Source organism: Mytilus edulis, chromosome 5 (genome assembly GCF_963676685.1).
Source record: "Mytilus edulis chromosome 5, xbMytEdul2.2, whole genome shotgun sequence".
Classification (NCBI taxonomy): domain Eukaryota; kingdom Metazoa; phylum Mollusca; class Bivalvia; order Mytilida; family Mytilidae; genus Mytilus; species Mytilus edulis.
This window is the reverse complement of record NC_092348.1, coordinates 77588894-77838866: the sequence shown is the minus strand read 5'-3', so window position 1 is coordinate 77838866 and position 249973 is coordinate 77588894. Positions and strand designations below refer to the sequence as shown.

Genomic DNA, 249973 nt, shown 5'->3' with positions numbered 1-249973 from the left:
CTGTATATTGACCTCTATGTAGCCTTTTCAACTTATAAAAGGGGGGATACATTTCCATAGAATTAAACTTTTCTGAAAGAATTGATTCCATTTATTTTCAATAAACAATAAATATTGAAGTCTATAACAGGCATCTAGGAACAGGCTCAACATTATTTCTAAACATGTATTAATATATACCAAAATGTGGACAAACCTACATTAAATATTCTACTTCAACGACTTTAATTAGTGGAGTAGATCAAATTAAAAAGTCACAATGGTTAAAAACTCCAATGGCAGTCTTTCCTGCTAAAATCTTGGATGTGTAGAATGTGATTATACCATTTTTGGGTCTATATACCGTCCTTTAAATTTAGGTCATTTTGACACGGCAAAATATGAAAAAAAATGTAAACTATGGTCTGGAAAGCACACAGTTTGTGATATTTTAAGGTATCTTTACTAAGAAAACCTGCAAATCTCAGTGGCAGATCCAGAACTTTTCAAAAAGGTGTGGGGGGCTCTGATGGACCAGAGGGTTGCCCACTCCCATCAAGCTTCAATGATTTCTTACATATATGTCATAAGCTAAATTTCCCCCACCCCCTTGGTCTGTCTATGGCATCTGTTTATCGTTCTGCGAAATAGTACTAATACTAATTTTTCCCCTCCCTTACCTGGCCCTAGACAGTTGCTTACCTTTGTAAACATTTTATAATTATAGTCAGGTATATATTGATTGAGAGTAACTTACATAGTAGTTAATGGGGACTCTTTTTCACACGGTTCTGTGAAATATAATACGGCAAATATATACCCGTACATACTATCCGCATAACACAGAAATCTGATAGATTTTCACTCCTCTGGGAAAAATCAACCTGTGAAATGAAATACCATGCCTGGGAAAAAATTACCGGGACAAATTATCCTCAGGATAAAATATCACAGAGGACGAAATAAACCGTTACATTACATGAGAAGCCGGTTTGGTTACAAATAATTATGTCACGTGAAGGCGCACTGACGTCACAATTTGCATTAATTTTGCAATACACTACAGTTCACCTCATACAGAACCCATTATCATGCAAACATGCAACGTGAATGTGATTGGTTATCAAATAATACAGAATTTATGCACGTACAGTTAATATAGAAGAAATTAGTTCATCAAATGTGAGTTCGTGATCTTGTGGTTAAGACCGATGGCTACAGTGCTGAAAGTCCTGAGTTAGATTCTCACTTGGGGTGCTAAAAATATCAGTACATCAGAAGGGTAATTTTCACCCTCTCACACACATCTTTGTTAATGTTCCGGGATTGTTGAAAACTTGCATATTCATCAATATTTGATTTTGTGGTTTTAACAATCCAGACAGACAAATAGCAATAAGGTGTTTAGGAAAACATGACCTAAAACCTCCTTCATATATGACAAAAATACATGGGAACTCATATTGAATGGTCAAATGTGTTTAATATGAAAATTGAAATTAAGATGGTAAAATCAAATATTAGCCGTTACTGTAAATGGACTTAAAGTATGACTTTTCAGCAAATTTAAAGGGAAATGACACGGAAGGGGCCAAATAGTGTTCAAGGGGAGCAAATGCTATTTAAATTAGTATGCAGGTTTTAAATATAGAGGGAAGTTGAGTCATCTTTTTGGGTGAAGTTAAATACTGACTAGTGTGTGGTTCTCATTGGGTCTAAGCGTGACCAATATTGACAATTTTTCGCAAGCGTGAAACGTGAAAGTCAAATTATTGTGTCATGAAAACGGGAAATGAGGTCTGTCGTGAAAACGGGAAATGAGGTCTGTCGTGAAAACGGGAAATGGGGTTCTGCAGGACCCCGGAAATGACAAAAAAATGAAAATTGCTCATGTACATAGTGTAAGCGGGATATGGGAATCTGACAAAACAGTAAGTGGGATCTGGGATCAGAACCCCCCCCCCCACCCCCCCCCCCCCCCAATGAGACCCCCTTATGTAGATTTACCTTCTAATTCTATATAAAAAAAAACACAACTAAGAACTACGTTTAATTCACTTTGACTACTGATATGCAAACCTAGAAATATTTCATAAAATAGTGATTGAAAGATTCATAACACTTTGAAAGGATAATTCAGACACGTGTTACGCGGGGAGCATGTTTTAAATTTGTTTACAAATAATAATGTCACGTGATCGCGCACTGACCTCAAGTTGCATCGCCCTTACAATTCACTAATACATGACCATTTTCATGCAAACATGCAACGTGAATGTGATTGGTTATCATATAATACAGAAATAATGCATGCACAGTTTAAGAAGAAATTAGTTCAATAAATCGATGCGATTTTCACTTTAATTTTGACACGAATAGGTCGGGTTGACATTACTGTCATCGGAGATAATATTGAGATAAATGGGATAAAACGGACCGTCAAAAAGGTCTAGAGGAGCACATCAGTAGGACCTTAACATTAATAAGTAATACTTACCAAAATTTCTCTAATTAAAGAACTATATAACTGAAATTTCACAAAGATAACGGTAAACATTTTGTTGATGGTGATGATGCTATTATCGATCCGTTGAATTCAGGGTCAACGGAATTTTTTGCGTTGCGTTTAAATCATTGAGGCCATCTATTTTTATTGCGGGTTCCACATATATAAATCGGAATTAAAGAAAAAATGGAATGTTGTTAGCAGAATCAAAACAGAAATGATGAACATTGCAACATTTTCAGCAAAATATAAATAGGATGGAGGATCAGTGTATTCACATTATTTGTAAAACTCTCCTTATTCATGTGAAGCGTGTGCTTTACATCGAGGCTTGCTATGCTTATCATTGACGCCACAGTACTTCAACCAATCAGACAATGTTTATTTTGGGCATTTGACTTTTTTTAACTCAGATTTTGGAATATTTTAATCGAAATTATAGAAAAATGGAATGTTGTTAGTACATATAAAATAGAAAATGATGAATACTTTTAGCTAAAGATAATTTGGATGGGGGTTCTGTGTATTCACATTATTTGCACAACTCTCCTTACTGATGCCATATTTTGGAATTTCCGTGACCTAAATGGTTCGCGAAAATTAATATTTTTATATATAGTATAGTAATAACAGTTACATGTATATATAATTTTCATCCATTTGTATAGCATTCTATTCTACTATTCTAATAAAAGTGCAGTGCAAGTGCATGGTGGACACTCTTCTGTAAAAATGCGATTTTTCTAAAAGATTGAATATGAGTAGGCACTCATATTTTCCCGCAAAAACAATTACAGAGTTGCAATTGTCGCAAAACGTTCTTGAGATATTCTTCCGCATGCTTTAACACAATTTTTTGGGTTATTCAGTGTGCACCACATTTTTTATGTTATTTCTTCATAGACAGAAAAAAAATATTACAGTCATGCCTTAAATATATATATAAAATGACTGAATAATAGTCAACGATAAATCTTACGGGGCGATGGATCATATATTTATGATACAGTACATTACAAAATATAATATAAAACAAGTCTGAAAGGGTACAACATCACCAAAAATAACAATAAAACGAACGATATGTTAAATGTTTCGGATAACAGATATCCTTCATCAGTATGATCACGATGTAAAATGAATCGTGCCAATCTATTATGATTATACTATCACAATCTTGAAATTTATACAATAAAACAGTTAAAGCGAACATCAGAGACCCTTGTACAAGATTAAAATTTCCAAACACGACGTATAGACCGCAAAGATATGCTAAAAGAAAAACAGTTATTTGCGATATGAACTGGCACAACTCTAAAATTCGAAAGGTGACGACAGTTAAGATGTTACAACTACTGCGTGGAAATACAGTCACAATAAACCTGACCGATCTAATCAGGTCAATGGTATAATATTTAAAATATGACAACGGTAGAGCAATTGCAACAGAGACTGCTTATCTAAACATCCAAAATATATAGTAATTTGATGATTAGAAAAATGAGTAATAAATTATTGAACGTGGCTGCATACTTATACATCCCTGCCAACCCTGTAATTTAAACTAGTATAATTCAAAAATTCCTGAAATGTGTAACAGTCCAGTACGGAAGCCGGAGTTACTGGATACAAGTGATGGCAGGAAAATGAGTGATGATAGGAAAAATAAATGAATCGTTATGCTCCGTGTTGAAGCCATACTTTAACCTATAATTGTTTAATGTTTACGCATTGGGACTTGGATGTAGGGTTGTCTCATTGGCAATCATACCACATCTTCTTATTTCTATTATATTTAGATTGCTTTGTTTAACTAGTGAGCCATAATGTTTTGCATATGATGCCCTAGTAAATTTCTGAAATGGAGCCTGGTTCCCCGGCTAACTCAATGCGCGGTTGCCAACCTTGTAATTATTCCTTCGTCAGCATTTATGAGTCCCACCCGGGGAAGTATATTTTCATATTTGTAGTAGGGCAAATCAAAGTGACATAAAAGAGAGAAAAAGATTGAATGAGATAAGGTAGAGAGAGGTCACAGTGATGCGAGAGAGGAGAGTTGCGGTTATAGTAGAGTGGAGAAACAAATTGTTTAGCCTGACATGTTTAGATTTTGTACAATTTCATAGTATAACCTTGTTACAGTTGTGAGATTTTGATAAACCAGTATCGAACTTTTTGAGTCTATTTTGACTGACAAGGATTTGTTCAGACTCACCAGAATCTATTTTTATTTATGTGACTAGGCTTCGATTATATCACGCTACCATTTAAATATTAGGGTAACACTGTATAGTGTACGTATCACTGGCATCTGTCGACACATACGGTTGAATATTACGGCCTGAAACTGAAACCCCCAACAACACAACAACGACAACAACATATCAACAACAGATCATCAACAACAACAACACACATCCCACTTTTTCCGTTGCGACACTGTCATTTGCTGTATTTTCATTGTGTCAACAAAACAAAATGTACAAATTGACGACATTTTAAATGTTACAACAACTGCGTGGAAAAACAGTCCAAACACCACCCTAACCGATCAAAGTTGGTATAATATTTCAAATTGACAACGGTAGAGCAATTGCACCAGAGACTTCCTTCCAAATAAATAGCAGTTGGATAATGATAAGAAACATAAGTAAAATTTTATTTACTAAGGTAAAATAATTTAACGTGGCTGCGTACTTGTACATCCATCCCAAATGAATGGAGCCCTGTAATTTAAACTGGTATAATTTTTAAAAATCCTTAAAACTGTAAGTCCTGTATGGAAGCCGGAGTTACAGGAAACAAGTGACTTGTCAACAAATACTCAAACATTTACTTGCCACTCCACTGGGTCTGTGTACACTATATTTTAAAATTTAACTTGTAAAACCAAGAATGTTGTATACCTTCTTCATTGTCGATGTGGCATACAGTATGTTAGCGAGACAGAACAGCCATTCAACAAACGTATGAATGACCATAGTGGTGACTACACTTGCACGCGTAAGTCGTTATTTGAGATCACATGGTCACGCCCAAGCTGATCTCAAAATCCTTACCATCACAATCATAGACCATAACGAGGGTTGGTCGAAGGCCGACATAGTTGCTCGGGAAAGATTTTGGATTAGAAATTTCCTTCTTAAACCATTTGAATGTGTTTAAAGTATATATTCCCTTGGTATAGTTAGATGGACCAAGAACTCGGTATTATAATTGTTATTACGTGTTGCTATTAAAGGGGCTCTAGCTACGAGATATATAAAAATCTAAAGTATGATTTTTTTTTTGGTTCAATCGTTCAATCATTAATGAAAGTGAAATAGTGAAATAATAATTTGCTTTTATCAGCTAAAATGGTTCAATTTTGTCAAATTAAGCTAATACACATCGATGATGAATTATTCACTTGCAAGTGAATAATTCGACCTCATTAAATCCGTATTCATGTGAACTCCAATTTAACCCCGTAGAAAGATATAGAATAACGCATGCATTGTCCGTGTACGGTTATTTAAAGGAATAGAATGTCAACATTGAAAGTGAAACAAAGGTAAATAATTTGATTGACTGATTCGATCCACAAAAAATCATTCTTGTAAAGGTAAAAACGACGATGAACATACATTTTTAATCTATAATACAAAATTTAACAGACCTATAAAAATCCAATTGCACGAGTTGTTTAATCTATTTATATCTAATTTTATGTTTATATTGGTCATAGAAGGTCAACTCGATAGTAAATTAGATGGCGTCTTGGCTAAAATTCACGAAAACGAAGCTACATCTTATTGAGACCATGTCCTGTAAATTGTTTATTTTTTATACTTTTGATAGTTTGGAAAAATGTTTTACATTGTTGTAAATAAAATATGAGAATTTGAGTCAAATCGATGAACATAATTTGGCAGCTAGTGCCCCTTTAACCAATCAAACCGGGAATAGATAATTAGAATACCATTCAGAAAAGAAACATTTAATACATATATTGAATTTTGAAAACATTCCATTTTTATTATCATTTGTATATATGTAAATATCATCATTTTATTTGTGTTAAATGTGTCATAATATAATATCAGTTTTATATCTAGTTATTTTCTATGTTAAAAAAATTAAAAGTCATATGAAACGAGTTTCTTGTAATTGTCTGGCCTGTGTCATAAGTCGCGGTATGCGAGACATAATGTATTTCTATCCGCAGCGGCGGTGTAAACTATTTGTTAAAAGCTTTATATTTCAGATGGTAAAAGTCCGTAATGCTTCACACCTTTGTATGCAGATACATAACCTTATGTTACTGAGTTTCGTTCTGTCATATGGTTTTGTCCTTAACCTCATGTTCATAGTTTAGCGACAGCTTGAAAAAAAATGAGTTTTTTTTTTGTATCGTGAATTTGTCAATTAAAAGGGTACATTAAATTATATTTGGTATATACGTTCCTTGCAAAGTCTACATATCTGTTAGACAGGGTTAATCTGACTTTCGACCCTATTTCATGGACCAGTGACCAAAGTAAAAGTGACATGATTAGGTCCATTTCTCAAATACTATACACAGTAGGTCAACTACACTAAGTGGAGTATGGAATGGCCGTAATAAGTACATGTCAGTCTGGCAGGTTTCATCTAACCTCATTTTCATGGTTCACTGGTCAATGTCATGATTTTTTTGTTTGGTCAGTTTATAAAGTACTACAAGCAACCGGTCAACTATATTTAGTGTATGAAAAAAAGAAAAATCACAAAAATACTGAACTCTGAGGAAAATTCAAAACGGAAAGTCCCTATTCAAATGGCAAAAGCAAATGATAAAACACATCAAATGACGAATGGTCAACAGCTGTCATATTCCTGACTTGGTACAGGCATTTTCAAATGTAGAAAATGACTGTAATTGGTATATTTCAGTCTGGCAGGTATCATCTGACCTTGGCTTCATTTTCCTGGTCCATTGGTCAATGTATTTTTTTTTTTTAAAGTATAAGTACTTTAAGCAATAGGTCAACTTTATTTGGTGTATGGAATTTTTTTAAGGTGGGTATGTCTGTATGGCAGGTATCATCCGAACTTGACCTATTTTCATGGTTCATTGGTCAATTTCAGTTTTTGTTTTTGTTTTTCAATTATCATCAGCAATAAGTCAATTGTATTCTGTGAATACAAAATTTGTAAGGTGTATATGTCTACCTGACGTCATTTATCTGCCCCGAGTTTCTGTGATGTTTTAGTTAAACCTTTATCCTAACGACTTTCATCATAAAATCAATGGCCTGTACAGAAGGCGAGACATTTCAGTGGATGCACTCTTCTTTTGAGTTTATCGAAATTATTGAACCAATGGAGGCGTCCTTCAGCTTGCCCCGAAACAAATATGCATACTAGTTCAGTGATAATGGACGCCATACTTAACTCCGAATTATACACACAAAAAAATGCGGCGGGGTTAAACATGTTTTTGAGATCAATCACGAGTAAATAATAGAAAATATAGGTTTTTTTTGTTTTATTTTTATCATAAAGTGAAAAAAGCTCAATATGATTAAGAATATAAACCACAAAGTGAGTGGAAGGGAAAGTCCAGATTACATCTCTGATTCAGAGTTTCCGTCACATATTAGATATGATGTGTAGATAGTTTTGTCCTAAGGCCGTAAATATATATATATGACATATACCATCTACATTGAATCAAATGACCATTTCAATAAACAACAACCATGTGGATTTGTCTTATTTTTATGTTAGAATATTTTTCGACCACATTCGGTAAGAATACGTATTGTAAATGAGTTATTATATAAATATTGGAATTTGCTTTCCAATAAAAGAAGTCCATGTTTAAGAAAGTTACTGTGTTTTTTTTTCAAAACGAACCGTAACAAATTATTCATTTCTCTTTTTAACATGGTATCTTTTAAACTAATATTTACTATTCATAATTAGACATTACTTCAACCTTACAACATTATACAAGGAAATGTCTGTTCAGCTTAAATCAAATAAATTAAAAACTACTTTGTTAGAAATTGCAATTATCTCAGTATATCTTTTTTGTAAATGCGACTTCTCTTGACAATTGACGCTTATAAAATTTTATTTTAACGTTATACGAATCAAATGTTTAAAACCTGTATTGCATAATGTTTTTGGTATTTTTTGCACCATCAGACTTACAATGATGACGCAAACATGCCCTTACTTTTCTTTTCTCCCATATATTCAACGAAAAATCTTTTTGTTGTTCAGCTGACTCTAGACCAGAAATAGCATCAAGACTTAAAAACATTACAGTAGAAGCCGGGACTGACGTCAGGTTTCACTGTACCGTGAAAAACAGAGGAGACTCAAATGTGAGTATGAAAGCAAGTTTAACATAAATTGTAACAATCAAAAGAAATATCAGCAATGTAGGCAATATACCGTGAACTCGGAAAGATGCTTTAACTCAAGAATAAAAAGTACAAGTAAAAGTCGACTCTTGGCGGTTTTAAATCTGTAGGAAATACATTAATTGTACTGGCTAGAAAAGTCAGAATTATGTTTCATGGATACTTGTTAAGGTTAAACATGTTTTAAGGAACAGTCGGCTTGTAGAAAAGAAAAAAAACAAACAATCAAAGTCGTAGTAAACAGTGATTCACATTTTTCATTCATCAATGTCTTGCTCTCAGCATTACTTGTATATGGGACACTATGTGACTTTTGTCAAATCGGGAAAAACTTGAAAATGTATTCGTTTGAAGTTTTAATACTAATTATATTAATTTCAGATCCAGTGGTGGTATGTTAGTGGAAAGAAGAGTATTGCTATTGGTTTACAGTTTGGCAAAGGAATATCACATGACAAATACCATGTGGAGGAAACTTCAAACACAAGCGACATTACTGTCAGTACATTGATAGTCCGTTCTGTACATTCTGAGGATGAAGGAATGTACCGTTGTGTTATAAGAATACCCAGAGTTGCATACCCAGCATGGCCAAAAGAAAATGGTTTTATTTATATTCAAGGTATGATAATCAAGTGTCAATGCACAGGTATCAGCCAATCATTCTACTCGGCGAAGGACATATTAGAAAGTAAAATTACAAAAGTACTTAACTCCGAGGAAAATTCAAAACGGAAAAATCCTTATTGAATGGCAAAATTAAAAGCTCAAACACATCAAACGAATGGATAACAACTGTCATATTCTTGACTTGGTATAGACATTTTATCGCTTTGACAGGACATTATAGCGAAACAAATCGGACTTTTAAGCGCCAACGTATAACCCATTTTAGCACAAAATTTTAAACCTCCTTTTAGCGAAAAGTGAAATTATCAATGCAAATTTTAGCGACAGCAATACATTTCAATAGAATCGATATGAAAAAAAAGATAGTCAATTACAATACAACACTAAAGTCTAAAAGGTGATTTTTTAAGTCCGATATTGTCTAAAATCTATGTCATATAGAATGCAATAAAGGGCTCTTGATATACCCCCTATGCAATACGGTTCATAAAATTAGAGTAGGAACTGTTCCTTTTCTTTATTTTGTCTAGATTGAGGTGCAATTTGTCTATACATTTTTTTTTAAATGTTGTAGTTTTCAATTTGATGATAGTATAAAAAAAAAAAGTATTTCGTTATTTCCATGATTAAACAAACTTTAAATGCAAGCAACCTTTACATTAAGCCAGCTCAGAATACTGTTTGTGGGTTTAGAATGATGAGTATTATTCAACCAACTAATTTCGAACCAAAATGGGCTATCGAAAATACAGATGAACGGATAAGTCAGGCCTGCGCTAAAATGTCGCCTGGAAATAATTTTTTCCCGCAAAATATACTGCGTCCCTTAAACTGTGGTTCTAACATCAATGAGTCATTTCAAATAAAAAACTGCCAAACTATCATCTAAATAAATCTATTGCTTCACCATGAAAAATCATTTATCTATATTCCTCTGAGGGCAGAGAATCAGATTATTTAAATCATCAGTAGTAGGTGTGTCAATGACTAAATATTGGATGAGGCATCTCAAATGGAATACCACAAACCACTGAATTTGAATTAATTGAAAATTGTTACCAGGGAAGACAATTCTAATTAAACTACTGACTGTACGAGGGCTGTATGGCCAGTCAATGTCATTACAAAGCTCCCATCATCTCATTGAAATTGTTTTAACCAAATTATTCTATCGTTTTGATTTTCCCCAAAACGCATATTCTTATAAAAGAAATATTAAAGTTATGGACGAAAATTTACTGTAATTTATGTTATAAGTATGCACGTGTGACATTATCATATCACTTATATTACGACACAAGTTTTCATGGAACATGTAAATAAATCAGAAAAAAGGTATACTTATATAAACACATATTACCTTAAAATAGAGAAGAAGGATTTGATATGTCAGATATGTAGGTCAGCATGACACCTAACCTGAATAAACATTCACATATATTTGTTATAAAATTTTACAACACAGTATCATGTGAGTATGGTATGTTAATAACTGTTGTTTCCTGCTTTATTTGAGAATAACTACATACATACCAGCTCATATATGAAAAATAAAATAAGTCTGAAAATGTGACAATTGTTTTGGTAAAATGGTTTGAAATAAAATCTTTTTCAGACTAATATATTTATAAATTTGAAGAAGACACAAACATACTATTCACAATAATACGTTTAGCAAAACAAATATATACACTTCAGATTTACTCAAACAATTAAAATTTGAAAGATACAAGATCGATTTTTGAGGAGACTAGCTCTATTACAAATGTAAGAGGTCTACTGAAAAGTTTGAAAAGAAAGAATACCTACAATATTTTCAAAATTGTTATGACAGTAAGTAAAGCAGGAATATGTATGTTCCAAAAATTAAATTACGTCCATTGAAAATCGTTATGAACTCTCTATATTCAATTTTGAATATTGTATTTTTCATCCACAGAAAATCATAAAATGGTGACAGAGAAAAATAGCTTGGTGTCAACGACTGAGGGAACGAAACAAGGTGCGCTGGATATCAATATAGAAGTTAAACCTACAAATAATGTGAAATCAAGTACAGTCTTATCAGACAAACAAACGGGACAAAATACAGCTTCTTGTTTGATAAATGGTTCTTTTTTTGTTTACGCTTGTGCAATGATTGTGGTTATTTTGATATTAACTTGAACATGTATTGATTTATTTGTTTTATCTACAAACCTCTTCTGATATTATTTATCCCTCCTATGATGTTCAGGCATTGTATACTAGCAAAGTTTTAATTTATTTTTTGGGTACGTTTTCATCAAACTGTCGGTATTTCCATAAGAACCTACTGTGATCCTCTTCTTCCCGACTTGTGCCTCTATTCATATGAAGCTGACTTCATACAAGAAAATAATTCTTAGGAAAAAGGAAATGAAGTTGGCAGTATCCTTTAACTTCACTTTCCGATGTATCGATAATGTGCTTTCACTGAATAATTCAGTTTTTTGATAATATGATGAATGCATCTCTCTCATCATACTTGAAATAAAGAATACGACAGTTAAGTCTGACATCTTGCATCTAGAAGTGAACGATGAGGATCGATTGAAAACAAAACTTTGCGACAAAAAAGATGATTTAAGTTTTCTATTTATATGTTGCAACATTCCAACAGCGCCTGCATAGGAGCATATGTTGAAACATTATTCTAGGACATGTATTTCTTATCATGATCCACAATCCTGCCCTTTATTTTACGGAATGCGACATATCAAATTAGACTTATCATTAGGTACAAAATGTTGAATAGATCCGGCATACTTAAGGTAGCACAATACAAAGATTTTGTCACTCCCAATCAGACAACTTTAAACTGATGTAATTCATTTCATCCTTCTTTATATTTTATAAATGAGGTACCAAAAGAAAGAAGGAAGATTAATCTTTCAAATTGTGATAATTTCATTATGACATAATAATTACATAATTAATTATTATGTAATTAGTTGCTATATTGTGATGTCCACAATTGAATGAATTTAGCTTCTTTGTTGTTCATAGCATCCCAAAATATTTTATATATTCTTGTACAACACAGCTTGACCTCCAAAACTGTGTCTCAGATTTCCAAAAACATCAATAGAACAAATTTTATACCCAATTGAATTTAGTGGTCTCTTATGAATTGATGTTGCAAACTTCATTGAAAAATTATGAGGGAATGAAATACAATAGGAAAAATCTGAGACACAGTTTTGGAGGTCAAACTGTGTTGTGCAAGAATCTATAAAATATTTTGGGATGCTATGAATAACAAAGATGCTAAATTCATTCAAGTATAGACATCACAATATGGCAAATAATTACATAACAATTAATGATGTAATAGTTATGTCATAATGAAATTATCACAATTTGAAAGATTAATCCTTCTTCTTTCTTTTGGTACCTCATTTATAAAATTTAAAGAAAGATGAGTGGAATTACATCAGTTTGAAGATGTCTGATTGGGGATGAAAAATCTTTGTATTGTGCTACCTTAATACACTCGAGCACGATAACAGGCAAAGTTAAATGAGTACTTAAATACGGATCTCTAGAAACCAAGGTCTATAAGCTCCAACTAGTTTTACCTTATGGGTTTCTTTTGTTTTGACAAAAAAAAAATGTGGGTGGTGATAAACCAGGAAAGATGACGGAATGTGTTTATCTTACGTAGAAATAAACCGTAGTTATCTGGAACACAGCGATCAATGAAGTCATGATAGCAACCATAAAACATTCGAAAAAATTACTTGTTTAGATTTTACCATAAAGAACTCATGGTTCATTTGTTTCGTTTTGGACAATTATTTGCTATAATTGAAATTAATATAGGAAACCCAAAGTTTGAAATATCATTATGATTTATGGATTCTTATTTCTCTAAATTCGTACCCTATTCATATTTGCTTTACTGGTAGTTTATTGTTACAGCGGATGACCGTGAGGGCATTCCGGTGTATTGTTGTCAGCGATATTTCCATTACGTAACTTTCGTGTTGGGCTGTAACCCGAATAATCCAGTCCATATGGTACGTTCACTATTGATCAATACCAAAGTGTAGAGAATCGAACACGATAAGGGCTTCAATTATTCGAGTTAGTTAGTTGAACGAGTAACCTATCTATAATCTATAAATACGCGGACATCATCGATTGCAGACCTGGGGTAATTAAACATGTAATTGTAATTAGCTGTACTTAATTACAACCAGACTTTGTAAAACGTCACAACTGTCTGAACAAAAAGCTGATGAACCAGGGTTATGTCAAAGAACGTCTCGTCCTTTTTCTAAAACAAAGTTGATCGGAAGATACCAAGATCTTGTTCAGTGATAAATATTCTTTCCGTATCAACTTAAAATGAAAAATGCGGGTCTCGAAGTCTACATTTTAAGTATTGACACTGTATGTCATGTGAATGACGTGTCACAGGATTCTTTTTATTTGTCTTTGTATATTTTTTTACCTTTTCTGTTTAGTCCATTATTGTTAATATCTTTTTGTAGTGGCTTGTATATCCCGCGATCTTGTCATTGTGATATCGTCATTTTTTGTAATTTTGTCTTTCATTTTGTCTTTATGCTATGTCTATAGAGTGTCTACATGACATAAGTTTTTCTTTTGTTAATATAGTTGTTTGTTTTATAGTGATTACAATTATAACACAATTTTTACTGCTGTATCCCATCGTTTTACATTTTTGTCTTTATGTCTTTGTTTTGCTCGCACATTGCTGTCAACTTAACGAGAGCGTGAGCTAGCTGTAAAACCAGGTGTAATCTACCATTTTCTGCAAAAGATAATACCACACCCCAAGTTTTGGTGGGGTTCGTGTATCTTGGTCTCCAGTTTTACTATGTTGTGTCTTGTGTACTACTATTTGTCTGTATGTCTTTTTCCTTTTTAGCCATGGTGTTGTACGTTTGTTTTCGATCTGTGATGACCCTCTAGTATCTTTCGACCCTCTTCTGTACCAAATAAGGAATATGACATTTGTTTTCCGTTCGTTTGATTTGTTTAAGCATTCGATTTTGTCATTTGTTAAGGAACTTTCTGATTTGAATGTATCTTGTTCGGTATTTTGGTTATTTTACTTTTTACAGAACACCCCCGTTATCTTAAACCACATATTTTACTATCATGTGTGTTGAAAAAGTTTCATTATCAATAATGTGAGGCTATATTCTACACTTTTATTCAGCGTAAAATCACACATTGAAAATAAACATTACATCTCTTTAAAGAATAATAATGTTTCAGAGCAAAGTTTATATTGATCACAAAAGATTTCTAAACAATAATCCAGGAATCTGGCCACTGCTGATAGTTGTACCATTTTTACTTAATGGAGAATTTTCAAAAGTAAAACGTACACCGTTACTTTCTACTACGGTTGTCCCATTTGAACCAGCATAATATGTCGGACCTTTCATCACTACAACAACATGATACTTTTTATTAGCTAAAAGTTTAACGTGTTTCGGAAAATGGATCTTGACTTGTTTATTCTCGGCTAATTTAATGTCAATGGTATCCGAAACTACAACCAGATCTTCTGAATCATCTTTAACAGAAGCAGTCAGCTTACACGATGATACGCCATCTATACATACAAAAGATATAATTCCACACAGTAATATTTCTTTAGACACTTGAAAACATATAGCATCGTTGTTTCCAGAAAACCCCCAAATAGATGAATTCGACGAAAATCGATTACAACTATATATCTCTGGCAACTTTATGGATCCTGTCCGTGTAAAATCTATAATAGGTTTTGTCTTATCCATCGATATTGTGCATGTATTTTCTGCTGTAGCTAGCAAATCTGAAATATTTTTACCCTGCAACAAAATTTGATAATCAACTAATTCAACAGCTTTACTTTGTATCATGTTCTTATGTTCCTCTAGATGTTGCTTTAATCTCTTAACTTCTACCATGACCTGAACATCGGATGCCTTACTCTCGCATGCGTCAAGAATTTGTTTCTCGTTTTCTATATTTTTCTTTTTATTTGAAAAAATCAATTGAATCGTATCAATGTCTTCTTTAGTCTTATTGTATATTTTCAGAAGTTCTGCCTCTCTTCGATCTTTGAGATCATTTATCTTAGAAACAAGCTCACTGAAAACATTTTCAAGTTTCTTTTTCTGATCTGAATACTGACTTTCTAACTTGTCCATAGCAGACTGGCGGTCTTTAATTATGTCTTTAATATCATCTTCTACTTTTTCGAGCTGGGTTCTCAATTCCTTTACCTTGTCTGTTCCGTTGTAATCTCGAGCAGCATCCTCGATGGATAGAACTTTTTCACACTTGCGATGATAGATCGATACACACATCGAACAGCAGGGAATATCGTGATCGACACAATAAAGCTCTAAGTCTTTTTTCTTATGTTCAGAACATTTATTTTTAAAAGATTTTAATAAATGACTGTCTGATGTAAGCTGTTCAATTGGATTGATTTCATGGTCTGCTGTATATTTGTTCGCCTTGTGATGTTTAAAACAGTTATCACACAACAAATCGGAGCAATCAAAACATATAAATATGGCATCTGATTTCTTTTCCATTCGCTCACATACCATGCAATGTTTTTGCGGACTTTGTACCTTTTCCCGCTGTAACAACCCAGCAATTAGGAAATTAAGCGGTAATGCTTTGGCCCATTCCTCAGAAGAATAGTTTTCATTCGGTGTATTAACATTTGTCCTGCATACCGGACATTCAATAATTTGCTTATGTCCTTTCTCAAATTCGGATGATATGTACGTCTGAATGCAACTTTCGCAAAATGTATGTAAGCATGGTAAATACTTTGGAACGTTAAGTTTCTCCAGACAAATCGCACACGTAGTTATATCAACGACATGACTATCAATCGATGTCGCCATTTTAACGCCTACCTGAAAAAGGAAGTAATATATATTTACTAGTATAGATAGTAATCTTTGTTTACCTGTTTTAGTTGATAGCGCCCTATGCTATAGATTTGTTGAACTTACGTAACGTATGCCATTGCTAGAGATAATAGAAAACTAGTTTCAAAATTCTTGTTACGATGTCAAGAAAATTTGCACCAAACAATAGTTCAAAGAACGATTTAAAAGTGATGCTTGAGAGTGATGCACACATAATTAATATGTCGGCGAATCGTATAAATTTTATTTTGATAATTAAATTCGTCTGAATATGTGTAGTCTTTTTCTCAAAACAGAGTAATGCAAATTATTGTATATGTGACAGGGTTTATTTCTAAAAAAAAATAACAGTTATATTTTGCTGAGACTTTTAGTTCAATGGCTGAAAGTAGGCGTCATGCATGATTTCATGAAATAAGGTTGGAAAAGGCGACAAATTTCAAGAAAATGTTTTGAGATGATTTTTCATTCTTTTTCCTGACTAATATATTTATAAATTTGTAAAAGACACTTTCTCTCAATACACTGTTTAAATACATGCAGCAATACGTATACACTTACGATTTACTCAAACAATTGAAGTTTGAACGTATGCCATTGCTAAAAAGATGATAAAAAACTAGTTTCAAAATTCGTGTAACGATGTCAACAAAATTTGCACCAAAAAATAGTCCAAAGAACGAGTTTAACAGTGATGCACATATGATTTATATTTTAGCGAATTGTATAAATTTTATTTTGATATTTAAATTCGTCTGAATATTTTTAGTCTTTTACTCAAAACAGAGTGGGTTTTTTTTTCTTCAAAACTAACAACAGTTTCTGTGATTGTACATTGTACATCTACTGGTCTATAGTGTGTGATAACAATTTCAGGAAAATAGATGTTACTTTACTATGGTATTCTTAAACGTACTTGATGTCAAAATCATGAAATGAATTTTTTCGAATATTTTATGAATGATTTCGTTATATATTCGTGTATATTGTGTTAATAAACCAACGCTTCAAGAATGCGATTATTTTGTACAAAGTCAAAAATTGTGTTTACTTTAGACTACCAAGCTAGTAATTTTCCTCTTGTGGTGTAGTCAATCTGCAGTGGAATCTACCCGATGCTTCTTATACTTAGCTAGTTAGAAAATCTGAAAATATTTTGTAATCTGATTATGGACTTCCGTTTTGAATTTACCTTAGTTCAGTATTTCTACAAAGCTACATGACAATGATGTTAATTATATACACGATTTGGACATTTCACTTAATTTGCATTACTCACCCTCAAAAGGCAACTTTTGGAAATAATAAAACTATCATAGCATAAAAGAGCCAATAGGTTAAGTCACAAATTGTTTTATAGAAGATCTGTCAGGCTGATTGAAAGGATGATCCATGCCATCCAATCGCAAAACTTCATGTTGGGTTACCATAAACTATCAAAAGATTTTACACATATCACTTCCAGCAATTGATTTGTAATAGTTTACCTATTATAATACCAATTTTGTTTTCACCTGAACTCAGGAAGATTTTTGAAGAACAGCTTTCATTGTCTTAAAATTATTTAAATATTCTCAAATGTAAGAATTGTGAATCTCAGATTATATATGACTATTTTGTATATCTTTTTTTGGTCATAAAGCTTTTCAACAGTTTCACATATCACACAGTCTTATCTTTTAAACTTCAATTTCGCCATTCCTTAAGCAGGTAAATCCAGAAAAGCCTTCAGACATTTCTCAAGTGATTTTTTCATATTTGTTTAATTGTAAACAACCAAAATGAATGTATATGATAGTTTAGAAAATTTGCAACCAAGTTTCCTTTTTGCAACCGAAGCCTGATATGTACCCATTATAGTCCAGTCGATTTGTGCAGATTTTTGACAAAATTGCTCAGATTGTGGTAAAAGCATGAAATTTGGGATAGTGATAGTATATGTCATGGACAACATTTTAAGCTATGGACCCACTCTGAAAGTCGAAAAATTATGAAAATAATATGAGAGAAGATATTGACATGAAACCTGGGTAATAGAATAACAGTGCTGATTCCAATTGTCTTGTTGAATAAAGTTTTTTGAAATATTACCCATATTGAATGGCGGCCATTTTGAAATTCTTTGTTTTTTAAGCCAAAAAAGGTAGTCATTATTCGATGAAAATTAAAAAAAAAACCAATGTCGAAGATATACAAATGTATTTGTTTGAGCTATAAAAACAGGACGAAAAGCGAGCCTATGAACACAAGTATAAATAAAGCAAGAAAATATTTTTATACCTGTCATTTATAATAGTTGGCTGATTACATGATAATTCGCTTTGTTGATTTTGTTCATTTGAAACAAATTTCAAAAACCTTGATTGCAGACAGAATGAATTTCATATCATACAAGTAATTAATGTTATAGGAACATCAACTGCTCAAATGTTCTCAATCGACGTTAACAATATCTAACAAAAATGAAATGTACATGATTTGTCAAACCTCACTCTGTCTATCATTTTCTATCACATTGTCCTCCACATTTACATAGAGTAGTACAACTTAATACTGCCTTTACACATTTGCATTTCCTTAGTAACCGTGTTCACTTTGACTTATCAGTTAAACGCTTGCTGCAGGAAGTTATTATAAAGTCATATGGTATATTCATCACAGATGACAAGGACTGTCACCTGAGGACTTCATATGTATTGATTTTATGGTAGCCATTTTGAATGATGGCCATTTTGAAAACATGAATTTCCAATATAACATCATTCGCTTATCTTATTTATTCACACTGTTTGCATTCACACTTTTTTTACTAATATGCATTGGATATTTATAAAATGGTCAGATAAGGCATGCACATGTTTACAAAATAAAGACATCAGTATAAGAATTTCTAACTGTTACTTACACGTTTGCCTAAGTAACTTTTTAAAACAGAAATTACGTATATAATTTATGACCGAACGTTGTTGTTGGAAAAGATCAAAATTGTAGATTTCTAAAACATTGGAGCTAGATATCAGAAGAACATAATGGGCGTTTAGACTAGAAGGAATGTTTGAAACGGCAAGAGAGGACATGTGAGGGTTTGCATGCAATGCCAATCAGATCCAAACAGAACAGACATAGACATTTGAGCTGGCAATCACTCTTTTTTGATGCAGGCATACAACGATGTTGGGTCTTGAATTGGTTTTCCTTTCGCTCAATTTGAAACAGTTGAATGAGGGTTATGGAACTGCAGAAGCACTCCAGACACAAATCCTGTCAAACAAATTTTCAGACCTCAAAATATTTCATCAGTAAAAGGAAAAACATACTTCTTATTATTAGGATGTGTGCATGTTGATATTTTAAAATATCAGCTGCGAATCACAATATGAAGGTTTCTATCGAGTGAGAACAGTGAACGAGATAAAAAAAAGTCTTCATATTATGAGTAGCTGATATTTTACAATATCAATATGCAGATAACATGATAATCGATTTATCAGGCTGTATTTTAGTCCTTTGGAAGTGTTTAATTAGTTCCAACAGCAACCGGAAGATGACGTGATAACGTTGGGTCAAACTTATCAAACATCGTTTGAAACATTATGAAATCGCTGATATGTCCAGTTCAGAGTTATTAATGCCGGGTCAATGTATTTGACGTCACAAAGCCGAGGATGCGATTTTATTAAGAGCTGAGCAGAATGATATAGACAGTGGGAGCACCCAATAAAACAAAATGTATAAAGTAAAATCACAAAAATACTGAACTTAGAGGAAGATCAATTGTATGTGTGTTATAGTGTTTATCAATACTTCTGATAAGTATCTAAATATACAGATATGCAGGCAACTTTTATGTCCATTGGACACAGATGAAGCCCCCTGATTGCATATATTATAAAGGAACACAAGTCAAGAACTTTAAGAGAAACGTCACTAAAATTCGAACTTTATCTGAGTTTGTGTTAATTAGCATTGTGTATGAGTTTCATATCATTTGATTGAGGCAAACTTAAGGTAGAGAAAGGAAACGATAAATTCAGCAATTTTTCCATTTGTACAGGGGCACAACTCTAGAAAATGATCTGTGTTTTGTGGCAATCAGCATTGTGTATTAGTTTCATAACACTTGGTTGAGGCAAACTAAAGTAAGAGAAAGGAAACAAGTTTTGTAAAGAATGGACCTACATTGGTAACACTGAATACCCCTTCCAGTGATACAAGGGCATACAAACGTTTCATGGTGCAATCAATTTAAGTTTTTTTACAAAACACATTAAGATTTCAGAACTACAAGTGTTTTAGTGTATGAAGCTGCAAAACGAGTTCAACCTTAATAAACTTATCATAGATACCATGATTAAATTTTGTTTTTACTTTAGACGCGAATTTCGTCTACAAAAGTGACACTAGAATCCAAAAAGTTAAAAAATCAAAATAAATTGCGCAGTTGAAGAGCATTGAGTACCAAAATTCCTAAAAGTTTTGCCAAATACAGCTATTAAGGTAATCTATTCCTGAGGTAGAAAAGCCTTAGAATTTCAAAAATTCAAAAGTTTTGTAAACAGTCAATTTATAAATATGACCATATCAATAATAATTCATATCAGCACAGAAGTGCTGACTACTGGGCTGGTGATACTCTTGAGGTATTAAAACTCCACCAGTAGTGGCATAAACTTTCTCTAGATGAGTGTTTAAAGTATAGATAAGTGTGACATTATATTACCAAATCTTCAATAAATGTCTCATTTTGGTCACACTTGTGTTGTGTTTTTAATTGTGTGAAATTTAATTTGTTTTCCAAATGTCATCTTTTTTATTTCCATGTTTATTATCCTCTGAAGTATATTTTAACTGAAATACCAGTTGTTTTTCTACAGTGTTTTTTTAAATAATGACACATCTCACAACATAACACAAATATTACAGAAATTCAAATTTTATTAACAAGTTAACTTAGAATCTGGAATTCTTAAAAACAATCTAAATGTAATGCTAAATGATAAAATATATGTAACTTGATTGAATTTTCCTTGTTCCCTTTACATACAATTGATCTGGTCGATATCATGATCTCTTTGTAAAAAATTGAAATCTACAATGATAATGACTGATACACAACCTGAATAATGATTAAACATGCCCTTAATTGTTCTTGTTTATTCATTAACTATTTGAGTTTTGGAAATGCATATGGATAGATTACTTAAAGTTAAAATTGATCTGTATATTCACCATTTACATTTTCCAATTTCATGATTTGTGTATATGTATAAATCAAAACATAAAATAATACCTGGTAATTTGAACAACCAATATTGCTTGATATCACCACACTATAGCTGCTGGGTTATATGTTTATTTAGTATTCCATGTAAATTATCAACAAAGTTATTATCTGATAGATTATGTTGATGACGTAATAATAATACTATCTTCTTAACAACAAATATACTTTCAATGTTTTATAATATCTATATCCCACAGTCATTATATTTTAATGGAACTTAAATTAATTTTTAATTCATTATTTAAGGTATCAAGGATGATTACCCCTAAATGTTTGCTTAGTTTCCTATCTTTTGTGCTATTTTTAAATTCATAAAAAGAGCATGTGACTTAGCTTGTTTTTAAAAATAAATGATATGCAGAACAATATGTAGAACAAAGGTAAATGATCAATATTCATATAAAAGATGAGATAGGTCTTATTCAATTGTACATACTCATGTTCCTGCTATATCCCAACACAGGTAAATCTACAGTTCAATTTATCATATAATTAAATTATATGAATAATCTCCCCTTATACATCAACTCTGAATTAATCTTTATTTTTCATAAGGCCATGAAGAAAATGTCTAAGATGAAATTAAAATTCATATCATTTTTAAAGTTTGTTAATTTGGGTAAAACCTAAACAGATTATTTAAGTTCCAAGACTGCTGCTGCAACTTAAAATGATCACTTCACTAAGACTGTTTAAATTTAAACACTTAAGTTAATTGCAAAAGGCAGTTTGAAATCTTATCAACGGAAAAGTCTATAAAATTTAATAAAAATTGTTTAAGGAAAAACTAACAATTTTCCTATGATCCAAGTCCCTTGTAAAATCTATGTTTAATTACACTTAAAATGATGGATTACCGCTTATTTTAATATTTCCATGTAAATAATAAATAAACAGTAGACATTATATGATTTCTTCATCAAAATAAAGAGAAAAATGTATATAGTCTATAATACAATGACCTATAATGAATGACATATTATACATGACTAGTAAATGGTAATATCATAGATGATATAGTCTATAGTACAAGGAGATATCTACAATAGTATACTACAAGAGAAATGAGATATCTATGATATCATGTTAAGATGACAAATCTACAATGGCAAGTGAATATAGTATTGCGATTTATATTATTCAAAATATTTGGGCTGATGAATACCAAAAAGAAATTTGTATCCACTATTTTACCCTGAATTAATGCATATGAAAAATTGTTAGAAATGGAATAACTGAAATAGCATTACTGATTCATTATTTGTTTTTTAATTTAAATTTCAAAGGAACAATAACTTCAATAGAAACCAAACTAGATAATGTTGTTAACGATAGAACAGTTATGGTTAACAATGTGTAAGAACTACTAAAACTACAAAGAAAAATAACTAGAATCAAACAAAATAAATTATTACATAAGAATACAGACCTGAGTTCAATGTTGTGTTTTTAACTGGCTAATTTAGAGAAAATGAATCGGATTTAAGTACAAATTATTGCCTTAATCCATAATTTTTAACACAGTCATCATCGTATATATTTGCAAGCTGTTATTAACTTAAATGGTCCCATATATAATTAACAGCCACACAAATACATATGCATTAAGATGTGAACAATACTAAATGAACAAATACGTATGAATGTACTGGGTTAAATTATGAATAAATGAATGTCTATGAATGAATGAAAGTGACATGCCGATATTGGTGGGTTATACATTTAGTAAATGCTGTATATTTATATATAAGAAGCTTATAATTACATACTTAAGGGTAGCGTGTCAAACATTATCACTTTTGTATAATACAGTGCAGACACTCGCAAAAAATCGACTTAATTAAATCAATCACATACAATTCTCACTACAAATCATACCATGCGACTACTCTAAAACATTGACTTTGAAGAAACAAAATTATACACATTACAAGTCATACTATTGGTCAATTGGACAATGGTCAAGGACACATTTTTTCCTACTTAAATGACAAAATTAACGGGTCCTGACAAAAATTTCTCAAATTCTCAAATTTCCATTTTCAACTTTTGCAATTATGTTAAAAATGTAAAACAATGTATCATAACTTCACAGCTCTTGGTTTTGGGAAATTTTCTAAAGAACATTCATATATTTTAATGCCGATGAATTATATATGATGTGGAAATTGTCAAACTAATACTAATTTCACAACACTTTTGAATAAAAAAAAAATTCATTTCATAAATTGTAATTCACAACACAGAAATTTGGAATGATATGTTCTAATTCTATCTAAAAAATGTTAACAAGACTGCAAAAACAAACAGCCATATAAAAACTTGGAAATGCAATGTATGTTCAATAGTTTGCACTTAAACAGTAACTTATAATTATAAAATAATGGACGAAACTTTTTACAAGGCCACTTACTCTTGGAGGGAATGGATTTTGATAAAGTTTATAATTAAAAAATTTGATTTTGCATAAAGTACAAAAATATATGTATTTCGTGTACAGTGCTCAGATATGTTTAATACAACTTAAAATCCAACAAAATGGATTTATAGTCAAATATAATGATCATTTAATATAATAAACCAATAGTGAAATGAAATAGCATCTTACATACTTCAAGTGATCCCGCCTAATGGAATGTATTACGTAGCTAAAAATTATATATAAAAATAGTTTTATGTACAATCATGACAGTTAGCACTTTTGTTTGTAATATATTAAAACATAATTGAAATACATGCAGTCCCTTCTCTATGTATTATCCATACATTTCACCATTTCATTCAATTACTGATATGATTATACCTTCAATTGACAGAAAAAAGCCTTTACATTCAAAATTAAGCTTTTTTTGCCAAAATACATGTATATACAAGACCATGAAGACTTTCATTTCTCATAAAATACCTAAACTTAGTATGTGCTGGTCAGCCTGGCCTAATGCTCGATTCAAATAACATGCCCTGTCGCTCCTTATGTTAAATCATCAATAAATTTTACTGTATAGATTTTCATAAATTATTTCCATTCTTATCAGTTTGAGATTCTTGACAAACAGAAGTAAAACTTCATAGTAAAATCTTTTACAATTATAGTTGTACAAGTGTATTACCAATTATAAATTTCTTCTTATTATCATGATAGCATTAATAGCAATTACATGATTAGGACGATCCATACAAAGACCGCCTTGAGGGACAATTATTGTACAAGTTCAGAAACAAAATGATTTGATATTGCATAAAGCCAAAGCTTAACACTTTTTTTTCAGTGATGTAATTATTTCCCTTTAATATCAGGACACAAGTATGATATCAACCATAACTAAAAATTGTCAATCACATGATCAATATTATACGTGCCATGATAAAAAAAACTTTCTAATCACATGACCTGCCATTATGTCACATGACACACTAACATTCACATACAATTTGGCACACATATTAAGCTTACAACTACAGCCCATACAAATACACAATTAAGTCTAATGGCATGATTTCTGTAATGAATGCACCAGATGATAGCTACACTCTTGGCATCATCACTTCAGCGTACGGTGTGTGATCTAAATCAGAATCTTGACTTAACTGTAATGGTTTCCGACTTCTTGGACGATCATCAAAATTCAAGTCTGCATAATGTATATTATGCTGAAATAAAATGAAAATCTTATTAGTTTACCATTTCATTTTTAAAACACAATTTTTTAACTTCCCTTTACAAATATATACAATTTTTTCTTCTTGTTATTGTCCATTTGACTTCTATATATTTGCAGAAAATAATTCTTAAAAATTCATTTTCATAAATTTAAAATGTTTTCCTCGATGTATGTTATATATGATATATACGAACTCTGACTATCAATTTCATAATTTTTGGTCAATGTTCCAAATTTGATAAATTTTCTTGCAACAATTTCAATCATTAAATCAAACACAGGTTCTCTCCCCTTCCATAATATAAAAGAAAGTTAAATTAAACTGAGTAATAGTATTGTCAAGATTTTATTTATGATTATATGTCTTTCAAAAATTTCATATACTTACATTATTAAATGGACCATTCTTATCTCCTAATGCATCTTTTCTATCTACAAAACTCAGGTTGCTGAAAAGAAATTAAACACAACAATTAATTGATTTTCATGTTGAAACTAATGCTATTCAAAAATATTAACAAGAAAAAAAGAGTATGTTTCCTGTGGGAAACTATAATTTCATGTCTTGTAAAAAGATCATTGTTGCATAAAATTAGTCATATTTTCTTGTTTCAATTGTTTGACAGTTGCCATTTCTGGGCTTTTTATAGTGTAGTATGGGGTATGGGTTTGGCTCATTGTTGAAAGCTGTACAGTGGCCTATTTTTATAAACTTCCAGTGATTTTGCTAGCGCTTGTCACTTTCGTAATTTACGAAAGGGTTATCGCATTGACGAAAGTATTTCAAATCAATTTCGTCACTTAAATTTTGAAAGTGTAAAAATATTTTCGCATTATGAACTATAAATCTACCTGTCTTTATGTTTTTGACAAGTTGATGACCCCCAGGTAATTAACATTTTCAACAGGTGTTACAAGTTGTGATTACAACTAAACAGCTTATCACTATCGGATGGGTCACTAATCCGTTAACTATTAATAAACCTCATAATTGATTATCATAATTATTTCAGTCAGGAAAATCAGTCAGTTCGCTATTCAACAACCAGGAGTATAGTTTTGTCATTTGATCAAAATTGTTACACCCCGGACAGTTTGCATTTGAATTTCAATATTTCTCCAACGATCACAATTTGAAGTTTGTTTGTCGTAGATACGTCATTTGAATGCATTTTCGTCATAATTGATATAAATTGCCATCAAAAACTTTCGACAATTTCCATTTAAAATATAGAACTTTATTCAATGTTCAGAGATGTCTTCACTGGTTAAACAGGTGCTCCCTGTACTGTGTACTACGCATGCGTAAAAGTATTCCTATGACTATTTATAGACCCTGATTAAAAACGTAAAATACGAAATCATTTAGAATCAATTAAACGAGAGAGACAAATATATCTATCTCTAACCAAAGGAATTTAAACCGAAAAAATGATAATTTCCTGATGAACTGGACACGTTTTGAATTTATCATCCACGTGTCACTTCCCGTTTTCATTTCATTTTAAAACCGAAAGTAGCAAACTTTATCTATTCTTAATTTGTTTACAACCTCCTTTCAGTCGTTATACTCTTTAAAAAAGATTTTATACAGTTCCAACGTTTTATAATGATAATGATTATGCAGTGATATAATCATTGCAAGTTTATTTCTGCTGTGATTCCTTGTTTAAAACAAGAATGTGTCCTCAGTACACGAATGCCCCACTCGCACTATCATTTTCTATGTTCAGTGGACCGTAAAATTGGGGTAAAATCTCTTATTTGGCATTAAAATTAGAAAGATCATATCATAGGGAACATGTGTACCAAGTTTGAAGTCGATTGGACTTCAACTTCATCAAAAACTACCTCGACCAAAAACTTTAACCTGAAGCTGGACAGACGGACGGACGAACGGACAGACCAGAAAACATAATGCCCCTCTACTATCCTAGGTGGGGCATAAAAAATGAATCCTACTTTTGTTGATCAGGAATGTCCTCTGGAACAAACTGAAGAGAAATTGTGCACTAAGTTTCCACATCCCATGTCAGAATCTTTCATAATAAGGTCCAATACAGTCAAATAATACAATACTGACTACCAATCATGCCTAAGTCCTTTAAAATCTGACAAAGTCAAAGATGAATCTAGTAAAATACATCCTTGGTCCCTTGCTGTTGCACAAAAAAAATGTTGATTTTCATAGCACGCAAAAGTGACTAAAGCCCTCAAAATCCTAGCTTAAACTCTGAACTACTCTAGTGGAGAGTTGTCTTATTAGCAATCATACTACATCCTCTTCTTCTGATATTTACATGTGTAACACTTATTAAATATCTGAGTTCAAATAAAATTTTGAGTGAAGTTCCTGTTGCCCAATCATTAGCTGTAAGTGAAAGTTTGTTATTGTTGTTTGTCTTTTGGTAACTATTCTTGCCATGCTGTTGTCTGTTTTTATTTCATTTTTCCTCTTGCCCTTGGTTTTTTTATAAGCAGAAATGGCAGTAATTTGATACAGAAAAAAAATCACATTATAGATGCACAACGTCATGCTCTGCAGAAGAAACCTGCACAAGCTTTATCAGATTCTGTATAGCCGTATTTAGAAAGTTTGGAAAAAATATTACATGGATGAAAACTCCCCAAGACAGAAGTAATCCAAATGTCTTCCATTGCTTGACTTGAAGCTAATACAATCAAAAATTACTTTGCAAAAAAGTATGTTTTTACCAATCCACTGTGTATATTGTTAATAGATATGATTGAGCATTTTTTAGCCAGTTTTCTAAATAAAGTTCAGAACATTCCATTCCTTTCTAATTGTACAATAGAAGAAGATACAAAAAGTAAACTTACTTTCTTGGTTTCTCTGGTGGTTCTGAAAGTAAAATTATGAGAAATTATAAAACCGTTCAGTTTCAGAAGAGAACACATGTAATTTGGATTGTTGAGAAATAAAGATATATAGATAGATTTGAACTGAGAATTTAAAGGTGAAATTAAATAAAATAAGTTGCTATAATATCATGCATAAGTCTTGTGTGTGAATATGCCTCAATCTATTTTAAGTCCAGAAACAAATCACATTCAGTTTATCAATGGGCAACTTAATTTTTACCACCACTTGTAATGATTTTCTAAAACAGTATTGAATGTCCAGGACATCATGTCAGTTGTAATTTTAGATTCTCGTGAATGATTGTAGACCAAAAAAATTATCTGATAAAGGACAGATTTATATGTACCGGTATATACTTTTTTTATAACAGACATCTCTGTTATTAAGGTGTACCCAACACCTTGACTAATATTAATTTGGCTGTATAATTTTCATAAAATTTTGACAAAATGTTTACTTTGACCCTTTGACAAAAATGTAAAAAATTTCAAAAAATTTGAACTAACCACTTTAGAGAAAACAAATTTGGTTACATAGCAGTTTGACGAACACTTATTTTGATCATTGAGAATCTTGATATTTCTTTAACAAAACAACTTGATTAAAACATTTAGCTGATTTTGACAGAGTTATCTCCCTGTAGTGTTAGGTACCACCTTAACAAGTAGATTGTGGGAAAAAAACATGCAGCTAATCACATTCTGACCACATGTCATAGGTTTGTAATCATTTATTCATAATCTGTTCTTTACACTTCACATTTCAATCTTTAATCAATGAATAGCAATAAATCAATTGTTCACATCCCTTATTAGCCTAAAGTAAGGTACAACTGGTGGGCTCATAAAAATAAAGATAATCAACGTGCACTGAGTGACTAAGCAACATCTTCATGACTAAATTCATTGGAAAATGATAACTTAAACAGTCATGACAGTAGCTTAGTTTTTCATTTAAATGTTTTGAATGTTAAATCCATTGACATTGTATTCATTTCATTTAATCATCAACAGTATTAGTCTTTTTCGTCAATTTTGTTTACATGTGCAAGTTATTAATCACAAATTGTCTCCCTTATACCAATTTGGGTAGCAACTTCATTTTGCTAAGGAGTTAGTCAATCATCAAATTTAAATGATTTTCAAAACATTTTGGTGATTAAGAATCGTCATTTCGATGGCCTGAATGTGTGTCAATTGTTTGCAATCTCACGCTAACACGCTAACATCATGAACATGTCTAATGTGCACTTTTATGATTTTATGGCCACATTTCAAGATTCCTAAATTTATGATGACTTTTATAAAAACCTACTGATTTTCAAAATAAAATGTGTATGCCTGATTCATAAAACAAGAATATATTATATAACTTTCAAAAACGTTTTTACATGTTTATAAAGCCATATTACAATATGTAGTTTATGAAAGCCATTATTCTTACCATCAATGCTGTCATCCTTCCCTCTATTATTCCTCCTCAGGACAAAGATAACTATGATTATAATTATTATGACGATTACTGCTATACCAACAGCTATTCCTGCTATTGCACCAGTACTCATGCCATCATCTACAATGATTGGGAAATAAAAATAATATATAAAGTCAACAATTCTGATTTCAAGCTTGCCCCTTCTATCAACATACTGTGAACCAACTTATTTAAGTGGATTTTTTATTTCGCCGACTTTGCATCAATTTATTTTTGTGGTTTACTCTTGATATTGATGTAATTATGTGAGAATAGACCCAAGTGTGCTATACATGCTATATATTAGTGAGGAATATTTTTGCATTATTTTTCCAATCAGAAAAGTCACGAAAATTTTGTTGGTTTACAGAACATTCACATCATATCTGAATATATTTCAATTCTATTCCCATGATAATATATCTGATATTTTAGAGAGACATAACATTCCATAGGAGTAAGTTCAGTATGGGCCTGAATATCATGTCCATTGTTTCATGTAAAAGAGTTGATGAAAAGACGTGCAAGTGTAAGAAAGTGAAATAAAACTTTTTTGTCAAGCTTTTCTTACAGAGCATTAACATTTACTACTAACCTACTACTTTCAGTACTGAAATAAAATACTTATATGAAATAAAATATCTACTTTCTTTTGAAGTATAGTTCTTTCCCTCAGGATAAATAAGATATCTTAAACTAATTTGACTTTTATTTCCAATCTAGTGTTTACCCGATACAGCATGAAATGACAGATGCACAAACCAAAATATAATGCATCCCTTCTGGTATTACTGTGGCATAAACAAATTCAAAATCCAAAGTGTGGAAAAAATGGGAAAATAAACAAACAATCCTGCTCCTGCTTGAAAATATAAGGCAAATTATAAAACATTTAAATTCACAAGGGGAAAGTAATCAAGAACAGCTAGATTGATGCAACCCTATGCTGAACTTGATCTGTGCTTTATGGTAATAAGCAGCCTGTATAAGTTTTATCACGTTTGGTGAAGCAAACTTAAGTTAGAGAGAACAAAAACCAATTTTGAGGATGTTTCACAACGCAACGGACGGGACAGACACTTGGGTAACACTTTAAGTCCCTTTCCATAATTTATCCAACATTTCTTCAAAGCAGTATACATATCTAATGATGAATGAAACAGGTAGCTACATTCCAAAGTCCATAACTTGTCTAAACACAGCATATTAACTATTTTCATATTTTCTTAACCTGCATCCAAAAGTAGCATACATGTTCATCCTCTCTTTTAACCTCAATATCTTTAAGAAGTTTTATATATGGGACATGCCACTTCAGCACTTTAAAAGCAACTTGATTTGTTATAAGGGCTGGTGACCATACAAAATGACTACATAGTTATCAGGGTGATCATTCCCTTGCAGATGATATTTCTAATGCAGCTGTAGTATGATTCTTCATGTAATGAAATAATTCTAATTAGTTTCCCTCCCATTTAGATATTTGTTAAACATACCTGTTGGTGGAAGCTGTGGTGCAGCAGTTGGACTGGATTCTGCAGTAGTAGAAGGAGTTGTAGTTGAAGTTGTAGTGGTAAAGTCTAATAAAGTAAAAAGTATCATGCACTAGTTGCCAAATATACCACCATACAGATCTTGATTTAGTCACATTTTACTCATAAAATTAGAAATTTAGAGAATTGTCTTTGATTTATGTAAAGGGCTTTGTTTTTTATGAATTTTGATGAAATGTGAATAAATGTGGATGCATTAATATTCGTGGTATACAAATTTCATGAGGATAGGTTTATCACAAATTTCAAAGTTCAAAGAATTGTTAAATTTATTTAGGATTAATTACTGACTATCATTATAAAGCCAACACTATGAAATCAAAAGTTGACTAAAAAACATATTTTCTTCAATCCACATTTAATTGATATCCACGTAATTAAATGAATCCACATGAACTTTTTATTCAGTTAAACTGAACAAAAATTATGTCTGCATCAACATTTGGATTTTGCCAAAACTGTTTGGTTATTCAGACAATTTCTTGAGGAAAATTTCAGTCTTTTCTTAAGAAATTGCTAACGCATTCAAAATCAACGGAATACAAGATATAATAATCTATCTAAAATAAGAAAACCTTTACCAATAAAAAATATAAATAAAAACAAAGAAAACATATGTACGAATCAAGAACTGTATTTTTCTGGTGTCATTCTCTGAAAAAAAGCTCTAGCATATACAAAGTTATCTAACAATCTTCTCAGAAGTATTATACCATGTATACTGTGGTTCATTTGCGTTTACATTTGTTTTTGATTTTCTGTATTTTAACACCACTTTAAAGCACGGCTTTTGGGCTATTTCGTGGTAATAATTTGATGATGTGTCACTGCTGAGCAAGGAGATCTGAATTTGATGCAAAATTACTTTTGTGCTGTTGTCTTTTTTAATTAAACCAAAAATATCAAATATCATCTTGGATAAGTTTGTTAAGGGTCCTAGTTGGCCCATAATATTAATATTATATTATGGTTTTAAGATAAAAAATATTTTCAGTTGATTATTATGTACATGCAATTATTTAAAGTGTCAGAAATAGAATTATTTTTGCCTTGTTTTGTAAAGCGCTGACATTCTCTTCCTAAATAGGTATTTTGGTTAAGGTTGACAAAACCATGAATTTCAACCCTTATTTAAAGAACACTGATTCATAAATTTACTACAAAGAGAGCTATTTCTTATCTAGTCATTGTTTTAGCTATGATTTATTGTGATTATGGTCAATAAATCTGTATTTGAAATTTTAGCTAGATATTGGGTCTTATTCGGGTCATTTAGAACCTTTTTCAATTATCAAATAATAACAACTATCTTACTATATTAGCTATTTTACTAGACAGGTGGTATTTTTTAGGGTTCACCAAACCTGGGAGTTTTGATGTTTATATACTGTAGGTATGATAGCATAGGAAGTAAAATAAAGGTAACACTGAGATAATTGAGAACTATATATCATGCTACACTTCAATCATATATACGGCTATATTTTATGTGAATAATACATCAAATAAACCAGACGTTAATTTTGTTGTTACACAAATTGTACCAGTTACATTGATATTTTAGTCGTAATGGTAAACAGGATTTCTTTATAACCCCAGATCATGCCAATTTGATCATTGATTTTTGAAATACAATTTTTGAGAAGCCTCTGAGAAGATCACTTATACTTTTATTATTGCAAATAAGAATTTATACATTATATAAAAGATGGTATATATATATATTATAAACTGCTGATTAACTGCACATGTTTTAAAGACACCTGCAGAATATTATAGTACATAATGTCCATTTAAATATAGTTTTAAAATATTCTCTGTTATAAGCATTATATGGATTACATTTTTCCTAGCAGCTGATTCTGTTTTCAATTTTGAGCAACGAAACTACCTTTTTTTAATTATTGGTACTATGGATGGATCTTGGACACATTGTAACAGTTTATATTTATTTTTCAATTATTTTTAGCAGAAATATATATTTCAAGGGTTTTATGCTTCATAATTATTCAATGGGCATTAGACAATTTCCATAAATATTTCATTAGTCTTTGGTGATTGGTGATTTGATTTTTTCTACATTTTCTGCTTATAAACATGATAAGATATTTAACTAACTGATAATGTTATAAGTAAACTTACAGGATTTGTACGACAACAAAAAATAAACAAAAGCAAAATAAATTTAACTTTTTACAACCCATAAAACAATCAAATTGTTGATAGAATAAGAATATAAATATGAGAAATAAAGAAAATTTTTTTTGCATGCACATGCACAGATGAATGAAAAAAGGTAACTAAAAATGCAAATATATTCAAAAATTTACACTTTAAATTGAATTCTATAATGAAGTCTTTATAAAAAACAAAAGTCATAGCACACAAAACATGCAAAACAGCAAAATAAAAAAAAATCATTTCTTTCCAACAGTAAATATTGTGATTTAAAAAGAAATAAATATACAAATAAATGGAAATCTGCAGTAATAAAAAAATTGCCAACTTCAATTGACTGTATTTATAAAGAATTGTCCTAATAAATTTTTCTTCTTTTTTGTTTTGTTTTCAACAATTTTAAGTAGTCAGAAATTAACTTGATACATATATTTAATAAATATTCCATGTTCCTAATTTTCTGATCATAAGACATTGTAATAACAAACAAATAACATATTTAATTTCAATATTTTGAATATGTATGCCCATATTTGTAATATAGAACTTGTCCTTCCCTAATTACTATTTACAACCTATATCATCCATTTTTTTTTAGCCTGATGGTTACACGAGGTATTTTTTCTTCTTATAGTTTTCATACCCTAGCATTAACAAAAGGTTGAGGTGAAAATATTGCTAAATGTGTGTGTTTGAGTGTATGTTCGTATATAAAGATACCCACCTATTTGTATGTGTATAGAGTTATTCATGTTGAATGTCTTTCCATTAAAACTGTTCTGTGCTACACATATGTAGTTATCTGTTTCATTCACCACAACATTATTGATGACATATGTAGGCCCAGTCCCTAGCGTCACACTGGTGTTGGATTCTTTGTGCCAAGTATAATCTGTGTTTATTAAAGCAGGATTTCCATCTGATGAACACGTCAGAGTTATGGGTTCTGCTCCTTCAGCAAATGTTGGATTTCTGGGAAACTTTGTTACTTGTACATTCCTTACACTATCTATAGACAAAAAATATAGAGAAAAACATAATAATACATGAATAAATTTACCAACAACCATTTCCTGAACATTTGGGAACAAACACTTCTTAAATCATTGAAGACCTGTTGGTGACCTTCTGCTGTTGTCTTCTTTATGGTCGGGTTGTTGTCTCTTTGACACATTCCCCATTTCCATTCTTAATTTTATTACATACCTTTACAGAATGTTTTTTTTAAGTACTAACATTAATCAAATAACACATACAGATATAATATATGCAAACTTGAATTATGATTTGCTATCTGACAAATGCTTTCCACATCTGTATGTCTATTCTTAAATACTGTGAGTAATATTTGAAGCTAACAAAAGAATTCCCCATGAGTTTCCACTAATATCATTACAAGCACTGTTTATATTGCAGTGTTTGTATAAGGCCACACTTAAAAATATTTTAGTTTGCCCAAACCCTACCCAAAGGTTGAGACAGTGGGTAGGTAGGTAGGCATTGTCTTTTTTTTTCAAAAAAAGAAATTGAAGTATCAGCATGATCAGATGTTTATTAATCTTCATGCTTATTTGATTAAAAAAGAACTTCTTCAAATCAGGACAATAAAAGAATTTGAGTAGGCAGCTTTTTTCTGTGTAGGTAGCGTTTGGGCAAACAAACCTATTATTTATTATAGCCTAATCCCCATCATGCAAATTTATAGTTTTCATTCAATTTGGACTTATCATCCCCTAAAACATTTAGAAACAATGTGGATCAAAACAATTAAACAATTGTAAATTCTTTTCAAGTCTTCCTCATAACTTTTCGATGGAATGATAAATATGTATCAAAACTTATTTAACCCCTACTTACAATATACATTAATGAAGTTAGTCTGTTGTTTTAAATCTAGTGCTTCCCCTTGATAAACAACCTGACATCTGACTACAGCATTATTATCTAGTTGTTCCATTTTCAGTGTCAGCGAACTGGTACCGTTAAATGTACAGGTTCCAGGCATAATAACTGCTGTAGTGGTTTCTGATTCGTATGGTGTTTCCTGTATAGTAACATCATTGGAGTCACGTCTGTATCTCACCCATCTGAACTTGCCTTGTGGTTTACCAACATTACCCGTACATGTAAAGACAACATTGTTTCCTTCTTCTATCCCAGCTGATGGTACATATGATGGTACACTGTCTGGTTCTTCTGGGTTTCCTGTAATACATTATAGATAAAAGAAATGTATTAATAACAGTAAGTACTAAGATACATTTGTTGTAAACTTACTCACAAGTTTAGTTTAAACATATTTATCTATAGTGGATTGGGAAACAAGGTATTGCAACTCATAAATATTCCTTTTCCACTTTGCGGTTGCAAATGCTGTATTGTAGCTACATTAGCTCGCTCATTTTTTGAAATCTACACAGCAACTTTTATACTCACAAAGGAGTATAACTCAAGAATGGTAAAAGTGATGCCACCCAATTTTGAAATTGATTTATGTTATGGTAATAGGCATTGTTTTAAAGTTCCATAACATTTAGTTTAGGCAAACTAAAGCTATATTAGAGAACAGAAACATAAAAAAATTTATGTTTATAAAGGTGCATAACTCAAGAATATTAAAAATGACCCTACCCAATTTCCAACTTGATCTGTATTTTGTAGTACATTAATAAGTATTGTTTATAAGTTTCGTAATACATTAATACATGGTTGAGAAAAACTAAAGTAAGGGAATGGAAACTATATTTTTATGTTTATAAAATTGGCATACTAAAAAGGTGTATTGTGAGTTTGTCCTACCTTTAACACTGATATTTGCAACAACAGAATTTGCAGAAGTACTTCCACCAGAACCTGCATATGCTACATTACACATGTACTCATTCTCGTCTTCACATGCTATCTGAGTAAACTGCATTGAAGCAGAATTTGTCATAGTATCTGTTGGGTTGGTTAGTGTCACTCTGTTTGATAAATAATTGCCATCATTTGTTAGGGTTGCATTTAATGGAAGTGATGGAGTGTAAAATATAGCTACATTTTTAAACTGTCCATTTATTTTAGCCATAATGTTTACACCAGTAACATATTCTTCCCCTGGCACAGTTGTATAAGAACATTTCAACTCTAAACTAGTCGATCCAAGTATTCCTTCTGAAGGTGTTGCCTGTAACTGGACACTTATACTTTCTATACCTACAATAAAAGAATAGTCAATTAATAAGAAATAAATAAGTTACAGTAAATTTGATGTTTCAAGTCTTTCATATTTGAGTCTTTGAGATCTGGGAATGACCAATTGCAATATGAAGTTGAAATATATGTTCTCAGCAAAATTAGGACTTCCAACACCCAACACTTGAAAGTTTCTGTTATTACTTAAACTTTGGCATAAGCTATTCAAACAGAAAATCAATTTGTATATTATTTGGTCACTAGAAGAAAATTCTCATTGCCTTTAGCCACCTTGAGAATCATACAACATCTACATGTAATTGTTAAATCATTAAAATTATAACACAACACCTTAATTGAATTTCAATATATAAAATCTATTCTTAATATCACCATGGTACTACACAAGGGTATGACGTTACACAAAAGATATAAAAAAGTAATGATTCTCAGTGCAGTTTCAATAAACAGGTGAGTGGATATTTGGAGGAGAATGCAATGCAAAAAAGTGGAGGATAAACCATCTACTCATCAAGTACAAATGTAACACTCCTTTATAAGAATGGCCCTCATACATTGTAGGATGTAAGAGGACATTACATGGTACACCTGTTTAAAGCCAGGTAATGATAAAGGTCCCTAATAAGATAGAATGACCTATCTGGTATGTCTACTATTCTATCACACATTATAAGGTATGATAATTGGATCTTTACAAAGCTTTGAAGTCTTTTAAACTAGTGGTAAATAGAGCGTTTCTTCATTACTGTGCAGTTTAAATCAGGACACACAAACTAACTTGATTATAACTGTGTATGAATCTTTATCATAAGTGAAGTTATAATCAGGGATAAAAAACTATGATATATAAACATGATATATGGTATCTATAATTACATAACAGATGCACTGTTATCATTAGTTAAGACCCACCCAAAATATGTTTTGTTAAATTATGTATAAACATGCACACATTTTAAATTATGTTTAACAAAAGATAAACAATATTCTTCTGTTTTCATGTTTAAACATTTGTTAAAAGGGTTCAAACAATGAACCAGACCAGCACATAATAGATGCAAATTGCATACTGCTGAGTTTTATTCTTAACTGTATATGTACATGTCTGATTCAATATTGGTATATTTTCTTTCTGCAATTTAGTTCTAGTCATTTCTCTAATGTTTCCTAAAGTAATTAAATCAGTAATACATGTACAATCATTACTGTCAAACCTCATTATTCAAACATGTGAAAAGCATTTCTTACTCTTAGGAGTCAAAATCTGTTTGTTACAATGGCAATTCTCAGTTAACTCAAGTATGCTTTTTAAGTACTCATGAAGACGAAAATTGAAAATTCATCTGACCTTGTAAACTGTTGTACATATATATATTACATTTTGTACATGACATATACATGTATGTAATTTTGTAGTGTAGGATATGTAGTAAAATCTTATGACCTTAAACTGTTGTACATATATATTACATTTTGTACATGACATATACATGTATGTAATTTTGTAGTGTAGGATATGTAGTAAAATCTTATGACCTTAAGCTTACAATAAATGGAATTAAACCACAAGTCAAATATTTGTCTTAATCTTAAATGCTGAGATTATCACACTTGATTATCACCTCAAAGTTATACCTGGAATTAAAGTAGGTCAGATACACAGCTACTTAAAGGCTAGTTATCATGAAATAGTTCCTGCACCCAGGTCTAATATTATAAACTTCAAGTCTAATGGTACTCAGACTTGTGTTAACTTATCACAACTCAGTGGGGGTCTGATAAATATTAAAAAGAGAGCTACAATGTAGCTGGTCCATCAAAGAAAAGAAACAGGAAAGTTTGATGAAAATTCTATTTGATATACTGAACAACAGACCATTTCTTCCACTATGGCCTTTAGACCACTAAATCTTACTCTCCATAATATATAATTCTAAACAAATAAACAAGATGACAAATAAGATACATGTTGTTTAGTAGATCTGCCTGGCTATATTCCAAATAAATCTGCATTAGGACCAACACCTGGGTTATATCAGGGTTATACTAATTTAAATTTCTATCCTTCATTTACAAATTCTCAATGCTAAATTGTGTAAATTTCACATTTATATGCATATAAACACACATTAGAATACCAATTACATGTAATAAATACTTAACTCTAGCCTTCATATTGTTTAAATTCATATATGATAAGATTAGATCTTGGGTTAAGGGTAATAAAAAAATAACCAGTCTCATTGATTTGGGATTTTAGAAACACTTACCCTGTTACCCATATAACTATTTACAAAGAATAGAATGGAAAAATTAAAACTGTTTGTATCTATGAACTTGTACACATAGCCTACTACAGAACATGTAGTAATCATACTAGTGACTTTGTATAGGTATATATATATATTTATCATTTCATACAAATGAAAATCACCATTACTGAGCATATATATACAGTATGTATCAGTTTAAAAAACTGTATTTATATCTATAAAGAATATAAAAAGGTATCTATTTTAAAATGAAACTTGATAACAGACATTACCAGACCAAGTATCTCATGACATTTCAGGCGACAGTAAACTGTTCTTCTATTAAATATCCTACTCATTCATGCAAGGTAGACTTAGACCCAAGATTGAATAAACCTATCCAACTTTTTTGAATTTAGAATTTATACATGTAACGTTATACATGTTATAGGAAAATCAAAATGTAATGGGTTCAATATAAACATGATAAAAATTAAAAAGCTTCAAAATTTAAACACAAATGAATCAAGTTTAATATATTTATTCATTGATAAAATTTTATAAGGACTGTGCAGTTTGGATAAGGAAAGTATGTACTTTTATATGAGTAGTGTATGTTGTACATGTATAAACATAAACTGTCACTGTAATAAATTTAATAGTATGTTGGGGTTTTAATGTCCTACTCTGGAACCTATTGCTCTAAGTCTGACAGTGTGTAGAAACATGTACAACAAATAAAATTATTATGTCTTTTTAAGGTTTAAGTACATACATGTAGGTTTTATCTCTCAAGAGATTTCCGGTGACCTATAATTGGTAAATCAATTACAGAGATGATTTATTGTATTTTATTGGCGATTATTGAGATTTTTATGATCGTCAATGATGTGTTGTATTTTAAATGAGTGATGATTGACTTTTTATATCCCAGGATGTGACACATGACCACTCCCAAATAAGGTCATGACTAAAATACTCAACTTCATGTCAATACTAGATTCTCATACCTTGCTTTGTAATTCACTCAATGTGTCACAAAGAAGTAATACTCTATTTATAAAGAATGCAAATATGACTTAATTTTTAAAGGGATTTTCCATGTTTTACATACATTTGTTAAGGCATGACAGCTCAAATCTTTAATTTATAGTCATGAAAAAGAGGCTTATAAAAACATTCCTTTTTGGAAAAATAATTTTACACACATATGTTCAGAAGGGTGGGATTGAACTACCTAACATGACTATATATGTGACAATAAACAGTACATGTTTAGCTAAAAAAAGTTAACAATAAACATTTTTCTCTGATTGATGAATCAACAGTGATCAAAAGGAAAAACAAATATTATAATTCCCAAATGTCACATCAATACAAAGTTCAAACGTAAACAGAAAAAAATTCTTGTCCGGTCCATTTCACATTTTTTATCTGGATAAAATCTAATTGGTTATCTTGTTTTGTCTCATCTGACTAGAAGTGTGTTTATTACAGGTACATATACTGATGCATGCATTAAAACTGTACTGTAAATATTTCTTTACAAAATATGTCATACTAGTTTGAAAATACTATTTCTCGGTAATTGAATTCAAGATTGAATTTGTATACAAATGTAAATATAAGACATATATACAGATGTAAGGATATTTGAGGACAAGGAACACCCTCCATTGTAAAATTTCTGTTGACTATTGTTAAACATAACAAAAGATCAGAGGGAGACATGGTAGCTACAGATCAAATATTTGATCAGTAAATGTTATACAAGTTAGTCCTTCCTGTATTACCCCATGGCCTATATAATCAAATCAACCATAAAAAGTCAATTACATGTTATCATGTACAACTGACAATGTTCAGGTTATGACAGGTAACACTTCCTGTCTACCTGTATACATGTATCGTGCGTAGGTTTAACATCTTACTACATGCAACACATCCACTTTTGCATATAAATATTTACCATTCTAAATCTATTTAAAATTTCTTTCTCAAAGGTACCTTTAAGTATTCAGGCATAAAGAATAAACAAGATTTAAACTTTTTTAGGTTCATTAATCAAGGATAATTCATCTTCTGTATATATTGTATTTGGGCATGTTCCTTCATATCTGAAATCTTGATCGATAAGTATGTTTTTCTGAAGAGGACAACCTTAAATAGATAACACCTAACAATATGATGATAAACATGATAAAATCAGGAAGATCTTGTCTATTACCCAACAGACCTATTTTAATCTCAAGCCAATTAGATAATTCAGCCTGGGCAGGTGTTGATACAAACCTGGAAGGTTTCCATATGTCCAGAGTTAATGTAGATATAATCTATTACCCGAGTGTCAAAACAATGAACTTGCTTTAATTAACGTATTGTCAGAATTCAATGTGTCCTAAATATGCTAATTTAAACCTTTAACAAATACATTTAGTATTAAAATAAATAACTGGAATCTATGAATTTGGTTTATTATTAAAGTTGTTATCGTTAATATCATAAACAAATAAACCTACATTTTTTGTAAACGTTGTACATGTACGTATGTAACATGTCAATCTTTTGTCAAAATAAAACAGAAAATGAAATTTACTGCAAATGTACATGCGATTTCTTTGAAAAGAAATTACTGACTTCTCTGATCTAAAGCTGAATTTGTACAAAATGTTTTAAACAATTAAAAAAAAAATATTTTTTTGCAAATTTAAATGCATCTTTGTTCATATACTTTTGATTTTGTAAGTACAACAAATAAAATCTTGATGTCCTATATATATATATAGCTAACAGTCTATAAGACATAGTAAAGATTTTAGCTCAAATCCAAAATATATTTTGCACTTTAAATTCAATTACCAAATATTAATCTATAGTTTTTCTATACATCTGGTCAAACATCTCAATTACAATTACAGCCCTAATAATTGAAACTCTCTTCAGTCTGAACCGTTAGCCACCTGCTACATATAGGCATCAGCCCCAATTGTATTCAGACTAGCAAGTATTAGCAAAACACTTTCACATTAGAAAAATGGCAGAATATCGGACTTTTGAAGTTGAAAGTTTTTTGTGCAGACAGTCTCTATACATGAATTTCCTTTCTTCTTTGAATTTTACCTCTACTTCCTACTGTACATGTACAAATGAATTGTCAAATTTAAATAGGCTTACAATGTATATGCATAATTTCCTCATACATTAGTACCTGTCGTATACGGATATCCTGCATTAAATTTAACATAAAAGGAAAGAAATAAATCCTTGAATGCATAAGATACACTGATCAGAATTTTAGCTCAGTTGGATGTATCATATTCACATAAAGAAATTATACAAAATGCTTGAGAAATGATTTAAATGTTTTAGGATGCAGTTTCTTTCTTCAATTAGACCTAATTATGTCTAGGAAAAACTTGATCATGTTGATAAATGCAGGATATCAAACATGTCAAATTATAATTGAATGCATCTAGTTGTAAATCTGTTTACAACCAAATCTAGTCTAACCATTGTTATTGTTAGACAGCTTTTTTTCAAAGAAAACTCTCTATAGAAGGTAATGTACATGAAAGTGATGTTTGAAGATACAAATTTAAACAATTAACAAAGTTCATGAATTCAGTTAAGAATAACATTAAATTTGTTAAAAACGCCATGTCAATTCCCAAAATATTTTTATAGAAAAATTATTTGACATGGTAATGTCATGAATGTCCTACATTTTGTACATGTATATTTAGCATTTTTGAATGAAGTACAATGTACTTTCAGTTTCATTTATTGATATACATTGTATGTCAACAAAATGACTGGAAGAACCAGACTTGAGAATGTTGATTCTCAGGTCAACAGCGAAGATTTTCAAATACATGTACATGTAGTAATTTCGCCTGTATTGAAACTTCAACATGCAGATGATGTTACCGTAGGGGTAGGTTTCATCAGGATGAGGTAGGCAAACTGAAACAGAATGGTAGACTTTCTTAGGTGGACATGTAATTATTTTTTTATATTTGCTTAAATTCGTCTGAGTAAGAATGTACATGTACATGTACAAATGTAGGCATGGGCATAAATAAATGTCGTTATTCATCTTTAAATTGAGTAAAGAAACCATGCACCATGTAATGTTTGAGCTATCCTCATGATCCTGGAACTCTTCCATGTCACATGAGTCACTGTATTTATCTTTAGGTTGGGACAAAATTGACAGCAAATGTTGTAAAACATGATGTCAAATTTGTCAGTATGACATTTAATATTAGCATGATTAGAAAAAAACTTTTTAAATTATAAAGAAATATATTCATTTTACATGTACATGCATTGTGACATGCACTGTCATATTTTTAATGTATGCAGATATTTTGTTTAACTTTTAAGACAAATACAATATGTAACACTACATGATCATATGATACACTACCATCATGACCATCCAATGATAAATTTGGGATAATTGCTGTGAATTTTGTCTTTTGACGACTTGAAAAGCTACACATGTATGTAATTATAAAATCTCAAGGAAAAGTTGTATCAACGGTATTTTTTAGTGTCGTGTAATACTTTAGATGGCTATTTATATTAATATTCTTAAATAGAAGACCTTTTCAGGTGTATTCTCTAGACGATCCCCTTTTTCGGGAGCGTCACACGTTTGTTTTGATTTCCTGAAAGTAAACTTCCATTAACTCTGCGTTTATTTTGCACTTACCATTTATAATAAAAACACAAAACACTAAAGAAAACATTAAGCTTTTTGAATATTCCATGTTTCAAATTCTTTGCGTTGTTGATATAGAAGAATGGCCTATTAATGTTATACTGTCACAACCAAAATATTTGAAATGACATCCGCCATAGTTGACTCACAAGAAATTACCCAGCATGCAATACGATAAGGTATCTGTGGGGCTCGAATTGGGGAATAAAAGATGTTCTCTTAAATGTACTTTAAATTTAAGTTTAACATATATATAAATGATTATTATATTGCAAAAAATAAATATATACATGTTTCAGACTACAAAAATTTGATCTATCTTACAACAGTTTCACATGTGACTTGTCATATCAGTGCAGTGACTATTTAACCGGCACCGGCAAAATGGTGTGCTATTTAGCCGGCAAAATAGAATATAATTTTTTTTACCAGTATTGTGGGTTTTTTTAAATAAACAATATAAAGGTAATTAATCTTTTTTAAAGGTGTCACATATATATGCATAATGATAGTAACATATGATGTTGCAATTTTATATGGAGTGATTGTATGTTTAACTGATGATTCCATTGATGGTACACTATGATTGTAATAAAAAAAAGTTTTAAATCTTATAATGTTTGTTTTTTTCTTTTAAAAGAAAACCGTAAGTACTGTCTCAGCATGTTAACAAACTCTTTACTTTTTTCTATGTCTTCTTCCAGCTCTCTTTTTCCAAGACTCAATAGTATAGTAGTGAATTTTATATTGACATTAATGCTGTTATAGCATCGCATCTGTATCATCAGCATTGGTATTGTTTATATCTTTTTCAGATGTCATTTCTGCAATCCCCACTTTCTATATTGATATTTAGGTATTCAGTCTGTTGACTCTCTTATGCTTACTAGATTTCAAGCTTGTTTAGATAGCACCTGTACCGCTCTCTTACTGTAGGAGTGCTTGTCTAATACATGTATCAGATTGCGTATTTGTACTAGTAGATATGTTAATGCTTCAAATTGTATTGGTCATGGTTCAGAATCAACTGCTTTAACTACCCTTAAAATTTATGTAGACAAACTAGTTAATTTGATTATAATCAGGTTTCCCTATTAAGCAACTTTTTCTGTTTAATGGATATTGATATCTGTTATCATGTTATTGAGAAAGATTAATAAGAAAATAAAGACCAACAAATGCATATAATCTTAGTATTAAAATATCTGTAAAAAATATACCATAGCATACATGTAAATGCTGAATTTACAGTGTTATAGACTTATAGTGTCATAATTTGCTTGAATTTATTAAAATTAAAAATAACTCAGATAATATAATTAAGATTTTATTTTATTTTATTTTATCTCAATTGAATAAAATAAAATATAGAAATATGATAAATTTATTAGCAATTAATATAATTAACAATTGTTTGAATAATATGAGTTAATTACAATAATCTTTTGTTTATTTGTACAAGTATAGTTATCATTTTTAACTGGTTTCACAGTTATCCTCTATAATCTTTTTGAGTTCATTTAATTTCCCTTTGAACTTCAATTTCTAATTTTGCTTAAACATCAGTTTTCATTATACACCTTAAAGAATAGTCAACAATACAACTTCAATACTGGTATATCAGTAATGTACCAGTATTGTTGTTTTAAAAAAAAAGTTACAATACTGGTACAAAATTGTTATACCAGTATTGTGCACAATACTAGTATACCAATATTGCGATCACCAACTACAGGAGATCCGAGACTACTATCATATGTTATAGTAGTCTCAGCTCATATAAACACCTAAACTTTTAACTATCAAATTGATAGTTTAAAAATTGATATACAACTCTCCTTTAAAAGAAAAAAAAACACACCATATGGGTGAGTACTTTTTGTTGCTGAAGCAGTGTCAGATCGTTGGAAGATTAACACAGTCAGGACATCACATAGATTATTTGATGGTATATCAGAAACCATGTCATCAGTGTGTTCTATCATATGTACACCAAAAAGAGTGAGGAAAATGTCTCAAAGCACAAACTACAGGAAGAAATACTTTTACAACAAATGGCAAGTCTTGAATCCGACTGAGCTACTGGTGGTGAACATCAACAGAGATTAAATGTTATTCAAAGCATAACAGATTTTTGGAGTCATGGGAACTTCGCGGAAGTGAATGATTCTTGATGTTCTAGAATCTGATTCTGTAGAAAGTTCAAGTGACAATGAACACGGCGAACAAACAGACGTGCATGTTAGTGAGGATATTGAAGACATCAATGATGATTTAAATGTAACAGATAATAAAGAAAATGATTCTGATGATAATACTGATAATATCCAAATATTCGAAAATTAAAAAGAACTAGTTTTGCAAGCCTGAAGAAGAACGAGATACAGGCCAACAAGAAGAACATCTACTGGATTCCAAATGTTGTGGATCGCGCATTTTGCACATATTACTGCCACCAAATATCAAGAAACGTGGACTGGCGCCAAAAGGTTTGACCCCAACTGTCATTGGTCTTCCAGAAAAGCGTAACCGAAAAAGCAATTATTCACCATTTCATAAGAAAACTTCCAAAGAAATTGGATTTCTTATATTAGAATGATTTGTTGGAAGCCATTTAGCAAAAAATGCTGTCAATAACAACATTTGAATAATCGACGAACAAGTTGAAACAAAACCTGAACTTTTAACTGCCTCTTGTTTTGACTCAATTGTTAACATTGATTTAATCAAAAAGTATTGTCAAAAAGATGCATGGAAGCTATTTAGAGCGTATATATTAAAGAGAAGAAAAAGAATCCTATCTTCTTATGTAGTATATGCACACACGATGCAGATTCAAAAGAAGCCAGAGTAATGTGTTGTTCCTGTTGAGTGGCAACATTCATCTTGTGCCAGAGGCTAAAACAACTTCCAAAGGCAAATAATTGGTTTTGTAACAATTACAAATGTTAAATGATGTGTAAAAAAATATATTTAATACTGTATATATATATATACAAATGTGTTTTCATGCTTCTAATTAATATTATAAAGTTATAAATTATTTATTTATGAACATCTTCAATATCTTATTTTTTTTATTGTAGTGCATTTTTATTGCTTGATATTGTGATAAAATGATTTTATACAGAGCCGTCAAAATAGATTTTTTTTCTATTTTGCCGATGCCGGCTAAATAGCAAATTTGCTATTTTACCAGTGCCGGTCAAATAGCCACTACCAAAATAATTCCGTCAAATAGTAAAGCAACAAAAGAACAAAACTCCAAGGGGGGCTCGTTGGGACTCCAAGGAAAATTCAAATTAGAAAGTTCCTTTTTAAATGGCAAAATTAAAAGCCCAAACACATCTATCATATGGAAAACAACTGTCATATTCCTGACTTGTAAAAGACATTTCCTTGGGCTAACAATTGACTAAAAAGTTCTTCAAATGGCCAGAGAAAAAAAAAATGGCAGGTTCGATAGCTCTTATCGTCAGCTGACGCAATTTCACCTCCTGTCAATTATATTTTAAAAAAGTCTTGTTTTAGTTTAAACAGTATTTATTAACTAAAAATGTCAAGATAAATATTACAATGTTACATAAAGTTCAAATATGGGATTCGGAAACAAGTTTGGAAAAACTTTTATAAATCCGTCTCCCTAAAAGTCTTGTTTTCCGAGTGCGACCCGGCGATTCTAGTGCCATAACAATTTTACTCAACATCCTGTCAAGCCATTCGAGTCCCCCCTTTTAACAGAGATATAACCTTCCAATTTGTGATCGATTTTGATCAAAAAGCATTAATCAAAACAAGTTTCCTTGTTTAAGATTTTCAGTGCTTCCTCACATTTGCTTACCCGAGACAGGTACGGCAAATATATAATCGGCTGTCGGAAAAGAATACTGTCCAATAATTCAATTTAAACCTTATAAGTAATAAGTCTGTTTGGAGAATGTCAGCGAATATCATCTACATCTTAGACTACTATACCCAGTCTCATGCCTTACAAAAAGTAAAATAACAAATATAAAGAATCCCAAGGAAAATTCAAAACTAAAAGTCGCTAACAAATGTCAAAATCAAAATAATGCTCAAACAAATCAAAGAAATGATAAACAACTGTCATATTTCTGACTTTGCACGGGTATTGCCTTATGTAGAAAGTGCTGGACGAAACCTGGTTTTATAGCTAGCAAAACCTACCACTTCTATGACAGTTGCATACAATTCCATTATATTGACAGCAATGTGCAAGCAAAACAAACGGACGTATTTTTATCACTATAAAACAAACAACTTTGTCATAAAATTGGCATATGTAGACAATCTAATGAATCTATATAAAAAAAAACAAAAAAAACCACACACACAAAAGTAGAAATGGAATACAATAATACAAAAACTGACAATATCACAATATAACAATGGCGGGATGTATGAATACCGAGCAACGCAAAAAGGATACATTTATAACAAAATAGTTATCAAAGGTACCAGGATTATAATTTAATACGCGCGTTTCGTCTTCATAATACTCATCAGTGACGCTCAGATATATAGTTATAAAGCCAAACAAGTTAAAAGTTGAAGAGCATTGAGGATTCAAAATTTCAAAAAGTTGTGCCAAATACGGCTAAGGTAATCTATTCCTGGGATAAGAAAATCCTTAGTTTTACAAGAAATTTAAAGTTTTGTCAACAGGATATTTAATTGATATTCATGTCAAAAATATTCAAAAATAGACAAACCAGACATGGCTAAAAAATATAAAAATCTGAACAAAATCGCACTATAAAACGTAATTAAGATGCTAAACAACGCCAGTACCTATAATCTATACCCAAGACCATAATTATTATTAGTGAAGGTTGTACGGAATATTTATCTACAGTGTGTTGGCATCTTCCAATGAACGGGTTTTCTTTTAGAAAAAGGACGAAAAGTTCTTTGACATATCCCTGCATGGTTCATAAACATATTGATAAGACACTGATGACGTTTTATAAAGTCTGAGTAGCATCTGCAAACTCTTGAATACCAAATGAGTGTGGAAATGTATATCCCATGTAGGTAAAGTTGGGATATTGCTGCTAAGGTGAGGAATTTTTGTATTTTCAAAACTAAATTCGTCTCGTATGTCATAGATTCTGGTACTAAGATTGCCGCTTATGTCACATTCGAGGTATAAGTTAAAAATGAGACAGAGGAAGCCTTGTTTGTTGTCTCTTGAATTTCTAGCTCTGGAGTATGTATTAGTGGAACACAATCAGAAAAGTGTGATTTGTTAATGGAAATAACATCATCAATATGTCTAAATGCGAAATTAAAAGATCTAGCTTCTTTGATCCTCTAATTTTGACAAGTGTTTGAAGGAACTCCGGCTCATATGAAAATAAGAATATGATGGAGAGGAAAGGTGCACAGTTCATTCCCATATGAACAAGTCTACCTCCAAATTTAACAAATGTATTGTCAAAAACAAATTTCAGCATACTGATCACTGATCACTTCTTCCCCGGTGTAGATTTTTTTTTACCTTGTTTCACTACGAACAAAATATGTCGTATCGCATCCAAAAACGTATGCTACCATTCTTATATTGAAACAGACGATTTTTGAATTTTACATTGAGGTTGGTGGTATATTAAAAATAAATCAAAGGTTATGGTAGAATTAATTTCAGAGAGAGATCGAGATTTGAAAGTATCCGTTATTAGTTTAAAAGTGAACGTTTGTGATCTTATGTGTTGACGATGTAAGGGAAAATCTCGGGATACTATCATTTTGTCTCGTTAAGGAGACTGTACTAGTTGACATTTGAGACACTACTTACTCTTTTTATGATTAGTATCATTGACGGCACCAACTTTACTGCACCAGATGCGAATTTCAATATCTATTCAGTGATGCTCCAGACTAAAACATTTGAATATTCAAACGTTGAAGAATTGGTAAAACCAAAAGGGACCAACAGTTAAAAGCCAGATTAACATATCCTATAAAAGTCAGATAGAGACACACAAACACGCATGTGAAAGCAATGGGAATAATATGAACTCCGAGCTGCTCAACAAGGTAAACATAATCTTTACAATTTTCACTCGTCATATGTACTTTTGAGAAAAATAATCACAAGACCTTTAGGACCGGTATTAAAATGTCAACATAGCATTACGAACGGAGAAACCGAACGCAGTGCATTCAAGTTCATCTTTTTATAAAATAAAGGCAACAGTAGTGTACCGCTGTTCGAAATTCATAAATCGATTGAGAGAAAAAAACAAATTCGAGTTACAAACTAAAACTGAGAGAAACACATCAATATTAAAAAGTATTTCGTATTTAACACTTAAAAGGCTGTGAGGCATTAAGAATAACACCTTAAAGTAATACCAAAGCTTAATAGGAAATTAACAAATACAACGCAACATGAGACAACACTAGTTTTGTAACTAACCTTCATAAATGATATGTGTATTCGAGTTTATCTTTACAAGGACTAACAAGAATAACTGGACTATGAAAATCGTGAGTAATAGTAGAATCCGAAGGAAATTTTTTAGAAAGTCACCTGTGCGGCATGATGAATCTGTACATGTTCTGGGTTTTGGTTGTCTTTCTGAAATTGTTTAACATCTTACAAATTATCTTATTGACTTTGTATTTTTACATTGTGTCATAGTTCAAATTTATTGGATCAGTATATATATTCACTTGTTTGTGTTGATATGCCTTTTGATTGGATTAAGCCATTTCAATTTATAGTGTGTCTTTCTATGTTGTTGTGATGTAATTATTGTTTCAGGTAAGGGTGAAGGTTGATACCTATTAAAACGTTTAAACCCGCTGCATGTGCTTACACCTGTCCTAAGTCAGGAATCTGGTGATCAGTGGTTGTCGTTTGTTGATATGGTTCATAAGTGTTTCTCGCTTTTCGTTTATTTCATAGATTAGACCGTTCCCCCCGATTGAATGGTTTTACACTACATATTTTTGGGACTCTTTATAGCTTGCAGTTCGATGGAACCCAAGGCTCCGTGTTGAAGATCGTACTGTGACATATAATGGTTCACAAATCGTGAGTTGTGTCATTGGCACTCATACCACATCTTTTTACAATTATAAAGTAGGAGACAACTCTAATTGCATCCAAAGGTATGCAGCAATTGTTCATAGTACACCAATAACCTAGTTTTTTAATAAGACATAATCTATTTTCCTTTGAGAAACGTTTTTTTTTTGTCAGTCTTTGAAAGTACGAATTCGGACAGAGTCTTTGCTTCACAGATGTGAACATAGCCCAGACCAGTCAAAAGAGAGATAACTCTAATTGCATTCAAATTAAGGTTTAAATACTATATATGATCATCTATCGATTAAAAGGTAGCAAACAAAACTTGAGGGAATCGCATCAACACCAAAAGACGGACCATGTTTTGGTTCGTTGAAATATTGTATTTCTTTTTTGGTTCGTTGAAATATTGTATTTCCTTTTTGGTTCGTTTCATTAACCATGTTACCTTCCTTATTTTCATACACGATAATTCTATATTTCCTTTTTATGTCGCCAAGCTTGACTACCAAATGTTCATCCCAGATATATACAGAACTTCTCATGTATTGCTCCACTTTAGATTTCCTTGATTTCAAATAATTACTTGTATGATTGACGAAACAGTCCAGTCCAGCAAAAAAAAAAAAAAAAAAAAGATGAACACAACACACTAGAACTAAACTCTTCATAGATACCAGGATTGATGCACCAGTCTCACGTTTCTTCTACGAAAAAATGTGAAAAAGGCCAAATTAAGTAGGAAGTTGAAGAGCATTGAGGAAAAAAAGTTTTGCTAAATACAGCAAAGGTGATATATAACTGATGTAGAAAAGCCATAGTATTTCGAAAATTCAAAGTATCGATAACAGTTAATTTATAATTGTTTGACCATATCAATGATGACTCATGTCAACACAGGAAATTTTATGCGTCCGGAGCACTTTTCTGGATTTACCTACATCAGGAACATTCAAAGCCAAATATTTGAAAGCTTTGTTTCTATTAATTTCATAATTTATGAAAGAACAATTTTAAAAAGGTTTGTTATAAATCATGTCAGCACCGAAGTACTGACTACTGGGCTGATGATACCCACAGAGACTGATAGTCCGACAGCAGAGGTATCGACCCTATATGCTATGACAACAATATGTTTAAATTGCATGCGACAAGGCACTTTTCTGGATTTACCTTCATCAGTAAAACTCAAAGTCAAACATTTGAAAGTCAAGAATGTATAAGAACAAAAACAGTTAAAGACCTAAATTAACATAACGGACCTAGAACAAAAGCCAAATCCATCCAAGGTAAACTTTTACCTAGAATTTTGTCCTGGCATGATACTCGAAAGGATTACGACGGACTCACGTCTGATATTATTTTGATATGATATTAATTAATAGTTATTTGAAAGGCAATATACCATTGAAAATTCTGCAACTTTTTTAAATTCACCAAATTAGGCAATTACCTCATCAAACACGCAGCATTGGTTTTATTAAACAGCTTATATCATAACAATTAAAATGGAAATTTGAACAGTAGTGGATCAGAGATTTTAAAGGAACGATTGTTCAATCAAGGAGGCATACACAAGCAAGGGAGAACATTCTATAAATTTAACATACGTGTGACAAGTTTCATTTGATGCACAAAATCAGAAACACTCGAAAAGAAACTTGTGTATCAAAATGAACATGGGTTAGGTATACGGGGTTAATGTTTTGGAATGCCTCAATTTTTTAGAAACTAAACAATGAGGACGCAACGTCAGATATAAACGATCTGAATCAATAATAAAGTATCATATATTAATTGAAAAAGAGTAATAAATGTATATTCACCTTTATATTGGTTGAATAATTCTTACGTACTCCTTAAATATAAGGGAAAAAGTTATCAAAGGTACCAGGATTGCCTATATATAAAATTGAGAATAGAAATGGGGAATGTGACAAAGAGACAACAACCCGACCATAGAAAAAAACAACAGCAGAAGGTCACCAAATCTGTATTCGTCTACATAAAACTCATCAGCGACATTCAGATTAAAATAGTTATAAATCCAAACAAGTACAAAGTTGAAGAGCATTGAGGACCCAAAATTTCAAAAAGTTATGCCAAATACGGCTAAGGTAATCTACTCCTGGGATAAGAAAATCCTTAGTTTTTCGAGTCCCAAAAGAATAATTCTTTTGTACCAAATTACGTAATACTTTTTGGGGTGAGAGGGTTAGTATTTTCTAAACAGAGAGAAGATGAAAATACAATGGTTTGAAATATACAATAACATCACGGTTTGATTTATCGTTGAAACTTATAATCTTTCAACACCTATCCTATGTCATAAGTTATGTTCTTTAATGCAGTTGTTACAAACTACTCGAATTGCTCTTGATTTTATTGCATATTAAGGAATGTCTTTGCTTATTTCTTATTTTCATAACAGAAATCCCTTTTAACTCTAAACTGAAAAACATTTTTTTCGAAAGAAATAGAAGCTATACAAAAAGAAATCGAAAGTTAACATAGATCAATTATTATTCTCATCTGTTATGAAAAGATACACAATACCACAGACATAGACACAGACAAAGTAGCACAATTTGCTCATTCCATATTTCCAACTCCTTGCCCAGCTTTGTTCATGCTTTTTGACTTAAATGGTTTATAAGCTCATCATCTTATCTAAAAAAAAAATGAAATTTCAAATATGTTGGCCTATTGTGTCACTAAAAAAAAAATTGAGGATGTTTGCTTGGAATGTTTAGGAATTTTTGTCAGATTTTCGAAATCCTCTGGTTTTATCCCTTTGAATGCCTTAAAAAAGTTTGCACATGGACCCCCATTTTTCTTTTTATAAATCTTTTACATGTATAATTATAAGCCATTTGTAAAAGTCTTATTTATTTTTAATAGTTTTTGAGAACTTTAACTGGTCAACGATAAAGCTATGAAAAATCAAGAGAGAACATTTTCCCGCCAAATTCCAATGGCTATTATCTCGAAAACAAGCGCATTGACCCCTAAATTGTTTTGCTTTTTGATTCCTCAATGAATCCCCCCTATCAATATATATTTGTGTTATGGCAAGCTATTTATTTTGAAACTGAGCAGCGAGTGAACTTACTTAGGGACTTATCTTTTTTTTATCTGGGAGGGGGGAGGGGCTGGTCAAAATGCAGGGGGGGGGGTCAAGTTTTTTTTCTGTTTGTGGAAAAGGGGGGTTCATTTTTTTTTTATAAATTTCAAAGTGGGGGATCAATATTTTTTGCACATGGAATAAGTAGTTCACATACTTCAAGAGATAAATAGACAAAAAGAACATTACAACAGTCTGCCATTTAGTATCAATTTGTCCCATATAAAATGAATAGGTACTTCATAATCCGTCAGTCGTTATACAGTAATTCACTCACTTCGATCACTAAATTAACCAGCATTACTGCCAAGTTTTGATATAATCAGCTTAATAGTTTGAGAGAAATTAATTATGAATTTAAACGAAATTTACAGCGATTTGTGCTAATTCTTGTAAAAAAACACAAATCACGCCGCATCATGAAAGAATATAGTGAGGCGTAAAAAAATCTCCAATAAATTATTAAATATTTGTCTAATCTGCATACAAACAGTTGAATATTGATACTAAAGATGATCCTGAGATGATGAACAACACTAATGTATTTTTTTGTTTTCATTACATGATCCCTTTGGGATTTCATACCTCTCACTCCTTAAAAAATTTGTACTTCTTAGGCTAATAAACAAAAAAATTGAGGTAACAATCACACATTTATGAATGAAATGTGACAATAAATGAGTAATTGGTTGTTTTTGAAGTTGAAAGCATGAACTATCCATATAATAGTTTAGTGACTCAATGGAAGTATGACAGTTGTTATCAAGTAGTTCGTTTTTATGTAATTTTGGCGTTTGTTTTTATTGTACTTCAGTGTTCCTGTTGTTCCTTTGTTGTCCTGTTATAATTGATGTGTTTTCCTTGGTTTTAGTTTGTAACTCTGATTTGCTTTCTCTCAATCGAGTCAATTTTTGAACACCGGTATACTACTGTTGCCTATATTTAAGATCAGTCAACTGTAGATGTTCTCTTAACCTTTATTTCTAAGTAAAACTTAATATATAATTTTGATCACCTTATTTAGCTTAGCACAATTATAAAACTGTAAAATAAGGAACTTTATTTTCCTTTTCTTTATTATTTAACTGACAATGCGTTTTAACACGCGTTAACACTGTCTGATCGATTACTGTAGACGTAACATGAAAAAGAAAAATTATGACTTTAAGAAAAGTAAAATAGAGAACAAAACTACAAGTAGCTTTATCTAAACCTATTATGCACCAATATATGTTTGCCAAAACGTCACAATGAGACGACACCATTAAAGTTCAAACAACTTGTTGTGTAGACGATGGTGCCATGCTTCCTGATGCTTCATTTGTTTCCATCGGCGCTATTTTATTGTCCGCTTCAAATTTTCCTCTCTTTTGTCTCGCCAATAAATATTTTAAAGCAACAACAGATGCTGCAATGGCGACCACAGCACCAATAATACCACCTACTATAGCCCCTGTGTTATTATTAGATGTAGGTGCAATCCGGATTGCGTCTGTGGAGGAGGAGTTATCCGATTGCGTCGACATCGATGTCATAAGCAACGTAGGCGCCGAAGTCACTGGTAACGTTGATACTACAAAATCAAATTTGAAATATCATTACTAGGTATAATATTGTCAAGAATTCATACATAAATATACATCAATTTTTTTAAATGTACAAAAATAAGACTTTTGGCATTTACCTTATGGATGTCATACATAAGTTGATTGTTTTACATGATAAAATAACCCCAATACAATCCAAAATATTTATATAAAATACTATTCAATTTTAACCTGAGGTATTTTTTCTTCTTCTGGAACAATGGCACTTGTGTTTGATGCAAATGGATGCATGCGTACCGGTCCTTATAACCGATGTTTTGTTTTTTTGTTAAATATTATTCTGTCAAAACTCTATTTTTCACTAACCCGGTCATTCTACTTAATGTTTTCGAAAAATTCAACTTTACTGCACGTCTTTTTTTTCAGAAAGATATGATATATCAAAACTCAAAACCATAAAATTATTTAAAGTAATTGATACAAAAAGAAAAAAGACGGACAAACTATTTTTAAACACCTTTCTGATTAAAAAACCTTGATAAGAACAGTGTTAACTGTTTAGAAGAAATTAAACACACAACTCAACATTAGCCAGAATTTTAGAATTACCTAAATAAGTAGTCGTGGTATCCTCAACTGTAGATTCTTTCGTTGTCATACCAACTGTAGGTGTATCATATTTAGTTGTTCTTTCACTGGTTGTTGTTTCCTCTTTCACTGTAGTGTCATGACTAGTAGTAGTAACTGTTGACGTCTCTGTTGTGATAACTTTGTTGTCTGTTGTTTCAGTTGTCATTTGTTGTGCTGTTGTTGTTCCAATTGTTGTTTCAACCAATGCTGTCGTTGCTTCAGTGGTTTGCGCCTCTGAAATGATAGAAAATAAAAGATATTTCACCAACATGTCTGAACCTATATCTATAGATTTTCTCTAAGAGTTTTTTTTCTAAATGTACATACAGGAGCCTGTAATTCAGTGGTTGTCGTTTGTTTATATGTTACATATTTGTTTTTCGTTCATTTTTTTTACATAAATAAGGCCGTTAGTTTTCTCGTTTGAATTGTTTTACATTGTCTTATCGGGACCTATTATAGCTGACTATGCGGTATGGGCTTTGCTCATTGTTGAAGGGCGTACGGTGACCTATAGTTGTTAATGTCTGTGTTATTTTGGTCTTTTGTGGATAGTTGTCTCATTGGCAATCATACCACATATTCTTTTTTATATACAATTGAGATTGGAAATGGAGAATAGGTCACAACCCGACCAAAGACCAGAAGATCATCAATAGGTCTTAAATGCAGCGAGGAAATCCCGCACCCGGAGTTAGGCATCAAGTGACCCCTTAATAAAAAGTGTACTCGTTCAGAAAAAAATGGAACAGACCTGTTATGATTTTTTTTATGCTAAGTTATCAATTTTGTTCGCTACTAACCTGCACAATTAGTTACTACATAAAAGAGTTTTGTTTCTTTGAAAGTAAAGTAAAAACAAGAATATCAGCAGTGCATGAACGCCAAAAGTATACAACACAAATACATTATTAAAAGTTATATGAGTATACGAAACACATCATATGTTACTGTAAATCAACGCTTTAGAAATGAAGATGGCGGTCTAAATTAAAATCCATAGAATGTTTAAAAAATTTCAAAATGTGCTTTATATCATGCTTTTTATTGTAAGTATGATAAAAAGTATAAATCACCGGGCTTTTATTCATGCTATGAGTTTTGAGAAAATTGTCATACTTTGTATAGATTATGCATGAAAAACCAATTTTGTGTGAAAAAAAGAAAACTACACCATATAATTCAAGAAAAGATTTTGAGAAGATAACTCTAATAATATGCTTTCAGATAAGAAAAAAATGAAATGAGGCCATCATACTAGTTTTCCTGCTTCAAATTAAGATAGGTAAATTCACAACTCATTCTATTATCAAAATGACTTTTTATGACTTATATCCACTCATTTGGCAAAGTTGAAAAAAGTGAATCAAAACAAAAACATATATTTTTTTTGGTTTGTAAAATACAGCTGTAAATATGATAAAACACGTAATTTTGTATATAACCACGAAAAGTCTTACACAATAACTACATACTACTCTCAAAATACAAGATGAAGGAAGACAACCTTGCCAGTTTATTATGATATTTGAATACGTTCACCATTAGAAAACGTATGTCCTACTAATTTCACTTGGAAACATTTATACATATTTTTTTTTATTTTGTAAAATAGGGTTGCCAACTGTAGCAACACTCAGTTTAAAAAAACTACGAATTTTTGAAATTCTAAGACATTTCTACCTCAGGAAGAGATTGCCTTAGCCGTAATTGGCAAAACTTTAGGAATATTTGGTCCTCAATGATCGGCAACTTCGTATTTTATTAGGCATTTTTAATATGTTTAAATTCGAGCGTCAGTGATGAGTCTTTTGTATACGAAACGTGCGTCTTGCACAAATATACAATTTCAATCCAGGTATCTGTGATGAGTTTATTTATCAAATCTCCATTATTTTTGTAGTCATCTGAATCAATTTTTAACTTGATCTGGAAGCCGGACCCAAATCTAAATAAATCGGAATTAAAAGGAAATTCATTGACTACCATTTTGCATATTTTGATAAGAGAAACAAAACAATCATAGCACGTGGTGTTTGAAAATCTAAACCTAAAAAAAACCCACATACAACACCATGGCCAAAACAAACCAAAAGGAAAATAAAAATCAGCTACTGGTCATCAAAATAATACATATACACTATTAGATTGATTATAATATAAATCCTTATTTTAAACGGTGTTAACTAAGGTGGCATGGAAATGGTGTAAGCAGTGACACATATTTCCGAATAACCAAGCAAATTTATATGATGGCGACTTATTTTTTGCAAATTAGAACTCTCTCTTGGTCTTTGAAAGAAACACAAGCTGTTTGTATCGACTGAAAAATGGCATTCAATACGAAGGCGTTTCTTGTGTATAATTTGGAAATTAGTATTGCGATCATTGTCACTGAACTAGTATATATGTGTTTAGGGGCCAGTTGAAGGACGCCTCTGGGTGCGGGAATTTCTCGCTACATTGAAGACATGTTGGTGACCTTCTGCTATGGTCGGGTTGTTGTCTCTTTGACACATTCCCCATTTCCATTCTCAGTTTTCTTTTGCTGAACAGCGATTTCTATTCTACAATAAAGCGAACCATTTACCACTGCTTATAACCTGAATGTCTTTGTACGTGAAAAGTCGATTGAGTTGCTACCTTTTGATAATATTGGGGGGAAATCTGAATAATTAGTTCACCATTCTTTTTTTCACATTTACTCAATTACACATTCCAAAATGAAGAGATAATGAAAAATAAAAGGCTATATGCATTTGCTAACTATAAAAAAAAAAACTAACGCCACAAATTCCTTGCAGAAAATATACTGGTTAAATACAGTTGCATGCATCTACATGAAAAGAAAAGTACCTAAACTACTTGTGCTTCTATATATTATATTGGCTGTAGTTATTTTTAGAGTTACATCACTGTTTGTGGATACTTGTGAGCTTAACATATTTTGTGTTGTTGTTTCATCTCTTATTGTTGTTATTCCATATGTTACTGTTGTCTTATCTCTTGTTGTTGTTTCGGCTTGTGATGTTGCATCCTCACTTGTTGTTGCTTCCTCTTTTGTTGTTGCTTCAAATGGTGCTGTTGATTTCTCTGATGCTGTTGATTCATAATGTGTTGTTTGGTCCTCTTGAGTTGACGCTTCATTTTCTGTTGTTGATTCTGCACGAGTTGTAGCTTCATTTTGCGGCGATGTTGATGTCTCTTTTGTAGATGATTCTTCGTTTGTTGTAACCTGCTGAAATGTTGTAGAAAATTCTTGAGTTGTTGCCTCATTTTGTGTTGTTGCGTCATTTTGTGTTGTAGATTCTTTAGCTGTTGTTGCATATTGTTCCGTAGATGTTTCGAATATATTTGTTGTTATAGATTGACTCATTGTGGTGTATTGTTGTTCCGTTGTCAGTTCTTCTGTGGCAAAAGTCGATTCGAATGTTAAAGGAAATGTCACAGGCTCATTTGTCGTTGAAACTTCAAAAGACATCGTGTAATCCGTACTTACAAAATTTGTTGTTGCGTCACTTATCATTAACATGTTTTGTGTTGTCTGTGATTCAGATGTATCGGTTACGTCGTGAAAGGTTGAAAATTCTGTGGTGATGGATTCAGTTGCATCTGCTTCAGTAGTTATTGATTCTGAAAAGATCATTCACCCAACAAGGATTGTGCATTGTTATTAATTGTTAGAAATAAGATACACAAAGAGTTATTAGTATGTTAGTAAGATAATTTCAAACCATTAGAACATATCTTTGGCATTATGATTAATTTTCAATTTTTCGGAATTAAAAATGAGCATAGATGTTTCTTATATGGCCAAAATAATATTTCTCTTTTATTCCCTTGCCTTTCGGTTAACAGGAAAACATAAATATATTTACTCTAAGCCCCATCTTTATCCCCATCGGTACGTTTTGTTTTGTTAATGTAAACACCAGCGATGAAGTCCATTGGGAGTGTTTATGAAAAATGTTCGTGTTATTATGCATTAGTGCTTGTTTTACATGCTTATAAGAGACAGAAATTGGTACGTCTTTAACCATCAATGTTTTATCCGATTTGAACAAAGTCACTTGAAGCAGCACTATACAAATTTAGTAAGAAAATGTTTAAAAAACATTTTTTTTTAGATTGGAAGGTTGTGTTCCTTTATTACTTCGCAACTGTGCAATACGCCAAGAAAGGAAAAGAGTGTACACTATCACTGACGAATATCATTATATTATGTCATGTTGCTTTTTTTTTATTGCTATAATAAAATTAATTTTCCATTTTGTTCATATAAATGGAAACCATCTATATTTGAACTGTTTTCTGCAAACAACATAACCTTACCATATCAGATAGTAAGCAGCAACAAATCAACCAATCAAATATTAGTCAGAGTTCCTTGGATATCCTCTACCAAAAACAGTCAGTAGTTTTGAATTGATCTCTTTGATAATGATAAATGTCTTCGTATTTTGTGATTTTTAGCTTAAATCCTTTTAAGTTTTATCTCAATATGTTTTGTACTATTTTTTAAGGATGTAATTAGGTGAGGTTAGGTAAAATTTAAGAAATTAAGAAATTAAAATTGATACTATAAGCTGGTAGAGCATCAATTAAGGATAATGATAAGCTAAACATATTGATAAGTCATGGACCTCCTTTCCGAGATATTTGAGATTTAAAATATGGCGGGAAAAGGTTGACTCTGACTTTTACCTTATATTTGCATTGGTATTATTTGGGTCTCAAAACAAAAGAAAGAAAATCAAGAATCTTCTAAAATTTTGGTAAATGACCTTTCATGAGCTATTAAATCTTATATGAAAAAATAAATGGGTGTTATGGGGCAAAATATTTTACATTGTATTGTATGGAAAACACCAAGGAGTCCGAACATTTGACACAATTTCCAAAACCTCACCTAAGTACATCCTTAATAATTGAATTCTTTTCATTTTATAAGAAATTACAAAATGGTATATATACCCGAGGTGGAAAAAATAAACTCTAACACAAAAGTGATTTACGTATTTCAATTACCTGTGTTTAAGATAGGCGAAGGACAAAATTAAAAACAACAATAGTATACCGCTGTTCAAATAAAGGTATATTCATATCAATCGAATATTATGTTTGAACCATAGTGCTGATGTCAATGTATATTTGTTCTTTATAACATATGTCCCTTGGAAATTTTTTAACGAAAATAGAATAAGAATATTCTATAGAATATATTTTCATGAGATATAGATATAATAGAATTTAAAATATATCTTCCATTTGGACCAGTAAAAGGGGAAAAGGTATCGCATGAACGAAATATATCTAGACGATAGAGAGGAAGATTGAGAGCAAGTAGTCGGTGTGAGAGGACAACATATCCGTACCATGAATTATGATTTAAAACAATGTATATTTGTTCTGTTAAATCTTTGCATTTTCAAAATCAATAGTGACCGATCTTTTATTGTAACGGAGTGTTAACTTTGACAACAAATAAAAATACGATTTTGTTGGTTCAAACATTGATAAAAGCGGAATTGTGAAATAATATTTCGATATAAGCAGTCTGTTTGGTTATATTTTATAAAACTAATCCAAGATCATCTTTCATATATCATTGGCTTACATGTTAAAAGTTCTATGGATTTGATTACGTTTTATGCTCATCTGACCTTCACTTTTATCATTCGCTGAAGATGGGCTACATATGTTTAGCTATTAAAAAAAGTATGTCAACATTGTTTAAGGAATCAACGGAACCAAAGGAAAGATCCATATAGGTCACTTATTTAGCATGCAAAAAAAAATATTCTTATGTATACAAGTACGACTCTGATTTCATTATGTTTTAATCAATGACATGAAATAAAACATATGTAGAACATTCGTCGTTTTACGATTGCGCGTGCTTGCCTGTATTTTTCTATAATTATATTTATGATGATATCGAACAGCGGTATACTACTGTTGCTTTATATATCGATTAGTATAACAATCAATTCTTCAGAGGTCACCACCAAGGTTAATTAGATGGTGTGAAGTCGAAAATACATACAAAATGCTGAAACTATTATTTCGAACAGCGGTATACTACTGTTGCTTTTAATTGTATGCATTGTAAATTGAATGTTTTTTTTCCCTTTTTTAAATTTGAATATACGTATAAATTGATAGAAATCAAATATAAGAATTTGATATACATCAATGCCCATTAATTTAAAATCTAATGTCCTTTTAAAAGGAGTTTTAATCCATGTTAGACCTTTTGGACGGGTTGTATATAATTCAAAATCGTATTACTATGTTTTGTAATGAAAGTCGGGCTTCCTAGCGTGCGGTTGAAGGGACTAACAGATGAGCAGGAAAAAAAAGGGATACTCATTATGTGCAATAAGCTCCTCCTATATTTTAAAAACTTTTAAGGTCTAACACAAATAAATACATATAAATAGAATATTGACATTTTGTGACAAAAAGATCCACTAGTGACACTCGTATTAAAAAGGTTAAAAAGTAGAGTGAGCACCTCTTGGTATATAGATTCATTTCCTATATATTTTACTAACTTTCCGGAGGATGCAATTTCGTGATCTTCCCCCGGCTAAAATACAATTATTTATGACCAGTATAACACTTATAGTCCCCTAGGAGACCTTATTATACCTTGTAATTGATCTAAGGTATTATAGTCTGATTAATACCTACTCTGAATATATCTGGAATCTTTGTTTGCTTTGATTTCAGTGACTATGGTAAACAAGAGAGAATTCAATATAAATTGACATTTGACATTTTCTAAAGTGTTGTTTTCATTTTTCAAAGCAATTTGTGATTTTCCGTTACTAGTTTACCGTATTAATCAAAAAGCTAAGCCACACATATATGTAAAAAGCTAAGCCACACATATTATGTAAAAAGCTTAGCCACACATATTATGTAAAAAGCTAAGCCACGCTACAAGCAGACAATTTAAATGTGATGAAATGACATGGCAATTATCGTACTTTTCCAATTGCTAAACATAAAATTCCAAAGTGGCACACTATGTTAAGGTTAAAAATACAAATTTACATCGTATCTCGCATTCATCATCTTCCCCATCATACCCGCCGGCCCCTCACGCAATATACACTTTTCCCGTCTTACAATATCAACTGCAAAACGGTATCCGAATATTGGTAACGTGATCACTATACACTAACTGAGACGTTCTAAATAATAGAAAGCCTGTTTAAAAAATCTGGTTAAACATCAAATATGATAGTAAATTTTACTGTAAGCATTATGAATAGAATTAATGTTTTCATGCACTATCCACATATAAATAATCATCTGTCAATCTTAATGTGCAGTTTTTAGCTTTTTCCTAGGAGTTCGGTATTTTTGTTATTTTATTTTACTTTACTCGTAACACGTCTATGATAAGAAATACATCTATTAATCTCTTCTGTCTTTTCATAAAAAAAACCATCCCAATACTTAAATTATTTTGCTCAATCAACAGACCAAACACTTATGTAGTAAAAAGCTAAATTTCATTAACGGCAGAATCTCAATACACTGAACCACAGGTAGTCTTCGGAGGTTTATGCTTTATAGAAAGTATGCATTTTTATTTACAATTTGGGATGTAATCATAGTTAATTGTTGACCCTATACACATTTGAATATTCTTTGATTTTTATTTGGATCAAAGGGCTTAGAACGTTTCTACTTGGCAAAAAATGGTTTTGGATTGAACGTTCCTTATGACGCTGAATAAGGAAGAGATTTTAACGCACGAACATTTATCAAGTACCAAAGAACAACAAATAACTGAACTCCAATGCAATTTCAAAAAGGAAAAGTCCATAAAACTGATAAAATCAAATGCTGTCAACCAACTGAACAAGTAAAAAACAACTGCAATATTCCTAACTTGGTAGAGGCATTTTTCGACAAGCATGGTAGTTAAAAATCTTTATAGCTTGCAGAACCCCCAACTTGTATAACAGTTTTTTATAGTTTCATTATATTGACAAAATTGGGTTACAAACCCTAACAAATATATTAGAAAAATATGACAATCAGTCAAAACTGTGTAAGCATCCATCACAGACATACAACACAATCGACTTAAAATACAAATAAACATATACCAATTATGTACACATTAAAATGATAAAAACACCAAACAAGAAAGGTGATATAAATAGAACATTTTGAACTCTATTTTTCGTAGACGCAGTCATGGTAATCGTCATTATACATCAACTTCGTACTTTATTTGGGTTTTTGACATATTTTGATTCGAGCGTCTTTGTAGACGAAACGTTCGTCTGGTGTATATATAAAATTTCTATCCTACTTTTATAACAAATAGGTTGTTGTCTTCGTAGATGAAGCCCTAAACAACATCGTTTTATGTGTGTAAATCACATTATATATACTGCTAGATAAATGAATTGGATAATAACAATTCACTTGAAATTGAACATATACCCAACAGCACATACTACAAAGAAAATCCTGGATAATCACAGATTTGTTCTGTGTTTCTTTGGATTCCTAAACTACATAAGTGTACTAACAAGCAACGGTAAATTGCTGGGACTTCCAAGTGCTCAATGAAACCACTTTCTGAATTTTAAACATCAAAGTATCGGCAATCAAAGCCGGGTTTCAAAATTATTGTCAAACTATCTATTCTAAAGGTGGCGTTTATCAGATAAAAAAATTCCAAAGATCTTTACAGTGCACTCAATTTGTATTTTGCAATAGTATTGAAACATTAGATTTTTTCTACACTTTACAAATGTTCCCCATTCAAACCTAAAAAAACAAATTAAGAGGTGGTCCTTCTTAGCTTCATAAAATAGAATGACCAACTTAGATACAATTATCTTATATTAGGGATGAATAAATCCTTCTTTGTTAAAATAACTCTTATTCAAACAAAAAATTCTCTAAATTTCACATTTTCAAGATGGTTGACAAAATATTTGGTACGTTTGAAGGACGAGTTTTCCAACAAACAATCGGCTTTCCTTTAGAAACAACTATGCCCCTCTTCTTGTCGACTTATTCCTCTATTTATAATAGGCCCACTTTATATTGGATCTTCTTAGGAGGAAAACAAGTCAAATCACAAAAATTGCATAATCAAAAGCTGATTCAAATCATTGGTGACTTTGTTGAGTGCATCTTCTCATCTCACTTTAGGTAAGACAAATGATATACTAATACACCAGATACAGTCAGCAATACATATTGACTTACATTAAGAACAAGACAATGAGGGTCGGTTGAGAACAAAATTTTAAGACAAAAAATGATCATAGCTTCCAAATTGTAAATTGTTCGTTTCTATGTAGCAACATCCTAACAGCGTATACTTACTGAAATTATACTTCCCCGTAGATACAATATCCGGTGGTTATATTACCTATCATGGTTTTCTTAATAGGAGGTTGCTGCTTGTAATGAAGCTATTAAACTAGGTGTTTTGATAGGTGAAATTGAAATCATCCTGTGGTATTTGTTACGGCGGCCATCATGATTTGGTAAACCGTTATGGAAAATCCACAAATGATAACAGGTATGTTCCTAATGTCAAAACCAGAATTCCGTCCCCTTTTTCCGAATGTGACATACTGAAATAGACATATCATCGGGCGTGAACTAACGTTAGCAACACGACGGGTTCCACATGTTCAGTAGGATCTACATATTCTTCAAGAGAACCACAGTTTTGGTGGGGTTCGTGTTGCTCCGTCTTTAGTTTTTTATAATGTGTTTTGCGAACTATTGTTTTACTGTTTTTCTGTTTGTCTTTTATCTTTTTTAAGCCATGGCGTTGTCAGTTTATTTTTGACTAATGATTTTGAATGACCCTTTGTTATCGTTCGTCTCTCATTTAGTAACTGACCTAAAATTGAGTAACCAAGACACGCGTTGCACCTACAAAAATCTCATCCGTTAAAATCTCCATCAGACAATGACGGCATCAAATAAAGTTTTGACGTTGAAATATATACCATTTATAGTATACACTTCTCGATACGGTTACAATGAAGTAAATAGAAATAATTATTTAGTATTGTGTAAGTATACATACACTAGTCAGCAAAAGAAACGATACATGGCAATGTATTTTCCATATATAATGACATTAGAAACCGTGTGCCAAGGTAAAAGAAATTTGCCTAATTGTCTAATGTCTATACATTGTTAATTCCTTATTAAACCCTTGATTTAAGACAAATACGCGATTTTTGTTTTTTTGTTTTATTCTTTTTTTTAAACTCTTGTTATTTTTTGTCAAAGGCATTCAAAACTTTAAGTAGTACATAATTATCTCCACATTGAGCATACGTTTAACATCGGCACCTTTTTTCTTTCAAAATTTATGAAGAAATAACATTGATTTTATAAAATTTTTAAAATAGCTGAGGAGATAAGCGGGGGTTGTTTTGTTACAACATAGATAAATCTACAGGATTCCAAATATCTGACAAAAAGACGGACACACAAGTAGCAAACATCCTTCAAATGATATTTGAAAACCTCATGAAGCAATTAAAGGCACGTAAAATTTTCGTTTCATTTTTAAACTCTCTAAGAATATAGATGAATCAGTAGTATTGAATTCCATATCAGTAAAATTGAGAATGGAAAAGTTAAATGTATCAGAAAGACAACAACTCGACCAAAGAGCAGAAAAGTGTCGAAACGCCGATATTGACTTTCTTTGAAAAATCTACTTATTGCTTTTATATAGGTTTTTTCAATGCTTTATAGTCGGGTTGTTGTCTCTTTGACACATTCCCTATTTCCATTCTCAATTTTATCTTTCAAAACTAGTATTAGAATAATAAGTCGAAATAAACATTCTTTCCAAGATATTTCACATTTTAACATAAGTCATCTGATCTAACATGCTTTACAAAGCAACTAAGCAAACCAAGTCTTAGTTGTTGTACTTTTTTCGTGTACTGTAAGAGTAATTGGGGGATCTTATGGCATAAAGATTTTAAGGATTAATTGATATTCATTTTCGTGCAACCGAAGAATATTTCTGGATGAAATTTCATCAAGAACGCTCAATACAATTTTGTAATCCAAGTGTGAATAAGTTTTAAAAACATGAAGAGCCATATGACGAAATAAAACCTATATAAAGCCAAAATCAACTTAGGTCTAAGGGAGAAAGAGCCTTATTTTTCTTTCTTTATTTCAGAATTTAACAACAGAAAATTTAAGAAATGATTGTGAAAATTCCTTGTCATACTAAAGCACTGACTTCTGAGTTTAGGATATATTCGGAGACTAACGCTAACACTTCTTCAGCAATGATATTGACTTATATGAACATATATCTTTATTAATTTGCATGCGTCCGCAGCACATTTCTTGATATTTACACCTAGAAGCCAATGATGTTAATCGCATTAAGTATTATATGACCAAAAGTATATAAACAAAAATTAAAAAAAAAAGGTAAAGGAATATTCAGGTTATAGTTTCGGATATTTTACGGTGGTCACGGGAACATCTTTACAACGGATCGTCCGTATGGCAAATAATCGTCTGTTTTACAGACGTCTCTCAAACATCATTATGAAAGCTGCATAGTCACACTTTTATGTCTATTGTCGTTCTTGTCGTGCGTTCCGTTCGTCAGTAACTCATAAGTTGTAGTTAGGAGTAAGTTATGTTTCAAAATAAAAATTTACCCCAGATAGAGGAACCTGTAACACATTAGTAATTACATCAGATACGCTATATATGTATTTTTGTCGTATGTATGCATAGACAATTGTTTCGGTTTAGACAAAAAAAACCTATATATTCAGCATTTTAACGGTTTCCTTTCTATCTGAATGATTGGTCAATAATTAAACTAAACCTCTCTCTCTCTCATTATTTAGATCGTTCCGTTGATCAATGTATCATCATTTCCGTATTTGATTGTAAAATGTACCCCTTCAATCAACACAAATCAACATTAGATGATAGAAGATGACCTTTAAAAAGTGTAAGGTGTACCATTTTAGGTAGTTGCTTTGGTATTGATATACCAAGAAGATTTATTATTTGCTTTGGAAATAGTTTTGTTCGAAAGCGTTTGGTTAATGACATTCCAATTCGTGTTCACTAACATTGATAGTTAACTCTATTCACTACCTCCTTGTTATTCACTCAAATGTCAGTGAGTAAGTACTTACGTAATTTATATGGCACATTGTATTTATATATTATTTGTTGTTCAACTCCGTGATAGTACAGTAACAGTTTGGTAACCTAAACAAGTTTTGCAAAAACTGTTTTAACTGTAAATCTTAACAACACATGCTCAATTCACCAGTATGAACAATCTGTTAATGCTATTATTATTGTCCAATTGTGTCCTATTCCAGTTTACATGCAAAGCAGAAGCCACTTTACCTAGTCGATGCAATTGGTATTGCTTCTTTTCAGACTTCCAACGATTCCCTCACATGTGTTTACCTCGTTTTGTATTTTCTTTCCGGGCTTTTTCTAGTCTTGATGGACTTCGGTAAACAACTGTTGCCTCAAATAACGCATTATATGTCAACCGCCGAGGGATTGTATGTGTTGATGAAACGACAGGTAAACTGAATAAAAGAGGGGCTAAAGATACCAGAGGAACAGTCAATGGTATTCAATAAATGAAAATGAGGAGCAAATCCGACATATTTATCGGTTTTGTGATTGTTATCAGTATTTCAACTTACCATGTTACAGGATAATTGATTTCTTTCTATGCGAATTCGGATTTTTTTTTTAAATATGAGACAGAACTGACCATCATTTCGTAAACAAAGGGAAGCCGAACGGCAATTGAACTGGGAGTTGTAATTTGACAACAAATAAGGATATAGTGCTTCTATTTATATTCTCAGCTATAGTTATTGTTTTAACTAATAAATGGACTATATATACAATTTTTGTTTTGTCTGTATGCTGGATTTTTTTTACTCAAACGTATTGTCTTTACATCTTTGAATTTCCTTATCATTTCTTATATCTATATTGATATCAAAGGTATCAGGATTAAAATCTAGAACGACAGACGCGCGTTTCGTTTAAATAAGACTCATCAGTAACGGTCAGATCAAAATAGTTATAAAGCCTAACAAGTACAAAGTATATATTTATCCCATACATTTTGCAAAAACGTTTCGCGTAATCTTTAAATTGATGACTTCATGTCTGATTCGCCGGATTGCAAATGTACCAGTTACCGTTGAAATATAACGTTATAACCGCTGACCTTAACATGACCAACAAGTTCGTCTATAAAATGATTAAACCAATGTTCCAAAATACAAAATTCACCAAAATTCACACACTAAAAATTCTAAAGTATTGCGTCAATGATTAAAGTAGGCAATTTGTAAAATTTGAAATGAAAATATAGAAACTCTTCCTGAATGCGTTGGCGGTACTAGGTCAATACAATACTAGGTAAAAACTAGGGATGTCAAAAGATCTGAAATTTAATACTCGGATACTCGGTCATAATACTCGAGTACTCGCAAGTACTCGGATGAATCTTAAACGTCTATTGAAAAGTTTAAGTTAGATTTTAGGTGGGATGCAGTGCTTTTGTTATTACTTTTCATAAACACATTGACGAAATACAAACGTACTACAAACATAGCTTGCTCCTCTGTTTTTTGTGTCAATGAAACAATAAATAAACGACTGCCGTTTTTACAAATAACCTATCACAATAGCAATTATTGTTTGTTTACGTGTTTATGAACCAAATTTCAATAAAATCAAAATATTTTATATGCAAAAATCAAAAATATTTGCATTTTAAGTCCGACAAAGTAGACAATATATTTAGCATCTGTTCCTGATGAGTTGGTATTTTTTATAACACGACTTGTCTATTTAAAATTTGTCAACAAAAATTATGATATTGGACTTCAAATTACTTGTGCTTTTTCGTGTTGCTCAGTATTACTTTTTCTGTGTTTTTTTTTTTGCACTATCGTTTGTCTGATTTTCTTTTTTTTTCTTTAGCCATGAAGGAGAAATTTCAACAGAACTAAAATTGAGTGGAAATGTGAAGAGAACTACCTCAAGATGTATAAAAAGCAAACGAGTATCCGAGTACTAAAACTGTACTCGAGTACTCGGTCTTCCGAGCGAGTACCCGAGTACTCGAGTACTCGTTGCCATCCCTAGTAAAAACTAAAAACAAAGAGTTAAAAGTCATACTACTATCTGTCGTCAAAGAACAAAACGAAGCTGGACACACGTTTTACCTCTATTGTGTATACTTGTAAGATGCAGATCTCTTAGATCTAATTTATGTTTCTTCGGAGTTAAAAGGATGATGAAAATGATATTCCTTCATTGTGATAAATATCCACATTTGATGAGTGTCTCAACGTCATATTGCTGGTCTGAAAAATGTTCAGTGGACTTCTTTCCAAATGACGCACATCTCTTCTATCAGATTACAACCCAGGCTACACATTTATCAACCTTTCAAGTAGCGGTATCATTTAAATGTGGGTACGACAGTAGATGCATTTTAAGTCCCCCCCCCTTTATGCAAAAGTACAACAATATTCTCTTTCTAAACCCTTTACACGAGTATTGTTCATTCCAAATTTAAAGACAGATCAAGAATCATTTCAACTTAGTTCATGTAGTTTTCGTGTCAGAAAAGGGAATGACAGATACAAATAACTTGTTGAAAACGGAGCAAATCGTAACTTTAATAGAACCTCTCTGTTTTGAATTAAAGCTTCACAGAATCTCAAATCTCTTAATGCTGGATATCTCATGGAAAACGTGTATGTTGTGTTTGCAGTGCGTGTTTTTTTTTAAAAGTCAACTTTGTAACAAAATGCTGGCTTCCCATTTCCGTTGTTTACTTTTTATTCTGCATACAAAATAATCTACCTTCAAGTATGATATTAAATGGACTGCATTTTCCATTCTAATTACGTAGACAGTGGGATAGGAACTGTTTATTCTTCTGCAGCATTTGTGGTTATCCCCGATTAATGATGCAGATTGTGATGCGCAGTCTATTTCGCTCTGTGTTGGTTTTTATAATATTTTTTTATTTAACATTCATATATGTTGAACTTAAATGTAATATAAAAGTTGATATTCTCTCTCTCTCTCTTTCTATTCAATATTACAACAATAATAAATATCTATACAACAAATATAACTTGATAAAATGCAAATATTTACGCAAATGTTGCATTATGTAATTAAGATAAGATATTTACCATGTAATAAAGAATTATGAATAATGTAATACATGAAAGGAGTAGATTCAGTAGGACCCCTTTTTGGCCCCAAAATATAGCAGTTTTACAAAATTGTTAAATGTAAACCTTTAGTTATTTATTGGACAGTAGAATGCTTCTGCTACATAAATATGGGCTGTTTTTGACAATACAATGCACATATATCCGGTACTAGCACCATTAAGTCATGCTAAATTACTGAAATCCTCATAATTCTAGCATTTTAGTTAAATTTTAGACGGTTTTCGTGTAAAACGAAAGTGGCCGCATTCGTGTTCATCCTTAATATTGAAATGTAAGTTGTATTTTATGATAATACATAACATATATAAAAGTCGAGGATGAACACGGATGCGGCCACTTTCATTTTTACCAAAAACCATCTGAAAAGTGACATTTTTCGGCATATTAGGTAGATTTTTCATATTTGAGTAGGAATCGGATCGTTTTTAATGACTAAATCTGTTAAAATCTTTCACATAAACTAATTAATTCAAATAAAATAAACACTTTAGTGTTTAAAAAGTGGTCAAAATCTTTCGTCAGACGAACCTGAAATTTGAGGCCAAAACCGGTCCTTACCGGACCTACTCCTTTCCACAAAACCTTCAAGTATATTTCCGTCAAATGAGAAAAGCATACGGATACAAAGAATAAAACAAGTCAAATTATTATCATAAATTTTTGAAACGCATTTTACGGAGTACATATCTTAATGTTTCCCTCACACATACTAGTCGATAATTTTTGAATAGGTAAAACATCAGAATATAACTAACACTACACAATAAATTGTCCGTATCATACTTCTTCCCAAGGTGAGCTTTTCAATTCAAAAGGGGCTTACAACTTACTGCTCTGTTTCATTTGAAGACTACTATATAGATCAATGTGATGTGTAGAGGTGGGAGGAGTGTTACCAGAGGAAAGATTCGTCTCAAAATGATTGATCTGTCCTTGTGACTGTCCGTCATACTTTCCGTTTTTCTTTAGTGTATATTTACAAATGAAAATTGTTATTATTACAGCTACAAATGCAGCCACAGAGCCCCCAATAATAGCAGGAATGTTATCATCAACCGAATCCTGCCCACCTACAACAACAACTGTTGAGGAAGATTGTCCTGTTGGTGATGATGATGGAGCTGGACTTGATGAGGTGACATTAGGACCTGTCAAATAAGGAAACAATTTTAGAATGTAAAATAATTGGTTCAACTGAGAGGGTTTTGGAATACTTAGTAAACAGGAAAGGTGATGACAGTGATTGATAAAGATGGGTTGCAGCTTGGATTAAGGAAGGACTCCAGCTTGGGTGAAGAAGGGATATCAGCTTGGATGAAGACGGGATTTCAGCTTGAATTAAGACGGGATATCAGCTAGGATGAAGAAGTGATGAATTTCAGGTGGATTATAAAGGTTTTTTTTGCTTGGAGTAAGAAGGGATTTTAGCTTGAGTTAAGAAGGCGTTTTAGCTTGGATGAAGAAGGGATAAAAGCTTGGATTAAGAAAGGATATCAGCTTGGATTAATGAGGAATTTCAGCTTGGATTGAGATAGATATCAGTTGGATACAAATTAGATATGGGTGGCTCATACAAACCTAGGAGGAAGGTGTAAAGAGGTTTCGTCTTAAATTGATAAAGATGGAACAATGCATAGAAATGATTGTGAGTCTGAACTGTTTAAGATGAGTGGTTCATACAAAATAGTAGGAAGGTATTGAAGATATTTCGGGTAAAATTGGGAAAGGTGGAGTAAATACATATGCATAGAAAAAAATGGTTGGGTTAAAATATATAAGATTAAATAATACTAAAACTCTTCCAATCTGTTTTGTACCTTTGTTTTATAAGAGTAACACATTATTACATTCTTTATTTTACTCTGGTTTAATCGGTTAATCACATACTATCGTCGATATATTGAAGATGGGAAATATTGTATCTCAGATATATTTGATGCGTCTCAAATATTCAAATGTCAAACAAGTTAAGTTCAAATCAGCCTACTTTTTTTCTTTTGCTTCAATATACTTGAAGTGTTAGATATTTAATTATGCTATTGGATATTGCATTTTTAGGTTTGTGAAAATTAAAACTGATGAAATTTAATATGTTCAGTTTTAATTCCCTTATTATAATATGCTAGATATGTCCTGTACTTTGATGAGAAATACGTTTATGTTTTTGTTTTGCAATGGTCGTACATGTCGTTTATTCTAGGAAATTTCATTTTGTAAATCGAATTATATGTCTTGCGTTCTCGAACAAACTGTAACGTTCGATCATAACTTTCATTATATCAAGAATGTATCTTTATTTGTCATATCTATGATAAATTGTTGAAAAAATCGGTAATGGTCGTATCATATTTTTATTCATGAACAAGTCTGTAATGGTCGAATTGTCCATGTATTATATCTGATATGGTCGTATCTGGCAATTGTTCCAGATTATACTGTTTAATGGCGTATCTTTCAGATTTTGTGAATAGATACGCAACCTACGGTTTTATATTTGTCATTCAGAAGAGAAAATACTTTTTTACTTTCGTTTACAGCAATAATCATAAAAAGAACAACAAAAACATAAGCGGGTAGGGTTATAGATATATTCTGATGGTAGAATTGCTACATTGGGAAAGCATATATATACAACACAGACTAATGCTATAGCAGTTGAAGGAAGCAGCAGCATATTTATCATAATGCTTTTAATTTATTCGTAATGCATGTAATAGAAGCAACAACGAAATTCCCAAAATCCTATTCTTTATAATGCTAAAGATATAAAGAAGGCTTTGAAGTCTACTGTAACGCGAATGTGTCAAAAAATATAAAGCAAATATTGTTAAATTGCTGTATAAAGTGTCTTATGCATTTCAATTAACTCTTAAGCTTATTTCTTAAATAATGATCGCTACTTTCTAAAATTTGGCTACTTTGAGCTGTTCATATTTCCATTTCCATAACTTATTCAAAACGATAACAGCTTATTTTGCTTTAAAAAAAAGTATTTAAATAATCAAAGACACTTTTATTCATTTTTTTCCAAAGTCATTATTTAATACGTTATTTTTCGGGATTATAATGACAACTTACCTATTATAATATTGATAGCAGACGAATCGTTAAACAGTCGTCCATCAACCATGTTTTCAATCACACAAATGTATTCGCCGCCATTTTCTACAATGACATCATTGATAACATATGACGACGTATTTGACAGAATCGTATCGTTGGCCTCTCTGTACCAGGTATATTTTGGAATCGGATTCCCAGCACCCCAACATGTTAGCGTAATAGGATCTGATCCCTCAATGTAGGATGGTTGATCTGGACTTGTTGTGATTACAGGTTCACGTGCACGGTCTGCAAATATAGATATAGGAAATGTCAGGAATATGACAGTAGTTTTCCATTCAATAAATGTATTTGAGCTTTAGCATTTGCCATTCTATAAATGACTTTCCGTTTGTTTTGAATTTCCTTGGAGTCCGGTACTTTTGCTATTCTTCGTTTAACTTGTCAATGCATAAAATACGAAACTCCCTAATTTAATTTAAAAGTGAGTGTGAGGTCTGTCATATTTTTCTTATAAACTCGCTTTAAAGTAGGATCTAGTAACTTACTGTACAACATTATATCTGAATGACTCAGGTCATTTAGGATATTGTCTGATTTAGTGTACAGACCTTTTTGATGGTGCTTGCTGAAACGTCTGTTCTAAAGTCCCAACAAGTTTACCAAAGACAGATTCAAACGCCATATTCATGGCGTTGTCAGTTCATTTTCGACTTATGAATTTGGATGTCCCTTTGGTATTTTTCGCCTCTCTTTTTTATAGCAATCTCGGATTATTGGGAATTTGGTATTGCATGCTGCCCGATTTTTAATAGTCTTTAATAAAACCATGCCAGACTATTTTAGACTTTCAGGGTGAATATAGTAGAGCTAGACAGTGTCTAATGTTGAAGACAATAGATTGACTCCACGATGTATTTGTGAGTTTCATGCCGCAGAAATTTTAAAAATTAACCAACACTGTCCTTAATCATGACAGTAACAGCAAAATCAAAATCATTTCTTCAAATACAGGCAGTTATAGCACATGTTTTCTTGTTCAATTAAAAGTTGAAATGCAAATGTATGTCAAATAAAAAGATTAAAACAAGATCCCACGCGTTGTGGTACTAAGCATAACCTCACTCGTAATTCAAAGTAAAGTATAAGCACATGAGAATACAGTATGACTTACAGAGAACACTGAGGATAGATGTTTGTTGAAAAACATCTCCATATTCCTGTTTGATTACACAGCGAATTAAGGACCTATCATCTTCACTTTCCATTGCTATGGTAACGCTGCTGGTGCCGTTGTTTGTACAGTTTACCAGTCCAGTTGTTACTGTGGTCGGTTCGTCCGCATATGTTGTTGGAAAGAAACCAATCATACGATACTTCTCCCAAATAAATGTTCCTGGAGGATTTCCAACATTTCCTGAACAGGTGAAGGTCACATTTTGACCCTCAATAATGCTACCGTTGACCCCGGTAATCAAAGGGGACTCTGCTGGTTTTTCTGCAGCAGCTGAAAAAAATAATCATAAACAGTTTTACAAACATTATAAAACAATAATAAAAATGATCATATACTCTTTCTTATATTGTTTGATTTTGAAAAACATTCTTATAATTACATTTTTGTCATTTTTTTAATATTGACTTTATATTAAGATTATTAATTTTCTGAAATACCCTAGCTATTGCTCTAAAAAAAAACAATTTCTATGTCAATAACCTGAGAGAACGGTCTCTAACACACCTTGTCCTTTAAACTACTATATTATATACTTACCCCTAACAGTAAGGTTTGTTGAAGCAAACGGTAAAGGTGATGGGGCTTCGCCTGTAGCACCATCTTGATAGTTAATTTCACATTGGTAGTCATTTTCATCTTCACAAGCAACCTCGTCAAAAGTCATCGTTGCAGTGGTCGATACAAAAGTTGGATTTGTCAGGGTAACCCTACCTACCAAGTAAAATCCATCGGTTAATATAAGTGGTGAAGCTCCAATGTTTGGTGGTGAAAAGGACACTATGTTTCTAAATGCTCCACGAATGAACGCTTTAAAATTAATAAGGAACAGCACATCCCCAGTATCTGCATCATAAGAACAGTTCAACTGTACACTTGAAGGACCTAGAAGACCTAGGATATTCTGGTTCATAGTAATATTCAGTGCAGATGAACCTGTGAATAGAAACAAAACAACAATTAAGGTGTATAGAACATAAATAAAGAAGGCAAAAGTTAAAAGTTTTTGAAAACTGAATGCTTTTTGATGCCAAATGAAAAAATACGATTCATTTTTGTTTATAAAGCATTTGCTAGTAACCTATTTCATATGTATTTTTTTTCTATTTTTTATCATATAAACGCTAAGGAGTCAATGAGACAAATATCCACAAGAGATCAAAGGACGTATAATTTACGTAATGTTATGTCACCGTGTGCATATGGCCTTTTCATCTTTAAAATGCTCCAGCATGAAAAAACAATTCAGACCAGAAACTGACTTAATTTATATCAATACAATTTTTAGAATACAAAAAAATAGACATGAACCACAACCATTGAATTACAGGCTCTTCTCATTAGTTATAAGCAATAAAGGTGTGAACAACATGTTTGTGACCGCTGAATCCTCAATAAACCTGGTGCAGTGGTGTAATAGCACAATACATAATACACATAACTGTAAAAACAAGTTGGGAAAATAATAAGAAGCTGCAAGTATTCTTTGATGTGGTACTATTATCTACCGAGAATATCAGCTTTTTAAAAAATATTTGTGTGTCTTTTTTCCGTTCTTATGTTTTATAATAATAAGGAGATTTGATATGATTTCCAATCGGACAACTATTAGGAATTCAACTTTTATACTATTCAACAAGGGAAATGTGTGTGTATATAAGAAACTCAGACTACAGTTCACTGTACGGCCTCGGCAATAAGAAGGCCATGTCGTATGGTCGGCTATAAAAGGCATCGTCAGTGAAACATTTCAAACGAAAAATATTCAACGGCCTGATTTATAACAAAAAATCAATGAAAAACAAATACGGCAAATATGAACCAACGAAATCCACTGATATTGGGAGATATTATGGACATAATTGTGCAAATCGTGATACAAGCATGAAATTTGGTATAAAGGTAGACTAAACGATAATTAAAAAGAAATCAGCTGCTTTTCCATTTTTTTCAAGATGGCCACCGCTCATTTTGAAAATGAACCGATAAGTTCTTAACTTGTTGAATGTGATGGGGTCAACTTTGTTTGTCTAAGATGTATCACTTGATATTCAATTATCGTTGCACTATGAATTTTGATTTTATGAATTTAAACTTTATTGCTAGATAATGTTATCACAATCAGCTTTGTTTTTGTCCAGTTACTTAGTGATGGTTTATTATCTTCATTTTGTTTATGATGAATGCTTATATACATATTAGAATATACATTATATGTTTACGGGGCGGGGAACGACATTTAAACGTTATCAGAATTTTATTATAGTCAAGGGCCCTTGTGCCATTCACGAATGCAGAAAATGGATATCTGAGATCAATGAAAGTTAATTGTACTGTACATACCACTAATCACAATGACCCTTACTGTCTTGGAGAGAGTTGTAAAATTGTTCAAACGTCTTAATTTGTCAACTAACAGAGTCGTTTAACACTCAAAATTTGACAAAAGTGTTAAACAAACTTACGTTTTAGTATAATAATTAATTATTTATTACTTGTTCACGTACGTTGCTAAAACTTGTCAAATACATCAACAGTGTATGCTTTAGTTACGTAAAATAAACATGATAAAAACCGTGTAACTATGCAATTTTCCTGTAATCTGCGTAGTACTAACACGGCTACTTTTGAAAAGTATACTTTTGTCATACTATAAATTTTGAAGTACTAAAATGTACTTGATAAATAATATAATACTTTTACAGTGCATTAATTGTACTTAAAAATCATTGTCCTTCTTCAGCACAATTACCGCACAGTACTGAATTTGGACTAAAAGTTAAAAGTGATAGTTTTATACGTGTAGTTTGCTGTATACTTTTTGTACCAGTCCAGTATTTTCAAATTATTACACTTTCAGTAAGATTTCCTTTCACATCAATGTAAAAAGAAGTACGAACTACTACACAAGGGTGGATCCAGTCATTGTGTAAAAGGAGGGTTTTCAACCCAGGATAAAAAAGGGGGGATGTTCCAACCATATGTTCTAATTCAAATGCATTGATCGTCTCATAAAAAGAGGGTTTCCAACCGAATGACCCCCCCCCCCCCTCGGATCCGCCTCAGTTGCAATGTGGAGGTTAACAAAAAGGTACTTTAAATCGTAATACAAATCTAGTACTGTAAAATGTTGGTACACAAATAGTACATTAGGTACGAAGTACTACATCAGTACTACAATACTCGAGTATATTTGTAGTATTTTAAAGTTATATTGCTAACAAAGTATAGGTACATACGTAGCTGTGTATAAATAATGATATGGGGTTAACAAACGTTATATTCTAGTTGTTAAAAAGGAGAATAGTACTATATATACTGGAAAAGAGACTAAATTTAATTGATTTGCTGAAATCTGTCAGTCGTCCTAACCATAATGAATTAAGAAGATATACATGTAGTATGATTGCCAATGAAACATCTATCCTACAGAGTTCAAATTAATTAGATTTTAACAACTACAGTTCATCTTACGACCCTCAACCCTTCAACAATAAAAAAAAAAAAGCATACCAAGATTGCTAAAAATTGCCTTTTGTTAACGGCATTGTGTTATAAATGTACAAAGATATTAGATGGTGCGGTATGAGTGCTAATGAGACAACTCTCCATCCAAGTCACAATTTGTAAAAGTAAACCATTATAGGTCAAAGTACGGCATTCAACACGAAGCCTTGACTGACACCGAACAGCAAGCTATAAAGGGCCCCAAAAGTGACTAGTGTAACGATTCAAACAGGAATACCAACGGTCTAATCTATATAAAAAAAAAAACGAAAACACTTATGATCCACATCAACAAACGACAACCACTGAACAACAGGTTCCATACCTTTTACGGCGGACACTTTTTTTGGTGTATATAGAAAGATGACAAAACACATGTTTTCTAAAATTCAAAGGATACGATAAGCAATACATGTCTTTCACTGAATCACAAATTAGATCTAATATAATAGTCCCAAGTTGGGAGAGAGTGGCGCTTTCAATGAAGTTTAACCCCGCCACATTCTGTATAGACGTGTCCCAAATCAGAAGCCTGTAGTTCCAAATCGATACTTGGGGACAGGACAAATTTTGTATGCCCTCCCCCTTTATTCCAAAATCCATTATTTTTTTCATTTTCTATTATTTTCAAACATATATATACTTCAAATAGCTTGTATTTGCTTCTTTCTATCAATTCCAAGATTACTATCCACAGCGGTCACTGATATGTAATATTTTGGGGGAAAAAAAGGGGGGCTAAAAAAAATAGTGTCCTGTCCCCATACATGTGTACATATATAATTCAGTGGTTGTTCGTTTGTTGCTGTAAATCATATTTGTTTTTCATTATTTTTGACATAAATCAGGTTGTTAGTTTTTACGTTTGAATTGTTTTACATGTCATTTCGGGGTCTTTTATAGCTGACTATGCGTCATGGGTTTTACTTATTGTTGAAGGCCGTATGTTGACCTTTAGCTGTTAATATCTGTGTCATTTGGTCTCATCGAATCATTGGCAATCATACGCCATATTCTTATTTTTATCTTTTCCTTCTTGAAAATCCAGAAATATTTTATTTGTTATTCTCTTACAGCATGTCAAATAATAGCTAAAACGTGAAATCGAGCTATTTCTGTTACAGAAGACACACGAGAAAGATAAAACCATAAGTAGAAGAATGACAAACATCATGAGAAAAATTAAAAACATTCAAAAACACAAATAACAGTCAGCAAGGCACTATACAGAAAAATATTGGGTAACTAGAATCTATAATTAGAAAAAACGGTGATTGACACAGATCATCTGAAGGATTGCGATTCCTTCTCGATTAGTAGCATCCTTCGTGTTACTTGTAAAGACCCCCTGTGAAAACAGCAGTACCATAAAAATGGGTCAATGGTATTTTATTGTCCTAGGTAAATGACTTCAAAAATGTCCAGCGTTCTGTAAATAAATAGCTACAAAAAATTTTAAGCGTTCTGTGGAGAAAGGACTACAATGGATAGTAAGCGCCGGTTCTGTGGATAAAGGACTACAATGGATAGTAAGCGCCGGTTCTGTGGATAAAGGACAACAAGGAAAGCGTTCTGTTTGGAGTCAGGTAAACCAGACCTGTCAAAATCACCACAACTAAACTGTTGTGGAAGAGGCCATGGTGTTGAAATTGCAGAGCGATCGAGGAACGCATTGAATGTACGTCATTTTAAGAAAAAGTATATCATTTGCACCCTGCACAAAGTTATATTTCAATTGGGCCAAAAAAAATCAGACTCATAAGTCGAAAATAAACTGACAACGCATTCATTGCTAACACACAAAAAACAGACAAAAAGACAAAAAGACAAAAAGACAAAAAGACCAGGAAGGGCAGGCAAACCCTTCTACGTATGTGGCACTCGTATTTACAAGTATAGCCTTAAGTGAGACCATTTTTATGAACACACAGAATCCAAACAGAGGATGACAGCAAAGGCAGTTTAAAGTACACTTAAGAAACACAACAATAATAACAACAGACAGTCATATCTCAGCCATTGAGAATCAGAGTTCGAAAAGCATGTGGTGGCATTTTAGGAAGACCATCAAATATCGTCCTGCTATACCGAAAAATAGACTTGCTACAAATTATTTTGGTTTAATTAATGAATACACACTACTGAAGTATATACATACTACTTAACTGTTTTATTCGCGTAAATGATTTTTTTTATTCTGACGCAGATGAAATATGTTTGGTTTCGCAACAGAAACAAAATTTTAACGAAAAAAATGACAAAAAAGATGATAGACTTTTAAGATTTAGCAACTGTTATCCTCCTAGAAGAAATATATGAAAACTCCAAAAATATACTGATAAAAAAATATTTGAATTATTTACGTACCTGCCATACAGACCAAAAGAAGCAAACCAGTGCAAACTACCCCCATCTTTGGTCGATCTGGACGGAATAATTATACAATGCTGTTCCGAGGAACAATCACTCTGTTTGTATTTAAATTACGATCATAAATCTGAATTACTTAATGACTGGTACTTGTTATAATGGGACAAGTTAAATTATGAATTCCAAAGAGGAGAATTTTAAATTTTATTGTTTTAACCGTGTTAGCTTCGTTAACGTTGTTTTAAAAATCATCTCAATGCCCATGGGAAAGGAGAAAGAAGGGATTTTGATATAACAAAGAATTATTATTGTTCGGGTTTTATTATATTTAATAATATATGAAACGACGGCTATATCAAGACAGTCATGAGTGCATCACCAGTACTAAACAGTGTATGCAATTGCACAACTGAATCTTTAACATTGGCGTTACAAGCCCAAAATGAAATAGAACTTCCAACACTATATCACACCGGTATCCCTTCTTCGCACTAGACTGTTTATTAAGTCAACTATGGAACCATAGAGAATAAAAAAACGAATGCGAATTTTTGCTTAGTGTATTTCTTTCAGAAGGAAAAAGTAAACTTCGGAGATACTAATGCTAGAATAGCACGAAAAAATCTGTGTTAAGGCTCGCAGACATCAACACTCGCTCACCAATGTACTCGAAGTTCAATGTTAGAAGCACTTCATACGTATTCATAATCAAATGTTGTAAATCCAATTGCCTTTTATTTTCTTAACATTTATCTTTTGTCACATAAAGAATAAGGCTATGTTTATGACTGGCAAAGCGAAGGCTTCCTCCATTTAATGCAACTTGTACCCTTTGATGAATGATGAGGGACGGTAATATCGCACTCTAAGCAATAAAAGTTACATCATGAAATAGCAACAACAAAAAAAACAGTTATGAAAGATAAAGAAAAATACCAACCTTATGTTTTAGTTAGACGAACGAGAAGAGTGACTCGTCTTCACATGGTTCATCAGAGAAGTCAACTAAATAAAAACAAAAACCTTTCTATCTTTACAAAGATTTATTCTATTTTTTTGTCTGCCAAAGTGTCAAAGTGCATGATATAAATGTAGCGTCGCCGCTTTGTTTCGTTCATGTTAAAAAATGGTTCCGTAGTTACGTGGTTCCGATTCTATATCAGTCACTTTACATGGGGGTGGGGGGGGGGGGGGGGATATCTGGTCGAATAAGATACCAAGGACTTAGAAATACTAAACCTTGAATATTATCTTATTAGAATATAAATCTCTAATTTCGCCATGAGTCTACGATACGAGAAAGCGAGTTATGCACGTGAAAGGTCTGAATTGTAATTAGATTAACCGCCAATAGAAGTAGCTCTCTCAGTTTTTGCTCCTCGTTTAGGGAGAAAATTTAGGATCATTTGGTTTGGGAGATAGAATCTTTTTTGAATACAATACTCTTGACTTGTTACCTCCCAAAATATTGTTTGCATGAATCTAAGTAAAAACTTTATTTGGATTCTGCATATTTGATAGACATATTAAGCATAAGCTCTTATGAGTTTTTTTCGGTCTGAATATTGTTTCTTTAGCATATTTAACTTTCTCGTTGAAATTGTTTGAATTCTTCAATTGATATTAAGTCTTCTCGTTCTTATTCTGTAGTCTTACCAAAAATAATGTATTTAATATACATCTATATTGTTGTTCTGGAATGTTTAAGTTGTTTTCAAATAAGAAATGATGATTTACAGGGGAAAATAGAAAAAAATGAAACCTTACGTCCCGGTGGGGTACTTCAAAAAAGCATCTTGTTCGCAAAAACTGAAAGTTGCCTTAAATGGTTCGGATATACAAGACTCATTTACATTTTCATAAGGATGACAGCAATTAATCAGTATTGTAGCTTAGATGTAATTAATTGAAACATGCATTTTCATGATATAAAATTATTAACTCATTTTTAGCAAGTCACCATGCATGCGGTGAATTGCTTGCGGTATTTTAGTTTGTATCTTTATCTCTTCTGTCGGTTATTCCAGACCGTTTCCAAAGAGACACTTGTTATGATCATGAGTGGTGATGTTTAAAACATCGAATAAAAATTAGCTCGAACTTAATTGATTTCTAGAAATTTGTCAGCTTGACTTATAGTCAGACATATATTATATATATGTTTCTGACTTAGTTTATATTTGAATTTCATTTATTAGAGGTTAATCTTTTTATAAGATAGATAAGATATATATATTTTATTTCCAATAAAGGGCCCACAAGGGGCATATGTAGAGAATACAACTTATAAGGGAAAAGAACATTGATTAGCATAGATACATATAATACATATGTGCTAATTGCTTTGTATAATCGTGTTATTTTGTATACATCAGTATTTGTATTCGGTAAAAGGCAAATAACTATGCCGAATATATCTACGTTTTCTATGTCAATAAAAGGACGTTCGACATGATTTTATTTGGTTTGGTTATTTGTGATACCCGTTTTTACCTGACTCGTCGTGGAAAGGGCATGCGCGAAACAGGTAAACCGGAAATCAAGACATTTGTAATCAAAGAATGAAAATAATGTAAAACTCCAAAACCTTTTAGGAATTTCAAGGAGAGAAATGGAGATTATTATTCTGCTCATCAGTTTCGTTACTTGCGGTAATTAATTGTTTATGATATATAGTTTTGTAAAACAATTTACAGCTGAAATGTAATTTAAAAGAATGTTGGAAAAATGCGGAAATGAAATGAATCATGTTTGTAAACACACATCAGAGAAGAACATTTGAATAATGATTGTGAATGCTTCTTTGATAATTTTAATTAGGTGTTAACTTATCCGGGGGAGGGGATTCTGTTTCTTGAAGATATATTCCCAAATATTTAAAACGGATTTTGAAAGGCAAATTTAAGTGTCATCTTCAGGTGTCAGAACATAATGCTTTGGATGGACATAGTGGTGCTGTACTTCCATTGAATGTCCTAGTTTAAGGGAATAAATTGTTAAAATAATTCCTGAAAAGAGTTGATAGGGCTTAAAAATAAACTTGACCCCATGTGTGTTCACTTATCTCTATGTACACTTCGCACAGGTACATGTATGGCTTGAATCCAGTGGTCAGCCTTCGGTCTATGTGATTTAATAATTTAGACAAAACTAGTGCATTATGTGATAAGTTTATTATGAGGGTGGTTAAGGGGGTTCTAAACATGGAATCACGGGAAATGAAAATCACAAAAATGTTGCACCTAAAATATAAATCGTAAAATCGAAGCATGAGAAATAAAATTGTAAATTATAATGAGAAAAGAACTAGAAGTTATTACTCAGTCATTCTATGAGACTATGCAGTCATTGTTAATAGAAATGAAGACCATGCAGTCTCTTTTTAGTGTCAATTAGTTGCACCTGATTTGAAAAAAAAAGAATATTTACTGCATACTGTACATTTACAGTATCCGGGGAGACTTTGAATTAGTTTGGTGTACCTTTGAACAAGCACACTGAGTCCAATGGAACCTATAAAATTTAACTCATCATAATGACTTGTTTAATCAAATCATTAGTCTATATATATTTGGTTTGTTTATTCAACAATTTCTGATGATTGTGAACTAAGGTAATACACTTGTAATCACTTAATTCAATCAAATCCTGATTAATTAAAGTAACGTAATCAACAAGGTCTTTATAGTTTGCTGTTCTGGTTGGTGTATATAATAATAATTGGTTAGTTTTTTTCAGGTAACATCATCGGCTTTTATCATGTTTATAACACTTGTTTTTTTTGTAATATCATCAAGGTCTTTATAGTTTGATCTTTTGTTTGGTGTATATGTAACACTCAGAAACGTGTCCTTCCCCCCAAACGTGTCCACATCAACGTCACTGAACTGCAAAAACATGTCTAGTTGTCAAAGGGCACCAAAGCGTGTCATTTGTATAAACGTTCAAACGTGTCCATTTTTTAATAAACCCCCAATAGTGTCCAATCCCCCAACCGTGTCCATTTCAAGCTTTTTATTTTACTGGAACTATCATTCGTGTTCATAATATAAAAACGTAGGTTATTTGTGTGGTTTTTTATTATTATTATTGTATACTCATTTTACGATCTTTTACTATTTCATTAAAAGATCAAAATGAATTACTTAAATTCTTTTTCTATGCGCATTATAATGTTTGAAGCATTTCACTCTTTAAAATGTGAAATAAGTTGTATTTTGGAAGACAAAATTTGTTTTAATTTCAGCAACTTTTATTTGTAACGGCCTCTATATTACATAAGACATTGAAGTGGTTTCTTACTGAAGTTATAAACAAATCGGTCTTTACATTTATTTTTTTTAGATTAAAATCCAACTAGTGGTCATCCCAAATAACCGTAAAAATTAATGCCCAATTTTAAATTCCCGGTTTGATAATAGAACCTATCTACAGTATATATCGTTAATATGATATCGTTCAAATAACGAATGAAATATTTGGCACTGGACGTTATTTCTCTTGTTCGTGTGTCTTTAGTGACGCTCGTTACCTAAAATTTATTGAAAAATAAAACTTAAAAATAGATCGGAGGTCAATTTCGACTGAAAGCCCACCGTTCAATATTCTGATTAATATAATTGGCATCATCGGAGTTTTTTAGTATAAAACAATTTACATAGTAAACGATTAATTCAACTGTACTAGAATTATTTGTATGTGCGCTTTAAATGAGCATGAAATACTTGCAACTGGACAATAAGCAAATTCAGTCAAAAGTTAATGCATATGTTACATATTAAAATTTCAGTAATGATAATCATTAACAACCGGCATTGAATAAATTAATGCTAATAAATGACCACTTCATTAACTGTGTCCCCCATCATAGAACAGCCGTGAACGTTATTGATGTCGCGTTTAGGACATGTATTAGCGCTAAAAGACGCGAGACGTTCTGGCGTTTAAAAGTGGACACGTTTGAGCGAATAACAATAGTATTGGGCACGTTTGGGGGTTCTGAAATTGGACACGTTTGGGGAATATTGAATATTATGGACACGTTTGGGGAGAATAGACACGTTTGGGGGAATTGGACATGTTTGGGGGGAAGGACACGTTTGGGAGTGTTACATGTATAATATTTATTAATTGTAATTTTTTCAGGTAACATCATAGGCTTCTATAACACTTGTTTGTTTTTTTGTAATATCGAATATAGTTAATATATTTTTCTTAAATTTGAAAATATTTTGAATATTTGTATGTAGAAAAAAAACAAGCTATTTGAGTATCCATATTCTTTATTGCAAGAAAATTACAAAACAATGACACTGAATGCACGTTTTCACTCTCTAAAATATCAGCACTACTAAAATATAACAATAAAATCAGACACACTAACAAACTTGAAAAAAAACATACTTTTTTACTATACACCTTTTACATTTTAATAAAAAAACATTTTTGAATTACAATTAATATATATCTTTATTTTTATTCCTTATAAATATTTTTTTTTTGGGGGGCCGGATCGACCCTAAAGCAAAAGCGTTGCATGAATATAACCCTTTACCCCCCCTCTATTTTGCATTATACTGATATGAACATGAACAAGAAATAAGCACATTCCTATCCCTATATTGAGTTCTCAAGGAAATAAAAGATGCTGGCTCAATTTATGACGAATGTGATAACGCATTTGTGGGGGGCATTTATCTGAGCTGCCACCATTTAACATTGTTTAATTGATTATTAGGTACTTATTTTAAATTGCGGCATATCACAATATTAACACTTGAGGTTAAGTTGTAAAAAGTTTCTGTTAATATACAAAATGATATAATTGCTCAATTTCGTAGCTAAATGGCGGACCAGTTTAGCTTGAAAATGCATTCCAATGGATGCCAATTCAGGAAATTACAGTACTGCTACATGTACATGTAAATGTAGAGCAGAATCCATAAAAGCATTTAATTAGGGTGTAAAGTTGTAAATTGTAAAACTATTATTGAAATCACATTTTGCATGTGGGCTGATGTAGCACATGAACCACACTTGCACAACTAACATTGAATATATGGGCTTCATCTAAATTGTAGACTTGTAGATTTTGCATTTATTTAGGAAATCTGTTATCATGGTTATAAATTTTAAACATAATTGTTACCGTAATTGCCTTTAATTTCCAACAGCACAATCAAAGAAATAGCTTATTGTGTAGTACATGTAAATGTAGACTACATATTTTTGTTCCGCTAACTTATTTCTAATAGAATTGATATAAAAGTTGCTATGATCTACGACATATAAATGTACTATGGACTCACTGTACATGTACATTAATCATAATGATCAAAATTGAATTGAATATTTTACAGCATTTGCAATAGACCCAAATGTGACAATCATTGATGAAGCACCAAAAATGATTATTAGTCTCAGTGGAAGAAAGGAAATGATAGCTACAAAAGACAAAGATGTCTTCATGACATGTGTAGTACATAATAAACCAGCTGATAAGAAGGTATATATCGTCTCTGTGATTTTAAAACTAAAGGGAAATACCTGTGATGTCTGAAAACAAAGGAAAATTTCTATGTCCGTCATCTAAAAACAAAAGGAAAGAATTCTTACATGATTTGAATATCTACAAACAACTGAATGGGATAGATCAGTTATCACACTTTGATGGACCATAGTGCAGAATGACTTTAGACAGCTATGTACATGTATAAACACCCTTGGTACCATGTATGTTGAGTTAACAAGACTGATGACTCACAAACTTCACATAAAAGTCCTTCAGACAGTTTTTTAGTTTGTGAAATTTACAACTCCAGTTTACACATCAGTATCTGCTAAAATCATATATGTGATTCTATACTACATATGCTAATCTCTACCATTTAAAAAAATAAAAACAAAAATCTTATTGCAATTTAAACACAACCCAAAAAGTATTTACTTCTGCAGTCCAAAAGCAAAAAGTTAATATGAATGATATCTAAAAAATCTTATGCATAACACTGCTGTTAAAAAAAAACCTGAACATATCTCTTCCATTTAAAAACATACAAAAAAGTAATATTTCTCTATTGTCTATAATAAAATAAATTGAAAATATCTATGCCATGACAATGTTTTAACAATTTCACCCATGTAGCTAAGGTAAATTAAAAAAATTATTTTAAGATAAAGGGATCTCAATATTAAGGATTTTTAAATTAAGACGTTATACAGTCATGGTAAACAATTAAGACGTTATACAATCATGGTAAACAATTAAGACGTTATACAATCATGGTAAACAATTAAGACGTTATACAATCATGGTAAACAATTAAGACGTTATACAGTCATGGTAAACAATTTTCTGAAACCTGAGAAAAGTGTTACAGACACAAGGAAGGCTGATGTATACATGTATATACATAGATGCCAACCATTACAATTTTTCCGTAGTTTTTACGAGTTTGCGATTAAAACTACGCTATTACGGTCAAAGTCGAATAGTTACGGATTCCCAATCATCGCCGTTCAATTTTGTATAACGCGGATTTTTATCATTACTTTTCCGTCCTGGTCCGGTATTTAGAAAACGCCAATGTACAAATGTAATGCTTTCCGTTTCTCGGGAGTTGTCAACCTATATTGTTGGGTAACTAACTGACTTCCGAAGAGGCAAACTTGCATTTTATGAAGTAGCTTTCCCCCTTTCTCTTCTTCTCCTTGACAAAACGAAAATGTACGAGTAGAGAACATCTGAACAATTAATGAATGGAATGCTACTACAGACAACATGTTAAACAACAAATTTTAGTGCACATCACTTTGCAACCACTCGTCAGTAATTTTTATTGGTAAATGCACGTTTATGAATGATTACTGAAAACTGTTCAAAAATACGGAAAATTTGATAGTTTGTTACTGATTGTGTCAAAAGGGGGTTGGCATCTATGGTATATATATATATAAAAAAGTAAAACAACAAAAATACCTAGCTCTGAGGAAAATTCAAAACGGAACATCCGTAATTTAATGGCACAATCAAAAGCTCAAACACATCAAACAAATGGACAACAACTGTCATATTCCTGACTTTGTACAGGCATTTTCTTATGTAGAAAATGGTGGATTAAACCTGGTTTTGTATCTAGCTAAACTTCTCATTTGTATGACAGTCTCATACATGTATATATATATATATATGAATTTATTTTCATGTTAATTTTTCACTTGTAGATTGAATGGAGAGCCATAGCTCCAGACAATACAAATATTGAAATCTCAGAAGATCAAGATTCTAAAGACGCATATAGATACCAGATTGATCAACCTTCCGCCATTTCATGGAGGGTCAAAATCCAGAACATACAGATTGCCGATGAAATGAGATACATATGTCAGGTCGAAATTGGTTCACAAAAATATGCAACTGAGGAAAGATATATCAAAGTTACAGGTAAAGTGTTCTAAAATAGACAGTATTGATTAAATTCTGTCTGTCTACACCTATTGCTGATGGTCTATTGATTAAATTCTGTCTGTCTACACCCTTTTCTGATGGTCTAGTGATTAAATTCTGTCTGTCTACACCCTTTTCTGATGACAGTATTGATTAAATTCTGTCTGTCTACACCCTTTTCTGATGACAGTATTGATTAAATTCTGTCTGTCTACACCCTTTTCTGATGACAGTATTGATTAAATTCTGTCTGTCTACACCCTTTTCTGATGGTCTATTGATTAAATTCTGTCTGTCTACACCCTTTTCTGATGGTCTATTGATTAAATTCTGTCTGTCTACACCCTTTTCTGATGGTCTATTGATTAAATTCTGTCTGTCTACACCCTTTTCTGATGGTCTATTGATTAAATTCTGTCTGTCTACACCCTTTTCTTATGGTCTATTGATTGTTTTTTATGGTTTATCTTTAATAGTTTTACATTGGTAAAAATCATATATAAAATGATGTCATATTTGTGTAAATTTAGATACAGGATTGAAAAAGGTCAGAGGCGGATTTAGAGGGAGGGCCAAGGGGGCCAGGCCCCCCTTTTCTGGGAAAAATTTGGTTGATTATAAAGAGAATCACTGAAGCATGACCGGAGAGGGCCCCCTCTTAGGCAGTCAGTGGGCCCCTACTTATGAAAATTTCTATATCGGCCACTGGAGGTTATCCTTGTCATGATGATGTCACACGAAGAGAACATTTTTTAAGGATTTTAAATCTTAAGACTTGATGCCAATATTAACCATGTCTCACAGTTTTACAGTGTCGTTTAGAATACAAACTTTTTCTTTTGATTATTATTTACTCTTACTTAATATTCAACTAACCTAGATAATTTTTTTTAACTAAAAGTAAGTGAAGTTGTATCTGTTAACTGATAAACATCAATTATTTTAATATTTTATTGATAAATGATGAATAAAATGAAATATATTACATTATTTTTGTTTCTATTGTTCATTGACCTATTATATTGTCTTAAGAAATGATATATCCTCTATTTCTGTTTTTGTACTTGCAGAAAAACCTCAGATTATGGACTTACTGACCAGTAGTAACCAGTTGGTAGAAGAAGGAGATCCAGTCCAGCTTACATGTAACTGTACAGGGTGGCCAAAGCCAAATGTTAAATGGTCAAAAGTTGCTGGTGGGTTGCTGCCAAGTGGAGGACAAGAATATGCTGTAAGGCATTTTCATATTTTTTATATCATGCACTAGTATTTACTGCATACTGAAAATTATTGAATGCACAAAACTATAGATAAAATAAGGAAGTTGTCATTTGTTGTTTTTCTAAGAATGAAAACTTTGTGTAGGAGGAAATTTTAAAGGTCAATTAACTATAGAAACTAAAACTACTAGTATATCATTAGATTTGATAATAGATTTAAAGGGTTGAATAATTTTACTAATTGTGCAATTAAAGGCTCTGGCAAATGATGTTAATCAAACCTTCTTTTTTATTAAAAAAAAAAAACTTTTTTCTTGCAACATGGTCAGCAAAACTGTAGGAAATTATTTCCATTTCGGATTATTGAATTTTAGTACTGCATTGTGCATATTGGCCTGTTTCTCTGATAACTTTAAGAAATTATATTTTGTATTTCATTATTTAAGAAATGAATTTATTTGCAGGGATACACATTAAATCTTGGTAATTCTCGACCAGATCACAGAGGTTACTACAAGTGTACATGTCAGAACATGGTTGGGAAAGATGCCAGGGTTGTATATTTAGGGGTTGTATGTAAGTAAATAATAAATTGAAAAAATCTTTAGAAACCTCTTGTATTTGATGCTAGCTTTGGAATGGTAGTTTAATAATAGATTAATTCGGTAGCAGGAAATTGATAAATATTCCATATATAATTCTGTGTTTGGGAAACTTAGCTTATGAAAAGTGGAATATACAAAAAAAGATATCTAGTTTAGGAAAATATACAGAATTTATTGTGTCAAATGCTTGACATTGTTACTTGGAAAAGTGGGAAAATGCTAAACCTTAGACAACTAAGTGTTAACTTTTCACCTACATGTAGCTAGGTAAACAAAATTGAAATTTGCTTATGGTTTTAAACATTTTGAATAAATTGAAAAACTTAAGCATTGTTTTCTTACTACTGATTATTTCAATAAAGAACTATGAGTCTAAGAGAAAATTATACTGGACGTACAACATGTACAATGTTAAATATGATATAATTTCAAGTTTTCAACAAAAGATACAAAATTACTTGAAACATAGAGAATTAGAAGTTTATACAAATGTATAACAATGCCTTGGAAACAAGAAACAAGTAATGTAAAGTTGTAAACAGCTATACTATTTGTATATGTATGGACTATAATTTCCATTAACAACACACTACTTCTATTTATAGTCAAACCAACAATCCAGGTTGGACAGATGGAACCAGCTCAAGCCTATGGGTACCAGAAAACATTGGAATGTGTTATAGAAGCTTACCCAGTGCCATCAGAAGATCAGATCACATGGACTCATGAAAATATCCCTGTTCCATCAAGGTAATGGGGTAACAACATCCTGGTTACTGTAAATTCAGAAATTATTGTGTGCATTTATTATTGTGATTTTCTCATTTTGGACTAAAATGCGATTTTAATTTTTGCAATGTTGAGAAAAATTCTGTTATTCATATAACAAAATTAAAAATGTTAAAATTAATAGTTTAAGTTATTGCGATTATAACCCTGTCAATTTTTTTCGCAATAATAAAAACATCGCAATAATTTTTGGATTTACAGTAGTTTGTTAGGTTAACAGATATCTTTGACACCTGAGTGTTAAAGTTTACAACCAAACTACTCTAAATGGCTTTTAAGCATGCTGTGTATTTATGTTACAAAAAAAGAATCATTTAAATTACATAGCTTTAAATGTGTACAGAACATATGGAGTTAACTCATTTAAAAATCAGCAGTAAGTTTTAATCACATATTAATAGTAAAGAGAAATCAAGCTTTTCAATGCTCAAAGTTAGTGTTTGTTAAACTGCTATGTATTCAATGAAATTATTCCTGTAAATTGTGTGGTTCAAATAATTATATTTTTGTCAACAAGTCAAAGTAAATAATATGCTCTTGTCAAAAATTAATACAGATTAAATGAGCCAAAACTATTTTTGGAAAAAGTGTTAAGGAAAACAACGAGAATTAAATGAGTAGAAGTAAATTTTTATGTAAAGGTGTAACCCAAAGTACATTGTTCTTTAACAATATTTAAGTTATTTGTTATATTTTTCAGTGCTAAAATAAAGTACATAGAAGGAGCCATGAATCGAGTGACCACCAAACTAACAATAAGAGGCGTAGATCCTAATGCACTTGGTCTTTACACATGTCAAGCCAGTAACAATAAGGGATCAACACAGGCAAATATAAATTTGAAATGTAAGTAACCATGGCAACTGACCTTCAATTTTATGTATGTGTTTTGCCAAATTTAAAAGAAACTTGAGAATAAAATCAAGTATCTTTTTTAGATGTTCTTCCAAATGAATTTGGTGCCTTTTAAAGTTGCTAGTAACATCATGCTAAGGTCTATTTGGCATATCCTTATACAGCATTATGATACTGAAAAAATGTTTACATTTATACATATGAAAAATTTGGAAACAAGCAGGTATGATTTGTGTTGCATGTAAAAGACAATGATTCTAACAAGACAGTTTGACAAAACTGTACAAGTGTGGTCAAGAAGATACCGTCAATTTGATTGAAGATGGTAAAATGACTGCATTAAATTTTAGACAGTTACTGAAATGTATCAAAGTTTTTATTTTACTAATTTGTATTCTAATGTTTTTAGAACTTGAAACAGAAAAAAACCATTTTGACTCAGTTGATTATTTTCGTGGGTTTCAATTTTCGTGGATAGTGGAAGTCATGCATTTTTTGGTGGATATATGAATTTGTTGTTTTGTGAATTTCTGCAGACAAAGCCTTTGGAAAGTTTGTAAGATGTTGAACATTTGAATTCTTGCTTCACCTGTGTTCTCAAAAACAATGAAAATTGGTATCCAACGAATAATAATGAATCCACAGTACTCTGCATTATACTTAACATCAAATAACTTTAGTATAACATATACAAACTGAAGCCATGCTTATATTTTGATTTGAGATGTAAATCTTAATAACCATGCTTCAGCAAACGTTTGTACAAACAAAACAAGCAAGCCTACCAAAGTCTTACTCTACAAGCATTAGAAAAATAGCCCTTAAAACAATTTATACATAATGATGATTTTATTATTTGCAGATTCTAGCCAGCCAACACCAGATATTACGGGAGAAATAATTAGAAGTGGTGCCTCACTCATGTCTATCAGCATAACAACGCTACTCATGTTAGTCACAGTTGGACTTCTTCATACATGTAAAGTCTAGCTTCAAACAGTGTCTTCATACATGTAATTTGTAACCTCAAAGAAATCATTGTCTATTCATATGTACATTTGAACTCGTCACAAACAGACCCTTGACATCTTCATACATATACAACCTTCAGCTGTCAGATTTATACTGCACTAAATCTAGATTCTTTAATCCTGGATCATTTAACAAATTATTCATCAGGGTGATTTCTGAAATTTTAACTAATATTTGAAATATACATTAGATACAAGGAACTTTTATAGTTTTGAGAACTAAAAACAAATTCTTACTTTCTGAAGAATCCTCCTGCCATATTTTAGCACTTAATTTAATGAGACACTTTTAATTAAAATTTATGGAAAGTAAAGATATTTGAAAATGAAATATTTGAAAAAATTAATCCTTATATGACTAAATTTGGAAAAAAAGGAAAGTAATTTATATTATGTAGTGTGTTATTTAACTTTACAAAATTGTTGAATTCATACACGTGGTTGTGACAAGTTGTGAGATTTTGTTTTCCAATCTAAAGAACTTGTATAATCTCAGTTTAAAATGAAAGCAATAATTGTTGTATTTTTTAAGTCTGTTTGTATCATATTTGTAAATTTAAAACATATAGTACCAAACATGCAGTTTATGATGTAATTTTAAATATTTTATGAATAGTCTTGATTTCTTTCAGTGCCTACATATGCATTTAATGCAATATATTACTGTAGTTATATTATTGTGTCAACAAATCAAAACCTTTTCTATCATAAAGCTGTTTTAACTATTTGAGTGTGTTTTAAGTACATTTTTCCTTGTTATAGATAGATAGGAGTATGAATTCAGTTTTAGATTTGTTTACTACATGTTGACCTGTGGTTTTTTTTTAATGTCTATGCTAGCGGCCAAATTAAACATTTTTCGTCTAACAAATTTTGAAACTTGATTTTAATATTAAAATTACACCATGTACACACTCAAATTACTTTATATCTGTAAATTGCAATTGACATTTTTAATCTTTTGCTACAAAAATTTTGAAGACATTCCAATTTTATTATTAATTGTACATATGTAAATATCACCACTGTATTTGTATAAAATGTGTATATTTGGATGCAACTTTTTCCATATCATCAATAACTGTTATAGTTCATATCTTGTTTGTTTTCTACATTCCAAAATTTCAGGGAATAACCAAAAACTGCAAACCTAAATTCAAAGTTATATTGTGTATACATTTTATACACATATTGTGTATACATTTTATACACATATTGTGTATACATTTTATACACAGAATTGTTTTCTTAGCTTGACATGTATGTTGAACATACTAAATGTTTTTATATGATATTTTGTACATTCCAAATTCTTGAAGAGGATCTAGAAATAAAATTCCTGTATTGTTTGAAGTTAAGGATAAATTACAGGGATTTTTATGAAATCATAGAAATATAGTTGGATTTTCATTGTAAATTACATTTTGTGTGTTCTATGAAAATGTAGTAGGTACATATCAGAGGATTTGCCATATATGTCTTATAATTATATATGTGTAACATAGATTTTAATTGTGTATTTTTATATTGACATTTTTGTACATATTTTAGTTTTTATCATACATATACTTAAATGCTTCTGTTTGGATATGAAATACAATCAAAGTGCTATTAAAATTTAGATTGGTGGATTTATTAAATAATCTGGAGATAACTAAAATAAGATTTCAATGAGTAGATACCAGATTTATAAACGGATGATAAAAACTAAACAGAAATAAATTACAACCAAAACCATTTATAGAATAACTAGAAATAATCATTTAGTGACGGAACAACATATTAATTAATTGATGAATGCAGGTAGCATACAAGTAAATTATCAGTGTTTTCGATATTTGAATTCTTTTATTATTTTTTTTTTATTACATTGACCGTGGACATTTTAAATGGAAATAAATATATCAAATTAGAAAGAACTGTATTTTTTTTATAGCATTCTCAATTCATTTTAATGTGATGTCATCGTCAATGACTTGACAACACCCATTATTGTATGATGTCAGAGATGTGAAATATTCAGTTATTATTTCACTGGGAAATCACAGTTACTCATTGCAACCAACATGACCAATGTCATAATTGTTTTCAAGATCAATTTTCGGTGACAATTGTTTTTAAGATCAATTTTCTTGTAAATTGTTTATCCTATTCCATGATATAACAGCTTTTTAAACTTTGTTAGCTTTTGAAAGAAAAATTGTTTGATTCATGTTTCTGCTACTTGAAATTACATTAGTTCTTTTTGAGGAGTTTTAATTTCATAGATAAGTTATCATTTTAAAATGTTCTATAGTGACAGAAAAAACACCAAAACAGAATGGTTTAAAGATGAATACTATGTCTTTAAACTATGTTTTATTGTTTTTATATTTTATTAATATCTAATGATATTTTTAATTTGATTCAAACTTTTATTGAATTTTCATATTTCCAGACACATTTATATATGAATGTATTTTACATTAAATTTGATAATAAATTATACAGATCTAATATCTTTTTTCTTTTGTTTTCTGGATGATAATTATAGTGCTACTTGGGTTAGACATTGTATAGTTTGACATGAACTAATAAATATAAGTCATACAAAAAGGAGATGATTGCCAAAGAGACAACTTTTCATTAGAGACCAAAAGACACAGAAATTCATGTTTGGTTTTGAAGGCATTTACCTTTCAAGAATTCCCCAATTATTTAAACCTTTTTCCCCCTTGGTGATATCTATAAAGAACCACTTGACAGAACCTATTTGAAGTTTAACATACCAGTAATGCTAAACTACAGATGAAGTGTGGCTTTAATGGATTTTCATCTACTGATCAAGAGCTGTGCTTTTATAAAAAAAAAAGTGCTCACACTGAAATGTCTCTCCTGCTTTATTAATTATTAAATTTATGTTGAAAGTCTGTAATATGAAAGTTTTACTTCAAGTATAACATGAACTTAATATTATCAATGATCCGTAGATTGAGGTCAAGGTCAGATGAACCATTTCCACACCTATAATCAATCCATACGCCAAATATAGTGGTCATATTGCTGATAGTACTTGGAAAAACCAACCACTAATAGTAAACATTCACCAAAGAACCCTGAAAAATAGGTCACATGAACACTGTTAGACAGAATGTATACCTTAAAATCTTCCCATACACAGAATATTGTTTATCTTTTGCTTATTGTATTTGACAAACTGAGAAAAGCATGAAAACTATTTTTGACCTAATAAACTTTGAAACTAAGGTCAAGGCCATGTTTTATGGCCTTTTAATGAATATTATGTTTTTTGGTGATTGCATCCGTTCGTGCATCTGTTCGTCTGTCTGTCTGTCCCACTTCTGGAAAAAGTTTTTGGTCAAGGTAGTTTTTGATGAAGTTAAAGTCCAATCAACTTGAAACTTAGTACACAGGTTCCCCATGATATGATCTTTCTAATTTTAATGCCAATTTAGAGTTTTGACCCCAATTTTATGGTCCATTAAAGATACAAAATGATAGTGCAAGAGGGGCATACTATGTATATATTCATGTTTAAATCTGCCTGACGTTAAGCTTATGATATTTCCATACACAACATATAGAGGCCCTTTTGCTTTTAGATACTAGTATAGGAGAAATTGACCAAAACACAAACATAACCATTGTCCAAACTGAACCATAACCATAACAATGTCAAGGTCAGAAAAAACCTGCCATTATGATATGAACACTTTACAACCATCCAATACACAAAATATAATTGTTCTTTTGATTTTAACAATACATCATTGTTGCTGTCTGGATTGATATCTCTAAGTCTCGCATTCTGCAACTTTATCACAGGCTAGACAAAAATGATTGTGTAGGCTAAAAAAGGTGACCTAAACATGTTAAAGAAATTGATGATATTTCCTATGCATGATATATTAACAATGATAGTTCTACAATCACACCTACTGATATTTAAATTTACAATGATTAATGGTTTTCCTGTTTGAATGGGTTTACACCTGTTAACATATTCATCATAAAAATGTTTCTCCGACAATTTTATAAACTTGAAAATAAAATATAGCATGAACCTTTATTATTGTCAAAGTTGACCAATGCAGTATCATATAATATAGTCTGATTGAAAAAAATTAAATCTTCACCTTTCAAATTCTGACAATTTATCTAAAATTACTCTTCCCGCCATACTTTTATGACTGGCTGATTGCATGCTGGTGAGTGAAGACTGGCAAGGGCGGCGTATGCCTATTTGTGCCGGCGGCTGATTTTACAGCAAATGAAGCGACTGTGCCTATACCGGAAGCATCGACCAGGCTAACCTGGGTTAAGCCGCTGTGGCAAATGAAGTACTACCTTAGTCATTCATAAACTTGTCTTGGTATAAAAACCAAATACAGATCAATGAGCAGACTTGTTGTTTTGATGGAACACTATCAGCTTTGCATGTTCTCCCTGCAATGATTTACTTTTTTTTAGTTACAGTTACTAAGATCTGACACTAGTGATAAAACAAATATAAATATTGACTAAGTCACTAGACCATAAAAATGATATATCTATGATCGATTGACATATACCAGATTGACATTTCAGTCAAAATTTTAAACCATCCATAGTGTAATATGTCATATTCAAGATAAACAATATTGTTCGCTTAGTGTTTAGTGATACAGGACACATAATCCTTTTTCCCAGTGGACCCCAAGAGTTAACTTGGGGTATAGAAATATGACCATTCATAGACTGTTCCTGTCTGGCAGTTAGACACTTGTTTAAATGGGATGTATGTTTGTCTGTGTGATATTTGCTGCATCATTCTGTGAGTTTGGAATAGTGGAATGTTCCAATATAGCAATTTTGATCCAAGAATAACAAATGGGGCTCAAAATTTGTGAATCAAAAACTGTTCTCTCTTCTCTTATTTTGACACCAGTAAACAGACAATCAAACATCTGTATAATAAACTGTTGACTCAAAGATATGTCTTGTCTGTCAGCATAAAAAAGACAATCTGATGGACAACATCATTACTTATTAATTCAAAGATGCTGGATTATGATTTAGCAGGTAGGGCTTAATAGGGTCTACAAATTGAGATGTACAAACAATAATGAAACTTAATAGAAATAAACTGTTTTCACAGAGATATGTCTCGCCTTTTTGTAATTTTGATTATGCAAATGTTGGAAATCCGAATAGCAGTACTTTAACATCTTACACAAGTTATGCAAATATTCAAAGTCAATGAACTATAAATGAGTTACATGGCTAAACAATCTCCATGTAAATGAAATGTGCCAATGTTATTACAACTGCATACCAAATACCATTGACTTACCATATCTAAATACAAACATTAACTTGTAAACTATGTAAAAGTTTAAAGTCAATGAACCATAAAGAGGGGTTGGAGCTATATAATCTCCATGGAAACAATACTTGCAAATGCCAATAAATTTGCATACCAAATATCATTAGCAGTTCCCCATAAACTGACCTAATCACAAACTAATACATGTAAAATAAGCAAAAGTTTCAACGTCAATAGACCATGACTGAGGGGCAGGGCCAAATAATCTCAATGGAAGTGAGATGTGCCAATGCTTATACAATTGTGTACCAAATATGATTGACCTACCACTTGTGGTTTACCATAAATTGGACCTCATCACAAACTAATACATTGTTGACGCCATCGCTTTCGCCACAGACGATGGAAACAGCATACATATGTCTCGCTTTTTGACTCCGTCAAGGCGAGACAAAAAGCGATATCTATTGTAAGTAGTCCCCATCAATATAACTTATAACAGAAAACTTGATATGGAAATTGCTAATTAATTCAAAGTCACTGAACATTTACTAGGGGCAGGTTCTCAAAATAGTCATCAAACTGATAGTACTGCAGCTTTTTACAAAATATCATTGATCTATCACAAGTAGTTCGTATCAAACAAACTTAATCATAAAACTTTTTAAATTGTTCAAGCCGTCTCAGGAAAAGCAATTCCCATGTCTTGCTTGCAAAATTCATTGCAGTCCGGCAAACACAGATTTTAAGATTTTAAAATAAATGGTTCCATTTTTATTATCAAATAACAATGTGAATTACATAACAAACATGATTTATATTTTAGCATGAAACTAAAAAAAACTCATTTAATTCTGATTATATGTGTAACAAAATCAATAATTCAGATTACACTCTTACATATGGTTTATACAGATTTTATTTCTATGTAATTAACAAATCCATTGAGATACTATAATATCTTGACAAAGTAAAACGTATTTATGATAGTGCTATAGTAGAACATAGAACATAAGAATACAAGTAATTTTTCTTACAAAGGGGGACAATTCTTCAAAAGATCTCACAGAAAATGTAACAGTGGACTTAAAACTTTCTCTGTGAGGTCCAATATGTTTACTTTCAATTAATTACACCATACTGTCAATTTATTCATTTTAGTGAGTTCAAGTTTGTGGATTGAGGAAAATGGTAATAAGTGGATGTTGTTGTTATCCAAAAATCTTGCAAATAATACTTGTAGTTTGTTGAACAAACAGTGATTTCTTTTTCAATTTTAAATTATTTTACAGGTGTAGTACAAATTTTGCCATGAAAAATTGTTCAGATTTAAAAAAAAATTCAGATTTTACTGTAAAACCAAATAAATATCTTCTCTTTATTCACTCTTGGAGAAAATAAGATTTTACTGTAAAAATTTGTTAAAAGAATAACTAAATGAATAAAGCACTGTAATTAAAATGATGATGTACAAAAGATAAATGCATAAACATGGAATGATTGACCAAATGTTTTGCTTGTAACTGACAGTCACGAATTCTAAGGCAACAATTTAGCCAAATACCAATTATCCACTTTATTCTTTTTTAACAGTACCTAAGTAGGTAACTTAACATTGATAGATGTTGGTACAAATCAATGGAAAGTATCAACTGATCAACTTCCATTTGGTTTCATTCCAAGTAATACAAATCTTGGAATCAAAACTACATTTGACCTAATTTGATATGCTCACTCAGATTATTGAATAGTTCATACTATGTATACAAGATGTTTCAACACAATGTGTGTCGTTTATAAAGATGGTGGTTTTGTACAATAAAACATAGATTTATGCTATAAAATTAAATAAATAATGATTTTCACTTAAATGGATATTGAGAAAAAATATATAACTTTAAAACATTGCATCAAATAAGGTTATCAATGAAGAAAATCCTCTTGATAAAACATTAGTAGCAGTTTCCTAATATTTTTTCAAGAATAATTGGTTAGGTATATTCTTATAATTAGACATTAATTTTCTGCCTGAAAAAAGTTATGAAATTATAATCCATTTCATCAAACCCTCATGGCTGACAAGATTATTAAGAAGTTTTTGTTTGAATAACTAGCCTCTAAGTATTCAGATCAAGTACTGTGGATTATTTTATTTTGTAGGTACCAATTTGTGTAAATTTTGTTAATATTGTCTTTTTGTGTATATTATATTTCAAGGCTTTGCCAAGGTCTGCACACATTCCTAAGGAAAAATAATACAGTGTTGAACATTTAACAAATCTGTGATTTCCTTGTAACCAAGAATATTGGTGTCCAAAAAATAATAATAAATCTACAGTATTCTTGATAATCATAATACAGTAACATATTAAACTGAATAATAATCAAGGATTAAAAAAGTTTCATCTCGTTCAAATTCTCAATAGAAGCAAAGTTACCTCAATTATGATCAACTTTTTTTTTACAACTTTCATGTCATACATATCCTATAAACATAGTAGCTACCCCATATCCCTGAAACTGTAAATGTATTCAGTTGAGATTCTATGTCACATGAAAGTATTCAAGTACTACAAATCTTACCACAATACCCGCCATATAAATAAGTTATAAAAGGTTTTATTTATGTGAAATAGCATCTAGTTTTTTTTTAATGTTTTTTCATTCACATGGTAAAATTTATAAATGAAAGAGCAAAAAAAGATGTTCACCTAGTAAAGTCTTTGGACGGAACTTTTTTTTTTTATCTAGGGATGGGATTAAAAAATAAAAGCAGATTAACAAAACATTAAATAAAATGGTTATCAATGGCATTAAAAATATAAATTATCATCTGCTATTTAATTTTTCATTCACATTTAAAATATGGTAAATATGATAAATGGAACAGCAAAAAGACACAATTACAATATTTGGACGGAAGATATTTAATCTAGGGACGGGATAAAAATAAAATATTTAAAGTCAAAAAGTGACATGTCAGGCTTATACAAAACAAAATGTCTTAAAAAAACTGAAATATAAATAAATAAAACAGTTAGAAATGAAGATGAAATATTTCCCTTAATCAATCAATTGCTTTATAACCTTTCCCCCCCTATATGCTGTAAACTGAGAAATTGTTGCATGCATTTATTATTGCGATTTAAACATTGTCAAATTTTTCGCAATAATAAAAACATGGCAATAATTTCTGAATTTACAGTAATCAAATCTATTTTTAAAAACTATATGATTTTATTAACAGATCAGTGTAAATTGCAAAAAAAATCAAAAACCTTTAATATTTTGGTAAATATTTTCATAACTATTGTCTTTAACAATGAAATGCAACAATCACGTTTAAAGATATTTAAAAAAATCTGAGAATTGAGCAAAAGTTTAAAAAAGCTTAACTACATAATAGAAATCTACAACTAAAGCAAGGACTAATGCATATTTTTCACTACAAAATGATTGTCTTAGTATCTCAAAATGCACAACAGTTTTTAAAAATATAAGTTTTACAGGGCTCAAAGTAAAGTTGTCAAATGAATAAAAATAATATATTTAATGTATAGAATCAAACTGTACAAACACTAATATTTCAATGTTGTATGAATAAGGTTTCAACCTTCATTTAGCTGTACATATTTCAAAAACATAAAAATGATCCATGTGTACAGTTTCCAGCTGATGCGACTACGTCTTCATGTAAAACTAACTCACACTTATATTTTAACTTGATAAGGTACAATGGTAGATCGATTAACATACAGATGTATGCACGGACCTAACATTTGATGCCCCCTTCTTATAGGTGGGACAGAAAGATCAAAACATTGATTTCATATAATTAAAAAACTGATTATTCAATATCAACTTTAACACCTTACTTTGGGGAATTTTATAAACATAACATTTAAGATATACACAACTTAGGCCATAAACAAGAATGTGTCCCAAGTACACGGATGCCCCATCCGCACTATCATTTTCTATGTTCAATGGACCATGAAAATGGAATAAAATCTCAAATTTGGCATTAAAATTAGACAGATCATATCATAGGGAACATGTTTACTAAGTTCAAAGTTAATCGGACTTTAACTTCATCAAAAACTACCTCAACCAAAAACTTTAACCAAAACTTTAACCTGAAACGGGATAGACGGATGGACGCACAGACCAGAAAACATAATGCCCATAAATGGGGCATAAAAAGTGTTCCCCGGGTTAGGTCAAAATTTTTAATTTATCATTTTCCACTTTTTTTTTAAAGATCCTCCAATTTGCAACAACAAAGTCACAGGCTAGGTATGGATGATTTAACAGTCAAAACTTCCCTCTTATGTCTACTTGCCTGAAATTGGGGTTATTTTGAGCTTAACATATTATACACACTTGTTTATTGTTGAAGAACATATGATGATCTCTAATTGTCAATTGGTTTTTTGTGTTATTGTGTTTCTGTAGTATTTTATTTTACCCCACATCTCATTCCATCAATAACAAACTTATTGCAGTTTTTGACATTATGCTTTCAGTTGAAAATCAAATCTCAAGAACAAATGTTATCATGACCAAACAATATATTCATATATAAATAAAATAATTGTATGAAAAAGTCAAATGAGCAATGTTAATGTCGTTGGAATATAATGATATACATACATATAGACAGGCGTTTTATATGTCAATCATAAACTGATAACACTAAGGGCTGTTTTACAAAAACATAATATGGGACAAAGGGAAGGCACTTAAAAATGGATGGTTGTCAAATATTTTTTATACAGTGAATATAAAGGAAAAAATTGCCTCCATATTTGGTCACCCCTTTTCTTTTTATGGAACTATCCTATCAAGTTAATTTTATTTTGTCAGTTTTCTTAGACATTATATTTTCTTTCTTCAGATAATCAATATATGTTTCTCTATTAAAAGGGCAGTTAGATAGCCAACAAGATTTGTTTGAAAAGGAAACATTATTTCTTGGGGAAGACAAACTGAGTTCTTGCCTATACAAAAAAAATGAAAACGACCAAATATGTGATGTACAGTAGGGAATCTGTCAATATTGTAGACCAAAAAGTTATAAAAAGTATATTACACAAAACATGGAAAACAGTAAATATTCATAAAATGCAATACAAAATTACAACAACCTCACAAGAGGTAATTTAACAAATATTATAGAATGATAAAAATAATGTAAACTTCAACAAATTACAAGCATTATTTCAACTTTCATAAAATAAGGTGTATAAAATATTGTCTTTAATTTGGTTTTGTACTATATTTTAAAAGAGGGGTTTGAAATACAAACGAGACTATTTCAATCTTCAACACAGAAAGATAAGACATTTTTTGTTTAACACTAACAATACTATTGCTGTAGACTAATTTAAAAGTTTGATTGAAATTACTTTTCTTAAAGAATACAATTTGTATTAATCAAAGAATTAAACACATTAAAAAACATGCTTGTGTGGAAGAATGAAGGAGTATTCTATTTTCTTCTTTATTTTACATGCATAATCAGCTCATTTAAATAATATCAATTTTCTTAAAAATTGAAATTTTGGGTTAAATCTAGTAGCGCTCTTTGAAACATTAAAAAAATTGTTTCTGTGGAAGAATAAACAAGTATTCTTTTTATTCAACTTTTTAATTTATGCATTATGCAAACGTAAAAAATAAAATTGTTATTCATTGTTAAATCTGCCTGCTGAAAACATTTCATATGATGGTGGAGGTGATGAAGCTTCAACATGGTCATGGTTTCCTATTGGTGGTAAAGCTCCATTTCTTTCTAAGGGAGGTAACTTATTACTCCTCTCATTCAAAGAAGGCAACCGACCAGTAGGTGCATTTCCATTTGACAATGAAGGCAACTGTCCATTTCTATCTCTTGGTGGTTTATCTGTTAACAGCTAAAATAAAATGCAAAAATTTTTACTTGTAAAATAAAATTCATATACATGTTCTTGATGTAAAATGAAATGCATAGACACGATTTTGTTGAAAAATGCATAGACTGTTCTTCTAAAATGAAATGCATAGACTGTACTTTAAAAACGAAATGCATAGACATGAATTGGTAAAATCAAATGCATAGACTTGTATGAGTCCTAAAATAAAATTCATATACTTGTACTTGTTCTAAAATAAAATATGCATACTTATACTAATAAAATAAAAATGCAGATTCTTGTACTTGCTATAAAATAAATGCATGTACTTGTATTTGTAAAATAAAATGCATATACTTTTAATTGTTGTAAAATATGATGAAAATATGTGAATAGTGTGAAATAAAATGCATAGATTTGTACTTCTTGTAAAATAAAATGCATATACTTATACTGGTTGCAAAACTTTAATGAAAATATGTAAATTATAATGAAATAAAATGCATATACTTGTACTTTTAAAACAGAAAGCAAAGAATTGTACTTGTAGCAAAATAAATTGTGCACACTTTTACTCGCTGTAAATAAATGCATAGACTTGTACTTCTTGTAAAACAAAATGAATAGATTTGTACTAAAAATGCAGTCTTGTTCTTGTGAAATAAAATGCATAGACATTAAATGCTTTTTAAAAAAATGCATAGATTTGTACTTGTCGTGAAATAAAATACACACACTTGCACTTGTAAAATAAAATGCATATAATTGTACTGGTGAAATAAAATACAAACATTTACTGTGAAATAAATTGCATAGATTTATACTTTTTGTAAAATAAAATGCATATACTTGTACTTGCTGGAAAAGAATGCACGTAGATATATTTATTTTTCTTTTTTGTTTAAAATGATCTTCTTTTTAATAAGATGAATTTTTTTTACCAGCTTTTACTTTGATTCTATTTGGGAGAATTTGTCACTTAAATAGTTCTTATTAAAGTAATAATGGGAAATGATTTACAGTAAACATGCATACCAGTATCTTATATTTTTGCCTTATATAATATATGGGATAAGGAAACAATTCAATTCCCTTTGTTTAAACATTCTTAATTTTAACAATAAAATTTTGGAACTGAATTTGAAACAAATGCAGATTATATATTTGGATTTGAGCGTACCTTAATTTGATAAATCCAGAAAAGTGCTACGAACACGTAAATTTAAAAAAATGTTTTCATCTTTTATAAAAGAAATTGGCTTACTGTTTGATCTTGTCTACTACTCCGTCTGTCCGTCACAAAGAGACTCTGTAGGTCTGGACCGTGAACATTCATAGTTTCTCCTACTTCATATGGACTATTGGCATCTGCTTCTTTCTCTGTGCCATCCATCATTCCAATCTGAAATGTCATCCATGTTTTATTATAGTAATGAGAAGGAAGTAGAATAAGAAGTTATACACACAGTAAAACCTGTATTGAGAGACCACTCAAAGTAGAAGACAAAAGTAGTCTCTTGATTACAGGTTCCCACTTTTGACTAGAAAAACCATTCATGTGCATAATTTTGCACGTACAAATGTAAGTGACATATACTGTTACTCAGTAGTGTTCTCATTACACTTGTAATAAATAATGATTGATTGATTGATTGTTGGTTGCTTAACGTCCAGTGGCAAATATTTCATGCATATTCAGGACGAGAACAAGTTCACAATAAAAACAATACGTAGGTTGATACAATAGAGGCCATCTGGGATGATGGTCGGGGAAATTTGGATTGCCACTGGAAAATGAGGGTATATTGGATAGGGACAGAAATTTAGCCTTGCAGCAGGCCACCTACGGACCCCTCAAAGAGTTGTTGCAAGGGTTCTTAACGTGCAAAGAGCGTGGCACTCTTTACACGAGGCATCGGATTTAACGTCCCCTTCTGACCGGACGTGACTGCGAACTTGATACATCCCGCACAATCAAACGGACGCCCCACTTCAGCAAGCGTTTTACTGCCGGTCGGGAGAAGACCAAGTGACCATATTTCTATACCCCAGTCACCCTTGGGGTGTAATAAATAATGAAATAGTACTATGAAATCAAATGTGTTTTTTTATAGTATTTTTCGTTGCAAGAAAAGTCCCATCTCATCCATGTTCAAAACTTCACATCAATTTAATTTTATCCTTTTACATATTCTACCAGTTTTCAAAAACAATTTTATAATTGGTTTATATATATCGCTCAGTCAACCGTGGAAATTTAGAAAAGACCATAACCGTAAATTTTTATACTCCGTCATTTGTTAAAGATTTTCTTCAACTATTTGTTCCTTCTATCTTTGTCCAGACACATTTATTCAATTGTTGTTTTGTAATTTTGTTGGACCACTAAGTTGTTATCACTATTTTGGGCACATTTTTAATTCCACAGTTCAGATACTTTTTTGTCAATTAATGGCAATAGTTTTGATGCCGATTCTTAAATTACTCATTCCTTTCAAAACAAGATTTGAACCTTAAAATATACTTAGTCAAAATACTTTTAATCAATGTTAATGGATAATGCATATCAAGTAACGTATCCAAGAATAGCCGACCTAAAAGTCATTTTACTACAAAATACAACATTTGAATCTAAAAATATACCGGGTCAAAATATTTAATCATCAACATTACGAGATAAATACATACATGGAGAATTTCTTTTTATAAAGAATAGCTGATCTAAAAGTTATTTTACAGTAAATGACACTTACTTGTGTAGTTTTTATATGGTAAGGGAAATTTTTGTTAGCAGCTCCGGGTCTGGTTAACAACTGAAATACAGAAGAAAGTATATAGTTCAGATAGGGACTCAGACAAAAAAATACATGTGCCATCCATTATGGTATGGTATACATACAACATAACATAATGCTCTATCTACTATGGTAGATTGGACATAACCATTTCAATCATTAATTGATATACTGCTTCTAAACTGCAGCAAATATACATGCACAATGCTACCACCATTCTAATGGGATACATATTCTGTGAAATTTAAAGTTCTTGATAATCTAAAACTTTCAATGCTAAAATTACATGATTGTTATTTTAACAAACACACATATATTTACACTTACCAAGAAAAATACGTGTCCACAAATAGTAACAAAGTTTGATACACCAGTGACAGTCTGCTCTCTGACCCACAAATTAATAACAAACATAGCAATAAGTATGGTGATAGGACCAGCCCAAAACCTGAAAAAGACAAATATTATAACAGTGGAAATGAGGTATTACTTGTGATGAGAAATTTTGATAATCAAGTTTTTTCACAAAAAAATCTTGTTAGAGAGCAGTGTTTATATAATTAATTCATTCAATTCCAAAAGCATGGACACACAGCTCTATATTAAAATATATATATACATGTATATACCTTTTAAGTGAGTTTAAACTAAATTTTCTGTCTATAGTGTGGTAAAAACCAGGTGAATTACAACTTCCCTTGTATAACTGTTTTGGTGAAATAGCATTTAATCTTAAAAGATATATTTTTGTGTCTAAATACCTTATTAAACAAAATTTCTATAGTTTTTTTTTCAGATGAATCCTTCATCATAAATAACATTTATGAAATACATAAAATATATAAATACATAAGATTGATTAATCAGTGACTGCTTTAAATAAGACTTTAAACAACTGTCATTTAAGTGGGAGGTTTAGCTAGCTGTAAAACCAGGTTAACCAAAATTTTCTTGGGAATATGTCTGTATCAAATCAGGATTGTGACAGTCTGTTTCCACTAGGCAAATACAAAGTGCAACAAGAATCTAAAAGATTAAAAACAGCCATATTCATGAACCACAATATCAATGTAATTTTTTCTCATTTAAAATAACCTCTTTTGACCTTCATAATATCCTTGACAAATTTACATGTCAATTAACTTGATTTTTTAGGATAGGCAATTCTTTTCACTTACCATATTGTATAATAAATAAAGAATGGAATGTAGAACCAGGTTTTCCTGGAATGTGTTACTAAGTTAACAATGAGAGAAACACAAAAGAATGTCCACCCGACCAGACGGAGGGCGATCAGTCCATAACCTGCTGGACTCTCGTAGATGTACAAAACCTCTCCTGGGTCAAACACCTGTAATATAAATAAACCTGTCATAACACAACTTTGTATCACTAGATTTAATCTTAAGAATAGCAACACATTTGATTGCTGTATAAGTATGTATAGAAATGTCCCGAAGTAGTTTACTGTAACATGAAAAAGTAATTTTGTTTGCATTATTTTCAGAAAAATAAAGAAAATCTAATTATTGTATTAAATGAAATGATATTTTAAAGAATCTTTAAATTCTTAGAAAAAAGGAGAGAAGATTTGGTAACATGCCAGAAGAAACTGTCAAGCTTTAAAAACTACAGTTGTCTACCTTGACAAAATAAGTTTTGGAAACTACAGTTGTCTCCCTTGATAAAATAAGTTTGAAAACTACAGTTGTCTCTTTTGGTAAAATAAGTTTTGAAAACTACAGTTGTCCCTCCCTGACAAAGTTTATCATGATTTAGTACATGAGTTATATTACCTCTGCCTCATACACAAACAGAACTGCATATGTCAGTGTGAATATACTAAAGAATACTGCAAGGACGATGTATAGTGGAGTGGAGAGCTTTCCTCTAACTATAGTATAACCGTTAGACATCAGTATCAACATCAGAACAAACATTATGTCACTCATCGCTTGGAATAAACGTCCTGAAAATGACAAATAAAATACATATCAACTTCAGAACAAACATTATGTCACTCATCGCTTGGAACAAACGTCCTGAAAATGACAAATAAAATACATATCAACATCAGAACAAACATTATGTCACTCATTGCTTGGAACAAACGTCCTGAAAATGACAAATAAAATACATATCAACTTCAGAACAAACATTATGTCACTCATCACTTGGAATAAACGTCCTGAAAATGACAAATAAAATACATATCAACTTCAGAACAAACATTATGTCACTCATCACTTGGAATAAACGTCCTGAAAATGACAAATAAAATACATATCAACATCAGGACAAACATTATGTCACTCATCGCTTGGAATAAACGTCCTGAAAATGACAAATAAAATACATATCAACATCAGAACAAACATTATGTCACTCATCACTTGGAATAAATGTCCTGAAAATGACAAATAAAATACATATCAACAACAGAACAAACATTATGTCACTCATCACTTGGAATAAACATCCTGAAAATGACAAATAAAATACATATCAACAACAGGACAAACATTATGTCACTCATCGCTTGGAACAAACGTCCTGAAAATGACAAATAAAATACATATCAACTTCAGGACAAACATTATGTCACTCATCGCTTGGAATAAACGTCCTGAAAATGACAAATAAAATACATATCAACATCAGAACAAACATTATGTCACTCATCGCTTGGAATAAACGTCCTGAAAATGACAAATAAAATACATATCAACATCAGAACAAACATTATGTCACTCATCGCTTGGAATAAACGTCCTGAAAATGACAAATAAAATACATATCAACTTCAGGACAAACATTATGTCACTCATCACTTGGAATAAACGTCCTGAAAATGACAAATAAAATACATATCAACTTCAGGACAAACATTATGTCACTCATCACTTGGAATAAACGTCCTGAAAATGACAAATAAAATACATATCAACTTCAGAACAAACATTATGTCACTCATTGCTTGGAACAAACGTCCTGAAAATGACAAATAAAATACATATCAACATCAGAACAAACATTATGTCACTCATCGCTTGGAACAAACGTCCTGAAAATGACAAATAAAATACATATCAACATCAGGACAAACATTATGTCACTCATCGCTTGGAACAAACGTCCTGAAAATGACAAATAAAATACATATCAACTTCAGAACAAACATTATGTCACTCATCGCTTGGAATAAACGTCCTGAAAATGACAAATAAAATACATATCAACATCAGGACAAACATTATGTCACTCAACGCTTGGAACAAACGTCCTGAAAATGACAAATAAAATACATATCAACAACAGGACAAACATTATGTCACTCATCGCTTGGAACAAACGTCCTGAAAATGACAAATAAAATACATATCAACTTCAGGACAAACATTATGTCACTCATCGCTTGGAATAAACGTCCTGAAAATGACAAATAAAATACATATCAACTTCAGGACAAACATTATGTCACTCATCGCTTGGAATAAACGTCCTGAAAATGACAAATAAAATACATATCAACATCAGAACAAACATTATGTCACTCATCGCTTGGAATAAACGTCCTGAAAATGACAAATAAAATACATATCAACTTCAGGACAAACATTATGTCACTCATCACTTGGAATAAACGTCCTGAAAATGACAAATAAAATACATATCAACTTCAGGACAAACATTATGTCACTCATCACTTGGAATAAACGTCCTGAAAATGACAAATAAAATACATATCAACTTCAGAACAAACATTATGTCACTCATTGCTTGGAACAAACGTCCTGAAAATGACAAATAAAATACATATCAACTTCAGAACAAACATTATGTCACTCATCGCTTGGAACAAACGTCCTGAAAATGACAAATAAAATACATATCAACATCAGGACAAACATTATGTCACTCATCGCTTGGAACAAACGTCCTGAAAATGACAAATAAAATACATATCAACTTCAGAACAAACATTATGTCACTCATCGCTTGGAATAAACGTCCTGAAAATGACAAATAAAATACATATCAACATCAGGACAAACATTATGTCACTCAACGCTTGGAACAAACGTCCTGAAAATGACAAATAAAATACATATCAACATCAGGACAAACATTATGTCACTCATCACTTGGAATAAACGTCCTGAAAATGACAAAAAAACCTACAAACGTGTCTGAATTATTAAGTTTATGTTTAAGAATTAAATAAACATTATAGTAAAAATACAATCAACACCATGTCTGAAATTACACTGCTCAGGTTTGAAGAACTGCCTTCATTGCAATATAGATTGGAAAAAATCTCAAATGTGCAAGATTATTTTAATAATTCTAATTGCCATAAATAGTGCAACTAATCATAATGGAAGAATAAGGTAGATCCAATGGCCTTGTAGCCATATTTACCTTATTTTATCAAGATTATGGTGTGTAAGGTTTTTTGAAAAATGAACAAGAATGCTTGTGTTGTCAGGTTTTGCATGCCACTAACACTAATATAAAGTATCCTATTGTTCTGCTTTCCAAGTACAAGAAGTGTAGACTTAACTTTTAATTCTTCATCATGATTTTTTCAGGATCTGTTTTGGAAGGTTTTCTATTCTTATAACTAACAATAACAATACAGAAAGGGCAATAATTCTTATTTTACCTGCTAACCATGTCCCTGTTTCTTCATATCCTGTGTTGGCATATTTCCCCCATCCAATCACCAATAAAAACAACCCAAAACAGTTTGAGTAGATACAAAAAATAAACATTTTGTATGTTGTATGGAATAACTGTTGGGTACTTAACACATCTGAAAGGAAAAGAAAATGTCATATAAAGGTCATTTAAAAATTCTCATGAATAACCCTATTGGCAACAGAGTAGTTCTCCTCAAGTAGAAATTCTCATGAATAATCCTACTGGCAACAAAGTAGTTCTCCCAAAATAGCAATTCTCATGAATAACCCTACTGGCAACAAAGTAGTTTTCCCCAAGTAATAATTCTCATGAATAACACTACTGGCAACAAAGTAATTTTCCCCAAGTAGAAATTCTCATGAATAACCCTACTGGCAACAAAGAAGTTCTCCCCAAGTAGAAATTCTCATGAATAACCCTACTGGCAACAAAGTAGTAATTCTCATGCTCATACTTTGTTATTAAATGGTCTGGAGATTTTCATTCAATATGAGAGCATGAGACTATTTTCATGTTTAAATTTAAGATTTGGACACATATTTTGGGATAATAAGATAATCCAATCTAATTAAAAACAGATCTCTCATCGCTCCAGTTTTCTGATATGTCGCGTGGGAGATCTAAAGAAACCGGCTTTGAGGTCACATGTGAGTGAACTTAAAGTTATGAATTTATAAAGATATGCAAATGAGTTGACGACCTATTAATAAGCCAATCAAAAAAGTTTATGAATTATTTTGACTGACGATTTCGTCGTAAATAAAATGAGTTACATCCCTTTGCCTTACGTTAAACTTCCAAGATCGTGGAAGACTCAATTTCATTGGTCGAAAAAGACACACCTACGAGCCTCGTAGTACGAGGTCACTCACATGTGACCTCAAAGCGGGTTTCGTTAGATATCCCACGCGACATATCAGAAACAGGAGCGATGAGAGATCGGTTTTTAATTAGATTGAAGATAATCGCAACTTTTGACAGTAACTGCTCTCTGACAAGTTCTCCTTTAAGACACCTTCATTTAATCTAATTTGTAGGTCTGACTTATCATGAATAAAATTGAGAATGGAAATGGGGAATATGTCAAAGAGACAAAAACCCAATCAAAGAACAGATAACAGCCAAAGGCCACCAATGGGTCTTTAACGCAGTTAGAAAATCCTGTAACCCAAGGTGAACCTCAGCTGGCCCTTAAACAAACTTTGTTCTAGTTCAGTGAAATTGATTGTCATACTAAACTCGAAAACATACAAATGAACTAAAATTAAATAAGAATGTGTCTATAGTACAACATGGAAGCCCCATTCACACTATCATTTTCTATGTTCAGTGGACCGTGAAAGTGGGGTCAAAATCTTATTTGGCATTCAAATTATAGAGATCATATCATAGGGAACATGTGTACTAAGTTTCAAGTTGATTGGACTTCAACTTCATCAAAAACTACCTTGACCAAAAGCTTTAACCCAAAGAGGGACAGAGGGACAAACGGTTTGTCGAAAGAACGGGTAGTCAAACAAACGGGCGCACAGACCAGAAACATCATGCCCACCTATGATACTAGGTTGGGTGGGGCATAAAACAAACATGACTAACAAAGGCCAGAGGTTCCTGGCAGGGTTAAACATGTTTTGTGAGATTTCAACACTACCAGTATTTCTCTAGCTTCTAGAATAAAGAAACACACAGCAATACACACAGTAAAACTCAGTTTAAAAGAAGTGTGAGTCTGATGTCAGAATAGGTAACAAATGATTTTATTTATTTAAGGTGGTACCCAACACTTTAACTAAAATTAATTTGGCTCGTTTAATTTTCTTAAAACTTTGACCTTTTTACCATGTGTTTACAAAAATATAAAAATTTCAAAAAATTTGAACCAACCGTTTTATCAGACAAGAGTGCACACGCTGAAATGTCTCGCCTTCTTTACTAATCATTGATATTATGTTGATAGTCCTAAATATAAAGCTTGATTTCAACTGTCACATAAACTTAACATTAACCAAGAAAACTAAACATTGATTAATGAACAATATGAAAATGAGGTCAAGGTCAGATGGACAATGTAAGGCAGACATGAACAGCTAACAATTCTTCCATAAAACAAATGTATTGCTTATAGATTAAAAAACCCAAACCAAAACACAACAAGAGTGCACACACTGAAATGTCTCGCCTTCTTTACTAATCATTGATATTATGTTGAAAGTCCTAAGTATAAAGCTTTATTACAACTGTCACATAAACTTAACATTAACCAAGATAGCTAAACAACGACCAATGAACCATGAAAATGAGGTCAAGGTCAGATGAACCATGCCAGGCAGACATGTACAGCTAACAAAGCTTCCATACAACAAATATAGTTGACCTATTATTTATAGTTTAAGAAAAATAGACCAAAACACAAAAACTTAACACTGTGCAATGAACCGTGCAATTGAGGTCATGGTCAAATAAACCTGCGGGACTGACATATAGATCATAATATATTTCCATACACCAAATATAGCTGACCTTTGGCATATGATATTAGATAAAATGACCAAAACTTAAAAACTTAACTTTGACCACTGAACCATGAAAATGAGGTCAAGGTCAGATGACATCTGCCCACTAGACATGTACACCTTACAATCAGTCCATACAACAAATATAGTAGACCTATTGCATAAAGTATGAGAAAAACAGACCAAAACACAAAAACTTAACTATAACCACTGAACCATGAAAATGAGGTCAAGGTCAGATGACACCTGCCAGTTGAACATGTACACCTTCCAGTCCTTCCATACACCAAATATACTAGCCCTATTGCTTATAGTATCTGAGATATGGACTTGACCACCAAAACTTAACCTTGTTCACTGATCCATGAAATGAGGTCGAGGTCAAGTGAAAACTGTCTGACGGGCATGAGGACCTTGCAAGGTACGCACATACCAAATATAGTTATCCTATTACTTAGGCGACTTGGGCGAAGAAGTCGCCTTCCCGACCGTCACTTCGCTTTCCCCGACCCCCAAAAGCGAAAACAAGTCGCCCTGTTCTTGACGATAGTCGCTTTCAGTCGCTTCCGTCATCGGACATTTTCAATTTTTACCAAGTTGATGAAACATCAACTTTTTATTGATAATTAAAGAAATTCAGACATAAACGATTCATTATCTTTTGAAAAGAGGTTGAAGCATTGTCTTCGCAGTGTGTAGCAGGTTATTTGATAAAAATACAACTTTTTATCACTTCGTGCATTTCTGCAAGTTCCCGTGCTTGTTTCTCGAAAACGTACATCAACCTCAATTTCGGCGACAAAATAAGTTTGTTACTTCATTTAAACGTGATAAAAGTTGCCTCCAGTAAATTTTTTATCCATTTATTGCATTATAAACGTCATGTTCCTTTCCAAATAACTTGTCAAACATCGTTTATTTTTGTAAATTTTCTTGCATTCGTCCGCCATTAACCAATTTCTAAACTCCGGATCTAAACCGGACCAGCTATGACCGAAATCCGTACTTTTACAATAATGACTACGGACGCACGGATGGAACAGATGACAGAAGAATATTGATCCCAAATGGGGAAATTACGCATTCCACACGCATTAAGAGACTTTTGGTTACATCTAATTGATTGGTGTATATAATTCCCTATATTTTTTATGGATTGTTTCAAACTATTGATTAAAGTTGCTCAACTGAGACTATACTCACTAATATCAATATATTATGGCCAAGCTTAATAACTTTTATATTTTTTTATGAGAAACACTGAATGTCATACACAAGATATATAGATTCCTACACTGCAACAAGTGTATTACAATATTTCTCCACTCGAGACAGTTAAATTATATCTCTTTAAATAACTAAAATTTAACTGGCGAGAGTGGAGAAATATCGTAATACACGAGTTATAGTGTAGGAATCTGTTTCTCTAATGATTTTTATCCTTCTTTTTCAAAGATTTTCAGAAACTTGTGTTCTTTATATGCGACGTCATCAGGCATGGTCGCCTTTTTTCATGACGTCACAATAGGAAAATTCAGAAGAAAACAAAACATTTAGACGTCATAATTAAATTTCGTCTAATCATTTGCCGAGAACAGATTTTTCACTAGTGAGGAGAAATATTTTCTCACACCGGTCAGGAAATGTGAAAATAGCACAAAAATTAGAGAAAATTTTTAATTAAATTGTAATTGATATATATTATAATTTCTTTACATTTTTAAAATTTTTTTTTTTTTTTAGTGCTAGAAATTTAGTTGGTAGTTTCTCACAAGCTTAAACAACTTTTAATTTCAAATGTTACTTTAATTGTAATTTTTTTTACTCAGATATGAATTGAACAATATAAAAAGAACATTATTTACATATGGCCCTTTATACTATTGTAAAATCCAAACATTGTATCGCACCGCGCGAATGAGCACTTCTCTTTCAAATCTCACCACTTCTCCCTATCAGTTTCAAAAAGAGAAGTCACTTCTCCCTATAATTCTGAAGTAGTGTGAGCCCTGATAATAAGAGAGAATTCAACATTACAAAAATTCTGAACTTTTTTTCCAAGTGGTCACTGAACCATGAAAATGAGGTCAAGGACATTGGACATGTAACTGACGGAAACTTCGTAACATGAGGCATCTGTATACAAAGTATGAAGCATCCAGGTCTTTCACCTTCTAAAATATAAAGCTTTTAAGAAGTTAGCTAACGCCGCCGCCAGATCACTATCCCTATGTCGAGCTTTCTGCAACAAAAGTTGCAGGCTCGATAAAAACTTAACACTGAGCAATGAACCATGAAAATGAGGTCAAGGTCAAATAAAACTTGTGCGAATGACATATAGATCATAAAATATCTCCATACATCAAATATAGTAAACCTATTAGATACAGTATAAGAAAAACAGACCAATACACAAAAACTTAACTATAACCACTGAACCATGAAAATGAGGTCAAGGTCAGATGACACCTGCCAGTTGCACATGTACACCTTATAGTCCTTCCATACACCAAACATACAAGACCTATTGCTTATAGTATCTGAGTTATGGACTTGACCACCAAAACTTAACCTTGTTCACTGATCCATGAAATTAGGTCGAGGTCAAGTGAAAACTGTCTGACGGGCATGAGGACCTTGCAAGGTACGAACATACCAAATATAGTTATCCTATTACTTATAATAAGAGAGAATTTAACATTACAAAAAATCTTAACTTTTTTTTCAAGTAGTCACTAAACCATGAAAATGAGGTCAAGGTCATTGGACATGTGACTGACGGAAACTTCGTAACATGAGGCATCTATATACAAAGTATGAAGCATCCAGGTCTTACACCTTCTAAAATATAAAGCTTTTAAGAAGTGAGCTAACGCCGCCGGATCACTATCCCTATGTCGAGCTTTCTGCAACTAAAGTTGCAGGCTCGACAAAAAATTACACTGTTTATATAGCAGTTTGACAAACACTTATTTTGATCATTGAGAAGCTTGATATTCCCTTAACAACACAGTGTAATTAAAACGTTTAGCTGATTTTACAGAGTTATCTCCCTGTAGTGTTAGGTACCACCTTAAAAAGAAACTAAGCAAAATGACAATGATGCATAAATTAAGAAAAGACTACTTTAGAACAGTTACTGACATGCCAGCTCCATCTTATATAAAGTTGCGTTCTTTCAGCAGCAGACAAAGCCAATAATGAAACATAAAAAATATTTTTCAACTCATTACTATTGGAAATTCTCATTGAGTTAAATTTCCATGGAGAGTAAATTTTGTTGAGGTCAAACTTTCAAAAGATCAATATTTAAACTAGATGCTCATTTTATACAAATGCTGATCTCTTATTGGCTGAAGAACTTATCACTTGATTTCATTTATTTGAAAATTTGCATGAAAAAGACTAAGCTTAAGTTAAATAGCACCACCCACCTAATCAATCAACACTATTTTTAGACGTTGTACTTTATGCAATAAAGTTCATAATTTTAAAAAGTAAGACATAATATTTTGAAAATATGAATAATTGATAGAAATATTAAACATAAAATTGTTTTCCAATGATATTGATGTATAATGATCATTGATATAAGATGAATATTTATAATATCTACATTGATAACTGAAATCAATATTTTGATCATTCAAATTTCAGCTACAAGTTGACTTACTGAATGCTACTGCTTGCATCTCACTAGATAATTTCTGCCAAAGTTTTGCTTTCAGATTGAACATTTTAACAATGATTATGTATCATTTCAAAGATTTGAAAATGTAATAGTTTAATGGAGTGCTTTTCAAATTTACTATCAAATGAAAGCAAGTGAAGATACCAATTTTAGCAAGAAGGATTTTTAATTCCATGCAAAATGTGAAAGTCTGAAATCCTTTCATTTCATCTTTATATTATTCCAAACAGCATTAAATTCTATAATCAAATTCTTGTTGTATACATTTTTTTACTTAGCATGTTTTGTTTTATTTAATAATTAAAATAATTGTTAATTTCATTAGTTACATTGAGTTGATATTGTGCATCACATTCATGACATAGACACATGTATCTTAGGATAAAGACATAAAATAAGAAATAAACTATACAATAAGTTCATACATGTAAGATTCAATTTTCAGACTATTAAATATTTAACAGAGGGATATTTTATTAGTGCATCACTCATAAAAGACTTTTTCGATTAAGTCATAGGGGTCATTAAATCCTTGAAAGTTATTTAATTTCATAATTGTGATATCAAAAACAAGTTTTAATCTTTGAAGACTAAATGGTGTCTGTCTCTGTTGTTGTAATCTTCTTACAATCACCTTAAGTACCAATATGACATAACTTAATCCATGATTTAGTACCTGTTTAATCCTACTTAAATATGATCAATAACAGTAACAAATAAGGCAAATTAAGCATAAAAAAAACAAATTATTTATTTCACATTTATTTAATATATGGCCCCTGATAATGACTAGGTAGAGAAGTTTTAAGGGGGTATAAATCCAAACTTTTATAATCCTACTTAAATATGATCAATAACAGTAACAAAATAAGGAAAATTAAGCATAAAAAAACCCAAATAATTTATTTCACATTTATTTTATCAACGGACCCTGATAATGACGAAGGAGATGAGTTTTAAGGGGAAGTAAATCCAAACTTTTAAAAATATAGATTCTTACATTGATACGAGTGGATAATCGGATTTATCCAATCGAGATAGTTAAATTATCAATTTCAAAGTCTGAGCCTTGGCCTATGTAAGAATCTGTTTCTCTAATGATTAAAAAATGCATTCTCTTTTTTTGTTAACCGAAAATCCCCTTCGAGTGCCTTTCACATTGCACGAAGTTGTCAATTTCATTAACATCTGTTATAGCATATTTTGATTTATCCAGTTAGCTAAAAAGGTCATGACCCTTAAAATCATCCAATGATCTTTTGAGATCACCAGCAACCACACGTTGATTAAATTTTTTTTATACAATGGGTTCGGAAAGGGATAAATTTCCATAGAATTAGAGAAACCATATTATCAATACAGCCATACTTACACCCCACTGCAGAACATAATGCTCCTAATCCCATATAAAGCAGGAAAAAAGTTATCACTATTGGTAATATATCTGAAAATTAATAAAAATTGTTTTTCATGATTCAAAGCACATAAGGTTCTACTGGCGATACAGAAAGAAATTTGGTTCAAACCCTACTATTACACAGTTAATTGACTGCCCTACTGCAAATGGTGTTGATTTTTTATGAAGAAAAATTCAAAGATGTATAAATGATAGATCACTATTGAGTTTGAAAGTCACCTGAAAAAAACTCTTTATGTGCCTTTATGACATCATTTACCAGATAGAGGGGATCGCCTTGATCCCTGCACTAAAACGTTCATCAAGCGTCTTAGTGATCGTCATTGTGCAGGATTAAATAGAAATGATATTTGTTCTGTAGGTACTTAATCACAATTCCCTAATGACAGCAGTGCTCAAAGACAATTTTGAGGATTCAATTTGCCGAATTATTTGTGCAATATAGCTTTATAGTTTTCCAACCACTTGCTCAACATTGGAATGGAAGTGACGATGCCCATAACGCACGAATGATGTTCACTAAAACTAAAGTTTTTGAGGGAAATGCATTGTATTCGAAAGTTGTCTATAGCATTTTCTTGTTATATTCTAACTGGCAATTAGACAAAATGCAAGAACTGATAAATATAATAAACACGAAATAATTCTTTTGTTAAATACTTTAAAAATGAAGATCAGACCTATAGCAATTATTGATTGTTACATGCCAGATACTAACATGACTAATATCATAAGTTGATAGCACACTTTACCTTTCATAATGGATTAAATGGAACAAGAAAGGGGAAGTAATTCACTGAGTTAACATCTCCTAATTTTTATATTAACTTACAGAATTGATCAGCAGAATTTTCATGGTGCAACAATTCCCCGTCCTCTCCATTCATCATATGCAAACTGTATACTATCTTTAAACCTTTCTGTAAAATAATAAACAATGCAATGGTCACAATAAATTATATTTCAAGGAGACATAACTCCTGTAAAAAGTACAGCTACTATTCTCGAACTCATCCCAGACATTTATGATATAAATCTTCAATATTTGTTTCATAAGAATTCTGCAAGAAAAGTAACCTTGAAAGCGCTTTTGATACAATGCAAATTTCTTTAAAATAACTAATATTTCCAAGAGAAATGAGACTTAGAAAAAGTGATATAAATTATATAAAAATGGACGCCCAATTTTTCTATGTCCCTTGCAACACAACACACAGTGAACAATAACTGTAGTGACACACATTTCTCTGAGCTAGAAACCATGAAAATGAGATCAAGATCATACATGTGAGAGGTTTACAATGGTTTAGAACTATAAAACCAGGTTCAATCCACCATTTCCTACATTTGAAAATGCCTGAACCAAGTCAGGATTATAGCAGTTGTTGTCCATTCGTTTGATGTGTCTTGTCGTTTGATTTTGACATTTGATTAGGGACTTTCAGTTTTGAATTGTCCTCGGAGTTCAGTATTTTTGTGATTTTACTCTTTGATATATGGGTCAAGGTGTGCAATTGTTTTTCCATAGGCAGTAATGGCAACGTTAAGTCTATTTCCTTAACTTGGATATGTATGATGGCTCGTTTCGGAGCTGAGACATTTTGTACAATATTGAATGTTGGAATCCCTTAGTAGAATCTACCAGTATCTCTTGTTATATAGAATAATTCACTAAAAAAGCCCAAAAGATGAGTGATTTCCAGTACCCATTGTAACAACATTTTGGTGCGAACAACTAAACTAATACATGACTGGCAGTGTTCTCCCCAGGGCCTTTTAGCATTATGGTAGTCTGATGCTATATTTCTGAATGTGATGCTATCTGAATTAAGTTTCTAATAGATTGTGCTATGGATGTGATGCTATAATTTTTAGAAAGAAGATTGTACAAATGAATTTCAAATTTCCTTGATGCTATATGAAATATCTGGAGTCATATCAGATGACCTACCTGTGAATTGCAGTTTCCCAAAGCTATAAACCACCATTTTGCTCTTGACGATGAGAATGTAACTTTCCTTACACAGCTCCAGTACAAACCATCCGTTTTATTAACAGGGGTACAGTTCCCAACACCAGAATTGTCTAGTGGTATAATCTGGTTGTCTACCCAACTCAATAAGGACACTTGCTCTTTACATGTCTGGAAAAAGATGTCAAAACTATTACATGTAGTTCTCTAGATGTATGAAATCATATATTAAATACATGTATCATGTGTATATGCATATTAAGATGTATTTTGTCTTCAAGTAAATTCACAATGAATCCTTTATATTTTTGTTATTCATCTTATAAGAACTGATTCACTGATCTGATTAACGATTTTTTTCTCTATGATTTATGTTTAAGCTTTAGATTGAGAACTTTAATGGTTATACAAATTGTCTTAGCCAAATCATATTTTGCTGGTATTATTTGTAACGATGTGTGAAATCCTTTTTGAAGTACTGCAGCTGATATCTGCTTGTAAGAGAGCATAATTTTATAATATCTGTTGGTAAATCGACGTAAGATAGTCTTTAGAATTCGTAGGAATGGTGAGGTTAGATACCATCCTTTATAAATTCATATGTAATCTTAGATTGTCAATTATTATATTTAGGTAGATGACATAGAGTTGCAGGAATAAACCACAAATCTTCAGGAAGTATCTGACAACATGTCTGATGAAAGAAAAGATCAAATGGCTATTGTTATATTTGCCGAGGTCTAAACACACTTAACTATTGGTTGATTTAATATTTACAGCTGTCAAAAAACTACCTACCTTTTTGTAGATCAATTGTTTAGGATGACCAAAATAAACCATTTGAAATTATTATAATCATTAAGCTATGAGTATTCATTGCTTTAATTTGGGTACTAATTTTTGTTAATTTCATGGGTATACATGTTGATGAATCAAGTATTCAAGTATTAGTACCATTAAAATACATATTTTCCAATAGGCTAAGGAATGCAGTTTTTTTTTTAAACTCAAAATAAAGTTTAAGATACAAAATGGTCAATTTTACATCTATGGGAAACTGGTATTACAAAAATTACCACAAAATTGACTGAATCCAAAGTAATATTGTAAATTGAGAAATTCTTGTGTGCATTTATTTATTGCGATATTATCATTTTAGACTAAAATACAATTCTAATTTTTGCGATATTGAGTTATATCATGGTTTATTCCTTTAAAAAATTTAGAATTGCAAGTTAAAATTATTGCAATAATAAACCTGTCGCATTTTTCGCAATAATTTCTGAATTTACAGTAAGTGAAATTATGCTTACCTTCCCAGTCTTGTAAGCTTCGTCCCATTTGTTATCAAAGTACAGCAATAAATCTTGTCTTGCATAACTCTGAATTGAAAGTAAAAATATAAGTTAACATTGCATTTATAGAAGAATACTTTATTTACAAGTGGGTTCTTAGATAGGTGACTCTATGATTGATTGATTAGTGTTAAATGCCACTTCCAACACTATTGTGCTATTTTGTTGGGCCCTGTGAATCTATGAGTTCTATAAGTCATTTTTAAAACTGGCAAGTCCAAAACTGCATCACAATTTTTCAAATTAACATTTATAGCAAAAGTTTCAAAATTCATTTAAATTTGATGTCATCTCCTAGCTCTATAATTACTTATCTCTTATTTTCAAATTACATCAAATGGTGTTTTTCAGAGTAGTAACCCAACCTTCCTAAACAGATGGCTCTTTTAATGTTGCTTTTATTTTGAATAGACAATGATATATAGAGTTCTAATAATAAGCAATTTACTTTGCATCAGTCTTAGATAACAAAATCAACTAGAAATACTAGAAAAGGTCACAGAACATTGTGTGCCAAAACATTAAAATTTACTCTACAGTCAAGACATATTATATGTTGTCCAGACAAATGAACAAAATACTACATGTACCATACATGTATAACTAATGTTACAAATCTTTACATTTGTACATTTAGATTTAATCGAATTTCTTTATACTTTAGTATGAAATTAATCTGTCTTATAAAATATGCATGATATATCACAACAGAGTTGATAAAATTCCAATATATCAACCACTATTTTAGTTCCTAGTAATCAACCTTGTAATGGATTTAAATATTTTTATTTAGAGGTTGAATGATTAAAGCCAATTTAAAGGAGCAATGGCTTCTTACATATTCTACAAACAATTGATTATATATATACTTGTAATGGATTTAATACTGGACTGATTAATTTAGGACTAATAGTTTTGGAAGTCCACAAACAATTAACCATGAAGTAGTAATGGATTTAATGGTTGACTGGTTATAAGAGCAATGATTGATTATTATATAGGACCAATGACTTCTGTATTTCACAAACAGAAGAAGAAGATTTGTTTATTTAATAGTGCAACCTGAATATAAAGTATATCGTTACAATAAATACATAAATAAAACTTCAGCAAGCCAAATAGGCTTATGATGCACTGTTTGAATCGTTATTTAACATACATATAATTAAGAGACTTTATCATTGTTCATAAGATATATATCAGTATAAGGGAATTGCAAAAAACGATTAAAGATAAATAATTTCAAATCAAATGATCATAGTGTTAAAGTTCTTATATGATAACAGTCTGCTATAAAATTTGCCACAAACAATTAACCATGAAGTTGTAATGGATTTAATGGTTGACTGATTATAGGAACAATGGCTGATTATATAGGACCAATGACTTCTGAAGTCCACAAACAATTAACCTTGTAGTTGTAATGGATTTAATGGTTGACTGATTATAGGACCAATGGCTGATTAAATTGGACCAATGACTTCTGAAGTCCACAAACAATTAACCTTGTAGTTGTAATGGATTTAATGGTTGACTGATTATAGGACCAATGGCTGATTATATAGGACTAATGACTTCTGAAGTCAACAAACAATTAACCTTGAAGTTGTAATGGATTTAATGGTTGACTGATTATAGAACCAATGGCTGATTATATAGGACTAATGACTTCTGAAGTCCACAAACAATTAACCTTGTAGTTGTAATGGATTTAATGGTTGACTGATTATAGGACTTCTGTATTTCACAAACAATTAACCTTGAAGTTGTAATGGATTTAATGGTTGACTGATTATAGGACCAATGGCTGATTATATAGGACCAATGACTTCTGTATTTCACAAACAATTAACCTTGAAGTTGTAATGGATTTAATGGTTGACTGATTATAAAAACAATGGCTTCTTTATTTCACAAACATGCACTCACCTGAGGATATTCAAAAAAGTATTCAAGCGTGCCTTTCTTTGACAGAAAACAAAATCTTGTAAGGAACTGCCAATTCTGAAACAAACAAATAATATTTCTAAACAAAATGATTACTGCAAAATTCTATAAAATGTGTATATACATTTAGATATAGAAAGATGTGTTGTGAGTACCAATGAGACAACTCTCCATCCAAGTCACAATTTGTAAAAAGAAAACCATTATCGGTCAAAGTACAGCCTTCAACACCAAACAGCAAGTTTGATTGTTTCTGTAACTTAAACTCTTTTGGAGAGTTCTCAAAAGTAGTGGTGTCACATGACACATTTTTCATAGTTGAAGGCTATAGTGTTCTTTGATGTCTTTTGTTTATTTTTTAGTTAGGCTGCTGTCTAACTGACATATTTTCCATGTGTCCTTTTTTGAATGATATTTTAAAATTACAATATTGTACAAATTTTATAATTGCACTATAAATACAGTTTAGTAATTGTTTTAATAATGTATTATTTCTTTAATAAATGATGAAATAAACAACAGAAGGTCTATGAGGCTCTCTCAAACTAAACATTTATCTAATATTTCATAGAGAGACATAGCTGGAGACTTTTTGTTCATACATTGCTGTTCACTACATTGTATCATATATAATGATGAAATCAGCATAGATTTGCCATCGTTATTTTGAAGAGGATTTTATTATCCCTCATTACTATCAATTTAAAGGTACACATAAGAGATGAAAGACTTAAACAGATTTAATATGTTCTGAACAACTATCAAGAAATATAAAGATGAATAATAGATTGAAAATTATATGAATTTGAACATAAACATATACACTCAAGTGCAGTCACACTGAAATGTTTTGCCTAATTTACATACATCATAATAGAATTTATCATGTGTTTATGTAAATTCTATAGAATCCATTTACAAGTACCATATTAACTAAACATTATTGTAATACAATTATATAGTGTGTATGTAAAAGAATGGTCAGATGGACATGTACATCTTGCAATCATTCTATACATTGTACAACAAATATATTTACTCTACCTAAGGTTTCTGAGAACAAGAAATAACCAAGATTTTTTTTATATGTTGACCAATGAATTGTGAAATTTATGAGCATTTGGCAAGATAAGATAAAATCTGTTAGGCAGATATATACAAACCATACAGGGTAGCACCAATTTATAGTTCACCTACATGTAATGCTTACATGGATTAATATAGTATTTTAGAAACAGACTACAGGTATGAAATTACCATTCAACAATGAAAAAGCTAGGAGGTTGTAGTCAGATGAATCCTGTCTGACAAACATGTGCCAAATAGTCCTTATAACCATTCTGTACAGATATACACCACACCAATAAAAACTTAACATTAGTCAATGAAACCTGCAAGATGAATCCTGCCAAATGTAAATGCACGATCTTACAATCACTTTCAGCTGACTATTGGCTATTTTGTGGCAGTCATTTTTAATTTTTAGTTGAGGTCTAAGTGCCAGCTTGAGAAATACCCTAACATCAGCAGGAACACTTACATACCTAGTCATTTAAGATAAAGGTTGAGAGCACATGCCAAAGTAAAATTTTACAGGTACTGATTTTTTTTTTTTTTCTTCTCCAAAACACAAAAAATTGTCATTTCAGTTAGTAACAGGTGAGTGTAGAATGTAATTTCGAAATCAACTTTAAGTACAAGTAAACTAATTTTCCATGCACTAATATTGTGAAAGTATAAGTTTTTGTTATTAAGTTCTTTAAACAGCACCATAGCTATTATTGTTAATAAATCAATTTTCCTTTAAACTGATAAGAACTTTTTGTACAAAAGGTAAACTTGTAAATAAGTAATTTATTTGTGACTAACATACATTTGTAGTACCATATTAACATCTTTTGTTGAATGAACAAATATCTCATAAGTTGACACTATTATATTGACTATGTTTGCTTTTTAAATACTAGAGAAATCTCTATATATGAAACTTTAACTAACAAACTTTAAGAAATAGAACTTTACTAAAGTTTATGATGATAAATTAAATACATGCAGTAAATTGGTCTACTAATAAAAAAATAAATTGTAAAATCATGTGTCATTTCATCACCATATCAAGTTTATCATTTGTTTAAAATGGACCTTTTTGTATTAAGGGTAAAGAATAGTATGCATATTTACATGTATAACACCTGATTTCCCTGCACTTTAATGAAACTAATGAGTATTAGTGTTTTACTCTGTGGGAAAATTGTCAGGCTATTCGTTGAAATTACAAAACCTTTATCATGTTTTATATTAATCACACTTTTTGGTCTACTGAAAGATAATGGATAAAAACAGAAAATAAAACCAAAACCAAGATTAACATGAAGAGAAAACATGTACTTTACATGTTTATTTTTAAAAAAATAAACAAATTAATGTAACGGCCTGATGAATAAACTAATTTTAAACTTCATTTCATATAACATATAAATTTATTCAATGATGTTGCTTTTAAAATAAAATTAAATGATGTACATGTACCTTAAAAAATAATACTGTTAAAATTCAGTTGGTAACAACAATAATCATATACATATTGTCATGACTGTCTGTCAACACTCATAAAGTTAATAATTTACTTTTTGTAATATTGCCTACTTTGTGACCCTATTTTATTGTCCAAAATATACTGTTTGAACAATCCAGGTTATTTAATCTGTACAAATGTAAAAGTAGAACTTTACTTTACCACAGTAAAACAATTTGTCAACATGGCATTGGACCAATGAAATTGTACTTCTTCCTCTTCCATGTGGTCAATGTTAAAATAATATCCTTATGTTCTTTTTAATTTAAAGTTTTTAAGAGATGCATCAAACCATGTTCATATTATTTCAACATATGTTATTGGGGATTGATTTATTTTAGTTGGTACCAATTTTTGTGGATGAAGGAAAGTTGCATGTTCGTTGATATTTAATTTCGTTGTTTTCCCGAAGTCTGCATACAAGCCTTATGAAAATATGCCATTCGTTGAACATTAGTTTTGTGGTTTAACTGTCATGACTGTACTCATAAAATCCATGAAAATTGATATCCAATGAACAATAATGAATCCACATGTACAGTACAGTAAAAGGGGGATGTATTTACATGTTAAAAAAAATTGGGTGCTGAATCTTTATGTTAAGTAGTGATTTGGTCCAGTTCAAAAAGGTCAAATTTTATCACGTCTGAAGCTGTAAAACTGAATTTTACACCCCCTTAACACAGAATTGTCAATATTTTGAGTTAGTACTGGTAGAAGTTTCTATAATGTTGATATTATTTGTCTCACTGGTAGTACACTACACTGTAAAAATTATTTTGACAAAGAGAAGGTGCGATTTTTTAATTTGAATTTATTGTCTAAAAGAAATGCACTACGAAATAACTGTGTCTCAGGCCTAATAGAATCCATATTTTATACTAACAACCCTCTAAATAAGATAATAAATGACCTTTTTTCTTTAATTTCAATAAATGGGACATTAAAATTCATAACAAGTATAAGGAAATGTTTTCACTCAATTTGGGTATTTTGAGATGACTTGAAAGTTCCAGTCCTACATGTATTTCTAAAATCATGGTGAAATCAATCATACTACACATCAACAAACTTCCATTGCCAAATTTGTGTTTATGAATCAAAATGGCTGGGGAAAAATCTATTTTTAATATTATCTGTAAGAGTTTGAAAATATAAAACTAATAAAGTTTCACCATGTTCACTCGAGCTCGTTCAAATTGATTTGAAACCAATTTACTTTTTTATAATTTATAAGTGTCTAATCTTGGGAAGACAATTTCACAAATGTATGGCTATTATTTAGTAGATAAAATTACTCATTTTTATGTTACAAAATGTAGTTATCATTTCAAGACATTACTTATACCATGGAAGTATTATATTGACAGGAACTACTACGACCCGACTTCAAACGTTTCATCTGCGATGCCGCGTCCAATTTAATGACATGTTAATTAGCTTGAAACATGGCACGTTATTTACATATCAGCGTGTGGTGCCCTACAATATTGTCATTCTCGGTTACTTTCGGGATTACGGAAATAAACGAAGAAATCGAAAGTTGTAATAAATTCTTAGGAAACAGCAATCGGCAAACCTCGGCAGATTCCGTTACCTAACTGTGCCGATTGAGTGATTGATGGATTAATGCGAGTCATCATTAATTCTATAGAAAAACACATAGACGATGGAAATTTGTACCAAATTTATTGAATAATTGCCCCATTTTTATTGATTTATTTTTTTCGGTAGAAATTGCACTATATGCAATATTTATCGCAAGTTGTGATTATATAATAACTACTGTATACTCCATTGAGTAACACACATTTCCTGCATATTTAAGACGATTGTAAATGATCGTTCTGATAAAATCAAAAGATCAAAGAGATTTTAAATAAATGTAGGAATGATTAAGATTCGCTCTAAATCCAGGGTAAGATAAAATGAAACCGTCCAAATGATACTGGTAAATATTATTGAACAGTCGCACAAGAATTTGTATAACGTCACTATACAAATCCTTGAGTCGCAGTACTAAAAAAAAATTCAACACATCGGGGTTCAGCTGAACATTCGTATATCCTTGAGTCGCAGTACTAAAAAAGTACTGCGACTCAAGGATTTGTATAGTGACGTTATACAAATTCTTGTGCGACTGTTCAATAATATTTACCAGTAACATTTGGACGGTTTCATTTGGTCGGATAGTGATAACATATTTTTAGGGGACAGAAATGTATTATATAAATATCTATATAAAGTATTTAGATCTCTGTTTTCTTCTGCTGTATTTTGTTGATTGGTACTAACTCGATTAATAGTCGTATTGTAATCCGGAAATTTCTACTTTCCAGGATTATCCAGTAACTTAACCATTTATATAACTCTAACCTTCACAGTTTTAATATTTATCAAATATTTTTATTGTTAACCGGCGGTAACCGGAACACACCTTAATCGCGATTTAAACTTCACCCACAAACTAATAAAATAATGTCACTCACTATTTCAAATCTTTGTAGAATAATTAATTCTGGGCCGATTTTCATTTTTTATGCATCAGTCGATTTGTTTAAATAAGTTGTTCACGAATAAAGGTCTACCGACGCGATTGAAATAAGTAAAGGTGTTTTCCGACAGGTAATATTGTAAAGCTGTCTCGATTAAAACCACGTGATTGATAAGAAGTCTCTCTGGTCAATTTATCACCGCGGCATCGCAGATACAATGTAGTCACAAAAGAAATTAACGACAGCGTACTAATTATATATATAGACAGTTTCCACATCTTTTCTACAGGGCTACCCGGGTTATAAATAAATGCTAATTAATCGTTGTAGTTCCTGTCAATATAATACTTCCATGCTTTATATACTAAATGGTGATTAAGAAACCCAAACTCGGTGAAATGACCTTATTTATGACTGAAAAAAATTCTTGACCTTAGTACAAATCTACTTTTTATATATATAGAGCTGGTGACTTTTGTAAAATTTTGATATAATTTGTTTGAATGTAGTACACTTGAGTTCACACTGATAACACTTTATTGAGAAGATCTGAGACTTACTATAATTTAAATGTGTTATAGACTTATAGTATAGTAGTCTCAGAGAAGTTGCAGGAGGAATTCTTTAGTTTGCATTTATTATCTTAAAGAAATGCATTACAAAATAGTTGTGCTTTGGCATAAGAAACTATTTCTGTGATATAGAATCTGTACTTTAACAACATCCCTGAATGGTCAATTTAACAAACTGAATTAAATGTAAGTGTTTACACCTTAGTAAATGTTTCAATTATCTGTATAAAACACTTCTTCAATGCGATCTTCACATTTTTGCGCCTGTCCCAAGATAGGAGCCTCTGGCCTTTATTAGTCTTGTTATTATTTTAACTTTCAGTTTCTTGTGTACAATTTGGAGTTTAGTATGGTGTTCATTATCACTGAACCAGTATATGTTTGTTTAGGGGCCAGCTGAAGGACGCCTCTGGGTGCGAGAATTTCTCGTTGCATTGAAGACCTGTTGGTGACCTTCTATTGTTATCTGCTCTATGGTCGGGTTGTTGTCTCTTTGGCACATTCCCCATTTCCATTCTCAATTTTACAAATAGGTAAGAAATGAGCAAAAATAAACACACTTTTATTTTCAATTTCCTATTACATGTAGCTGTATGCATTTTTGTGTATAAATGCAATGTACATGTATGCGTTAAAATAGTTTTCAGACTTATATGGCCTAATACAATTTTTTATACACCATACAATTATAAGTATATTTGTACATCATATACATCATCACATGAAAGATTATAGAGCAGACAACAGCAGAAGGCCACCAATGGGTCTTCAATGCAGGGAGAAACTCCCACACCCTGATGAGTCCTTCAGCTGGCCCCTAAACAAATATATAACTAGTTCATTGATAATGGACGTCATACTAGACTCTGAATTAAAATTATACAAGACTTACAAAGGCCAAAGGCTCCCGACTTGGGACAGACGCAAAAATGTGGCGGGGTTAAAAATGTTTTATTGAGATTTCAACCTCCCCTACACCTCTAGCCAATGTAGAAAAAACAAACGCACTACAATAGGCATAGTAAAACTCAGTTTAAGAGAAAGAGAAGTCTGAGTCCAATGTCAGAATAGGTATAATTTACATAAGTCCTTTCAAACATTGGCCCAGACAAGTTGAGCCAACTCCCCTTTTCAAAATTCATAGACAAGATTTGAAAGAATGATATCTAAAGATTTGTTTATTCCAAGGATTTGTATAGTACTAATTTAAATCCTTGTTTATTAGATAATTTCTGTAGCTATATCATGCATGTGGAACAGATTAACAAAATAGTATATTTCGTATCCCGAGTAGATAGTTAAATCCGCAAAAACATATGTTTGAGACCATGTCATTTGTAATCAAATGTATACGATATTTTACAAACACCTTTTCCCGATTCACCTTGTACATGTTGTACTTGTACACTGCACATATTTTTCATTTGTACATTCACTATATAAATGTGTGACAGTCGTTGGAACTTGGGAACAATATAGTGATATCTCACCTCAGTGGTAACAAGATTTCCTTCTACACGTTTTCCATGTGAAAATTCTAAACATATTGATGATAAAGTCAAAATAAAAACAACAACAAAGTGGCACATAATCTCAGCAATTCACAGAAAATGTAACTTCCGGCCAGCAGAGATTACATCATGTGACTAAGTTGCTATGTAACAACGTAAATTTTTAAAACCGCGGGAAAATTGAAACAGGTGGTTGTTAAAATCAAATCTGAGAATTTCTATAGACAGAGACACACTACGCACAAACTAAGTATGTAAATTAATTTTCATCACAAGAAAGATAAGAAAGAAAATTAAAGTAGTGGAAACTATCGAGGATCATAGCAATTAACCTTTTATGTTATAGAGTTTTTATTCAGTGAAACATAATTTTAGTGCTTTTTTTTTTTGTGTTTATACATGTATGATAAATATATATTTGCTTAACTTTTCATACGTTATTTGACAGTGAGATCAACTAAAGTTAACAGAAGTAAAACCGCACGTTTGTCAATGCTGTATAACATCAACTACCACTCATGTTAGTATAAACCTGGTACTACTAATAATTCGGTAAGTAAAATTCGATAAAAGAGACGGGATTGTATTAACGACATTATAAAAATATCCGTTATCATCTGTGAAACGGATATTCCATAACGGTCAACCAACTCGTGATGGCGTCAGTAAAACTTCACGAAGGGATGATTTCAATTTTACTACCAGGAACACTTAATTTAATAGCTTGTATGTAAGCGGAAACCCTCTATCAAGGAAATCATATTAGGGAATGCATGCCCTGGAATATCGTATCAACTGGAAGATATATGATTGACTGTTCAACTTGTTGCTACTAATGGAAACGTTAGAAATTGAAATGATTCATTTTTTTTGTGGTAAAGTTTTGTTTTCAACCGACCCTCACTATCTATTTCTAGATGTAAGTCAATATATGAGGCAGACTTAACTGTACTTAGTGTATCCTTTATCTCAAGACGATTGAAGTTCGAAGGGATAGATATGTTCAACATAGACAACAAATTTTGAATTGTTTAGTTTGCATCATTATAATCTATTATATATAAAAATCATCTGAAAGTGATGTTAAAGGATGCAGCTAACTTCTTTTCTCTCTTCATAAGAAGTTCCTGTATGTAGTCAGCCTCTTGTGAATAAGGAAGCACGTCGACAAAAAGAGGGGCACACTTTGTTCTATGGAAACGATGAATGTTTGTTGAATAAAACGTCCTCCAAACGTAAAAAATACGTTGCCAATGAAGAAATTAGGTATCTTGATCATGTCAGTTTGAGAAAATATGTTATTTGGATTCGACTGATTATTTTTAGAAATTAGCATTTGTCCCTCCCTTAGACAAGATATTTGTATCTACGTTGGCCATTCTTTTTTATGAAACAAAGCGTGACCAAATATTTCAATTTGTCTTTGAATGGGAATACTTTTGTAAAGTCTTAAGTGTAGAAAAGTCAAATGTTTTAATACTATTGCAAGACGAAATAGTCTTAGATTGTGTGTGCTATAAAAGAATCTTTTGAATATTATAGAATCCACATTTGATTCACGCCACCTCTAGAATATGAAAGTTCACAATAACTTTGAAATCTGTCTTTGATTATTGATAAACTTGATGTTAGTAATTTAGAAGAGGTTTCGTGTATCACTTGGAAGATTCATCAATATCCCCTGTTTTTAAGGACACTTATGTAGTTTGGGTATCAAATACAGTGATGGAAGGTCAAGTTCTTCATCTTTGATCGAAATTCCAAATGAACATAGATTTCCTCTTGAGTAAGTGTCGTTGCGGTATATGTTGAGTTTCCAAAAAAACTGTCAACACCTTATTCATTTAGCAAGCAGTTTGAATTATGTACATTGTAGTGTGATTTACATACATACACGATGTTGTTTGGAACTTTACCTGCGAGAACAATAGCATATTTTTCATGGAGGCAGAACTAAGTGTTTTGCAACATTTTGGGTCTTTATAGATTTATATAGCATGGATAATTTATTTAAAACAGACCCATTAAGTTTTTAATTCTGATTTGTATTAACCACCTCAAAAGAGTATCTACGTCTCCTTTCTCGCGTTTAGCCCATTACATGGCAAACTCCATAATAAGGGAAAGGACACATATTTTCTGGGCATAGATTTGACTCTTACATGTATATGGGTTTTAAATTCACAAGACTTCTAAACATGAATTCGAGTGATTACAAAACCCATACCGAACGTCCGTACCCCACACGTTGAGACACAAGGTACAGTAAATGAATGACAATACTCATAATGATACAGTAAGGCACATACCATTGCAGATCGGTTGTTTTTGGTCGATATCATCGTATAGGATATGGCCTCTTACTATACTTACCAGTGGCGGATCAAAGGGGTTCTGGGGATTTGAACCCTATTTGTTTACGATCAATTCTTTCGAATGGGGACATATGGCTCTTTATCCTAAGTTAAAATCCCCTTTTAAAAATGGCTGGATCCGCCCCTGTTTACCATGCGATCCTACGACTAGTATTGCATTGAACGTTAAAAAATATGATAACTTTACTACATACATTCCCCATCGTATAACTCAGGGTTATACTTTGGCTTACACCAAAATGTATAAACAAATCATCGAACATTTACCCCACCAATATATTAGTTCTACAAAGCGGTACTGCGTGCATGTACACTTTAAAGTCAGTTAACAGCAAGCACAATAGATTGTGAGATTATATTAAATTGAATATTTGCATTCTCTAAACAAAAATCGTGACTTATTTAAATCACGTCATATAGTTTTTAGTAACATATGCATTTACCCAAGTATTTGAACTTGTGATAAGAAAATAGATAGATATATATAACAGGATTTGAATTAAAAGTTCAAACCATTCTGATATCTTGATCCCAAACCAATGATTTATTATATATAACTCTTCATGCTCTTAGCGGTATGTAAATCTTATTTTGTAACAGATACATAAAAGCATTTGTTGAGTATATTTCAATGAGGAAGGAATCCATAAAATCAAAAATAGAAACATCCGTAGTGTTCAAAATACATTGTCAGTGGCAAGCTTTGAATCGCATAGTTATCAATAATTTCAATAGAGATTATAACAACGTTTTTTCGTCAATCCGAAATTCCTTATAACCCCATAAAGATCATTTAACAATAACTATTGTCTAGATTCCAGACTCGGGGCATACAGTGAAATTTAGATATTTCCACTTGACCAGAATTAAGCTAGCAAACAATAAAAGGCACCAAGCTAGCGAACAAAACCAGGCGCAATGTTTATAGAAACAATAGAATATTGGGATTTTCTGTTATACCGAATACTGTAAAATGTCTTTAACTTTTGAGGTTGAAGTTTGAGAAAATATTAAAGAATTGAGTTATTGAATTGAATCAGTTAGTTAATATATTATATGGAAATATTTACTTATTAACTAAATTCGTGACGGTACAATGCTTTTATTGATCATGATCAAATTCTATATAACATGACCCCTGTTTAAAAATAAATTTTATTTTTTAAAGTAAACAAAATGATTCGCTATATCTAACTGGTTTTTATTCGCATTTAAATACAACTAATAGACACACATATTTATACCGTTTATGTTATTCTTAAGAATGTTATTCAATATATTCAGTTATTAAAGATATTGATAGGCTTGAATAACTCGGTATGAATTAATAGTGATTATAACGAATGCTACAATTTGTATCAGATCACTCAATGTATACTATAAGTTTGAATGATATGACCTTTTTGTTCTTACAAGGAACTAACTTTAATGAGACCTTTACAACGCGTGACAAAAAGATTTAGAATAATTATTTGACGTGTTATCAAGAATTGCTAAAACAAAGAATGAATCACCATTTGCTTATAAAATTAGAGAATATGAACTTTATTTATAAACGGCAAACAGTAGAGAGAAATTGACAGATGAAAGTTATTCAGAAATGTACTACCAAACAGGGAATCTGAAGAAGAAAAACAGTTTGGCTATGTTGCAGTATGCTCTTCAACTTCGTACTTTATTTGGCCTTTTTAACTTTTTTGGATTCGAGCGTCACTGATGAGTCTTTTGTAGACGAAACGCGCGTCTGGCATATATAATAAATTTAGTCCTGGTATCTATGATGAGTTTATTTATTAACAGATGCAAATCCACGACTATGACAAGCGGTGGCTCATGAAAGAAGCTGGACCTTTCAAACGTCTATTCATGAACCAATAAGTAGCTCTATATAAGTGGGATGACCAGGCCCGACCCTCTAAAACAATTTTTAGTTGATGCGCCATGCTCTTTGCACATAAAAAATATTTGTACTATAGAATTTAGAATTTAATCAAGTGTTTCTGTGACACCAGGACGTTATTCCAATGGCTATGGTCATTTATACAATTAACCAATTAGACATATATTTTTTAAAGTGCATATACGTTATATTTCCTACTGTGACTAGCATTTAAGTTAACTGATTTTATATATACTTACATGACTTAAAAATCTGACTAATTTATTGGCAAAATTCTTCGCAAACTTCTGCACAGAACAAACTATTTTTTCTCTCTCGATTTGAATAACATTTGAAAATATGTATTTCATTTTCGATTCCCTTCAACTAAACTAAAGTATACTTTATTCATTACTGGGAATGTATTGAAATAAATAAATGCAAAACTTAAACGTAAATTGATTGGTAAATTTCTTTGTAAAATTATGATTATAGAAACAATTGAAATGTAGTAATACACGAAGAGTACAACATTTGTTTTCGAAATAACAGACTTTTGTTTTGTCAAATAATTGTTTTCTCTCTTTTTGTTAAGACATCAGTTGCTTATTTGAGACATTGGATTGTGTCAGTTTCAAGCAGAATACTTGGATATGCAGCATATTTACATACTGTTTGAACTTGCATCCGTAAACATATTCACACAAAACTTTGTTTGGCTTCAGATTAACATAGACATGAAACAGAAGCTCTAATATATTTTTAACGAATACAAACACAAAGCAGCATGCACATATGAAACATTGCTTTGTAATACAGCGAATAGACACACATATTTATACCGTTTATGTAACTCTTAAGGTAGCACAATACAAAGATTTGTTCACTCCCAATCAGACAACTTTAAACTGATGTAATTCATTTCATCCTTCTTTATATTTTATAAATGAGGTACCAAAAGAAAGAAGAAAGATTTATCTTTTAAATTGTGATAATTTCATTATGACATAATTATTACATAATCAATTGTTATGTAATTAGTTGCTATATTGTGATGTCCACACTTGAATGAATTTAGCGTCTTTGTTCTTCATAGCATCCCAAAATATTTTATAGATTCTTGTACAACACAGCTTGACCTCCAAAACTGTGTCTCAGATTTCCAAAAACATCAATAGAACAAATTTTATACCACATTGAATTTAGTGATCTCTTATGAATTGATGTTGCAAACTTCATTGAAGATTTATGAGAAAATGAAATACAATAGGAAAAATCTGAGACAAAGTTTTGGAGGTCAAACTGTGTTGTGCAAGAATCTATAAAATATTTTGGAATGCTATGAAGAACAAAGACGCTAAATTCATTCAAGTGTGGACATCACAATATAGCAACTAATTACATAACAATTGATTATGTAATAATTATGTCATAATGAAATTATCACAATTTGAAAGATAAATCTTTCTTCTTTCTTTTGGTACCTCATTTATAAAATTTAAAGAAGGATGAGTGGAATTACATCAGTTTAAAGATCTCTGATTGGGGATGACAATCTTTGTATTGTGCTACCTTAAGACTATTATTGAATATAAGATTATATTAAATGGTTTAAACACCTTGTTACAAATTTATGGCAATATATAATAGATTGCAACTATATATAAAGCAAATTTACAGATCTAACATTGTTGGGTTGATGTTTAGACGAGTTGTATATACATAATGTACACAGCCATGTATCACCATCATTGCTGGTGATCCGATGGATAAATCTGTTGTAGAGTTGTCACTGACTGACAAGACGTACTTATAAATATAATTATTTTCTGTGACTGTATCTTGCATTAATTTGTAGGATCCTTTACTATAGATCATTGAGCTGATCTGTAACAATAACATCTCCATGCCTTATATATCATGTACTGTAGTACGACGCTAGATTAAAACTCACGAGGAAAGGTAATATATATATATATATATGAAGCTAATCACTCAACGTATATGGTAGGATTTTAAATTACAAAGAACTAACTTCTATGTGAGAACTTTACAACGTGACTTATGATTTTAAAATAATTATTTTGAGTAATTAAGAATTACAAAACGAAAGAATGAATCACCGTTTGCTAATTATTAAATTAAAGAATATGAACATTATTGAGAGCGATAGCCGATTAAGAGATTCACACATGAAAGTTGTTCAGAATTGTACTACGAAACAGGAAATCTGAATATAAAAGTTCGGCTTTATTGCACTTTATTGCACTTAACAGATCCAGGATTTTGAAAAAAGGGGACCCAAGCAAAGCAGCCATAGTGGGACTTGTTAAAAGTCTATTAAAAAACATAATTGTATGTATAAATGAGCGGGGTGTCCAGGTCAAATCAATTTCTAGTGATGCTTCATGCATTATTATAGTGAATGATAATACCCAAGAAAATAATATGTGTACTATAAGATTTAGAATTCAATGAAATTTTAATATTCCAATGGCTATATAGTCATTTGTATACAATTAACCAATCAGACATATCTGATATTCTGTAAAGCATTTTAAATTAATTTAATCTTTCCTTTTGTATGAAGCATTTAACGATACTGATTGTATATTATTATAATCTGACAATTTTAGTAGTAAAATAATTCACAAACTTCTGCTTAGAACAAATATTGTTTTATCGATTTAAACGACATTTGAACAATGTATTTCATATGTCATTTTATTTAGTTAAACTAAAGTACACTTTTAGTGGAAATGTATTATTTTAAACATCAAAAACTGAATAAAAAACTGGTCGATTTTTTCTTTGTCAAATTAAGACGATATATAGAAATAATTTATATGCACACTAAGAGTACCACATTGTACATCTTGGCCAAGTTAAAACTGGAAGAATAATAATAAAAAAAAAGATTATTGCAAAGTTTTAAGATAAATAAAATCAAAACCTACATAAACGCGCATTCACTTTAGCTGACCCTTTTTATGAACGTTTCGGGTGTTGACAGAACGTTCCAAGATGCCAATTTGATATTCTTGATATTGTTCACCAATTTTGTCTCGCGTAAACCTAGCGCTCTATCAGGATTTTTGATTTCGGACCACCTAAGATTTATTGATCGAATGTTATGCAAATAAAATAATTTTCACCTGAAATATGAAATAATTAAACGTAAATTTCATTTCTTTGTATACATGGTATACTCATAAAAAAATCGTAATTTCTTTTTTGTGATTGTGTCAGTTTCAAGCAAAATACTTGAATATGCAACAGGTATACTAACTGTTTGAACTACTAACCATATCATAGCCATTAAACACTTTGTTAGAATTCGACATAATATTATAGACACAATACAAACCAGTTCTTCTCATATATTTCATGATGGTATAATACCAAACCCCTAACAGGAGGAATTGGACCTGATATTCATATGATGAAGACAAATTCTTTCAATCAGTTTAATTGAGGTCTGGAGCTGACATGTCAGTAACTGCTAGTAGTCTGTTGTTATTTATGTATTATTGTCATTTTAATTATTTTCTTTTGTTTCATATTCTGACATCGGACTCCGAATTCTCTTCAACTGAGTTTTACTGTGAGTATTGATGTGCATTTTTTTTTTACATTGGATAGATGAATAGATAAAGGCAACAGTAGTATACCGCTGTTCAAAACTCATAAATCTATGGACAACAAACAAAATCGGGGTAACAAACTAAAACTGAGGGAAACACATTAAATATTAGAGGAGAACAACGACACACCATTAAAATGTAACACACACAGCAACGGACTAAGCATTAGACAAAATCCGATGAGAATAACCAATATAACATCAAAACCAAATACATGAATTTGGGATAGAAAAGTACCGTGACACGTCTTATAGTAATGTGAATTGACACTCATATAGGGGGGATTGAGATCTCTAAATATTTACATGGAATCATCGGAAGATCTATAAACAGCATTCATTGTGACAAGCACATCAATGAGTACATCTGGGACACCAAACAGCAGATCAAATGAGGTAAATATAAAAAAAAGTTTAAAATGAGCATCAAATAATAAAGCATATATCATCTAGATGATTGAATTAATAATATATTCAGAAAGCAACTTAGATTTAAGGTAAAAATAAAACTTATGCAGCTGAAATAGAATATAGCAAAATGTTAAGGAAACATTTAGGTGTATTCAGGGCAGCTATATTTGAAAAACAATCCGAATTGAATCTAGATTTGAATTGCGAAATACTGTTTTCCATCCCGATATGAACACAATAAGATGTTTTCCATCCCGATATGAACACAATAGGATGTTTTCCATCCCGATATAAACACAATAGTATGTCCCACAGGATAGCAACAGCTTTTGGTTCCTCAATGCTCTTCACAATTTTTGTCTTTTCAAAACCTTTTGATTAGATCGTCACTGATGGGTCTTTTGTAAACAAAACGAGCGTCTTGCGTACACAATTTTCATCTTGGTCTATATATAAATTTTTTATTTACAACCATTGGATCGATACCACTACTGATGGGGGTTTATACCTCGAAGGTATCACCTATCCAATAATCAACACTTCTGTGTTGTCATGTATCATCATTAATAAAGTCAAAATTAAAAAAAATATTGACAGACCATTGGATATCTCGATGATTATCATGATTGTTTCAATCCCAGATGTTCTTGAAAGAATGATTTTCGTTTGTACTTATTCTTTCTTGGTAGATATGGGTTTAATACTGGTCATGTTATTGTTTGGTATCAAGTATTGTTGAGATCTTTGACAATTTAATCACGCTAGATAGTGCTAAAAACATTATGCATAATCTGTTTGGTTTTCTTCCATGCTTTTCCATTTCCATGTTTCTTCAATATTTGTGACACAGGCAGGTGGTTGGCCTGTGTAGTTGATCAGAAATCTGGTTGCTTTTTGTTTGTACATGTGCAATTACCTTTTTCATGATTTGATTTGTTGGATCCCATACTGTGCATGTATATTCCGCAGCGGGGTTACACTGAATGTATACGAGTATGCTGCTATCTTTACATTTTTATGCGATCTTTGGGGTTTCGATGGCTAAAACTGAATGTCTTTATTTCGTTGCCAACTGAATTATCGACATGCCTATCCCAAAACAGGTCGTAACTGATTGTTATGTCTATGTATTGTTTGGTTTTTACCGTGTCTAGTGTATGACTTATAGGTGTGTATAACATTTGTGTCATTGGTCGATTTTCCTATAAAATTTTATGTTAGTCTAATAACAAGGAATTTCTTTGACGTTGACATTCATTTGCTATTTGTTTCCCCGGTCCTACAGTGATGTTAAATCTCTTTGTAAAAGTTCATTGTCTGCTTATTTGGTGATGGTTCTAAACTAAACTAACCAGCAAATAATTTGGTATCTGATAGAATTGGCTTTAGTGGCAAGTGACAAGTGCCTTGGGTACACCAAAGAGTACAGGCATTTGAGTCGCCTTCATCTGAAATAGCCTTTCTTAAGTATAGGAACAGCAAACCCATCTGTTGGTTTTAGTGCCGTATTATTCGAACTTTAATTTAAGTAGGCGGTTGTGTGGCATACGCCATGTGAAACAATTTAACAAAATCTAGGAGGATAATATCTACTTGACAATGTCTGGTTATGAATAGTTGATCAAGTTCCACAAGATAATTTTTTTGGAATATAGTAAGAATAATTATTTCTTTCAAAATGAATGTTTCTACTATTCACAATATGTTATAAAACCTTGCATTGTATTTGTGGTAAGAAATGAAGGTCTGTAAATTTAGATTAAATGCCTTTCATTTGGGTTTGAAAAGCGTAATTACAGGACGTCCCCAGTGTTCAGTGATGTTTGAGATATCTCAGTAAGAATGAAAGCAAGTTGTTCTAATGAAGGTTTAAGCGTAAAGATGGCATTGAATCAGCACCAGTATCTCATATCTACGTTCCATCTAATTGATCTATGTCATCTGGTTTCGGATGAATAGTTGTCTCATAAGCTTTCATATTACTAGAATATCTTATTATGATACAAGTAGACTTTGTTTTACTAGACTGCTTATATAACGAATGAGCAATATCATTTACATTATTGAAAGCTGTCATATAATCCTGATTAGGTTGTAATAGAAGCTATTTTTTTTTCCACAAAACGTGTATTTGTGTTTAAACGAATATTCTTTCTTGTAAATTTCCTTATTTTGTGTTTTTTTTCATTACGGAAATCCCACGTACCGAAAAAATATTGATTCGAGAATGATTTGGTAAGAAAGAAAAAACAAAGAAGTTAAGCATTACAGAACTATATGATGTAAAAATTATCTCGTAAAAAGCAATAAACATCACAGTTCTCTAGTCAATATCTTTCTATGATGAATATTGTCCTTTAAACGCGTAAAAATGGGCGGTTTGAGTTTGGTTATGTGATTTATAAACTAAATTTAATATACAATTTCTTTATCAAATGAAGGTAAAGTAATATATCCATTATAGCAACACTAAGCAAAAATTAAAATACATTAACCCACCGTTGTTTTATTAACCTACTAACTTAATAGATTTTATCTAGTCTTATCATTTAACTACCTTTAAAAGTCACAAAACAAAAGATTGAAAATTTGGTTTAGTTTAAATCAGCTGTGACAATTATCTTTTTTGATTAACAAGAAAGATAATCTATATATCACCTAGGTTGTAATATACAAACAGCCAACCTGATGTTAATATAATATCACGATCCTAGATGTTATAAAAACACATTATGGAAATTCAGGATTTTATAAATTATCTTCGTCAGAATGACGAAATAAATTTTGAGAATTATGCAAAGTTTGAAAAAAAGTTGGAAGCGAAAACTTCTCATTTTTTTCTCCCTCAATCAAACTTGAAAGAACAGGCATCTATACACGAAAAGATATTCAAGGACTGTGTCAAACAAGCTGCAACTAACTGCCATGCAGATGACAGAATTTGGAAAGAGTTTGAATGGTTTTTCCGCGAGTACTGCAAAGCAGGTGGCAATCTTAAGCAATATGCTAACGGAATGGGACAAGCGGCATTTGTAGCGTGGAATACTATCCGGTATATTCAAGACCAACCAGATGGGGAAAATTTTGGAACCACTCTTGAAAATGCAATTTTTCCGGGTCTAAAAGAACATTTGCTAGTAGACTTTTCCCAATCAAGCATCCTTTACGAATTAAAATTTACTGAGCTGGACAAAGATGAGTATGAAAAGGACTGCTTGGTGAACGATGTTGTCAAAACAGCCATTCATTTCCTTGTTTCAGGACTTAAACCAGATCGTGCAAAACTTGGAGTTCTGGTTTTCTACTGGAAAACCAATTCTGTAGTCTATTATGCAACGGAAGCACATCAAAACGAAGAGTTAGTTGCCATTTTGGAAGAAAAACTTTTGCCTGGTAATGACGAACATGATAAAAACAAAGAGCAAGAGGAAGAAGAACATAGTTAATAACCTCGAAGGATAATGAAACCAAAATGTTAATAAAAGTACGAAGTACAAAGGAAAGATGCATACACATTTAAAAAAAAAGTGACAATAGATGTGAATTGGCATGATTACGTGAAACTGGATGTTCAAGGGAGCAGTGTGCTATTGATTAATCGTTTTTAACTGGTAATAATAATGCGATACATGTATGTATTCGTGTGATTGTATGTGAAAAGAAAATAATAAATTTTGCAATATACAGTAATATCAATTACCTAACAGAATTCTTTAGGGAGACGGATTAGAATAAGTTTTTTTCTGGTTTTCAAGTCCCTTTATTGATATTGTATACATCTGGAATTTGTGCACTTTTGAGGAAAAACATTGCAATTTCAGATATTAGTTATCCAAAATATTAGTTTTTCAAACGCGATTATTTCAGTTTTAAACTTCCTTTTTTACACAGTACATCTGCCCCAGTCCATGTTTTGTGTATAACAGTTGATACAAAAAGTCAGAGCATATTTCCTTTGGGAATATTTCAATAACAGAAAGATGACAAGCTTGCACACGTTAAAATGTCGTGCCTGGTTTAATAACTATAGCAAAATTTTATGTTGATTGTCTTAAGTATATGTTGATTGTCTTAAGTATAAAAGTTTAACTACAATTATCGCATGCATTTAAGATTATTAATTATGAATGCCAATGAGATCTAGTCCAGATCAACCAAACCAGTTAGACATGTAAAGATTACAAGAATTCCATCACCACCTATAGTTGACTTCTAGAATAACTCATAGTATCCAAGAAACAAAATATGAAAACTGACCGTTAAAAAATGAACAATAAATATGAAGTCAAGGTAAATAATACATGCCACATAGACATGCTTCTTTTACAATCATTCCATGCACCACATATGTTTGACCTATTTGTTTTAGTAGCAAAGAAAGAGTCATTAACCACAAAAAACTTGACATTAACCAATAAACATGAAAATGAGACCAACGTAAGAGGAAACCTAACAGGAATTTAATAAAATTTCGAGATTTTAGAAAAATGACCCTGATGTGAATAACGTAGGAGAAGTTGGCACAGTCTCTTTCAAAATAAACCATGATATTTTACAGAAAAAAGATAATACTAATTGCATAGTACCGAAAACAATCAAATACATAAACAAAGTGAACATTTATCAAAGAATAATACGAGATTCGTTTAAACAGTTCTTTGTTCAATTCATCGACATTCATTATGATATTTTGTCTTGTTACTTAAAAAATAAGACGAAGAAAACAAGATTGCTATGTTTCAAAGAATTATCCCCTGAGTTGTATAAATGTCGAATTAAATTTAGTGCCACAATATCTTAAGGTGGGAAAATACTCAAAATATGGTTAAAGTAATATAACTCGTATAAAAATTAACGGTATAAACCTTATTGCAAACAGTCATACTAAATATGAGAGTTTTCTGTCAAATGGTCTAAATGGAGTTGTGTTCACAAAGGAATATTTTAATTCTAAATAAACTCAACATAGATACCAGGACTAAATTTAGTATAAACGCCAGACGCGCGTTTCGTCTACAAAAGACTCATCAGTGACGCTCGAATCCGAAAAAGTTAAAAAGGCCAAATAAATTACGAAGTTGAAGAGCATAACACTCTTGTAAAATGGTTAAATCAAAATTGTGTAACAATGTAACAGGGCATATAACATGTATAATGTTATATGGGGTATAACTATACCATATTTTGTAACAATGTTTTCGATTGGTCAAACTCTGTTTTATATTGGATATACATGCATACATAATATTCAACATTAAATCTAGGATTGGGAATGCCATTTTACATCCCTTGTAACTTATTCTTTAATTAGGTCGTCGGTTGCTATTTTTTTTTAAAAGAACTTAATTTTCATATCCCAATAAAGCATTGTACTACGTGGAAAGGGAGATAACTGCAACAAATTACTATCAAATCGAAGCATAATTTACACTCAGTGGCATTCAACATTTGTATTAAATGTATGCCTGCAACAGCCTTTATAGATGATGTAGGTTTATATTTTGACAGATCCAACACTTTTAAATCATTAAGTAGTCCGATAACTTTAGCACACAGGAGATTATATTCAGTTGGATAAAGAGGTGTAATATTCACCTGATATGGTTACATTTATTAAAAAAATTCAACGTATTTCATCGGATAGTTTATTACTTTGCATGTTCGCAGATTTTTGTTGTCAAATGACACTTGGCTATAAAAGAATATGGTTAAAAACACTAGCATAGCAGGAGATATTTACAGTTGTCGTTAAAAGGACGATGAAAAATACATTGAAGACACTTGAAATCCCTTTTTTCATATATCCCATTGTACTTACAATCGTTTTTTTTTTAATCATTTCCCACTCTTTAATGTAAAACAAAGACAAACATGAGATAGCCCTGTACATACAGTAAATTTAGACAATGAATAGAAGTTGGAATACATCGAAATCCTTTTATAAACGGCTTTATTCAACATGAAAACATAAATTATTCCTGGAAATCCATTTAAAATTTGAATTTTCGATTTACAAAAAGCAACCTTCAGTTGGGTAGTCCCATTCTTCGTTTCCATCATCAGTCTTGTTCCATTAACGCGTCATAGTGTTGACCACATTTTTTTAACAGAGATGAATGTCATTGTGGTGATGACCCTTATCAGTACGGCCCTGTAGATGTTAGAGATTATTACATACATCATTTTGATTGTGATCGGGAGTGTACTGGCGATTCAAACAAATGTATGGGGGTGGTTGGAGATTATCAGTGTATGAGACAGGTATATTAAATGATTCTGGAATATGCATAAATATTTTTAAAAAAACCATGTTAATAAAGGCAACAGTAGTATACTGCTCTTCAAAAGTCATAAATCGATGGGGCAAACAATTCTTGGTTACAATATAAACTGTAATATACATATACACATTTATGGAACTACAATCTGTCTATACCTGTATCTTGGCATTGCACAAGGTCTTGTTTGTCTATGACTGTTTATGACATCTTTACACTAAATCACTTTGATGTTGGATGTGTACTGATTTATAATTTGTTATTAGATACATGATTCTTTTATTAGTTGTTAGTGGCATTGAACTAACTGTCAGTAACTGCAAGTTATCTCAGATCAGAACTAAGTGTCTTTTTTGTTGTTGGGATATACAAGTACCCGGCTACGTCAACTCTGTGTTTTTGTTAAATGTATTTCTATTTGTATCCATCTGTGTTAAGCCTTTTTCAACTGATTTTGATAATTCGTTCTTATATTGTACTGCTACACCACTATCCCAGGTAAGGGGATTGTTGGGATCCCGCTAACACAGTTAAACCCGCCACGTTATGTTCTGTTCAATAAATCAAAATTGGTAGACTTTATTTACGATTATGTTAAACCATTATTAACGGTAATATGGCGCTATGATGTCATTTCAATTTCACTAATATAAAAAAGAAGATGTGGTATGATTGCCAATGAGACAACTATCCACAGAAGACCAAAATGGCACAGACATTAACAACTATAGGTCACCGTACGGCCTTCAACAATGAGCAAAGCCCATACCGAATAGTCGGCTATAAAAGGCCCCGATCAGACAATGTAAAACAATTCAAACGAGAAAATTAACGGCCTTATTTATGTAAAAAAATGAACGAAAAACAAATATGTAACACATAAACAAACGACAACCACTGAATTACAGGCTCCTGACTTGGGATAGGCACAAACATAAATAATGTGGTGGGGTTAAACATGTTAGCGGGATCCCAACCCTCCCCCTAACCTGGGATAGTGGTATATGTCTCTTGACTATGAGTAAGTTTAAAAAAAGAAGTTGCATAGTTTCCAGCAATCAAAACAATAGTCGGTCAATCATCTATAGATTGCCAACATGCCATGTATATTATGCAAAAAAAACAAAAACAACAATGGTATACATGTGCTGAAAAGTCATAAATCAATTTAGAGAAAACAAATCCGGGTTGCAAACCATAGCCGAGGAAAACACATCAACTATAAGGGATAAATAAACAACAGGAACACGGAAGTCCAACAAAAACAAACACCAAAACACATAGAAACAAACTATTTCATAACAACTGCCATATTCCTGACTTGGTACAGGACATTTAAGAAAAAAAGTGAATTGTAAAATATAGAAAGATGTGGTGTGAGTGTTAATGATACAACTATCCATCCAAATAACAATTATAAAAGTAAACCATTATAGGTCAATGTACAACCTTCAACATGGAGCCTTCGCTTACACCGAAAAATAAGCTATAAAGGGCCCACAAATTCCTAGTGTAAAACTATTCAAACGGGAAAACCAACGGTCTAATCTATATAAAAACGAGAACCTGATTTCGTGGCATGCTAAACGTATTTGGGATACCAAAAACACAAATTGTGTTTTAGACATGTAATAACATATATCGGGAAGTTGATCTTTTTACTAAGTTTAAGAATGGTATATAATAACTGAACACAAAATGTTTAAAACTCAAATGGAAAATGACAAAGGAAAGAGTACCTTTTAGCGCTTATATTACATACATTATTTCACAACAATACTTTACAGTTTTGAAATGATGCAGCTAATGACATGTCTTACGTTTTTCAATTTTCTTTGTTGTCAAATGTCTAGCAAGGAGAGCCAATATTACGTATTTATAAAATGAAAAACAAACATGACCTTGTGCAATGCCAAGTAACAGGTATCGACAGATTGTAGATTCATGAATATGTATATGTATATAACATACTAGTAATATTTAGTTAGCTTTTAATTTACTGATAACAAAATCAATATTTATACCAATAAAAACAAATATATATGATCTTATTACAGTGTTGAATCGATAACCTTTTAGAAGTTTATTTAAAGAAGCGACAAGTTTACATGGACCATTTCTAAATTTCCGGGCACGTTTAACAACATTTCCGTGAAAAAAAAAGGATGTGCTATCCCGTTTGAAATAAGTTTTCTACAGGTACAATCGAACTTCAAAACCAAATCTATATATCTATGGAAAGAAATAGTTTTTCCAAATTTGGCCTTTTCGCCTTTTCTCAATTTAACGATAAACATGTTATTATATAACATTTTAATTATAATTGGAGACAAGACTACAAAGTATAAGTCATTCAAATGATTGCCAAAGTTCAAATCTGTGACGTATTTTAAATATTTTCATATATAAGACAATTTCTTTACATTCTTTGTTTTCAATTACTGAACAAATTTAAAAACAGATGCATTTGTATAAAATACCTTTGAATATACAATTTGCTGGAAGTTATAGTTTGGACATTTTAAAATAAATGAAATTAATCATTATTATCGCCATGGTTACTTAAAATACATTATATTTCATTTAATGCTCTTGTGAATCTAAAGTTTTTAATATTTAAAATAGCTTGTGTGAAACAAAGTTTGAAATTTAATACATTGAGGAGATAAGACTTTTGTTAAATAAAACTTTTGGACGGTTTCGCGAAGCTATCCTAAGACCTGTTATAAGATACTGAATATCTTATGACAGGTCTTATGATCCTCTTACGACTATCCAAGACCTCGCCTCAAAACTGTCGTAGGTTGATCTTAGCAAAGACATCCTAAACCGTCGCATGTTCATTTCATTTAAACAAAAAGTAACCTGGATTTATGGAAAATTCATGTAAATGTAGAATGTGTTTCCCATATATTACTAAACGGATTGATTCATATTTCAAATTTTCAAATATGGAAATTTGTTGATCTACAGGAGACACCAAGGGACAAGAGATATACTGTTGAATGCGGAAGACAATAACAACAATCCTCCCCGTGTCAGAACTAGATTAACAAAGCAAATAAAGAAACTGAATCTGGTCAATAAACAAATATATTTTATAATGTCAAAAATATAATTTCAAGCAAATTGTATACTCAAAGGCATTTTTTACAAATGCATCTGTTTTTAAATTTGTTCAGTAATGATGATGATAATAATAATAATAATAATAATAATAATAATAATAATAATAATAATAATAATAATAATAATAATAATAATAATAATAATAATAATAATAATAATAATAATAATAATAATAATAATAATAATAATAATAATAATAATAATAATAATAATAGTAGTAGTAATGATAATAATATAATAATAATAATAATAATAATAATAATAATAATAATAATAATAATAATAATAATAATTATAATAATTATAATTTCTTTACTTAAAAAGAGTAATTCCCCTTACCGAAAAATAAGCCCTGCGGCAAACATTTGCCGCAAGTTTGGCGCAAACATTGCTGCAAGCTTGCAGCAACCATTTTACCATGCAAATAAAGTTTGCGGCAAGCTTGCGGCAAATATAATTATGCAAATTAGATTTGCCGCAAGCTTGCGGCAATTGTTTGTTGCAAACTTGCTGCAAACTTACAAGAACTACACATATACCAATGTCATGTGTGTACACATTCAATTTATTTCATATAACACAGCAACTTTTTTAAAAAGTCAATTCCTGTCCTTATACAAACAGTCATTTAAAAAATTCTTTCAAACTCGTGGGATTTAAGGAAATGCATATGTATGAAAAAGTGACAGGAGTCATTCTCAAATGACATAATATACCTGTATTGAAAATGAAAAAGGTAAAATCTCAAATGTGTATTGAGTATAAAGCTAGGTAATATTTGCATTACAGAATTTAACTTAATCTTAAAAACATGATCATGATGTCGCAGTACATCAGTTACAAATTCAAACATATAATAGCTTAAGTTTTTTAATCACACATACATGTATATATAGTTGCTTACTTAATTATGTATGATGATAACATTTATCATTTTATCAAAACATGCAGTTCTATGAATCATTTGTACTTGCACAATTACATACTGATTATCCCATATTATTGAACCAAAATGCCTCCTTGATCTCTTATATGTGAAATGCATTTCCAAACACAACCAACATGACTTAGCCACAATTTCAAATTGTTAGCATCCAGGAAGTGCCAACTAGGCATGCCCAGTCAATATTGTGTAATTCCTGCAATGTTCTGGCAAACATACAGAATGGTCAAAGTTTTCTGCAATCTTGCGGCAAACATTCTTTATTATGTTAAACTTTCTGGCAATCTTACGGCAAACATTGATGTTTCTTCAAACTTGCTGCAAGCTTGCAGCAATGTTTGCCGGAAGTTTTAGCTAGCGGCAAACATCTGCAAACACTATTTTTTGTGTTCCTGCAAAATATTTGTTTGCCGCAAGCCTGCAGCAAGTCTGCTGCAAGTTTGCGGCAAACAATTCGGTTTCATTAGGGTCATTTGGATTAAACCAATTTTAAATAAGAGTCTCTAAATACAATATCAAGCTAGACAATTAGGGTCATTTGGATTAAACCAATTTTAAATAAGAGTCTCTAAATACAATATCAAGCTAGACAATTACATGACTAAAACATAATTAATCTACTAATATACACACGTAAACAATATATGTATATAAACAAAATATAATTTCAACAACAAAAACAGCATATAGTTTACATTGTGGCTAAACTTATAAATTTGACACTTTTAAACAAATAATGACATGTTAAAGTATGTGAAACAACTTGAATGACTTAAACTTTGTAGTCTTGTCTCCAATAATATTAAAATTGTTGTTATAATAATATGTTTATCGTTAAAACGCAAAAAGTCGAAAAGGCGAGAACGACTTCGTGATTTCGCGTTTTCGACTTCGCCTTTTCTCAATTTCGCGTTTTCGACCTCGCGTTTTCGCGTTTTCGGTTTATGGAATATGAAAGGCGAAAACGCGAAAACGCATAATGGCTTTAACCGGCCACCATATTTTACCGCATCTGGGCCCATTTTGTTAGACGTCGTCACATATATGCTAATGATAAATGTATAACATTTATGAATGGGTGTAAGCATTTTAGAACTTCCTTCATCAGGGAATTACATATTAATTTATTTAAATTTTGTCGTGGTCAATAGATCTACTATATTTTTATGCTTTTTATAAGCTTTCATTAGTTTGCTTTGAAAAATTTCGTTGCAAACCGCATCCTGTTAAAGTAGACCCCAATGTTTACTGATACATTGCTTTAATTTATGAATGCATAGATATAAATTCATTGTCAGTACTAAAACAATTTCCTCTGTGTGTGTTTTGTCCTTTTTCTGATTGAATCAGACCTATTAAATGATATTGCCTCAATTATGTTCTTTTTCAATGTTCTAGTATCCTCTATTTATTCAGATCAATCTGAACTGTAACTAGTTATCAAAGGTACCAGGATTATAATTTAGTACGCCAGACGCGCGTTTCGTCTACATAAGACTCATCAGTGACGCTCATATCAAAATATTTTTAAAGCCAAACAAGTACAAAGTTGAAGAGCATTGAGGATCCAAAATTCCAAAAAAGTTATGCCAAATACGGCTAAGGTAAACTATGCCTGGGATAAGAAAATCCTTATTTTTTCGAAAAATTCAAAGTTTTGTGAGCAGGAAATTTAAAAAAATGGCAACATTATTGATATTCATGTCAACACCGAAGTGTTGTCTACTGGGCTGGTGAAACCCTCGGGGACGAAACGTCCACCAGCAAATATGTTGTAAATCATCATCATTATTTGTTGTTCTAATGTATCTGATAACTATGTCCTTGATAAAAACTACACACATGTGTCGACTGTAACAGCTTTTTAGAACTTAATAAAGGGAGCCATTTGTCGGTTTAAAGTGTGCTTCAACATCCGATATGTTTTCATTTGAAAAACTAGTTCCTTTGAAAATATTGACATCAAGAAATGTTATTTGCTCAAACGAAAATTCAAGTAGGAATTTCATGAATAGTTGATAATTGTTTGATATCTTTAACAAATCCTTTATTTCCTTCTTATAATGTCTAACCGTGATGTATTAAAATAGAATCATCATGATACCTTCCATATTAAACGATATTTTTCTCTATGGTCAAACTGAGAAAGAATGTATTTCATAATCATATATCACAGATTTCTGGGCCTGGCACTTCTCCTATCGCGGCGCCTATTTTATCCCTTATAAAGCTTCCATTAAAATCAAAAATGTTGTTCTCTAAAATTGATATGAGTAGATATATTAAATCATGCGTTAGGTAGGCATTTGATTTTATAATCTGATTTATCAAACTGACCATACGAAATTCTAACTATCAATAATATTAGTGTGCAATGATAAATTTTCAACTTGTATATTAGATCAGACATATCTTTATCAATGTGTTTTGATTCTGTACTATAGGTACCAGAAAATAATCGATATAGCGTCCAATAAATAATGTGACAGAACCAATATGAAGTATGATTAGCCGACTTGGCGGCATTGTGTTTTGAATGATAAACCCATATTTATTAATTTTTGCTAATTCCGAATCATTTAATCGGTGTATTTTAGGCAAGATAGGCATATATAGAGGCCCATAATTTATTTGATTACCAATATTAAGGAAATAAAAGGTGAAGTAATGTACAACACCTTTGGTGTACATGCCTTTGACACATGTATAGCGCCTTCAGGTCAAAGATTTCCAATTTGATGTAATGTTGTGTATTAAATTGGCGGTCACATTTGAGTAGGTTATTGACCTTATCTAAAATAACAACATTATTGCATTTATCGGCTTTCTTAATAATTAATGTTTCATCATTTAACAGAGTAGTAAAGTCGGACCTCTGTAGAACACCAAAATTGTTTCCAAATTTTAGAATTTACATCGAAGATACATCATACTTTGTATTAAACAGGTAATTTTCAAGGTTGTTGCAGTTTATAGGTGGTGTGTGTCCAGATTTATCTCTGAAGGGACCAATGTCATCCAAGTTACAATGATATAAGTATCGACATCTCATTTTCCTGGCTTATTCATCAAAATCATGAAATAAATCCTGCTTTGCCTTTTTGACTGACGGAGAAGGAATGTATTCTAAATCTCTGGATAATACCAAATACTCGTCATCAGTAAATATTCTATGCGAAATATTTACAATAGTTTTCTAGCTTGTGATAGCATCAACTTTAGCTAACTATCCTGCATGGCAGTTTTTTTTTTCATCCCTTGTTTATGTTTACTTATGAAAATATCTTATAATGTCTAGCCAGTTCTGTGATCACATATCGTAGACTCGTATCTGAAAGACTTTTTTGAAGGCAATATTATGGGGACGAAGTCCCCAATAACAGTAGAAAATTCAATAAAAAAAAAAAATTCGGGAAAATTTCCCGAATTTTTCATTGTACTAATGAACTCAAAATCGTTCAATTTTTTTTATGTCATGTTTTGAAATCCCGGACCTGCGCAGAAATGTACAATATACTTCCTTTTTCCGGTCTCGTTTGTATGGAACTTTGAGTAAAATATATATTTATCAGTCTAGTATAAAATAGGAAGGAACGTGCAATACCAATTTCATTTTTAATAATTCCTTGATATGAAAAAACGTTACCTAATGATAGCGTTTCTTTGTTTACATTGCATATGACGTCATAATTTAAATAACGTCACAACTAAAATCCCTAACAACAGAACCAAAATCGGAAACGTTACGGTATTTCCGTTTCTTTTTTTTTTGACAAATAATTAAGTTACAAAAAAATAATTCATACAGACTTCGTCCCCATTTACAGGTAATGCCTGCCTCATATTAACAAAACAAAATGGTAGGAGGCGTGATGGATTTTCATTAGCTCAAATACTTTTGTAATTATGTTAGGAGTAACAAGTAGTTCAATACATGCTAATTTAATGGACTAGTTATTTTAAGTAAATCAATAATCAAACCTATTTATTGTTTATTCCTTATTCTGATCACGAAATTCATATGTTTTTATCATCCAATTTTTCGTTGGAAAACTCTTCCTCTGTGCTTTGGATTTTCAAAGATTTGACATGAAGATCCTCAGTGTAACTCTTTAACGTGTTAATATATGATTTTTTTTCAGAATATGTCTCAACGGCATCATGTTTGGAGTAATACATGTGACAATAACATCAATTATGTAAATCAGAAAGGATTGACCAAAGGTGCCGTACATCCTTTCTCGAAACAATAAATAACTTTTTCAACTTAGTAAGCGATTTATTTCAGTGACATATAGCAATGTTAATGTTTTACATGCTTTTGCGTCGTAATAGCATCGTTTACATTATTTATAGGAACAATGTTAATTAGTAACGAGCTCTAGAAAGATTAGGAACACGGATCACCAACTAAAGGATGATACAAGGGAAGGTCTCATGCAAAGCAATTGCAAATCTAGTAATACTAGCATCATGTGATCATTATATTTTTAATATCTTTACAATAAAATATTTATAGTATGTATACGGAATCTTACGAATAAGATTTGCTATTAGAATTCGAAATTATGTTGGAACACGTGTTAGGTGTAACTTGTATACTAATATTATTAATGTGTATGACAAACTGAGAAAGAGTTTATATTCGTGATAACATCTTTTGTTTTCATTTAAAAACTGAACGAGACATGCTTTTTTCTTATTTTTGATATACGATTAAACTCGATGTTACAATTTTAAAATAAATATGTTTATTACCCAGACACACTTATTTTTCAACATTGAATGATGCCATGCTAAACATTCAGTGTAATTGTGCATTAAACTAGTTGTTGCTCTGATTTTCAGAAAAAGATATGTGGTTGTGACCAAACTTTTTTTTAATTTGAATGGCTAGTTTCTTTTATAGTAAATTAACATGTTTAATTTGGATGATGATTATTCCAAAATAGTATTGTTTTCACTGCCACTGAGCTGATGCTAATATAGCATGGCATCACAATAACTTGCACTTCCTATTCAAATCATTTTTTTTCCGTCAAATTAAGCAGCTCAATGATATCATCGCGGTAACTTTATTGTGACTTTTGTTTATCATTGAGCCTTCCTGATGATTTTTCTGTTGATGAAACGCATGTCTTGTGAACAAACGTTTTAATCCTGGTATATTTGATTAGTTTATATACAAACATTAGAAATTAGAATTTTTCCAGAATAGGAGCATACGATCTGCACATATTGTATGCATTGGTTGACCTTTATATATCAGTTGATACGTTCCGACTTACAGCAGTATTCTCTTCAAATCCATGATGGTAATACTCTTAACAAAGCACGAACATTTTGCAATTCGGCTCAAAAGCAAACCAAACCATTGAAAGACTAAAGCAATATTGTAACGATACCGTTGACGATTCATTAAAGATGACTTTTTTAGTTTTTAGGAATTGATATTGATCTACTCCTTGGGTCTTTCCATCAAAAATAAAAACAGTCATTCTGAAACCTGTTTCGAGCGTGGCAAAGATTATATGTTTATTGAAAGATAAAACGCACAACGGGCAGGATTCTGCTTGATTTCCTTATGATGACATAATATTCTAAGAAATTTAATTGCAATCTGGATCTGGCATGTCAATATATTTTTAATCTGTGTTGATTGTCATTTTGCTAGGTTTCGTTTGTAACATATACGTTTGTGTATACTGAGATATATTCTGATTAGGTTCGTGTTGCTAAGTGTTTAGTTTTCTATGTTGTGTCTTTCGTGTCTGTTTGTATTTTAATTTTTTGGCCATTGCGTTTTCAGATTATTTTTGATCTATGAGTTTGATTGTCCCTCTGGTATCTTTCGCCCCTCTTTTCTAACATTGACTCGAATTATTTCCCAACTAAATTGTACTGTATCTTTTGTTGTTTGTTTGTGTATATTATATTAGTAGAGACATAGGGGAATGCATGAGAAGTCATAAACACTGTTGAAGCCCGCAGCTATTTTGAACCTCGACCTTTGTAAATTTTTATTTTACATAAAGTTTGGTTAATTTGTATATTTTTGGGGTTTAATGTGAAGTCCATCTTCGCTACACTAGTCATTTTTGAAAAAAAAAGGTCATTCTGAAGCCCGCTGGTGTTTGTATTTTATACATTTTTTAAGATTGTTTTTCTAGACATACAATCCAAAGGCAAATATCTTCAACTACAATGTCTCTCCAACATTATCATTCAGGGGTATTTTATAAATGACATAGTTATTGATCTTATAGATTTTAATGCTTTTCGATATCTCATAGATACCACGTTACTAAGTTTACGTGTATCACTATCTATATCTACATTAATGCACATAAAGATAGAACATATTGTTTTTATTGAATAAAGAATAAGCAATATATAATGAACGTTAAACATTTTTTCTCAAATATGAAAGTGAAATTATGTGTCATTGTAACAAGAATTGACCCATACAATAACTGACAAACAATTAAATATAATTAAGTACCTGTCAAAAGAAAAACACTATGTAATTTTAGTAAATCTTGCTTCATTTCTATTATAAAAAGAAACACTAAATTATTTATTTAAAACATTGTGTTAATTTTCATTTATAGCATGTTAATTTGGTCAAATAAATATTGGATTTCATGTATCAAATTTATGAACTGTTTAAAGGGCCTCGGCAGTTTAAATAGTCGGACTACAGTCTGAATTAGTGATTTGAAAAATCTATATGTGGTAGATCATTTTGACTAAAATATGAATTGTCTAGTTTTATCAGTTTGTCTTCAGAAGGTGGGTTGTTCACTCCATGCACACCAGTTTCTTTCACCAACAATAAGTTATGACAATGATTAACAAAATTAAAATAATGTTGGAAAAATGTTGCATTGAAAAACAATTCACCTCAAGAGATAAAAAGGATATAATAAAATTAACGGTACCAATTTTCTTGCACCAGATGCGCATTTCGACAATACATGTCTCTTCAGTGATGCTCGTGGCCTAAATATTTAAAATCCAAAGCTTATATAAAAGATGAAGAGCTATAATCAAAAGGTCCAAAAAGTATAGTCAAATCCGTGAAAGGATAATATTCGTTCTCGTGTAGGTTGGTTAAAATGCTTATTACTTATTACTAAAAAAGATACATGTAGGTTTAATCCAAATAGATAACCGTCCTTGTCTTTCCTTTGCAGAAAAAAAAATAATTGAAAAAAGAGCCGAAAGATTCGTAATGGACATCTAAAATCATTGGTAAAACATAAGCTGACAACACATTGACACAATTAGAAAAAAAAATCATTAAATAAAATGCAAATAACAGTACACACAAGAAATTTTAATACATATGTAACTAGCAACACGAACCAAACAAAAAAAAACCCAAACAATTAACTGCAATATGTGAACACGAAAAAGAGTTACTGTAGAATAGTATACATAGGTTATATAAGCGTGCCTTAGAGTCACAAATCAATACTACGTATACTCTATATTCCTTAGATTTTATAACCTTGTAATTGTATAACTCGAAACGAATGATATCGATTATTATTCAATAAAAAAAAAACTACAACAGAATTAGATCTGATTAGATGTATACATGCAGAAATAATAATTGGTTATCAACGTGTGATTTACCTAATTGCAATATATACTGCTCCTTTTTTAGAATCTCGTTTAGAGCCATATAATATTCAAAAAACACTTGCCAGAGCTAACTAAGTTGGTACGTAGAGCCTTATAACCGCTGGAAAACGGTTTAAAATAACTGTAAATTTCATTTGTGGAATAGAATATATAATTGAATTGTAAAACATGGCTGCATAATATTTTTTTTATATTTTTGTAAATAACAATCATGACAGATAAATGATATTTTGTTGTTTACATTAGGTAAAGGGATCGACATTTGACACAAACAAAAGTTAAGAAAATGTCATTTTAAAGCATATTGTTGTATTAAGGTAGATAGGGTGTCTTCCTCCATTTTGGATTTTGAAATACTAGAAAACAAGGTCTAGATTTTTGATGAAATGTGCAAATTTTTATAGTAGTAGGTAATTCATGTGTAAGAATTTTCATTATAATATAGAAAATGCCATGTTTTATCATATTTATGATTGTATTTTACAAAAATAAGAATACTTTTGTTTGATTCATTTTTTCCCAACTTTGTCAAATAAGGGGAGGCAATTCAAATGCAAGGGCAGATAATTCAGATAGTGTTACTTTTACAATAGAATGTGTTAGGAATTTACCCATTTTTACACGTAGCAAGAAAACGAGTCCGGTGACCCCATTTTTTCTTTTTCTTATCTGAAAGCATAATATTGGAGCTATCTTCTCAAATTTTATCTCAAAATTCTATGGTGTGGTTTGCGGTTTATGGCGGAAAAGTTAGTTTTCCATGCATAATCTATACAAAATCTTTACAATTTGCACAACCTGTAGTGTGAAAATAAGTCCGGTGACCCATTCTTTTTATTAATGTTTTTAAACAAGCAGGATATGAACTACATTTTGGCAAATTATTAAAAGATTCTATGGATTATAATTTAGACACCTCATCTACCTTAAGCTAAAATCTGCTAAAAACTATACTGCATATTTGTAGGGCGTATAGACTGTAATTTCATTTTGCGTCAGGCTTAACGAAGAATTGTTATCTACAGTTATAAGAACATATAAAAATATGCCTTATTGAAAAATACATCCACACATTGATATCGTTCGAAAAATTATATCGATAATGAACATGTGCAAACTGTCACAAAAAAAATATATTCTGTGGGATTAGCTGACAATAATCAAGCCAATATATATATATGCAGTTGTTCATCACTCTCAACTTATTTCATCATAAAAACTTGGAATCCTTGTGCGTGCTGAACTTCGTCACACATAACGGTGTAGTTGTAATACAAACTGCACTGTCCTATTTTTGTTGACATCACGAACACTTTACAAGTGTCAGATATTACGCAATACTGTGCACATCTAATATTACTTCTTGCTGTCATGACTTGGTTGGGCGGTGCAGTGAGCATCGTGTTATTTGAGACTAACTGATACTGAGCTTGTCCCTTTTTAAAGGGTATATACCCTGTAAAAACACATTTATAAAAACTAGTTTGTTGAATATAAGATATTTTGTTTATAAATTGCAATTCAACGTGTTTGGTGGATGAAACATCAATCATATTTCAATTGATATAATTCGAAAACGTCATTTTATTTAAATTTTAATTGTAACTTTTTTTCTTGGAACATTACACTGAGTTTTGTTATGTGAATAGAAAAAAAAGCAAATGTTAATCTTTTCCAACCTTAAATCAATACAAAATAATGCAAATAGAGATTTAATTTAATCATTCAGGTGAATATTTGCCGATAAAGAAAATAGTAGTATCATTTTCAGTCTGACCTTGATATTAGAAGTGAAGAATATTAAATAATGATTTACAGCAAAGTTTACGCCATGAGTTTCGGTATTGAGCTTACAACCACTGTTCTAAACATGTTCATGTAAATTCTTATATCAGTTAACATACCTGATTTGTATACTGATAATCTCCAAACTCCTCCGCAAATCTGTCCAGGATCGCCGATGCACTTACGATTACAATCATAATCCGTAATTTCAGGGCCGTACTGATAAGGGTCATCACCACAAAAACAAAACATAGCAGCCTATAAATAATTGAATCTCTATTTAAGTTTAGGTAAATCGTAAGTAAGCTTAAATCGCATAAGAGAGTTGGTGATTGCTACGATTTGCAGGTTATTGAAATGTTGATTTTTAAAAATACTACTGCCCAAATAAAGTTCAAGAATTTTATTAAGTGGTTACCCATAACCATGCTGATTGTCATTTGTAAAATGAAAAAATGAAATATGTTATAGATAAATTCAAAGTCAAACAACACATTCACTGCATTGATATTCACAAAATATACAGCTTTTGTTTCACTTAAATTACTGTGTGTTTAGTTATCAGTTTCAAGGTTTAAAAATAGCTATGATATTTTCGTTTTTTATATAGATTACAAATAAAAATAGTACTTATAATAACTATCTTGGTGTTTTTTTAGGGGTCGGTTCGCATTATTTGTTGTGTTATTATTTTGTTATCGTTTTTTTTTTGCAGACAAAGTTAGAAATCTCAGTATTGACAAATACGTTTACCACGTTTATTTGTAAAGGAGTTGTTAACTTGAAATATCCAAGGTAAAGGTCTGCATTACATACCGATATATCTCGGTTCTCCTTTGTCTATCAACAGTCTTTGCTGAGTGTTTCCAATTTAAGAGAGGTCAAATGTATAATGGAATATATTTTTGTGTTATTAACTGCATGACTTCTTTAAAAAATCTTGTGTTAGTGAATGATTGTTTTCATATAATTTCATAAACATATAACTTGTGTCGTATAAATCTATGTTCTAATTGGTTCAAATGTTATTAGACGAATAATAACCTGCGAACATGCAACATTATTTACTATCTGATGACGTAAACGAATTTTTATTATATTAATTAAACCATAGTATGGGAACCATCAATTTAAAATAATATCCCGCTTTATATAGCTTCGCTATTATGTTGAAATTAGCACACAACTAGTATTTAATGATTTAAAAATGTTGTATCTGTGGATAAATGTGGAACCGACCATTTTGTACATTTTTGTGTTTGAATTCATAAAATAGTTAAAGATGTTCTTATAAACTAATATAAGCTGTTTTATTAACACGTACTTTCAGATGCAACTGTGTAGAAATACTTTCAAGGGGAGCTTTAATCAATGAACGTACTACCTATAGTTTGGGCATCAACATGTTTAATCAAGTTTTGAATACATTGTGATATTTGTTTGCTATTTCTTTTTTTTTTCAAAAAAAGTACAAGTTAGATGTCGTAACCGATGAAGGAAGGACAAAACAAGAAATATATTATAACTAAGCGAAATCCTAGACAGTTTTCCCCGGAATTGGTGTACTTGTCTTAAACGTTATTTTCTTTATTTCCTCGCTGTCTGTGATCATTTTAGGAATCAGTTATCTTTGGAAAGTACCGCTTGTAATGTATTGAAATTGTTGGGTTTTCATATTACAACAACAATACCTCTGTTCCAAAGTATATGTAACCTTGTTCTTTACAGTGAAGCAAACACATGTTGTTTTCCATATCTGAGTGGAAAGTTCCTCCTTCCAAAACATATTCGTGTGGCAACAATCTTGTATGTGTATCAATGAAACATCCAACGTACTCATCGCTACCTGTATAAAGCAATACTTGAACCTAGTTTACGAGTTAACACGGATATTGATAAACCATGTATTACCAGTTAAATAACTGTGCAATCGTTACCTACCATGTGTGTTAAATGCACACCGAACATTTAATTGACTCTTTCCGGGTAATGGAAGGAAAAAACAAAATGAATTTTAAGTTATTTATATTTTAAATTGGCAAAATAAAAAAAGAATATGTTAGCAATACAGTTAATTTCCTTCTCCGAGTTTCTGTGCTGTCGTGAAAATCATTTTCCTGATTTCATGAATAAAAAGAGTAAAAGAGTATAATTTCCTATATAAGAAACTCACCAATGACCGGTAACTGACACTGAAAAATGAACAGATACAAAAGATAGTTATAGAATATAATCGAAGAATTCAAAAAGCGACACGTATTCAACGAGTGACCGAAAAACACATTACAAATGTAATTCACGAATGCGCAAATTGTCAATGATTTAAAGTATTGTGTTTGTTTTCGTCTGTAAGAATTATAATATAAATGGTAACTGTATTATAGTATATCATATTGTGTATATTTATGCCACTGCTGGTGGACGTTTCGTCCCCCGAGGGTATCACCAGCCCAGTAGTCAACACTTCGGTGTTGACATGAATATCAATAATGTGGTCAGTTTTATAAATTTCCTGTTAACAAAAATTTTAACTTTTCGAAAAACTAAGGATTTTCTTATCCCAGGCATAGATAACCTTAGACGTATTTGGCACAACTTTTTGGAATTTTGGATCCTCAATGCTCTTCAACTTTGTACTTGTTTGGTTTTATAATATTTTGATATGAGCGTCACTGATGAGTCTTATGTAGACGAAACGCGCGTCTGGCGTACTAAATTATAATCCTGGTACCTTTGATAACTATTATCTCAAATTTTGTGTCTTTGAGTGCTTTTACGATGTAATTCTAGCCAATTAATAGACAATTGACGAGAAATGTCAAATATTAAATGAAGCAATTGAGAAAGTTTTTTCATTCTCTCGTAAATTGCTGTGAAAATCTTCCGGAAACATTGTGTTTGTTTGACGATAGAAATGAGCAATTATTAAAATCATTAAAAAATCGGTAAAATAAATTAAGATAAAACACCGACCATCTAATAAACCACATTGTTTATAATAATAATATTATCAAAATTGTAAAATGTCTTTAAATATTGTTCTTTTCCATCTTTTCATGTTTGTTTTGTTTTACTTAAAATTTGTTGACAATGTTGAGAAAAATTGTTACCATACTCTGTAACAATATAATAATAAAAATCAGTTGATGACGCATGGAAGATGAAGGTATTATTTTAGTAGTTATTGACAGGATACACACATTTGTTCATAGTTCACTCTTATGCAATGACCAATGATTAAATTCAGGTATTGTTGTTGGTTTCCAATTTACAAAGGACTTAATCTCTGATATGATTTCTTTGGGTAAAAGTCTAACTATTCCAACTGTATAGATGTAAGGATGAACCGTTTCAGACGATTTTAAATACATGTAAAAAAGTAAGAATTCGTAAGGCAAAATAACAAAATCTGAAATCGTATTTGAGTTTAGTTTAAACATATCTCATTGTCAAGAATGAATGAATACTTTATTCTCTTAAAACAATTGTTACAGAGAACATATATATATTAACAATATACAAACTTATATAGCATGTGTGAATTACATATACATATATAAAGTGATACTAAGAAGTTCTAACCTGGAGAAACGACCTTCTTTTGGACGTTCTTAATAAATTTACATAGTTTTTCTAATACAATTACATTTTTGGAAGCAAATAGCTGTTCAAACTTATAAATGTTAACATTTTCGTGACAAAAAGGGGGAAGCAGATTTATTCTTTCATTGATAAAGTAGCTACATGTCATTATATAGTGGTATTCATCACCGATATCCATAGAGTCACACAGAGAGCACACTCTTTCGCTTCTTGGCAAATTGCGCCATCTCCCGGTCTCGACTGGTAATCTGTGACTACCACATCTAAATTTACAAAGGATGTACATATAATAGGGTGATAACTCTGAGATATATTTTTCAAAACAAAAATGAGTTTTAAATAATCTATAGCACAATGCCTTAGGAGACTTGAACATTTCTGAATACCAAAATTGTATAAATTGATCCTTAAGTTTCTGTTCAATACACTTTGAAATCCATAATGACGAAAAAACAGTTTGGTTTTGCCAATCATTTGACATACCGCAATCATCTAAAATATTCTTTATAAACTTTAATCACTTAGATTCATAACCATAATATGTGTAGTAAACATGTAACAATTTATATAATAAGGATGAAAATTTTGTTTCATTTCCTCTAACAAGTCTACACCAGAAATTTATCATACTTATCTTTATTTGTATCGATATTGGAAATATTCCTAGCTCACCATATACAATAAAGTTGGGTGTAGATTGCTTCAAGTGCAATATAATTTTAAAAAATCGCAACTGTATACTTTCAAGAACATCTAAATTTTCAAAACCCCAAATTTCTGATCCATATAATATTACAGGTTCTACTAATTTTTTAAACAAATCAATTTGACATTCAATAGATAAGTTATTTCTTCTACATTTCTTCAATAATCCAAACATAGCTTTAGTTGCCTGATCCTTTAGATACTTTCTTGTAGACAAGAATGATCCACTTTTACAAAAGAATATACCAAGATATTTATAATCTTTAACTATTTCAAGCTCATTATTATTCAAAAAAAATTTTGTGTGTTTTGACATCCTGCCTTTTGAAAAAACTAAAACTTTAGTTTTCTCTACATTTACTTTAAGTTTCCACATGAGACAATATTGTGAAAAATTATCAAGCATAAGTTGCAGATCTTCAACCGATTCTGCTAATAAAATGGTGTCATCTGCATATAAAAGCAAAAATATTTTTAAATACACTGTAAGTTCATTTTCAGCATCTTTGCTGATAGATTCTAAACCTTTAATATCTCTTGTTTCTAAATATGATTGCAAATCATTTAAATATAGTGAAAATAATACAGGCGATAAATTTTCTCCCTGTCTTACTCCAATTTCAGAGAAAAAGATCTCCGAAGTTTCATTGTTATGTTTAATACATGATTTTACATTTTCATACATATTTTGTATAATTCTTAAAAATTTGCCAGTAATATTTGTATGAACAAGCTTAAAAAATAATGAGTTATGGTGAACAAAGTCAAATGCTTTTTCGAAATCGACAAATGCACAGTGTAGCTTTTTCTTTCTGAGAGAGAGTAATTCAAATAATGCATACAATGCAAATATGTGATCATTTGTTGAGTAACCATGCCTAAAACCAGCTTGGTTTTCATGTAATAATTTATTTTCTTCTATAAAAATATTTAATCTATCATTCAAAATGGATGTAAAAACTTTTCCTAAACAAGATAACAGTGTAATAGGTCTATAATTTTTAGGATTCATCTTGTGTCCTTTGTTTTTGTATACTGGTATCATGTGACCTATAAGCCATGCTTCAGGCAAAATACCTGAATCAAAAACTAAGTTAAATAATTGAACATAAATATCTATCATACTATCCAAAGAAGAACAAATATATTCGTTAAGTATTTTATCTTCTCTTGGTGCTTTATTATTTTTTTAGATATACAATAGGATTGGATACAAGTTATCACAACTTAAGATAATCCTCTCAATAAAAGTGCAATATACAAAATTTCAAGATGACAGCAATTATATATTTCAGTACAATATGAAAATATATAAAATAGATATCTCATGTTTAAACTGTATAACAGTTGTATACGAGTACACTTTAAGATACAGCAATATTAATCACAGAATCTTTTTGGATGGCGTATATAATTTAGTACATTTCTGAGAAGGATTGTGATTTGTTCAACAGTCATTTCGTCTGTTCAAAATAAAATATGTTCTATGGAAATATCAGCTAAGTGTTGAATGTTTTTAAAGAGCTGATTTCTAAAGTTAAAGTAGAGTGGATATTCTAAGGAAAAATAAATCGAATGGACACCCACATTCACAACTTGGGTCATTAACAAATTAACTCTGTATAAATCAGCTTTTAAAGGACTACATCTGTGTCATAATTTTGTATGTAGTATATTTTCCATCCTGTTTTCAATGAAATAATATTTAGTTACCAAAAATGAAATATCATATCTCCAGATGGTGTTTTTAAAATTTGGAGATGATTGTATGGATCTAATATCTAATGGTAATACATTCCATGCACGAATTGGAGAAGGGAAAATGAATTTTGAAAATATGTCCCTTCTACATCTCGGTACTTTATTGTGGGAACGGTTTCTACTATTATAATTAATATCATCTGTCTAATTCGAGGTATAATCCATAAGATATTCTGGAACATTATTGCTGTGTATTTTATGAAATAATCATAATTTACGTCTACTTCTTCTAGACCTCAAAGTTTCCCATCCAGTTTCAAAAACTAGGGATTCTATACTTGCGAATTGCGGAAGCCCAGTAATAATTCTGGCTGCCTCAAACTGCAAAATCTCTAACACAACATCCAGCCCATAGCTCACATGCATATTCTAAAAGTGGAAGTATTTATGCAAGATATATCTTATTAGGATTGTTTCTGTCAAAAATATATCACAATTTTCTCAGAACAAAAATTTGTTTAGTGGCACTACAGCAAATGTTATCTATATGTACTGACCACTTGCAATTATTAGAAAAAGTAACACCCAAATGTTTGTGGTCATCAACCTTTTTAATAAATTGTCCATTAAATTTCGAATTAATAGGCTGTGAATACTTACGGACATTAAAAACCATATATATTCTGTTTTCTGTGGATTAAAATCTACCAGCCATTGTTTTGACCAATCATTTAGTGTTTCTAGATCCGTATTTAATCTCCTTTCTATATCTAAAGCATTATTCGTCGAGGAATACACGAGTGAACTATCATCGGCAAAAAGTCTAACTAAACATTGAATTTCATCTGCTATTTCAATAATAAACATCAGAAATAATAAAGGCCCAAGTACTGAGCCTTGAGGCACACCTGCTTCTAATGTTCCAAATGCAGATTCTGAATTTTTTTAGAAGTAATTTCTGTCTCCTATTACTGAAATACTTATTAATCCAACCCAATAAGTTGCCTTTTATGCCATAAGTTTTTGATTTTTTTCTGATAAACCTTTATGCCAAAGTCGGTCAAAAGCCTTCGATATATCACAATAAATCATACACATAATTTCTTTATCTTCCATAGCTAAACAAATTCTGTGATAAATCTCAATCATTTGATGAAATGTGGAATGACCAGGAACGAAAGCTGACTGGAATTTATACAATAGCTTCTGTTCAAAAATGAAATTAAAAATATGTTTATAAACTATTCCTTCAAAAACTTTACCCACACAACTTAACAATGCAATAGGACGATAGTTTGAAACCATCGATTTATCCCCTTTTATGAAAATAGCTAAAACATTAGCGTCTTTCCAGCAATTTGGATGAACAAGTATGTGTTATAATACACCATAAATACACGAGTCTATAACTAATCAAATTTGTACTCGACAATGAAAGAAAAATGAACAAAACAAACAAACATAAGCAAAAAATGTATTTACATAAAGACATTGTGACAACGTATGAGTAAATTGGTATTGGGCGTAACTTTTTCGAAAAAAACTACAAAATAATAATAAATTGATCTTGTCACATAACAGTAAAACCGTTAAAAAAACATAAAAAAAAGATCGAAAACATTGGTGATACTTCAAAAACCAAAACAATTAAATTATCACACTAATCGAGTAGACCCTAGCACAAAAACCCAATGACCTAGTTATAGATAAACAAACAAACTGTGAATTAGATACTATTTAAACTGGATTAAGAATTATATCAATATCTCATTTAAGGTAAGTCTAAATTTTTTATTTGATGATATTCTAATATGTTCGTTACAAGTATTCTATAATGTTATAATCTGAAATATGTTAACATATCCATAAAATTAATATTCTGGATTCATTTTATAACATAGTCAGTACAAATATGAGTTTTTGATAATGTATTTTTTAGTTAGAAAAAAATAGTTCACCTAAGTCCTTCATTCCTCCAATAAACTTTTTGGTAGCTTTGGGTGTCTTTTTAGCAAATATACGTCCATCCATCGCCCAGAACGAGTCGAATTCATGTCTTTTCCTGGCTTCATTTAACTTTTCATCAAGTACTGTCGTTTTTGTGTGAGATCTTCATGATCAGTAATAACTGTTTTATCCGGATTATTCTTAAACTTTCTCTTCTGTTGAAATGTAGAGTTTTTAATTTTCCAATTCCTAAATCGACAGATTAACTGGGCATTGCCATATTTATTTATAGATGTGTGACCTATCAATATAATCAACTGTTATATTAAAATCAAGAAGAGATTTGCATAAATCAACTATCTTCTGATCCGGTTTTCCTCAAGGGAACATTATGAAAACGCAGAGAATTTCGCCTCCCATAGTGCTGTAGTTCCTCTAGATCAATTCCAATTAAGTCGACTCTACCATTCATTTGCTTATTGCTTTCTTTAAGTTCTAAATTTTTAACCATCAAATCGGAAATCTTCTGCTCTTGTTTCTCTATTTTGGCTTCGAGATTGGAAACATAATTTGACAAATCACTGTCTACACTAGCTTTCACAACATTACCAATTAATGGACCGATACAATCAACAAAATCTGAACTAGCAATGGCATGTTTAAGAACTTCTGATAAGTTGACTGACTGACCTTCAGTTGTCGTGAACATTATAGGAGGTTGAGATGGCAAACTAGGTGAAGTACTCGGTAATGTGTTACTTTGTACTACTGAGTCAGTGTCAGACTGTGGGCCATCATGTTGAGATAAAACTTCTTATTTGAGTGAATACACATTAACCGTTTATTGAACTTGTTTTTATAGTTTAATGAACAGTGGAACTTATACATGATAAATGTATACTCAATCGTACCATAATTTAATAAGCGCACATTTTAACTATCATGTTATTGTTAATGTGTCATCTACAGTTTAAACATTATTCACGAACTCTTATTGCATGGTTGTCAATAAATACTAATGGAGTAAATTGTATATATGGTGTAAATACTGGGAGTGTTTTCGTCCACGTGTCGTGCCGCCAACCTCAGTTAGCCACTAGTGAAGTCCTGTTTAAACCAGTTTATTGTTTAGAACTTATCGTTAAAGCAATTACCGCTACATCAGTGTGATATTTCTTTTAATATTCCTCTACTGTTTTTGATTCGAGTGTCACTAATCAGTCTTTTGTAGACGACACACTCAACTGGCGTAATTATAAAATTTTAATCCTGGTATCTATAATAAGTTTATTTACAACCACTGGGTCGATGCCACTGCTGGAGGAGTTTTACTTCCACGAGGGTATCACCAGCCCAGAAATCAGAACTTCTGTATTGAAATAAGTTATCATTTATATGTTCATAATTATAAATTAAATGTCAACAAACTTTGAATTTTTGAAATACTTAAGATTATCTACTTCAGGAGTAGATTATCTTAGCTGTATTTGGCAAATTCTTTTGGAAATTATGGTCCTAAATGCTATAAAACTTCGTACTTTATTTGGCCTTCTTAAAAAACATTTATTGGATCGTCACTGATGAGTCTTTTGTAGACGAAACGCGCGTCTGGTATGAATATAAATTTCAATCATCAAGGCAGAAATAAAATATATAGTTGATGTCAATAATATAATTAAAAGAAAAACACTAAACTACATAAATGGTCATAAATAATAATAAATACCCCTTAGGTCACATGACCCAAGTATTAAGTCAAATCACTTGAGCATGTCAGGTGACAATAATGTACTTTAACATCTAACACATGTTGTCTTCTTCATTTCATTTTCTTTTTCTTTTATTTTATTTTTGGCAACTTTGTGTTGTACACTCTGATGTTGTGTATAATCATGTTTACCTGAGTAGTTTAGGTATATGATCATATATGATCTTAGTCTAAGATACCTCATTTTTCAAATAAGTTAGAACTTCGATTATGATTCAAAACATCACGAAAATTATGATCTACTTACCTTTTAAATTAGACAAACTGTCTAAGTATTATGAATTAAAATTATCCAAATCACAAAGATGATCATGGCAAATAAAGGCAACAGTAGTATACCGCTGTTCAAAACTCATAAATCTATGGACAGAAAACAAAATCGGGGTAACAAACTAAAACTGAGGGAAACGCATTAAATATTAGAGGAGAACAACGACACAACATTAAAATGTAACACACACAGCAACGAACTAAGCATTAGACAAAATCCGATGAGAATAACCAATATAACATCAAAACCAAATACATGAATTTGGGATAGAAAAGTACCGTGACACGTCTTATAGTAATGTGAATTCACACTCAAATATAGGAGAAAACAAACAACACAACGTAAACACAACGTAAAAATGTTACACACACAGAAACGAACTAACAATGGCCATTTTCCTGACTTTAAAGAAAAAAATGGTGGGTTGAACCTGGTTTTGTTGCATGGCAAACACGATGCACATTTATCTAATATTAAAAACCACTATCGGATGGAAGTGAAATTCTCCGGTAAACATAAAATCATTTAAAATATTGTAATATTATAATGTAACATCAATTTACTTTTATCAGATATTCTCCCTGGATACCTAATAACTAATATATCAGGGATACTTAGTGTAATGCTGTACACTAAGTAAATTGTTAACAGCAATAGAGTGCAATAAAATATATTAGTCACGTTAAAAAAAAATTCAATTATAGAATCTATAATGAGTTTAATTACAAATATTTACTGTTTTTTTTTTAACCTTATGTCAGATATTCGAAATACTCTGGTTTCATCCATGTATTGTCATAACAAATCTCCCTTCATAAAAAACCTGGTCCCTTTTCATAATTAAAGAACATTGAAATCGAAGGAAAAAAACATTTTCCACTTCTAATATTTCATCAACAGAAACCTGACTTTTACTCTTTTAGTATCGTCATTTACTTTTAATTTAAAACTGTCACAATGTATCAGAGTAGTACAGATTGTATATATGGTTATGGACTTTATGTCAAATGATATGTATAAAAGCTGATATTAAATTCATTTAATAGGACAGCAATGAAGAGTCTCAATACACTACAATTTTACAAAGGATTATCTTCATTCACAATTCTAAGAATGCATTTATGTTTTAAATCTATTCCTTCATACTACTCTTTTTGTATTTAAGTTATATTAGACTCTTATGAATAGTAAAATTATCATACATTTGATTTTTTTAATAATTCTGTTTCTTTTCGTAAACACATTTATAATACCTAACAAGCCATGCGTTTGTTAGTGTAAAAGAAAAAAAATTATCTGGACTATTGTACGAAAAGTGTAATTTTACTGCATCTGTTATAAAATCGAAGTAGATACATTTCAGGAAATGGTTTTTTAAATAATAAATTATATCCTGGCTAATATATTTCATACAGTATCTGGGGGGACATAAAGAAAAACATGTTTGAAAGCCGATGATTTGTCAGGGAAATAATATGGAATATAAATAATTGATTTTTAATAAGTACTAAACATCGTGCAAGCTCACAGAACAATTTTCAATTTTATACATTTCAAATACTAAATATTTCATTAGCAGTTCGAGGTACTATCTCGTCAATGTGTTTGTATTGTCTTTCATTTTTTGTGGCGTGTTTTGTATATGCGACTTTCTGTATTTCTTTGGTTCTTATAACGTGACTCTGTACTTTAAAAGAACCCGTGAGTATGTGATTATGATATATTTCTATTATGAATTACAAAATACGTTGAACCATAAACGTCAAAATCATTCAATTGCGTAGTGGAATTAACTATTTGTGGATTCTTATAAATTCTATATATATAACTTTTGGACTATTTTCTATCTCGGTCTATTTTGAAATTTATTCTTACATACTTTTGATTTTTAAACCCTATATGCTAACATTGGCTATGTAAATTTTAAAATTGTTTGTATAAAAAGAAATATGATTGCCAATGAGAAAACTATCCAGAAAAGACCAAAATGAAACAGACATTAACAACTATAGGTCACCGTACGGCCTTCAACATGATCAAAGCCCATACCGCATAGTCAGCTATAAAAGGTCCAGATAAGACAATGTAAAACAATTCAAACGAGAAAATTAACGGCCTTATTTATGTAAAAATATGAACGAAAACAAATATGTAACACATAAACAAACGACAACACCACTGAATTACAGGCTCCTGACATGGGACAGGCACATACATAAATAATGTGGTGGGGTTAAACATGTTAGCGGGATCCCAACCCTCCCCCTAACCTGGGACAGTGGTATAAACGTACAACATAAGAACGAACTATAAAAATCAGTTGAAAAAGGCTTAACTCATCAGATGGACAAAAGTACAAGTGGACGTACATGGCCGGGTACTTTTACATCCCGACACAAAAAGACACAATGAACTGATCTGAGAGTACTCGCAGTTATCTGACAGCTAGTTCAAAGCCACTAACAACTAATAAAACAATCATGCTTCTAAGACTAAACTATCAATCCATACACATTTAACATCCAATGGATTTAGTGTAAAGACGTCATAAACAGCCAGAGAAAAATATGACCTTGTGCAATGCCAAGTTACAGGTATCGACAGATAGAAGGTCCATGAATATGTATACAGTATGTTCATAACATATTAGTTATATTTAGTTGGCTTTTAATTTACTGATAACAAAATCAATGTTTATCCCAATAAAAACAATATTCAATGATCTTATTACAGTGTTGAATATGTAACCTTTTAGAATAAGTTTATTTAAAGGAGCGACAAGTTTACATGGATCATTTTTAAATATCCGGGCACGGTTAACAACATTTCTGTAAAAATAAGGATGTGCTATCCCGTTTGAAATAAGTTTTCTACAGGTACAACCAAACTTCAAAACCAAATCTTTATGGAAAAATTTAGTAAAGGTTTTAAGTAATTTATGGTAACGATATCCCTGGTTTAATAATTACCAGTAATACATATGTTGCGTTCGTTATAATCAAAAACGTCACTACAGACACGAGCATAGCGAACAAGTTGTGAAATATAAACAATACATATAATGAGTACAACAGAGGAGATAAGGATTCCCCTTGCATTAGACCAACAGTACATTGAAAAAATTCAGAAAATTTTCCATTAAGTTTTACACATGTTTTTAATTTGCTATACATAGATTTAATGACATTTAAAAGTCTACCAGTTACTCCACATCTGACTAATCTTTGCCATAATTTGTAATGTGTGACACTATCAAAAGCTCTAGTGTAATCTACAAAGCAACAGTATAAATGTTTACCTTTACTCAAAGAATTAGTGATAAGGGAATAAAGGGCAAAGACGGCATCGACTGTTCCAAATCCAGGACGGAAACCAAATTGTGCATCTGTCAACACATTATTCTTTTCACTCCATTGTAGCAACCTTGTATTCAGCAGCGAGGTGAAGAATTTCCCAACATGCGATACTAAAGATATTCCACGGTAGTTGTTAGGGTCATTCACGTCTCCTTTTTTTAAAAACAGATACGATAATACTGTTAACCCAAATTTCCGGAAATAAGAATATTATTAAAAAGTTTGCACAATATTGGAATAAGTACAGTTTTACCAGCAATAAGATATTCGTTCATGATGTTGTGGAACCCAGTAGCTTTATCATATTTCAATTTCCTCAAGCATTTTTCTAATTCGGTATCTGTAAATGGAATGTGTAGCTCCTTGTGTACGTTTGGTAAAGTTTCTGTATTCGTTGCCTTGTCCGTTTCTGTGTTATTTGACATTAAGTTTTTAAAATGTTTCTGAAATTGTTCCAAAGTTATTTTATGTCCGTTTTCGGTCTTTGGTCTTTTGAATATCTGGTAGAATTTCTTTGGGTTTTTTCTTCGCAAATTTTTCAACATATTACCTTGTTGGTTTTTGTAATGTCTTTTAAGTTTAGTCTCCGTACATTTATATTTCTGTTTAGCTAAGTTTAGTCTTATTTTGTTGTCGTTAGAATGGTTTGCATTAAAAATATTTAAAGCTAATTTGTATTGTCTATAAAGATTCTTGCAATCTTCTGAAATCCACGGTTTATCTATTTTAACAAACGATTTTCGACTTTTATTAGCATTACCATCTATACAATGTTCACAATAATCTGTAAATTCAACTTCTGTTCAGGTTATTCAAAGCGCCAACACATTTGTCAATATCGTTCTCATGTTCCGTTAAATTTAACATTTAATCATCACTCTTTTGAACATTTGTTAGCATGTCATTTACAAGACCGTCTTTAAACCCTTCATTCCATTTCACTCTATTGTAAACAGATTTTACACAATTACATTGATCATTAATCTTTCTATCAACATTTAAATATAATTCAACACTTAATGGAGCATGACATGAAAACATATTAAAATCTTTAACAGTTAATGCCTTGATTAAAGTAAAAATACTGTCTTGTGATATCAACATATAATCAATTAGACTACAACCGTTTTTATTTTGAAAAGTATATTTACTACTATCAGTACCAAATCTGCTATTACATATTCGTAAACCTATAGATTTACATATATCAAGTATACGACGCCCAAAACCATTTAGGGCTTTTAAGTCTTCGGACAATATATCTGTAATTTTAACATCAGAAACATAACTTATCAAGTCAATAGTGTCAAGTAAATGTTTATCTAGCGTGTTTTCTACAATAAAATCCGGTTCTATACCAACTACCTATGACAGACACAGTTCCTAAAGTTGCAAATAATTCAATTTATTCTTGTAAACATCAAATACATCTATATTGTACTTTTTATAATACACATTTCAATCAGGTGGCATGTAAATAACACACATATATAAATTATTATTGTTTGGCATAATTCGTTTGTCAAATTTTAACCAGATCACACTATCAACTTCATATTTATTTACATCAATAAATTGACATAGCCATTTTTTATAGAACAATACTACTCCACTACCACCACATTTTGATCTAGCCAAATATTTCTTTTCATAGCCATCTAATTCAAACTCATCCGGACATTTGACCCAACATTCACTTAAACATAAGACGTCGTTATCAGATACAATTTGAACAAACTCCTCATCACGTAGCTTTCGCACTAGGCCTTTTGAAATATTCCAAGCACATATATTGATAGCACTTTTTGGGTTTCAGATATTTTATTTACACTCTCCGCTGACTCCTAACCTTCCCATATTTCTCCGTTCACATAAAGTTTATCATCTACAATATACGCTGTTTTATTCTGTTTTCTTTCTTTCAGCATTATCGGAACCAATTTTTTCCGCCGTTCAACAATTTCTCGGGGATACTGCGGACCAATTCCGAACTTTGTGTCTTTTAAACGACCTGATGCATTTTTAACTTTTGCTCTATCCGAAACCCGACTGAATTTCACAACTATTGGCCTTGGTCTAATCGCGTTGGGTTTTCGTTTCCCTAAACGAAACACCTTTTCCAAATGTATATTGGTCTCTAACTTCATAGTGTTTTCTAAGAATTCAAGTATTTGTTCCTTACAACGTTCATTTTCACCACTTTGGTCTCCTTCCCCCTGTTTGTCGGTGTTATTATCATTTGTATTTATTTTAACTGGTTCCTCATCGAATGAAAAACAGCAGGTTTTTTTTTCAAGGTTTTGTGTCTCGATATCTAAAAGTTTACTACTGAAGTTTTTTTTGTTTTTTCAATTGTACTTGTCATTTTGTCAAGTTTTTTCTTCAGTGCAGCTTGCTCGTCGTGTACATCTGATAGAAATTGGCTGTTTTGTTCAAGATGATTTAACCGTTGTTTACAACTGCTCATATCTGTATCAACAGATTTAAACCTATTATCAATTAACTCAAATCGTTCTTCTATTTTATCAAGCTTTGTCATTTTGAGATCGATGCACGTTACCTTTTGACAGAGTTCTTTTAATGTATTTTCGATTCCCGGTGACATGGGATAAGTTATAAATGGCGGGGGGTAAACAGGTGAATAATTATGTTGATATGTCATTCCAGGTGTGCTTGTTAAAGGGAAATCACACTATTGTTTATACGCATCGCTCTCTGCGCCGCTATAGTGTCGTAACTGTATTATGACGTCGCCGTTTTCGATTCCGTCGTAAAGGTTGCTAATTTATGAAATAACGAGCCGCTCGAAGGGACGTTCCACTAAAGCCAGAGAAATGATAATAGACATATCATATATTTTACCACTGATATGTTGTACTATCGAGTTTCTAGATTGTATTGGGGTTTATGGAATACAAAATAACGGGCAAATACTGCAGAATATAAGGCAAGAAAAAAATTATAGAATGATGAGGTGCTAAAATATAAAGAATAAAAAATATTGGTAACACAAAATGAATATTAATAAATGAATGACCTTTTATCCAGACCATTATGATAAAATAGATGTATCAATACAAAACACATAATCAAAACTAAGAACGTAGGAATTTCATAGCATATTCAATGTAACTTAGTATCCTCTTCATCAAACATCCCATTTCATATTAGTGTTTATTCGGCTTAGCCTGTCGGGTTTTTACAAAGCAGAGACGAAATTCATATGTCCTAGTACTGTATATACATAAACTTGCCACTGGACGTAAATGTGTGAAGTGCTATTTGAAATCGTTATTTATTTCACATGTGACGACAGAAATGATTCAAGTGTCGTTCATCTTTCCCAAATGTTCCTTTGATATATAACGCCTCTGAACACTGAAAAGTATGGGCAAGTTTGGATACAATACTCAAGCTTGATACGGTCTAAAGGATTGTGGTCAAATTTTTGACATATTATAGGTTTCTGACACAAAATGAATGTGGTCAAAGGTGTTAAAAATCTATTGTGCATATGTTTTTTATAACTCAATTGATAGTTTTCATTATAAAACTTATGTACATAATTTTCTGAAGAAAATTCTTTAATTTGTTCATATTAAGAAGAAGTTTACTTTATTCCCCGACATATTTTCCGTATGCAAAGTGACCTCCGTGTGACCCATCTCGTAAAAATCAGGTGATCGCAATATGCATGGATGTCCTTAAAATAAACTATAATTATCTGATTGTACATGTTAAAAACGTGCTCAATATCCATGCTTGTTTTGTTGATTGTTGACAAACAGATGACAATCGTTAAACTTCGGGTTCAAAACACGAACTTTAATTACCTGCCATATTTTCACAACCAGACTGACCGATTGAAACAAAAATTAACGGTTATACGAAATTTATGCGAAAAAAATGATAAAATCGTGCACAGAAGACTTAGTTTATGAAGTTTGTATGCATTGGTTCAAGAATTGGAATAACATTATTTTTCACCGGTCATTCGTTTATTATGACTTTAATGTCCGATATGTTGACGACGGACTGACAGACAGAGGTATACAATAATAAGTCCCGTAATCGGCCGTATAAAAATTCAACACGTACTATACATTTGGCTTTACAAGTCTCCAACAAGCGAAATATTTAACACACACACACACATGTATTTATGTAGAGTTATATACATGTCTCACAGAGTACTGCTAAACTGTAACAAACACATTAATGGTCCGTCTGTTGAAAGAATATTCCACTCATATAGACAAATGTTTTGTGCTGAGGTTCATGTAAAGTTTTGCAAAAAAAACACACAAAAACAAACTAGTAATAATAGTTCAGATGTAGGTTCAAGTTCAGATCACTCAATGTGAATCACTGTCGACAGTGATATAGCTATATTTTATACAACATGTTTCAAACATAATAAATACACATCAAGCGTATGATCCGAAGTTAATACCGACACAGCAGACTAAAGCCAATTAACTAATAAAACCTCAATGCGTTGACCTTAATAGACCTTTGATAAGAGAATTACAGGCGTGAACAATGATTAGAGATGTACAAATACATATAAATTAACCTTGACCGCAGATAATTGATAGCTTTTAATGACCGTCTATAAGAACGATCACAGACAATATACCATAATTACGAAAGTAGTTATTGTTGATATAAAGCCTGTAAACGTCCAGCAGGAAGTATTTCAAGATACCCAGTCTGATTGTTTGAGTACTGAAAGAATATAAAACATAATAAAATAATTATTTTTATTATACAAATATTTGGGCTTAAGGGCAACACGTTATGTTACAGAAAACTTCCTTGGCGTCAGTGAATAAAAAGCGATGAATGTAAACTAACTGACGCCAACATTATACTTAACTATCCGAGCAGTGTGCGCGGCACACTGTGTGAATGCTTGAGGATATTTTTTCTCTAGTATCATGTAATTCACTCAGTTCTGTCATATTGTAAATCAAGAACAAAACAAATTACATGCTACCTGCAGTTGACACAAAACACACAGTATGTACATAAAATGATAGTGTGTTCTCAGATAATTAAGGATAATTTGCCGCTAAAATACTGTGCCTGAGCTAGCCACATATCTTTGACAGAAATGCGTCACCATAGGGGTATTTGCATACACGTGTGTGTACGACTACCAGTCTACTTGTCTCAGAGTACTTTAGCAAGCCGTTCCCGAGCGGTATAGCCTTACTTGATTTTCCACGTGGTACCGCATAAGAGTAAATCTTTGTGGGCATAGACCGACGTGAAATAGAGCTGTTGAGCAATCAAGATGAGACTATTCCTCGTTAAGGCACGTAGGCACCCTAACTACTCAGAAAATGTTCATAAATGTCTGGCCTGATCATTTATTATAGTAACATAACGTGAACCATAAAGGCACAACATCTTCATAAAAAAAAAAAAAAAAAAAAAAAAAAATCGGCGGTGTTGGGGCGGCTGGAGGGTTGATTTGAATTGTTTGCACTTCTATACTGTTACTATCTTATCAATGCAACTGACTGAATAAACCTGACAAAGATTGAAAATTTAACCCGTGCACCAAGTCATGAGACGGTTAAGAAAACATTGCCGTCTCTACCACAGACATCATAAATCTAGTAATAAAATGTTTATCGTCCACCTAAATAAATAATGATTTTAACAGAAGCCGAGTCGGACAGAACATGAAACATTAATATAAACATCAATTAAAAATTTCTAATTTATACAACATGTTTCAAACATAATAAATACACATCAAGCGTATGATCCGAAGTTAATACCGACACAGCAGACTAAAGCCAATTAACTAATAAAACCTCAATGCGTTGACCTTAATAGACCTTTGATAAGAGAATTACAGGCGTGAACAATGATTAGAGATGTACAAATACATATAAATTAACCTTGACCGCAGATAATTGATAGCTTTTAATGACCGTCTATAAGAACGATCACAGACAATATACCATAATTACGAAAGTAGTTATTGTTGATATAAAGCCTGTAAACGTCCAGCAGGAAGTATTTCAAGATACCCAGTCTGATTGTTTGAGTACTGAAAGAATATAAAACATAATAAAATAATTATTTTTATTATACAAATATTTGGGCTTAAGGGCAACACGTTATGTTACAGAAAACTTCCTTGGCGTCAGTGAATAAAAAGCGATGAATGTAAACTAACTGACGCCAACATTATACTTAACTATCCGAGCAGTGTGCGCGGCACACTGTGTGAATGCTTGAGGATATTTTTTCTCTAGTATCATGTAATTCACTCAGTTCTGTCATATTGTAAATCAAGAACAAAACAAATTACATGCTACCTGCAGTTGACACAAAACACCAAAACACACAGTATGTACATAAAATGATAGTGTGTTCTCAGATAATTAAGGATAATTTGCCGCTAAAATACTGTGCCTGAGCTAGCCACATATCTTTGACAGAAATGCGTCACCATAGGGGTATTTGCATACACGTGTGTGTACGACTACCAGTCTACTTGTCTCAGAGTACTTTAGCAAGCCGTTCCCGCGCGGTATAGCCTTACTTGATTTTCCACGTGGTACCGCATAAGAGTAAATCTTTGTGGGCATAGACCGACGTGAAATAGAGCTGTTGAGCAATCAAGATGAGACTATTCCTCGTTAAGGCACGTAGGCACCCTAACTACTCAGAAATGTTTTGGGGAAACGATATTATATTTGGCCAAAATAAAATATCATAGCCCAAAACGAAATATGTAACGTTATGTTGCCTGCCCAAGTTGCATATTGAGTAACCCCAAAAGATTGAAGATGTTGTGCCTGATGAAGCCTTGTGTCTTGTTAAAATTAAAGTTGATCTAGAGAAAAATTAATGTCAATATAAAAATCCTTAACCACAATATTGAGATCAACGTGAGAAGAAAAGACACAAGGCTAGGATAGAGGACAAATTACAAAGTTATAACCGATGGTAAAAAACGTTTTCGGCATTGTATCTTGTCATTTAATCTTTTCCAGCGCGGATTTAATATCCAATTTGGAAGTTCTAATGTAACGTTTAAAACAATCTGATTTCCAACGTCCCAGTGTTTGTATCATGCTGTCCTCAATACCTTGAGAACTAGCACTTGTGGCCGCACCTGATCGAAAAGAATGTCCGCTATAATCCTTGTCACTATATCCTAATGCTATGAGTATTGTTTTCAGCTTGCTTATAAAATAGTTCCGGGAAAGTGGTTTTCCGGTTTCTTCAACGAGAAACGAATCATTCTGCTTTGCGTTTAGGTTTAATCTTACACTCATCAGCTGGGATAGCAATTTATACGGACAAACGACGCCCTCTATCTTGAACAAGGAAATTATAATACCTTGTCGGAATATATCTGTCTTTGTAGCTTTTAAATTAACAGTTACTTCGCATTCTGAAACGAAATTTATGTCAGAAACGCATAAATTTGAATCTGGATCAAACACAGTTCTACATGTAAACTCATTGCATCTCAGAAAACCATAAAATGCCAGAACACACGCTGTTTGAAATGTTAAATCCATATAATCATGATTGAAAAATCCACATTGCAAACAAGTTACTATTTCCTGTAAAATTTTAAACGTTATTGGTAACTTTTGTCGTAATGGCTTACTCTCAGATTTTTTAACTCCATTTAACACATTTTGCAAGCGTTGGTATGTATGACCAAATTTATCACAAAGTGGGTTCACATTATCAAAATTAACTCCATGAAAACGAACTCCAGCGAGATATAATTTGATTGTTGAATATTTCAGTTTTAACACTGATTGGCAATGGGCCACGAAATAGATCAATAAATCTTCCGAAACTTTAGACATATTGAAAGTCCTTGAGTTGAATCCAGTGATATGATTGCCACAAAATTGAATAAAACATTTATATCCTGTTGAATAAACATTGCGGGTATTCACGTTGATACTTTTATTCCATAAGCTGTCGACTGCTTGGTCTAACTCCACACAATTTCGGAATGAGGAGGGCAGGTGCATGGATTTGGCGAAGCTTCTGGAGCCAATTGTCGAAACCGCTTCATCTGGTAACGAGAAAGAGCATCTGCTATGTTATTTTCTTTCCCTGGTACATGTACAGCATGTACAACAAAATTAAATTTAGCCGCACACCAAGTTAAACGGCGAACAAGATTCATAATTACGTTACACTTTGAACGACCCTTATTAATAATGTACACACTAGACATATTATCACAATGAAAAAGAATGCGTTTAGTAGACCATTCATGCCCCCATAAAATAGCAGATATAACAATCGGATACAATTCTAAGTAAGCCATTGAGAAAGACTCCTCATCGGGCCGAATAAAATCGTCGGGCCAATTGCCTTGAAAACACCTTTTCCTAAAATAACCTCCGTATCCGATTGTTGATGAAGCATCCGTAAATAAATGAAAATCGGACGCATTAATAACGTTATCGCTGATAAAAAATGATATACCATTCCACTGACTTAGGAATTTAAACCACATTGCCATGTCATCTCTACATCCCTTTGTAATTGTAACGTGATGATAAAGTTCTTTAACGGAGTGTGCTAATGTCAATAAATACGACACAAACGATCTCCCTGGTATAATTACTTTACATGCATAATTGAGATGACCCAATAAACTTAACATTTCACGCTTAGTACATGAACGTCTATTAAGATAGCTGTATAAAATATCCTTAATTCTAACAAGCTTCTCATCAGGTAATTTAGCAATCATATGCATTGAATCGAGAATTATGCCGAGATATTCTAATGAAGTAGATGGACCAACTGTTTTATGAGCGCTGAGAGGAATCTTTAAACTATTAAATACATATAACATTGTGTTCATATTCCTTGTAGCATCTACGTAAGGATTGTTAATCAGGAGAAAATCGTCTAACAAATGTAACACGTGCCGCAAACCGTAATTATTTTGTAAGATCCAACATATTGCCACTGATAATGTATCGAATATCTTGGGACTTGAACGGCAACCAAATGCTAAACGAGTATAAAAATAGTACATGTCATTCCATTTTAATCCATAAAATCGCCATAAAGAATTATGTACAGGTATTAATTTGAATGCATCGGTTACGTCACACTTACATAATTGACTTTTAATTCCTAATGACTTAATTATATTTATAGCGTCGTCAATTCTTACATAGGTTAATGAATAGTCTTCCTTATTTATCAAATCGTTGATGCTGTGATGCTCATCATTGTTGTGAGGAGCCGAGAGGTCTAGAATTAATCTTTTCTTTTTTGAATATTTTCCTTCAACAATACCTATCGGACTAATTCTATAAGTATCAAACGGAGGTTTTGTAAATGGTCCAATAAGGTATCCTTTACGAAGTTCGTCATCTACCAGTTTCGTAACATCATCGGGAAATTTCTTGGTAGACAATAAATTCTTACATTCCAAAGATTTACTTGGTAGTACGTTTATGCCTGTGTCAAAACCATATCGAAGTCCATTAATTAAATTAAAAACAAAATTTTTATCTGGATAATGTGTAAGTTCAAATTCAAGTTGATCGATATCAATAGGCGTAGACACTAGTCAATTCTTGGTTGCGCTTGTTCTTGTGACGGCCTATTGTTCGGAGTAGCACCAGTAGATGATCTAGTATTAACATGGGCGAATGAACATTTTGTCCCCTTGAAACATTTTCCTGATAAGAAATTGTTACACACTTCCCGACCACGAAAGAAAAGAACAGGGCGTCCTCGTATATCTGTATTGGAATCAACACGATCGTTACTCCCAACTTGTGATTTCTGAAAATGAGTTTGATTATAAGTTGGTTTGGGTCGATTATTCGATTGACCAAAGCTTGGTAAGGTTTGACAAACAGCTGTGAGATGCCCAAGACTACCGCATGTTTCACATTCTTTAATTATTTGTCCACTTGTGATGGATGAATAGAGTTTTTCGTCTCTGATGGACCAATCTACAACTTTACCATGGGTCAGTTTGATAGCAGCTACCTTATTTGCGAAAGCCTTGTGATACTCGTAGAAAACGGGACCTTTATATCTTGCAGAGATATCAATGATATCTTGAATATACATATCGAATTCGATTCGTCGGTCTTGCTTTTCACAGATAATATTTTTGTAAATATTGAAAGATTCTAGAAACTCTTGTATAGACAAGTTTCTTTGAAGGCGGGGATCGCGATGTTTGATTAACAATACGGACCCGTCAGATTCATCAACGGTTTTGTAATCTTGTACGTTTTCTTGATTGTTAAGAAGGGTAGCCAGATTAATGTACTTGCCTTCTAAAATCTGCTTTCGAACGTTCGGTGCCACTGCTTGAACATGCGGAAACATGCCTGAGGAAACCTTGGTAGTGTGATAAGATCCTGTATCATGATGTACTCCATTATTTATATCACTCACGAATGCAGGTTGACTAATGATATTTGATTCTCTAACTAATAGCGACTGAATTAAAGTTCCTTGATTTTGAACAGTTTGCTCCATGTTGTTTAAACTGGTGGTAAGTTGAGTTAATGCTGGAATTTCGGGCATAACTGTATTATCCTGTCCTGAATTCTCATTTAATAGTTCCAATAACTGCTCTTTTGTGAAAGTTGATGGAGCCCTGATGCCTTGCTTTCTTAGTTTTCCTTTAACTTCGTCAAGTGTCAATTCTGTATTAGAATTCTGTACAACTGGTGTGTCACTTTTCTTACTTTTCTTACTGGAAACACGCTTTTTACGAACTGGCGGCATTTTTAAGAAGTTGTTAAAAGTTATGAAATAACCAAATACTAGTAATATTGATTTGAATTGTTTGCACTTCTATACTGTTACTATCTTATCAATGCAACTGACTGAATAAACCTGACAAAGATTGAAAATTTAACCCGTGCACCAAGTCATGAGACGGTTAAGAAAACATTGCCGTCTCTACCACAGACATCATAAATCTAGTAATAAAATGTTTATTGTCCAACTAAATAAATAATGATTTTAACAGAAGCCGAGTCGGACAGAACATGAAACATTAATATAAACATCAATTAAAAATTTCTAAATAGGTAGATTTTCGGATCCCGATGACGACCATGACTGAAAAGGACAACCAGTTTTTTTAATACAAAGGTAGCTGATTAACTCTTGATTCTTTGGTTCTTTAAATTTTTTTTAGCCAACATGATATAGCAGAGAGTGCTTATATTGGCACACAAACTCAATCAATTATTTTCAAATTAACTATCATTAATCAGTATTAAATTTTGCGAAAATAGGTGCATTTACCACAATGAAAATTAAATGGGTTAAAGAATATACATTAAAAAAAGAGGTGCACCAACAGAAAATAGAAACCACAGTCTTACTCTTAACTTCATCGGATCATAAAATCTAAACTCTTACCAGACTTTTTAATCTATCTAACAGTATAACTCAGAAGTAAGTAATAGTACCTGACTTTGTACTATTACTTAGAAGTTTCTAAGTGTAACTCGAGCTTTAACTAGAACTCTCACTAGAATAAATATTCGAAATCAAAATAAAACTTGAACTTTAACTGAAAATTTAACTGGAACTCGAACTTAATTTGGTTCGATTATGGAGCGTTGTGTAATTACAGATATGTTAGCCAATTTTAAATTTCTTCCAAAAACGGTGTCATTGAGGTCTTTTTTGAAGTGCGGAGTTTGTGGCTTCTTAAACACGGCATTTCAGGTTTTCTTCCTGGTGAAAATGGACAAGTTAGTAAATTTATTCTGTTTGTAGTCTAAATGGAACGTGTTACTTTTCAGCCCAGGTACCCTCAATCTTCCGAAGTAGAAGGTTTTTAATCTGCAAGCCGTAAATTAATTCTTTATTAAAACAATCGTTTTTCCTAAACAACAAATGCAATTAAAATTTTTAGATGACTTCAACTTTGACAATATCTTTATAATAAACTTTTGCTGTATGTTTAACAATGAATATTCAAAATAGGTATAGGAAGATGGTGACGCAACGTCAGATATTGCTACCATTTAGCGTAACAGAAAACTTGACGTTAATTTGGAAACACGCACTATCAAATTTTTCCTGCTTTCCTTGTTGGGTAAATGCAAAGTATACACACAAGTAGAAATGCCGTGAGATTCTAATCTAATACGATTTTATAATTTACATAGGATATTAACTGTTACTGCTGGTAATTATGTGTTCTTTAGAAATATTGCTGCATTTTATATTTAACCCGAGTATGATTCAATTCAAGCAGTTGTACAAGAGACAACACAATGGCTTAATATTTATAATACTGAAGTTTTTTTTACTTTTTGATTGTGTAATAGATGTGTAGTTTGTAATATGTGCATCATTTCGTTTTGTTGAAAGCAGGACATTTACATTAAGTGAAGGAAGGAACCCGCAAATGCAGTTCATGCCGTCCCTAGCATATTACGGCGACGTCAAATACTGTTTACGGACAACCTTGCAAGACATTTTCATTAATCAGTATTTTTTATAGACAAGTCTGTAATCTTAATACAATTTGGTGTACCTACTTCAACTTTTAAAGTACTTTTTATTGGTATAGAAATCAAAGCCGAAAAATATAAGCTATGAATCTTCACGAAATCAAATCTCTGTTTTTTGGCCGTAAAAGTTTGTTGAAGGTATGAAAGTTGAACTCGGACATTTCCGCAAGACATTTCAAAACTATTGATTTGAATTGAATATGTGGCTCAATTTATTTATTAATTTGAATATTTAGAGCTTACACTGAGTAAAAAACGATCGTGCTTACAATTTAATAAATTATTTGTCAAAATTATATTTTTTAACTGAAATGTTTCAAGTTTCCGAACAAAATTTCCCATGGGACATTTCCGAACATCATATTCATTTCAAAATGTCTATGCATATTTTTAATGGAGACACCCATGTAAACCAATGCTGAAATACACAGGTCATAGAACATTCATGCAAAAATTTTAAGAGTTGCTTGAACATTTCGCGAATTTTTCGTGTATTATGTTTCGAGTTTGTTACATGGGACAACGCTAAGTAAACTTTTTTTCTGATAATCTGTGTCTTCCGAAGCCTATAAATATTATATTTTTATTTTTTCTCTATCTTAATGTGAAAATTTAAGAAGCAATCTTTATTTTCATATATAATTTGAAATATTTATTTCAGCATTTCTAAGAAAATTTCCCCGTTAAATATCTACTTAGCGCTATTTTTCGTGGTAGTAGCAATATCTAACGTTGCGTAGGTGTGAGTGCCAATGAATCAACTCTCCATCCAAATAACAATTTATAAAAGTAAACCATTATAGGTCAATGTACGGCCTTCAACACGGAGCCTTGGCTCACACCGAACAAAATACCTTGAAAAAGTGTTATTAATATAGTTTAGTGAAAAGGATTAATCCAATAGTTCAAAGCATTGCAAGAAATGCTGCTATGCTAGCAACGTCATTCTATAACGTTAAGAAAAAAAGTTATAATTCCCGCCAAAAATCGATAACCCTGATTATTTCCGTTGTAGCGGATTTAAAACATCGGTGACCCCCCTTTTTTATTTATGCTTTTAAAATCTCCCCTGAAGCTGCAACTTATGCAGATGTTTGAAGGAAAAAACATTAGTAGATTTTTTTCATTTCAAGAAAAATCTATAATAAATAGCAATTAAAAATGGCGGGAAATGTAAAAAGGCCTTAAAAAATAAGGAAACTGAGAAAAATAAAAGTGTATAAGGTAAAAGTTACAAATTACTGTTTTAGTTAAACCAGTTAAACATCGGTTTTCAATAATTTTGCCTTCTTTTAGCATTTTAGAGCGCTATTTCTATATTTCGGTATAACGCAATTCTTTACTTTTTGATGACGTCATATCTCGAAAACAACATCGGTGACCCCAAATATTTTTTTCGCCTAAAATATTGTAATAAGTAAGATCTGTCCACATGCAAAATTGCAATGAATTATTATTAGTAGTATAAATAGTGTGATTTCCCTTTAAAGGTGTGTATTGAAAGGAATTATTCATATCTTTTACAACGTTATAGGTGTCATTTGATTTCTGCTCACTAGTGTTTACATGTACCTTGTCATTCTGTTTCTTTCCCGTAGACTGTTTTATACACTGTCGTTTATCTGCAAAACTGTTTTGTTCTGACGACGAGGAATCAAAAGTATATTGCTTATTTTGATTTTGATTGTTTGTTCTTCTTCGTCGTGTCATAACTTTAACTCATGTTATAATCCAAAAACATTAAATATTTCGCTACTAAATTTTTCACAGCCATTCATTCCGGCGCATGCTAATATAAAAATGGATCGATGCAACAGCTGGTGAAGTTTTAATTCCCCGTGTCTTCTGTTCTGACATGAATTATCATTGATATGCTCATACATATTCATATAAATAAACTGTTTACAAACTTGTGAATTATTAGTATACTAAGGCTTTCACATCTTACAAAAAGAGAACCTTAGGCAAAACCTTTAGGAATTTTGGTCCTCGATGTTCTTCCACTTTGTGCTTTATTTGGCCTTTTTTTACTTTTTTTTTTAATTCGAGCATTACTTTTGTAGACAAAACGCGTGTTTGGTGTAAAGACACAATTTAATCCTGCTATCTTCGATAAGTTTATATACTATTTCGTGCAAATCTTTGCAGACAATGATACTTTTAAAGATTTATGTCAGGTAGAGCAAACTTTCAGAAAAACCTAAATATATGCATCATGTACAACAGAATAAGTGAAAAAAATAAATGTATAGTTAGTGGGATCAACGCATCAAATTACTGGTAGTCTTATTAATGATTTCGATTACCAGTATGACATTTTTAACTTAACACGATTTTAAAATTAATATAATATAACTTAAATAAAAAATAAACTCTCAGTATTGTATGTCTATCTATTGCAGTTAACTACAAAAATATAGAATGATTTGTTCAAATTTTTATCATAATGGTGTGACGTTCTGGTGCGTCAGTGGTTTGCTCCATTTCAGATGTCAAACAAATTATATTTACAGTTGGGTGCAGACCAAGCATTACATGTAGACGGGCCGAAAAAAAGTTAACGAGGCGTTTACTCGCGTGCACTTCAAGTAAACGTCGCGTTAACTGTGCGTTAACTCCGATATTTCAGTAGACATAAAAAAGTAAACGTACGTTTACTTTCACGTTTACCTGTGCGTTAACGCAAGATCGGTGCGTTTTCTAATTTTGTGAAGAGTAAACGGGCGTTTACTTTCGCGTTCACTTCCATATTAACATAAAAAAAAACGGGTCTTCTAATTTCGTCAAAAGTAAACGCACGTTTACTGTTTTTAGTAAACGCTCGTTAACGAAAAATGTCAACGTATCCTGGATACACTGAGCTTAAATATCATATGGAAAAGTGCAGCAAAATTAAACGACCAACTGTTCATTTGCGATTGACATATTGACGATTACACGTTATTTATAATGCTATTACACCTCTTTTATTAATTGCAATTAATTATAGTAAATTTCTCTTTCTGAAAAAAATAATCAGTTCTAGCATGTCTTTTTTTTTATTAAAAAAAATAAAGCCACCATAATTAAATCATCACCAAAATCTCGCAATTTTCATTTCTCAGACTGTCTGAATCAGGATGACTCGTATAACAAAATTCTTTGACCTCATTAACCAAAACTGACCATTTTTGCCCTTCATCAAGTAAATTTATATAGCCGCACAGTATAATACAAATAATAGCAATATTGAAAAAAATGACTTAAAATTTTGGTTCGCATCAATTTATACTGCCAAGCATGTCTTTTTTTCAAAATATTCAATCGTCAACAAATATCAGAAGTTTTCATACCTCAAACTGACTGGTATAACAAAATCTGTTGTCAACATCAACCAAAACTGACCATATTTGCACTTTATTATGTGAATCTTAAAAGCCGCATAGCAAATCAGTTATATTTTTATATCAGAATGGGTTGTATAATACAAATAACAGCAATACTGGGGAAAAAATGATTTACAATTCTGGTTTGCATCAATTTATAGTGCCAGCGTGACCTATTGTTATTCAAAATATTGAATCGTTAACAAATATCTGAAGTTTTCAAACCTCAGACGGAATGATCTGACAAAATTATTTGTCCGCATCAACCATAATTGACCATATTTGCACTTTATTATGTAAATCTTAATAGCCGCATTGTAAATCAGTTATATTTTTATATCAGGTTGGGTTGTATTATACTAATTGCATCAATATTGGAAAAAAATAACTCAAAATTTTGGTTCGCATTAATTTATAGTGCCAGCATGTCCTACTTTTAAAAAAAATTGTGAATCGGCAACAAATATCAGAAGTTTTCATACCTCAGACTAACTTGTATAACAAAATTATTTGTTCGCATAAACCAAAACTGACCATATTTACACTTTATTATGTTAATTTTAATAGCCGCATAGTAATTCAGTTATATATTTATATCAGAATGGGTTGTATAATTCTTATAACATCAATATTGGGAAAAGTAACTTAAAATTTTGGTTCATATCAATTTATAATGCCAGCAGGTCCTATTTTTATTCAAAATATTGAATCGTAAACAAATATCAGAAGTTTTTATACCTCAGACTGACTGGTATAACAAAATTATTTGTCCGCATCAACCAAAACTGACCATATTTGCACTTTATTATGTAAATCGTAAAAGCCGCATAGTAAATCAGTTATAATTTATATCAGAAGGGGTTGTATAATATCATTGACAGCAATTTTGGCAAAAACACTAAAACTTTTGGTTTCCATAAATTTATAGTCCCAGCGTGTCCTCATTTTGTTCAAAATATTGAACTGTAAACAAATATCAATTGGACATGCTTTAAAATTATATTTGCCGTTGAATTTTACTAGATAACATTTTTGTTCGATTTGGGAATTCCGTATATCGCCATATTTGCACTTTATTATGTGAATCTTTAAAAGCCACATAGTAAATCAGTTATATTTTTATATCAGGATGGGTTGTATAATACAAATAACAGCAATAATCGAGAAAAAAATGACTTTAAGTTTTGGTTCGCATCAATTTATATTGCCATCATGTCCTATTTACATTCAAAATATTGAATCGTAAACAAATATCAGAAGTTTTAATACCTCAAACTGACTGGTATAACAAAATTATTTGTCTAGGTCAACCAAAACTGACCATATTTGCACTTTATTATGTGAATCTTAAAAGCCACGTAGTAAATCAGTTATATTTTTATATCAGAATGGGTTGTATAATACAAATAACAGCAATATTGGAAAAAATGACTTTAAGTTTTGGTTCGCATCAATTTATATTGCCATCATGTCCTATTTACATTCAAAATATTGAATCGTTAACAAATATCAGAAGTTTTTATACCACAGACTGACTGGTTTTACAAAATTATTTGTCTGGATCAACCAAAACTGACCATATTTGCAATGTATTGTGTAAATCTTAATTGCCTCATAGCAAATCAGTTATATTTTCATATCAGGATGGGTTGTGGAATACAAAAAACAGCAATATTGGAAAAAATGACTTACAATTTTGGTTTGCATCAATTTATATTGCCAGCATGTCCTCTTTTAATTCAAAACATTGAATCGTAAACAAAATGTCAGAAGTTTTCATACCTAAGACTGACTGGTATAACAAAATTATTCATGACTGATTTCACTCCCGGTTTTTAATGGAGATCGTGTTGATTCTCAATTATTATTTATAACTGTTTATGTAAATGTCCTTTGGTTTAGTGAGTCTTTGTTTACTCCTTGGTTTTGATTGTTATTTTTTTATAATGAACAGTTTTAGAAGTTCTCTTCTTGGAATATTGTACTGTTAATTTATCATGTCGGTTGATTGATTTTGGTTGTAGCTTAGCGTTCTTTATCTAATTTTGTATTCATGCTCACAACGAGTATTTTTTTCTGACTTCCCCGATATCATTGATAATTGTTACGGATAAGTCTGTTTAAATTGACGGGAAATGGTACAAATGTTTATACTTATACAAGACCATATCAGAATCTTTTTTTATACAATGTACAATTTTCGATTTAACATTTGGCAAAACAGAATTGTAAATCATATAAATCCAATGCAAACAAGGTGAAGAGACTATTACAAATGGGAAACGAAGCAACGAAAACCGTGATGTCTATATCCCATCAAATAAAAATATGTTTCCGATGTGTTGGATAACCTATCTTTGGGGGGCATCTTTCCGCCTTGATGTTTGAATATGTAACTTTTTAAGGTAGCACAATACAAAGATTTTTCATCCCCAATCAGACATCTTTAAACTGATGTAATTCCACTCATCTTTCTTTAAATTTTATAAATGAGGTTCCAAAAGTAAGAAGGACCAATCTTTCAAATTGTGATAATTTCATTATGACATAATTATTACATCATTAATTGTTATGTAATTAGTTGCCATATTGTGATGTCTATACTTGAATGAATTTAGCTTCTTTGTTATTCATAGCATCCAAAAATATTTTATAGATTCTTGCACAACACAGTTTGACCTCCAAAACTATGTCTCAGATTTTTCTTATTGTATTTCATTCTCTCATAAATATTCAATGAAGTTTGCAACATCAATTCATAAGAGACCACTAAATTCAATTGGGTATAAAATTTGTTCTATTGATGTTTTTGGAAATCTGAGACACAGTTTTGGAGGTCAAGCTGTGTTGTACAAGAATATATAAAATATTTTGGGATTCTATGAAGAACAAAGAAGCTAAATTCATTCAAGTGTGGACATCACAATATAGCAACTAATTACATAATAATTAATTATGTAATAATTATGTCATAATGAAATTATCACAATTTGAAAGATTAATCTTTCTTCTTTCTTTTGGTACCTCATTTATAAAATATAAAGAAGGATGACATGAATTACATCAGTTTAAAGTTGTCTGATTGGGAGTAACAAAATCTTTGTATTGTGCTACCTTAAAAGAGGAAAAATAGCAAGTCTGCAACTCAGTAAAGTTATTGGAACTGATTTTTTTTAATTGATCAAATTTAATATTTCGAATTAAAAGTGATTTTTAAATTGATCTGGTTCGAAACTCAAGTACGTAAAATCTTAAGATACAAGTCGTTTTCATAAAAGAAATGTACAAACACGAAGTTTATTTTTTAATTTACTCAATCAGTTAACGCGAAAAGTAAACGTGCGTTTACTTTCAAGTGCACGTAATAATTTAGTTGTGAAATCTGTAGTAAACGCCCATTTACTTTTACGTGCACGTAAAAATCAACCTGTGAAATCTGAAGTAAACGCCTGTTTACTACTGACTAAACGGACACAGAGTAAACGCACGTTTACTTGGGTAGACATTAGAAATTTCCATTTTGACCAAGTAAACGTAATTATAGTTAACGCGCGTTTACTAGTAAACGCGAAAATTAAAGTGAACTAGCTGAATATGTGCACTCGGCGTTAACAAGCGTTTACTTTATGTAATGCTTGGTCTGCATCCAACTGTATATGATACGTTTTGTATTTTAATTGAAACACTTTTCACAGTGTTATTGCTTTTGCCTGAAGCTTTAATTTTGTTTATTATGATGTAAAAAATATATTTATCTTATATACATTATTATATACTTTAACAATAAATTCCATATGACAAAATTAAAATCGTAATCAATCCAAGGTCCCCTAATTTTACACACCAATCTTGAACCACTTCTGTCTCCTGACTGTGTCTTTATTAAAACCGTCGAAAATCCTTTTGCCCAAATATCTTAGAGTATGATAATCATTATCATAATTTAAACAGGCAACTTGTTGTGATTTTATCTATATATCATAATCGGAAGTTAAAACATAACGCGTCTGTTACATTGGCCAAAGAAATGTGTTGCCTCAGTTTAAAAGCACTCGATTTTACACTCGCCACTGTTTGTGTTGGTTTATCGTGGAATAACCTCACATTGAAGGGTGCATTTCTGTAAATATTGACAATGCAATTTCCCATAGGATCTCCTTTTACGGCTCAAACTGTACCACTTTTACAATGAAGTTTTGAAAAAAATCTTATTCTAGAATTGAAAGTTCCTTTGCACCACATATTTTTTCAAAGGTAAAAAAATAGGGCTGTGCAGCATATTTTCAACATTTATATGCCCTGAACTTCTCAGAGTTTAAACTAACACTAATTTTCTTAACTACCCCTACCTCGAATGAAAGGTTACCATTCAATGTAAACAATATACATGTAAATGTACTTGTAACATTCCCAAGTTATGTCTTTGTGAGATGGAACACAGAGAGCATAACTGGGAACTAGTGTGTAAACAAAATTAATTTTCTATGAATATTCAAGATCTCCCCAAAAGAGGTGAGTTTTGAGAAACATCTGTATTTACAAAGTACAACCTGAAGAAAAAGCTGTTAAGTTTATCTAAGATTGATTTACATGTAAAAGATACAGACAAGGCTTTTGTGTGGTAGTAGCAATAATTGCCCCCTTTAAAAAACCTGTAAATAAGTCATGTATGTTAACGGGAAATTCCGCGATTTTTTACTTATCATCTAATTATGTTCATCTTAACATAAAAAACACATTTGCAAAGTTTTAAATTTATATTCCTTCTAATAACGGAGAAAATCAAGTATTTGTAACTTTTTTGGCTGAATTCTCGAGTGGGTCGTGACGTTTTAGCCCGATTTGTTGAATTCTTGGAAAAAATAAAATCTGTTTAACTCTTATAGCTTATCGACAATATACGTAATTAAAAGCGCACAGCTGACGAATGGTCGTAGTTATTAACCACAATATAACAATGAACGAAAATGAATATGCAGATACCGTTTTGTATTGATTGAATTAAACTCCTATAAAATGATCTCTAGTAAATGTTTTCGAATAAATTGCATTAATTATTGTTGAGATTTTTTTCATAAAATATTTATTGAACATTTTTACTGATAATGAACTGAAAATATTTCAGTTCTATTTACCGTTATTGTTTTGATAATCATTTCAATGCAACTAATGTGTGAGCAGAGTGTGTATATTATTTTGTAAAGGTCACTGTTTATTTCTCGGCTTGAGGTCAATTCGTTTACCTTCTAGCTATTTAGCCGCAGGTGTGAGTTCAAGCGTACACAGGTATGAATGTTGTTATTTGGAAAGGATAAACAGAAAGGATTAGAAAGAGTATGCTGTATTTAATACACTAAGATTTAATACACGATGAGAATAAAGATACAATAATTAAATTGTGTAAATTAATTGAAAATAAAATTCAGATTCGTAATTCCGAAAGTATAAAAATAAAAGGAAACAATTTTTGATTACTTTCTTAGCGGCAATTGGCGTAAAGATTCAAATATGAAGTAAAAAATAGTAGTTTTAATCTGTAATAAAAACTAAATGCAATATTACCCAATTTGATATACCATTGCACATCTGTTTGATATCATTGACTTTACCGGAATTTCTTAACTTGTATTCAAATCTGGCTGTGTTTAAATGCTCATAAAACTATCGCAATTTTAAAGTTTTTAATTGAAAAAAAAATACAACATACAACATGCATGATTTTTTTTTTAGTTTCTTTTTAACATTTCATTCTTACATAATTAAATTCATTTGACAATCATTTACACGAACTTTTTGTGAAAAGAATTCCAATTATCTAAGCTAAGGCATTATTTTTTTTGAGGATTTTTGTACATTTTTTTTTTTAAATTCTATGATTATATTTGTGCAATGTAGAACATGATAGCCGTCATTAATAAAGTATTTTTAATAAAACTTATATTTAGTCATGCATAACTGATATTGACGAATTTAGAATAGTTCGTCCATACATCGTTGTTCTTGAAACAATCATTATTAGTATACATGTAAGTTTCCTGACGTATAAGTGCTATTGAGGATGAGCTCCAGAGAAAGCTGACTAGTAGCGTTTCGTTAGTTTGTTTGTTGGGAAAGGAGAGGAAATGCAACTACTTGTACAGATAAACGACAGAATTACCATACAAGCATTTATAGTCAACACAACCAGAAAGAGTTCCCATCGTTGGACGGGGAATATGAAGGCTTCCAAGAATGAACAAGTGACATGTCTTACTCTGAACAGTTAGAAAACGGACTATCGACATCGACCGCTTGTTCTTGATATATGAAACTGCATGCATATATACGTATACGTTTATGATAGTGATGAGTTCTTGTGTCTGACAAAAACTAAATTCCTTCAAGGTTATATCTTGCCATACGTTTATATTGGTTTGTAAGGTGATTACTCAAAATCGTTATTTGAAAATCCTGTTTGTGAGATGTAGATTCATTTCAATACAGAAATTTCGTCTATATATTAAGTTTCACAAGTGTATAACACGGAGAAGCTCTGAAGGTACATTACTCCCATTTTGTTTGGGTGTGAACCATCGATGTTTACAGCAATATCAAAGAATAAGATGATGATGGTAGAAAGAACTATGGGCGTCATGTGGCAAATATTACATGCATATCGGACCATGAGTTGTCAATCTGTATGAAAAGCTTTCCAATACAACCATATTATTGAGAAGGAATGTTTACATGCTATACTCTCGTACTAGTATTACAGGGTTCTTGTGGCGTTCACCTTAGACACACACACGTGGACTAGTCTATTTACAAATCTTTTACCCCAATTTATTCAAAATATATGTTTTTTTCTTATGTTCAATGTATACATGTATATATTTTAAATTGCGCTATAGTTCCGTAACTTTCTACCCAGTCGTATAAACGAATCGTCGACAAGTGCGTACATTTTTTTAAATCAATATTTCTGGTATGTTCCAATCTGTCTTTCACTATTGACAATGAGTATATATTACATTTTCCCAAATTCACCCTTGGAAAAAATATTTAAATAGAGTTTAATTTCATCAAATCTTATTTTTGGGTATAATTTATATTTTTATGAATAATGTTCTTTACACCAGAAATGTTATTTATAAACAAGCGTATGAGTTTAGTAATGACAAGTAAGACAGAGTTGTATATTATACATCTGATAATTCAAAATGGAAAGTTATAAGTTATCGGCCGTGTACACTGATCAATACCTGCAGAAGTGAAACGATGCATGAACTTGCAAGCCCGACAGGAAATCGCTTGAATACCTGGACGTGTCACCTCACACCCTCACAATACCTTTGGAAGTAATACCTTTAGCCATGCTGGTGATCAGATGAGGGAAGATCAGAATTTATTTGAAAAAAGTTTATTACTTTAAAGAATTATGAACAAATTAGATTTTCGAAAACAATTTTCACGGAACAACAGTTTAAAAACAACAGACCATGGTAATTAAAAAAAAATAAGAATATTTTCCGTATCAAGTTAGTTAGTCGGATAAAACAACCGTACCATTGACAAGATATCGACACGCAATTACGACTACATCGGTTACTGTAGTTTTGTTCCTTTGTGGTTTATAGACATATCGTTGTTATTAATCGGGAAAGAAGACAAAATGGCCGAACGCAGAGAATTGATACTCTAAATTTAAAATCGATGGTGATCGCTTATCTAGCGGAATAAAACTTTAATTTTTATACAGAATGGACATAATATCAATTTTTGATTTTTTTGCGAAGTTTCCCTTTAAGTGTTGTGACACGTTCTCGACAAGATGCTATTGTTCATAAAAACGCAAAAACAAATGTTCAATAAACTATACAAATAAAAACAATCAAGAAACTTTTCTATTTGTACAGCTTTGTTTTGCTTGGTGATTTTTTCCCAGATATAAAAGTCTCATCACTCCATTAAAAAATCTTATCTAATTCACCAACAAAAACTGAGAGATTTGGTCGCATGAACTCTACAAGTAAAGAGTGTCTCCTACTTTGCATGCACACCACACCATGCAAATTCACCCTTGATATGTAATGACATAAAATTGGAATTTTTTATACTTTTTCCTGAAAAAAAGATGGTGTTTTAAAGTTAACAATTGAATAATAATATATTACTATGTTTTGCTTAATAAATAAAGAGTTACCTTAATTGAATTCACAATTTCAGCAAAAGACAACAAAACAATACAGTTTATAAGCATCCTTCTTTCCCGGGTTGCAATGATAAAATAATAATTATGCAAAATGACATTCAAATATTACTCGATTTATTTCACTTGACTGGGCGGAGTTTAACCAATTCGCTCACAATAAACCAGTCCATCTATAGATAGGTGTTTAGGATAAACTCATCAATGAAGTGTCAGGTCATTGTTTTGTACATTCCTTTGATGACACTGATAGATGATTAAAAATCAGTAATAATTATAACGGCAATCATCCTTATCACACACATCTTCAAATAGACTGTCCTTATGCAAACTAAAAACGTAAGCTCCGCCCGATCAGTTGAAATAACATTGGTAATACGTGGAACAAATTAAATATAAGGTTCTGAATTAATTAATGAAAATAATTGCGTGTTTGCCGTGAAGTCATTTGCTGGTAAAAAAATCAATCTTGAATGTACTAATCATGGAATAAAATACATTGTTTCGATAAGACCAGCAGTTGTTAAAAGTTGTAAAAGAAGACCACGTCTACTGCCGTTCTCCTAATACTTAAGTTCCCCCTCAGGGGATCAGAATTGAAGCAACACTTTTACATTTAAGCTTTACTGAACACCAAAATGGCCATTGTATACATGATTAATAAGACAATATGTATTATTTTAAGATGTTTTTATTTAAAATACACAATTCAGAATAAATGTTTTACATCAATAGTATCATCTAACTATCATACAATATGACTTCTTTCCGAAAACCCAACATACCAGAGTGGAGAAATCGACATTATTATTATATGAAAAATAAACTTCAAAATAGGCTATCATATCGAAAAAAAATCTACTTACGATGAATACAGAGTTTTTGCAGGGGATCGAAAATAAATCTACACTTTTACATTTCAGTTTTACTGGTACCGTCTGGGTTAATTGTGTGTCCTTTTTTATGTGTTTTTGTTATTTGATTGATTTATGAATTTTTATGAATACAATTTGTGTGTCTCTGCTTCCTTTCTCGTTTTTTGCACTTTATTTTATTTATCGAGATTGGGAGATTATGTGAGTTGTCGTCACACATGTGCGCATTTAGTCTCAAGTGTGAAACAATAATATCCAATACAAGAACATGACAGTTTTTGCAGTCTGTGGTGGATTTATCAAAAGTTATTTCCTCGGGCATACAACCTCAATTAAATATTTAAATATCTTGAATATTTAAAGCAAAAAGGTCATCTTAGTAGCGATATGTGTTTTAAAATTTATCAAATAAATTTCATTCAGACAGATCTTTCATTTTTTTTCCATTGGTTACGTTGATTTAGTCCAGCAGTAAATTTTGTAGTGTAATGTCGTTTATGATTATCATTTGAAATCGGTATTTTCTTAAAATACTTGTTTTGTTCTAATACTCAACAATATAGAATAAGCAATGTTACAAAACTTATACAACGACAGACAATAGACAACAAAAGATAATAAAGTGTTCAACTTTGACCCTCAATACTAGATGAGCTGTAATATGTTTTTTTTTTTCCAAAAACAAATAAAATTGCTATAATTAAAAATATCCTTATCTCAAATATGCAGATATAAACAAAATAACGAATGCTTTCAATTATGCTATATATTAAATTATATTATTATAATGTACAAAGGTTATAAGAGATAAACAAACCCGCTTATTTTCATTTCTGTCAAACTTTAAAAACAGGGTTTCTCATCAATTCAAAAATAATTGCAGTGTTAATACCATTATGAACAAATTGTTTCATATCTAAGTAAAAACAAAACTTTAAAGGTAGTTTAATCACAGTTTTGTAACAAGTATAATCTATACTTACACTAGTAGCAAGATTTAGGTCTGAAACGGTCATTTTGGTCTGATCATATCTTAATTGACTGGATTTACCGCTAGAGAAATATGTTAAGACTTTTTTTACCGATCGATAGTCTCATTAGGTAAATCAGTCTGTTAAGGCCTGTCAAGATAGTCAACACTGAATCTTCTAGCGAGCTGTTTAGACCCGTTAAGACCGTGTCAGACCAAAACAGATCAAATCTCAAAATTAACGTTCAAAATTGTCAGACTCTGTTCAGATCCGTTCAGTATGACGGTATGATACTATGAGTTACGCCCCTTCTGCTTGATTAGTGCATTTTAGATTAATTATATATTTATAAGGAGTTAAAGTATTATATCTCTGGAATAAATCATTATAAAAAATTTGATAATTAAAAGATTAAATCCTTTGTTGATTCCTTATTTATGGTGTTGTTTTGTTGAGGAGCTAATGAAATTATTCGTCTATTTATGTTACTCATCTTTTAATAAATGTTATTTTATTTATTTATGTAAAATGTTAAATGCAAAAACGTATGTTAATCGTATACACACAAAAATGTTTGCCATACATTTAACATTAAAATGTTGTGAACCCTTTGTGAAAAAATGTTTCGTATTAGAAAATTAGAAACGGAAAAATCTTAAACGTTACCACAAAAAAAGGAGATGTGGTATAATTGAAAATGAGACAATCCACAGAAATGAAGCGGAAGCAAATTAACACATGCGTATTTTTGTTATATGCCCTCTCCCTCCTCCCCCCTCGCCCCGTTCAGGTCACCAAAATTTTAAATTTTATTTAAAAGTTTTTAAAGAATAGGTACAAATATATGTTTACTGTCGATAATGGTAGTCATATTTATATTTGGATATCACGTCTTTCAAAATTCAGTACTCACAATAACATTTCTTGTGGATGTATTTTCTTATTTTTCTTGGAAAACGTCTTTTTGTGAATTTATTCAACAACAAATTAAACTGGCTATCTTTTTTTGAATACCATACAACATTTGTTTTTAAACGGAATGTCGTATTTCCTTCCCCTTTTATTTCAAGGGAAATCGACAATTTGTTTTAATCCCTCTCTCCTTTTTCCTCCGGTCCAGGAAAATGAGTTGGCATTAATAAATAATAAAATGCTTTTTTTTTCACAAGATTTATTTTGGAGCAAAATCTCGGACTTATACCTTTCTCTAAAAGCCCAAGCATACAGTTCTAAAATTTGTGTATTTTGTTGTCTGAATTACCATGTACATGCATGAGGATAATAATAGGTCACCATTTATAAAGATATCATATGAAGGTGTTTTACGGATATCATGGATATAAGAGTAATGTACAGAAATGTAAGCCTGGAAGCGAGGTAAAAAATATGGATAAATGAATATACAGAGGTGATGAAATATAAAGAATATATTGATTTATTTGTTCGTTTTTTAACATCCAGTGGCAAATATTTGATGCATTTAAGGCAGGCAAATATTCAGTATAAAGATAAATGGTAAAACATAAAAGATATAGAAATATAGAAATGATGATCTGAACTCCCTTCCCCTCAAAAAACCTCAAACGTATAGTTGCATATATACATTTCTAAAAAAAAGTCTGGATCCGCCTCAATGGTACATGTATATGGCTCTTCGGTCAAAATGCTTGAGTTCAATGACACGTGCTAGTAATCAACCGGGTCAACAGGTAACAGAATCAATGATCCATAACGCAAGAAGTGCATGACTATTGACATTGACAATATACAATATAATAAGGTGCCGTAGGGCTAAAAGTTAAGAAAGAATTAATTTTGTGTATACGTAAACTATTAGTATTTAAGCTGTTGATGTTTGACCGTCAGTTTTAATATATGCCAAATATGATTTATATTCAATAAAATAATGAATCTGAATCTATTATAGCTTAGTATGTGCAATTTAAGGTTCTTACAATATTATATATTTCTAAACACTAAACCAAAAGATAATGCAAAATATTTGAGCGGTGCATGGCAAACCATTGTTTAGTGTTCAAAAGAAACTTTTCGTTTCTTTACTAATATAGTTAAGAGAGTATTCCTTGAAATTGTGTCGGTTATATAAAGTGGTGGGTATTTGTATTCTATTTATTAGGCAAATTGTATCACTATTTATACATTTTATATTTCAAAACTATATATACTATAAGTTGTGAATTGGGATAGATTGTTGGTTGTTTAAACTCCAGGGGCAAATATTTCATGAATACATGTTCAGGACGAATTGTGGGTTGATGACATGGAACACACCAGTGTAGTTTTCATGTGGTGTAATATTCAAAAGTAACTTAAATTGATTAACATGAATTTTGAACAAATCGAAACATAACGGGAGCTAGACGCATGGATCACCCGGACCTATCAGTTCTTTTCTCTGTTCTCAATGTGTGTTTTTTCTCTCGATTTATTTTGTACTTTTATATAATTTACGATAACTGTGGTTTATACGTGCTGCCGGACGAAAAATATATATATGTCCTCTAGATGCCTTTTTTTTTTTGGATTGTTTGCCTTGTCAATTGCTTTGACGTTTAACACAAAACATTTTATTAAGTACTATGTAGAAATTCAAACACACTTTTGAATAAAAAAAAGGTCATTAAATAGCCACACAATTAAAAGAATAAGAAAAATGTAAGTGTTGGAATAACATAAACAATATATATGTGCATTGTTGGAAAATGTAATTTTGATTTTCAAACATTGGTAACCGAACAAAAAGAGAGGCACACCAATCTATTCTCCTTATGTGTAGCGGAATGTAGGAAAAAATTCACAGGAAAAAAAAGTTACAGAAAAAAATCACGGAATAAAAATCACAGGAAGAAAGGTCATAGGTAAAAAGTCACAGGAAAAATGTCACAATATATATTTTGTTTGAAATAATCATTTGGAAAAAAATCCCAATATATATTTAGTATGGAAATGATAAAATTGAGAATGGAAATGGGGAATGTGTCAAAGAGACAACAACCCAACTAGAGACCAGAAAATCACCCAAGGCCATAAACGGTACATTAGATTTTATCAATCAGAAACAGAAATATAAACCGTACATTAGATTTTATCAATCAGAAACAGAAATATAAACGGTACACTAGATTTTATCAATCAGAAACAGAAATATAAACCGTACATTAGATTTTATCAATCAGAAACAAAAATATAAAACGTACATTAGATTTTATCAATCAGAAACAGACAAATATAAACCGTACATTAGATTTTATCAATCAGAAACAGAAATATAAACCGTACATTAGATTTTATCAATCAGAAACAGAAATATAAACCGTACATTAGATTTTATCAATCAGAAACAGAAATATAAACCGTACATAAGATTTTATCAATCAGAAACAGAAATATAAACCGTACATTAGATTTTATCAATCATGAAATAGATATACAGTCATATTAAAAGACAACAAAAGAATACCATCCAAGATGTAGAGATTATATTCATAAAAAGGGAGTAACCCCTGATAAAAACAGATAAAGTGTCGCCCGTTTTATTCAAAATATTTAAAATCTTAACACAACTGAACACGGTCTTACAGCAACTAAACAGGTTGTTCACCTTTGGTCTTATTTGATCTGAACGTGATCTAATCAAGTCTTATTTTAATGCTAGATGAATCTGTCTTGTTTATCTTGACACAACTGATCTGACTGAACACAATATATCTTAACAGAGTCTGAGTGTCTAAACAGGTCTTAACGTTTTTCTCTAGCGGTAAATTAAGTCGATTAAGACTTGATCAGACCAAAATGGCCGTTTCAGATTTAAATCTGGCTACTAGTGTTATTTCATCATATAAACTTGGAAATCCTGTGCGAACTGAATTTCATTACACGTAACGTTGAAGCTGTTATACAAACGTCACTCTCTTGTTTCTGTAGAAATCACGAATACTTTACAGTTGTCAGCCATTTGGCAATACTGTGCACATTCAATTTTACTTCCACATGTCAGGACTTTGTTGGCCGGTGCTTCAAGTATCGTGTTATTTGGGACCAGCTAATACTAAAGTCGACATTGTTTGTAAGGTACATACCCTGAAAATACGTTTAAAAATAAAATAGAAGAAAGGCAAAGTTTATATTCATCTCCAATGCAATAGGAAAAACTAAACCTTAAACTATTTTCAATGAATACAATCGACTCTTTCGGCTTCAGTGCTAAATAAAGGCAACAGTAGTATACCGCTGTTCAAAACTCATAAATCCATGGCCAAAAAACAAAATCGGGGTAACAAACTAAAACCGAGGGAAACGCATTAAATATAAGAGGAGAACAACGACACAACATTAACATGAAACACACACAGAAACGGACCAAGAATCAGACAAAATCCCACGAGAATAACAAATATCACATCAAAACCAAATACATGAATTTGGGATAGACAAGTACCGTGACACGTCTTATCGAAATGTGAAATTACAAATGAAATTTTTAATGTATGCAATCATTTCACTGTATTTTTTCTCTGAATAGCAAAACACATTCATCCTGTTGACGCTTCCAATCTCGTTCATTTTCAGTAAATTTATATCCATGAGTCTTGTGTTGTGTGCTTTAATTTTTGTGTTCTTAATTAATGTGTGCAATTCAGCATCGGTAACTTTTTTTTATCGAGTTTATTCAGATTATTTCTTATGTTTGCAATTATTCCTATCAACCGAAAAAGTGGGAAATTTATAAGCAAAATGAAGTAAAAACAATATATTGGCATTATACAATTATACGATAATCAACCGAAATAGAGCAAAATAAATGAATCCAAATGGTGCACTAAAATATGAATCTGACCGCAGTATATAAGGACAAAACAGAAAAGAAAATTAAAACTGATACAACGCTTTGAAATAGGGATTTGTTTTAATCTTATTTGGCCAGATTACAGAGGATTTACAGAGTTTATTTTGAAATAAGTTGATAACGGCATAAGGTACTGTTTAATAATAATCTATAATTAGAGCAAAAAACAGTGGCAACAGCCGAGGTCATGTAAAATGGGATCGTCACTTTTCTTCAATTCTCACACTAATAAAAGATTCAATTCTGTAAAAGTATGTATTGGTCACTCTTATTTGGAAACTGTGATTGTTTTTATTCTAGAACAGAGTGTATGTACTCATTCAGGTAAATAATTGATAATAAACAGAATAACACTATCGTTTTCATTTGAACCGTGATATTATATTTAAATGAAGATAATTAAATAAGGATTTACAACATGATTTGCACCGTCATTTTCCATATTTAGCGAACAACCTTTCTAAAAATGTTCATTCAAAATCCACAATCAGTTAACATACCTGTTTCATACACTTATAACATCCATCCACCTCCACATATCTGTTCAGAATCACCTACACACTCCCGATTACAATCATATTCCTTGATGTGAAAATCACTTACATCTTCAGAACCTTACTGATACGGGTCATCACCACAATGTCATTTCGCTCTATTCTAAAAATAATCGAATATGTTTAAATCAAACAGGACAGTTGATGAAAGCGATAGTTAGGACTAAATGTGGATTTTGAAAAGGACTACTGTACATATGACTAGGCCCTGATCATGCTGATTGCCTTTGAAATTTAAATTTCTCGGACAACTTTTCTAGCAATTGGGAAGCTACCATCTGATTTTTAGAGGCGGCTGAGAAATAAATTTGAAAAAAAAGTCAAACAGGAGTTTTGAGTAAAACAAATGCACGATTAGCAACTCTGAAAACAAAAAATGGAGGACGACAATTTATGTAAAAAAGTCAGGCTAAACCAATAAATCAATGCAGGACCGAATAGAATAAAAAAAAAAAGGCAGTACAGTGATAACAACTTCAAAAAATGCAAGACAAAATGTTACCAGATCTTAGATACTGGCCAAACGATACAATTGACGCACACTCATTTTAGTAATACATGTATGAGTAAATTGTAAATTGAGTGTAGGCCAGTGATAAATATTTCACATTTTAAATTGATCTATTTGCTTGGCAATGATGATGCGTTTTGTCTTGATGAGGGGTTAATAACGCCACCTCAAGTTGATTTTGTTTTGTAACAAAGCAATACATCTAGTTTAGAGAAATAATTCGGTAAAAACTTGATTTGTAATTGTTATATATATATCAATTTTATTCCAACAACGTCTCCTTTTTCAATAGACATGGTAAAATCCATGTTCTAAGTACCTTATTGCGTGTACACTTAAATCCCACAAGCCCTATATTGACTATCGACTGCATATAGACAACACATGATTTAAACTACATGTAAACATTGAGTTTTATCAATGGGAACACACTTATGTATAGTTTACGTGTGAATTACAAAAACACAACACCGAGTTTATGTATATGTGTGAAAAAAATATAAAACACAAAAATATTGAACTCTGAGGAAAATTCAAAATGTAAAGTCCCAAATCGAATGACTAAATCTAATGATAAAACCCATCAAACGAATGGACAACAACTGTTATATTCCTGACCTGGTACAATCATTATTTACAAATGTAGAAAATGGTGGATTGAACCTGGTGTCATAGCGCTAAACCTCTCACTTGTATGACAGTCGCATCAAATTTTATTATATTTACTACGATGAGTGAAGAAAACGGACAGTATAGGTAAAATTGTCATAACAGAAGTACAAAAGTCATCTCCTTGTCATAATCTCAAATAGAACAAAAACAAACAAATATTTAACAAAAAAAGACAAAAAAAGCATCTATCAAATTAAACATCCACATTCATTGCTAACTTATATATGTATTTTAAATCAACCCATAAAGGACAGAAATATTTGCCATGTAACTGAATGGCAAGATTCACATCAACTCTAGATGTGTAGATTCGTGTGTTTGACGTCATAATGTACACGTTCAGTTGTCGTTCAGATATTTCAAAATTATATCAGAATAATAACTTGAAACATTGTTGTGACGTCATTCTATTTTTTTATCCGTTCTTTATTTCAGTAATTGGACTATAATTTACCTGTAAGAAACCATTATGTTACCTTTAACTGTCAAATATTTTAAAGAATAGCCCTCCTCCTTTTTAAAAATATTGGACAGCTAAAGGTAGCATAACTGATTCCTTCAGGTACTCAAAAAAAACACAAAAACGTTCAGCAAATGTTCCTGGAACGTTTATGCTTCGTTGTCAAAACGTTGCGATTTAACGCTGTGGGAACGTTAAAGTGTGGACTACCAGTAACGTTGTAAGAACTTTGTGATATAACGTTATGAAAAACCAATCTGGAACCTTATGTAACTAATCTGGAACCTTGATAGAACCTTGTGTAACCAATATGGAACCTTTAAAAAACCTTGTGTAACCAATCGGAAACCATTTTAAAACCTTGTGTAACCAATATGGAACCTTTTTAAAACATTGTGCAAACAATCTTGAACACAAATTTAACCTAGACTAACAGGTACAACAAGGGTCTAACGTATCTACATGTATTGATCAAACGTTGTTTTTCTCTTCATCTTCCTGAACATGCATGCACATTTGCCACTGAACGTTTAAGCAACCATCAATCAAGCAATCTTTCTCTCCAGAATTGTTCTTTAGAATTTTAACCATCTACATCCATGTTACATTTTTTCTTAAATAGTGAACACAAAGGTACGAATATACATAATTTATTTAAGCTATAGTGCCTAACAAGATTTTGTGAGGGAATCCCTAGTAGCCAGATTTAAATCTGAAACGGTCATTTTGGTCTGATCAAGTCTTAATCGACTTAATTTACCGCTAGAGAAAAACGTTAAGACCTGTTTAGACACTCAGACTCTGTTAAGATATATTGTGTTCAGTCAGATCAGTCGTGTCACGATAAACAAGACAGATTCATCTAGCATTCAAATAAGACTTGATTAGATCACGTTCAGATCAAATAAGACCAAAGGTGAACAACCTGTTTAGTTGCTGTAAGACCGTGTTCAGTTGTGTTAAGATTTTAAATATTTTGAATAAAACGGGCGACACTTTATCTGTTTTTATCAGGGGTTACTCCCCTTTATGAATATAATCTCTACATCTTGGATGGTATTCTTTTGTGGTCTTTTAATATGACTGTATATCTATTTCATGATTGATAAAATCTAATGTACGGTTTATATTTCTGTTTCTGATTGATAAAATCTAATGTACGGTTTATATTTCTGTTTCTGATTGATAAAATCTAATAAACGGTTTATATTTCTGTTTCTGATTGATAAAATCTAATGTACGGTTTATATTTCTGTTTCTGATTGATAAAGTCTAATGTACGGTTTATATTTCTGTTTCTGATTGATAAAATCTAATGTACGTTTTATATTTTTGTGTCTGATTGATAAAATCTAATGTACGGTTTATATTTCTGTTTCTGATTGATAAAATCTAATGTACCGTTTATGGCCTTGGGTGATTTTCTGCTCTCTAGTTGGGTTGTTGTCTCTTTGACACATTCCCCATTTCCATTCTCAATTTTATCATTTCCATACTAAATATATATTGGGATTTTTTTCCAAATGATTATTTCAAACATAATATATATTGTGACATTTTTCCTGTGACTTTTTACCTATGACCCTTCTTCCTGTGATTTTCATTCCGTGCTTTTTTTCTGTGACTTTTTTTTCCTGTGAATTGTTTCCTACATTCCGCTACACATAAGGAGAATAGATTGGTGTGCCTCTCTTTTTGTTCAGTTACCAATGTTTGAACATCAAAATTACATTTTCCAACAATGCACATATATATTGTTAATGTTATTCCAACACTTACATTTTTCTTATTCTTTTAATTGTGTGGCTATTTAATGACCTTTTTTTCTTCAAAAGTGTGTTTGAATTTCTACATAGTACTTAATAAAATGTTTTGTGTTAAACGTCAAAGCAATTGACAAGGCAAACAATTAAAAAAAGGCACCTAGAGGACATATATATATTTTTCGTCAGGCAGCACGTATAAACCACAGTTATCGTAAATTATATAAAAGTACAAAATAAATCGAGAGCAAAACCCCCATTGAGAACAGAGAAAAGAACTGATAGGTCCGGGTGATCCATGCGTCTAGCTCCCGTTATGTTTCGATTTGTTCAAAATTCATGTTAATCAATTTAAGTTACTTTTGAATATTACACCACATGAAAACTACACTGGTGGGTTCCATGTCATCAACCCACAATTCGTCCTGAACATGTATTCATGAAATATTTGTCCCTGGAGTTTAAACAACCAACAATCAATCCCAATTCACAACTTATAGTATATATAGTTTTGAAATATAAAATGTATAAATAGTGATACAATTTGCCTTATAAATAGAATACAAATACCCACCACTTTATATAACCGACACAATTTCAAGGAATACTCTCTTAACTATATAAGTAAAGAAACGAAAAGTTTCTTTTGAACACTAAACAATGGTTTGCCATGCACCGCTCAAATATTTTGCATTATCTTTTGGTTTAGTGTTTAGAAATATATAATATTGTAAGAACCTTAAATTGCACATACTAAGCTATAATAGATTCAGATTCATTATTTTATTGAATATAAATCATATTTGGCATATATTAAAACTGACGGTCAAACATCAACAGCTTAAATACTAATAGATTACGTATACACAAAATTAATTCTTTCTTAACTTTTAGCCCTACGGCACCTTATTATATTGTATATTGTCAATGACAATAGTCATGCACTTCTTGCGTTATGGATCATTGATTCTGTTACCTGTTAACCCGGTTGATTACTAGCACGTGTCATTAAACTCAAGCACTTTGACTGAAAAGTATACATGTACTATAGAGACGGATCCAGATTTTTTTTTAGAAATGTATATATGCAACTATACGTTTGAGGTTTTTTGAGGGGAAGGGAGTTCAGATCATCATTTCTATATTTCTATATCTTTTATGTTTTACCATTTATCTTTCTACTGAATATTTGCCTGCCTTAAATGCATCAAATATTTGCCACTGTATGTTAAAAAACGAACAAATAAATCAATATGTTCTTTATATTTCATCACCTCTGTATATTCTTTTATCCATATTTTTTACCTCGCTTCCAGGCTTACTTTTCTGTACATTATTCTTATATCCATGATATCCGTAAAACACCTTCATATGATATCTTTATAAATGGTGACCTATTATTATCCTCATGCATGTACATGGTAATTCAGACAACAAAATACACAAATTTTAGAACTGTATGCTTGGGCTTTTAGAGAAAGGTATAAGTCCGAGATTTTGCTCCAAAATAAATCTTGTGAAAAAAAACCCATTTTATTATTTATTAAAGCCAACTCATTTTCCTGGACCGGAGGAAAAAGGAGAGAGGGATCAAAACAAATTGTCAATTTTCCTTGAAATAAAAGGGGAAGGAAATACGACATTCCGTTTAAAAACAAATGTTGTATGGTATTCAAAAAAAGATAGCCAGTTTAATTTGTTGTTGAATAAATTCACAAAAAGACGTTTTCCAAGAAAAATAAGAAAATACACCCACAAGAAATGTTATTGTGAGTACTGAATTTTGAAAGACGTGATATCCAAATATAAATGTGACTACCATTATCGACAGTAAAAATATATTTGTACCTATTCTTTAAAAACTTTTAAATAAAATTAAAAATTTTAGTGACCTGAACGGGGTGAGGGGGGAGGGGGAGAGTGTATAAAACAAAAATACGCATGTGTTAACATTCTTCCGCTTCATTTCTGTGGATTGTCTCATTGGCAATTATACCACATCTCCTTTTTTTGTGGAAACGTTTAAGATTTTTCCGTTTCTAATTTTCTAATACGAAACATTTTTTCACAAAGGGTTCACAACATTTTAATGTTAAATGTATGGCAAACATTTTTGTGTGCATACGATTGACATACGTTCTTGCATTTAACATTTTACATAAATAAATAAAATAACATTTATTAAAAGATAAGCAACATAAATAGACGAATAATTTTATTAGCTCCTCAACAAAACAACACCATAAATAAGGAATCAACAGAGGATTTAATCTTTTAATTATCAATTTTTTTTATAATTATTTATTCCAGAGATATAATACTTTAACTCCTAATGAATATAACATTAATCTAAAATGCACCAATCAAGCAGAAGGGGCGTAACTCATAGTATCATACCGTCATACTGAACTGATCTGAACAGAGTCTGACAATTTTGAATGTTAATTTTGAAATTTGATCTGTTTTGGTCTGACACGGTCTTAACGGGTCTAAACAGCTCGCTAGAAGATTCAGTCTTGACTATCTTGACAGGCCTTAACAGACTGATTTACCTAATGAGACTATCGATCGGAAAGGCATCTTAACGGTAAAAAAAGTCTTAACATATTTCTCTAGCGGTACATCCAGTCAATTAAGATATGATCAGACCAAAATGACCGTTTCAGACCTAAATCTTGCTACTAGTGAATTCGATGTTTGCTATACCACTGTTTATTTCAACGCACTTTATGACAATACTTCTATACCAATCGAAATGAAAATTTTGACAGTGTTTTTAGAAATGATTTTACTTTGTAGTAGCGTATTGTTTTGGAAACACTTTATTTTTTGAAAGGACACATTTTCTGTATAAAGTCCATAATTATGTGGACTTTTGAAGCCCAAACTTTGTGTGGCCTTAAATACATAAATGAAAGATTCAAAAATTGTACCAATACAGAACGACATGTCTATGAAATTATAGCAAAAATTTTGGTTGACAAATTTTTGTTCGTTACTGCAAAAAAATAAACTTTGAATATCTTGCATTTTCTCCTTTTTCTTATTATAATGTGGACCGGTCATTGTTATTGAATATTACACAATTTGATTGGGTTAAGTTATTATTAGTTTACCTTCAAACTGTTTGTGCTTTTCATACATGACTATTGATTAAATCAGAACGTGCATGAATGTGACAGTAACTAAAATGACCATCAAACTTGACACTGGATGAGTCCATGTTATGTTTTATTAATTAGATAATAGGTATGAAAGGTAAGAATTGCCAATTCTCCTATTTTTACAAATTTTTCAAAATACACAGTAGACAGATTTTTTTTAATAGTCAATTGCGGAGAAAAACACAAAAAGTTTACAAATAAGACGTTTTATTTCATCAAGAAGTCATTTTTCGGAGAGAAATGCCGAAATACACTTTACACACCGCTACGCCAGGTAAAATTATTATTTATCATACAAAAAAAAACATTTTTCAGTCTCATAGGAACATGCTAATTACAATTAATCCCAAACTAAGGAAGTCATTAAATAAAGTCAAAATATGTCCGATCTACCTATTTTTGGAGCAAAAAGTCAATACGATCGTTTTAATGTCAATTTCGTCTACCTCACAAAATTTTGTTAGGCGCTATAGACAACCAGCAAATTGTAAGAAGTTTAATTTCATGTGTCTTCTACACATTACTAAATCACGTCTAGAATGAAAATTATAAAGTCTATTCCTGATAATTTATGACTGTAAATGTAATTCACTTCTTACAATTATTTTCCTAGTTCTGTATTCTAACTTAGTTTTTATTCACAAGAGTGTTCCTTTTGTTTTCTGCTACACTTTCTTTTGTCACTGTTTACAGAATGGACTGTTATAGCCTTATATCCTTTACATAATGGCATTATACTCTTGTTGTCTCGAACTCGGTTGACTCAAAATTTCGGTTGAGTCGAAGTTTTCACGTGGTCCCGAACTTTATTTCATACAGAAGTATGTAATTCGACTCCTGATGAGTCGAAATTGGATAAGTCGAAATTTCGTTTGAGTCGAACTAAATTTACGGTCCCAAGGTTAACAAAAGCATTCAAAATTCATTCTTTATCTCGAACTAATACACATATTTCAAAACATGACCTCCGGGATTTAAATGGATTGAAGAGTTAATCTGACAATACACGTGTAATTAAATTTCCGGTCACTGACCACTGTATTGATTTATGACATGCTATTTCCATGAGTGTTTACCTAAGATTGTCTTTGATAGAATTTTGATAAATAATTAGTGATACATTGTTAATGTTTATGAAAAAGTATTTAAAATGTTTACAAAACAATTAATTTGTGATTTACACTAATGAGCTTGTGTGTGTATAAAGTGAGGATTATGGCTTCCGTTGATGATCACCTAAAACTACTCAAACGGCGTCTTTAATCTTGTTATATTTCCTTTTGAAAAGAAAGAGTGAGATAAAACAAAATGAATAGAAATCAAAATTTTCTTAAATCTCTTGTATCCAAGAATAAACAATTTTGTCAGCTATAACCGACCTGAATAACGAAACTATCGATTGGAAATTACTCTCTTGGAAAAACAATAGGATTTTTTTATTATTGAAACAATTGAATAAGTAAAAAATAATGTCATTATAATAATAAAAGACTGTGACATACAAATACATCGATCTGATACTAAAATATCGACTCCTTTGCCATATTCACCCGAATTTACTTTAGCTTTACCTAGCTAAGCAAGAGTTGTGTCCCTTAGATTGTCGAACTCCCGAAGTTCGTTTTAAGTCGAACTACGTGTATCTCGAAATATTTCTCTGGTCCGGCTGACTTCGACATAACGAGATTTTACTGTATAAACATGGAAAAAAGTATTGCAACACCGAATTGAAATTCAAAATTAAAAAACATTCTTTATTTTTTTTTGTGATATCATTTGTTGAAAAAGAACTAGTTTTAAATGGGTGTTAAACATTATATAAATCTCACCTGAGTTTAATCAATAAATTTTGACTCAAAAAGTTCTGATCTGCACATGATGTTTTTATCCTCATTGTTTTAAATTACCAAGTTCATAAAGTTATGTGATTGACACCTTGGAAAGGGTCCTCCATAGCTCTTAACTGCAGCAAGATGGCAGATTATCAGCATGAGAGAAGCAAGAATGTCGCTGTGACAATAGCAAATATTGTTTGTAATCACCATTCCACTTTAGTCGTTTTGAAAATAACAAATAGGCAACAAACGATGTTAAAACCTTCCGAGATCAAGAAGACCACCTATAACATCTGCTAGGCAAAATCATGCATAATGAAGGTTGGTCAGAAGGAAAAAGTGGAAGATATTAGCAAGCAGAATCGAGAGAATTATGCAAATGATGATACAAGCAGGAAAATTAGCAGGAAGCATCATTAGTATATACCTTTTAAGAAAAACTGCTGGCCATAAAAAAAATCATGTTTTCAAGTTGGCCACGGCCATTTTCAAAAATTGCTGTTTTTTCCAGTTCGAAAATACTATTCATTCTGGAAAGCTTTTCGTTGACCTTCTTTAAGTGAAAAATATTATCAGGTTTGGTGGCTACATTCCTTGCATGTGACGTATTTAATAGAAAAAAGTAAAATCACAAAAATACTGAACTCCAAGGAAAATTCAAAAAGAAAAGTCCCCAATCAAATGGCAAAATCAAAAGTTCAAACACATCAAACGAATGGATAACAACTGTCATATTCCTGACTTAGTACAGACATTTGCTTATGTGGAATATGGTGAATTGAACCTGGTTTTAAAGCTAGCTAAACCTCTCACTTGTATGACAGTCGCAACAAATTCCATTATATTGACAACAGTGTGTGAACAAAACAAACAAAAACAATAAAATGTCACAAATAGGGGTAAAAAGTCTAATTCGGTAGGTCACATTCGTGAAAAGGGAACGGGATTGTTGTTACGACATAAGGAACATATCCGATATCATCTGTGACTATGACTTGGTTTAAAAACATTTTTCATGTAATGAAATTAATGCATTTATCAATTTTGCGCATGCACGAACTATTTATAGACATACAGAGTTGGTTACTTTTCTTCCTATTGTTTGCTTCAACTAAATGTTATGAAATTTATACACAATGCTTATAATTACAAAAGGGCCTTAATGAAATTAATCATGCATCTGTATGCGGAAGTTGACTGGTGCATATTGTTACAGGCAGGGAATTTGCGGCCCCAAAACACATTCTCAATTTAATTAAACCATGTTCATTTACAGTAATAGCCTAGTATAGAAAAACCTCCTGTCTGAAACCGCCTTCAATATATTTTTTTAAATCTAAATTTAATTAATTTTAAAGAATTAATAAATTGAAGAAGGCGGGGTTATGTTAACAATGTATACGGATCTTCGATTTAAAAAAAAAAATTCTGAATGCTCAGATTTTTTCTTTTTTTTTCCATTTCCATTACAACATGTACAATAAGGTAGTGATTTAAAATAAAAATAAAAATAATCTGATTAATCGTGTCAAAAAACTAAATAAATTTGTTTGTGCTTTGCACGTACAATATTTTTTACTTAAAAAGAAAACCAAGAATTTATATGCCCCACTTACGATAGTAGATGGGTATTATGTTTTCTGGTCTGTTCGTCCGATGGTAAAATTGTCCGTCTGTCCCTTTTCAGGTTAAAGTTTTTGGTCAAGGTCGTTTTTTATGAAACTTAAGTCCAATCAATTTGAAATGTAGTTCACATGTTCCCTATGATATGATCTTTCTAATATTAATGCCAAATTAGATGTTTGACCTCAATTTCATGGTCCACTTAACATGCATGTAGAAAATGATAGTGTGAGTGAGGCTTCCATGTACTTATTGACACATTCTTATTAGATTTGTATTGTTTAGTTGCTTCATTACTGATGTATTATACCATTTAACCCATCATTGATTATCTTTTTTTATATTTTTATATGGTTATTGCCCGTTCTTTTTGTGACCTGTATAAAACCGTATATACATTTTTGAAAGTCATTTGATACATAGGAATTATTTCAATTGAGTATTTTATCTATTTGGAAGTAGAATAGAGAATTATCTTTGCCTAGTTGACTATGCTCTACTGATATGATAGATATGCCGATGTCTAACTTAGAAATCTTGATTAGGTTGGGAAATATATCAGGTATGTAGTTATTCTTACAGACATATCATAAAACAAATATGTTATAGAGAAAACATTGAAATTAGCCATATGTTGTCGAGACAGCAACAAAACAACATTTTGATAGTAATATTTGAATAAATAACTTTAAATGGCCTTAAAAATTACTAAGTAGATGTATTCATGTATATTGTTGAATTATGCTGAAAGTATTTACTAGTTCATTTGACTTGAAAAATACTTATCAATATTTAAGGTTTTACAAAACACACTAGACAAATTGCAAGATAGCAATTATGGAAGAGTCACAGTTGCAAAAAACATAAAATCTATGAAAACAGCTATTCATTACATTTTTTTTTATCCATTTGATATTTGTTGTCTTGATTTTAAACTACCAGTAAGCTTTAGATATTTAAATATAGAAACAACCTAACAGCACACACAAATTTCAACAATTTTATTTTATTTTTCAAATTGGTATTTTGTGGTTTTTTATAGATGTAGAAGTAGAAGAAACAACAGTGAAAAAAGAATGAGAGTCATCATTTTAATAAACATTTAGCTTGAAATTGAAATAAATCTATTTTTTCTTTATTATATATTTCAAATATGAGCATTGGGATAAACTTTAATGAGACAGCAAGCCAGCAGCACAATCCCAATAGCTATTTGGAGGTTTTCAAACTTCATGCAACAATGAAATTTGTGTGTTTTTTTAATATAAATTAAATTGAAAGTTAGCAACTCTTTCAGGCTTTGGTGCAACTTGCACGGTTTCAGATTTATAGCTTCAGAACTTGTTTATGAATGATTTATTTATTCCACATTTAGGATCGATATAACAGTATACAAAGAAGGAGATGTGGTATAATTGCCAATATGACAACTGATTTTATATGTTTTGAAATATCGTTTACTCTTGTCTCGTTATGTCTTTCATCCACCTTCATATTGACTTCTCTCTGTGTAATTATATTGGTTTCGATGGTGACTGAGTGATATTACATTATGTAAGTCATTTTTCTTTATTTCTTGTATGTTTTTATCAAATTGTATTCTTTTAAAGAGTCATTGCATTTTAAATGATATGCATTGCTCAGAAGTTTCCTTGGTATGAAATATATTTATTTTCTGCACTTCAGTCTGTGCTGATATATGATGTTGGGCTACTGCCACAACCTTGTTCATGCTCTTAACTGTCCCGAAACAATCTCATAATTATCAATAGTGATTCATTATATGTATTAGAAATTACTTAGGTATATTAAAATGGCAAAATGCCAATTATGTAGTCTAATTGCCATATGACCGAAAAGAGCAGATTCCCCCAGGGAAGAAAACGCACCAAAGGGGGAGATAATGCCCTTAAAAAATCTGCCGTATCGATGACAAAAGTAATTGCATTTTCTTACCAGGCAATAAGTATGCTTCAAATTGGTGTACACAAATATTCATCTTCTGTTAAATAAGCTAAAGCTGCCGGGTCACTACTAGTAGTCTAGTTACACGGAATTTCTTTGGCATTGAAAATCATTTGCCACATGTTTCCAAGGTCTTCAAATGATGTCAAATTTCTTTGTAAAAGGTCGATGTCTGCTTCTTTGGTGACAGTAATAAACAAACATCGGCAAATCATTTGATCTCTAATAAAATTGTTGTTTGTTGCTGTCGTTGATGAAGACCATGAGCAGTAATTATCCAAGTACTGTGCCTAAGGTACACCAATGAGTACTGGCATTTGAATTGCCTCCATCTAGAATAGCTTTTCTGTAGTATAGGAAGGAGCGAACCTGTTGGTTTTAGTGCCGTATTATTTCAACTTATGAGTAGGCAGTGGTGTGAAATACGCCCTATTAAAGACTTTAACAAAATCAGAAGGATAATATCTACTTGACAATGCCCTTTTCATGCATGGTAATGAGTTAAGATTCGCAAAATCCTTTTTTTGGAATCTTGGTGAGTAAGAATTTTTATTCTGTCTGTTATAAAACCTTGCATTGTAGTTGAGGTAAGAGATGAATGTCTATAATTCTAGATTAAATGCCTTTTATCTGAATTACAGTACGTTCCCAGTATTCAGAGATGTTTGAGACAGCTCAGTAAGAATGGAAGCAAGTTGTTCTGCTGCAGTTTTAAGCGTAAAAGATGGCATTGAAGCAGCACCAGTTGCTTATATGTATGTTCCATCTAATTGATCTTTGTCATCTGATTCTGGTAAATAGTTGTCTCATATGCTATCATTTTACTAGTACATCTTATTTTAATGCAAGTAGACTTAGTATAACTAAACTGCTTAAACAAGAGGGAGCTATATCATTTACAATATTAAAAGCTGTCATATAATCCTGATTAGATCCTCATAAAGAGTGAACATTTATCCTTTTTCCCATCAAACGTGTACTTGTAATCTGTTTAACCGAATGTTTTTTCTTGTAAGTTTGCTTAATTTGTGGTGTTTTTTATAGTACAAAAATCTCACGTCAGAAGACATAAATTGTAATTAACCAACAATAGAAATGGATGAAATATATCATGGTTATTCAACTAGAAAAGAGAGGTCACACAATTATTCTGAGATGCCTGTCTGTACAAATTACTGATACTGAAATAAATCTGCTGTTAACTGAAAGTAGAATGCATGATAAGTGGAACTAAAATTCGTACCGAGAAAATATTGATTCGAGAATGATTTTGTAAGTAAATAAAAAAAAATATTAAAGCATTACAGAACTTTAGGATGTAAATATGGTCTTGTAAGCGACAATAAACATCACCGTCTCTAGTCAATATCGTTCTTTCATGATAAGTGTCCTTGAAACGCGTAAAAAGGGGCGGTTTGAGTTTGGGTATGGGATTTATAAACTATATGTAATAACAAAATTGCAATATCAAACGAAGGTAATGTAATATATCCGTTCTAGCAACACTAAGCACAAATTAAAATACATTTACCAACCGTTGTTTTGTTAACCTACTAATTTAACTTAACAGATTTTATCTAGTCTTATCATTTAATTACCTTTTAAAGTCACAGAAACAAAAGATTCAAAATTCAGTTTAGTTATTTATCTTGTTAATCAAAAAAGTAATTGTTACAGCTGTAACAATTACTTTTTTGATTAACAAGATAGATAATATATATATCACCTAGGTTGTAATAAGTAAACAGCAAACCTGATGTTAATCTAATATCACGATTCTAGATGTTATAAAAACACATTATGGAAATTCAAGATTTTATAAATTATCTTCGTCAAAGTGGTGAAATCAAATTTGAGAATTATGCAGAGTTTCAAAACGTGTTGGAGGCAAAAACTTGTCATTTTTTTCTTCCCCAATCAAACTTGAAATAACAGGCAACAATTCACGAGAAGATATTTAAGGATTGTGTCAAGCAAGCTGCAACTAACTGCCATGCAGATGATAGAATTTGGAAAGAGTTTGAATGGTTTTTCCGCGAGTACTGTAGCAGGTGGCAACCTTAAGCAGTATGGTGACGGAATGCGACAGGCGGCATTTGTAGCGTGGAACACTATTCGATATATTCAAGACCAAGCAGATGTTGGAAATTTTGGAACAACCCTTGAAAATGCAATATTTCCGGGTCTGAAAGAACATTTGCTAGTAGATTTTTCCCAACCAAGCATCATTTACGAATTAAAATTTACTGAGCTAGATAAAGATGAGTATGTAAAGGACTGTTTGGTGAACGATATCGTCAAAACAGCCATTCATTTCCTTGTTTCAGGACTTAAACCAGATCGTACAAAACTTGGGGTTCTGGTTTTTAACTGGAAAATCAATTCGGTAGTCTTTAATGCATCCGAAGCACATCAAAACGCAGAGTTAGTTTCCATTTTAGAAGAAAAACTTTCTCCTGGTAATGAGGAACACGATAAAAAGATAGAGCAAGAGTAAGAAGAACCTAGTTAATAACCATGAAGGATAACTAAATCATAATGTTTATAAAAGTACGAGGTACAAAGGAACGATGCATTATACAAATTTAAAAAAAACATAGTAACAATAAGTGTTATTGGCATTATTACGTGAAACTGGATGTTCAAGGGAGCAGTGTGATATTGATTAATCGTTTGTAACTGGTAATACTAATACGATACATGTATGTATTCGTGTGATTGTATGTGAAAAGAAAAGAAAGAAAATGCAGTATACAGTTATATCAATTACCCAACGGAATTTCATTAGGGAGACGGATTATAATATTTTTTTCTTGTTTCCAAAACCCTGTATTAATATTGTATACATCTGGAATTTGTGTACTTTTGAGAAATAAAATTACTTAAACTAATTTTAAACGTCAGAAATTCAAAATATTGGTTTGTCAAACGCGATCTTTTCAGTTTTAAACTTCTTTTTTTTCAGCAGTTACACTTACATCTGCCCCAGTGTATACTGTTTGTGTATTACAGTTGATACGAATAGTGAGAGCATATTTCCATTGGGAATATTTCATTAACAGACAGATGACAAACTTGCACACATTGAAATGTCTCGCCTCGTTTAATAACTATAACAGATTTTATGATGACTGTCTTAAGTATAAAAGTTTAACTACAATTATCGCATAAATTTAAGATTATCAATGATCCATGCCAATGAGATCAAAGCCAGATCAACCAAACCAGTTAGACATGTAAACATTACAAGAATTCCATACACCACCTATAGTTGACTTCTAGTATTACTTTTACTGTCTAAAAAACAGAACAAGAAAACTTAACATTAGCAAATGAACAATGAAAATGAAGTCAAAGTAAATAATGCATGCCACACAGACATGCTCCTATTTGTTATAGTAACCAATAAACAAACATTAACCAGGAAAATTCAACATTGACCAATAACTATGAAAATAAGACCAACGTAGTAGGAACCCTTCAATGAATTTCATTAAGAAATAATTGATGCAAGCTATACTTTGTTGTTGCTCTTACATGGGGAGGCATTATATTCGTGATAATTTTTGCCAGAGCAATAGTGAGGGCTCAAATAACACGAATATAATGCCTACCCATGTTAAAAACTACAATAAAGTATACTAGTAGCTTGCATCAATTATTTCGATTCTGATAAGGACAATTAAGGTAATTTCTATGTCCGATTTGTATAAGTGTAGAGCGTTTATGTAGGCTCTTCCACGAACCTCCTTTTTATGTTTGGCAAGCAAACGACTGACAATGGGATTTTTCAGAGGGATGAGTTTTGAACAGCCAACATGAACGGTTGTTGTATCTAGGTCAAATATGTCACTTTCAAATGGTTACACATAACAGTCATAATAAATGCATTATTGACAAAAGAAGGACGAATGAAACCAGAAGGACAGTCAAACTCATCAATCGAAAATAACTGACAACGCCATGGCAAAAAATGAACAAGACAAACAGACAAACAATAGTACATATGACACAACATAGAAAACTAAAGACATGTGCATCATTTAAGACTTTGGAAGTGTTTTAAGTCAATGAAATAAAACAAATAAAATTGAGAATGCAAATGGGGAATGTGCCGAAAAGAGACAACAACCCGACCATAGAGCAGACAACAGCAGAAGGTCACCAACAGGTCTTCAATGCAACGAGAAATTCTCGCACCCGGAGGCGTCCTTTAGCTGGCCCCTTAACAAATATATACTGGTTTAGTGATAATGAATCCCATACTAAACTCCAAATTGTACACAAGAAACTAAAAGTTCAAATAATACAAGACTAACAAAGGCCAGAGGCTCCTGACTTGGGACAGGCGCAAAAAATGCGGCGGGGTTAAACATGTTTGTGAAATCTCAACCCTCCCCCTATACCTCTAGCCAATGCAGAAAAGTAAACGCATAACAATACGCACATTAAAATTCAGTTCAAGAGAAGTCCGAGTCTGATGTCAGAAGATGTAACCAAAGAAAATAAACAAAATGACAATAATACATAAATAACATCAGACTACTAGCAGTTAACTGACATGCCAGCTCCGGACTTGAATTAAACTGATTGAAAAATTATGTCTTCATCATATGAATATCAGGCACAATCTCCCCCTGAAGGGTTTATTATTATACCATCATAACAAATATGAGAAGACCATAATCCGTGTCATGCCAACAACTGGTTTATTAATAATAAATGTGTTTAGTTCCGATGCAAACACTAGTAGCACGATTTCAGTCTGAAACGGTCATTTTGGTCTGATCACATCTTGATTGACTGGATTTACCGCTAGAAAAAATCGTCAAGATATTTAAGATAGTTTAAGTCGCCGTTCAGATCGATAGCCTCATCAGGTAAATCAGTTCGTTAAGGCGTGTCAAGACGGAAAAGACTGAATCGTCTAGCGGGTTGTTTAGACCCGTTAAGACCGTGTCAGACCAAAACAGACCATGGATACAAAAGAACGTTCAAAATGTTCAGACCCTGTTTTGATCCGTTCAGTATACCGGTTTGATACCACGAGTTGCGCCCCTTCTACTCGATAATGTATTTTAGATTAATACATGTATATATGTATTTTATTATTACAATTTGAAGTATATTTTGATTAATTAAAAAAAAAAGATTAAATCTTGTGTTAATTCTTTATTTCTTTTCTTGTTTTGTTGAGGAACTAATAAATTATTCGTCTATATATATATGTTGTTTATTTTTTAATAAATGTTTTTTATATAAATATATATTGATAATTAAATGCAAGGACGTACGTTAATTGTATACACACCAGAATGTATGCCATAAATTTAACCTTGAAATGTTGTGAACACCGGTAAAAATGTTTTTTGTATTTGAAGATTAGTAACGGAAAATCCTAAACGTAACCTAAAAAAGTTAAGGAGATGTGGTATGATTGTCAATGAGACAATCCACAGAAATGCAGCGGAGGCAAATTAACACAGTCATGCATACTTTTGTTTTATGCATGACAGTTTCTTTAATTCGTTTTCTGTTGATATATGTCCTAGTTAACCGTTGAAGCTGTTGCTTTTTTGGTATGTTTATTTTTTTTTCGTGCGAGTTACTCTATTAAAGTTGGAAAAAAATATTCCCGACATTCGGAAATTCGAAAAAAGACTTCCCGGATCCCGAAACCTGATCATATAATGCATTCAGTCTCTGTCGGGACGGTGTTAAAGTATCACCGTATAAAAATTTTCATTCAAACAATATATCCTTATAATATTCATTTTCTTATCCATATAATATGTATACAGTACTTTGTATATACTTTGTATATATATATATATATATGGCGTTGATTTAAAATAAAATCTGTTTTAGTTAAAACGGTCGAGTTCAATGGCACGTGCTTTAAATTCTCCCTCATAAATTCGTCCGAATTTAAAACATTTCTAATCTATCTACATGGCGAAATAAGAGGCAAGTCAAAATGTAGGTTTGGTTTGCTCGCAGTAACTTCTTATTTTCTGTGCGATACAACATTTAATTATGATAATAAGACATTACAAATATATCCCAGTAAATACACATCTAGCTATTCCAAACTAAATCATAAATAAATGAAAATAATATACTATGCAGAACGTGTTGTTACTTTGAAGTTACTGTGAGAACCTCGATACAAATTATCCAAGTATCGGACTTATATACCCCACCCGTATTCCCGCCTATGAAATGCTCGTGTAGTACTCACTAAAGACTTATATATAGATACTATCCAACCAGTTCTTCAAACTTGTTTTACAACTTGTTCTACAAACCACAGTTACTAAAGATAGAAATAGATAAGGGAAAACCCCAAATATAACGGAATAGAAATAAATTTAAATTCTCCCTCATAAATTCGTCCGAATTTAAAACATTTCTAATCTATCTACATGGCGAAATAAATGGCAAGTCAAAATGTAGGTTTGGTTTGCTCGCAGTAACTTCGATGTAACAAAGGAAAAAATAAAAACAAAAATGTTGTATGAGGATTATATACCAAGATTCAGAGAGACAGCCATCTGAGATTTTAAAGTGTCTTTTATATACCCATCTTTAGCTTTATCAGAAGCCCATCTACCATGGGCTTTAAGTAACCTATCAGATACGCCTCGATTTGCGCCAGTGGAAGCACCACCACTTCTTAAACTATGTAGCCCAAACTTGGACTTATCTATACCAATGTCTGTCAAACTCTCTAACAAAATCTCCCTAGCTCTAGTATATGACAATGGATTATTTATACTGCATAATTTATAAACAGCTTTTGATTTTAAGTAAGAAAGCGCCCTAAAAATATAATTATCTGAATGCAAATTCAACTGGGCTAAATCGATGTACCTTTTCAACCAAAGAACTGGACACAAATCTGTACCTGTAGCAGCTATAATAACAGAATTGCCCCTTCTATATAAATCAGTTTTACTTTTCTCAATACAAATTTTTATATAACTGTCATAGAATTCAATATTGCTCATCTTGATATTAGCCAATTCGCTATACCTCAAAAACCCAGAAAAACCTAATAGAAATAAAACTACCACTCTCAGTTTCTTAAGATCAGAAGAATCTCCAAATTTCAAAACAATTCTATTTAATATGTCAGGCGTAATTGGCTCTTTTTTAATTATAGGTTTGCTTAACATTCTCCTACCACCTTCGTAAATAAGACCTAGAAATTTATCTGAACAAGGATTATGTTTGAAATGAAAATCATGGAACCATTTAATTGCATAAAAACTAGAATCTAAAATTGCGACACTGGATCCCTGTTGAATAAGTCCACCTAAATACAGCGAAACTGTTGTGATGGTCGCAGGTAAACACTCAAGCGAACATGTATTACACCACTTTTCAAACTTCTTAAAATAGAACTTGTATTTCTTAATGGTAGCACTGGATCTCGCTGATTCAACGAAAGATGGCAAATCTCGAATGACTCTGGCGAATCTCGAATCATTAGTATAGGTCTCAAATTGTTTCCATTGATCTGGAAAACAAATAGTATAATGAATACTAAGCAAAAATTGTTTAATATGAATTTACGTATATATATACATGTAACAAAACAAACATTGCGGCATTTTACCTCGCAATTAATATTTATAAACTGTGGCATTCAATCCTCACAGTATAAAAGTTCATACAGATGTTAAACATCATAACTGCGGCATTCAACCATCGCAGTATCTCAAAATCAATTTCATACAAAAGTTATACACACATATTATATCTTAACTGCGGCATTCACTCTTCGCAGAAATAACTATACTATAAATTGAAACGTTTTCTACAGCTAAAACTGTCCAATATACATCACAATGTTAATATCGAGAGAAATCTAGTAGCAATACATATACATTGCTGTTAAAAGGTTTCTGTGCGAATATACTATTTTCTTGCGAACCTTTTGTGAAAAAGTTCATAGGTTTTACATACTCTCTAAAATCTATAACAAAATCTTTAAATTTGTCTGTAAATCTATTGACTAAAATAGGCCAAAACAATGCTGATTTCCATTTTGGTACAACCAATGTACCTCTAGCTCCACATAACTGCATATGATTTAAACACTTACTAACTAAATGGACTGGAGGAACTAACCAGTTATTATGGCCAGACCAATCATATGCGAAAGCATCCACCCCCGAGGTATCCGGTGTAAAGTATTTAGAATTAAAAAATTCTACTTTACTATTTTTAGAATCCGCAAAACGATCACATGTGAATGGCCCCCACAATGAACTAAAATACGTAAAAATATGCGTTGAAACGCCCCAATCATCATAATCAAAGATTTTACTTAGATAGTCTGCGTAATAATTCTCATCTCTGGGAATCCATTCAAGTTCTAAGAAAATATCACAAGATTAACAAATGTGGAATATACTTAAAGCGATTTCCTGCAACTCCATTTTCATGCTACCCTTTTTAACAATATGTACAACGTTTTTGGTTATCAGTATACAACTTGACAAATTTTCCTGCTAATTCAGACTTAAAACATGAAATATTGTTTTCTACAGTTTTTAGCTCTCTCCATGTAGAACTTTTGTCTCGATCAAGAGCATCAAACATAAAATGTACAATTTTGTTATCATTTGAAATAAACCCTGCACCAGCGTACTGAGTAGCATCAGTAAATATTACACGCTGAGGCTTTCTATTCATAGGTACAATTCGTTTGAAAGACAATGACTCGCACTCAAAATACCAAAACTTTAACTCTTCTAAAATATAATCATTTACTAGAATTTTCTCATCCCATGAATTTCTACAACATACTAACATATGCATGTGCTTTGTCATTATCTGGCAAACATTACCAAGTGCGGGAATCATGGATATAATTTTTCCGCATATTTTTGCTATATATCGACAAGTAAAATGCGTATTACCTTCAACTAAATTAGAAATAGCCTCTTTTAAGGTTCTTAATTTTTTGGTCGATATTTCTAAAGTACAATCTTTAAAATTCCAAACAAAACCCAACCATTCAATCACTTGGACTGGTTCCCATACACTCTTTTCTGTATTAGCAATAAAACCGGAAAGCAGTAAATCTTTTTCGACTATTTTTGATATTTTTGAACAAGTTTCAAAATTTTCAGCAATTCCCATACCGTCGTCTAAATAAACTACCATAGGGAATCCTAATGATCTCCAATATTTAACTAAAACACGTACGGTCTTTGTAAATACATGACCAGCCGATGAAAGTCCAAAAGGTAAAACTGTAAAATTAAAATATCTAACCGTATCGCCATATTTCCAAGAGAATCCCAAATATTTTGATGATCGGGGTGAATGTCCAAATGATGGTAACCCGACTTCATATCAAATTTAAACCCAAAACTGTTAGAATTGACAAAAGTTAAAGCTTCTTTTACTCCTTCGAATTTTACTTTCTGTTTTTCAACAAATTTATTAACATGTCTTAAATCTAAAACTAGCCTTTCTTTTCCTGAACTATTAACCGAAACAGTAAGTGAATTAACCACAAATGTGCATTTTACTTCTGTTATACAATTTTTTGATAAAAGTTCCTGAATAGAATTTTCAACAAACTCTGAATGCTGTAAGGCTGATCTATTATTTTTGAGAAAAACAGAAGGTGGATCACTAAAAAATGGAATTCTATAACCAAAATCAATAACGTTCATAATAAAATCATTAGCATGAAGTACATTTTTCCAATATGATGAATGTTTTTTCAAATTGCCTTTAACATTTACAAGATTTTTGCCAGATTTTTTCTCATAATTGTTACCAAATTCAAATAAATACTCAACTTCGTCAGTTTCCGTGCTGTTACTGTGTCTTTCCTGTGTGTTGATCCTGCTGGAACTTTGGTGCACTAAAAGTGGCTGTAGGGGTACTTCTTTGGGGACAGTTCCGTGCGAAATGCCCGGGTTGATTGCAGTAGAAGCACTTGTATGTTTCTTTGACTCCGTCTGTACCACCGACTTGGCTAAGGCCACGAAAAAAGCTTCTGGAATTAAATTTTCCTCGACTGGAACCACTGTTTGCAGCATCGGGTTTATTGTACGGCTTATAGTTTCTTTTTCTAGCAGCCCTAGAAATAGCAGCACGTAAATCACTAGCATCTTCTTTATTTTCTGCCAACGGACTATCCAAATATTCCTTTACTGTGTCCCAACCGTGTTTATCCGCTATCTTAAGGATCTTATTCCGCTTTCGAAGTACTTCTTTCTCCTCGGAAATGATACTACTAACTTCTGTAACGTTGCCCAACTTTATACAGCTTTCAATGGCGGAAAGTTTATCCAAGCGTTCGGAATTAAACGAATGTTGAATCTTTATTCCTTCGCTCTTGAATGTGAATTCTGTTTGTTCGACACCGGTTGCCTTTGTACTTTTGCCAAACCGAGCTTCAAAATGGTTAATCATCGACTCTTTCTGTTTCTCTAATGCGTTGTTTAAAGCTGAAGTGAAAAGCGAAATGGCCCCATCTGTATCATGATGATCTTCACCAGTAGCGTTATGGTCTTGTTTAGAACCCGTGTCGGACATACTATGCAGAACGTGTTGTTACTTTGAAGTTACTGTGAGAACCTCGATACAAATTATCCAAGTATCGGACTTATATACCCCACCCGTATTCCCGCCTATGAAATGCTCGTGCAGTACTCACTAAAGACTTATATATAGATACTATCCAACCAGTTCTTCAAACTTGTTTTACAACTTGTTCTACAAACCACAGTTACTAAAGATAGAAATAGATAAGGGAAAACCCCAAATATAACGGAATAGAAATAAATAGTAATCAACCGGGTCAACAGGTAACAAAATCAATGATCCATAACGTAAGAAAGTACATGCCTATTATATTTTACAATTACTCTCATCATCATTCTTGATAAAAAGGTCTAAACTTTAATAAAGAATGAATGAACACGTATTAGTGATGTCTGACCTTCAGTTTTTAATATAAATTAATGCTTATGTTTTTTTTTATATTGAGCAAAGTAACGAATGTGAATCTATTATACGTTAAAGGTTCTTACAATATCATATATGTCTAAACACTATACCAAAAGACCATGCAAAATATTTGAGCGCCGCATGTAAAACCATTAAAAAAACATGTACTGCTAGGAAGTTTGTTTAGTATTCAAAAGAAACGTTTCGCTTCTCTACTTATATAGTTTAGAGAGTATTCCTTTAAATTGTGTCAGTTATATAAAGTAGTGTGTATTTGTATTCTATTTATTCATCTAAATGTATCATTATAATATACATTTTGTATTTCACAACTATATATACTATAAGTTGTAGTGTGATTGATTGTTGTTTAAAGTCCAGTGGCAAATACTTCATGCATGTTCAGGACCAGCTGTAAGTTTATGACATGTATGGAACTCACCGGTGTAGTTTTCACGTGTTATAATAGATAAAAGAATAATTAATTTTTAAGATATCGAAACATAAAGGAGGCAAGGCGCATGGATTACCCGCACTTATCAGTTCTTTTCTCTTTTTTGTCTTAAAAAAAAAAAATCTATTTTTTTTTATATGTTTATATAATTTACGATAACTGTGGTGTATACGTGCTGTCAGACGAAAGATACATATGTGCCCTCTAAATATCTTTTTTTTACTATGGATTGTTTGCTTTCGTACTGACGTTTAACACACAACTTTAATTACTGACTGTGATGTATGTAGAAATTCAAACGTACTGGAGAATGAAGGATGCAAATCCAAGCTTTGAATTAAAATGGTCATTAAATTTGCCACACAAATAAAAGAACAAGTGTAAGTGTTGGAATGACATATACAATATATCAACATGTGCATTGTCGGAGAATTTAATTTTGATTTTACTTTGGTAACTGGACAAAATTGAAGAGAGGCAGCCCAATCTTTTCTCCTTTTTGTTACGAGTACAAATAGATTTTATTTGCTTTATAGACATCGAATAGAATTCAGGGCATAACATTACGGAATATGATCTTCAAAATATACAATTTAATACCAATAACGTAACAAATACATTGTTTTTATATATATATATATATAAAAGTATTTTTTTTTATCATCAGTGCAAGCAGTAGCGTTTGTTTGATTTTAAAACACGAATCGATCTATCACGGCTGGTAATCTACACACGCAGAACATTTGGTTCTGCAATGAAAACCGTGAGAGGATTTTCCGGTTGTGCTTGAGTGGAGTAATTGTCACCGCTTCAAAAGGTATGTACATTTCTAAATCTCAATTTTCTTATTCAACTGATCAAAATATTGAAAATCAAAGAATGCTATGCTGTGGTGAATATTTTAACGAAGAGATACATGTATCATTCACTGTTGTACGTAGAGTTGAACTCCTACAAAATCAGTTGCCCCACGAGAAATTGCTTAAAAAAGTGACATTTCAATTTTAAAATGGTTCTAATACAATGTAACAGACCTATAAGTTCAAATTTAGTTTTTTTTGGGCAATGGGTATGAATGTTGTTTTTGGCGGCGTGTACGCTGTCCGGTGTTGATAGACGTCTTACATGCAAAATATTTGAGCGCCGCATGTAAAACCATTAAAAAAACATGTACTGCTAGGAAGTTTGTTTAGTATTCAAAAGAAACGTTTCGCTTCTCTACTTATATAGTTTAGAGAGTATTCCTTTAAATTGTGTCAGTTATATAAAGTAGTGTGTATTTGTATTCTATTTATTCATCTAAATGTATCATTATAATATACATTTTGTATTTCACAACTATATATACTATAAGTTGTAGTGTGATTGATTGTTGTTTAAAGTCCAGTGGCAAATACTTCATGCATGTTCAGGACCAGCTGTAAGTTTATGACATGTATGGAACTCACCGGTGTAGTTTTCACGTGTTATAATAGATAAAAGAATAATTAATTTTTAAGATATCGAAACATAAAGGAGGCAAGGCGCATGGATTACCCGCACTTATCAGTTCTTTTCTCTTTTTTGTCTTAAAAAAAAAAAATCAATTTTTTTTTATATGTTTATATAATTTACGATAACTGTGGTGTATACGTGCTGTCAGACGAAAGATACATATGTGCCCTCTAAATATCTTTTTTTTACTATGGATTGTTTGCTTTCGTACTGACGTTTAACACACAACTTTAATTACTGACTGTGATGTATGTAGAAATTCAAACGTACTGGAGAATGAAGGATGCAAATCCAAGCTTTGAATTAAAATGGTCATTAAATTTGCCACACAAATAAAAGAACAAGTGTAAGTGTTGGAATGACATATACAATATATCAACATGTGCATTGTCGGAGAATTTAATTTTGATTTTACTTTGGTAACTGGACAAAATTGAAGAGAGGCAGCCCAATCTTTTCTCCTTTTTGTTACGAGTACAAATAGATTTTATTTGCTTTATAGACATCGAATAGAATTCAGGGCATAACATTACGGAATATGATCTTCAAAATATACAATTTAATACCAATAACGTAACAAATACATTGTTTTTATATATATATATATATAAAAGTATTTTTTTTTATCATCAGTGCAAGCAGTAGCGTTTGTTTGATTTTAAAACACGAATCGATCTATCACGGCTGGTAATCTACACACGCAGAACATTTGGTTCTGCAATGAAAACCGTGAGAGGATTTTCCGGTTGTGCTTGAGTGGAGTAATTGTCACCGCTTCAAAAGGTATGTACATTTCTAAATCTCAATTTTCTTATTCAACTGATCAAAATATTGAAAATCAAAGAATGCTATGCTGTGGTGAATATTTTAACGAAGAGATACATGTATCATTCACTGTTGTACGTAGAGTTGAACTCCTACAAAATCAGTTGCCCCACGAGAAATTGCTTAAAAAAGTGACATTTCAATTTTAAAATGGTTCTAATACAATGTAACAGACCTATAAGTTCAAATTTAGTTTTTTTTGGGGCAATGGGTATGAATGTTGTTTTTGGCGGCGTGTACGCTGTCCGGTGTTGATAGACGTCTTACATGCAAAATATTTGAGCGCCGCATGTAAAACCATTAAAAAAACATGTACTGCTAGGAAGTTTGTTTAGTATTCAAAAGAAACGTTTCGCTTCTCTACTTATATAGTTTAGAGAGTATTCCTTTAAATTGTGTCAGTTATATAAAGTAGTGTGTATTTGTATTCTATTTATTCATCTAAATGTATCATTATAATATACATTTTGTATTTCACAACTATATATACTATAAGTTGTAGTGTGATTGATTGTTGTTTAAAGTCCAGTGGCAAATACTTCATGCATGTTCAGGACCAGCTGTAAGTTTATGACATGTATGGAACTCACCGGTGTAGTTTTCACGTGTTATAATAGATAAAAGAATAATTAATTTTTAAGATATCGAAACATAAAGGAGGCAAGGCGCATGGATTACCCGCACTTATCAGTTCTTTTCTCTTTTTTGTCTTAAAAAAAAAAAATCAATTTTTTTTTATATGTTTATATAATTTACGATAACTGTGGTGTATACGTGCTGTCAGACGAAAGATACATATGTGCCCTCTAAATATCTTTTTTTTACTATGGATTGTTTGCTTTCGTACTGACGTTTAACACACAACTTTAATTACTGACTGTGATGTATGTAGAAATTCAAACGTACTGGAGAATGAAGGATGCAAATCCAAGCTTTGAATTAAAATGGTCATTAAATTTGCCACACAAATAAAAGAACAAGTGTAAGTGTTGGAATGACATATACAATATATCAACATGTGCATTGTCGGAGAATTTAATTTTGATTTTACTTTGGTAACTGGACAAAATTGAAGAGAGGCAGCCCAATCTTTTCTCCTTTTTGTTACGAGTACAAATAGATTTTATTTGCTTTATAGACATCGAATAGAATTCAGGGCATAACATTACGGAATATGATCTTCAAAATATACAATTTAATACCAATAACGTAACAAATACATTGTTTTTATATATATATATATAAAAGTATTTTTTTTTATCATCAGTGCAAGCAGTAGCGTTTGTTTGATTTTAAAACACGAATCGATCTATCACGGCTGGTAATCTACACACGCAGAACATTTGGTTCTGCAATGAAAACCGTGAGAGGATTTTCCGGTTGTGCTTGAGTGGAGTAATTGTCACCGCTTCAAAAGGTATGTACATTTCTAAATCTCAATTTTCTTATTCAACTGATCAAAATATTGAAAATCAAAGAATGCTATGCTGTGGTGAATATTTTAACGAAGAGATACATGTATCATTCACTGTTGTACGTAGAGTTGAACTCCTACAAAATCAGTTGCCCCACGAGAAATTGCTTAAAAAAGTGACATTTCAATTTTAAAATGGTTCTAATACAATGTAACAGACCTATAAGTTCAAATTTAGTTTTTTTTGGGGCAATGGGTATGAATGTTGTTTTTGGCGGCGTGTGCGCTGTCCGGTGTTGATAGACGTCTTAATAATTCCAAAAACTACATTTTTTCATTAAGTCATGGGTGAGGGGATCGGTTCTGATTGAGGACATCGTGAATGCGTGAGGGGAAGGACAAATGTTTTTTTAATCTTTGGCTTTGTGACTTTTGTTGACTCAATAAATGTGATCAATGCTGATTAAAAAGCACAGATTTATCCTTATACTTTAATAGATGTAAACTGATCACTGATTCAATGAAATCAAACTATTAAGTGTTTGTTCAATTTAAGAAAATGCCATTGTTGAAAGGAAAAAGGAAAAGAGGACTAACATTGACTCTCTACAAATAGCCATGGAGATACAAGTCATCCCCGCCCTCGAAGCGAACTAGACCCTCTGGAAGTAGTCGTCAAATATACGTCACAGAGATCACCACATATATTTAAGAAAAGTATATCGCCGATCAAAACTTCAGCACCTATATATATTAGACGTAATCTGTTCACGAAATTTTCGAAACAAAAAAGGCAGATTTACAGAATTTATTATTCACGAACATCGATGAAAGCCAAGATAATCTCGAGGAAGACCATAAGGAAGAGCATGTATAAGACAACGAAGAAGTCAGAAGAAGAACACGTAGTAGACCACGAGAAAGACCACATGGAAGACCTTGAGGAAGAATATAAAGTTTTTAAAGTGCTTTAGATAAACTCTCAGACGTAGGGAAAAGGGAAAGATTTTATTATTAGTACAGAGTGGACGTTTTCCTTTAAACAACTCTGCATTCGACCTGTTTTTGGACATTGTTGAGGGTTTGAAAAGGACGAATCAAGACTAATGAGATACTTCCCAACATCTCTGCAGTATTTTTGGTTATCGTTGACAACATTTTTTGTTTTTATTCTTCGTGAAACATATTATTAAAAATTATTAATTATTAAAGGTTCCCACAATTTATTTCATAATTCAATCTCAAATTTTTTTTTAAGCACACATAATAAATATGTGTTTTTTAATGAACAATGTAGCCGAATTTAGGTAAGTTTCAACGACTCATAACTTGAATATAAAGATATAATTTGTACTTCCCCTCACGCATTCACGATGTCCTCAATCAGAACCGATCCCCTCACGCATGACTTAATGGAAAAATGTAGTTTTTGGAATTATTAAGACGTCTATCAACACCGGACAGCGTACACGCCGCCAAAAACAACATTCATACCCATTGCCCAAAAAAAAAACTAAATTTGAACTTGTAGGTCTGTAAATAGAACCATTTAAAATTGAAATGTCACTTTTTAAAGCAATTTATCGTGGGGCAACTGATTTTGTAGGAGTTCAACTCTACGTACAACAGTAAATGATACATGTATCTCTTCGTTAAAGTATTCACCACAGCATAGCATTCTCTGATTTTCAATATTTTGATCAGTTGAATAAGAAAATTGAGATTTAGAAATGTACATACCTTTTGAAGCGGTGACAATTACTCCACTCAAGCACAACCGGAAAATCCTCTCACGGTTTTCATTGCAGAACCAAATGTTCTGCGTGTGTAGATTACCAGCCGTGTCTATACTATTTAAAATTACAATACGCAAGTTGAAACCGTACCAAGTGATTATTATTTTTGCACACGACATCTAGGCTGTCGTCCCACCTCTAACAGTAGACGGTTCTCTTGGTGGGGATATTGTGCATTCAACCGTGGATATGATAAAATATCTGTAATAAACAAAATTGTAATGTTTTGATTGTGTAATGTCTTAATTTTTAAGGTTACGCGGGTTCGGTATTAAGCGGGACAATTGGTATGAACACATTTCGATATACGTGTAAATTATATTAAAAGAAGCTTTCAAACGCAGTTATTTTCGAGGATATTTAAAGATACAAATAAAAAAATCCTTTTTATGTTTTTGAATTAGGCTTTTAATTTCCATTCCTAATTATATATCATTGTAGAAAAAAAATATTTTATACATTTAAAGTACATGTAATTCTTTATGCTCAGCAAGAAAGTTTACCAAAAAAGTAGTGGGAACTTTACTGTTTTTTTTTATCATATATATTTCTGATAGTTTTCCCGACCTATTCACCTATTTTCAAACTTGAAAAGGGACCCCTTTCAGCGGCACGAGCCTGGAACATGTACACATGACAGTTGTAAGTAACAGCTATATAAATATACAAGAGAAGATATGGTATGATTGCGAATGAGACAACTGTCCACAAGAGACCAAAATTACACAGACATTAACAACTATTATGTCACCGTACGGCCGTCAACAATGAGCAAAGCACATACCGCATAGTCAGCTATAAAATGCATTTCAAAGATACTATAATTAGAATAAAAGGTTAACGTACTTACAAAATATGTCATCTTAAAGAATGTGATTTCACAAATAAATTATTTTCAAATTCGCAGTCCAAGTCAACCTAAAATCGGTTACACACATTTTTAATGTTATAAATCCATTCCAACAATATCATTTTAAACACACACTAGCTTGCCTTTTCATTAATTTGAATAATACAAATTCAGCTAAATTTTGTTTATTCCCATCAACAGAGAAATCTCACACTCATCCCAGACGTTAATAATACTCATGCACTTCAATTTTGATAAACAATTTATTGATACGGACGAAAACGCTTTAACATACGGTTACATTAGGGTTAAAAAAAAATGTGAACTTGTTTTTAATTGAATTCAAAGATAGATTAAACGGTAGCTTTAGGCAGCAACCATTTGATTTTCTGGGGGTGGAAAGGGGGGGGGGGCTATGTTTTTTTTTTGAAAAAAAAGTTTATTTCGAGTTTTGGAAAAAAAATAATTTGTTTTTGACCCTGAGAAAAATAATGTTTGTTTTACCCTCAGCTGACACTATATGTAATGCTAATATTGAAAGAAAAAAAATTTGTCGCCAAAAAAATGTTTGGAAAAAAATCCATAGTCCCCCCTAAAGGAACTAACCAATTAAAGGGAAGTTTTTATTTCTGACTGAGAAGGTACGAAATTAAATTCATTCATTAATGCTAAAAATCCATTTGATCCTATTCTGCTGTACTGTTATAATGGTATATCTACTTATATGATTATTTGACTAATTGTTTAAATGTAAATATGCTTCACTGATGTAATTGAATATTTGTAATAATTATTTTCTGCAAGTTGTATTGCTTACGAATAAAAGATTATATTATTAATAAAATAAATATTATAACTTTCCTTTTTTGATTGGATGACCATGCAGTGGTGTTGCAACGCCAAGGAACTGGTAATAGAAAGCTATTTTGATTTGATACATATGACAATGAATCTTAACAAAAGGTTCTATAAATTCAATTGTGAAAAAAATCACAATACCGTGCATTAACTCAACAACCGTCCATCGACAAATATTACTCGATATTCATTGAAATGATAACAAGTAAACAGTTATTGTAAAAGCAGAGCAGTCTTAAATTCTAATAGTTTTGTCAAAAATGATTCAAAGTTTTACCGATGCAACGATATTTTATATATTTTGAGTTGAAATGGCCTAGCGGTAGTCTGATCACTTCGAATGCAACACGCTTAATCTTTGCTGGGCATTCGTAAAGTTTTTAAACTAAAATAAGATCTTTATTATTAGTTATCAAAACATATGTTATATGTAAGCTATCTATTATAAATCTACGAGGAGTTTCAAGAAAAATGGGGGGGGGGGGGGGGGGGGCATTGAAGTCTAACTTTATATATATAAAAAAAATAAAAAAAAGATCGAGATGTGGTATTGATTGCCAATGAGACAACTCTCCAAAAGCATGAAAAGAGATTAACTTCATAAAGTTATAACTAACTAACCCCTTTCAAGACAGACGTTGTCATTTCTGCGGCTCAAGAGATATCTGTGACGAATATCATTATATCATGACATGTTAAGTGTTGGATGTAGCTACAGATAGACAGACATTTTATACTGGAATATTGCTGCAAATTTTATATCAAAGGAATCGCTTTCACATTCTATACTATTATGTACTATATTAATACACACTTAATCATGTTTTTTAAAGTTCAAACTCTGAATTGAGACAGCACTATCGGTCATCTTACATAAAAATAATCTAAATTTCTACAAATGTTACAGGTAAATCGGTCCTGCAAGCTACATTCAAGTTAAATCAAGGTTTTTTTTCAACCAATGTGCATGGTATTAATAATTGTAAATATATATTTTCTCTGTTACTATGAAAGGTAGTTTTAAGGTAATAAAGTTCATTCGTTCATTAAAGTATTCTTTTTTAGATACTGATAAGGAAGAGAAAAGACATTTTTTCTATATATTTTTTTACAAAGTTGCTAATGGTTTAATTATGTCGTAATTTGCTAGGTCAGTGTCGGATTCCGGGCGACATAGCGTACACTTTCCTTTTAATTTTTAGCGTTATTAATATCGTAATTTTTGTATCCTTGCTATCCTTGCTAAATCTTCTACTGTATATCACAGCTAGTGAATAAGTCTAAATGTCCGTACAGTGAATAGTAAGATCTTTTTTCCACACATGGACATTTCATTAGTATAGAAAGTTCGCTATAGTGTTCCATCATGGTCTTAGTGCAGTTTCGAGAGCTTATAGTGCACCGAGGCGGCCTAGGTTATTTTTAGACGCACCGTAAAGTCCCAGTCACACCATTGCAACAACGTCCTGTTTTGATAAATTTGTTAAAATGCTGGGACCATGATACTAATAGTATAATATTTCCCTTTTAAATAGTAATTGTTATAAATGATAATATTTTATATGTATGCTGTCTTAGTTTTTAAATAGTTATTTGGTTAATATGGTGTCTCGTAAGTCATTTTTGGACAGGATATTTTTGTTTTATAGTGTATGTATATTCTGCACGAATATTTTTTATCGCTATCATTATAAAAAACTAGACTATGTGAACCCTAGTGTGAACCGTATGAGATCGCACACAAGACAGCTGATTGGATAAATGGGATGAATTGTTACGCCTACATAAAACTGATATCCAATCGAATGCCAGCAGACACCTGTCAGTAAAAACAAATTGTAAGCGTGGATGGTTAGAGATTTATTTGTGTATTCGATATTTGAAAAATAAGTTAGATAGTCACTATTCGTTTTCCCTTTTTTCAGCCGGATTTCAATAACTGTTTTTACACTTTCTTAATTAACAGAAAGGTATTTAAATAGAAGCGCACCACATGTAACAGAGATTTTGTTACAAGCATTTAATATAGCGACTTGTGTTTTCCGGAACGTCCTATTTTCAATTATTCACAGACTTTTGCAATATTATTAAACCTTTATTTTTTACCTTCAAAAACTGCTCAAACTTTTATTCTCAGACTAGACAGCATGAAAGACATAAACACTTTTATAAGTCAGTGTACACACGGTGTTTTCCATGACAGTGAATAATATACAAAAGATAAATAAAATTAAAAAATAAAAATTTCAACATAATTTCTTTTTCTTGTTATAACATATATTTAAGTTCTACAAAATTAAGAGCGTAACAAATCATTTATAACAAAATAATGAATCATACCCGGTAAAATCTTAAATTTCTTATCACAAAAGATGAAAAGTGTTTAAAATTGTTGTTAAGGACGCAATGCCGTCTCATCATTTGGAATCAGGCATGTCAGTGCACAATATCAATATACTCTTTTTTTTTGCCCCGGGCAATTTTGAGGTTATTGCATATATACAAACCCAAGCCTTGAGCATGTTGAAGGTATTCATAACACATATGTGACAAATTATAATTATTGTACATCACCCACCAGTGGCTATATAAATAGGTATATCATCGTCGTAACTAGTCCGAGATTACTCTGACGTCCAAACGTAACTAGTCCGAGATTACTCTGATGTCCAAACGGCTGTTTTGCCAGACAAGCTTGTCTCGGACTACAAGTAACATCGTAACATGTGAAGATTGGTTGGTTATTGGTTAATAAAAAAAAGAGACAAATATTTCATGCAAATTTAGGACGTGACAGTTATCAATACATTAACATACAATATGTAGGATTACTCGATCAGGGGTTTAGGTCTTGTAACTGTTGTATAGCCTATAGGCCATCCCGCACAACCATACCATTGTGAATACCCCACATGTCAATGCATGTTAGGCAATAAACAGGGGTGGATCCAGTTATTTTTAAAAGGGGGTTTAAACCATACTTGTTTATATGTAACTTTTTAAATCATGCATTGATCTTCCAAAAAACATGAAAAAGGGGTGGGGGGTCCAATCACAGGAACAATTTTTTAACAAGCCCAAATTCTTACTTTGCCTTTGAACAGGCTACTATCAAAGAGTGTGGAGTATTGGAACGTCGATTCATACCTGTATGCACAAAGGAGTAGGTCCGGTAAGGACCGATTTTGGCCTCAAATTTCAGGTTCATCTGACGAAAGATTTTGACCACTTTTTAAACACTAAAGTGTCTATTTCATTTGAATCAATTAGTGTATGTGAAAGATTTTAACTGATTTAGTCATTAAACTCGATCTGATTCAAGCTCAAATATCAAAAATCTACCAAATATGCCGAAAAATGTCACTTTTCTGATGTTTTTTTGTCAAAAATGAAAGTGGCCGCATCCGTGTTCATCCTTAACCTTTATATATGTTATTTCTTATCATAAAATACAACTTACATTTCAATATTAAGGATGAACACGAATGCGGCCACTTTCGTTTAACCCGAAAACCGTCTAAATTTTAACTAAAATGATGGAATTGTGAAGATTTCAGTAATTTAGCACGACTTAATGGTGCTAGTACCCGTTATACATGTATGTGCATTGTATTGTCAAAAACAGCCCATATTTATGTAGCAGAAGCATTCTACTGTCCAATAAATAACTAAAAGTTTACATTTTAACAATTTTGTAAAACTGCTATATTTTGGGGCCAAAAAGAGGTCTTACCGGACCTACTCCTTTAACAAATGTGAACATTTTTCCTTCAAACTCTTGGGTGATGATCCATGATCAATGATTATTCTGATAGACATGTATTAAAATATTCATTTCTATTCACCAATTGCAATTTCCAGCTCAGCTTATATTGTACTATAGTTTCCTTCTACCATGTCAACGATTTTGTGTAAAATAAGTTAGCTATTAGAAGCGCTGACACTGCCGACACACATGCGACATGAATGCAACAAAAATAAAGGAGGGTACGGTAACGTTAAATCGTTTACGGGCGAAGAATTATTTTCCGTTTTTAATTAAACTTGTCAGATTTGATTAATTATCGTCGAAAAATGTCCCTAATGGATAGTCATTCAAATTAAACCAGCTTTATTATGCTGTATGCATGTAATATATATGTAACCTGGTCTTTAAATGTACTTTAAGTACAGTGTCTGACGTATTTATAAACATTTTCTTGATTATTTATCCTATTTCAAATATTAATTTGAATGAATTTATAAGCCTTTTTCTGCTATAATATTCAAACTTTATTTTTTAACGAAGGCTTCTGGTATGTAGTTTTTTTTACAAAAGGCCCTCGAATTATAGACACATTAAAAAATAAAGATGGAAAGTCAAACGCATGAGTCTGGCAAAAATAAAGTTAACGGACAATGTCATGACAATAAACGGAAAACGATAAAAGACAGAGTTATATCTATATATTTTTTTCCATGCCTCAAATTTACTCAAATGCAATTTATATAGGTAACATAAAAAGATAAATGATAATGCATTCATTTACAATATTTAAAAATAGTTACATCTTAAATTTAATTTAACATATTAAGATCACGTTTTCAAGTGTTCACAGCCGACATCCGTTATTATAAAATAAGGGTGTAAAAATGAATGACAAATTCTTCACCACATACGGCAGTCTGTAATTGCATATAAAACGTATTGCAATCACTTGTAAACCATTAAATATAAAGGTTCAGGTGCTTATATTCAATAATCAAATATTATTTCGGCAATCGGTTGATTTTTTTTAGTCAATTCGCGGCGATTTGTGCAGCAGTATGACTTTGAGCTACTTTTTTTATTTATATAATTATAAAACAGTGTTAAATAATTAAATAGGAAGAAGTTAGAATTCAAATTGAATATTTGTTTTATTTAAATAACATGATTAAGGGGACGTGGTAGACTTTCAGTTAAAAAAATCGTCTTCTTTCACAGTTTTATTTTATTCTTGAAAGGGGAGCAACCCCTGATAAATAATGGGAAAGTTTCACTCGTTTTGTGTCCAAATTATTAAAATCTGAACACGACTGGACACGGTCTGACAACATCTTGACGTCAGTTTGTATCCATGGTCTGTTTTGGTCTGACACGGTCTTAACGGATCTAAACAGCTCGCTAGAAGATACAGTCTTAAATATCTTGACATGCCTTAACGGGACTAATTTACCTAATGAGACTATCGGTCCGAATGGAGACTTAACGAACTGACAAATCTTGACGTTTTCCTCTAGCGGTAAATCCAGTCAATTAAGATACGATCAGACCAAAATGACCGTTTCAGACTGAAATCGTGCTACTAGTGAAAGACCCTATAAGTGAATCAATATTAACGCCAACATATGCAATCTTTAATGACCTGACAACAGTATCGTAACTATATCCCTTCTTAATAAGTCTATTTAAAGGTTTTATTAGCTTCTGAGGTGAATACTGACATTCATAAAGAATATTTCCATATAATATTGGATGTGAAATACCTGAACGTATAAGAAGTCTGCATGTTGAGCTATATTTACGAATGATGTCCTTATACCGATGATAAAATTTAATAAATATTTTGACTAGTTTGTGATATCGAAAACCCTGGTGTAATAATTTTTCAGTAATACATAAATTAGAATTAGATTTCGAGATTTTTAAAAATGGCCCTGGTGTAAATAACTATGGCGAAGTTGGCACAGTCTCTTTCAAAATAAACCATGATATTATTGGAACCTTATCTCGTTACCGTTCCTTTGACCCATAATTATTATTTTCGACTAAAATTTGAATTCAAATCCTAGGTGCTTGGTTATAGCAATACAGATATACGGCTTAAATAAAGCCTATCCATCTCAGCTTCATTCAAAATATCGATAAACTATTTTGATTTTTTTTAATTGCCTTTTGTAGAAAAAAAGAACAATTATCATACGTGTATTTAAAAAAAAAATGTTTTAGAACATTGGACATACATTTGACAGAAATTATATATAAAAAAAATAATTCCAAAGATAAATCCCTAAATGTCGTCAAATAAAGGTTTGCAAATGTTGTGAAATGCGTTTCCTAAAGAAATCAAACCATCAACATTAAATACATAAAACTTTTTTGACAAACAGTTATAGATATATAAGAGTGATTCTTGTTTTTATAGTGAAGGAAATGACATCCGGAGAGGCCACTTGAATTCTAAATTCGCAATAGATCAAATACAGACATTACATGTATAGAAGAATGAGTTGTAAATATTATTCTGTAATAAGGTCAGCATATGGAAACACAGATGAAATATGTGGACCTTAACATAACAAGAACGTTTTATTTTACAGAAAAAAGCTAATACTAGGATGCATAGTACCGAAAATAATCAAATACATAAACAAAGTGAACATTTATCAAAGAATATTACGAGATTATTTTAAACATTTCTTTGTTCAATTTATCGACAGTATGATATTTTGTCTTGTTATGTAACAACTGAGACAATGAAAACAAGATTGTTGTGTTTCAACGAAATATCACCTGCGCTGTATTAATGAAGAATTAAATTTAATGCCACAATGTGTCAAGGTGGAAAAATAGTCAAAATATGGTAAAAATATCATTACTCCTATAAAAATTATAAAATTAAAATGACGGTAAAAACATTATGGCTAACAATCATACTAAGTATGAGTGTTTTCTGTCAAATGGTCTCAGTGGAGTTGCGTGCTCAAAGGAATATTTCAATTCTCAAAATTTCCTGTAAATTTTTTGAATCAAAATAGTGTAATAAAGAAGCAGGGCATTTATATGTCACGCTGGATAAGTAATACCATATTTTTTAACAGCGGTTTCCATTTCTCAAACTTTGTTTTATATTGGATATACATGAAACAGAATCTTTAACATTAAATCTAGGATTGAGAATGCCTTGTATATCCCTTGTAATATATTCTTTGATTAGGTCGTAATTTTTTTTAATAAAGAACTTCATTTTCATATCCTAATAAAGCAATATACTTCGTGGAAAGGGAGATAGCTGCAACAATTTACTCTCAAACGGAAACGTACTTTACAGAATAATTTACTATTTCCAATAATAGAACTGCTTGCAAAATACTGTACAAATAATGGAAATGAAAGTAAAGTAAGAAAATGCTTGTACCAAGTCAGGAATATGACAGTTGTTATCCATTCGTTTAATGTGTTTGAGCTTTTGATTTTGTGATTTGATTCGGGACGCCACTACGACTTTTTCATTAAGTACACATGTAAAAAGGTTTATTTTTATTTTTAGTGAAGCAGATGAGAGCTGTCGTATCACTTGAACAGTCTCATCATCAATAGATATTTGATTTTATGGTAAATCATTATAAAGTAAGATACAACCATTTGATACTCTGATGGAGGCAAGGAATTTTGCGGATTTAATATTCATTTTCATCTATAGTGCTAATTTTCAAACGCGAGTCGCTGCGCATTATTTATTTTTACCCTGTCTTGCAGCAAGATAATTTATTTTCACTTCTTTTTAGGCCAGGCTATTCATTTTCAAAATCATCCTGGCACAACCTATACCAGAAAATCAAATGAAAGTTTTATTGAATAGATATATGTATCTTGATTTTTGTATAGAATAAAAAAGACGTTTAACAGTTGTTATCAACTAGTCCATTTTAGTTCGGCTGCTTTGTGAAAAACTGTGCACATCCTGGTACAAGCATGAAATTTGACATAAACCTTCCTCAACTATTACTCTTCTATTTCATATAGGGAGGCATTTAAAAAAATGTCGCACTTCCGGTAAAAACTTAAATGGCGGATTTCATACTTAAATCAGCCCAATGTCGAAGGCTAGTATGTGAAAAAGTGTTATAATCATGCTACTATCATAATATTTGGTACAAACCTTCGTTTTTTACTACTTTTGAATATATAATATAGATTAGATGTCTTCAAAAACCCTAGTTCCGGAAAAAATCTAATATGGCGGACATTGTACTAAAATAAGCTTATTTTTTAGGGAGGGTAATTGAAATATGTTTAAACGTATTGCTACTATCATTACATTTTGCAGGGACCTTTCTTTGGTGCTTCTCATGGATACAATGCATAAGACATATTTCTTGTAAACCCTTACTTCCGGTAATATCCAAAATGGCGGACATAAATTTCTTATTTATATATTCAACTTTTTTTCAAAATGTAAAGAAAATGTTGTTTTTTGTGCTGGTCATTCAATCTTTGGCTTTAAGTTATCCTCAAAACCACTTATTCTATTCTGTTGTAGATGTTTAAATACAAAGTGAACACTTCCGGTAAAAAACAACCAATCTGGCGTAAATTTCAAAGATGAGTCATCAATCCATATCTTCGATGTAGAGTTTTGGATAGATTGATTAAAACAAAATAAAATCACTAAAGTACTAAAACAGTTTTAAAACTACTACTGCTACTCGGCCAAAAATACATGTGTATTCACGATCACCACCACATGCACACAAGGCAGTCCACGGGAGACCCGATTTTCCTCATTAACAACGACCGCATCATCCTTTCTTATACCCACATGTACAAGCTTCTGACAAAATGATAAGGCCTCTTTTTCTCTTCGCCATCCATTAGCTCCTGGACTGGGTAGCATAAGAGCCAGTTCCAAGCTTGTCCCCCTAAACACATGTCTTAGTATATTGAACGTTTTACATGCTGGTAAAGACTAGACCAAGTTGAGAAAAAATCCGTAATTAGCCTTCTCTTTTGCGCAAATAGTTATTTTCTTGCTTCGTTAGCCATGTTAACCCAATCTGTTAAGTTTGTGCGATCCTACAGTAAACCTTGGTGATTTAGGTTGATCAATACTCATTCTGTATTTTTTAAAGTCACATCTTCAAATGCCATCAATGTCTCCAACGCAGTCTTTTTTCTTTTCAAGCAAAAGAGAGAACTGTACCACAACCGGTAAAGGCATGGATCACAATAAGTGTTTGTGATCACTCATTGCCTAGAGCATTTGAAAGGTCATTGATAGATATCAATTCAAAGTGTTTTGCCCTCCCAAACACAATCCATAGTTCGTCTACCCCTAAGTGACGGAAAAGCGAAACAGTAATGACAGCATCATTAGTAAGGACTGTTCGAATCCTGTCTCGTTTAATTTCGTGTTTCACTGCGTCAGATACATGCACCAGGATTCTAGTGTCTGCCTCTTAATATGAAGTTGATGCTAAACTTGAAATACATCACGTGGTGGATAAGATAGAATATCCTGAGCATTTGTTGCTACAACTACCATACGCATCCGAGAATTCATCCACTCGTGTTACAGTTCCAAGGTATTTTCTGGGGTAAGGACATAATATCCAATCATCATACTCGTTAGGCCGCAAATACATGTTTATTCACAATCGGAGAGCTGATTTTCCACATTTACAAAGACTGGTATTGTTTCTTACATCCATAATGTACAAGCTCCTGATAAAATGAAGAGGCCTCACTAAGAGTTGTCCAAAAGAGTTCCCATGGATCAGATTTGTTCCTTCCCCATTCATAAGCGCCTGAACTAGTAAGCATAGGAACCAATTCCAAGCGTGTTACTCATTCACACCCGCCATGGTATATTGCACGCTTTACATGCTGAAAAAGACTAGACCGAGACGTGGGAATAGCCTCAATAAATCTCTCCTCTTCAAAAAACGCATGTTTTTTGCTTTGTACTCATTCTAAATGCTAAAGCCACATCTTCAAACGCCATCCATGTCACCAACGCAGTTCCTTTTCCAGCAAAGGTGTAATCTCCCAATGCCTAGTGCATTTGAAAGGTCATGTATAGATATATATCTAAATTTTTTCCCAAAATGCAAACCAAAGTTCGTCTGTCCCTATATCACGGAATAGGGAAACAGCAATGACATCAGTATCGACTGTTCGAGTCAAGTCTGTGGTTCACTGCATCAGACACATCCATCTTGATTCTAGTGTAAGTCTCTTCATATAAACATGGTGCCAAACTTAAAACATCATCAAGAAGGGAATAACACTGAACATCCTTCAGTATTGTTAACACAACTACCTTTTCCTCAAAAAGATTTTGAGCAAGCTGCTGTGAATGAAAACTAAAAAGGTCTTTCTTATTGTCATCATCTCTCAGAAAACTTTGCCAATTTTGAGGAATTTGTTTTGACCCTGGATTCGTCTGTATATTGCTTTTCCCAAAAAAGAAGCTCTTGATTCTCGTAACAGCCTTCAAACTACCAGTATTGTCTATGTACGCATCCGAGACTATATCCACTATTGTTACAGTTTCAGGGTGTTTCCTAACGAGTATGTTGATTGGGTATTATGTCCTTCCCTTAATAAATACCTTGAAACTGTAACAAGAGTGAATGAAATATTTGATGAGTAGGGTAGTTGTAGCAACAAATGCTGAGATGTTCAGTGTTATCCACCACGTGATGTATTTCAGGTTTAGCACCATGTTCACATTAAGAGACTGACACTAGAATCATGGTGCATGTGCCTGATGCAGTGAGACACGAACTTAAACGATTCATGATTCGAACAGTCGTTACTGATGATGCTGTCGTTACTGTTTCGCTATTCTTTGACATAGGGGTAGACGAACTATGGATTGTGTTTAGAAAGGCAAAAAACTTAAGATTAATATTTATCAATGGCCTTTCAAATGTACTAGGCAATGAGTGATCACAGACACTTATTGGGATCAATGTATTTACCGATTGTGATACGGTTCTCTCTTTGCTTGAAAAGAAAAAAAGACTAAATGTGAGACATTGATTGCATTTGAAGATGTGACTTTAACATAAAGAATGATGTTTGATCAACCTTAATCGCTGGGGTTTTACTGTAAGATCGCACACACTTATCACATTGGGCTAACATGGTTAACAAAGCAAGAAAATAACTATTTGTACAAAAGGGAAGGCTATTTGAGGCTATTTCCTCAACTTGGTCTAGTCTTTTCCAGCATGTAAAACGGGCAATATACTAGGGCAGGTATTTAGGGGGACGAGCTTGGAATTGGGTCTTATGCTACCCAGTCCAGGCGCTAATGGATGGCGAGGGAACACAGAGGATTCTTTTTAAAAAACTCTTTCTGAGGCCTCATCATTTTGTCAGAAGCTTGTACATTGTGGATGTAAGAAAAGATGTCGCGGTCGTTGTTTATGTGGAAAATTTGGTGTCCCGTGCACTGCTTTGTGTGCATGTGGTGGTGAATGTAAATAAACATGTGTTTTTGGCCAAATAGTAGTAATTTTAAAAATGTTTTAGTATTATACTGATTTTATTTTGTTTAAATCAATCTATCCAAAACTCTACATCGAAGAAACGGATTGAGGACTCATCTTTGAAATTTACACCATATTTTTTACCGGAAGTGTCAACTTTGTATTTAAACATTTACAACAGAATAGAATAATGGGTTTTAAGGATAACTTAAAGCCAAAAGTTTAATGACCAGCACAAAAAAACAACATTTTTTTTACATTTTAAAAAAAAGTTGAATATTTAAATAATGAATTCATATTTCTATGTCCGCCATGTTGAATAATACCGGAAGTAGGGATTTGAAAGACAGATTTCTCATACATTGTTTTCATGAAAAGCACCAAAGAAAGGTTCCTGCATAATGTAATGATAGTAGCAATACGTTAAAACACATCTCAATAACCCTCCCTAAAAATAAGCTTATTTTAGTAAAATTTCCGCCATTTCAGATTTTACCGGAAGTATGGTTTTTGAAGACATATAGTCTATATAATATATCAAAAAGTAGTAACAAACAAAGGTTTGTACCAAATATTATGATAGTAGCATGATAATAACACTTTTCAAATACTAGCCTTCGATATTGGGCTGATTTAAGTATGAAGTCCGCCAATTTGGATTTTACCGGAAGTGAGACATTTTTTTCAAATGCCTCCCTATCTGAAATAAAAGAGTAATAGTTGAGGAAGGTATATGTCAAATTTCATGCTTGTAGCAGGATGTGCACAATTCCAGTATGCCTTCGGAATATACAAATATTAGGATTGTCAATAATTTCAATAACGACCGGGAAACAGACTAACAAACCTTAAACCAGCACATGTATGCCAAACCAAGAAAGCTGTAAATGTTGAAGGCACATTCTTTTAAACAGTCTGGATTTTTTTTAATATTAAGGTAGATAGGGTGTCTTCCTCCATCTTGGATTTGGAAATACCAGAAAACAAGGTCTAGATCTTTAATAGAATGTGCAAATTTTTAGAGAAGTAGATAATTCATGTGTAAGAAATTCCACTTCTACATAGAAAATGACATGTTTTATCATATTTATGATTGTATTTTACAAAAAACAGAAATGTTTTGTTTGAACAATTTTTTCCAACTTTGCCACATAAGGGGAGGCAACTCAAATGCAAGGGCAGATAATTCAGATTAAGGTATTTTTACAATAGAATGTGTTAGGAATTTCTCTATTTTATTATGTAACAAGAAAACAGGTCCGGTGACCCCATTTTTTCTTTTTCTTAACTGAAAGCATACTATCAAAGCTATCTTCTCATATGTTATCTCAAAATTCTATGGTTTAGTTTACGCTTTATTGCAGAAAATTGGGGTTTCCATGCATTATCTATACAAAATTTGACAATTTTGAACACCGTGTAGCATGAAAAAAAGCCCGGTGACCCATTCTTTTTATTACTTTTTTTTAAAAAGCATAATATAAACTTCATTTTGGCAAATTATTAAAAAATTCTATGGATTATAATTTAGACACCCCATCTACCTTAAGAGATCTTGACTAATCACAAATCCTCTTCAAATAAATACAATTACCATTAATGTCTATGAAACAAGTTTCCAGTTCACGTAAATGCATTTGGAATTTGTAATAATGCTTTGGATTGTTTATTTAAATACCCGTTAAATCTATTTGGTCGCCATTTGTGGACATGTTAGATCCTTCAAAATTCCTCGACACCACGAAAGAAAGGTGATTGTTGTTTGGCGTCAATAGTTCACATATCGCAGAATTTGAAGAGCAACAAGGTTTATTCAAGGTGATTTGTTTTCTTTCCGAAAAGGTTAATGTACAAATATTCAACCATGATTTCTCAATAAATACGCATTAGAATAAGTAACATTTACATAACATAAAAAAACCAATGTAACGCTATCATATTTCATTACTGAAAAACTCCTGTTTTTAATAATGCCTCAAAGTTCGACAATAACAGTTTTTGGTATTTGGGCAAGTAACCGTTATAAATGACTTGTCCGCTAGATATATCAACGTGTTCAAATGTTATAATTTCTACTTTAAAATGTCGTTTATGAGCAT

The 249973-nt window shown here is 31.5% G+C and overlaps 6 protein-coding genes across 7 annotated transcripts; 2 read left to right on the top strand and 4 right to left on the bottom strand.

Annotated features, from left to right (window-relative positions):
- Positions 1-8150: 8150 nt before the first annotated feature.
- On the top strand, positions 8151-11736 carry LOC139524507 (uncharacterized; the record flags this gene model as incomplete). The annotated part of the gene is given in 4 exon segments (XM_071319312.1): positions 8151-8257; positions 8738-8841; positions 9262-9502; positions 11450-11736. Coding segments are annotated over 4 exon segments (621 nt in total). The 3' UTR covers positions 11677-11736.
- A 2941-nt stretch (positions 11737-14677) lies between these two features.
- Positions 14678-16451, bottom strand: LOC139524501 (E3 ubiquitin-protein ligase TRIM56-like). The gene has a single exon (XM_071319302.1). It carries the CDS (start codon positions 16419-16421, stop codon positions 14799-14801), a length of 1623 nt encoding a protein of 540 aa, XP_071175403.1. The 5' UTR covers positions 16422-16451; the 3' UTR covers positions 14678-14798.
- Positions 16452-21365: 4914 nt separating this feature from the next.
- On the bottom strand, positions 21366-43828 carry LOC139524500 (cell adhesion molecule 2-like). The gene is made up of 9 exons (XM_071319301.1): positions 43647-43828; positions 36282-36677; positions 35340-35687; positions 34207-34491; positions 31248-31331; positions 29722-29850; positions 28236-28257; positions 25783-25843; positions 21366-25383 (listed from the first exon to the last, which is right to left on the bottom strand). The coding sequence occupies exons 1-9, from the start codon at positions 43702-43704 to the stop codon at positions 25258-25260; spliced, it is 1509 nt and encodes a 502-aa protein (XP_071175402.1). The 5' UTR covers positions 43705-43828; the 3' UTR covers positions 21366-25257.
- A 10969-nt stretch (positions 43829-54797) lies between these two features.
- Positions 54798-76562, bottom strand: LOC139524499 (cell adhesion molecule 3-like). 2 transcript variants are annotated; one of them, XM_071319298.1, is made up of 5 exons: positions 76153-76562; positions 75553-75885; positions 74394-74666; positions 55993-56247; positions 54798-55409 (listed from the first exon to the last, which is right to left on the bottom strand). In XM_071319298.1, exons 1-5 carry the CDS (start codon positions 76523-76525, stop codon positions 55108-55110), a joined length of 1536 nt encoding a protein of 511 aa, XP_071175399.1. In that variant the 5' UTR covers positions 76526-76562; the 3' UTR covers positions 54798-55107. The 2 variants fall into 2 exon arrangements, with proteins under 2 accessions (XP_071175399.1, XP_071175400.1); XM_071319299.1 differs by lacking the exons at positions 54798-55409; positions 55993-56247 and adding an exon at positions 71871-72463.
- A 7412-nt stretch (positions 76563-83974) lies between these two features.
- On the top strand, positions 83975-96931 carry LOC139524498 (protein amalgam-like). Its single transcript, XM_071319297.1, has 8 exons — positions 83975-84140; positions 87849-87994; positions 89713-89932; positions 91006-91166; positions 91620-91731; positions 92366-92510; positions 93250-93395; positions 94267-96931. The coding sequence occupies exons 1-8, from the start codon at positions 84101-84103 to the stop codon at positions 94392-94394; spliced, it is 1098 nt and encodes a 365-aa protein (XP_071175398.1). The 5' UTR covers positions 83975-84100; the 3' UTR covers positions 94395-96931.
- A 3570-nt stretch (positions 96932-100501) lies between these two features.
- On the bottom strand, positions 100502-133314 carry LOC139524506 (transmembrane protein 145-like). Its single transcript, XM_071319311.1, has 13 exons — positions 133161-133314; positions 126011-126085; positions 124040-124108; positions 122706-122897; positions 121587-121674; positions 120710-120781; positions 113096-113245; positions 110226-110398; positions 109608-109780; positions 108757-108877; positions 108388-108447; positions 106899-107036; positions 100502-105655 (listed from the first exon to the last, which is right to left on the bottom strand). Exons 1-13 carry the CDS (start codon positions 133257-133259, stop codon positions 105428-105430), a joined length of 1638 nt encoding a protein of 545 aa, XP_071175412.1. The 5' UTR covers positions 133260-133314; the 3' UTR covers positions 100502-105427.
- Positions 133315-249973: the final 116659 nt, after the last annotated feature.

Bases quoted from the DNA above. Each gene is read 5' to 3' on its own strand.
- LOC139524506 (XM_071319311.1), bottom strand. From the start codon at position 133,259: ATGTGCCACTTTGTTGTTGTTTTTATTTTGACTTTATCATCAATATGT. The intron at 126,086-133,160 runs GTGAGATATCAC...TGTTTGTTTCAG, and splicing joins GAAATCTTGTTACCACTGAG to AATTGGCAGTTCCTTACAAG. The intron at 109,781-110,225 runs GTAATATAACTC...TTTATATTACAG, and splicing joins TGTTTGTGTATGAGGCAGAG to GTGTTTGACCCAGGAGAGGT.
- LOC139524498 (XM_071319297.1), top strand. From the start codon at position 84,101: ATGGAGATTATTATTCTGCTCATCAGTTTCGTTACTTGCG. The intron at 89,933-91,005 runs GTAAAGTGTTCT...TTGTACTTGCAG, and splicing joins AAGATATATCAAAGTTACAG to AAAAACCTCAGATTATGGAC. The intron at 91,167-91,619 runs GTAAGGCATTTT...ATTTATTTGCAG, and splicing joins GTGGAGGACAAGAATATGCT to GGATACACATTAAATCTTGG.
- LOC139524499 (XM_071319298.1), bottom strand. From the start codon at position 76,525: ATGAACCAGAATATCCTAGGTCTTCTAGGTCCTTCAAGTGTACAGTTG. The intron at 74,667-75,552 runs GTAAGTCATACT...CTATATTTGCAG, and splicing joins ATCTATCCTCAGTGTTCTCT to ACCGTGCACGTGAACCTGTA. The intron at 55,410-55,992 runs GTAATTCTAAAA...TTGATTTTGTAG, and splicing joins TACCACGACTACTTATTTAG to TATCAACGTTACCAGTGACT.
- LOC139524500 (XM_071319301.1), bottom strand. From the start codon at position 43,704: ATGGAATATTCAAAAAGCTTAATGTTTTCTTTAGTGTTTTGTGTTTTT. The intron at 35,688-36,281 runs GTAGGACAAACT...AATGTATTACAG, and splicing joins TGCAAATATCAGTGTTAAAG to GAAACCCAGAAGAACCAGAC. The intron at 29,851-31,247 runs GTATGTTTAACA...CAATCATTGTAG, and splicing joins ACCACAGCTTCCACCAACAG to ATGATGGCATGAGTACTGGT.
- LOC139524501 (XM_071319302.1), bottom strand. From the start codon at position 16,421: ATGGCGACATCGATTGATAGTCATGTCGTTGATATAACTACGTGTGCG.